The sequence below is a fragment of the Microtus pennsylvanicus genome, chromosome 21, assembly GCF_037038515.1.
Source record: "Microtus pennsylvanicus isolate mMicPen1 chromosome 21, mMicPen1.hap1, whole genome shotgun sequence".
NCBI classification, from domain to species: domain Eukaryota; kingdom Metazoa; phylum Chordata; class Mammalia; order Rodentia; family Cricetidae; genus Microtus; species Microtus pennsylvanicus.
The window spans coordinates 17347452-17633867 of record NC_134599.1 but is presented as its reverse complement, the minus strand read 5'-3'; the positions used below and the strand labels follow the sequence as shown (position 1 = coordinate 17633867).

General features: G+C 44.8%; 9 protein-coding genes and 1 long non-coding RNA gene across 14 annotated transcripts; 2 read left to right on the top strand and 8 right to left on the bottom strand.

The window, feature by feature from the left end:
- Positions 1–14747: 14747 nt before the first annotated feature.
- LOC142839202 (intraflagellar transport protein 172 homolog) lies at positions 14748–23650 on the bottom strand. Its single transcript, XM_075955147.1, has 5 exons — positions 23558–23650; positions 22744–22911; positions 17824–17960; positions 17481–17588; positions 14748–16904 (listed from the first exon to the last, which is right to left on the bottom strand). The coding sequence occupies exons 2-5, from the start codon at positions 22873–22875 to the stop codon at positions 16778–16780; spliced, it is 504 nt and encodes a 167-aa protein (XP_075811262.1). The 5' UTR covers positions 22876–22911; positions 23558–23650; the 3' UTR covers positions 14748–16777.
- Positions 23594–38926, bottom strand: LOC142839584 (intraflagellar transport protein 172 homolog). Its single transcript, XM_075955800.1, has 13 exons — positions 38759–38926; positions 33475–33618; positions 33180–33292; positions 32787–32826; positions 32472–32537; positions 32182–32261; positions 31978–32065; positions 30845–31003; positions 28785–29429; positions 27426–27587; positions 27063–27116; positions 26538–26623; positions 23594–23671 (listed from the first exon to the last, which is right to left on the bottom strand). The coding sequence occupies exons 1-8, from the start codon at positions 38924–38926 to the stop codon at positions 30983–30985; spliced, it is 720 nt and encodes a 239-aa protein (XP_075811915.1). The 3' UTR covers positions 23594–23671; positions 26538–26623; positions 27063–27116; positions 27426–27587; positions 28785–29429; positions 30845–30982.
- LOC142839289 (small ribosomal subunit protein uS12-like) lies at positions 36047–36548 on the bottom strand. The gene has a single exon (XM_075955286.1). It carries the CDS (start codon positions 36520–36522, stop codon positions 36160–36162), a length of 363 nt encoding a protein of 120 aa, XP_075811401.1. The 5' UTR covers positions 36523–36548; the 3' UTR covers positions 36047–36159.
- A 1760-nt stretch (positions 38927–40686) lies between the features above and the next one.
- On the bottom strand, positions 40687–42988 carry LOC142839582 (fibronectin type III domain-containing protein 4-like; the record flags this gene model as incomplete). The annotated part of the gene is made up of 6 exons (XM_075955798.1): positions 40687–41284; positions 41469–41593; positions 41889–41978; positions 42398–42604; positions 42764–42879; positions 42969–42988. Coding segments are annotated over 6 exons (594 nt in total), but the record flags the coding sequence as incomplete, so codon positions are not given.
- An 18824-nt stretch (positions 42989–61812) lies between these two features.
- Positions 61813–77050, bottom strand: LOC142839159 (uncharacterized). 3 transcript variants are annotated; one of them, XR_012908703.1, is made up of 4 exons: positions 76149–77050; positions 75622–75744; positions 74628–75298; positions 61813–62580 (listed from the first exon to the last, which is right to left on the bottom strand). It is a non-coding gene; the product is annotated as an uncharacterized LOC142839159 (long non-coding RNA). The 3 variants fall into 3 exon arrangements; XR_012908704.1 differs by having other exon boundaries at positions 74628–74809; XR_012908705.1 differs by lacking the exon at positions 61813–62580 and adding an exon at positions 70224–72049.
- On the top strand, positions 74112–88853 carry Adgrf3 (adhesion G protein-coupled receptor F3). The gene is made up of 14 exons (XM_075955081.1): positions 74112–74450; positions 75709–75769; positions 76195–76335; positions 76762–76938; positions 77527–77745; positions 80357–80566; positions 82187–82330; positions 82516–82712; positions 83199–83378; positions 84353–85732; positions 86976–87017; positions 87105–87167; positions 87593–87648; positions 88829–88853. The coding sequence occupies exons 1-14, from the start codon at positions 74361–74363 to the stop codon at positions 88851–88853; spliced, it is 2985 nt and encodes a 994-aa protein (XP_075811196.1). The 5' UTR covers positions 74112–74360.
- Positions 88854–100275: 11422 nt separating this feature from the next.
- Hadhb (hydroxyacyl-CoA dehydrogenase trifunctional multienzyme complex subunit beta) lies at positions 100276–136903 on the bottom strand. 2 transcript variants are annotated; one of them, XM_075955085.1, is made up of 16 exons: positions 136820–136903; positions 131277–131351; positions 131151–131195; positions 126929–127028; positions 123635–123679; positions 121283–121382; positions 115338–115425; positions 113003–113190; positions 111710–111890; positions 109781–109902; positions 106775–106854; positions 106644–106691; positions 105239–105326; positions 104851–104925; positions 104084–104248; positions 100276–100793 (listed from the first exon to the last, which is right to left on the bottom strand). In XM_075955085.1, the coding sequence occupies exons 2-16, from the start codon at positions 131341–131343 to the stop codon at positions 100758–100760; spliced, it is 1428 nt and encodes a 475-aa protein (XP_075811200.1). In that variant the 5' UTR covers positions 131344–131351; positions 136820–136903; the 3' UTR covers positions 100276–100757. The 2 variants fall into 2 exon arrangements, with proteins under 2 accessions (XP_075811200.1, XP_075811199.1); XM_075955084.1 differs by having other exon boundaries at positions 136777–136898.
- A 248-nt stretch (positions 136904–137151) lies between these two features.
- On the top strand, positions 137152–179795 carry Hadha (hydroxyacyl-CoA dehydrogenase trifunctional multienzyme complex subunit alpha). Its single transcript, XM_075955082.1, has 20 exons — positions 137152–137283; positions 144250–144291; positions 144855–144925; positions 146872–147005; positions 147917–148055; positions 148772–148891; positions 150917–151019; positions 155368–155490; positions 155970–156088; positions 157932–157988; positions 166325–166434; positions 167489–167623; positions 168519–168690; positions 175134–175220; positions 176220–176360; positions 176724–176792; positions 177508–177703; positions 178261–178375; positions 179050–179195; positions 179278–179795. The coding sequence occupies exons 1-20, from the start codon at positions 137217–137219 to the stop codon at positions 179421–179423; spliced, it is 2292 nt and encodes a 763-aa protein (XP_075811197.1). The 5' UTR covers positions 137152–137216; the 3' UTR covers positions 179424–179795.
- Positions 179796–180967: 1172 nt separating this feature from the next.
- On the bottom strand, positions 180968–195350 carry Garem2 (GRB2 associated regulator of MAPK1 subtype 2). Of its 2 annotated transcripts, XM_075955496.1 has the most exons (6): positions 195138–195350; positions 192147–192287; positions 186344–186474; positions 184724–185785; positions 183881–184050; positions 180968–183267 (listed from the first exon to the last, which is right to left on the bottom strand). In XM_075955496.1, the coding sequence occupies exons 1-6, from the start codon at positions 195247–195249 to the stop codon at positions 182247–182249; spliced, it is 2637 nt and encodes an 878-aa protein (XP_075811611.1). In that variant the 5' UTR covers positions 195250–195350; the 3' UTR covers positions 180968–182246. The 2 variants fall into 2 exon arrangements, with proteins under 2 accessions (XP_075811611.1, XP_075811612.1); XM_075955497.1 differs by lacking the exons at positions 192147–192287; positions 195138–195350 and adding an exon at positions 187684–187900.
- A 19718-nt stretch (positions 195351–215068) lies between these two features.
- Rab10 (RAB10, member RAS oncogene family) lies at positions 215069–275488 on the bottom strand. Its single transcript, XM_075955829.1, has 6 exons — positions 274826–275488; positions 233425–233485; positions 225271–225409; positions 221963–222052; positions 221320–221421; positions 215069–217526 (listed from the first exon to the last, which is right to left on the bottom strand). The coding sequence occupies exons 1-6, from the start codon at positions 274950–274952 to the stop codon at positions 217443–217445; spliced, it is 603 nt and encodes a 200-aa protein (XP_075811944.1). The 5' UTR covers positions 274953–275488; the 3' UTR covers positions 215069–217442.
- Positions 275489–286416: the final 10928 nt, after the last annotated feature.

Sequence of the window (286416 nt, the reverse complement as noted above, 5' to 3'; positions counted from 1 at the left end):
CCAGAAACATCAACTTAAAGGTCAAAATGATTCTCTCCCTTATTGATCAGCTCAAGGCTGGTGACTGATCAACCATGGGCCATGCTTTCAAACTCTAGTCTTGAACAGCAGGTGGAAGAAAGTGGAAAAAGAGGGTGTTCCTGGAGAGTACCCCCATCTTTCTGACATCTTCACTTCCAAAGTCATGCAGACAGCTCCATAACTCCTACATTGTTTGCTTTCCTCGTGCTTCTATGTCCCATACATTTTCATGGAAAGCCCAAAATATGGGGAAGGAGAATGGGCAAAAATTAACTACCAAGAGTTTGGTGAGGGAGGTCCATCTCCTTATTTCGCTACCACGGATGTGGATGTGGGGTAGACATCTTTAAAGGAAAAGATGTATTGGGAACCTGTGTCCCTCACTACTGCATTCCGGGGTCACTTCTAGTACATGATGAAGACAGTATAGTTTGCTTGCAAAACAAAACTTGATAGCTGGGCCGTACCACTCATCAGTTTCACGATGTGACTTCATCTTTGCTCCCCTAATTGTTAGATGATGTCAGTAGTCACTATGCTCATGGTCTCTTTACTCCTGTTACAGTTTCACAGCTGAAAAAAGCTGGAATGATGAATATCATTGAAGCTGATCTAACACGGTAAGCAGAGTCTGTCTCCAGACTGTCCTATGACAAATACCATGATGGCTGATTTCATGTCAACATGATCCAAACTGGCAGCATTTTGGAAGAGATTGCCCTCTCTAGATTGCCCTGTGGACAAGCCTGTGCTGCTTTTTTAAATTTTTTTTTTTTTTTTTGGTTTTTCGAGACAGGGCTTCTCTGTGTAGCCCTGGCTGTCCTAGAACTCACTCTGTAGACCAGACAGGCCTTGAACTCAGAGATCTACCTGCCTCTGCCTCCAAAGTGCTGGGATTACAGGTGTGTGCCACCACTGCCCAGCTACATTTTCTTAATTAATGATTGATATAGGAAGGTCCAGCTCACTGTGGGTGATGCCTGGTGGTCTCAAGTAGCACAAGAAGGCAGGGTGAGCAAGCCAAGAAAGCAATCCAGTAAGCAGGGTTTCTACACGGCCTTTGCATCAGCTGCTGCCTCCTGGGTCCATCTTGCCCTGAGGTCCTACCATGACTTCCGTCAGCAATGGAGTGTAACCTGAGAACTGTAAGCTGAAACAAACCCTGTCCCCCTAAGTTTGTGGTCATCGTGTTTCAATACAACAATGGAAATCCTAGCTGCAACACCATCTTAACCGTAGATGCTGTATGTAAAATCCTGGGACTTTTACTTCATTTACTGTGACAGCAATTGCCTCCTTCCTAAATTAACTTCCTATTCTTATTGGCTGGCTTACTGGTACTTTAATATCACTTCAATTCTACTGACATCCCCTTTTGTGTTCAGTATTTCAGGACCCTCTACTGGCTGGAGCCAGGAATATTTATTCGGATCCATAGACAGGAGTCTTCAAAATATCTTGCAACATTTGGAAAATGCAAGGTCAGGAAACAGAGTTTCTGGGTAGGGGATAGAGAGAGGGAGTAAAAGGAGGGAGGTAAAAGAAAAGTGAGTTTGAGCAATGGAGAATAATATTTTAAGCTTTATTTATTCCATGTTTTATATGGGTATTTTACTTGCATGTGTGTTTGTGCACCACATTCATGACTGATGCCCACAGAGACCAGAAGAGGGCATTGGATCCCCTGGCACTGGAGTTACAAATGTTTGTAGACTACCATGTGGGTGTTGGTAAGCAAACTTGGGTCCTCTGGAAGAACAGACACTACTCTTAACTGCTGAGCCATATCTCTAGGCCCCAAAGTGTGTGTGTGTGTGTGTGTGTGTGTGTGTGTGTGTACACATCATGTACATGGTGGTCAGAGGAGAAGCCACAGGATTCAGTTCTTTCCTTCTAACATGTGGGTCTTAGGGATCGAACACAGGTCTTCTGGCTTAATGGCAAGCACAGGTTGTGTGTGTGTGCATGTGTGTGTGTGCATGTATGTGTTTGCAAAACTTGGGTGTCATTTCTGGGGAGCCAGGCAGCTGGATTTTTGAGATAATTAGCCTTGGCTGTCCAGTGAGCCCCAGGGCATCCACTTTTCTCTGCTTCCCCAGCACTGGGGCACTGTGTCCCTTTCTTTTCATGTGGGTCCTGGGGATGGAACTCAGCTTCTCTCTTTGTACAGCATGTCCTTTCCTCACTGACTCACACATCTTGCTCTTGGTGGAGGGATTCTTTACATAAATAACTGATGTTTGTGAATGCAACCCCTCCTTTCATCTCTCCCTTAGACCAAAAATGTTTTGAACTTGAAACAACCACTCTCTCTCTTCTTACTAATTTTATGCCTACTGATCCCAAAGAAAATGAAAACATTTCTTTTTGTCAGGTCAACACTTATGAAAACCTTAAAAGAGCCCCAAGATTGGTCTTCCTCCGGCTCTGACATTGTGGGTACGACTGGAAACCGTTCTTCTGACTCCAGTATGTCTTCTGTATCATATAGTGACAGCTCGAACCCATCCCTTCCAGTCTTTCCTGGAAGAGCAACGTGGCAATTCCGGAGCCATAGCTTCCCTGCTTTGTCCCGAAAGGAACCACCTGCTCCCAGGAGCCGGGGCTCATCCCTGCCTACTTTTCAGAAGACACATCTTAAGAAACATCTTTTAAATGAGAGCCTAGGCCCCCTAGTATGGGCTCCACTCCAGCTCTCTCCTATAGTCAGAGGAGAACTGGAAGGACACATATCACATAAGGTTTCGACTTTGCGGGCACAAGTGGTGCCTCTGCCTGTGAAGAAATCCTGGGAAATACTTAACCATTTGATGGATGTACAAGGAGTCCCTGAACAAGGGCTCCCCAAAACTCAGTCACCTACACTCCTCCCTCAGAGGGCTGAGCAAAATACCAACAGATCTCCAGATGCTCCATTATTTCATGTCCATGTAAACATTGGGGTGAATTCTGAATTAAGCAGGACGGAAGTGTCACAGACGCTGACCTCAAACAAGCAGTTACAGACTGCGAATGACCACCAGGTTCTTAGTTACAACCCTGTAGTTATATCAATGGGCACTCCAGCTCCCATTGACAAAGTTCGGGAAGAAAACACTTTAATAAAAAAGGATCCAAGGAATGTGTTAGAGCTGAATATAGATCAGAGGGTCCTCGGTCTCCCAGAACAAAAAATACAGCCACAAAGGGCACAAGTAACTGACGTGGAACTGACAGCCCAGGTACCACGCTCAGCCACGGACAGCATAAAGATCACTCCAGTGGCACTGCTTCAGGTTATGGGCTTGATGGGAATGATCCCAGAATCACAAGCGCAGGTGATAGACTGCGTGGCTTTTCCCCCGCAGCCACCAAATCAAGCAGAAACAGTGAATCTAACTCCTCAGCCATCAGATCGAGTAACTGAACCAAAAACAGTAAAACTTCAGTATTCAGCTACGGAATCAAAGAGTATGGCCTCAAGACAGAGTCCAGTCACAGATAATATGAAGGTAACTCCTGCGGAATTGCTTCGCATCATGGATTCCATGGGGTTGATTAATGAATTATACCCACATGTCATAAAACCAGCAGAAATAGCCCCAAAGCCACAATACCAAGTCATGGAATCGGCAAAGGTGGATATACTGCATGGCCACCAAGAAATACCACCAGAAGATAAGAGTCTAGGGCTACAGCAATCAGTTCTGGGAACTGTGGAAGTGATCCCCCAGCCTCAGCATAAAGTCATGGGAACACCGAACACGACCTTGGGCCCACAGAATCAAGCCACAGAACACATTGGGATTGCTCCCGGTCCAATACATGAACATATATTGGAAATTAGCTCAAGTGCACTTCCTAAAGCCATTGATTATACGAAAGCAACCCCAGTGGCACAACAAACCATGGATTTCATGCAGAAAATTCCACCAGGAGAGCCACACATTACAGAACCTAGGGCTTTGATCCAAACTGAAAAGTTGACCACACTGCCAGCCCAGCCAGACGTTCTGACTTCTACTGTCCCAAGAGGAGCAGCAGAATCTCGAGGCATACCTCCACAGCTACCGTCTACAGTCCTAGCGTCATCAGGAGTGATTCTGCTACCATCAGGTCAATCCCTGCATGCTCTAAAGGTGACCCCGATAGTACAGGCGCCACCTGGGGTGGGAATGATCCCACCACTCCAAGTTGTAGAGCCTCCTGGTTTGACTCCACAGCCAGTGGCTCAAGTCAAAGAACCTCTGGACTTGCCTTCTGGGTTCCAGGTTCAAGCTGGAGACTCTGTGGGGATGACTCCACAACATCAAGGCGCAGAGGGTGTGTCATTGACTCCAGGACTGTCTCAGCAGGTCATGGACCCTTCAAAGTTTACCCCACGGCACCAAGACTTAGACTATTCCGAAGTGAGCCCAAGGCAAAGTCACAAAATCCCAGAAAGGGGTGGGACCTCTGACACCCAGCCCCAAATGAAGAATTCTGTAGAGATGACAGAGGTACATAATCAAATAATGGAACCTGTGAGAACAATCACAGCACCACTAGATCAAGGTACAATACCCATAGGAAGGAGCCAAAAACACCACGTTACAGAAGCGGAAGTGGTGCCAGTTACACCACTACTTCAGGAAATGAAACATTTGGGGGAAAACTCAATCCCACAGCCTAAGGTTATGGATTCAATGAATTTATCCCCGGAATTACAGAACGTAAAATCTGAGCACCTAATCCCAGATCCAAGATTGCGAAATATGAAATCTGTGGACATAGCCATGGCTTTAGTCCCAGAAAAAGTAAAATATGGACCACCGACCTCAAGAGCGGTATCTACAGATTTGACCCTAGAATTGCACCAGCTGACTATGCAGTTTGAGGAATTAACCCACAGGCCACAATTGCAAAGTGAGGAATCTGTGCCATCAGCCCCTGAATCTCAACTTCAAGATGTGAAATCTGGCCAAGTGATAGTTGAAGCACAACTCCAAAACATACAGTCTGCTGGGCTGGCCCCAGGTCCACAGGTGCAAAGTGATAAATCAGTACATTTGACCCCTGGTTCACAGGCTCAAGGTATGCAAAGGGTTGTTCATTCAGCCCTATCGCAGGAGTTACAAGGAGATACAAAAATGGTGGAGTTGGCTCCAAGACCATCACTTGAAGATAAGAAATCTCTGAACTTGACCCGAAAACCATATTCACAAAGCACCAGCTTTGAGAAGACAGCCCATGTACCATTGCTCGAAGATAGAAAGACTCTGTTGGTAGAAGGTAGGAGTTTAATTCCTGAGGCACTGGTGGAAAGTGTGAATCTTAGTGAATTGGTCCCAAGCACACACCTTTGTGCGGTAAAATCCTTAGAAGTGAACCCCGACCCAAGTTATCATTTCCTGGAACCTGCAGAATTGGCCCTACGGCATCAAGCCCCAGAAGAAAGAGTGGGCTCTGACATTTGTCATCAGGTGGAAGAATCTGTTGAGCTGACACAATCATCATTAGGAATGAGGCTGATGCCACTGCGCCAAACCTCAGACTCTATGGAGATGTACTCACCACCACTCCAAGAAAGTCTTGAAACTAGGAACCAGGTTGTAAAAGAGATGGAAGAGACTCCAGAATCACAAAATGTAATTAAAGATGCTCTGGATTTGCTACCAGACTCAGAAGTGCAGAATATGAACTCAGCGGTGATGGCCCCAGAACCACAGCCCTCAGATGGGAAGTTTCTTCATGGGACTCTAGAATCGTGTTCAGAAATAACTCTAAGACCAGAATACGAAGACAGAGAGACTATCAGATTAACATTACCTAAAGTTGATGATACTCAGGGGGCCATGATAGAACCATATTCAGAAATGGGATCTCTGGAGTTGGGTCTAGAACCAGGAGTGCAAGGTGAGAAATCGGAGTCCTTGGCTCAACATTTGCAATCTGGGGAAGTAATTGGTAAACCACCTGTACTAGCTGTAGAGACTATCACACTAACTACAGGACCCAAACCACACATTAAACATGTGATCCCAGGGCCCCAGCTCAAAGTCAAACTTAGGCAAATGGATACAGAATCACAGTTGCAAAATGAATCTATAAATGTAACACGCCAGTCGTGTCTAAGAGAGGTAGGTCCTGAAAAGACAAAGCCAGAGTCAGGGCCACAAAGTCCATCATTGAAGGAACTGATTGAGGAGAGACAGCCCCCGAAAGTGAAATCTGTGCATTTAAATCTAGGCCCGCAGCAGTTAAGTATCAAATCTGGGTTGATTCCAGGGCCACAACTGCAAAGTGTCAGATTTCCAAAGTTCTACCAAGGGGGAAAACGAGGAAATTTCATCTCAGGCCCTCCACGTTATGGTGTGAAATCTGATGAGGCACGATCACGTTCCCCAGTACCAGAAATCAGATCATCAGATTGTATCCTGGGGCCAAATCTTCCAGAAGCAAAACTGCAACATGTGAAGCCTGTGGAAGTAAATGTAGGACCATGCTTGCAAGCTGTGAAATTCTCTGATCTGACCCCTGAGCCCAAGCACCAAGGTTTCAGATGTACACAGGTCATACCAGCTATTCACTTTCAAGGTAGGAAGTCTCAGGGACTTTTGCCAGAATCCTTTTTGCCATTAAGCCAAGAGCCACAGGTTGAAGATAGGAAGCTTGTTCTACCTATGGAAGTATCAGAGTTAAATAGCAGGAAACACACAATACCAGCCTCTGAACTACAATATCCAAGCGTGATATCTGAGGAGGTAAACCCAGAACTGCGGCAACAAGATACCAAAGTTTCTGAGTTCGCTTCTAGGCTAATACTTGAAGAGGTCAAATTTGGGGAGCAAACTCCAGAACCGTTGTTTCACGGCATGCATTCTATGACTCCAGAGTTGGGGATACATAGTCCAAAGCTAGCGAAGATGACCCCAGAGCTCAACTATACAAAGCAGGTGAGTTTTAACTCGGGGCCGTGCCTGCAAAATGTCAATTTTTTTGATGGAACATCAGGAACTCAATCTCAAGGTGTGACGACTTCAGAGTTACACTTGGGGCCACAGTTGGAATGTGTAAAAATGTTTGAGTTTACCACACAGCCAGAGAGGCAAGGGATGAAGCCAGAGTTAATAATACAGGAGACGCTGTTTGAAGACAGGGCATATGTCACAAGGAATCAAGCACCAAGCTTTGAAGATGAGATGTCTTATAAACTACCATCTGAGCCACAGATACCAATGGCAGAATCAGTGAGATTGACTCCTGGGATACAGCTAGCAAGTGTAGACCATTCTGAGTTGGTTGGAAGACCAGAGGCACAAGGTATAGAATCTTCTGAATCGATCCCTGGGCAGCATTTGGGACATATAAAACGTGTGGAGAAGGTCACAGCGTCAAAGCAGGAAGAGTTAACGCCAGGGCCACATTTGGGAGATGTGAAATCTATGGAGTTAAGGTTAAAGTCAGAGAGGGAAAAAGTCAAAGCTATACTGTTAACCCCAGGGAAACAAGCAGGAGATAAAGAACCTGAGGAGCTGCCCCCAGGCCCCAACTTGAAAGATTTAAAATCTGAGTTACTACCTTCAAGACCACAGTTAGAGAATAAGAAATCTGCGGTCTTAACTCTAGGACAATGTCCAGAGAGGATAAAATCTACAGTGGTATCCCCATGTAGCTCCCAGTCAGATGGTACAAAAACTGTGAAGTTGATTCCAGGTTCAACAATTGAAGATTTGAAGACTGTGGAGCTGGCCCGTGATACACATGTGCAAGATCTAAATGCCATGGGTTTGAAACTTGAACCAAAGCAAGAAGAGAGTCCTGTGACTTTTGTACCAGGGAAACAGTTTCAAGATGAGTTTATGGAGGTGTTGCAAGTGCCTCAACTACAAGGTCTAAAACCCAAGGAACTGACTGCACAGTCACAAATTCGGGGTAGCAAACATGTGATTATCTCATGTTTGAAGCCACAAAGTCTAAAACCTGTGAATATAGCCAAAACACAAGGAATCCCAGGAGTAAAACTCGTGAATTTAGTCTCAACACAACCGTGTCGAGGGATGGCGCCTACGGATTTAACTCTCAAGCCTGGACAGGATGACCAGATAACTGTAGGATCACCCGAGTGGAAAGGTGGGGTTTTAGACCAGCTGAGCAAACATTTTGAGTCAGAAAATGTGTTGTCCATGAAGTCAGGTCAAGAAGCCAAACCTGCAGATAAAAAACCCAAAGAGATCAAATTTAAAGTACAATTTAAAGATACACCATCATTTGAATCGACTCCTAAACCAGTTGTTCACAGTGTAAAACCTGAAGAGGCCCAAGATGAACCCCAGGTGCCAAGTATGAAACCATGCCAGGTGACTCCAGGGCCACAGGAGCAGCAGGTGAAAGTCTCAGAGCCAATGTTAGAGCCACCATTTCAAGATGTGAAAACCATGGTGCTCACAGAGCCACACACTGGAAGTACAAAATCTGTCCGATGGATACCAATATCTGAGTTTCAAAGTGAGAAATGGCTAGGGTCAGACTTGAGGTTGCAATCTCAAAGTGCCAAACCTACAGAATTGAAGCCGTCTACAGAATGGAGGGGTGTGAGGCCCTCTGAATTGACTGTCAGGTCTAAAATAATTGAAGAAAAATCTGTAGGGTTGCATCTTGAGCCACAGTCAAAGCAAGTAAAAACCTCTCCATTAGCACTAGGGCTTCAGAAAACAAAAACTTTGAACTTAACATCAGAGCCACAACCTCAAGGAATCAAAACTGTGGATCAAAACAAAGATCCACCGGTTGGAAGTGTAAGATCCGTTCAGTGGATACCAGGACCTGAGTTCCACAGCATGAAGTGTTTAGGGTTAAATCGTGGGTCACAATCTCAAGGTGTCAAATCTACAGAACAGAAACCATCCATACAGTTGGGAGGTGTGAAACGACCTGAAAAGACTGTAAGGCCAAAATTTCAAGGGAATAAATCTGCAGATTTTAACCTTGAGCTACAGCACATAAAAACCCCTGAGGCATCCCCAAAACCAGAGTTACAAGAAGGGGAAAACTCAGAGCCACAGTCTGAGTGTGTAAAAAGTGTGGCATTACACGACGGATCAGAGCCACGGGCTGAGTGTGTAAAAAGTGTGGCATTACACCACGGATCAGAGCCACAGGCTGAGTGTGTAAAAAGTGTGGCATTACACCACGGATCAGAGCCACAGGCTGAGTGTGTAAAAAGTGTGGCATTACACCATGGATTACAGCTTGAAAATACAAAATCTGTTCAGTGGATCCCAGCGTCTGGCTATCAAGCTAAGAAATCTATGTTGAATCTTAGGTTACAAGCTGAAGATGTCACGGCTAAAGAGTTAAACCTTGTGGCACAACTAAGGAATGTGAAGACTTCTAATGAGTTGACTACAGGGCTGAAGTTACAAAGTAAACAACCTACAGGGTCAACCCCGGAACAACAGTCTCATGGGTTCAAAACTCTTGATGTTAAATCGGAGCGCCAGTTTAGAAGTATGAAAGGATGTGACCCAAACTTAAGGTCAAAGATTAACAATATAAAATTCACATTTGAACCCAGGTTTCACTTAGAAGTCACAGGCTCTCCTAGATTGAACCCTGGAATGCAGCCACAAGAAGTGACCTTAGGGTCACCCCCAGGAACACAACCTCAATCTGTGACATCTTCTGAGGTAGCACTTCAGACAAAGCCTTGGAATATAAAATCTGAGATCAACTCTGGGCCCCAGTGGCAAAGTGCAGAATGTTCTGACTTGACACCTGAAAGAGAGTCCCAAAATATGAAATGTATCACGTCAAGTCAAGGTAAGCCATTTGCCAATCGAAGTGTCCAGCTAGACTGTAAACATGGGTCACAGTGGCAAGGTATAAAATCCAATCCAGGTCTGAGGACAAAGTCCCAAGATATGGAAATGGAAGACTGTGAATCAGGCCCACAGTTACAAGATCTGAAATCTTCAAGGACAATCATGGGTATAAAGGTCCAAGATGTCATATCTATGGGCTTTACTCCTGGACCACAATTACAAGGTATGGCATCTGAAGTCCTTACAGAGAAGAGGGTTCATGGTGTGAAACTGGTAGAAAGCAAACCTAGTTCAAAGTTACAAGGTAAGAAACCTGATTTCACCCCAAGGAAGATGTTTTTAGGCACAAAATCAGTAGAGCTAGACTCAGTGTCCCCTTTACAAGATTTTAAATATTCCGAGCAGATCTTGAGTATGAAACTTCAAGATGTGAACTCTATGAAACATCACGTTACAAGTATAAAATCTCCCGAGCTGGTAACACAGATAAAATCCCAAGGCATAAAAGCAATGGACTTTAATTCAGGATCACAGCCACAAAATAAAAAGCCAAGTCCTCCGTGTGTGAATTCTTCCGTATGCACCCCAGGACCAAGTCCTCCGTGTGTGAATTCTTCCATATGCACCCCGGAGCCAAGTCCTCCGTGTGTGAATTCTTCCGTATGCACCCCGGAGCCAAGTCCTCCGTGTGTGAATTCTTCCATATGCACCCCGGAGCCAAGTCTTCCGTGGGTGAATTCTTCTGTATGCACCCCAGGACCAAGTCCTCCGTGTGTGAATTCTTCTGTATGCACCCCGGAGCCGAGTCCTCCGTGTGTGAATTCTTCTGTATGCACCCCAGGACCAAGTCCTCCGTGTGTGAATTCTTCCGTATGCACCCCAGAGCCAAGTCCTCCGTGTATGAATTCCACTGAGTGCAATTCTAAAGCACATTTTCAAAATGTGAATTCTTCTGCATGCATTCCAAGCCAAAACCCTCAGTGTGAACATTCTAATAGGAATAATCTTGGGCCACTTCTTCAAGGAATGCATTCTGGTACAACATTTCCAGCACCACAAATGATGTGTGTAAATTCTGTTTGGTGCAGTGTCCAAACACATTTGCAAAATGTGAATTCTTCTGCATGTACTCGAAGACAAGAATCACAGTCTGCAAATTCTATGGGATACAACCCTGGGCCACATTTAGAAGCTCCTAAACTTCAAGGTATGAAGTTTCCTGAGTTGAACCCAGGGACAAGAATTCAACGAGAGATGCCTATAACAGTTAACCCAGGACAGCACTTGCAAGATTTAAGGCTTGAATTAACTCCAGGGTCAAATATTGCAGGTATAGCACCTGCAGAATACAACCCTGGGCCACAGGAACAATGTATGAATTTTTCTGAATTGAATCCAGGATTAGAATTACAACGCATAAATTTAGCGAAGCTTGGTTCAGGGCCACAGTTGCAAAACATAAAGTCCTTTACATGGACCCCTGGATCAGAATCTCAGTATACAAGACCTGTTCTATTGAGCCCTGGACCCCCTTTTCAAGGTGTGAAGCCATCTAACTTATCAGTAGGGGCAAAGTTTCAAGAGATCCCATTTTTGAAGAAGCAATTTGGGTCACGGCAGCAAACTGCACAACCCATGTTGACTCCGAAGCCTCAGTCAACTGGTGTGGACTCTGTGGAAGTTTTACCAACACCACTGCCTGAAGATAAAATGTTTCCAGAGATGAGCAAACAACCACTGCTGTTCCTGCCACGAAGTGGAAACTCTGTGGGCTTATCACCAAGTCCATTCCTTCAAAATGTGACATTTGGGAACCAAATTCCCCAAACAAATGATCAAATCACAGAACCCTCTAAGGTGACAGGCAGACCAGCACACCACCTGGTGGAATATGCAGAGATGAACACGAAGATCAGGTACCAAGCCCCTAAATTGGTAAATTATATTCCGCTGCCCGTTTATCAAGAAGATGCGGGATCTTCAGAAATGATGAAAGGGTTGGGACACAAAAGCACAGAAACAACAGAGAAATCTATGAGGTTGACCTCCAAGCCAATGGATACAGTCACAGAATCATTGGGGATGCCGCAGCAGCCAGAGCTTCAAGTGCCAGGATTGACTCCAACACTATGTGATCAAAAAGGTTCACGTGCCTCAGAACTGACCCCTCCGATCACATTCATTTCAAGCTCTGTCAAAACAAGCAAATTAGGGCCCCTTCAGGGTTCTGGAATGCCGGAAGTGTCAAGAGCCCGGACTATGAAGAACTTTAATGTTGGCATTTTGCAGTCTCCAGAGTCCTATACAGACACTATTAGGATACGGTCACCAGCTCTTCCCTTGGTCCTTCCTTTTGATAAAACAGAGAACTCTGTGGGATCCCTATATCCTGAGATCTGGGATATGGATGTCATAACTAAGGAATCAACCGAAAAGAAGCAAATGGAAGAATTTGGGAATTCACTGCAGAGCTATTTTCCGTATCCACTGAGATTACTACCCTCGGAGTTTCAGGCAGGATTAGGAGCTCGAAGAAACTCTATTCGTTCTTTCCTGGGCAGACAACTGAACATCTGGGAAAGCCATGTCTGTAGGCAGCGACTACCCAGGAAGTACCTCTCCAATATGCTGATGCTGGGGAATGTTCTGGGAACCACTATGGAAAGGAAGCTTTGTTCTCAACCGTTTTTAACAGAAGGAGCCACTATGGGTATCTGCCAATCGATTCAGAATTTATTTGGGGTTCCAGCAGAACTGATGGAATTTTCCCAGAGCCTACTAGAGAGGGGCCCAAGGACGATTTCACAGACGTCAGTGGTCAAAAACTATATTCAGAGACATATCTTAGGCCATGGTCACAAGAAAAGAATACCCTTAAAGATGTGGACACGTGGATCCACATCCTCCATAATACAGCAGTACTCTGGGACTAGATTGGGACTAAAGAAAACAAACTCAAAACTCAGTGATGTATTCCAGGAAGTCACTCAGCACGTGCCTGCCTCATGTACAGGGGCCCAGTTTCCTGCCTTAGGGAAGCCAGAGTCTCCTCTCGGGATACTTTACAGTAGGGAAGATCCTGTTTCCAGGGAGCTGAGTAATATCTCCCAGAGCGATTCACAAACAAGAACTTCCGAGTCTCACCACTCCTTCGAGGCAAGTTATTTTTCCCAGACCAATACCGAGCTCTCAGAAGAGCTTAAAGATCTAAAGCTAAAGATAGCAGCAAAACTCTTACGAAGTCAGATACCCCACAACGTCCCTCCACCCCCAGAGTCAGGTCTCGTCCATAAATACCCCATCTGCTTGCAGTGCAGCCTATTGTCAGAATTTGGATGCGGTCATAAGTTCCAGTCTGCTTACCTTCTCGTCTACCCGCAGATCCACCTTATAAAAACCCCTGAAGGCCGTGGTGAGATCCGAACGCATCTTGGTTTTAGGTTGCACATTAGAAAAAGACCTAAAGTCTCAAAGGATTGTGGGAGAAACAGAGCGAACACATCGAAGAACCCTTCCTCATCGTCGCACAGGAAAGCTAAAATCTATACTCCAGCTTCCAAGAGTCCAACTTCTACAAGAGATTTCCAGTCCAGATCTTCCCAGTCTCCGGCTTCTGTACCAGTTCACAGGAGGCAAAAGCAATGGGGCAGCCATGGTGTGGCAGGGAAGACAGAAGCCAAAGACTCTGGGCATTATGAATTCTGTGAGGTTCTCTCCGCGTCAGAGAGTGACTGTGAGAGTAACCAGCATGAAAAATGGGCTAAGTCAAGACTCAGTAAGACCTCAGACTTAAAATATCCAATGAAGAAAATCACCAAGGAACTTAAAAAGCAAAAGCTCTACAAAACCAGTAGACCCACAGAAGAGTGTCCTTCTGGAACACTGACAGATCCATTAACTCAAACCAAAACTGTTTCTTCAAAGAGACAACCGAAGAAATCCTCCCAGCCCAGGTCCATCCAGCTGCTTTTTCAGGGCCTAAAGCAGGCATTCCAAAGAGCACATAGCCCCGGACAGAAGCCTGAGGACAGGGCTAGTCCAGACAATTTGTGGTCAAGCAAAAACTTGTACCCCGAAGAAAAAGATGAGGATGATGGCGTAACAGATGGCAGAGGGGCCAGCACACCTCTTATAAAGCAAAAGTTCATGGGTTCCACCCATGTGGAAACATGTGACCAAGATCACCAATCAAAACAAGTGAGCTCTCTCCAACCCAGACCTTTGGAATTGGCAAAGAACATTGTTTCTATGATGAACTATGAATTCTTCAGTCCAGAGTCTAAGAACTGTTCTAAAGTAGGAGCCAAATTTCAGGTCCAAGAGACACTCGTGCCTGACTCCCTTCTGAAGAGAACCATGCAAAGTCACTTCAAACACGAGCAAGAACAACATAGGGCCTATCACAGCCTGTCTGAGAGATCTCATCGGAGACGCCACAGTCCTCAGAGAAAGCCTAGGAGTCCCTCTGACAGAACCCTTAGAAGCCTCTCGGAGAGGAGATGTCGCAGTCCCTCCCAGAGGAAGGATGGCAGTCCCTCTAGAAGAACCCCTCAGAGTATCTCTGACAGGAGCCCACCCAGGCTCTCTAAGGGGAGAGGTCGCAGTCCCTCAGGGAGGAGCCAACCCAGCCCCTCTGGGAGAAGGCCTCGCAGTTCCTCAGGGAGGAGCCCTCGTAGTAGTACCCCTAGTAGCCCTCGAGAGAGAAGGGGACGTAATCCCTCCCCCAAGGGTAGTCCCCCTTATCAGAGATGCCGCAGCCCCTCCAAAAGGAGCTATCTCAGTCCCATCCGGAGGACATGGGACAGTCCTTCAGAAGGGAGCCATGGTACTCTCTCTGAGAGACCCCCTTCCAGACTCTCTGGCAGGACAAGTCAAAGCTCTTCTGGAAGAGGCTACCACAGCCCCTCTGACAGCAGACGCGGTCATTCTGAGAGGAGCCAACACCTAGAGCTGGGCGTCATGCGTGCTAGGCAAGCCCCAGACCTCTAAAATTAAAATGGTCTTAAAAATTATTTTAGTTATTTGTTTGTGTGTATGTATTACGTGTGTGTGGATGCAGGCATGCCTGTGTTATGCTGTGCCTGTGGAGTTGATTCTGTCCATCTACTGTGGGTCCTGGGGACTGAACGCTCATCAGTAGTAGACTTCTGCAGCAAGACCTTTTAACCACTGAGACATCTTGCCGGTCCTATATTGATGGTTTTAAAAAAATATTTATTTTATGTGTATGGGTATTTTGTCTGCATATATGTCTATGTTCCATGTGGTCTGTACACCACATGCATGCCTGGTGTTCCCCAAGGCTAGAAGAGGGCATTGGATCCCATGGACTGGAGTTACAGAAGTCTGTAAGTTTCTAGGTGGGTCCTGGGAATTGAATTCTGGACCTCTGGGAGAGCAAGCAGTGCTCTTAACTGATGAGCCATCTCTCTAGCCCCTTAGTTAAAAAAAAAATAGGTCAAATGTCGTGGCACAGGTTTTTAACCTAAGCACTGGGGAATCTGATCACTGAGTTTGAGGTCAACCTGCTGGTCTACACTGTGTGTCTCCACTGTGTGATGGGCAGATTTTGAAGGACATGGCTAACATCAGTAAGGTTAGGGAAGAGGCTTTTGTATGACTGAGGTGGGAGACGCTGGCGGTCTGGACTGGTGGTCGTATGGCCAGGCAGATATCAGACTGGGAATATGTGTGAAGACTAAGACCTGGGCTGGGATGTAGCCCAGCTGGTAGAGCACTCTAGTGTTCGCTAAGCTCTGGGTTCATCTCCACCACTGAATAAATTGGCGAGGCAGTGCAAGCCTGCAATCTCAGCACAGGAGGATCAGAACTCCAAGGTCACCCTTGGCTATATATGAAATTTGAGGCCAGCCTGGGCTACACAAGACTTTGCTTAAAAACAAAATCTGAAAAAAAAAACAAGACAAAAACAAAATTGGGGCTGGAAGGATGGTTTAGCAGTTAAGAGCATTTGTTGCTCTTGTAGAGGACCTGAGTTTGATTCCCAGCACCTACAAGGTGGCTCACAACCACCTGTAACTCCAGTTCAGGGGATCTGATACCCTCTTCGGACCTCCATACATGGGTACCTATGTAAGCAAAACAGTTATATACGTAAAAATAAAATAAATATACCTTAAAAGGTAAAAAGTAGACAGACAGATAGAGAGGTAGGTAGGTAGGTAGATAGATGATAGATAGATAGATAGATAGATAGATAGATAGATAGATAGATAGATAGATAGATATAGATAGATAGACAGACACACAGGCAGACAAGGTAGAGTCCTGAGAACTTGCGGACAGCTTACATGGGGTAAAGGGAGGAGGGGTATATATGAAAAAGCTCAAGCTGCTTCCCAGAAACAGCTGACATTACTAAGCCCTTACATCTAAGCCTTTTGCAGATTCTTTCTTGTTCTTCACCACCATTACCATCGCCACTCTCCTTTATAATACTATGTGGTAAATACTGTCATCAGTGCCCCCATTTTATATGAAGAAAACCAAATCCCAGGGTTGGGAAGGGTGAATGACCTTTCTAAGTTTATACAAGACGAAAAGTTGAACCAACGTTTGAACTCAAGGAATTTGAGGTCGCAAATGTGTTCATTACCTCTGTGCCACACCCAGGAAAGACACAGAGGTATGTTAAAAAGACTTGGGCAGGCTGCAGAGATGGCTTAGTGGTTAAGAGTGTGTACTGCTCTTGCAGAGGACCTGAGTTCAATTCCCAGTATCTACATATGAAGGCTCATAACTGCCTGAAGCTCTCGCTCCAGGGGATCCTACACCTCTGGCCTCTGCAGGGACCATCATTCATGTGGACATACCCACACATGGACCCTCACATAGACACATTGTGGCAGTGTAGATGGGACTGCCTCCCACTGGCTCAGATGTCTGAAGACTTGGTCCCCAGGAGGTGGAACTGTTTGGGAAGGATTGGGAAGTATGGCCTTGTTGGAGGTTTGTCACTGCAGGTGAGGCTTTGCTGTTTCAAAAGTTTTCTGCCATCTCCAGTGCTGTCTGTTTGCTGGTTCCACGATGTGAGCTCTCAGCTGTCCAGGCCACTGTGCTCGCACTGCTCCTATCATGGAACTGTAAGGTCATTTCATGCGGCTTTTTATAGGCTGCCTTGGTCCCGGTGTTTTGCCACAGTAATAGAAAAGTGACTAAAACACACCCAGTTCAAAGTAACTAAATTTTAAAAATGTAAAAACTTTAAATATATAAACAGTAATAATACAAACAAGAAACAACCTCTTAAAGGAGAACCTTGCAAAGGAGAAGCTAAAACATTAGGACATATTCAGAGCTAGAGAGACAGCTCTGCAGTCAGGAGTGTGCACTGCTCTTGTAGAGACTGGAGTCTGGTTCCAGCACCTTTACCAAGGCGGCTCACAACCGCCTGGAACTCCAGCTCTTCTGACCTTGGCAGGCACTGGCACTCACGTGCACAAACCCACACATCGACATTCTTATTCACAGAATTTAAAACTATTTTTAAAAAGATATATTGATCTAGAGTAGGAAGGTGTTTGGAGTAAGTGCACCAGGAAGGGCTCATGTTGTTGGGGTGTGTGGGAAGCAGTGCCCACACACAGGACAGAAGCAGCCCGTAGGTGACTGCCCACAGGCCTCCTAGTGGCCAGCATTCAGTTCCACAGCTCTCACCTCTCAGCAGTGTGGAGCTGCCTTGCCTCCAGGGCCAGTTTGCTCAAGGTTTTCCACATTGCCTCTGTTTCTGGGGTCATCTCCAGGGTCTCCAAGAAGGCTGTTGCCCTGGAGAGGAAGGGAAGAAAGCACAGGAGTGAAGCAGGATCTGGAGGAGCAGAGGGGAACCCTGGTGCTGCTGGGGCAGCAGGAGGGGGGAAGAAAGGCCAGAAACACCGCCCTTTGTCTAGGCCCCTCCCATGACTCCAGGGCCCCATTGAGCTGTGACAGTTTAATGGGTCACTGCAGGCGTCTGCTAGGCCCACACTGGCTCAGCACCACACTGGCTGTTAGCAGCTCTCACCGGGTGTAGTTGCCGTCATCGATGGCTGTTCCAAACTCAATCAGGCCCTCGTCCAGGGTGTAGGCCACAGTCGTCACCCCTTCGGTCACCATCACCTCTGTCTTCCCTCCACCTCGCTCCAGACCTACAATGTCACCCTGCACAGTATACAAAGAGTGGCATCCAGTTCTTCAGTAGGAAACAGACTTAGGGGTGTGTGTGCACGCACATACTGTGGGTGCGTGTGTGACTGCACTTGTCCATGTGAGCAGGCCAGGAGACACGCTCAGGTGTCACTCCTCAGCTGCTTCCACCCTTTCTTTCTTCAACCAGGATCTCAGCTTGGCCCTGGAATTTACCAAGTAAGCTGGGCTGAGCCCTAGGGGTCTGCCTGTCTCTGCCTCTCCAGCGCTTCACTTTCTTGCTGTATGTTCTGGGGCTCAAACTCAGGCCCCTCTACTTGAACAGCAAGCACTTTACCAAATGAGTTATCTTCTCAACTCTTAGACTGATATTCTTTTTAAAGTATATTATTTTGTCAGGCAGTGGTAGTACACACCTTTAACCCCAGCACTCAGGAGGCAGAGGCAGGTGGATCTCTGTGAGTCTGAGGCAGAGTGAGTTCCAGGACAGCCAGGGCTGCACAGAGAAACCCTGTAATATATATCTATATAATTACTTTTTCACGTTTATTTAGCATGTGTGTGTTCATCCATGTGGGCTCTAAAGAATGAACTCAGGTCATCAGGCTTGGCAGCAAGTACCCTTATCCATGGAACCATTTCCCCAGGCCCCAGACTGAGATATTCTTGGGGCTCCTCCAGTTAAATTACAACTTGAACCTGAACCCAGAACATACTTTTTCTTTTCCAGCACAAAATCACTAAGAATGTTCCCCACCTCTATGCTACCCATTCCCCTTTAAAAAATTTAAAAAAAAAACAACCAAAACAAAACAAATCAGTAAAATGACATTTTTTTAGCTGGTTGGTGGTGGCCAATGCCTTTAATCCCAGCACTTGGGAGGCAGAGGCAATCGGAGCTCTGTGAGTTCAAGGCCAGCCTGGGCTACTAGAGCTAGTTTTAGGACAGGCTCCAAAGCTACAGAGAAACCCTGTCTCAAAAAACCAAAAAAATAAATAAAAATAAATAAATAAACAATAAAAAAGAGAAAAGACAGAAGGGCAAAGGCCAAAAGCTAAAATCTGAGCAGCAGGAAAGGGGATGCTGCTCTGAAGGCAAATGCATGTTTCCGACAATGAGCCTTGGGCCTTCAGCACGTGGATGGGCTGAGTCAGTCTCTGAGTAAACCCGGCCTAGCCCGTTCTGTAGCAAAGGGCACCAAAGCAAGCGGAGCACAGCCTTACCATGGATTCTGATTGCTACAGAAGCAAACAACCATCTCAGCGGGAAAACAAGTAGAGACTGCCTTCAGAGTAACATGTGGGTGTATGTGTGCAAGCACACGCACATACAACACAACCAGTATGAAAGAATAAATTGTAATTATAAACAATAATTTTAGGTCTTTAAGCATTTTAGATATTAAAAATGGCAGTTATAGATAATGCATTGTAATATTATAATAAAATTAAATATTACATATTTGAAGATATAAAAATGACATGGAAAATTAACTAAGGAAAGACTGGAGTGGCTGGGCATACTGGAAAAAGAATCAAATAAAATTTTATGGAAGTGAAGCCTGAGACATTGAACATGGAGAAGTTCCTGGCCCAAATTTAACTCTGAAGCAAAACCCCAATTGTGGCATAAGCAGCAGACAAGGAAGAGAGTGAGCCAAGGAGCTGAAGGAGAGATCTGAAGATACTATCTGGAATGTTCATGGAGCAGAAGAAGGAGACACAGAAGAAGCTGAAAAGGCAAACAAGACGGAACAAGAAACGTAGCACATGCTGAGTCAGAATTCCTGGGAGAATGGTAACAGCGTTCTGAGAGAGAGTGGCCAAGAAGTTCCCAGGACTGAACATATGAAACCCAACATATGCTGCATGGGATATCATTTAAATTCATGTAAAAAGGCTGGAGTACAGCTCAGTACCAGAGAATTTACTTCTAATGTACAGGTTCAGTCGCTAGCCATCCACTGCAAAAACAACCCCCAAACCCTCTAACCCGATGGGTGGCCCGTGACTACAGTCCCTATCTCTCAAGAGGCAGGGCAGGAGGACAGCCTGGGCCCCGAAATCTGAGGCCAGTCTGTGTGATATGGCAAGACCCCTTCATGAGGAAAAATACTATGTACAAAAACTATAGTCAAGTGTCGTCAAAACATCCAAAAAAAAAAGTAGGTTTTAGGAGCAACCAAAGGGGCAAGAGTAGACAGCTCAGAGATTAAGAACACTGCTATGGCAGAGGGCCCAAGCTTGGTTCCCAGTACACATGGGCACTCACAGCAAGTGGCCGGTACCTCCAGCTCTGAGGGATCTGATGCCCTTTTCTGACCTCAGCAGGCATTGCACACATGTGCACAACACATGTTATCTATTGGGATAACATGTTACAAAAAGCTAAGAAAAGTTAGCTGTCAGTTTGAAGTTGGGTACTTAGTCCCAAAGGGTTTTTAGAACAAAAGCTAAACAAAGCTACTTTCAGATCATCAAAACCTGAGAGAGTATAATCTTCCACTAAAGAGACCCTCACCAAAGGGATTTCTAAGTGATATTCTCCAGGCAGAAAATTAATTCCTGAGGGGAGACCAAAACTGCAAGAAGCAAAGTAGGAATATGGTAGTGGGGAAATCTAAGTTCTGTCCATATAAGGTAATAGTGTCATGAATCACGTGTGGTGGCCCGTGTTTGTGATACCAGCACTCATGGAGGCCAGCCTGGGTTACAAGTTCCAGTTCCAGGTCATTCAGGGAGGAAGGAAAGGAGAGAAAGAATAAGACATTGAATATGAATGATGCCCATTTTGGGAGTTAAAAAAAAATTCTTATAGCAAGGCATGGCGGCCCAGGTCTTTAATCCCAGCACTCAAGTACTTAGGAGGTAAAGGCAGGGGAATGGGAGGGAGGAGAGGGAGTGGGAACTGGGATTGGCATGTAAAATGAAAAAAAAGATAGTTTGTTTTCTTTCTTAAAAAATTAAATAAATACATAAATTTTTTTTAAAAAAATCCCTCAAAAAACCAAACCAAACCAAACCAAAACAACAACAAAAAAAACCCACACAAAAAAAAGAAAGAAAAACAAAACAAAAACCCATCAAAACTAAAGGAACCCTTTACTACTCCTGGAAGCGCAGTAGTAAATACTTGTGCAGTGTGCTTGAAGCCTGGGTTTGATTCCATCCAGCACAGCAGCAGCAGCAGCAGCAGCAGCAACAAAGATTAGCACTAAGAACCAGAGAGAAGGTTCGACAGGTAGAGGCGCCTGTTGGCCTGCATTCACTCCTGGGAAGAGCAGACTCCCACAAGTTGTCCTCTGGCCTCCAGAGATGCATACACACACACACAAAATAAATAAATGTAACTTAAAGATTTAAAGGTTAGAATGAAAATATTGTTCAACAAAGAAAAAAGAGAGGTAGCCAAAGCCAAAGCCTTGCAAGGTCCTATATTATTTGTGGGGAGAGAGAAAGTTACATGGTGGCTAACTTGAGAGCCTTCAAGGGCTTACATATGAGTGTGTGGTATGTGTGTGGTGTGTGTGTGTGGTGTATGTATTGTATGGTGTGTATGTGGTGTGTGTATGTGTATATGTGTGTGGTGTATGTGTTGTATGGTGTGTATGTGTGGTATGTGGTGGGTGTGTGGTGTGTGTGTGCGGTGTGTGTAGTGTGTATGTGTGTGTGGTGTGTGTGTGATATGTATGTGGAGGATGTGTGTGTGATGTATGTGTGGGATGTGTGTGTGGGGTGTGTGTATGTGTGTGGGGGGTGTGTATGTGTGTGTGGTGTATTGTATGGTGTGTATGTGTGGTATGTGGTGTGGTGTGTGTGTGTGTGTGTGGTGTGTGTGTGATATGTATGTGGAGGATGTGTGTGATGTATGTGTGGGATGTGTGTGTGGGGTCTGTGTGTGTGTGGTGTATTGTATGGTGTGTATGTGTGGTATGTGGTGTGTGTGGTGTGTGTGTGTGTGGTATGTATGTGGAGGATGTGTGATGTATGTGTGGGATGTGTGTGGGGGGTGTGTGTATGTGTGTGGGGGGTGTGTATGTGTGTGTGATGTATTGTTGTATGGTGTGTATGTGTGGTATGTGGTGTGTGGTGTGTGTGTGTGGTATGTATATGGAGGATGTATGTGTGTGTGTGGTGTGTGTGTGGTATGTATGTGGAGGATGTGTGTGTGTGTGTGGTATGTATATGGAGGATGTATGTGTGTGTGTGTGTGTGTGGTGTGTGTGTGGTATGTATGTGGAGGATGTATGTGTGTGTGTGTGTGTGTGTGTGGTATGTATGTGGAGGATGTATGTGTGTGTGTGGTATGTATATGGAGGATGTATGTGTATGTGGTGTGTGTGTGTGTGGTATGTATATGGAGGATGTATGTGTGTGTGTGTGTGTGTGTGTGTGTGTGTGGTGTTGCGATGGGACAGTAAAGAATGTTTTATGTGTAATTTGAAAAAGGAGGGATTTTGAATGGCCAAGAACAAGGACAAGGATGATGGCATGGAACCATCCCTCCACTGGGGTCTGTCTTCTAGACTGCAAAGAATGCCATATGGTGACTTTATATAGTCCCAGGGCCACTGGAATGTGGCCTCATCTCTAGGAATGCAACACAAGGTCAGGAAACGCAAGCAAGGATAATTCTGGAGGCCATGCCAGTATGGGGAGGGGGTGAAAGTTTGGCTTGCCAGTTTTATCATAGCGATTGTGGGTGGTGGGTTGAGAACACCACACAGTCTCCACATACTTCTCCTTGGAGCGCTAATGAGTTAGAGCGACACACCTGGGCCTCCTGGCACCAACGTACCCTGATAGAGGACATGGTGACTCTCTCGGGTGCCTCAATGTTGTACCACACACACAAGCTGTTTCGGTTCTGGGCTACCAGCACATCGCTCCCGGGAACCCACTGCACGTAGGAGCAGAAGTTGAGGATCATTGTCTTGGAGCAGCTTTCAATATCATATAGATGCAACTGGAGAGGGAGACAGCACAATTAGGAGGCGTGCACTGATGACATTTGGTTCTGTCCCTTTCCCCCACAGTGAAATGATCCACCAGTCAGTTATGTGTTGAGTTGCCAGCCCTTGGAGTTTGTGCTAAGTTGGTATATCCTGACTGGTCGAGTATGAGATGACCAAACAACCACGATCTAATTCAAGGTATGGTCAGGTGAAGGTCAGACTATAGAGTAACCCTGGGCCAGATTAGCAGGTAGGGCTACAAACAAACTAAGTGAACTGACAGTCTGCAGTGAGGCTCTCACTGGAATGAAGCATCACAAGAAAAGCGACCTCTTTGGGGATGCCACCCTGACAAGAGACTGCTCGAGTCAGTGTCCATGCCTTCAGCTAAGTGTGGCTGAAGCACACTGCGGCAGTGGGATGGGGCAAAGAGCAGCTGGACCTGAGGAGGGGAAGCAGCTTCACGAGGACGCAGCCTGTAAACAGTCTCTGTCAGGGTCCCTAGGTCAGGTTCTGACAGCGTATAGGCTATCCTTGGTCCACTTTGCTATGCTAATGGCATATGGAACCAAGAACTTATGTCCTGCATTGCCCCCACAGTCCCAGGTAACAGCTTGTGTACCAGCCCAGGCCTAAAACCCTAGTAACCCCTCTCACACGAAGTTTCCGATCCCTGAAGAGAAGCTTGTGCCCAGTCTCATTAAGTTCCAGCCAATCCACACGGCTCTCGTGACTGATAGTACCAATGTTGTAGCCCGCCAATCAGATCCACTGCAAAGAAGACAGGGTAAGAAGAGCGAACCCCGCCATGTAGAGGGCTGCATTTGGTCTCTAGAATGCTGGCTTTATAATCATGTTGGGATTTAGGAACATTTTATCAGTCCAGAGGTATCAATGGGGACCACAAATGACCAATATTGCACCATTTTTCTAAGATGCTTAAAAAACTGGGTCTTGCCAAGTGTGGTGGCACACACCTTTAATCCCAACATGCAGGAGGCAGAGGCAGGTGGATCTCTGTGAGTTTGAGGCCAGTCTGGTTTACTGAGAGAGTTCAAGGACAGTCAGGAACAGCTAAGGCTACACAGAGAAATACTGTCAATAAACTTGTCTAGAATTATAAATGTTTTACTTGGCTTTATGGGCAACTAGATAAAAGATCTCATGGAGAAATGGTGGTACACTGCTATAACCCAGCCCTCAGAAAGAGTGGAGGTTTGAGACCAGGCCCTTCTATGTAGTCCAGTTCCAGCTGCCTCGTTTGAGCCTGTCTTGAAACGACAGTGAAAGAGAGTGACCGTGTTACTGAGTACCAGAGAGCTGAGGAGTGAAATGACCTGGTGATGTCACCCTGGCTGCGCGGAGTCACCAGAGCAGTGGATGCACAAGTGAGGCGACGAAGAAGGAAGCCCTGAGGAGAGCTCACTCAGTGAAGCTCAGTGGCTCACACCCAGAGCTCAAGCACAAGGCGAAAAGGCTGAGGCAGGAGCATAATCAATGGGACCAGCCGGCAGACAGACTGATAACCTGGGGACAGAAATTATGACAGTAGACATGGTGACTCATATCTATAATCCCAGTACCCAGGGGTCTGAGACAAGAGGACCAGAAATTCAAAGCCAGTCAGGGCAACATGAGACCCTGCCTTCAAACACTGAAAAACAACACAGCAACCAAAGCCAAACCAAACCAAGTCTATTAGAGCCTCCAGGACCACATAGGGACCCTGAAATTATATATAAATTACATTAAAAGGGACCGGTGACTCAGAGAACCGACTATCATTACATATATTGAAAAATATGTAAAATTCATGGCGTGAGCGAATGGATGGAGCTGAGGTCTGAGTTATCACCGCCACGAGAATTAGGCCTCCTGGCCTACATATCATTCCCAGTGCAGATACCTGCGTTTCTGAGCTCAGATGTGAAATGTAATATTCATGAAATAGGAAACTATCTTAAGAAGAGGCCCATATGTATATGAAAGCTTGACTTATGACAGGGATGGTATAACAAATTAGTGGGCTTTCAGTAAATGGTTACACAGATGGAAAAAATAAAGTTAAAACCCTACCCACATCACATACAAAAATAAATTCCAGATGGAAAGCAAAACTTAAGAATGTTAAAATATAGGAGGGAATATGGGGAAAAGTTTTTAAATGAGACCTCAAAAACCAGCAATTACTATTACTATTATTTTGGCAGCACTGGTGATTGAATACAGGGCTTCCCTGCACTCTGCCACTCAACTATATCCTTAGACTCAATTTTTTAAACTAAGAATTTGTTAATTACATTTTTAGCTCTTTGTTTCTATTTTGCAAGGAGCACACGTGGAAGTCAGAAGACAACTTGCAGGAGTTGGTCTTCTCCTGAGAGACTAAAGCTGAGTCATCAGGCTTGGACCAGTATCTTTAGAGGCTGAGTCATCCCATTGGCCCTTCAATTAATACTTAAAGGTGTGTGCTACAGGGCCTGAGTTTGATCCTCTAGACCCACACAGTGGAAAGGAGGGATCTACCGCCTCAGAGTGTCTTTTTCTTTTTTCAAGACAGAGTCTCTCTGTGTACCTTTGGAACTTGCTCTGTAGACCAGGCTGGTCTTGAATTCACAGAGATCCACCTGCCTCTGCCTCCTGAGTTCTGGGATTAAAGGTGTGTGTCACCACTGCCCGGCTTCTCAGGTTGTCTTTTGACTTCTACTTGAGTGCCATGGCATAATGCTTCCCCCAACCGGTTCCATTACATAAATAACTACAATAAAATTTTAAATGTCTCAATACTAAAGATACCTAAAAGAGAGAAAACTCAAGCCACACATACTGAGAAAAAAACTACAATGTAAGTAACCATCAGAGGTTATATACAGAATTTCACATCTCTAACAAAGAGGCCACTTGACTTTCACAATGCATAAGGGATGAGAAACTGGAAGTCACAGAAGAGAAATCCAAGTGAACAATAAGTAAGTGAAATGGCATTGCACACACACCTGCATTTCAAGTCCTGGAGAGGATGTGGAAGAATAGGAACTCTGACTGGGAGAGGAACGGACATTGATTGTCCTTTTTGGAGAGCAATGGGAGACAGGCTGAAGGCACAGCTGCTCCTATGATTCAGCAATTCTACTCTAAGCATGGACCTCAGCAAGTAGCAGTAATGTGATTAAAACCACACCAAACAACAAACCCCCCAAACAACTAGGGGTTGAAGAAATGGCTCAGTGGTTAAAAGTACTAACTGTTCTTCCAGAGGACCCAGGTTCAATCCCCAGCACCCACATGGCAGCTCACACCCACCAAGTTCCAGGGATCCCACTGCTCTCTTTTGGCCTCCAAAGGTATTTGCTGATAATTCTTCTCTACTGTTCACAACTTGCTGACCCTAAGGTATATGATGAGAGAACATGGTAATTCTATGGACAGGCCTTCTGACAGGCCTGAGCATGAATGTATCCATAGCCAGACACTTCATAAAGGCATACCCACAGGGACTTAAACATTTGCTCTAACACTGTAAAAATGAGGTTACATACTTACCTAGTGACTTTCAGGTTCATCACTGAATATGCTCATGATACACAAGTGCAATACAGGTATCGGTGTCAGTATTAAAGTTATAAGAGCATCTTACCTATAGCAATAGTCTTAATATCAACAAGATAAGCCAGTTTCTTATTATCTTCCATTCCTCGCTGGCACCTCTCATTGATACGGACGCTGAAACATGAAACAACAAGGTAAGGTAAAATGGGCTTAGCTAGGGTCTTCTTGAGGGTTCTGAAATACACATGGGACAACATTTTTAGCCTGATCTGGAGACACACACTTTAGAAGTCCCATTTTGGATTTCCAGGGTTCAGTTACCTGATGAGGTGAGGGTTCATGAATTCAGTGCGTACAGAACCCAAGGAGTCATTACTCCCATATTCCACCAGGGTAAGCTCTCCAGCATTGAAGATCATGCACACTTGGGGAAGAATGGAGGTGGTGTAGAGAGAAGTGGGGGAAGGGGCACTGTAGTTCAGGGTGACCTCTCCCTGTCTTTTCCTGTTTCATCCCCACCCTTTACCTGCAGTCTCCCCATCCCTCGCCTCTCGCCCCTCTGACTAGAAGCTCCCGCTTACTGAAATGGGGGCAGGGAATCGCGGCTACTCACATTCTCATTTTCAAAGAAATATTTCTCATTGCCACCAGATCCCTGCCAGGCTATCTGCAAAGTGAGGAGAAAACATCATAGACAATGTAGACAATCACCCAAGACAAGGCTGGAGGATGTCAGTGGCAAAGAAGAGAGATGGTATTCAAGGAGGTTTTGACGTTACACAAAAGGCGCTCTGTATCAGACTCTTGCCCTGATCCTCATATTTCCAAGAGAAACCAGTCTGACTGTGGAAGTTTATATTCCAGGAAATAATATCAGAATGGTATCCTATGGGGAATCTTACTTCTTAGGGCCTGCATCTTCAGAATTAGCAAGCCAAGACATCCCATTACCCACCCTTCCTTTCTCGGTTCCTACCTCACTGAGGCGATTGGTGTTCAAGTCTCCGAGCAGCACCGTGTCCGATGTGTGAGCCACCAAGTACCGTTCCTTCCCCAGGATCTTCACCTCTTCTACCTCATAGCCATAGTGGGACTTGAGCACCACCCTGGTCCCTGAAGACAGGTTCTTCACTATCACCTGGGAAAGGACCAGTCCAACCCATCAGGCTTTCCCAGAGCAGGAGAAGAATGAAGGTGCTCTGGGTCCCTCACGCAACTCCAGGATATCTTGTTTCTCCCTAGGCCTGGGATGCTGTTGCTAAGGACAACACTTGCACCCACACAGGGGTTTGCTACCTAGGAAATACTTCCCCATGGCCTGGGCTGTCCATGGCCATTCGATTCTGAGAGCTCTACTCGGTAACACTAATCACTCACTTTGTTCCCGCACTTCTTAGTACAAAGCTCTTTACCGATGAAGACAGAATACTATATCATCGTTACTGTTATATAATTATGAACCTATTATTATCGTTATTATATCATCATGTGCCTAAGATGACCTCCAACTGGCCATCCTCCTAAATGCTAAGATTTTCTTTCTTTTTCTTCCTCTTCTACTTTTTTTCTTTTTTGAGACATGTAGCCCTGGTTGGCCTGAAACTTGCTATATAGACCAGGCTGGCCTCAAGCTCACTGGCCACATACCAGAGCACAATGTCTTTTTTACAAAGAATTTGAATTACATGTGTGGGTGTGTACAAAGGTGAGTGCAGGTGCCGGATGTCGGAAGAGGGTGTTGATCCCCAAGGCTGAAGACCCAGTGATTGTGAGACACTAACATGGCACTGGGAACTGAACTTGTGTTCTGTGTAAGAATAGTAAGAGCCGTATCTCTGGCCCTGGTGCGACAGATAAATTACCTTTGTACTCTCGGTTTTTAACAGATCTAACACAGTAGAGAAAGGATAGCATTTCTGGAGAGACTGGAAAGATCCAGAAACAAACTGGTAATAAGAGCGAGGGAAGGGAAGTGCAAGAGTGAGACGCGTGCCTCTGGGACAAGAGTCCTGCGCACTACAGTTCGCCTGTGATCATACACGTCCACAACTCTAGTGGGCGGCGCTGAGAACAGCTTCACACTGGGGAGATACAGGCACCAATCCCTGTATCTCTTGAGCCAGGTGTGTAAACCTTTGCTTGCGATGGGTTAGAACAACTACGTAGCAGGAGGGTTGCCAGAAGTTGCCCTGACACATTCAGTTCCCTACAATAGCTCTGCCAGAGGGAGGAAGGTTAAATTTGACACTGTGGCTGTGGCCAGCAGGTGGGGGAAATGTTACAAGGACAGATGAGCCACGGGAGGTCTCAGCATGCTAGGTCATCAGCTGCTCACCTGGCTGGGTCCCACATACGTCAGCTCAAACTTGTTCTTGTAAATACTCCTTCGGAGGCAGCAGTCAAACTGTTCCACCCCACCACAGAGGGTGCCCTGAGAGAGAGGGGGACAGCATGGAAGGAGATGCACGGCGCGCTGGCCAAGGACGGTATCTGGATATACCCCAAGACCTCAGACCTCAGTGTCACAATCTAGACAGAAGTGGCCAGCAAAAGGGTGGGCAGATTCTGAACATATCAGAAAAAAAAGTGGCAATCCCAGGACTTACAGGGATCACATGTGGGTTGGACAATGAGGGGAAATCAGGCTGTCCTGGACAAGCGTGTCCCTCAGGGCCTCCTGGAAAGTGTAAGTTTCCCTTTCCTGCCTTTAACAGATTTTTTTTAGGTTGAAGTCACAAGGCAGCTGGAGTTCTCTTGTGTCAGAGTAGAGCGACTCCCTTGGCATAGGGAGTAGTTTCTATTTTACTGTAGTTTGGAGACAATCGCCAGTACAGAAAGGGGCTCCTAACAACACACAGCACAGAGCTGGGAGCCGTCCCGCTTCCACGCCAAGGCTGTGATGGTGTATAAGTTGGCAATCTCCTTGGGCTTGGCCTCTTCCCAGATGCTTCTTCGAGGACTCCAGTTGAACACCCGGAGTCTAGAAAGGTAAAGTGTGAAAATAGACCAGTGCTGATAGGGAAGCATCTCACTCTACCAGAAAGGGAAGCAAACGCAAAAGGGCAGACCAGCGAGGCAGCCCAACGGGAGGGGAAAAGGTGAGGGGAGTTGAGGGAGTTGGGTGAAAGGAGCAGGTAGAAGATGGATGCCAGGTGTGGCGGTACACGCCTGTAATGCCAACAGGTGAGAGGCAGAGGCAGGAGGATCACTGTAAGTTGGAGGCCAGCCTGGTCTACCCAGTGAGTTACAGGCTAGCTGGGGCCACAGAATGAGACCCTGTCTCAAGAACCAACAACAACACAAAAGCCAGAAGTAGAGACAGCAGGACAGCAGGACAAGTGAGACAAACGGACGGCCAGGAGAGGGAAGAGGAAGAAACAGAGTGTAGGAGTCAAAGAAGGATGGAACCTAAGGAGACACGTGAGATTGGAAGGACATAAAGACAGACAAAGAGACCTGACCCTAGCTGCTTGGCTGTTTCTTTATTCATTCACCAAATGGCGGCTACATTACAGACCATGTCAGTGCAGGCACTGGCGATGAGGATGGCTGATGGAGGAAGGTCATTGGCTAATAAAGGAACTGCCTTGGCCCATTTTATTGGTTAGAACATAGGTAGGTGGAGTAAACAGAACGGAGTGCTGGGAGGAAGAGGAAGTTAGCTCAGACTCCACAGCTCTCCTCTCGGGAGCAGACGCCTCAGAGAGACACCATGCCCCGCTCTCTGAGGCAGACGCACGCGATGAAGCAAGCAGCCAGGTTAGACATGCTGAATCATTCCTGGTAAGACCGGTGCTCACAGATTATTAGAGATGGGTTGATCGGGATGTGAGAATTAGCCTGTAAGGGCTAGAGCTAAAGGGCCAAGCAGTGTTTCAATGAATACAGTTTGTGTGTTGTTATTTCGGGCATAAGCTAGCCAGGTGGCTGGGGTGTTGGGGACGCAGCCCCGCTGCCCTTATTACTACAGAAGGCTACTTAGTCTTCCTCTCAAACTCGAACACAATGGCATAGTGGGGACGAGGCAGGGGGACATGGGGAACGCAATGGCCTCTGCTGTGGAGTCCAGGCTGAGGCAGCACAGCGCATCCTGAAGCAGACGACAATCTGAGAATCCCTTTCAACAGACACTGCTTCTGTCCAGGTTCCCGCTGCTGTTTAGAACTTGGCTAGGGCAGAGCTCACAGAGAAAGGTAGAAGATGCAACTGGGCTGGGCGGTGGTGGCGCACACCTTTAATCCCAGCACTCGGGAGGCAGAGGCAGGCGGATCTCTGTGAGTTTGAGGCCAGCCTGGTCTACAAGAGCTAGTTCCAGGACAGGAACCAAAAGCTACGGAGAAACCCTGTCTCGAAAATAAAAAAAAAAAAAAAGATGCAACTGGCCGGGGGACCTACCTGTCGTAGCTTCCTAGCACGACCGACTGGCCTCCAGGACTTGCTGCAGCTGTGGTGAATTCACGCTCCCGAGGGTCACGGCTGTAGTCGAAAGTCTGTAGCACGTGGCCTTCCTTTCCATAGGCCACAATCCTTTGATCACAGCCTGCTGCCACGATGCTGTTGGTTGCCCAAGCCAAGGCATACGGTGGGCATGGGTGGTTAACCAACTTCCCCCGGGACAGAATATTTCAATTGTTCGTTGCGAATGCTAGGCTAGCAGCTGATCCACACACTCTTGACCATCCCACCCCGGAGAGAAAGCGAGCCTTCCTGCCAGCATTTCCCACATCAACACGCCTGAATTCTGAAGGCTTCACAGCCTGTCTCTGTATCATGAGCACACGCATGCCATGTGTACACGGGCCGTGTACTCACAGTGGTGTGTTGAGACCTCTGGTACGTACTAGTAAAGCCACCCAAAGAGAGACGACACACAGTAACCAATACTGTCTAGGTCCAAGAGAGTACATGGCTTCAAGAAGGGCTAAATTGAATTATGTGGGTAACTCACAATGTAAACGATTCCACAGTACTAAATTATACAGAGTAAAACAGCAAAGTTTCCCTGTATATCTATCTTTTCTTTTTCCAAAAAAAATAGTTAATTCTTTAACATCTTATTTATTTGTGTGTGTTTTTGTGCGCACATTTGCATATGTGCACACATGGTTGAAGGGCAGAGGATGACTTGCGGAAGTCACTTCTGTCCTTGCATGGCAAGGGTCCTGTCAGGTTTGGCACTGGGCACCTTTACCTGCTGAGGTATCTTGATGGGCTGTTAACTTTTTTCTCCTATGCATTTGGATGTATATACATTACATAAACATGTATGTGTATATATATATATACATTTGTGTATATGTATGTATTTACATAAATGGAAATAATTTTCACTTTTTGTCCCCCTTAGAGTCTTTATTTCTCTTCTTTCAAGGTCCCTTCCGCCCACTCCTCCCTATAAATAATGAGTGGCACCAAACGCTTCTCTCCAAGATTGCCCTTTTCTAGTCATGGTGCTTAAACCTGCAGCTTCCCCAGGAGGGCTCCTGGAATGTCCACCCCACCCCAGAGTGAGTGTGCGCCCTTCATACCTGTGACTCTCCGGAGCCTTCATCATCGAAGAAATACCTGACGATGGTGCCGTCTGCGTGACCTGAGAGGATGCCTTTCCCAGAGCAACTGAAGGGCAGAGGCAGAGAGGTGGGCACAGAGGGAGGGACTTCCGCCCCGTGACAGTCCCCTTTCCATCAAATGCAGCTTTGTCCTGACAGTCCCAGTCTACTTCTGTTACTCACTTGGTTGTCAGCGCCACCACATACGAGTCCGTCCCATAGATGGTAGACGACTTGTTAGTTTTAGTGTTTGCTAAGCGAACCTGAAAACCAAACAAGTCTGGCTAGGCTACTTACAGTGTCACCCAGGCATGGAGAAACAGAAGTAAAAATGCCAAATGACAAAATTAGTCCTCATGCATTTTTCTCAAGTATGCACTTGAGCTCCAGGGGAAAGATGAACCATATTGCCCGGCACCCCAGGACACTGTCCCCCCCAAATACCTAACCTGTGTCTCCCTTTCCTCCGTTACCTTGCCTTCAGCCAGTCCGAAGACAATAATGTACTCTGCAGGCCACTGTAGACAGGTGACAGCACTCTGTATGAGAAGGGGTGAAAGGGTGACCCGCCTGTGTGGACTGGCACACTCAGAACAACCGCCACCCACCACACACCATCATTCTAGTCCTCTCCAGGAGGAAAAGGCAGGCAAGGGACACAACAAGGCTCTCAAGCAGGTGACAACACCATCCTTTAGCAGGTCAAGTCGGGGTCAGACATTGAAAAAGGCAACTCCTGGTTACATTTACAAGGAGGGAAGCAGGTGCGGCTCATCTCTGAACTTTACCGTCTGGATGAACTTGTTACAGATGACCTTCTTGTCACCCCTGTCAGACAAAAGGCAAGGAAGCAACCTTAAAAATCACTTCCCAATGAACTGCCCGACATGGCCCTATGTGGGAGGTCTGATGGAGAAGTGAGTGGGTCCCCAAGGAGCCCTGGAGCTATGCCAATGACACAGTATATCACTGGCTCTCGGGACCTTCTGCTGGCTTACACTCATCCCTCCAGGGATGGGACTGCAGGACAGGTGGGGCAGGCAGAGGTGGACACAATAGAATCAGGCTCTAGAGAGCCCCTGCCTTCCATGCCTGATGTCATCGTTATCCCAGCGAGGTATTTCCCATGCCCAACTCTTCTTTAGTGGCCACAACCCGCCTACCCCCCATCCTGTCCTCACCAATCTTCTCCAATCTTGTAGACAAAGATGATGTTGTCAGTCTGTCCGATGGCAATTTTAGTGGAATCAGGAGAGAAAGCCATGCCCTTTACCATGTAGTTCTTCCTGTTATACTAGGAGTAAAAACAAAGATAATGAGTAGAAATGAAGGAGAAAAGAAAACACACACATTTCCCAAGAGACCAGAAAGTTTATAGTGAGAAATAGAGTAGACCATTGCCCATGTCTACGGCTAGAAGGCAGGTCACACAGCTTTCTCGGATAACGTGTTGGAGCACATGCGAGTCCTCTCCACCTTCATGTCAGCTGGCTTGGTGGAGAACTTGTCTCTCCGCTCCCCATGCTCATCGTACAGCAATACCACTCGGTCCACTGTGCAGACAGCAAATTTAGCGTTGTTCTGGGACCAGGCCATACAAGTCACCTTCGCAGCTCCACCCTGCAGAGGCAAAGGGGTACTGTAAACACGGCGCTGGTCTCCAGCACACAGAGCATCTCCAGGTCCATCAGTCTTTGTGTGCCTTTGTTCTACATCTACGTCACAGGTTTTCTCTCAAAACTAAACAAAATGAGACAAATTGCTCGGATACCTGAACTGTAAGAATAATAGTCTCCAGGGCCTCACGTGGCCCAGACGGACCTCAGATTCACTGTACAGCAGGGATGACTTGAACTTCTGATCCTCCTGTCTCTACCTCCTGAGTGCTAGGATTCCAGGCGTACACCACCCTGTCTAGTTTATACCACGCCCGGGAGTGGTGTGTGTGTGTTTTTGTTTGGTTTTTTTTTGTTGTGGTTTGGTTTATTTCCTAATGTGTTTTTCTGAGACTCATGATACAAATGTAACGCATCAACCGTTCCAAAAGCAATGGCCTCCTGTTCCTTCATCTTTCAGGTCTGTGACTGAAAAAAAAAATCAATTAATCTGATAAATTTTAGCCTTTATAGCTACTCATTCAATTAATGTTTTCCAGCACTTTACTGTCAAAGACACTTGGCTGGAAGACGACAGAGAGACAAAGAGCAAAGCACAGATCCTACCCTAGGTTCTAATTGGACGCTGAGAAATTGGAAATGTCCCATAAGAAAAATATGTTCTGAGTGTAGTAATAATTTAGAGAAGCCCAAGACAATTTTATGCTTAAATGGTCAAGATTAAACTTTGAAGAAGGGATGCCATCGAATGGTAAATTACTTCAGATGTAATGAGTAGCATGAACGAAGTCAAGCTCTGGCCAAGGACCAGCAATTTAAGGAAGCTGAGACTGCCAACAAGAGAGGAGGCAGGGCAAGAAGTGTAGACAGGGCTAGCTCAGGAAGCGTAGACTGGGCTAGCTCAGGAAGCGTAGACTGGGCTAGCTCAGGGAGCGTAGACTGGGCTAGCTCAGGAAGCGTAGACTGGGCTAGCTCAGGGAGCATAGACTGGGCTAGTTCAGGAAGCGTAGACTGGGCTAGCTCAGGAAGCATAGACTGGGCTAGCTCAGGAAGCGTAGACTGGGCTAGCTCAGGAAGCGTAGACTGGGCTAGCTCAGGAAGGGCCTCTGGAGGCCGCTAATGATTTGGATTTATTGGGCAGGCATACAGAGACAGTGTAAGTTTGGAAACAAGGAGCAGCAGAATTAGAACTGAGACTTGGAATAAACAATGTCACTTTCCCCTGTTAACTGTCCACTAAAGGTTCGTGGTGAAAGTGACCACTGCAAAAACGGGTACAGCTCAGATAATAGGGCGCTTGTCTGGCATTCATCAGTCCCCAGGTGTGAGCCTTCGCACTGCACAAGAGTAAGCAAAGAAATAAAAAGAATATGGGAATGGCAGGTAAGACGGCACACGCCTGCAATCCCAACACCTGGGAGGGGGAGGCAGGACGGTCAGACATTCAAAGTCCTCCACAGTTACACAGCGAGTTTGAAGTCAGCGTGAGCTATATGAGACCCTCACTTAAAAAAGAAAAACCAAAAAAGAAAATACGTGATCACCACACAGTGAATTACTCTGCGTGTCCCTCGCCAGCTGTCCTCTCAGGCTCCTGAGATGAAATTTGGCTCCTACGCCAAATGTTGGATTCACCACTTGGGCTACTAGAGGTCTGGCTTACAACACCTTTACTTTGTACACCTAACCCAAATACGTCCAGAGCCAGCAGGGGAATCACTGCCCCCAAATCCTCAAACTACAACCAGAAAATAGCGGCACCACCACCATGGTCTGAGCCAACCATTCACTACCATTGGCTAGAAGGGGGTGCAGGCGCCTCATCAGCTTTGGCTGCTCATCCTTCTTCAAGGCTGTCCATCCTGGGCATTTGGCCCAGCTGCACCATGACATCATCTTTTTTTAGAGACCAAAGGGTTCTATTTCCAATTTTTCCATTAGGGTATTTTGAAGTGACAGATAACAGTACCAGTTTACTGAGCAAGGAGTACAACTTTTTATATTGTTCTACCACCGAGTGAGGGCTCTATCCCTTCAGCTTTCCTTTCTTCTAACCGACTTCTGCTCTCCTCACACAGTGCAAACATCCCCAAGACCCACAATCGATGGGGACGCGTTTCTCTGCAATACGTGCCTGACTGGACTGCCTGGGGGTTAAGTGGAATGGAAAGTAGAGCAGGCATTTTCATAACTGCTTGACACCCAGTCGGTACCTCACCTCGTATCTCTGAGGCAGAAGCTATTATGATTCCCATTTTACATATGAGGAAATTGAGGCACTGAAAATTAAGAAAGCTGCTCAGTCACATATAGTTTTTAGATGACAGATACAATATTTGAATCCATGTATGTTTGATTCCACAAGCTATAACTCTGTCTTTATGCTGTTGTGGCATATGTATTAATGACTTAATTCTGCCATATACTTTTTTTTCAGAATAGGAAAATTTATTACTGTGCTTCCACTGTCAAAATTTAGGATCTTGGTCTTTCCTTCTTGCCTTTGTACAGGGCCAAAAGGGATACGTTGGCTACTTTAACAACCTTAAAGTGGACTCCAAGGAATATCACCTACAGCATGACCCTTTTGACCAAATCCAGCAACCAGAACTTCATCGTTTTCCTTTATAAAGTTCAAGCAACCATCATTGGGGATGAAAGCTGTGATCTTCTTGCTGTTCTTGATGAGCTGCACCCTGACACACTTCCTGATAGCAGAATTTGGCTGCTTGGCTTCAACTCCTACTTTTTCCAGCACGATTCTCTTGGCATGAGAGGCACCTCCAAAAGGATTGGCCTTCAGGGCTGTGCCCAAGTGGCCTTTCATGTATGGTTTTTCATGCCACTTCTGGTACCGACGGTGGCTGCGGAGCTTCCTGGCAGTACGGAGACCACGACACTTGCCCATCTTGCCGACGCCACAGGCCCGAGAGAAAGAGCTCTGCCATATACTTTTATTTACTGTTGCTATTGTTATTATTATTATTATTGAGACAGGGTCTCTCTAAGTAGTCCTCTATCTTGTTTTGCAGACACCATGCCTGGCTATTCTTCTTTTTTAATTAATTAAATTTATTTATTTTGCATCCTGATTGCACTTTCCCCTCCTCACTATCCTTCCATTCATCCCCACACACACACACACACACACACACAATCCACTCCTCTTCTATTTCTATTCAGAGATGGGCAGGCCTCCCATGGGCGGCAACAAAGCACGGCATATCTAGTTGAGGTAGGACTACACCCTACTTCTCCAGGAAACTCTAAAAGTCACACATTATTCTTATGTTTTAAAAGGAGGTCTTGGCTCTGTAGTCAGGCTGGCGTTGAGCACACAGCAAGCCTCCCAAATTCTGCGATTACAGGCATGCAGCACCATGATTAGGTAACAGATTTCTTTTTGTAGTACTCGGGACGCATGCAGAGGCTCACGCATGCCAAGCACGTGCTCTAGTACTCAGCAACATCCTCTGCAAGTAGCATATTCTTTTTATATGTTGGGGGCCACATGTGCCTGCTTGGGTGTGCACGCAGAGGCCAGAGGTCAACATCAAGCGTCTTCCTCAATTGCTCTTCACCTTGTTCTTTTGAGACAGGGTCTCTCCTCTCACTGAACCTGGGGCTCATGAATCTGGCCAGCGAGCTCTAGGGACCCCCTTGCCTCTGCCTCCCCAGCACTGCGATTACAGGTGTGCCTAGCTTTCAAGTGGATGCCGGAGAGCTCGTGCTTATGAAGAGCCGTCTCCCCCACAGCCAGCCTTATTTATGTTGTTAGCCCGTCCTCTCCATTTCCATGTCCTTCCCTGTGGTTTATCATTCTTCATACAGCTGTCCAGTTCATAATGCCCTTTCCATTAGTCCCTTACACCTCCACGACACAGGCAGCAACAGGAGGTCCAGGAAGAGTCCCGGTGAGGCCCCAGTGTTGGTAGTGTAGCCGAGACCAATGATTCTCTGCGATGAACCCACACATGTAAAGATGTATGGACAAAGGAGTATACCGTGTGACTCTCTGTGCCACACTGCAGCTTCTACGACGAGATTTCCCCTTGTGTCCTTTTTTCTGTTTTTCCTTTTTTATCTTAAATTTTATTTTCGTGTGGGGGGGTGGGGGGGGAGGTTGCAGGGGCAGAGGCTGGATGCAAGGGAACGGGAAATGGGTGAGATCGGGATGCATGATGTGAAAGACACAAAGAATAAATAAAAAAAAGAAAGTTAAAAGAATTTTTCCTTATATTTATTTATTGTGAGTGGTGGGACGGTGCCTGTGTGGCGGTCAGAGAACAACTTGCATGAATTGACTCATTCCTTCCCGTGTGTGGGTCTCAGGGCTCACTCAGGGAGTCAGGCTTAGTGGTAAGTGCCTTTATCCACTGAACCATCTCACTGGCCCAATTTTTCTTTTCTTTTTTCAAGATAGTCTCATGCAGCCCAGGCTGGCCTTGAATTGTCTATATAGCCAAGAATGCACTCCTGACCCTCTTGTCTTCACTTCCCAATTGCTGGGATTCCGGCCTTTGGCGCCACCAAACCCTGTTTATAGAGTGTGTGTGTGTGTGTGTGTGTGTGTGTGTGTGTGTGTGTGTGTTGAACTTTACTTAACTCTCTCCTAAGATTCTTGGAGTTGCTCTCACTACGGCTTTTCTTTCCCAATGACGAAGTTAATGACAGAAAGGCCACGTATGATGAGGGTTAAAGCCAGAGATACCATTTGGTCAACTCAGTGCTAAACCTGAACTCGGATCCCTTCACTCCCAAACCTATCCTTCATGTTTTTGGGCTCCTCTCCTAGAGCCCAGCCGCTTCTGAATCTGAGACACACTTTCGCAATTCAAATGAAGCGTCAGCCTTGCGCTTATTTTATCCTGTGTAGATTTATGCTCGTTGTCTAGATATGCGCCTCTCCCTCATAGCCTGTGACGTAACTCGACCCCTAGAGCCTAAGCTTAGGGCCTGGCACTCAAATGCTGTATGCGGTGCCATCAAAGTTTGCGGTCTTTAGCAATTCACGTCTCCTACTGAAAGATCTTTCACAATCTTCTGCACACAGCAGGCGCTCACCATTATAAACTTCTGTTACCCCACTTTTTTTCTTTTGGAACGCCCGGTGGCCGGGGAATGGGAGTCACGCGATTCCTCACCTGAGGGCTCAGCAGGGTCCTCAGGTGCTTCAACTGCGTGACGCACGCAGGTCTCGGATGGTCGTTGACGGAGAAAACTCCCGCGGTTACCTGGACAACCAGCCAAGCAGCGACGGCCCCAGCCACTGACGCACAGGCAACGTGAGTGCGACACACGACACACGTCATAAGGTCACGTAGTGGGTTCGCGACCGTGCAAACGGGACGTGCGCAAGCGCAGTGAATCCTAGGGCGGGCACATAAGAGGAGGTCGTCGAAGTCTATCCTCGACCAATCCCGTACTTGCATGCAAACTCAGCGCAAAGCCCCACCCAAGTCTTCGTCTGTCCCCACCCTCGCCAGCCCCGCCCCTAGATCCTGTATCACTTTAACTCCAGCTTTTCTCCTTGCTGTAACCGGCCAAGTGCGCTTTAGTTGCTTTAACTCTGGAGAAGCGCAAGGCAGGTGCTACGAGAGCGAAAGTTCGCAGAACTGCAGCCTCCGCTTTCCCCGCCAAAAGTTCTGTGACTTGCGCGAGGCCACTCAATACTGATAGATACCAGTGAATGCTCAAGGATATACCTGTTTGAAGTGGGCAGAGGTACAGTCCCATTTTACACAACAGGAGGGAGTCACACGCCAAAGTTGAAACAGCTAATAAACGGTGGAACCGGGATTCAACCCAGAGCTGATAACCTTTTAATTCCCGTGAGACGATTCAAGTCTTCTCAACTCGTTGTCTCTTTGTTAAGCTTCTCTAACCTGTAACACGGTCTTAGGAAATGATCGGGGTTTGGTAGCACTGGCTAGGGAAAGGCAAGGCACCCTGTTTGATCATTGGGTAAACGGTGAGTTCAAGGCTGCTTGCCGAAATCCAGATGTCTTTATGGGTCAGTGCAGAAGACAGAGCTGGGCTGGCCTCCTAGCTTAGAGCTGTGTGACACCTGGGGCTGGGGATTGACTAAGAAAAGATACTATTGCCTTTATTTTGTTTGATTGGAATGCTCTCAAGAATTTTTGTTCTAATTTTTTGCAGCGTATCAGACAGATTGACTGAAATTCAGAAAAGAAGGCCTTCTCTCTCTAAACGGTCCCAGGTTGGCAAGACTTATACCCCCCAAAAAGCATAGCATATGATCTCCAGACCGAAGCTGGGTCCCAAAACCTTGCATGCACAGCGGTTGCCAATGGCAACGAATATTTCTCTCCCCACCACTACCTCCCTCTTGAAAAATTAAGAACAAGTAGAGGGCAGTTCCCATTTTTCACAGATAACACAAATAGGTCCCGGAACCCAGATTATAATTTTTTTTTATAGGGGCACCCAAACCCCTTTGTTTTATATCTAGAATGCTTTGGATATGTTACAGAGTATAAATATAAACGCCTTTGTGGATTACAATAATTAACCTTAAACAAACAGAGACATAGATGAAAGAGAAAACGGAGAGGAGGCACTGGTGTGCACAGGGTGAGGATAAATGGCACCAAGGGACACATCCGTGATAGCTGCTCTTTGGCTAGCCCCCCCATGACCCTGCTCAGTCTTTCTGACCATTTTCCCAGAGGTAATGGTGGAGTTGAAAGAATGGGGAGGGGGTCGGTTATGTAGCCCAGTGGTAGAGCATTTGCCTGGTATGCACAAGGTCCTGGACAAAGATAAAAGAAAGAAAATCTACTGGCCCTTTTATGGTGACATGGCTTGGTTTCCATTGGTGTAAAAACTTCTGTGTCTTCTCATTGCACCCTTCCCCCACATTTCAACAAAGCCAAAGAAAGGAGGCTTCTAGATTCTGTACCCTTTCCTTGTCTTTTCTCCACCCGTCTTAGACGAAAACACGGACACAAACATCCTATAATGGGTCTGTTCCTTTAAGTTGGTGGTGGCGTGAGGGGCCCTTGGAGAGCTGAGAAGGTGTAGAGATGTCTTCAGCATACCATACAGTCAGTTCCGGTTTGTCCAAGAACCTTTATTGGAAAAATGTCCCAGGGGTGAGATCACCAGCAGCGGGAGGAGCTGCAAGGTGAGGGGGGAGCACCTGAGGCTCCGTGGAAGACATTGGAGTAGTGCAGTGTGGTATCTGCCTCGAGGCCCAGATGCTTGCTTCCTCCTTCTCCATGGAAGAGGGCAATACAGACAGAAACAGCCCTCTCTGAGGCCCAGAGGCAAGCTGTAGGGGCAGCTAGTGGATGCCAATGGTCCTGATGCAGGTGAGATGGGGCCCCATTTGGGACCTAGTGGGATAGGGTCGAATAAATGACTCCCCTGGACCTGGGGGATAGGAGATGTTCCATTTGATATCCACTCCCAGGTCCAGGGGTACAGATTCTAACAGACCTACCTTCTGGCCCTGCTCACAGTCGAAAGAGGATGGGTACCAGCCTGGGATTCTGGGAGTGCACAGCCTTGTGGGAGTCTCAGAGAGATCACCAACTTAGGCTTCCCTGACCCCACTCCCCATTATCAGTGCATCTCTCTTCTGGTTCTGGTTCTTCAGTCACTCAGTTCACTCAAACGTCGATGGTGTTGATAGAAGGAGACTTTTTCTATGAGAGAAGATTACCCAAATCTCAAATTTCAGACAGGTAAAGGTGTTGCTCCCGCCTTCTGGACTCCTTCATCCCAGACATCCCATTCCCGCCCCACCCCCCTTTGCTGCCTATTCTGCTTTTCACTGAATATCCTGGGCACCCAGATTACCCTTCTCACACTCACTGGTCCCCATGTCACCTGTCTTGTCCCCACTGGCCTTCCCTGAGGACTCTGTTCAGGACCCTTCCCCTTCTCCTTGGGGTTGTTGTTGGAGTCGTTGTCCTTGATGATGTCATACTGACGGCAGAATAGCCCGATCACAGCTGAAACACAACAATACCATCTGAGCCTTGATCTTGACCTCTCATTCACAGCCTTGAGGCTGTAACAGCCGCACGAATTCTAGAAAATCCTGGAATCCCTGGGGCCCATACAACTGTCAACCCTAGCCTTGCAATAGCCTTCTCTCTTTCTCCCCAAACTTGTCCTGATTACCTCCCTCCACCAGCCATTCCCCTCCCCCCCGACTCCTTTTCTCTCCTTTTTCTCCCGACGGGTAACCTTCACCACTTCCCACTATCATGGTCCCAAGTCCCTGGCTCCCCATCCGGTACTCACCAGCCCACATGAGCAACACCATCACGATGATGACCACTTCCCCGGTCTGCAATGGCCGCTCTCCATCCAGACCCTTCACTGTGATGTCTCCTAAGTAGAGAACCATCCTCTGGGTTACAGAGGACCCACTGGACAGCTCTGTTATGTACAGAAGGGGGATGCTGGGGGTTAGAGTCAGCGGGACCCATCATCGCCCTTCTCAGGAAGAAGCCCGTGGTGGGCAATGTTTAGATACCAGTGGGTGATCACAGAAATTGCTCATGCAGGCCGTGGCAGGTGTGATGTGAGCTTGGGTGAAAGAAAGCAGGAAACCCTTCCCCAAAGGATTCATTAGCAGTGTCTCTGTAGCTGGTCCCCTGCCCACCTGTTTTGCTTTCCGTCCCTGGCAGTAGAACAAATTATATCATCTTTCTATTCATCTAAGCTAGAATGTTGTTAGCGTTAAGCAAGTCAATGAGATGTTAAAACCCAGTTCAAAAGCTGGAGACTCTTCTAACACAGGCTCTCACCTGGGCTGGAGCTGTTGCGGGGCAGCCTGTCAGAACCCTTGAGAGTACGGAAGTGCACTCGGGGCCCAGGAGGACTCTCTCCCCGGAGGCCGATGCTCCTAACCTGCACGGTGTAGTCACTGTCTTCAGCCAGGCCCCAAAGAGCACAGGCCCTGGTGGTGGTGTTCACCTCCCTGATTACACGCTGCCCACAGGGCCTTTCTGTCCCTGCAAGAAGATGTAGAGAAAGGAGAACAACCTAGCCCCGGTCCCTGACCATGAGGCTTAACTCGGGATTCTGTAACATCCAAGCACTCCAAAGGAGTAATGTGCAGGGGTGTTCAGAGACCCAAGGGCACAGGTTTGGGGAAACAGGGTGATTGGTACTTGCTGGGAAATGGAGTAGCCAATGACGATGTTGCCTTCTGGGACGTCCCAGGACACAGTGGCCGAGTTGGCTCTGAGGTGAGTGACCGTCACATTCACAGGAGAGGGAGGGCGGTCTGGGGGTGCCAGGGTGTTGACAGGTTAAGAGGTTTCACTTCCACACTAGCTCTGACGGACCCCCACTGCGGGCGTCCTCTTCACTCACCTGCTCACACAAAGCCCAGGTCACAGCTGACCAGCAGGAGGACCGTAGGACTCAGATATGGGGAAAGAGGCATCAAAGAAGCCATGGTTTCCACCGAGTTTGCCGAGGGGCCAGGAGGCATCCCCTTAACATCCAGGCGGGGTTCCTGGAAGAGGCAGGAGTTGCGTTGTCCAGAACGCAAGAGGGATGCAGCAGCTCTCCCAGGCTTCCTAAGGCCCATAGCCCATTTCCCCTGCTCCTTTTCCTCCTCCGCATAACCCTGGTGCCCACCCCAGCCCCCACCCGCGCAGTCGGATCAGCCCACACTCACCTGCCGGGTCCTCGTGGTCGGTCAGGACTCGGGAGGTTGTTCGGTGCCCAGGGGGCGGCCCATCGCCGGACTGGCGCTGGTCCTACCCCATCCCGACGCGGGCCCGCCTAGGCGGGCAGCGCCGGCCGAGCTGCGGGCAGAGAGGGTAGAGGCGGAGTGGCCGCGGGCCGCGGGTCTGCGGGGACCCCAGCGTTCCCGAGGGCCACGCATAGTCTGTCTCGGAGCAGGGGGCGTTGCCGGCGAGACCTGACAGCAGGCCTGCGTCCCCGGTGCAAAGGACAGTGCGGCGGCCGAGGCTGGTCCCCTGCAGTGGGATGTGACCGTCCGGGCCAGCCAGCCGCCGCTTTCTGCAGAGCTGGCCCTGCGCGCTCCGCTGCAGCCCGGCTGGGACGCACGGACCCGCCCCACCCCGCTAGGGTTCCCGTCGCCATCATCCTGCCCCCCCCCCATTACCTACCCGCCAGCCTTGTTCTCTCGGGGCTCCTCCCATGACCCTCCCAATGGCGGCCTGCTGGGCCCCTATTCCTTCACCCTCCCTGCTCTAGTAGATGAACTGACCGGGGTACCCAGACAGGTGCAGATGCGAGGGTCTAGGGCACCTGAAAGAGCCCCTCCTTCCCGGCATGAAATTAGCCAAGTTGAGAGGAGGCATTCCATCTCCGAAAGCAGGACGGGGCTGAGAGGAGAGGAGACAGAGTGGTGGAGATGATAATTGTTTTAACAATCTCTTGGAGACTGCCGTCAGCCTTTAAGTCTCTTTCCCATTCATGATCTGATTGGATTCCATTCGCTTTCTCATTCATTCTTTCATTTTTTTTCAGCAAATATTTACTGAGCATCTTCAGTGTGCCTTCCTTTAGAAGAGCTGGAGATGACTTAAAAGAATGCTGGGCATATAGGAACAATTAAAAAACAGACCTCTCTGTCTCTGTCTCTCTGTGTGTGTCTCTGTTCTCTCTCTCTCTCTCTCTCTCTCTCTCTCTCTCTCTCTCTCTCTCTCGTGTGTGTGTGTGTGTGTGTGTGTGTGTGTGTGTGTGTGAGAGAGAGAGAGAGAGAGAGAGAGAGAGAGAGAGAGAGAGAGAGAAGTAATTCATTCGTTTTTAGAGAAATCCATTAACCTGCGCCTCAGGTTTCCCACCTGTAAAGCATAGAATCCTGGAACAGAGCTTAGACTATCAAATGTGACAGTGCTGGACAAAGGCCTTTAAAAGCCTCTGCTAGTGTATGAAGTGCTGTTCCTTTGCACCAACTTGCTGGTTGTTGCAAAATTCATTCAGGAAGCATGTAAGTCCTTAAATTATTTCATAGTTTAGCTGAGTGTGAAATCTGTGTAATACTAAACAACTGACCACTCCTCTGAGCCCGTTTGCTCATCTAAACACAAGGCTGTCAGCAATGACCCTAAGTTTCCACGTATCCTGGGATGCCTACCATTTGGGGGAAAGAGACTGGCTGTATTTAGGGCAGGTTCTTTGGTTTTCATTCTTCTTACAATATTTCTATTTCCGTGAGTTTTCCTCTGTGATATCCAGTTCAGTGCATGTACACCTGGGGCCCAGCAGCTTCTGTTGCTTTTCTTTCTGCAAGGGGAGGATAAAATGGGCCAGTGGGGCAGAGAAAGGCTGCATGCTGACATGTGATCAAGCCATGGCCCTGGTCCTCTGACTTCTACTGACCCCGGTCTCTGGCCTTCAGAGGCATTCGTGCCCCAGAGTTCTCTTTGCTCTGACCTGGGTGTTGTTCTGCCCATCCAGGCTCCCAGCCTTCCAGAGGGTCCTGTGTCTGAAGGGCAAGCACAATGCCCTTCTGGTCCTCTTCTTCAAGAGCAAAGCAGAGGCTGGCAAGACAGAGGGTATGCAAAGAGGACCCTCGGGAGCTCCCGCGGAGGGCTGGGAACTAGTGACAGGAGCGGGTGTTGAAGAGAGGAGTGTAGAGGTGGTGCTCAGAGACACAGAGCCCGCAGGTTAATCATCTCCATGGCTCAGATAAGACCCTGCCAGCTGGAAGCAAAGCTATTGTCACCAGAGAGGTTTGTGTGACTGCTAAATCAAATTAGAGGGGCAAGGACTCGGGGCCAGGGCCGAGTCGTGATCTGTTAGCTGATGAAGAAGATGTATAGGTGAATCCTAGACATGAGATTTTAAAATATGAATAAAGCACACTGCTAGTCCAAAAGGACATAGTTTGGTAGAGAAATGGACACACCAGCCAGCAATTACAAACACTATGGTAACTGGAATTAAAATTTTGTGTTGGGTCTTCTGGGAATACAGAGGAAGAAAAACCAACTCAGAAAGTTAAAGACTTTCCTAAAGATGATCTCAATTTTGAAGGATGACTAGGGGTGAACCTGGGAGGTAGAAGGGTAAGAAAATGGAGAAGAAGGAAAGAGTTGGAGGAATGTCTTAAGCAAAGGCTCAGAGGTATGGGAGGGTATCAAGACTTTGGTCAAGGACAGACTAGAGTCGGGAAATGTTAGGATCGATGGATTTTATGCTGAGGTTGGTATATGGCAGCAATTTATTTGTCCAATCAACGAATAGTATTTCCTAGATGCTTGGCACCGTTGTCATCTTGGAGGACTCAACAATAGGCAGCATAGACAGAGGGCCTGGCTTGGCTGAGAATCTAGGCAGGGGAAGGTCACAGTTACATCTTCCTGAGAGAGAGAGGGGGAGACCATTGCGAAGGGAGAGGAGGGGACCTCCAGCCTAAAGGAGGTGACACTGTTGAGGACCTGCAACACTGTAGACAGGACTATTAACAGCTTGAGCTCAGGTGAAGGAGAGGGAGGAGGAGACAGATCGGAGCAATGTGTTATGGACAGTGAGCTATGAGGTTGAAAGAGAGAGAGATCTTAACAGACATAGTTCTGTTCTGTTTTAATTGTGAGTGGTCATTTCCAGTATATAGGGCCAGCCCCCAATCCTCTCCCCCAAGTTCTAGTCCAGTTGGTGCGTTTGTTCATCCCCTGCGTGTCTCATTTCAGGTGAGAGAAGGCACAGAGTTTAGCTGTTTGGACAAGGACCCCTCGAACACAGTCCCCACCACAGGTACATGGTTATTTGTTGGTGGGTTTTCCCCTCCCTTGAGGGCTGGAATTCAAGTCAGAGCAACTTTAAGATAGCAAGGACTCCCAAGATCAGGGTGAAGGTGGGTGAGAAGGTCCAGGACAGGTGTTTATGGCCCTGACCTAGGCCATGAGGTCATGTTTATGCGTGATTATTATTTAACTAAAATAATAGCATCCTTATCAGAAAGCTTTGACTGAGCATTGACCCCATGTCAAGCCATGTTATGTATGGAGCCTAAGGGTTACTGAATGCATTGTTCCTATCTTATAATCTTGATGGGTGAATTTGTTCTTTAAAAAAAAAAATTACTTGTAAACAGAAAGCAAATTAGCCAGTCCATACTTCTTACCCAAGGAATGTGGAAAATGTGTTCAAAGTCCGCACAGAATGGGGATGCCCAGCAGATTAAAAAAAATTGTCATTGCTCTCTATGTTTCCTTTCCCTTTCTCTCTCCCTCTCTCTCTCTCACTCTCTCGCTCTTTCTCTCTCTCCTTCGTTCCTGCCTTCCTCCCTATCTTCCTATCTCCATTTCTCTCAAGACAGTGTTTTATCTGTATAGCTCTGACTATCTTAGAACTCACTCTGTAGACCAGGCTGGCCTCAAACTCAGAGAGCCACCTGCCCCTGCCTCCCAAGTACTGGTGTCAAAGGTGTGCGGCATCACTCCTGACTTCACTATATTTCTGAAATGCTGCTGGACTCTGAATAGGAGCCTCACAGAATGTTCTAGGCAGTCATTAACATCTTCCTGAAGAGGAAGCTACTTAAGCACTGCAGGTTTTTCCGAGGGTGAAGCAGCTTGGGAAACGATGCCCATACATATGGGAAGTCACGTGACGGTATTAGTGGGACCCTGGTGACTCAGAACCTTAGCTAAGACATTAGTGCTGTAAGCTCTCATGCTGGCCATTGGAGGATAATTAGATACGCTCATTTCTCAGTCTGCTTGCTTGTTGATTTGTTGGTGAATTGTTGGGTAGCTCCTATAAGCCGTTCAGGAGTATCTATCCTGGCTGATCTAATTTAACTTCTGACCTGGATTACTGAAAAGGGAAAATTTAATTTAGAGAAGTCATAATACCTACAAGGAATCTCACATCTGTTGTAACATTGCCTCCTTGTGTTGTGAGCAGAGCAAGTAAGACCATGGCTTAACTTGCCTTTTCCGAGCATCTTGCCTTTTCACAGGCAGATTAAGACATATAATTGTCAATAAAAAAACAGAGCCTGGATACAAAACATATTCTTTTTCAAAGCTGTAATGTAACAGAATAGGCGTTCGTGATTATTCTGGTATCTGAAGTACAAAGTACCTGAAGCCAGGACCTTAAGAAGAAATCTATTTAGCCCATGGTTTTAGAGCCTGAATACCCAACATTAGATGGCCTGTCTCTTTGGCTATGCCCCTTGTGGCAAAGTTAAAACATGATACAGAGATGGGAAGAGAATTGGTAAAATGAGTCATGTGTTGGGGTCACCTTCATTTGTAACCGCCCACTCTCATGAGAACTAATTCACCTTGCAAGGCCAGCGTTAACCCTGTCCAAGGGCAGTCCCCAGCCCCCAGGGACATAATTACTTTGCATTAAACTCAGCTCTTCAGTTTCTACCTCTTCCCCATCACTATATTGAGAACCAAGCCTCCAGAACTTGAGTCTTTGGGAGACCAAACCACACCCAAGCCCCCACATTAGTGGTGCAGATCTTACATGAAGATATTTAGTCTTTAGACTTCTTGCTCCTATGTCTGATGGCCCTGCATTCCTATTGATTTACTTGCTGGGTGGACTTTAACAGCAGAAATAATCATCTTTATATGTGTACCCTCCCATGGTAAAAACCCTTAGTCTAAGACATAGATAGAGGTATATGTATCGAGATAAGCATATATCTAAATAGAGATAGAATATCAATTTGAAGGTTCTAATAGCTGTTTTAATCTGATCACTCTGAAAGGATGTTCTGAAAGGATCTTGCAATCTCCCTGAATTGTGTTTCTGTCATGGCAACCGTCCATCAGAGCCTATCTCCACATCTAGAAACCAGATAGACAGTCTCTTCCTTGCTCCCTGACCCTAGTGACCATTGTGTTTATGAGTGCTTGAAGGAGTCAAGAGCAGGAGATCTCAAGACTTTACAATCTGAGATACCTTAGTGATAGGCACTGTTTAAGTACACAGAGAGGTGATCCAAGCCTCCAGTGAGCTACCCCAATGACGTAGGACTGAACCATGGACGCTCGTCAGTGAAATTCATGCTCATTTAAGAGTGTCAGGCTAGACCTCCGAGTCTAGGGAAACAAGATAAGTGGACAAGAAGAAAAACACACTTCGTTTTTGTTTCACTTGCCTGTGAGCATTCTAATCATATTCATGACGGAAGTATTTTCATGTTTTTTAAAAAAAGGAAAACCTCAGCAAAAGACCACACTACTATTTTCCTTTGATTGTTACCATGTTTCTGGAAAGTTCTTCCCCCCTCTTCTGGAGACCATGATTGCTGATTGAAATGAGAGCATATGATACACCCCCACTGGCTTAGCAAATGGGAGGAGCCACTAAATACTTACCGAGCAACTCTGAATGGCTGAGAATTTTAAATTCATCCAATGAGTTCGCAGAGTCAGCCAGGCCACAGTACCACCACTCGCACATTGTCTCTAAGAATGTGGTGTAAAATAACTATTTTGCCTCTCAGAGTATTTTCGAACTCCTTTTTGTAGTCACAGATGCACAGATGAAAACTGATGTTACACAAGAGGACAGTGCCTGTCTTCGCAGGCCGTGGTCCCTGGTGCCTAGGTGCCTAGTCTCACCTGCAAGAGCGCATGGGTGATAGACTGCCTCAGCTGATCAATGGGGCTTCAGGGGTGAGAGGTAGAAACTTGATGCAAGTCATTTTTAGAACCAATCAGCATTTGGAATTCAGTCATCAAGGCCTGCCTGTACACCTGTAGGGTTTACAAAGCACTATGGTTTTATAAACACTGATACTCTGATATTTACTGCCCCTTCCTCTCATATAGCCGGGATGAATTAAATATCTATCTAGGGGTCTGCTGCCGACTTAAGTTTTTTCCACAAATAAGCGGCATTGAGGAGTGCGAGGGGACGTGGCTCCCTGGCTGTCCATCGAAGACTAGCTGCTAATTCTGATTTCATTCAGCAGCAACAACCACAGAAAGCATCCATGCGGTGCTGCCTGTGTGTGGCTGCAACCAGCCATGTGAAACAGAAAAGGACATTCACCCAAGTCATTGATTCTTAGCTCCCCAGACATTTGTTTACCCCAGTTGGCTACACTGAACTCTCCTAGAGCTAAGGTGAGAGATGACCATGTTCCAGCAGTAGGCAGTGGGTCACAGACCCAACAGCCAGTGCTCAGTGAGGCTCTGAAGCCACCTACCTGCTCTTGGGACTTGGTGTGGCCTGCCATCAGCAAGCAATGTTGCCCCCTGGGGACTAAGAGTCTGCCTGTCCCTCAGTACATCCAGCCTACGAAGCAAATTCAAGTTCTCCCAGAGAGGCTCCTTTAAGTGTTTTCCTCCCCAAATGTTATTTAAAAAAAATACATTTAGTGTTTTAAAACAAATTGAGGATTTGATGAAGAAACCACCAAAATGCTAAGGAATTGAAATATGAAAATAGGACCATGAAAATTGGGACCCTAATTAACGTGAGAAAATAGTCATTGAAATTGGGACCCCTGTTGATATGTAAACAGCACAGACAGAAAGAGTAGAAAATGGAATTAGTGAACTGGAGGGTAGCTAAGAGGACATCATCTGGAAGTCAGCATTCACTGAGGTCTAATAATTGTAGGAATGAGAAGGACTAACAGATAAGTCAGTAGAGTTAGCCTTCTATAGCCACAGTTTCCACGTCAGCAGATTCAAACAATAATGGTTCAAAGATGTTAGTCTTCTCTAGCCACAGTTTCCACGTCCGCAGATTCAAACAATAATGGCTCAAAGATGTTTAGGGGGGGAAAAGTTCCAAATTACAGGCCTTGTTTTTATTATTTCCTAAATAATCCATCATCATTTTTTCTTTTCTTTTGAGATAATTACTTCATTTCTCCTTTCTCTTTTTCTCCCTTTAAACCCTCCCATATATCCTTCTTTGGTCTCCAAGTTTCTTATTTAAACTTTTGAGATCTGTAAAATCACCATCACATAACCTTTCATTCAATCTAATATGTTTTATTAATATACTTATAGCAAATACATAGTAATCATCCACACTTTTGCAGTGCAATGTGGCCTTTAAATACATGAATACAACCTATAACAATCAAATCTGGAAAACCAGCATATACATCACTTCAGACCTTATCATTTCTTAGTGAAATTAATATATTTCTCTCACTTCTCCTGTGTGCAAGGTACCCATTTATCCTATATATGTAGATTAAAATCTCCAAAGGCAGAAATGGGGTTTTATTCTAATGTCAGTAAATTACCATCATTGTAGAAACCTTTTTATAAAATCCCTAAAATTGCAGAATAAAGTAATTGAGAAGCCCAAGCTAACAAAGAGAGTAAATTGATTTTTTTTTAATATTGTAGCACCAAGTGGTTCAAGTTGTTGGGCTACACAAGAATAAAACACCAAACTGTTAATCGCTACTCCTGAGTATGGCTTTTCGAGGGCAGAGGCCATTTCTCCATGTTTACTTGTGTAGGCTGCACGCTGCTCATAATACCGCCCAAAGCTTGGATGGCCTTCTGATAAAGACTCTCTGTAGAAATGTCCATAAATCAATCATGAGTGTCAAACTTCTCTCAAGGCAGTGAACAGTGTGTTCCAGATAGTATTTATCTAATCAGGCCACATAAATTTAATCTTATCTTGAAATAGTTGCCTTTCCAAAGGGAGCAATTGCTAAAGTGTTTTTATTAAATTTCTGATTCTTTATCAGTGTGATGGTATTAATAAACCTCCAGCCAAGGTCTACAGAATATTAAACCAAAGAAGTGCATGGGCCGTAGCATGACAGTAGAGTGCCCGATAAGCCAACTCCCAGCGGGCCTCGTTTCATACGGCCTGGCCTCTCTGGCTGAGAATACAGAGCGGCATACTAGAGAAGCCACTCCAGAAGCAAACTGTGTGCATGTGTGCACACATGGACACAAGCACACATGGACACACATACAGGGACACACACATGCACACATGGACTCACACATGGACACACACAGGGACACACACACACGGACACACACGTGGACACACAGGGACATGCACACGTGGACACAAACGCACACATGGACAACACACATGAACACACATGTGGATACATGCACACATGGACACACACATGCACGCATGGATGCACATGCACATGTGGACACATGCACACACATGTGGACACACGCACACAGGGACAACACATGCACACACACACTAGGGGAACAGAGGAGATCTGTATATGTGTATATATTCTGTCTCATTTCTATCCATCAAATTTAAGAGGTAATTATGGTCTGAGTTGTTTTTTACATTTTTCAAATTTTACATGCACATAAAAATAAATAAATGTGGGTGGGTGTGCTTGTGCCATGGAGCATGTGAGGAGGTCAGAGGCCACCTTACAGGAATTCTCTTTCCACCCTGTGAAATTTGGAAACAAAACTCGGGTCTTTTGGCATGGTGGCAGGAGCTTTATACCCACTAAGCCATCTGGACTTTTCTCAGCCTATAATAAATGTAGGAACTGTGGAGGCAAATCTGCCCATCGCCTTCACAAAGTCTTACCCTAACCTTCGCATACCAGTTGGCATTCAGAGAATTCACTATTATGGCCCTGAGAATATAGTAATTGACTGTCGTCAACACAAGCTAAAATAAACCACTTTGGAGTTGAGGGAATGGGTCTCATTTTCTGGTGTGCTTTTCCCCCCTCCTTACCCCCTATAGCCTGATTTCTTTGGGAAGAGGTCATTTTAAAGTTTCCATGCTTAGCCCTGTAGGCGTGTGTTAATGTGTGCAGCTGGGTTTGTGATTTGATATTGTTCTGCTAACCACACAGAGTAGCTGTGGAAGGCTGGGAAAGACCACGTAGGCTGTAATCACGTAAAAGGGAATGTGCTCGTGTGTGCGGTGAATTCAAGACATGATGATGAGGGAAGGAAGACTCTAAAGATACTTAAGTGACTCTAGGGTCTCAAAACAAGACGCCAAAGCCACCGTCAGGCTTTGCAATGGCAGCCACAGTCACGGGAGCCAATTTGTACCTAGACCTGGAAGGAAACAGTTATGGTCTCTACTACAAATGCAGAAATGGACCCCTGCCCATGGCTTCAAAACAAAAAGGCACTTCCCAAAATGTGGTACCCATGGGGGGCTGGAGAGATGGCTCAGAGGTTAAGAGCATTGCCTGCTCTTCCAAAGGTCCTGAGTTCAATTCCCAGCAACCACATGGTGGCTCACAACCATCTGTAATGGGGTCTGGTGTCCTCTTCTGGCCTGCAGGCATACACACAGACAGAATATTGTATACATAATAAATAAATGTTAAAAAAATGTGGTACCCAGACAGCACTGGGTGCAGCTATGGTGCCTGAGGATTAAACATGCAAATTCTTAGACTCACTAAAGACCTACTGAATCCGAAGCTCTTGGGAGTGTGTGTGTGTGTGTGTGTGTGTGTGTGTGTGTGTGTGTGTGTGTGTGTTGGGGGGGTTCGTGTGTGATTTAACGAGCTCTCCAGGTGATTCTCGTGCACAACCCAGTTGAAGGACCGCTAATCTGTATACTCTCACAGCCTACATTCATGACCATACATGCGTTAGTTTACATCCTAGGAAACATCAGGGCCTTTTCCTTCCCAGTACAAGTCCTTAGTGGGAGTGGCAGCTGCCACTCTGCCAGAAGCATGGAAGTGGAAGAGGTATTTCCATGGAAGGGGAGCTGAGATGGCTCCACAAATCCTGTCCAATTTCTCAGTCACTGAGTTGGCTGCTGGTGGCAGCAAGGTATGCCACTTTCCTGAGGCACAGGGAACCAGATCCAGAACCTTCCTGAAATCCCCATTCTCCGTTCACCCGAGATTTGCTTTTTAGTTCACAGGCTGAGGCCAGCTGACATCAAGGTGATTGGAGCCCTGGGTGACTCTCTCATGGTAGGTGACCTCAACTGGAGAAGGAATAGGAGATTTCGGTTTTGCATTTTGTTTGTTTGGTTGGTTTGGTTTTGCGAGACAGGGTTTCTCTGCATAACAGTCCTGACTGTTCTGGAACTCACTCTGGAGACCAGGCTGGCCTCAAACTCACATAGATCCACCTGCCTCTGCTTCCCCAGTGCTGGGATTAAAGCCATGTGCCACCACTGCCTGAATTTGTTTATGCTTTTTAGACCAGGATTCATGTAGCTCAGGCTGACCTCAATTCACTATGTAGCTAAGGTTAGCTTTGAACTACTGATCTTCGTGGGTCTACCTCCCAAGTGCTGGGGTTACAGTTGTGAGCTACTGTATCCAGCTGGGAGAGGAGATTTTAGTGAACATGAAAATATGGATCTGAAAATTGAGATTTTAATCCTAACCTGTTTCTGGTCCTAATCTCCAAGCCCACCACATCTCCCCTCCCTGCCCAATATCTAGCGTGTCTTATACAGTGTGATATTCACTCCAATCTCTGCATTCTTTGCCAATGGGGGAAAAGTGGAAGGACTCTGAGGGTCCTGTCTGTGGTGGGGCAGCATCTCCTGCCATGAGTGTCGCCAAAGATTCAGCCAGTCTAGAAGACTACTACTACTCAGGCAAAAGAGATGATGAGCTAGGACTGATGGGTAGGAGGTAGGGGTGAGAAGTGAGGGTCAGTAGAAGACATAGAAGTTCCAAAGATGAACAAACCTACCTCTGGAACTGTCCCATAGTGATACCCCAAACAAACCACCTGTTTAAAAACAAAACAAACAAACAAAAAACCCCAATCCCATAGAGAGCCTCAGGGGTGGTCCCCAGAGGATCACTCCTGGTGGAGTTCAGCTGTCGTCTCCAGCTTCTGTCCCCTGGATCAATTAGAAGGCAACATCTCCATGTTTGAACTCTCCAAGGACAATTGTGTTTTAGTCATAGTGAAGTTAGCTCGCTCTGTAGCCCCATGATAAAAGTCCTATGAGGGATGGCGTTCCTCACGTTCGATGCAGTGAGTACCCAGTTGTTCAGCTGCTGGCTCTAAAAGCCCTAAGATTCAGAATATTAGTTATCCCTATAGCAACCTCCTCTGTGAGACCCCAGCAGGTGCTTGTCCCAAAGGTCTTACTGTGTGTAACCCTTGGGAGAAACTGGCAGGATGGTACTTGGCATCTTACTAGCTGTGTATCTTAGTCATTTCCTGCTGAGGGAGGCCTTGATCTCACCCCAACCCCCCACCCTCCTCCGTGGTCTCCTAGAAGATGCCCTCAGGACAGAGAGCCATAGAGAATCACACAGGTGCTAGGGACTTCTGGGGAAGGCAGCAAGTGTGCCATGGTGGCAGGTAGAAAATGGAATTTGGTACCAAACTGTAGTAAGCATAACCTGGGGATTCCACCTGGAGTTCAGAAATACGTGCTTCAGGGGAGCAGATACCCCCAAGTACATTTTACGCCATGTCTCACCTGCGCATGCGTAGATGTGATGAGGCCAGGCTTAGCAAACGCTTAGTTTGATTATATGTTTCACAACTTTTTTTTTTTTTGGTTTTTTTCGAGACAGGGTTTCTCTGTAGCTTTGGTGCCTGTCCTGGAACTAGCTCTTGTAGACCAGGCTGGCCTTGACCTCCCAGAGAGCCGCCTGCCTCTGCCTCCCGAGTCCTGGGATTAAAGGCGTGCGCCACCACCGCCCGGCTATGTTTCACAACTTTTAAAAGTGGACACAGTACCTTCAAGCATGTGCTTTTGCAAAAATATATGCTATCAGCCTGTGCATCTCTCAGCTGCAGTCTAGACAGGGTTTCCCGGAGGAGGGATTAGCTGTAGTTGGCACCAGGCTCTCCCAGTGGGAGTGCACACTAATCCCAGAAAGGACGGGAGAGGTATCCATAGCAGGTTCCATCTGGATTCGAGAACTTTCCTAGGCATCCTGCCCAGGCTAAGGGCCTGGACATCAATAGGTGGACAGCTGTGGTACCCTGAGAAAAAGCAGTGGTGCCCACCCGCCATTTGCTTTCTCTTTCAGGCAGCCAATGGGGCCGGGTCCAAAACTGGGAATGTCTTGGACGTCTTAACTCAGTACCGAGGCCTGTCCTGGAGGTGAGCAAGGCAAAGGCCTCCGAGCCTTCTAGAAAAACAGATCATCAAGTGAGGGTTGGGCTATCTTGTTCTTTTTATATCAAACTTCTATATTCAATTTATCGACCTCTCCAAAAAACTATAATCCCTAGAACAGGAGGTGTGGACAGGAGTTTGGTGGGAGGTGGGGGGGGGGGATGTTGGCAGGGTGGGCAGGGTGGTGGGGGGATGGGAGTGGCGGGGTGGTGGGGGCAGTGAAAGCGCACAAATGTTTTGTTCATAGAAGTCGTTGCTATCTCGAGACTTTGGTGGCTTGGATCGGGAGACCCTGACAAGAGTGCCCTTTCAAAAACAGATTTTCCAAGCTAACCAGGAACAGAAAGACCAGTGTAAGCTAGTGACAGTAGTGGAGAAGCTGCTTGGCACTGGGCTGGCCACAAAAGAATTCCTCTGGATTGGGAAAGGCAGTGAGAGAGACCAACTCCATTTTCCCTGCTCCAGCATGAGAGGGACTCAAAGCTAAAACTATAGGAGCCGCTGCAGCAGCGACAGTTTAAGTTCTCATGTCTGTTTGTTTGCTCTGGTGTCCAGGGAGAGAGGAAAAGAGTTGCGTTCTGATTTGGTTTTTAGTTCTCGTGAAGAAATTATGGGCGTTTTGAGTCCCTGGAGCTGTGATTCCGGAGGGAAATCTGTTTAGTTTAGGCTTGGCTGGCCCTTTAAACCTTCATTTTCTTTCTCCCTTCTCACCAACAGCATAGGAGGAGATGAGAACATCAAGACGGTGATCACCCTGGCCAGTGAGTTCCTTGGTGTTTTGGGGGCAGGGTGGCTACGCCTGAGCTCACTGCGCCCCCTACTGGCGGCCGCCAGCCTCGCAAGGCTGCGTGCAGTAGGGGGCACTGCTTCCCCGTGGCTGCCATCCAGGCTCGGTTCCTGAGCTAATCAAAGCCTTGGAGGGTTTTGTCAGCTTTTTAGTGCTTTTCAACAGGAAGACGTCTTTATCCAATAAACGAGTAAGAAAAGGAAAGAGAGCTTAGACCAAATCTTAGGACAATCATTTAAAAGTGATCCGATAAAGAAGGGTTGGACCGCCGTTCTGGACTCAGAGCCTATCTGGGGAGCTCTCCACCTAGGCCTGGGAGGCGTGGGCATCTCTGTTCACAAGGACCTTGCTGTATGAACCCGTAGTAATTGCAGCATTGAGAGCTGAAGTTACCTTGCCCAGGCTCATATTTGGGGCTCATCATTTTTCTTAAGGCTTTGCCAACAACCCACTCAGATTATGTTTTTTAAAGCCTGGCTACATTTTTCCGAGAGGGGGGTCTACCTTTAATCTTTTGGGCTGTGGCTATGGGCAGTGCTTTCCATGATGCCACTTGATTCATTATCTTTACTGCTGCCCACCCCAGTGTTTATTCTTTTTTTTTTAATTTATTTATTTATTAAGGATTTCTGCCTCCTCCCCGCAACCGCTTCCCATTTCCCTCTCCCTCCCCCGGTCAAGTCTCCCTCCCTCATCTGCTCAAAGAGCAATCAGGGTTCCCTGACCTGTGGGAAGCCCAAGGACCGCCCACCTCTATCCAGGTGAGCATCCAAACTGCCTAGGCTCCCCCAAAGCCATTACGTGCAGTAGGATCAAAAAACCCACTGCGATTGTTCTTGAGATCTCAGTATTCCTCATTGTCCGCTATGTTCAGCTAGTCCGGGTTTATCCCATGCTTTTTCAGACCTAGGCCAGCTGGCCTTGGTGAGTTCCCGATAGAACATCCCCATTGTCTCAGTGTGTGGGTGCACCCCTCGTGGTCCTGAGTTCCTTGCTCGTGCTCCGTCTCATTCTGCTCCTGATTTGGACCTTGAGATTTCTGTCCGGTGCTCCCATGTGAGTCTCTGTCTCTGTCTCCTTTCATTGCCTGATGAAGGTTAATATTCATACCAATACCACTCTTGGGAATATACCCAAGAGAGGCCCTATCATACAACAAAAGTATATGCTCAACTATGTTCATGGCAGCATTGTTTGTAATAGCCAGAACCTGGAAACAACCTAGATGCCCTTCAACAGAAGAATGGATGAAGAAAGTATGGAATATATACATATTAGAGTATTACTCAGCAGTAAAAAACAAGGACTTCCTGAATTTTGCATACAAATGGATGGAAATAGAAAACACTATCCTGAGTGAAGTAAGCCAGACCCAAAAAGAGGAACATGGGATGTACTCACTCATATTTGGTTTCTAGCCATAAATAAAGGACATTGAGCTTATAATTCATGTTCCTAGAGAAGCTAAATAAGAAGGTGAATCCAAAGACAAACACATAGGCATCCTCATGAATATTAACCCAGTGTTTATTCTTAAAGTGCACTTTTTAAAAAAAATAAGGCATTAGACAATATTTATAGTGAATTATTTTCTTCTTAGATACCCCTAAGAATTTTGCCCGCGGGGGGGGGGGGGGTAGGGGTTGGTTGGTTTCATTCTTACTACTTTTTCAGGTACGTATCCCTTTGTTATATCTTGAGCTAAGGCACTGAGTTCTAAGCTAGCAAGGCTAGATAGTAGGGATACTGAAAGTCCACACTGGCACGCCTGATTCGACTTCATGCCTATTATCTATTTTAGTTCCTGGAAAACCGTGCTGAATTTAAATAAGTACAGTTCCGTGTCATGAGTACTTCCTGTCCCCTGTTGCTAGGAGGTGACTTAGGCTGCTTCTGAGAGTGTGATGATCTTGGCTTTGAGGTGGCCTGGCAAGATGGCTGGACGTCATATTGTTCCAAGAACATCCACCAAAGTGCTTTACAAATGACTGAGACCGTGTCACCTCTCAGGCGGCCTCCCCTGACACACTTAGCTTATCTGTTCAGCCTTCTTTCCTAGCGGGAGGAGATTCAGGGTAAATGGGTGTGTGGAATTGACTTCCAGTGCAAGGTCAGGACGTACCTCCATCCAGTGCAAGGTCAGGACGTACCCCCATTCAGTGCAAGGTCAGGACGTACCCCCATCCAGTGCCCGGTTCGATTTAACCCAGCAGGTGCTCCAGTACAGGGTGTGCGGGAGACACAACTCTGCCCCCATGGCATCTGCCACTCTTCAGGGCAGGGCATGCCACCCTAAAGACAGACGCAAGCACTGATGATCAGCAAGCGTGGATGAACAGGTCCGCAATGTGGGGGGAAGTCAGCAAGGACGTCGAGACGTAGGGGGACCAGAAATCAGAAGGGAGAGTCTCAGTGAAATCAGGTTCTATAAAGCAAGTGTTGCCAATAGCTATAACCATAAAGAATATAAGGGATGGAGGACGAGGTTGATGAAATCTTTGATCAAATAGCAATAAAAAAAACAATATGACCATACTGTCTAGGAACTCTAGGATATGATCAAGAGGCCAAACCTAAGAACAGATAAAATAAGCTGGATGAGCCAGGCAGTGGTGGCACACACCATTAATCCCAGTACTTGGGAGGCAGAGGCAGGCAGATCTCTGTGAGTTCGAGGCCAGCCTGCTGTACAGGGTGTGAGTTTGAGATCAGCCTGGTCTATAGAGTGAGTTCCAGGAGAGCTAGGGTTGTTATACAGAAAAACCCTATCTCGAGAAACAAAACAGAAAGAAAGAAAGAAAGAAAGAAAGAAAGAAAGAAAGAAAGAAAGAAAGAAAGAAAGGAAGGAGGAAAGAAGGAAAGAAAGAGAATGGATAAGATAGGAGAGATAGATACTAAAGGAATACAGAATAATCCAATCTAATTTATAGTATAAGGTTTCTCAAATCTAGAGAAAAATACTCAAGGAAGAGACATTTAGAATCCAAAATCCACCTGACCCAAGAACCACAATGTATTATAGACAGCATATCAAAAGTTAGAAAGTAAAGAAACAATATTAGCAGCTGTAAGGGGGACGTGCAAACTTGCTCACAAAGGGAAATACATCAGAATAATAACAGGTCTCATTAGCCACCATAAAAATCAGAAGAATGTGGAATTATATATTTTGAGCCCTGAAAGTAAAGAACTGCTGATCAAAATTGCTATTTCCAGCAAAACGCTCTCAAAATTGATGGAAAAGGACATTTGAAGAAGAAAACGAGGAAATTAACTTTTAGGTGAAGAGAAAAGCCAGAATGGGACAGACTGACTAATGACTTCTACCAGACCTTTGAGGAAGAGCTAACAGTGGTCCTAACCATTCCATAAAGCAGGAACGCCTCCTACCTCACACTACACGGCAAGCATTGTCCCCACACCAACCCTGCTGAACACAGAGGAGCATAAAAAAGACCCATTTCCTTTGTGATTATAGATGCAAAAATTTTCAATTCTTGCAAATTAAATTCAGGAACACATTGAGACCATATGCAAGTCAGTTTCATTCCAGAGATACAAGGTTGCTTTGACATATACAAATTAGTAAGGACAGAAATCACATGATCATCTCAATAGATGCAGGAAAAGACATCAACAGCCTTTCATGATTAAAAAAAAAACCTTGGGGCTGGAGAGATGGCTCAGTGGTTAAGAGCATTGCCTGCTCTTCCAAAGGTCCTGAGTTCGGTTCCCAGCAACCACATGGTGGCTCACAACCATCTATAATGAGGTCTGGTGCCCTCTTCTGGCCGGCAGACATACGCACAGACAGAATATTGTATACATAATAAATAAATAAATATTAAAAAAAAAAACCTAAAGAAACAAGGACCTGATGGGAAAATCTTCAGTGCTGTGCCTGATAACGCAGAGGTTCTCAACCTGTGGGTCGTAAACCCTGTGGGAGTTGAAGGACATTTCACAGGGGTCACCTAAAACCTTCCTGCATGTCAGCTCTCTACATTATGGTTCATAATAGTAGCAAATTTACAGTTATGAAGTAGCACCGAAAATAATGGTTTGGTAGGGGTCAGCACAGCATGAGACAGTCAAGGGTCACAGCATTAGGGAGCTGAGGACCACTGCTGTAAAGTCTGGGGCACCCAACATTCTGTTCCGTGCTGGGCTGTGGGACCAAGGCTATGCTCTGTCCTCCACAGAGTGGCCAAAGGAACTTGACAGTTGGCCATGTAATCCCAGCACTCAACAGGCTTCTGTAGGAAAATCACCAGTTCAAGGATAGCCTGGGCTATACCTAGGTGACCCTGTCACAAAGCAGTAAGAAAGGGGCTTGGGAAGATTGCTTTGGGACCATTGGTAAACATGTCCCTTGTCTTTCCAGACATCCTCCGGGAATTCAACCCCTCCTTGAAGGGCTTCTCTGTTGGCACAGGGGGAGAAAAATCGGCCAATGCATTCTTCAACCAGGCCGTGGCAGGAGCCAAAGCAGAGTGAGCCTGAGTGTCTTGGGGGGCGTGGAGTGCAAGGTGGGCAGGGCAGAAGCAGGGGTGCCTGGCAGAGCTTGCCTTGGCCTGGATTTTAGTGTAGGTGGAGAGTCTTGATCTGGGTAAAGAGTCAGGGCGAACAGCTGGAACGGGCTCTCTTAGGAGTGTCCTTTGCTGTCGGACACACGAATCTAGCCGTGGACACTCAACCCTGCTCTAGGAACCAAGGGAATTCCTCTGATGCCCTGCATGTATTTCATGTAGATCCCCTGGCCTCGTCTGTAAACCTTATTCCCCCACTAAGCAGTGACTGCAAATGGGCCCATGGGGAGTTCCCATTGTTCGCTTGCTACTATTGCTTTTGAGTCTTCTGCTCCTGGCCTTCCTTAAGGGGTCATCTAGGGCTCTGCACTCTCGAGGAAAAACACTGACACGGGAAGCGAAGCCCTGAGTGTCCGCCACATTTCTTACTTGGTCTCTACAAGAAACAAGACTATTGGAGGCCTCTTTTTCACAAACCATGGAGCTTGTGAGGTTGACACCATCTTGGAAGCAAAAGCTCTAAAGAGCTGAGCCCTTGCATGGATTGGGTGAGGATGGTGGGCTCAGCACTAATTCAGCCCGGCTGCTGGGCTCCCCTGAGGGAAGGTGTAGGGACTCGGAGATCATGGTGCTGCTGACCTGACGATCCCTAATTAACAGATCAGTGTCCCTGGTCTTCCCCACCCCCATCCCTGCTTGCACACTATTCAAAGACTTGAGTGTTCCTCGGGGTCCTTTTCCTAGCCAATAACACACGAACACTGCATTCAATTAGGGAAATGTGCGAAAAAACCTTTTCTATTTTACCCCAGTTTTTCTCCCAGATTCAGCACACACCACACTTCTTCACATGGGTCTGAAGATTTTTTTTTTTTGTAGTTGCATCCCGAGATTCCCTGGTGATTTCCTAGCTCTCAAGGCTCTCCTGGAGCTGTCGGCCTCCTCTGAGTAACTTTTGCATTTATTCCCCATAGGAAAGACAGCTCATGCCAAGCCTAACAGGTTTGAGAATGACTTTGAAGGCCGCTTCTTTCTTTGCTGGCCATAGGGGTGAAAGGCTAGTGACCTGCCACTTTCAAGCCCAAACTGGCTTTAACATTTACAGAATTTCTCTTCAGCTGGTAGCGCCAGATGAAAGGCAGTTCTACCATGATTAGATCACGGAGACATGCAAGAGTGGACGGTCAGAGTCAAGGACCTGAGTGACCACAGTAAGTGTGGCTCACACGGCCTTGAGTCTGTGGCCTCAGGAAAGACATTGGGTGGCAGAGAAAAGCAGGCGCAGGGAAGCTGTTCCCATATTATACACTTGAAACTACAGCACAAAAATATCTAGCCTGAACAGGTACAGCAAACTGACCCCAGGATCTGGCCTTGGGTCATACAGGCCTCATTTTCAGCCTGCTCACACCCTTTCCTGTACTCACAGCAGTGCCCACGTTACAGAATACCTTCATGGCTGGCATCCTTGTGTCCCACCATGTTACAGAATACCTTCATGGCTGGCATCCTTGTGTCCCACCATGTTACAGAATACCTTCATGGCTGGCATCCTTGTGTCCCACCATGTTACAGAATACCTTCATGGCTGGCATCCTTGTGTCCCATCACGTTACAGAATACCTTCATGGCTGGCATCCTTGTGTCCCACACAGTAGCTCTTAGGATGGACAACACAGGAATTATTGCCTGTGTTTTTACCAGTGACTCAAAGCTAAGCCTGAGCCCTTGGAGTACCCATTCCAAACTCTGGTTCAAAGACAGTGGGGCTGCCCTGATAGCATCACATCCACAGATGAGAAGCAGGTTGAGTGACTGACTCCAAGGCCCCTCCCAGGTCTTTGACACCCAGTGTTCTGGGGCCAAGATCAGAACAATTGGGCCAGTAGTTAAGGCAGAGGGAGGACAGCGCATACTGCCTGGGGCATGGTGCCGGAGGACCTTTGCAGGTGGTGAATGTGCTAGTGACAATGGAAATTACTCTAAGGACGCTTGCTTTGTGTTAGGCACTAAATTCTTTATGTGACCCTCATTTGATTCTCTCAATGCCTGTAGAAGGCAAGGCACTAATTAGTTGTATAAAGGAAAGTACTGCGTTTGTCAGGTAAAGATTTCAGAGAAGTGGTCATGGGTAGACCTGGGAGTCCAACCCATGCTATCCAGCAGAATAGTAGCTCGTATTCAAGGGGCTACTGGAGTCTTATTTGCACCCGCAATGACTTTCCATAAGCAAGGTTGATCTCCGTGTTACAGTTTTTCTTTTACAGTGAGGAGGAGACTGAGGCTAAGGCTGTTCATGCTAAGCAAACACTCGGCCACTGAGCTTATTCCCAGCTCTGTCATCATTTTAAACTGAGATCACCTTGTCGGGAGGGAGGGCCATGGCGTCTGTTAACATAGGCTTGAGTTGAGCGGCACATGACGTAAAACATTTACATGAGACCTATCTGCCTTGAACAAGCCTAGCTTGGAAGAGAAACTGCAAGTCTATCATTACATACACCAACCTGATAAATAAACTCACTGAGAGTCAACCCCTCAAACGTGCAAGCGTCCGTCCTTCTCAGCCGTCAGTCCTCCCCAGCGGAGCCTGGGTCGAGAAGAAGCTCTGTATGGTGGGGCTACCCTGCCGACCCCCGAAGTTGACTGCCAGGTGCTACTGTCTGCTACGTTGCCCTTCCAGTCTCTAGTCCTCATTCAGCTCCTTACTGTGTGTTCCCACAGGGACTTAACTACCCAGGCCCAAAAACTGGTGAGCCTGATGAGGGCAGACACGGTGAGTCTGGGCACATGTAATGTACCCCCCAAAATTCCATCATCGGGAGAGTTTCAGAATGTGTCTCTTCTCAAGCTTCCCTGCATCTTGTCTCTCCCCTCCCATCGTTCTTCTTCCTCCTCATTTGGAAGCAGAAGCCAGAGAAGTGGAGCATGTGTGGGCCAGAGGCAATGTCAGAGGCTGTGAGTGCCGCAGCCACCTTTGGGCCGTGGTGTGTGGAGTGTATGTGCCCACATGCCGTCAAACACGTCTCTAGCTCTCCTGCAGGAGGGTGGAGTCTAGAGGCGGCAAACTCTCCCGGTCATGTTCTTGGAACTGCCATGTTGCTCTGACCAGCTACCAGCTGGGACTTTTCTTTCTTTCTTCCTTCCTTTCTTTTCTTTTCTGTTTTGGTCTTTCAAGACAGGGTTTCTCTATGTAGCTCTGACTGTCATGGAACGCTCTATAGACCAGGCTGCCCTCAAACTCAGAGATCCACCTGCCTCTGCATCCTTAGTGCTGGGACTAAAGGCATGACCCACTATGCTCAGCCCTAGCTGGAATTTTCACAGGTGCCTTAACTTTAATTTATCTGAGTTAGGAATGTTTCTTCTTAATGGAAGATGGTCTGTCTGCTGTGAAGCCAGTTGAAAACCGCAGAGTTTTAGAAGATTTAGAGCAACCTTCCCTTCCCAGGGCCAGGACCTATTTTCCTGTCTCCCACCTACTTCCTTGCCATGCTCAAGACTGAGAGCAAAACTCAGGGAGCTCCCGCTACGAGGGCAGTGGAAAACAGACCTACATCCTAGTGTGCGGACAAAAAGTCTGAGCTCTCTGCTGCATGGCGGAGCTGCCCCTTTGAGAGTTTCCAACTGGACCCTGTTGGTTTTCTATTCATTTCAGACAATAGACTTTGAGAACAACTGGAAGATAATCCCTGTCTTCATAGGAGGCAATGACCTCATTGACTATGTTATAAATCTGTACCACCGAGTGTCTGTTCCACGTGTCTGTCCAGAGCATGGGAAATCTGATACTAAGGAATGGCAGACTACCATAAAACATGGTGGGGAAGGTTCTCAGAAATAAAAATATTCTCTGTCTGGGCAGTGGTGGCTCACACCTGTAGTCCCAGCACTCAGGAGGCAGAAATAGAGGGACTCTCTTTGAGTTCGAGGCCAGCCAGGTCTATAAAGAGTTCTAGGACAGTGAAGGCTATTACACAGAGAAACCCTGTCTTGAAAAAAAAAAAGGAAGAAAGAAAGAAAGCAAAAGAAAAACAACGAAAAGTATTCTCTGAAAACCCTTGACCCAATAGACAAGAGACAGCACCCATCCTTATAAACACAGTCAAGGCCACCAGGAAAAGATGCGCTCATAACTCACTAATCAGAGTGAGTATCTAATAGGGACCCCCAAACACGCTCGTGCCCAGGGATCACCAACCACACTCCACCCGAAGGATCACCAATACCTCTCCGTGCTCAGGGGTCATGAACTGGAGAACTGGTAGACTCCTGGGTTGTTCTTTCTCCCAGTTAGTGTCATTGCCTCCTTAGCCCAAGGGGCTCAGTGGCTCTTTCCGGATGAAAGGCGGGAGCACCACCAAGATTCTGCTGGAAACCCTGCTGCTAGCGGCCCATAGGACTGTGGACCAGGGTGTGGTGGCCTCTCAAAGGTATGGAGGAAGCAGACAAGCTGGGCATCAGATTCACACCGTGGTGACACGGGGGAAGAGATGGGAGGTCCTAGCTCCTAAGACTCACATAGGCTAGAACCCAGCCTGCTGTGACTTCCTTTCCTTACCAGAGTCTCTGGCCCAGCTTCTAGAATGCTCAAGTCCACCTTCCTCTTGGCTTTTGTTTTTCCCACTGCAGCCCTTTTTTAAAAATAGAATCCTTTCTGCTCTTATTAACGGGGATCTTTCTCCCTCCTCCTTCCCCTGCTTTCCTCCAGAATGGACTAGCAAAACCTTTTAAAAAATGGGAATTGTGACATCCCCTAGGTGTGGGTAGGAGTACCTAGCTCTTTTGGGGGGGGCACCACGCCCTTCTTGGGAGCTAGTGAATTTTCTTCCAGATGCCTTCTGGACATCCTGAGGACATTTGAGCGGGCTCATCAGGTGACCTACAGTCAAAGTTCCAAAGTTGCCACCCTGATGAAACAAGTCAGCACCAGGTATATGACTGTGTGTGTTTGCAGAGGGCATCCTGAAAGTAGGGGATACTTTGTGAGATGTGTTAGCGTGGCAAGGGTGATGGGTCCGCACGTTGGAAGGTCTTGGGTGTGTTTACTCTCGTGTTATTCTGCGGCCTCTTTTCACGGTGGTCATTCATGTCCTGGCCTCTGACTCATTCTCAGCCTGGAGAAGAAAGGCCGAGTGTACTTAGTTGGCTGGCAGACCCTTGGCATCATCGTCATCATGAATGGGGTAGAATGCATCCACACCTTTGGTTCTGATAGGCCCTAGTCCTGATGCTCTCCCAGCCCATTGGGATACATTAGCAAAGCATTTTTCCACAACCCCCACCCCCACCGAGGTTCTCCAGTGCCCGCCCATACTGCCCTACATAAAGAGGCATTTCAGTCAAATGCTTTCAATCACTTGAAGCCCCAATTGCCACCTCAGTCCTTGATCTCTCAGGTCCCACCCCAGTGCTTTAATTGTAGCTTCCCACTCAGGTTACTACCGCTCACCCCACATCCCCATGACCCCGTGACAGCCCTTGGATTAGAACCTTTCTATCCTCCAAAGCCCACCATTCTTTTCTCTCTCATCTTAAATTTCCCAGATTTCCAAGATGTCCGTGGCTTTCTCATGGGTGACCACAATGACATGTTTAACCAGAAGGCAGAGCTCACCAACCAGGTCCGAAGAGGACAGGACTTGGGAAGCTGTAGAACTCACGGGTGTGCAGAGGGCAGTAGAGGGGTGGGGTCTGGGATGGAGGGAGGACGAGGGGGTAAACAGCCTGGAGCCTCAAAGCGCTGCGGTATGGAAGGCTCTGGATTTACCCTCAAAAACTCAGCTTTAGTCTACTGACCTGCTACGTCACCTTTGGTAAAATGCTACCATTTTGAACACTGGTTCTTTTCAAGTGAAGTCCAAAGGACTGTAATAGATGTCCCCCTAAGGTCCCCTAAGGTCTTCAAGTCTGTGCTCTTGAGCCTCCTTCTGGGAGGAGCTCCCCTATCTTCTTCTGCCCCAGGGTCCCAAGTTCACTTTCCCCCAGGAGGACTTCCTGACTGCCATTCTGCCATCCCTCGTGGAAACTGACACTGTGGTCTTCATTTTCACCCTGGATGGTGAGCGGGAAGATGGGACCAGTGGCGCTGAAAGCAGCAGCGGTTTAGAGGGGCTGCCACTTCGAGTCTCAGGGTGCCTTGTCAGAGGAAGGGTGTCTTAGTTAGGGTTGCTGTTGTGATAAACACCAATACCAGCCTGGATAGGGAAGGTTTTTTGTTTGTTTTTTTAGCCTTACAGTTTATAAGTCTATCACTGAGGGAAGTCAGGGCAGGATCCTAGAGACAAGACCCAGCGCAGAATCCGTGGAGGAATGCTACTTACTGTCTGCTCCTCATGACTTGCCCAGCCTGCTTTCTGATTGCCCTCAAGGCCACCAGCCCAGGGACAGCACCATCCATAGTGAGCTGGGCCCACCAATAATCAATCAAGAAAATGTGCCACAGGCTTGCCCGCAGGCCATTCTGGTGGGGGCATTTTCTCCGTAGAAGTTCCCTTTTCTCCTAATGATTTCCGGCTTGGGTCAAGTTGACATAAAACAGAGGGGCAGAGGGAGTGTCCTGGCAGGACCCCAGGGTGGCAGGAAAAACAGCGTCATAGATCATCCTTTTAACTCGGATGCCTCCTGTCCCATCCAGATAACCTCGCAGAGGTCCAGGCATTGGTGGAGCAGGTGAGAGAGAAGACCACAAACACCCAGGCCCTGGTGCACGGCACCGTGGGGCAGTCCTTGCCTGTGAGTGTCCAGCAATTGGGAGAAGATCTGGGTGTGATACAGCCCAGGCCTTCTGGAACACAGCACCCCCGTTTATCTCTTTCTCCTCAGGCCCCTCTAAAGAGGCTCTTCCCCTCCATCAGCAGCATTACATGGCCACTTCTTTTCTTTGAATATGAAGGAAGCTACGTCCAGGTAGGCGGAGATGAGAAGGCAATGCCTGCTGGAGAGGAGCCCTCACCCTTCAAAAAACCCCAAAGCTAGATGGGAAAAAGCCTAAATATCTGTTTATCTTCTTTCCTCCCCAAGCTGGGAAAATTCTCAAATTATCAGGTCTCTAAACAGAGTTGCCAAGGCAACAGGGTTCATTTCTTTCTAGAAGCACACCGAAAGGGTGAGACAGGCCACCAATCACCACACGCTCATTTGTTCTCTGGGACGGGTTAATTGTTGATACTGAAGTCGTTATCACCACCCTAAAGCGTCTAAGGCTCTTTCTTTTGCACAGCACCCTACGCTGAACACAATGCAGCTCTGACTACAATGGCGCCCTGTGCAATAGTGAAATTATAATCAGGAGACACACTGAGAGGCATCATAGACATCGTAAGAAGTTTGTGTGCATTTTGCAGTTTGAGAGGGCACCAGGAAATCTGGGTGCCAATTCAGCTCTACTGAGTGTCCCAAGAGAGAAAACAAGTTCATATCTCTGGGCCTTTTCTCACAGTTGACCACCCACCTTTCATGGGGCTAACCAGGGCCCAGAAGGGATGCTGTGGGGGAGGTGTACTCTTTCATCTTTATTCAACCCACTTCCTTCTGGAAGCTTTCAGGCAGAGCCAGGACATGGCCTCACTGAACCCAGAACTCTTTTAAAAAAAAATTATTTATTTATTATGTACAGTGATCTGCCTGCATTTGTGCCTGCAGGCCAGAAGAGGGCACCAGATCTCATTACCGATGGTTATGAGCCAGCATGTGGTTATGGAGAATTGAACTCAGAACCGCTGGAAGAGCAGCCAGTGCTCTTAACTGCTGAGCCATCTCTCCAGAGAGAACCCAAAGGTCTTACATAACCATCTCTCCCTAGTGGAGAACCCACGCCCCTCTGTCCTTCACTCTAAATGGTGTTCCTGGTCCTATCCCTACTTATTGGCACAGTCCCCACATTCAATGTTCTCTTCTGACATTGCCTGCTTTTGAAGAAGTCTTCTCTGATTAACTTGACATTGTCTGTTCTTCTCCACACTTACACAATCCTGATGCTAAATACAAATATAGCCTTCTATACCCTATGAATGTTTCATATATATTAGCTCAGTTCTCATAGCAATCTCCTAAGGCACGTGTGCTCAGTTTCACCACCTCTCTAGCCCCTTCTTTCTGCTTTCTTCCTCCCTCCCTCCCTTTTTCCCTCCGTCCTTCCTTCCTTCTTTCTTTGTTTTGTTTTTTTTTTGTTTTTCTGTTTTTCAAGACAGGGTTTGTGTGTGTGTAGCCCTAGCTGTCCAGGAACTGGCTTTGTAACCTAGGTTGGCCTTGAATTCACAGAGATCTGCCTGTCTCTGCTTCCTGAGTGCTGGGATTAAAGGTGTGTACCATTATACACGGCTATTTCTGCTTTGAATTTTATTTAAATTTTGTCTGTATTCAAATCTATTAGTTTTTTTTCCCTTGTGGTTTTCAATCTTTCACTTGATGCTGCCTTCATCCTTCCATATGGAATTGTCTGAAAAACGTGGGTTTCCATTGGCACCGTGTCCTCGTGTGCTTTCTGCTGCTATGATGGGAACTGAGCGAAACAACATGGAAGGGTTAAGACCCTTCATCCTACACTTTACGGTCTATCGTTTCGGGCAGTCAGGCAGGAGCTCCAACAGGAAGCAAGAGCGGAGGTGGGACCGAGAAGGAAACAGCTTCCTGGCTTACTCTTCATGCTCCATTTTCTTTCTTATAGAATATTCTATTACATTTTAGTGTGTGTGTGTGTGTGTGTGTGTGTGTGAAGGAGCTGGCTCTCTTCTACCTTGTAGATCCAGGGGATTGAACTCAGATGGTCAGCAGGCACCTCTACCCACTGGGCAATCTCACCAGCTCTCGGCCTGCTTTCTCATACAACTCACAACCACTTGCTCAGGGGTGGCATCACCCACCAGAGTGGGCTGGGCCCTCCTGCATCAGTCATCAACCAAGACAATGCCATATAGACATGCCCATGGGCCAGTTTGATGGAGGCAATTCCTCACTGGAAGTCTCCCTTCCTAGGTGACTCCTGTGTGTGTCAAGTTGACAAAAACCAGCACAGACTTGATTATCTTTGGTTGTAGAAATATTTTTGATACTGTAATGGTCTTCACTTTTTTGGTTTTTTGTTTTTTGTTTGTTTTTTGAGGCAGGGTTTCTCTGTAGCTTTGGTGCCTGTCCTGGAACTAGCTTTTGTAGACCAGGCTAACCTCGAATTCACAGAGATCCGCCTGCTCTGCCTCTCGAGTGCTGGAATTAAAAGTGTATGCCACCACTGCCTGGTGGTCTTCACTTTTTAAAAAACAATATTTTATTTTATGTACATTGGTGTATGTCTGTGTAAGGGTGTCAGATCTTGGAATTACAGACAGTTTTGAGCTGCCATGTGGGTGCTGGGACTTGAACCTGGGACCTATGGAAGAGCGGTTAGTGCCCTTAACCACTGAGCCATTTCTCTAGCCCTGGTCTTTGTTTTTAATTTGAAACATTTTGCCTTCCTCCCCAGTCCTTTGCCACACTTACTTCATCCCCTTTGTTTCTCTTGCTCACCCAAAAGATAAGTGAATCTATCTTATATTTCACACTACACCAGGCAGAGTGGCACATACCTGTAATCCTAGCATTTGGGAGAGGGGGGAAGCAGAAGCAGAATCAGGAAGAGTTCAAGACTATCCCTAGCTACATAATGAGTTTGAGGTCACCCTGAGTTACATGAACTCCTGTCTCAAAAAAACAAAACCAAAACAAAACAAAAATCCAAAAAAACCAAAGCTCACACCAATCCCTTCATAATACACGTGCTACTGGCAAGGGCACCTGCTGCTGTCAGAACGATGTAATTATCCATGCTGGGAATGACAGTTAATCTGATACCATTACCTAAGTTCAGATTTCCCGAGATGTCCCTGGGGAGGCTGTTATTCTCCAGACCTGGAATCCAATCAAGGATAATCTCCTGACTTTAGCCAGTAGGTCTCTCAGCTTTCGCTTAACGGTCTTTTGGTTTGGTTTGGTTTTTTTTTCCCTTCTCTCTTGACATTGATATTTTTGAAGTCTAGGCAAATCTTTCCCCAGAGTCACCTCACATTTCCAGCACATACAAACAACTTGCTGTATTGTTTCTTCGTCATATTCAGGCTTATGTTTTCGGTTTTGTTTCCTTTTGGAGGAGACTGGCATGTCACATCGGGAGTCGCCTGGCATCTGTTTGTCTCTTCCTTGGCGGGGCTATGGTGGCTTCTTCAGTGGTGACGACTGCTATGTTTCTTTGCATGCTATCACCCAGCTGTCCGTACCCACTGTGTTCGCATCTGCTGCTGATTTCTGCCTGACTCAATTGTTCCCGTGGTGACTCTCAAATGGCGATTTTCTATTTCTAGCCTTCTTCCTCTTATCTATATTCATTAATTGGCTTTCTTCTCCGAGGAACTTCCTATGCGCTCCCCACCCCATCTGTATTTGTCTAATGTCATTATGGACTCATGAATTTTCTGTTGTTTTTAAATGTTTAGATTTTTTTTTATTTTAAAGACAGGGTTTTTATGTAGCCAAAGCTGGACTAGAACTCATTATATACCCCAGACTGGCCTTGAACCCATAACCCTCCTACCTCAGCCTCCTGAACACTGGGATTATAGACATTTACCACCATGCTTTGATGGAGGAAGGTCATTGGCTAATAAAGAAACTGCCTCGGCCCATTTGATAGGCCAGCCTTTAGGTGGGTGGAGTAAACAGAACAGAATGCTGGGAGGAAGAGGAAGTGAGCTCAGAGGCCATGCTCCCCTCTCCCGGGCAGACACAATGAAGCAAGCCGCCAGGTCAGACATGCTGAATCTTTCCCGGTAAGACTGGTGCTACACAGATTACTAAAAATGGGTTGGGCAAAATATGAGAATTAGCCCGTAAGAGGCTAGAGCTAGTGGGCCAAACAGTGTTTAAATGAATACAGCTTGTGTGTTGTTATTTCGGGGCATAAGTTAGCTGGCAGCCAGGAGCCGGGCTGTGGGAAGAGGCCCGCAGCTCCTTCAACACACCACCACACCCTAATAGATTAGGAATCTGAATGTCTTGTATCCTACAGTCTCTGTCAGTTTATCCTGGGGTAATTCCAGTATTTGGGAAGATGAAGTAGGAGGCTCAATCACAAGTTCAGGGTCAGCCTGGGTGAGCTCCTGTCTCAAAACCAAACATAACAGAAAGCAAACAAAGGAATCAGCCACAGCAACAAAACAAAAAGCCACAGGACAATCAAGTCCAGTTGAAAATGTGTGATCCGGCAGTCTGACTTTTCCTCTAGGAAAAATCAAGCCTGACAATGTGTTAGGAATAATCTTTTTTTTTTCTTTTTAAGGCATTTGAAGTCAGTGCCCCATAGCCAGCTATAGCTACCACCACTTCCCTGTCTCTAGGAAGCCCTTGAAAGAATTGCTCCCTGTGACATAACACGCAAACGCTCGCGCGCGCGCGCGCGCGCGCACACACACACACACACACTGTATTGGTATCTACCTAGTTTCCTGGCACACAGCTCCTACAATGCTAGGAATCTCCATTGTGTGCACGTCCTTTCATATGCTATTGAGGTGATGGAGATGGATACAGCTCCGGGGTAGCCTCAGTGTGACGGGCAGGTTACCAGGGAACCAGTCCTATGGTTAGAGTCTTGGAAATTTCAACTCGGTTCCCCGCCCAACTTGGAGAGCAGAGAAGAGTTGGAGGGTCAGTGAATAATAGTTTATCCTGCCTGGCCAGGAGGTGGTGGCACACCCCTTTTGCCCTAGCACTCAGGAGGCAGAGGCAGGAAGACCTCTGTGTTCAAGGAAATGTGGTGCACATAGTGAGTTCCAGGACAACCAGGGCTACACAGAGAAACCATCTCTCAAGCAAACAAACAAACTAACAAACAAACAAAAATAGTCAATCATGTATATATGATGAAGCTTCCATGTACCTTTCAAAGCTGGGAAGTCCTGAGTGCTTCTGGATTGGTGTCCATGTGGAGGTAGAGGGAGTTTGACTTGCCCATTGAAACAAGCCAATTTTTCTTTATCTTTTTTATTTATTGTTATTATTATCATTATTGTGGGGTTTTTTTTTTGGTTTTGGTTTTATTGAAACAGGGTTTCTCTGTGTAGCCTTGGCTGTCCTGGAACTAGCTCTGTAGACCAGGCTGGCCTCAAACTCACAGAGATCCTTCTGACTATGTCTTCTGGGTGCTGGGATTAAAGGCGTGCGCCACAACTGCTCAGCTAAACAAGCCCATTTTCCACATGCTTTTTGCTATGTATGCCTTCCATCTGGCTGGTCTGTAGCCTTTCTTAATAAACCAGTAATCCAGAAGGCTGGGCTCAACCTCATGGTAATCCTCTATCAGTCTTGGACTTCCCAGACCCCAGACAGTAAGCTGAATAGATATCTCTTTGTTACAAAACTACCCAGCCTGAAGTATTCTGACATACCAGCGATGTGGGATGTCCTTCTGTATGTGTGTTGCTTTTATTGGTTGATGAATAAAGATATTTCGGCCAGTGACTTAGCAGAGTAAAGCCAGGCAGGAAATCTAAACAGAGATATAGAGAGAGTAGGTGGAGTCTGGGAGATGCCATGTAGCTGCCCAAGGAGACAGACACGGGCACCTTACCGGGAGGCCACAGCCCTGTGATACATAGATTAATAGAAATGGGTTAATTTAAGATGTAAGAGTTAGTTAATAAGAAGCCTGAGCTAATAGGCCAAACAGTGTTGTAATTAATATAGTTTCTGTGTGATTATTCAGGTCTGGGTGGCCAGGAAACAAATGAATAGTCTCCACTTACACACCAGCAAAGGGGACTGAGGCAGGGTCTTTGATGGGACAGAAGGTGTTGGTTTTCTCCTTCTACCATGTGAGTTCCAGGGATCAGTTCAGATTGTCGAGCTTGGCAGCAAGCACCTTTACCCTCTGAGTCATCTCGAGACAGGATTTCTCTGTGTAGCCCTAGCTGTCCTGGAACTCGCTGTGTAGACCACACCATCCTCGAACTCACAGGATCTGCCTGCCTTTGCTTCCCAAATGCTGGGATTAAGGGCGTGTGCCACCACTGCCTGTCATGGCTCCCTTTTATATTATTTTTTAATCTTGGCTTTTGAATCAAAGATCTAGCTTCCTGGAGGAATTCCAAACTGATTCAAGTATCCTAGCCCCCTGGAGCATGCCTGAACCTGGCTCCGTGGTGACTCATTGTTTCTTGTGACTTGGGGTCTGTGTCCCTTCCTCCTTGAGTCCTTGGGGAATCCAGGTACACTCCTCTCACAGAGCCACGTGGGGTCCAGGTAGCCCCAGTGACCATATTTGACTGAATCACAGGCCGTGGCAATCACTCTGTAGATTCAGCCTGGATGTCACCCTTCCTTCCCTTCCTTCTGTGCCAGCCCTGCCAGCTCCCGGCAAGAAATTTGCATCATGGGACAGCAGGAGGCTTTTAGGGACAACTCCTTCAAGCCATGGCCTCTCGAGCTCTCTCCCAGCTGTTCCTGGCCATGACTCTTCCTCTGCTGGAGCTGGAGTCAGCATCTGTCCCCACAGCCCAGTCAGTAAGTAGTGGGGTAAGGACCCTGGGGAGATCTGCAGAGACCACAACTGAAGCCTCCGACTGTGAGGGACCACAGGGTGTGGGATGAGAGGACAGGTGGAGGGAAGGAACGAGCTTGCAAGACCCCCAAGAAGCCAGTCTTCCTGTCCAGGGTGAGGGGATACTGCCATGTCTTTACCTGAGTCCCTGCGAAGTCCTGTGGCTCCTGCTGCACTTTGGATAAAGGCTCTCCGGCTGTGCCGGCAATTTAAAGTGGAAGGAGAGGAAGATCTTTGCAGGCCGCAGGTTGGAAGCCTATTGGCATAGAGGAGGGAGAAAGTCTGGGAGGAAGTGGTAGAGCCTCAACTTGTGCCGTGTAATCTGTTTTCTCAAAGGAAGGTAGCAATATCACGATCTACTTATCTACATCTCCTATCTCCAAATCTATTGCAACCCCCAGATCTTAATTCCATCTGTAGCTTTCTCTGAGTTTTATCTATACCCTGTCCTTATCTACATCTGTTTATTTTATAGCCATATCTATGGATCCACCAAGTTTTATTTGCTTTCATTTTATGTGTAGATCTGTTTTGCTGCCCAGGCTAGTCTTGAACTAGGAGCTTAAGGGATGCTCCTGCCTCGTTATCTTAAGTGCTGGGTTTGCAGGCTTGAGCCACCCCACCTAGTTTCCTTCTGGTTTTATTATTTTTATTTTGGGGGTGGTGGCTACTGGTTTTTTTGAGATGAAGGTTCACTCTGTAGCCTTGGCTGGCCTGGAACACACTACATAGCCTAGGCTGACCTTGAAGTTGCTGCAAGTCTTCCCGCTTCAGCCTTCTAGGTGCTAGGATTGCACGCCTGTGTTGCCATCTAGTTTTAGAGACACAGGCACATGAGATTTTGAGAGGAAAGAGTGGGTTAAATTGCAGGCCCCTTGCCTCCCTGTCGGAGCTCTGGACCCAGCCACTTCAGTTAGCCTAGAGGCCCAGGGAGAGGTAGATTCAGGAAGGAGCTAAGCAAATCATGTTGACTCCCAGGGTGTGCCTCGTTCCTGGTTTCGAATGGGACTGCTGGCCCTATGAGGGTCCCTGGTAGTGTCTTTGTCCTCCCTCTTCTGAGTGGCTTTTCTCCATCCTGGTATTTACATTTGTCCTCAACCCAAAAAAAGATCTTCTAAGAGGACCAAGTCATACCAGAGAAGCCTGGCTGTCCCTGAGGTGCCCTGGGAGGAACTTGGGAGCAGCCTCTCCTCAGATCTCTTTCCTCTTGTCTCTTTCCAGGAACTCAGACCATCTGGAGAGAAGTCTGGGCAGCAACTGGACCAAAACAATGGAGTAGGGGGTGAGCGGGGAGGGGGGCTGGTGGAGATGAGCAGGGATGAGGAAAGGAAGGAACAGGAGGGGGTGCAACAAGGTGGGCATAGTGAGAACAGGCTCTGGGAGGGCCAGATAGTCCTATACCAGCTACTAAGGAGGGCTGAGCAAGGACAGGCTCTGGGAGGACCAGATAGTCCTATACCAGCTACTAAGGAGGGAGGTCTGGGGAAGCATGTGCCCCTTTGCAACGATGGCATGGAGCCGTGGACCAGAATGCGTCTCTGCTAGGACAGGGGCTGGAGTTGACCAGCATCCCGTGTGTGCCTAGGCTGGCTCCAGGAGATGACATCTGCTTGTGTCCCCAGAAATGGCCAGCTGAGTTTGCAAAGGCAAAGGGGCCTCACCTGGGGCCTCACTGCCTCTTCTCCGCTGTGCCCTTTGCTTCTATAGAATCCGTACTGCTCTCCAGTTATGTGCAGCTGGAATTTTCAAACAGACCTTGGCCACAGGAACTCCCTGAGAACTTGTCTCTTCTTACTGCTTCAGCATCCCTTCCCCCAAGAACGCTTACTGCCCTCAGCCTAACAACAGGTAGCAGTTGCATTGCCAAGGGGCTCTGTGGGAAGGATACACAGCCTCCCAACTCTCTAGCTAGCCAGCTTGCCCAAGATGCAGCGATCTCCCTAGCTCCCTCTCCCCGAGGGCTGCAGCAGGATCCATTCTCCCTGGCCCAGCCCCTTCCTTATCTCCCTCCCTTCTTGTTCACGCCTCAGTGTTCTAACTTGAGCAGAGGGTACAAGAGGCAGACAGAGCGTGGGGAACTTTGCCGGTGTCCCCATCCAGCGTGTTCTGCTGCTCTGAGTCCTGGGTGCAAAGGAAGTCCTCTTGGGTGGCTGGGTGGGTGGAACTGACCTCCTGGGACCTCAAGATTAGTGTCAGCCACCTGAGACCTCTCAGGAATCAGTTGCTGGTCCCACAGCCTCACTTTCTCAGCCTGCTTGCGTCTCTCTGTCACAGAATGTTATGTCAAACACAACAGGACAAAGTTCTGCACTTGCCGCTCTGGCTACCAGTGGAACGCTATGCTATGCTCCCTCTATCCTACCTGCCTTGGCCACAGACCAGAAATCAGTTCCTGTATGTGTCTCAGCTTCCACGGTGCTGCCTTTGGCTACTGCCAGTTGCTGCCACCTGGTAAGGAGGGTGGGAACTTGGAGACTAGTATTCATCCCCAAGTGAAAAGAAACACTTCCTGGGTTGTTGGGGATGTTTGTTTTTGCTTTTTCTGGCAGCTGGTCCAAGCCCAGTTTCTCCTCTGGCTGGTAAAAGAAAGAAAGGAAAGGAGGGAGGGAGGGAGGGAGGGAGGGAGGGAGGGAGGGAGGGAGGGAGGGAGGGAGGGAGGGAGGAAAAAAAGAAAGGACAGTTGTCACAGAAAGACACTAAACCTGAGCTTGGGACTTGAAAACTGAGACTAAAGAATGTGGTTCTGAAGGTCCATGGGCAAAGATGGGGGGCTGAGGGGAACCTTGCCTGAAGGAGCTTCAGCAGCCCCAAGTCCCTGGAAAATGGAAGTCCTGGGTCGCTTCAGCTCTCGGGGCGGCGGGGGGTGGGATGGTGGTGTCTACAAGGCCGAGGTGTAGTAGGCATCTTCAGACACTCTTGCAAGGCAAAGGATGAAGTTCTGCAAAGTTATGTAGGGAATGGTGTGGAGAGGCGGGCTTCAGGAGGAGAGGAAGAGGAATTGCTAGCTTTCTCAAGCCCCTGTCTCTTACTTTCTTGCAGTTCCTGCAACCCTGACCCTGGACTCTCAGCTGCAAATGCCGAGGGACACCCTGAACCTCATTCTCCTCAAGACAGAGGAGGCTACCAACCTGAGATGGTACTTGCGGAACCCAGAGGACCCCAAACTCATCTTCCTACGGCCAGGGGCAAAAGTGACCCAGATGTCCAGTCAGGGCCAGGCGGGCCTCAGCGTCAGCCACTTATCCCGTCCCTGGACAGGTAGCCTTCAACTATCTATCTCTTCTCTCTCCTTTTCTCCCACAGGTTTTTGAGATAGAGTCTCACTCTGTAGCCCAGGCTGGCCTCAAACTCACAGCAATCCTCTTGCCTCAGCCTCCTGAGCGCTGATGGTACAAGCATGCGCCACCCACTTCTTTTTCTGCTTCTCGTGTTCTTTCCCTCTCGCGCCTCCTTCCCCTTTTTCCTCTTCTCCCCACTCACCTCTTCTGAACCATTTGTTGGGGAAGCAAATGCAGAGACTCATCATAGTGTGGAAAATTCGGTACAGCAGCCAGCTATTTGCACTGTAGTCTGGGGTCCCTAAGACCCTTTCTTAGCGTCACAAAAACCCAATGTTGTCTTGATGCCCAAAAATGTAAAAACACAAACAAAAGGAGGGAATGTATGTGAGTTCAAGGTCAGGCTGGTTTACAAGAGCTAGTTCCAGGACAGGCTCCAAAGCTATAGAGAAACCCTGCCTCAAAAACAAAACAAAAGAACTTATGTTACTAAACATCTGTAGATCTCTGAAGTGTTTGAAGATGATCTATCTAAACTGTACCTCTTTTGACCTTGAAAACATACCTAATATGACTATAAGTTTAATTGTAATAGGTGACTAATTTGCATTTCCTTATTATCCTAAATTGTTGGTAATAACTCTAAAGAACTAGAAATTGCATTACCTTGTTAAAGAAGCTGTACAGGTACAATACCTTGAACAAGATTAGAAATGTATGTACAGTATGTTTTAACAAAATTAATCTCAAATTTGTATCAATATACAAATAAGTCCAATCCAATGTAAAATATTTAAAGCTAGTAGTAGATTCAATAATCTACCTTTTTATCTTATCATATCTATATCCTCTCTTTCTACAGAGTAGATTCAATAATCTCCCTTTTATCCTATCATATCTATATCCTATTTATTCTCTCTGCCGGCAAGCCCCACCTATTCCTCTCTCCTGCCTAGCTATTGACTGTTCAGCTCTTTATTAGAGCAATCAGGTGTTTTATTTAGACAGGCAAAGTAACACAGCTTCGTAGAGTTAAAAAAAAATGCAGCAAAAAAAAATGCAGCATAAAAGAACGCAACACATCTTTCATCATTAAACAAATGTTCCACAGCATAAACAAATGTAACATATCCCAAACTAATATTGCACAACAGGAGCAAATGTGGAGCAGCAGGCTTTCTTCTCTAAGTTAAAAGGACTGTGTGTAGGCTACAGATGTAGCTCTGGTTGGTAAAGTACTTGCCTAGCAGGCCTGAGGCCATGGGTTCAATTCCCAACACCTCATAAATCAGGCATGGTGGTGCACACCTATAATCTCAGTGCCCAGGAGGTAGAGGCAGGAAGATAAGATGTTCAAGATTATCCTTTAATTTATAGTGGCTTTGAGGCTGTGTGAAACCTCATATCAACCAAAAGAGGAAAGGGGGAAAAAAGAACCCAGAAAACATAACATCAAATGACAAAGAGACCCAGCCTCAAAACAGTTGAAAGATGGGAGCTGGAGAGATGGCTCAGAGGTTAAGAGCATTGCCTGTTCTTCCAGAGGTCCCGAGTTCAATTCCCAGCGACCACATGGTGGCTCACAACCATCTGTAATGGGGTCTGGTGCCCCCTTCTGGCCTGCAGGCATACACACAGACAGAATATTGTATAATAAATAAATAAACAAATAAATAAATAAATATTTTTTAAAAAAAACAGTTGGAAGATAAGTGCCCACACCTGACCTGAGATTGTCCTCTGACCTTTACACATGCCGTGGCACATGCCCACCCACACTGTAAACATGCTTGTGCATGTGTGTGCATGCACACAAACACACATGCAAACACAAGTGCAAAAACAGTAATCTTAGAGTTGCTACTTTTCAGAAAACAAATATTCCTGCTAAAAATTCATAGTATGGGGGCATGTTAAAAACTGAGCCCTCAGCCAGGCAGTGGTGGTTTTAATCCCAGCACTCGGGAGACAGCGGCAGGTGGGTCTCTGTGAGTTCAAGACCAGCCTGGTCTACAAGATCTAGTTCCAGGACAGGCTCCAAAGCCACAGAGAAACCCTGTCTCAAAAAATCAAAAAACCTGAGACCTGTCGGTTCCAGCTGAGAAAAGGCTGGCACACAGTTCCTCATATTGTGGTGACCCCCAACCATAAAATTATTTTCATTGCTACTTCGTAACTGTAATATTGCTCCTGTTACAAATCGTAATATAAATTTCTGTGTTTTTTGATTGTCTTAGGTAACACCTGTGAAGGGGCCATTCAACTCCCAAAGGGGTCACAACCTTCAGGTTGAGAAGCTCTGGTCTAGATACTAAATGACAGCATAGCCCTGGAAGGAGCACTGGGGGAGGGACTCCCCTTAGAGCTCATCAGCCCTAAAATGGACAGGCCAAGAGCCCCTTCCACAGATCTCTTTCTCCCCGGGGAGGGAATGTTCTCCATCCTGGGACCTTCTGGCTGGGAGTTAGCTCTTGGTGCTGAGCAGAGGTGGGGTAGTTTGAGGGCCTGGACTGTGACTTAGCAAGCAGTGGAGAGCTGGCTTCCAGGCAGACCTGGGCGAGCCACCACACGGAGCGGGTCTGTCTCTGCAGGTACGTACGTGAGCATCTTTGAGGCCCAGGGATTCATGTGGGAACTGGATCAGGTGGTGCAGGTACCCTTGGAGGAGAAGGAAGTGGTTCTGCTTCCAGACAAGCTGTCCATCTCCTGTGCCGCCTCCGCTGGCTTCCAGCTGAGCTGCTGCTTCCCACGCACAAACTTGGCCTACACTGCTACCTGGAGTCCCGGGGAGGGCAGCGAAGGTAGGAGATGAGCAAAGATGACCTGACTGGTCTCTTCGGGCAGCAAAGGCTAGTTGGGGATGGGAGTCGGGTGTCCATGCTCAACAGTATTTTCACCCCGTCAGATAGAACTTCTTCTCTCACACACTTCTACTTGCAGTAAACTCCATGAGGTTAGTTTAACAATATCCTATTTTTAAAAAGGAGGAAACTGGGGGCTGGAGAGTTGGCTTGTTGGTTAAGGGCATTTGACTGCTCTTTCAGAGGTCTTGAGTTCAATTCCCAGCACCCACATGGTGACTCACAATCTCCTGTGATGGGATCTGATTCCTCTTCTGGTGTGCATGAAGACAGAGCACTCATGTACATAAAATACATGAATGAATAAATCTTTAAAAAGTGTACGCTGTGCCCCATCCCTGCCAGGTGTAGGGGCAGGCTGGCCCCTGCATTCCTGGGGTGGGGCCTGAGGGTGAGGCGAGAAGCATAAGCCCTTTCTGTACCTCTCTGCTGAGGTGCAGCACTCATCCTGGGCCCTCCATTTTACAAGTCCCTCCCTTAGCCCTGTCTCACGCCTTGGCCTCCTGCCCCTATCGAAGCCATCAGGCAGGAACCTTCCTATACTACAGAAGGGCCAGGGATTCCTACACTTGACCACCACCCCCCGCCCCCGCCCAAGGAACTTGGCCTTGGGAGAGAGGGGAGATGTTGCTTAGCTGATCCCACCCTGACCTAGAGGAAGCTTCTATTTATTTATAAGCTTTTGTTTACACCCTGGAGTGACCCCTTCCTCCAGGGGTCTTGGGAGGGGAAACCCAGGGCCTCTGTGACCCCTCCTTCTTCCCCAAACCCCCCATTAGTATTTAACTGCCAAATGAGATTCCTGCAGGCTCCCCCTTTTCTATGGGGGGGTCATGGTGTTGTCCCCTTTCCTCTGCTTACATCTCCCCTCCCACACCACTCTATCGCATATCACTAGTTCCCTATTTTTTTGCAAAACAAAGTGATGGAAACTCCAAAAAAGGGGGAGCCCTGGGGCTATAGAGATGGCTTAGTATTAAAAGCACTTGCCGCTCTTCCCAAGGACCCAAGATGAGTTGGTGGCACTCATGCCAGGCGGCTCAGCACAAGTGACCCCAACTGCAGCGCGTCCGTGGGCTCTTGCATCCACACAAAGATACATATATGTGCACGTAATTCAAACTAAGGTGAATTTTTTTCTTGTTGTTTGTTTAGTTTTTGTTTCTCAAGACAGGGTTTTTCTGTGTAACAGTCCTGACTATCCTAGAACTCGCTTTGCAGACCAGGCTGGCCTTGAACTCCCTGAGATGAGCCTACCTCTTCCTCCAAAGTGCTGGGATTAAAGGTGTGTGTCACCACTGCCCAGCTAAAATGAATCTTTTTAGCCTGAACAAATATTTTAAAATCTATTGAAACTGAGTGCCAGGGCTAGAGACCCAATAGGGCTCACAGTCAGCAAAACCCGCATTCTGTCCCCAGCATCTGGATGCTGACATACCATTCAGCTCTCCCTCACTGCTTCACCTTCAAAGACCATCCGGAAGTGGCATTTTAGGACCTGCTTAGCTCTCATCTGCCTCAGCCAGGGATGGTCCACTTTCCTCTTCTGTCCTCCCTCAGTGTCCTTGCAGAATATGTCGGATTCCCAGTGCCTGGTGCTGACCGCTCAGCACTGCCCAGCAGCCGATACCACATACATGTGTACCCTCCACAGTCAGAACCTGGCTCCTTTAACGGCTCCGGTCTCCGTCACCATCATCCGGGGTATGTGGGTCTTGGGTCCCAGTCAACTGACCTCTAAGAGGCTTGTCCTTGGAACTTGGGGTCTCTTCTTTGTTGTTCCTCTGCCTCGGGCCTCCTAGTCAGGTATCAAGGCCTGCCTAGGTTATGGTCAGAGCAAAGGCTCTGGCTATATCTTGGCTTCTGAGGCCTCACTCTTCCTTATTCAGATGGAGACACGACCTGCCCCACGGACTTCTCGGTGGTCGACTGGAATGTCACCAAGGCTGGCTTTGTGGCACAGGCTCCATGTCCTGTGAATAAGAGGGGCATGGTAAAGAGGCTCTGTGGGTCTGATGGCATCTGGGGACCCGTCCAGAGCAGTTGCACAGAGGCAAAGATCCTAAACTTGTGTCTTAAAGCCAAGGTAAAACTGCTACCTCCATGACTCTCCCAATAAACTACACCTGCCCGCCTGCCGGCCTGCCTATCCGCCTCTGCCTGCCCGCCTGCCCAGCCGCCTTACTGCCTACTTGCCTGCCTGCATTCACTCTCTCCCTCAATGCCTCTCCTTCTCCTTCCCTTAGAATTCAGATTCAGGAACCTTTCCTGATGCCAGCTTACCTGTTATTAAATATCAGCCTCTCTCATCTGGACCCCTAGCTGTCCAAGGGAGGAAGAGTGGGTCCTCCAGGGGTGGGAGTGGGGTGGGCTAGTTGGGTGTTTGTTTCAAACCACAGTCCCATCAAGTGGCATCTGTCCTCTTAATAAGTCCATTCCATCCATCTGCCCGTGTACTCCCCTCCCCTCTCTGCTTCCTGCTCCTCCGAGGGATCTGGAGGACCTCTCAGAGGGACAAGGGGGAAGATGTGACCCCTCCATGGTAAGGATTTCCCACTGTCTTTTCTGTCAGCTGCTGCTGGAAGGCCAGGGAAAGCCCCATGAAGAGATTCCATGTATCCTGAGTGAGCTGCGAGAGCAGGTGGACGTGGCTAGCACCCCCACTGACTTACAAAAATTGCTGCACACTGTAATCTTACTGGCCGATGTGGTAGCAAAGACAAGAGCAGAGCTTACAGAGAGTTCCCTGAAGGTAAGCTCCCGGAGCCACACTGGGAGCCAGCTGGGAAGGGTGGAGGGGAGGCTCTTCCCTTATGGACTTCTGCCTTTCTGGCATCATGTGGTCAGCTCAACAGGGACCATTGTAGAATCCAGGTGTTGGCCCCTGCTTCCTCTGTTCTTAAAGACCAGTCTCCAAAGCCATGGAGAGTAAAGAAAGCCTGGTGCTGGAAGGGGTGGGAGGCTTGACTTTCAGAGACATGTATGGGTACACAGCATGGGAACAACACATAAGCACACACACACACACACACACACATGCATCATACAACCCAATAGCCACAGAGACACTCAGGCACTGCCAGGCAACCAGGGGATGGCGGCGCACACCTTTAATCCCAGCACTCAGGAGGCAGAGGCAGGTGGATCTCTGAGTTTAAGGCTAGCCTGGTCTGCTGAGTGAGTTTCAGAACAGCCAAGGCTACACAGAAAAAACCCTGTTTCAAAAAAACAAGAAAAAAAGGATAACAAGAGGCAATGATACCACACAGCCTTCCTGTCAGCCATTAAACTGCAGTGACGGCCACACAGACCTCATGTGGCTCTCAACTTCAAAATGGTTGCTCCCTGCCCCTGGCCGTCATTCCTAGCTTTGCAGAACTGGACCAGTTATGGAGATGATGAAGGACCGTTGTAGGACTTGGGCGGTCGGTCCCAAGGGATGCAAGTGGCAGAAGAGGCATTAGGCAGAGATCTAGGTGTGCTATGGAGACAGGGCCTTATTCCTCTGATCTAGCCGGTCGCTTCCACAGACCTGCCCTCCTATAACCTTTTTCTCTCCAGCCCTGGGTCTTGCCATGGAGGGAAGGGGTGGGGTCTGCAGGTCCTAGGGGTGGGGTCTGCAGGTCCTAGGGGCGGGGTCTGCAGGTCCTAGGGGTGGGGTCTGCAGGTCCTAGGGCCCCTGTAGACTCTGCAAATCGCATATACCTGCTACTGTTGTCACTACAGGATCTCTTGACAATCACAGACAAGATTCTAGACGTGAACATCAGCTCTCTGTGGACTCTGGCCCAGGCCCAGGCACCCTCAATGGGCTCAGATTTCCTGAAGGCTGTGGAGACCCTGGTCCACAGCTTGAGCCCACAGCAGCTTCCTTTCTCCTTCAGCTCATCTAATGTGCTTCTGCAGAACCAGCTCCTCAGACACACCTCTCCTCCTGGCTACCAAATGTCCTTCTCTACCCGGCCCCTCCTGCAGGCACAGATCCCATGGTATTCACTGGCCCCGCTGGTCCACAATGGATCTAATGTCAGTATTACTAGCCTAGTACTGCAAAAGCTGGACCACCGTCTGCCCTCAAGCTATACACAAGGGCTGTGGAACGCCTCCTATACCACTCCTGGACTGATCCTGGTGGTCTCCATCACAGCAGATAGCCAGGCCTTCACACAGGTAGAGCTTATCATGGACTTCGAAGACATGAATGGAGCCCCGCACTGTGTCTTCTGGGACCACAGTCTCTACCAGGGTCAGGGGGGTTGGTCAGATAAAGGGTGCCAGGTACAGGCAGCCAACACCAGCAACACCACTCAGTGTGTTTGCCAGCATCTCACCGCCTTTTCCATCCTCATGTCCCGACACACCGTCCCAACAGATCCCATCCTGGACCTGCTGAGCCAGGTGGGGGTTGGGGCTTCTATCCTGGCACTGCTGGTGTGCCTGGTTATCTACAGGCTGGTGTGGGGAGCTGTTGTCAGGAACAAAATCGCCTTCTTCCGCCATGCTGCCCTGTATAACATGGTCATCTGCTTGCTGGCCGCAGACACGTGTTTCCTGGGAAGTCCGTTCCTTCCTTCAGGGTACCACAGCCTGTTCTGCCTGGTCACTGCTTTCCTGTGTCACTTTTTCTACCTGGCCACTTTTTTCTGGATGCTGGCCCAGGCCTTGGTGCTGGCCCACCAACTGCTGTTTGTTTTCCATCAGCTGTCCAAGTACTTGGTTCTCTCCCTGATGGTGATCCTGGGCTACCTGTGCCCACTGGGGTTTGCAGGCATCACCCTGGGCCTCTACTTGCCTCAAAGGAAATACCTGTGGGAGGGGAAATGCTTGCTGAATGAAGATGGAACGCTGCATGCCTTCAGTGAGCCGGTGCTGGTCATCGTTGGTGTAAACGGATTGGTCCTCGTCATAGCCGTGCTGAAGCTCCTAAGGCCTTCGCTGTCTGAGGGACCCCCGGTGGAGAAGCGCCAAGCTCTGGTGGGGGTGCTTAAAGCCCTGCTTATCCTCACACCCATCTTCGGCCTCACCTGGGTACTGGGCGTGGCTGTAGTATTTGCTCAAGACTCCATGGTCTCTCACTATATCTTCACCGTTCTCAACAGCCTCCAGGTGAGTAGCAAGTGTGAGGTGGCTAAATGGTGGTCTAAGTCACTGCCAATCACCAGGCTCAAGAGTTTTAGAAGGGAGCCGGGCGGTGGTGGCGCACGCCTTTAATCCCAGCACTTGGGAGGCAGAGAGGCAGGCAGATCTCTGGGAGTTCGAGACCAGCCTGGTCTACAAGAGCTAGTTCCAGGACAGGCTCCAAAACCACAGCGAAACCCAGTCTCGAAAAAGCAAAAAAAAAAAAAAAAAAAAAAGAATTTTAGGAGGGGATTGAATGTAGATCCCAGTTCCTTTACTGCCTCACTGGATAACTTTGGGCAAATTATACAACCTCTCTGAGCTCTGGTTTTCTTTTTTCTTTCTTTTTTTAATTATTTTTATTGAGCTGTATATTTTTCTTCATTCCCTTCCCTTCCTCTCCCCTCCCCTTCTACCCTCTCCCATGGTCCCCATGCTCCCAATTTACTCAGGAGATCTCGTCTTTTTCTACTTCCCATGTCTCTCTTAGGGTCCTCATTGTTGTCTAGGTTCTCGGGATTGTGAATTGCAAACTGCTTTTCTTTGATTTATGTCTAAAAGCCACTTATGAGTGAGTACATGTGATATTTGTCTTTTTGGGTCTGTGTTACCTCACTCAATATGATGTTTTCTAGCTCCATCTACTTGCCCACAAATTTCAAGATGTCTTTTTTTTTTTCTGCTGTGTAGTACTCCATTATGTAAATGTACCACATTTTTCTTATCCATTCTTTGGTTGAGGGGCATTTAGATTGTTTCCAGGTTCTGGCTATGACAAACAAAGCTGCTATGAACATAGTTGAGTACATGTCCTTGTGGCATGATAGAACCTCTGGTTTTCTTACAATCGTGCCAAAGTCTAGACATCATCAGTGCCTAATCTTAACCCAGTCCTAAGAATGGCACTGTGAGGGCCTGTGAGATGGCTCAGCAGGTGAAGATGCCTTCTGCCAAGCCTGACATCAGAGTTTGATCCCTGGACCCTAGATGGTGGAAGGAAAGACCCGACTCCCTCACACTGTCCTCTCACCTCCACGTGTACGCTGTAGCGTGTACACAGGCTCATGCATGCACACGTGCACACCCAACCCAAATGATGCTGATGGGTGCCGACACTGAGGAGGCAACTTAGGGACTAGAAAAAGGGTCTGAGAACAGAAGCTGAGGAGGGGGGGGGCGAGAAGTGAGCCTTCCCCCACACTAACCTGCTTCCCAACTCCCCTCTCCTCAGGGTGTCTTCATCTTAGTGTTTGGCTGCCTTACAGACAAGAAGGTGAGTGCCCAGTTAGCCCCCCACACTCCTGACCTAGAGGCCAAAATGTCCTCGGCACAGGCAGGTATCTGTCTACCTTCCCTTCAGGTACTACAGGCCTTGCGCAAACGCTTCCAAGGTACCCGGTCCTCCAACTCTGCCATCTCCCTGGTGAGTTGCCCCAAGCCTCAGCTGTCTGTGACCAGCCATCCTCCAGCCCTCCCCAGGAGAAATGGACCCAGCTCGGAGAGGAGAGTTAGGGGCTCTTTTGCTGCAAGCAGCTTTCAGACTCAGTTTATCCAACTGCAGGGATGGGGAGGTGGGCAGACCAGCATGCACAGTCAGAATGGGGTTTGGGGGTTGTGGGTGACCACACCTGGACAGTGGTGATACTCCACTTCATAGACTCCCCCATTTAATACTCTGTTCCATGTCAACATTTGGAGGGAAAAAAAGTTGGACCCCATGGGACCTATGTAGCTGATCCCAAAGTTCCCGGAAGGGCTGGCGAAACTATCCGAATGGATATAGCCTCTTCACAGTTGGGTGGGTTGTGATAAAGATCACCCCAGCTGGGCCTTTCTGCTTCTCACTAGGCTACAAATGAAACCTACACCTCGGAACCCAGCAAAGAAAGAAGTGAACATGCCAGGTGAGGGGAAGAAGCAGAGTGAGTAATGGAGGGAAAGAGGCTGTAGCGAGAGTCTCCAGACCAAGTCTCCGGGACACTCCCCCGATGCAGGGGGCGGGGTCAGATCCAGAACAAGCATATCCTAAGCATATCCTGATGCCTCAGATCTTAGGTTTACACTTTGAGAAAGTGTCTCGCTAAGTTACCAAGGCTGGCCTTGAACTCACCCTAACCAACAGGACTTGAACTTGTGACCTCCCTACTTCCACCATCCAGGTGATTGGCCAACAGGCATGTGACATCATACCTAACTCCGCCCAACTTCCTGGCAAGCAGCTCCCCACCCAGCAAAGCCTTACCCCAGCGGGTGTGGCCATCCCTGAGTGCGCAGCGGTGCTAAGGCAAAGCAAATTAACTAGGATCTAGCTCATCCCAGAGATTCCCTTCCATGATACCAACTTTTAAATTATCTGGAAAAACGCTTGCCTCAGTTAGATGTGGTGTGTATCACTGTAAGAGGGAGGAGCAGGAGTTCAAGTCCAGTCTAGACTACATAGCGAGAGTCTGTCAAGCAAGAACAGAGAAACTATATCCAGACCCGTTCATATATAACGTGTGTGTGTCCGTCTGTCGGTGCGTGTCCATGTGTTACACCAACCAACCAATACGGCCTTGAATGACTTGCCCTAGTGGGCCTTCTATCTGGAGAGGAGAGGAGAGTTGTTTACACAGAAAAGCCAGAGTGTCCTGTCCCCCAGCTCCGAGCTTCAGGGCGACCTTTGTTCCAGGATGAACCACGCGTGAGCTCACGTTCCTGGCAAGGGAGGTGAGGGCGTGTGCTGGAACCCACCAGATGAGTCCCATGCCATATTCTGAGCACTCTCCACTCCTTGCTCAGGAAAGACAGGTTTCTTTTTCATCAGTCATAGGCAGCTCCTCACGCGGCTCAGCAGTCCAGCGCCCCTGGTGTCCAAGCAAAGTACATGAAAAGAATTAGAGAAAGCTACCTAGTGACCTGATGTAAAAGTCTGCTTTTGCTGAAAAAACAAAAGAAAAAAATACAAACAGATGTCAACATTCCAGAGAACTACAAGAAAAGCAGTTTTAATCAGCAATGAACTCAACAGTGTGTGTGACAGACACAAGGAAAATGTTTTTAATGTCACTACTGAGTGATTCCTTTGTTCTTTCTTTTTGATAGTTATGAAGAAAATATGACTGATTGACAGGAACCTGTGATCTTCCAAACACTGAAGATGAAGGACAGCATTCATTTTCTTTGGGGACAGTATTTAGTTACAAAGTCCTTTCGTTGGTAGTTTTTTTTTAACTCTTTACTCTTTGGCTCTTTGGGGGGCCCGCCACCCAGATCCCAAATAAATCACGTAGAAACATATTCTTACTTATAAATGCCCCACCTTAGCTTGGCTTACTCTAGCCAGCATTTCTTAAATTATCCCATCTTTAGCTTCCGGGCTTTTACCTTTCTCTGTTTCTGTATAACTTTCTTCTTATTCTGTGGCTGGCTCCTTGAGTCCTCCCCCTTTTGTTTCTTGATCCCTTTTCCTCCCAGATTTCTCCTTCTATTTATTCTTTCTGCCGGCTAGTCCCACCTATCCTTTCTCCTGCCTTGCTATTCGCTGTTTATTTCTTTATTAGACCAATCAGGTGTTTTAGACAGGCAAAGTAACGCAGTTCCACAGAGTTAAACAAATGTTCCACAGCCTAAACAAATGTAACACACCTTTAACTCATATTCCATAATAGTCCTTACTAATATAACTGCCTTTAAAACACATCAAAAGAGGCCATTTACTAGTCAATGAAGTTGCGCATACGCGGCATAGAAAAAAATCCAGAGTGATAGTGACTTTACCTATTAAAGCAGATGACTGAAAATTAAACAACAAGGAAACTTTCTACAGTACTCTCTTAAACAGGGAGGAAATAAAAATGCATTTGCTCAGGCTGACAAGAGAAGAGCCTGACTATTTTGTATTACTAACTATAAAAGTACTATTGGAAAAGGTAATGTCAGTCTTTGGGAAGTGCTTTACAACAAATTTCCAAGTTTACATTTACTTATATAACCATAATAAAAGGCTGACGACGCATGGACTGTGTGTTTCATAGCAGAGCAGTAGAGTCGACAGCAACTTTAGAACTGTCTCACAGAGAAGATGATCAATCGGTTTCCTAGTGGTCCAAGATTTTCAAGTGGCCCAAATGTCTCTGAAATAGTTGTTTTACCAATCTTTACATCTTGCTTTTGCAACACATGCAATGTTCTGTAATAGCCAGGTGTAGTGGTGTGAGTTTTTAATCCCAGTACTCGAAAGGCAGAGGCAGGCAGGTCTCTGAGTTCAAGGTTAGGATGGTCTACAAAGTGAGATCCAAGACATCCAGAGCTACCCAGAGAAACCCTGTCTCAAAAACCAATCCCAATCAAACCAAATGAACACAGAAAAATGCCCTGTATTCTTTCTTTCCTTGTTCTGTTTCTCATTTTCTGTGTTTATGGGTGTTTTGTCTGCATGTATGTCTGTGTACCACATTCGCACAGTGCCTAAGAGGCCAGAAGAGGGTGTCAGATCCCCTAGAGTTACCCATAGCTATGAGCCATCTTGAGAGGGCTGGGAATTGAACCCAGGTCTCTAGAAGAGCAGCCAGAGCTCTTGGTGGAAGAGCACTCTCCAGTCTTTGTTTGCATCCTTTAAGATTTAGGAAAAGGTAAAGTCCTTCTATCTTTAACCTAAAAAATAAAAAAAAATCAATAATCAATATAAAATAAATGTATCAGGGTAGTATGTATGGAAACAAAGAGGCACATTTGAATGACACTGGAAAGGGATGGATTAAGGCAGGACAGAAGAGTAAGATGCAAGAAGACGGGACAATAAAGCATCTGGCCAAGGCAGGCAGTGGTGCACACGCTTTTAATTCCAGCACTCGGGAGGCAGAGGCAGACAGATCACTGTGAGTGTGACTGGTCTACAGAGCGAGTTCCAGGACAGGCTCCAAAGCTACAGAGAAACTCTGTTTTGAAAAACAACAACAACAAAAAAGACCTCTAACTAAATTAACAATGGGAAAGGGAGTGACAGGCTTTTGAGAAAATATATAAGAGCAATAAAAAATTTCTGATGAGTCAGTCTTCCTAATTTACATGATCTATGGATTTTTTTTATAAAATGGGATGAAAACATTGACTGTTAAAATAAAACTGGAGAGTCAACGGGATGGCTCAGCAAATAAAAGTGCTTGCCATTCGAGCCTGATGACCGAATTTGGTCATCAGAACCCACAAATGGCGGCAGGAGAAAACGGGCTCTCCGAAGTCATGCTCGGACCTCCACTTGAGTGACGTGAGTGCCCGTGCCCACCCCCACCCACATGCAAACAAATAAATAAATGTAACCAAAAATCTTGAGATAGAAATTCCACTAGTACACTCTCCCTTTAGAAGCAGAGGAGACTCCCTTCCTGAGTGTGCTTTGGGGGACAGGAGTTCGTTTTCCTTCCCAAGTGAACGCACATACTCAATGCACAGTAGAGCAAGTACATGAATTTGACTCTCACCATTAAAAACAAACAAACAAAAAACTCCATAAAGGAAGTCTCCAGAGACAAATAAAAGAAAATACATTTTGAAACAATTCTGTTTCTTTTTTTTTTTTTTTTTTTTTTTTGGTTTTTCGAGACAGGGTTTCTCTGTGGTTTTGGAGCCTGTCCTGGAACTAGCTCTGTAGACCAGGCTGGCCTCGAACTCACAGAGATCCACCTGCCTCTGCCTCCCGAGTGCCAGTATTAAAGGCGTGTGCCACCACTGCCCGGCTTATATGGGTCCCTTGGGTCTCTCAGGTCTCTCTCTCTCTCCCTGTATGTGTGTGTGTAGTGTGTATATGTGTCTCTCCCTCTTTCACTTTTTGTTCTTGGACAAGGTTTCTCTGTGTAACCCTGGCTGTCCTAGAACTTGCTCTATAGATTAGGTTAGCCTTTATTTTATTTATTTGTTTGTTTGTTTGTTTGTTTATCTTTGAGTCAGGGTTTTGCTGTAGCTTTGGAGCCTGTCCTGTAAACTAACTCTTGTAGTCCAGGCTGGTCTCGAACTCACAGAGATCCGCCTGCCTCTGCCTCCAGAGTGCTGGAATTAAAGGCATGAGTCACACTCACCTGACGAGGCTGGTCTTGAACTCAGAGATCCACCTGCCCATCAACACCCAGCTTAGGACTTTTCAATGAAGAAGAATCATTGTTTGGGGGCCTGGGAGGGTGTTGGAATGGATGACTCACATCCTGGCAGTGGTGCTGTCTTAGGGGAATGTATCGTTAAAGAGAAGAGTGGGGGCCACCACGCAGCTCCCAAGTAAATCACTCACACAGAGGCTTATTCTTATGTATAAATGCTTGGCCTTAGTTTTGCCTGTTTATAGCCAACTTTTCTTTTCTTTTTTCTTTTTTTTTTTTTGGTTTTTCGAGACAGGGTTTCTCTGTGGCTTTGGAGCCTGTCCTGGAACTAGCTCTGTAGACCAGGCTGGTCTCGAACTCACAGAGATCCGCCTGCCTCTGCCTCCCGAGTGCTGGGATTAAAGGCGTGCGCCGCCATATATAGCCAACTTTTCTTAAATTATCCCGTCTACCCTTTACCTCTGGCCTGTTTGTTTTTTCTTACGTCTGTATCTCATACTTTTACTCTTACTCTGTGGCTGGCTCCTGGTGTACTCTTTTTTCTTTTCTTGCTCCTTCCTCTTCTCCTCCCAGATTTCTCCTATTCACTCTCTCTGCCTGCTAGCCCCGCCTATCCTTTCTCCTGCCTTGCTATTGGCCATTCAGCTCTTTATTAAACCATCAGGTGTTTTGGACAGGAAAAGAATCAGAGTTAAACAAATGCAGCATAAAAAAAAGCAATACAGGGGCTGGAGAGATGGCTCAGTGGTTAAGAGCACTGACTGCTCTTCCAGAGGACCCGGGTTCAATTCCCAGCACCCACATGGCAGCTCACAACTGTCTGTAACTCTAAGATCTGACACTTCACACCAATGCACATGAAATAAAGTTATTTAAAAAAAAAGTAATACATCTTTACATCATTAAACAAATGTTTCACAGCGTAAACAAAAGTAACAGACCTTAAAGTAAAATTCTACAAGAGAAGAGGCTCTTAGATTTGTGGCCAGTATCTGGAGCTGCACTGGATGACGTCCTTTTCCCTTCTGTATAGGGATGGTCAGATCAAACAACTGATTACCAAAGCAGAACACCAGATGACACTTTAAAACTTCCTCAGCTGCCATCTTGAGGCAGCAAGAGTATAACTTTCAGGCCAGCCTGGGCTATGTAGTGAGTCCCCCCTCCCCAGGCCACCCTGGGCTATAAGGTGGTTAGATTTCCTCAGCAACCACACTTCCTTATTTGTCCAGTATATATTTAAATATGTAAACAATTCTGAACTTTTCTAAAGAAATCAGTTCTAATACAAAATGACAAATTTCTGGGGGGCTGGAGAGATGGCTCAGTGGTTAAGAGCATTGCCTGCTCTTCCAAAGGTCCTGAGTTCAATTCCCGGCCACCACATGGTGGCTCACAACCATCTGTAATGAGGTCTGGTGCCCTTTTCTGGCCTGCAGACATGCACACAGACAGAATATTGTATACATAATAAATAAATAAATATATTTTAAAAAAAAACAAAATGACAAATTTCAGTTCAGTACAAGGAGTAAGTCCAGAGAGCTGATCATGTAAGAACTATAGTTGATAATAATGTACTTATTGGTATTGTACGCACACACACACACACACACACACACACACACACACACACACACGCCATGTGAGAACTATACTTGATAATAATGTATTTATTGGTACTGTAAACACACACATACATACACACACACAAGCCATGTGAGAACTATACTTGATAATAATGTATTTATTGGAACTGTACATTGCTATGGTAAAAGTAAAATGCTGCGGATCCTCAGGTGGCTGCAGAGGGCAGTGGGCCATGAGACCACGCCCGCAGGTCCCCAAAGTGGCAGCAGGCAGTAGTAGGCAGTGGGTCCTGAGAGCAGTCAGTTCCAGGCAGGGACGGCATGGTTCCCCAAGTGGCTGCACTGGAACACTAGTCCCAGGCAGGGAGCCACGTGGTGGATGAGAGACCTCGACGGGGCATCCAGTTCCACGAGGAGACTGATGGGCACGAAGGCAGCTGGTCTCAGGAATAGGCATGCCATGCAGAGTGAGGTTGGATATTTATTTAGGGGGAAAGGGGAGAAGGAGAGAAGAGGGGAGAAGAGGAGAGAGAGAGAGAGAGAGAGAGAGAGAGAGAGAGAGAGAGAGAGAGCCAGAAAAGGAAAGACTCAGGCTGGAAGCTGAGATCAGCTTGCCTAGGCAGACAGGGGAGGGAGTGGGCGTGGCTCATCTTTTTAAGGAACAGGACAGATCATTATATTCCCATCTCATTTTTATAATAAGAAAGCGGGAGGTTAGGCACCACAGGTAAAAGTAATTGGGGCAGCTGATTCTCAAGACTGCTTCCTGCTTATTTGTGGGCATTGCCTTGGAGGAGGAACCTGGAAAGCTGGGTGCTGGTCACATCCTGGCATAGCTGGTCTGTTTGCAGCCTGTCATGGCCTCTTTAGCTATGAATCGTTTTGAATATTTGTGTTTTCCAATGGTCACTTTGGGGTCACGACCCCACAGGTTGAGAACTATTGCCTTGGAGGCTATGTGATTTGCAGATATTATCTCCACAGTCTTTTCCCTCTTGATTGTAACTTTTGATGCAGAGAAATCCAAATTTTTCTCATTGCTCATACTTTTGTGTTATATCTAAGAAATTATTGCCAAACCCAGTGTCATCTGACCCTATCCATGCCGATTTTAATTTTGGTTGCCCCTTCCTTGCCTAGCTGAAGATCCTGCCCAGGGCAACAGGCACAGGAAGTGAACTGTACCCCAGCCATGGATTTTAAACACGACGTAGCTGTGGACCAGGCTGGCCTTGAACTCACAGAGCTCTGCCTATCTCAGGTGCTGTGCTGAAAGGGTGTGCCACAAGGCCCAGCTTGTTTGTTTGTTTAAACTGTTAACTCCAGACACCATTCAGATTTCACCAGTTTTTCTATTAATGCCCCCACTCCTTTTCTGTCCCAGAATCTAATCCGTGTTGTTACTGTTTCTTTATTCTCCTCTTTCCAGTGACTGCTTCTCATGACATTTGCAGTTTTTTGTTTTTGGAGACAGGGTTTCTCTGTGTAGCTTTGAACGCTGTCCTGGAACTTGTAGACCAGGGTGGCTTCTAACACAGAGATTCGCCTGCTTCTGTCTCCCAAGTGCTGGGATTAGCACCACCACCGCCCGGCTAACCTTGATGGTTCTTAAGGACTAGTCAAGTACTTTTTAGAATTTCCCTTAATTTTAGTTTGCCTCGTGTTTTCTTATGCGTTGACTAATTTTGAGGGTCTGAGGATCTTGGGTCAAGCTGGTGTTCACCCTTTCTCCACTGTAAGGTTATCTCTCCTCACTTCCCATACACTACTCATCTGGGTCACAAAGCCCAGTCAAGGGGGAGGGGCTTGTTTCAACTTCCATGTATTATTTTTCTGTAAAACAAGGAAACAAAAATCTTACCTTTTCTTTATTTTATAAATTACCTTTTAACTCATCTGTAGGCATCTTAGAAATCAGCTCTGTTTATAAACTTTCCTATCAGTTGACGAGAGCTATTTAGTGCCCCTTTATCTGAAGAGCAATGCTGCTGTCAGCGACCTGGAATCAGGAGCGTGTTCTTCAGGGCAGACTCCTAAGAGAATGTGGAGTTACAGACTTTGTTCCATATTCAAATGCACCAGACGTCAGGCTCTTTTTCCAAAATTCCTATCAAACTGTATTATCACAATCTGCACTGAGCTGACAAAGCTCAGTTCCAGTACTCACGTGATGGCTCACAACCCTCCAATTCTGGTGTGAAGCTACATCTCTGGCCCCCAGGGGCACTTGCACTTACATGGACATACCCACAGGCTAAAACATACATATACACACAATTAAAAATAAACCTTAAAAAATAAGCTTTTGCTGGCTGGTGGTAGCTCATGACTTTAATCCCAGCACTTGTGAGGCAGAGGCAGGCAGATCTCTGGGAGTACGAGGCCAGCCAAGTCTACGGAGTAAGTTCCAGGACAGTCAAGGCTACACAGAGAAACCCTGTCTTCAAAAACAAAACAAAATAAAAACCTTGCCGGTTGGTGGTGGCTCATGCCTTTACTCCCAGCACTTGGGAGGTCTAAGCAGTTCTTAGTCAGTTTGGTCTATGTAATGAGTTCCAGGTCAGCTAGACCTACATATTGAGACTCTGCCTTTAAAAAAAAAAAGTTCTGTTTTACATCTTCAGCGATACTTACTCAATACTTAGTATTCTCAGTCTGGTTGACTTTTGTCAGCCTGGCAGGTATAAAGTAAAATATAAATATGGTTTTAGGTTTTCTCTGAATCCTAGTTTCACATTTACGTATCATTTGTATATCATCTGAAAAAAATCTTCTGGCTCTATAGCCATTCTTTATATGGCTTGGAATCTTTTTTTTTTTTTAAAGTTTTTTTGAGACAGGGTATCTCGGTAGCTTTAGAGCCTGTCCTGGAACTACCACTTGTAGGCCAGGCTGTCCTTGAACTCACAGAGACTGCCTGCCTCTGCCTCCTGAGTGCTGGGATTAAAGGTCTGCACCACCACTGCCCAGCAAACTTGAAATCTTTGAAAAATCTGTCCACTATAGTTTTATTTGTGGCTTATCTCTCAGAGCATTCTAAGCACTTGGAAACAAAATTTTTTATTTCAACACAGGTAAAATTGAATTTTCAATTAGATTTTTCATGGGTGGATGAACATACATGTCGTGGTGCACATGTGGAGGTCAGTCGGCTTAGTGATAGGTATCCTTACCCAATGAGCTATCTTACCAGCCCAATATTGGCAAATTTATACAACTAACTTTCTTTTTTCTCTTCAAGACAGGGTTTCTCTGTGTAGCCTTGGAGCTTGTCCTGAAACAATCTGTAGATCAGGCTGACCTCAAACTCACAGAAGCAGAGATCTGCCTGCTTCTACCTCCCAAGTGCTGGGACTAAAGGCTCACACCAATATTTCTTGGCCAAATTTACAGAAATTTAATGGCTAGTATTTTAAACGCCTTCCCCAATAAATTCCCTTCTCCCTTCAATCTAAGATCACGGTGAAATTACTTTCCTAAATTTTATGAAAATATTATTCCACCTATTTATCTTAATCTGGACTTTTTGGTGTTATATGTACATAATGGGTCAAGGGGTACATGTGCCAAGAACATGCGTGTAAGCCCAATGTTGTGGAGACTGAGGAAAGATCACAACTTATGCTCTATTGTAAGACCTAGTCAGTCTCAAAACCTCAATGAAGTATATAGCTTTTAGATGTATGAATGATTGCTGTGGTGGTCTGAATAAGAATGGACCCCACAGGCTCATGTTTGAATACTGTGTCCCCAGTTTGTGGAACTATGTAGGAAGGATTAGGCGGTGTGGCCTTGTTGGAGGCATGTCACTGGTGGTGGGCTCTGAGGTTTCAAAAGCCCACACCAGGCCCAGTCTCTCTCTGCCTATGGGTCAGGTTGTAAGCTCCCAGCTACTGCTTCAGCTTCATGCCTGCCTGCCAGCTGACATACGCCTTGCCTTGCTGATCACGGACCAACGCTCAGAAATTGTAAGCAAGCCCCCAATGAAATGCTTTTTTCTGTAAGTTGCCCTGATCATCGTGTTTTTTCACAGCAATAGAACAGCAACTAAGACAATTACCTCGTATTTTAAAAAAGAAACAGTGGCAGCATAATATTAGTGCTTACATATTTGTTCTGATTACTGTAAAACTTATTAGCTTGGTCATTAGGAAATGTATTAGTTAGCTTTTTTATATATGGCACACCTGTAAAAATACCTTGTTTTATTTCTACTGATGGGTTTTTTACTTTTTTATTACATTTACTTATTTATTCTGTGGGTGTCTGCATACACGCACACATTTCATGGCACACGTGTACAGGTCAAAGGCCAGTTTATGTTTTCTCCTTCCACCATCTGGGTATAATCCTTTTGTACACTGTGAAGATTTGTCACTGAGATTGGTTTAATGAAAAGCTGATTGGCTGGTAGCCAGGCAGGAAGTATAGGCAGGATAACCAAACTAAGGATGCTAGGATGAAGAAGGGAGGAGTCAGAGGAGTCACCAGCCAGATGGAGAACAAGTAGGACACAAAATGGGATAGAAGTAAAAGTCACGTGACAGAATGAAGATTAATAAAAATTGGGTTAATTTAAGCTGTAAGAGTTAGTAATAAGCCTGCGTTATTGGCCAAGCATTTAAAATTCATATTAAATCTTCATGTTAGTTACTTGGGACTGACGGGTGGTCTCATGGGTCCCAGAGATCAAACTCAGGTTTTCAGCTTGGTGGCAAGCACCTTTACCTGCTGAGCCACGTGGCCAGTTCATGGAAGTGCTTTAGATGAATGCCATTTTCCCCAACTCTTTTATTTTTTATGATTCATTTTATGTGCATTGGTGTGAAGGTGTCAGATCCCCTGGAACTGGATTTTCAGACAGTTGTGAGCTGCCATGTGGGTGCTGGGAATTGAACCCGGGTCCTCTGGAAGAGCAGTCAGTGCTCTTAACCACTGAGCCATTTCTCCAGTCCCTATTTTCCCCAACTCAAGAGCTTTTCTGACTCCCAAAGTTAACTTTCATTCATTAACTATTATATTTAAATAACTCTGGGAAAATTAAAGCATTTCTAAAGTGTGGTTAGTGGTACTGCTGGTTCTGTATCAACCTGACACAAGCTAAAGTCATAGAGAGGAAGGAGCCTCAGTTGAGGAAAGCCTCCATGAGAGCCAGCTGTAAGGCATTTTCTCAATTAGTGATTTATGGGGGAAGGCCCAGCTCATTGTGGGGGGTGCCATCCCTGGGCTGGTGGTCCTGGGTTCTATGAGAAAACAGGCTGAGCAAGCCATGGGGAGTGAGCCAGTAAGCAGCACCCTCCATAGCCTCTGCATGCCCTGTTCAAGTTTTTGTCCTGACTTCCTTCAATATGAAGAGCAATATGGCAGTATAAGCCAAATAAACCCTTTCCTCCCTAACTTGCTTTTGGTTAGTGTTTCATCACAGCAATAGAAACCTCAACTAAGACAACTGCCATTGCTTCCTTAAGTCTAGGATTCCTCCAAAGCATTCCTGGACACTACAGGAATACTGGGAAGTCCTTTTACCTTCTCCCTCTGATGGGCTGAGGGAGTCCACTTCTACAGCATAAAGTGTGGTAAACACAAGCAAAATAGACGAGCGCAGCATTACATCAGCTAGCTTCCCATGAAAAATTACTCACTGCTATTTCTAGCAATGCTTTCTTTTTCTTCTTTTCTTTCTTATTTATTTTTTTCTGAGATAGGGTTTCTGTATGTAGCTCTGGCTGTCCTGGAACTCATTATGTAGACCAAGTTGGCCATAAATTTAAAGGATCTGCCTGCCCCTGCTTCCCAAGAGCTGGGACTAAAGGTGTGCAACTCCTCTACCCCCAGCTAGGTTTTCTTTTCTTATTGACCAGAGACCAAGTGATAAGGATTCTGTCATTTTTGGGAAAAGGTCACTAAATATTAAAACACAAATGTCACTGATAAAAATTTAGATCAGACATCTAAAAATAAATTTGGACTCAGAAGTGGTATTTCATTTGTGTTTTAATAAATAAAGCTTGCCTGAAGATCAGAGGGCAAAGCAGACACACTAGTCAGCCATACAGGTCAGGCAGTGGTGGCACACACCTTTAATCCCAGCATTAGAGAGGCATATAAAGTGGGAGGAGACAGGTATCAGGCTCAGTCTTCAGTTTGAGGATTTGTGGAGACAGGATCTTGCCCATTTCGGTCTGAGACAGAGGTAAGAGCCAATGGCTAGCTGCTTTGCTTTTCTGATCTTTAGCTTGAACCCCAATATCTGTCTCTAGGTATTTATTCATGCAACACAGAAGAAACTTAAAAAACAAATATATATCACTCACACTATGGGCTGGGGCTGAAGTTCAGTGGTGGAGTACTTGCCTAATATTCATGAGACCCTGACTTTTAATTCCTAGCACCACACAAAATCCCATAATACATACATACATACATACAATGTTTTAATTTACCAAGAAAACTCTTAAGTACCTTTCAGAGGTCAACACTTTGTTCCTTGCCTAAAAGCCCCTGGATCTTTCAGACAGCAACTTCCATACATTTGAGCAACATTTAAATGTCCACAACTGAAGCTATGACCTTTTCAGAATAACATACATGTGATTTGTGCAGCACAGCTGTCAAGAGTCTCTGATAGCCATGTTTTTACACATGACACCAACCCTGACAAACAGGATCGTCTCCAAGGCTATCAATTTGCTTCAATTAAGCAATAGGAGAAGCATATTATTATAAGGCAGGATATTACTTACAGTCAGTCCTGGTGGTTTCACAATCGACTGAAATAGTTGTAAGTTCTAAATGAGTAATTAAAGGCAAAAGGTGCCTGTAAGTCAAAAAGACCATCTTCTCCCACTAAAAAAGAGACTACAAACAGTCCTCTAATACAGTTCTACTTTATTAGGGTTAGCCAAAATGGTATTTATATATCCAAGCATTTCAGTTTTCAGAGATGTTTAGATTATTATTTTTTTCCATAGTAAGTTAATTTAGGCACATAGGTTTGTATTTTAGAAAAAAATAATTACCTTTATGACACAGACAGGAACAGGAGGAATCTGCAAATGTTACAAAGATGATCCCAAACCTCAGCTAACCTCTCTCTAAGCTGCTGCCGTTAGTCTTTGTGACAAAAGACAACGAGAACTGTGTACACATCTGTGATAGCCTGGAACTTAGAGAGCAGAAGCTGTGGTCATCGGAAAGCTTGGAATACTGGCAAGACTTGATTGCAAAGTATTTAAGAAGGCCACAAATGTTCCTAAGAAGAGCTAGGACTACAGGTGTCACTCGGTAGTGCATTGAAATGGCATTGCCCAGTGCGAGTGCTGCACAGAAATCAGGTCACCTCCTCTACAGCAATCATTTCGGATAAGCTTCCACAATCATAGCATGACCCTGTAGACAGAAAAAAAGTCCAGTCAAAGTAATGAAAGCAATGAAAAGTGACAAATCCATCCAGTATGGAGGCAAGCGAACAGTGTACACAAACACTTTCAGCTACTGTGTGATCCTTCTGAGCCCCCATTTCCTCTATAAAATGGAGCTCATGGTGCCTAGTTTAGAACGACTTTATAAACATTTTTAACTCAGAACACATTATATAGACACGCATGTATTTATATATACACAACTGGCTATTCTCATATAAACACACGGATACATATATGCAGCAGACTCAGTGTAATATAGAGTGTAAGTCCTAATAAGTGTAATAAATGGTTGCTTTTATTTTAGTTTCTGTGCTTCTGGGGATTGATCCAGGGTCTCAGGCATGCTAGGCAAGCATTCTACCACTGGGCCACATCTTCAACCCAAGCAGGATTTGAAAGATTAAGTGACTCAGTCAGACCATAAGTTACAGTTAAGTAAGACCAGATCTGAAAACAGGTGTGAGGATTCTGAGGCCTGGGCTCTCAGCTCTTCACTATTCTCTGGCTAAGAAGATGAACCGAACGTACGTAAGGGTAGGAAGAAAAGACAATGTCCCTTCTCCAACACTCTGCACAGCTCTGGGTACTAGTTGTGACCCAAGTCAAACCTAAACAGCTAGGATTTCCAATCTGATAAACAGTTGTCCTTATCGCTGGACTGCCATCAAACCAGTAAACAGCCTAATGCCCAGCTTCTAGGTTCAACTCCCTTAAATAAGTATTAAGAAACTATTATTTACAAGGCACCAAGTTCAATACTATGTAAGTTTAAGGTTCTGATACAAGATCTTCATCTGGAATTTAGCATATATATTGGTTCAAAACCTTGACAATGTATAAGCAAACAAAAAAAAAAAAGTGGAGATTGGAAGGTTTGACTGACCTGAGGGCTATCCAAAGGATTTACAGGAGACAGAACACTTATAATGCACTATCTTCATGTTCCAACACGATCGATCAGTGGTTATCAGCTAGGAGAGGTGCCTCCCACTCTCTCCAGAAGATATCTGGCAATGTCTGGAGGTATTTCTACTTGTTTCAACTATGTGCCTACATACAGGCCAGGGTAGGATTGGGAAGAATTTGTTGCAATTGGAATCTCATGGGTGGAGGCATCTTAACAGTACAGCACACAGCCCACAGAATTAACTGGTCCAGAACATTAACAATGCCAAAGATGAAAAACACTGCTCTAGGGCTAGAGAGGTGGCTTTAGTGGTAAGATTACTGCCTGCTATTCCAGAAGACTGGAGTTAAATTCTCAGCACCCACATGGCAGCTCACATCTGTCTGTAACTCCAGTTCACACTCACACAGACATACATGTAAACAACACATCAATAAACATAAAATAAAAATAAGTTATTTTAAAAAAAGAAGAAAAAATCTTGCTCTTCTCTAGATTCACAATAGTGATCTTCTTAAAAAATTTTGGTTTTTCTTTTCTTTTTTTTTTTTTTTTTGGTGGTTTGTTTTTCAAGACAGGATTTCTCTGTATAGCTTTGGTGCCTGTCCTGGAACTTGCTCTGTAACCAGGCTGAACTCAAACTCACAGAGATCCGCCTGCCTCTGCCTTCCGAGTGCTGGAATTAAAGGGGTGCGCCACCATTGCCCAGCTACAGTGAATTTTGCTCTAATTTCCTAATCATGTGGTGTCACTCTATTGGCTCAATGAAACAATTAGTGGCAAGTTTAAAACTTCTAAAAGAAAGACACTGAACATTCTTCTTCAGTCATCCACAAAATCACCTAATGTTATTTAAATTCTGTGGGATAGAGAGAACAATTGCACCTGAAAGGAAGGGAGGGAATCTCTGTGGACTACATGCAACACACAGTCTCTCTGTGAGGGAGCAGGCAGAGAGAAGCAGGCTCCTGCCTAAACATGCAAAGTTTCAGTTAGGGGAGTCACACAAATGGTAAGACATTTCTGAGTTAGGGACTATCCCCAGTAGAGCAGTCTAGTATGTGTGGAGACCTAGGTTTCATCTCTACTATCACCAAAAAGCTCCAGGCTATAAAGCAACAAATGCTTCAACATTTTTTTTTTTTTGAGACAGGGTTTCTCTGTGTAGTCCTGGCAGTCCTAGAACTCACTCTGTAGACCTGGGTGGCCACCAACTCACAGAGATCCACCTGCCTCTGCCTCTTGAGTGCTGAGATTAAAGGCGTGTGTCGCCATACCCGGCTCAACTTATAAGTAGAATAAATAACCTTTCTTCCTCCAAAGTCTCTAGGAGAAAGCTGTCTATAAAGTCTTTGAAATGATTTTTTTTGTGGGGTATAGAGTTTATTTAGTAGGTTATGGAATGGAAGGGAAGGGGGTAAGGGGAAAAGAGAGAGGCAGGGGGAGAGAGAGGAGGCAGTCTGAAATGATTTTATACTTTGAGAAATCAGGTATATTTAGGGTGGTATGGCTACAAGATAGGATTTTATGCTCTTCTATAGCTTATTTGTCTTGATTGTAAAAGTGTCTATAATATGCAAGAAAAAAAATCTGTTTATATCAGAATAGAAAAAAAAAGACTACATGCTAGTAAACGTGGTGGCCTTAATCACAATACTCAGGAGGTAGAGGCAGGCAATCTCTGAGTTTGAGGTCAGTCTGGCCAACAAAACAAGTTCCAGGACTACACAGAGAAACCCTGTCTTAAAAAAAAAAAACAATAAAAGCCCACAGTTAGTTTTCCTTCTGGATTTTATTCCCAGTGTAATGTTATAGTATGTAGAATGCTGGCTCAATAATGGAGTGAAGTAGACAGGAAAACATCTACCAAAACAATAAAACCCTTGGTTGAACAGCAGCCAAATGTCTACAGATAGTTAAGGCCTCTGTTCTTGAGGAGGGTGGTTTTGTTGTGGCAGTGCTGAGGCTGAACCCAGGACTTCAAACACGTGAGACAAGCACGTCATGCCTGGGTGAACAGCCACAGACACTGCCTCCCCAGAGTTTACAGATAAGGTGTTGTGATCATTAGGTAAATGAATAAAAGTGTATTGTTAAAGAAAAAATACATTGGGATGCTTTTAACATTAGTGCCTGGCAAAGAAATTATAAACTATTTTTTCTGTATATTTTTATATTTTACATAGTTTCCATTATGATAACTTATTAATTTTATAAACAAGAAAACACTTTAAAAAAGAACAGCTTGGATTTAAAGAGCATTTTCCTTTGAAATATCAGAATTAAAATCAATAGTCTTCCTATCTCCCAAAAGAAAACTGTTGTTGTCTGTCACTGCGGTGACGTACCTGTCCTCCAGCTGCACAGGCAGCCACTAAAGCATACTGGCCTCCATCCTTCCTCAGTCTGTTGGCGGCTGCCATGACCAACCGACAGCCAGTGGCTCCAAAAGGGTGTCCCAGAGACAGTGATCCACCCCAGATATTAAACTTCTCCAGAGGAGGTGCTCCAACCTGGCTCCCACAAAAACAAACACCAGTTTAAAAGCAATTTTACTTAAGATCAATCAAATCAGGTTCTTCCTAAGAGAAGCAGGCAACCCAGAGGAAAGTAAACAACACTGACCACCTTACAAACCAGTGTATGACCTAGGAATGAGACCAGCAGAAGCTTATGTGGGATTCACCTCTGTATGCTGTGATTATATTTCATTTCCATTGGTTAATACAGAAGCTGCTTTTGGCCGATGGCTTAACAGAGTAAAGTTAGGTAGAAAATCCAAACAGAAATGTAGAGAGAGAGAGTAGGCAGAGTCAAAGAGACGCCATGGAGCCGCCGAAGGAGACAGACGCCCCAGAACCTTGGCAGTAAACCACGAGTCTTATGGTAAAATATAAAATAATAGAAATGGACTAATAATATGTAAGAGCTAGCTAGAAATATGCTTAAGATATTGACCAAGCAGTGTTGTACTTAAGTAATACAGTTTCTGTGTGATTATTTCGGGTCTGAGGGGCCAGGAAACGAGCAAGCAGCCTTCGCCTACAGAAGACAACATAAAGGCTTACTGTTTTTACTGGGAAATTCAAGCATATATTCTTTATTAGAAACTTACCTTGGTTTTCCTACCCATGTAGTTTTGTGCAAACCAGTCAGAATCCATGGCTTTAAAGTTAGCCAAAATCTGACCCTAGGAGGAAAATAATTCACGATTTTGTTATCAATGCTCTTCTGGGCTTTATCTAAGACACAGACATGTAACTTTAAGCAAATCTTTGTATCAGTTCTCAGTGAAAGTGTCTTAAAGAAATAATTTAACACCTCTTAAGAGGTCTCTAAGAAACATCCTCAAGGGTATATTTTCAACACAAGTGTGACCCTATTTTCTGACGTAGCCTCCCTTCAAAAAAGTCAAGTCTGAAATACAAAGCCCCACTCCTTACAAGCATGAGTTTCATTTTTAATGATTTATACATTTCAGATGTGTCTTATAAACAACTTACTGAGAAGGCTTCATGAAATTCGAAAGCATCAATATCGTTCATGGTTAATCCTGCCTTTTCTAGAACTTTTGGAGTAGCATATGTTGGTCTGAAAAAGAAAGCAAACAAAAGGTAGTAGCCCAAAACTTTTCAGTTTAACTTAAGCATTTCTTCGTATACTCCAAATTGAGTTTTATACTCACTCATTGGTTCTATTATACGAATACTAATTAAGTGTTGAGGATACAAAAAGATATGCCTTTCATCTTTACCATACTATAGAACTGGAAAAACAGATAGATAATCAGCAGGCAAACAGTGAAGGGTAAGTTAAAACTAAAGAAAAAAGGAACAGCATTGAAAGGGGCAAGGCAGGGAAGGACTTGCCTAACTTTAAGGTTACAATGAAGCCAGTGGAAAAAGGAGTGCAGTATGAATTCTAATTGGTCTTAATAATAAAAACTTGGAGTCAGCCATCAGGAAGTGAAAGATAAAGGATTAAAGAAAAAGAGCAACCAGCCACTAGAGCTCTTACCTCTACTGATGCTCAGAGCAAAGGGGCGATCCTGTCCTTAGACTGCTTCCTCAGACTGCCTTCTCAGACTGACTACCCTGAGCTCCTGTCTCCTCCCATATTCAGCCATATCCCTTCCTGTCTCCTAGTGCTGGGATTAAAGGTATGTGAATTCCAAGTACTGGGAATAAAGGTGAGTCACTACTGCTTGGCTCTGTTTCTCTTTTAGACTAGATCAATTCCATGTAGCCCAGAGAGATCCATCTGCCTCTGTCTCCCGAATTCTGGGATTAAAGGTGTGTGCCACCACTGCCTGGCTTCTATGGCTACCTAGTGTGGCTAGCTCTGCACTCTGATCTTCAAGCAAGCTTTATTTATTAGATCATAGACAAAATATCACCACAAATGAGAGATAACCAGAGGCATTTATGAAAGATCCTGTGGGATAGGGATGAGGCTCAGTGCTGGGAGTGCTTGGTTTCAATACCCCAAAACACATAAACATACACACACACACACACCCCACAGGGTGGAAGTGTTGTCTAATTATATAGCACAGTGAATAGTGACATGAAAATAAAATACTTAACATACTTTGAAACCTGTGTAAAAACGTGAGCAATTTGCCTTTAATCCCAGCACTCGGGAGGCAGAGGCAGGCAGATCTCTGTGAGTTCGAGCCAGCCTGGTCTACAAGGGCTAGTTCCAGGACAGGAACCAAAAAGCTACGGAGAAACCCTGTCTCGAAAAATACAAAAAAGAAAAAAGAAAAAAACCGTGAGCAATTGATCCCTGGGTCCCACGTGGTGAGAGGAGAAAATTATACTCCACCACCCTCCATACACTAAATAAATGTAATAAAAATTCAAATACTTTTTATTGAAATCCAGAGAGATATTCACTACTACTTACCCAAGTAAAAGCTGATCTTTTGGATCCTGGGACACATACATAAAATCCCTAGACAATAAAAAAACAGAAAGGATTAGCTCCAGTAATAAAATAAAGAAATCACAGGCAATTCACCAGAATATTTACTTTACCTCAAATATGCCTTTGGCTTATAACCCATGGCCAGAGCTTTCTCCTCTGACATGATGAGCATCGCAGAAGCGCCATCAGTCTGAAATAGGAACAGAACAATGATGTCATCTGGAGGTCTCCCGGCAGTCACCTCCTAAGTCTGTTCCTGAGTCCACTAACAGATCTATACGGAATCTATATAACAAATTCACTTTACTGTATCCACTATTAAGTCACAATCAAGCAAACACACTGAGCCACTCTGGGAGAACAATGGTAGCAGACATTGTTCATAAGGTATCATAATTTGTCAAAATACATTGGGAGAGGCAACTTTAGAAATAAGAACCTATAGGTTTTTGTTTAGAGCACAGGAAAATTTTTTTATGGATTAGAACAATATTTTATTTACTCCAATTATTTATTTTTTACATTTTCTGTGCTGTTTCTTTGTTGCCTCCTGCCCACAACTTTGAGATTTTATTCTAGAGGCAAAACATCGAGAGAAGACACAGGTGGGCAAGTGAGAACATTAAAACCATGGTTTTAGAAAACTTTGAACACATCTCATATATTTTTATCCCAAATAATAATCAAGACGTTACAGGACAAAAAGGTACTTTTGGGGGGCTGGAGAGATGGCTCAGAGGTTAAGAGCACTGGCTGCTCTTCCAGAGGTTCTGAGTTTGATTCCCAGCAACCACATGATGGCTCACAACCATCTGTAATGAGATCTGGTGCCCTCTTCTGGCCTGCAGACAGAACACTGCATAAACAGTAGAAAAAGAAGGAAAGGAAGGAAGGAAAGAAGGAAGGAAGGAAGGAAGGAAGGAAGGAGGGAGGGAGGGAGGGAGGGAGGGAGGGAGGGGAGAGGGGGGGGAGAGAGAGAGAGAGAGAGAGAGAGAGAGAGAGAGAGAGAGAGAGAAAGAAACACTTCTGGAGTTTGTTTTTAAAAAGCCCTTTACCATTATTTCAATAAGGAAAGAATGGTCAGGTAGTGGAGGTCACACCTTTAATCCCAGCACTCAGGAGGCAGAGGCTTATCTCTGTGAGTTCAAGGCCAGCCAGGGCTACACAGAGAAACACTGTCTCAAACAGAAAAAAAAAAAGAAAGAAAGAACGAGAAAGAGAGAGAGAGGAAAGAAGAAAGGAAGGAAGAAAGAACGTCCTCCACAATTCAAAAGAAAATGAAACCAGTCCATTTAATATGCAAAAATCAAGACAAGTTCTGTCACATTCAATTATACATCCCTTTTAAAAACTCTGCAATCCTAAAAAGAGCATGTAGCCACCAGTAGGGTAGCCATAAAGTCTGAGAACACAAGTGACTATACATAAAAAAATGGTTTATGGGGATTGGAGAAATGGCTCAGCAGTTAAGAGCACTTCCAGAGGACCCAGGTTCAATTCCCAGCACCCACATGGTGGTTTACAACTGTCTTTAACTCCAGTTCCAAGGGATCTGATACCTTCATTAGTATACCTTCATACCAATGCAAATAAAATTAATTTAAATAAATTATAAAAATGGGCAGTGGTGACACATGCCTTTAATCTCAGCACTTGGGAGACAGGCAGATCTCTGAGAGTTCGAGGGCAGCCTGGTCTATAAGAACTAGTTCCAGGACAGCTAGGGTTGTTACACAGAGAAACTATCTTGAAAAGACAAAAAACAAGCAAACAAAAAAATGGTTTATGGATACTACAATAGTGTGGTCACTGCTGAGTGTGGTGGTAGTAATTGGTTAGCTATACTGTCAAAGAAACATTGAGGCTGGAGAGACAGACAGCTCAGGGGTTAAAAGAACTTGTTCTTCCAGAGGAGCCAGTTCTGGTTTCCAGTCTCCACACAGCACCGAAGAACAATCTGTAACTCCAGTTCCAGAAGAGCCAATGTCTCTTCTGGCCTCTATGTGCACTGTGCATACATGGTGCACAGACACACACCAAATCCACTTAGTACTTCTTTTGAGAAGCCACTCTGACATCCTCAGTGGCTAATGTACAGCCACCATAGTACTTCACTGTATCACAACTGTCCTTTCCATTCCCACTGCCCAGCATAAGCAATACAAGTTTGATAAATGGTCAAGGGCATAAGAAGAACAGCTTCTTTTTTTCTCATAGCCAGAACCTGGAAACAACCTAAATGCCCCTCGATCAAAGAATGGATAAGAAAAATGTGGTACATTTACACAAAGGAGAAAAAAAAATAACAGCAGCTTGAATTTTGCAGGAAAATGGATGGAGCTAGAAAACATTATTTTGAGTGAGGTAACCCAGAAAGAAAATTACCACATGTACTCACTCATAGGTGGTTTCTAAACATAAAGCAAAGAAAGCCAGCCTACAAACCAGAATCCCAGAGAACTTAGACAACAATGGGGACACTAGAGAGACTTACATAGATGTAATCTACATGGGAAGTAGAAAGTAGAAAAAGACAAGGCCTCCTGAGTAAACTGGGAGCATGGGGACCTTGGAGGAGGATTGAAGGGGAAGAGGAGAGGCAGGGAGAGGAGCAGAGAAAAATGTAGAGCTCAATAAATATCAATTTTAAAAAAAGAATAGCTTCTGTATCAGTACAGTGAGAGATCTAAGTCCTTAAAACTATTATTTTCAACTTGGTGTTCAAACATGGTACATGCCTGTAATTCCAGCACCAGGGAGGTTGAGGCAGGATTGTAACTTTGAGGCCAACCTAGGTTACATAAGGAAATCTTATCTTCAAAGCAAAACTTTATTTGTTGGATTTTTGAGACAGGGTCTTGCATACCAAGGCTAGCTGTAAATTCTTGATCCTTCAGCTTCTATATTCTGAATGCTGGGGTTACAGGTTTGTATTATCACACTCAGTTTGTGGTCTGTTCAGTTTTTTTTTTTGAAATGATTTTCCTTTAACATTTTCTTTCACAGTGAATAGCTTTGTTTTAAGCCTCCAATAACACACAAGCAAATTTGTTGTAAACTCTTCTATTGAGAACACAGAAAAGCCTCTATTAAACACAAATAGCATTGACAATTACCAGGAAAGAAGAATTTGCAGCTGTCACTGTGCCATAGGGTTTGATGAACGCAGGTTTTAGTTTGGCCATTTGCTCCAATGAGGAAGGTCGGATCCCATTATCTTTCATAACTGTGTCCTTTCCTATAACGACAATAATTTTTTAACTCTAAGAAACTGTAAGCATTATTTATCTTCTCTATAGCAATATGCTTTAAAAATGATAAGAACAGGGGGGCTGGAAAGATGGCTCAATGGTTAGCACTTGCTGTTCTTTTAGTACCTAGCACCCACATTGGGCAACTCACAACTGCCTATGACTCCAGCTCCAGGGGAACCAATGACCTCTTCTGGCCTCTAAAGAATCCACATGCATGTTCATATATTCACACAAAAACACATACATGTTACTAAAAACCTAACAAATGGAATGTAAATATTATCTGTCAACTATGAAGAAAGCCTTTCTATTCTTTCTAGTTCTAGGGATTAACCCCCACCCCACTGGGCTTTGACTGTCCTGAGGCAAGCACTACTACTGAGCTACACATCCTAATCTTTAAAAGAAAGTCTTCTCTGATTACCAAGTCGAGATTACACACACAGAGATGAGAAAAGAGAGAGATACTCCAGGAGTAGCACTTATAAAAATTTAAAGTTGGGTATGGTAGCATGTACAGGCAATCCTACCACTTAGGAGGTAGAGGCAGAGGAGATCAGGAGTTCAAGGCCAGACTCAGTAACATAATATGAGCCCAACCAGGTCTATATGAGACTTTGTTTTAAAAATAACAAAAATACCTTTCTTTTTTCTTTTCTTTTTGTTTTTTTTTTTTTGGGGGGGGGGTTCCGCAATAGGGTTTTTCTGTGTGGCCCCGACTGTCCTGAAACTTGCTTTGTAGACCCGTGTAGACCAGGCTGTCCTCTGACTCACAGAGATGCACCTGCCTTTGCTTCCGGAGCAAAAATCTTTTTAAAGCTTACCTGTGTTACCACATAAATCTAAAATTGAGTCTATGTTTAAGAATAAAAGCTGAGCTGGGGGGTTGGAGAGATGACTCAGAGGTTAAGAGCATTGCCTGTTCTTCCAAAGGTCCTAAGTTCAATTCCCAGCAACCACTTGGTGGCTCACAACCACCTGTAATGGGGTCTGGTGCCCTCTTCTGGCCTGCAGGCATACACACAGACAGAATATTGTATACACAATAAATAAATAAATAAATAAATAAATAAATAAATAAATAAATATTTTTTTTAAAAAAAAGCTGAGCTGGGTGGTGGTGGCGAACACCTTTAATCCCAGCACTTGGGAAGCAGAGGCTGGTGGATCTTTGTGAGTTAGAGGCCAGCCTGGTCTAAAGAGAGAGTTCCAGGACTGGCTCCATAGCCACTGAGAAACCCTGTCTTGAAAAACAAAAATGGAAAAAGAATAAAAGCTGAGTAGTTTGGAAACAATTATTTACTTATTAAAAAGTAAATTAATCATACCACCAGGGAGGCTAAAAGCAGGCCTCTCTGTGAGCTCAAGGCTTCCAGGGTCACATGCTAAGACCCTGTCTTTAAGAAGTTATCACTTAAGGTTTTTAGTATAGGGATGAAGAGATGATTGAGCATCATTAAGAGCACTTACTGCTCTTGCAGATGATCCAGATTTGTTCCCAGCACCCAGATCAGTTGGCTCACAATCACCTGTAACCTTGGTTCCAGGGGCTCTGACGCCCTGGACACCTGCATGTACATGATGAACATACAAACACTAAGGTATACACATAAAACGAAAGATAAAAATAAAGAAATCCCAGCACTCGGGAGGCAGAGGCAGGAGGATCTCTGTGAGTTCGAGACCAGCCTGGTCTACAAGAGCTAGTTCCAGGACAGGCTCCAAAACCACAGAGAAACCCTGTCTCGAAAAAAAAAAAAATAAAGAAATCCTTTAAGTCTCACCATTTACCTGGTACTTTGAAGGGTACAATATCAGAAAGATGCCCTTCATCCTGTGCCTTTTTGGCCAGACTATGAGAACGCAGTGCATATTCATCCTGTTCCATTCGAGAAACAGCAAAAGCAGCAGCCAGTCGGTCTGCAGAGTGGCCCATGGTCTCGTTAGTGGAGAACTCAGCCACTGCAGGGAGCTAGCAAAGGGGACATTGAGAACAGTTATAGTCAGTTACAGTTATGTAAGATTACTCAGTGTTATTTAGAAAAGCTGAAATCTATTTATTGGCTGGATTTAGGGACACATGCCTCTAATCCGGGAGGTTGAGGCAAGGGGATTTTGATTTTGTTTTTTTGTTTGTTTGTTTGTTTGTTTTGTTTTTTCGAGACAGAGTTTCTCTGTAGCTCTTGGAGCCTGTCCTGGAACTAGATCTTGTAGACCAGTATGGCCTCGTACTCATACAGATCCACCTGCCTCTGCTTCCCCAGTGCTGGGATTAAAGGCGTGTGCCACCATCACCCAGCTCGCAAGGGGATTTTTAATTTGAGGGTAGCTCAGCAAGACCCTAGCTCAAAAAAAAAAAAAAAAGCGAAAGAGGGAATAAAAGATCCCAGAAATCTCTTTGTGAGCAAACATATTTCTAAAGAGGGCTAACAGACACATTTCTGGAGCTAGTCTGATTATGTAAATCATGCTGGTCTTGAACTTACATAGATTCACTTGTCTCTGTCTCTAAAGTGCTAAGATTAAGGGTATGTGCTATCATGCCCAGGTTACAAATTCAATTTTTTTTTTTCTGTTTCTCGAGACAGGGTTTCTCTGTAGCTTTGGAGCCTGTCCTGGAACTAGCTCTTACAAACCAGGCTGGCTTCAAACTCACAGAGATCCACCTGCCTCTGCCTCCCAAGTGCTGGGATTAAAGGCATGTGCCACCACTGTCCGGCACAAATTCAATTTTTTAATAATTTATTTATTTGTTTTTATTATTTTATGTGCATTGGTGTTTTGCCTGCATGTATGTCCGTGTGTGTGTGTGTCACATCTTGGAGTTACAGACAGTTGTGAGCTGCCATGTGGGTTTGAATCTGAGTCCTCTGGAACTCAGTGCTCTTTAACCGATAAGCCATTTCTCCAGTCTCTACAAATTCAATTTTTGTAACTACTCCCACCCCCATCTTGACCAAATACACTGCCCTGTAATCATGAGAATATATATAGCCATTAGAGTATGTGTTATATCTAACAGTAATCTAGCCTCAGGATGTTCTGGAAACTCGTCTTTATTTATATTAAATCCAAAAGTCTTACCTCAGGTGATAGAAAATTCAACCTGAATTTAGAGAGTAAGGACAGGCGCTGGCCCAGAGTCTTGGCTTTATTGAGATCAAGCATCATTTTCCTCATTTTTCTTGAATGACGAATAGGGACATCAGACATTAACTCAACACCACCAGCCACAACAACATCACACTGGCCAGAAGCTATCAGACCAACAGCTACAAGATACAAAGGATATGTGCATGAACAACTTTGTAGGAATAACAAACCACTGAAATATAAGCTTCTTGATTAAAAAGTTCTATAAAGGCCGGGCGGTGGTGGCGCACGCCTTTAATCCCAGCACTCGGGAGGCAGAGGCAGGCGGATCTCTGTGAGTTCGAGACCAGCCTGGTCTACAAGAGCTAGTTCCAGGACAGGCTCCAAAACCACAGAGAAACCCTGTCTCGAAAAAACCAAAAAAAAAAAAAAAAAAAAAAAGTTCTATAAATGAGGACAAGCGAGATGGCTCAACAGGCAGCCTGAGGAACTCAGCTCCATCCCTATAGTCTATATGGCAGAAGGAGAGAACCAATTTCCACAAGTTATCCTTTGACCTCTACACATGCATCATGACATGCATACATGCAAAATAAATACATGAAAATTTTTTGTAACAGTTATCAGTTTTATATAATAATAATCAGTTTTTAACTTTTCCTTCCTTCCTTTTTTTTTTTCTTCTGGACACAGGATCCTGGAACGCACTATGTAGACCAGGCTGGCTTCTAAACCTCAAACTCACAGAGATCCATCTGCTTCTGCCTCCTTACTGCAGCCACTACACTTGACTAGTTTTTACTTTTCTCCTTTCCTTTCCTTCTCTTTTTTCCTTCCTTCCTTTTTTTGTTTTTTGAGAAAGGAACTTCCTGTGTAGACCTGGATGTCCTGGATCTCACTCCGTAGAAGAGGTTGCCCTCAAACTCAAGAGATCTAACTGCCTCTGCCTCCCGAGTGCTGGGATTACAAGTGTGTGCCGCCACCACCCAGTCTGACATCAACTTTTAAATAAATTGATATTCTTTTAATTTATTTATTTTATTCTGTGTGTATGTGTGTTTTGCCTGCATATATGCATGTACACCACCTCTGTTTCTAGTGCTCACAGAGGCCAAGAGGGCATCAGATCTCCTGGAACTGGAGTTAATAGCTGTGAATTGCCATGTGGGTGCTGGGAATCATACCCTGGCCCTCTGGAAGAACAGCCAGTGCTGAGCCATCTCTCCAGCCCAACTCAAACAACATTCTAAACCTAAACATCTTCTATATTTTATATGCTCCCAGCCTAAGTTTTCAGAAAGGTTTCTTCCACACTCCACCCCCTCCCCATGCAGAGAATATTAATTTCTACTACATGAGGTATCTGACTTCTCAGATCTAGGTTTTCCTGTATGGCAACTGGCATGCAATATTTTGTTGCACCCTGCTCAGTAGAGAAGCCCCCAACTACTGCTTCTGGCATCATTCCTCGCCATCCATGAACTGACCGGTCTAATCTGGCCTTGATATTATTGTAACATTAAATATTAAGCCTCTCAAGTTTCCTGTCTTTAGAAGTAGCCATTTGACATCCCACAATTTTAGGAAGATTGTTAGAAGCTAAAATATCATATAGATTGCCAAGAATGTGGGTACCAAGTGAAGAAAAAAAATGAAAACATTTTTGCATGTGTGAATGTGTGCTCACAGGTGTTAGGGCACATATGGTGAAGTGTGTGTGTGTGTGTACATGTGTGTACAAGCCAGAGGCTGGTATCTGGTCTTCAACTGTGTTCATCTTGTATATTGAGACAAGTTCCCTTACTTGAACAGAACTCACGAATGTGGACTGTCTAGCCAGCCAGCTTGCTCTGGGAATCCTGTCTCTGCCTTCCAAATTCCGAGATTACAAGCAGGCTGCCACACCTACACATTTATGTAGGTGCTAGGGATCGATCCACTCTTGTCCTCATGCTTACTCAACAAGTGCTCACAGCTAAGACATATTCCCACGCCATGACTTAGACCATCGAGAGCAGGAATTAACAACTATGTTGATGCTTGAGGCTGCAGTACTCTGTCCTCATGGGAAAATGTCCAATCAGAATTACCTACGCAGGATAAACTATGCACCTCCTCCCACTGACAGTCCCAGTAGCAGCCAGCCCAGGACTAAGGAAGAATGCAACTGTCCCCACAGGGCATGGAAACTACTCTGGAAAATTCCTAACTTCCATACAATTTTATCTTTATAAAAACACAAATAAAGAGCTAATTGCTTACTTCTCTTAAGATTAATTAAAAGGAGTAAAATCAGTAAGCACCTTTGGATTCCATTTACACATACCTGTAGTCATAGCTTGGTTTGAAGAGATACAGGCCATGGTAACAGTGTGAGCGGGAGTCTTGTCAGAAAAGCCAGCTCCAAGGGCAGCCTTCAGGGAACAGTGAGGGAAAGAAAACACACATGTAAATGAGGTTCCGAGCCCTACTCTGGAGAATTATGAAAAGAGTTTAATATTCTACAGAGCAATGTTTAAAATAAAATGGCTCATTAGTTTTTCTTCCAGACACTGAAACATACTCTTAAATTCCTGGTAACAAGTTTCTTTTTTCTTTTAAAATTTTTATTACAATTATTTATTTATGTGAACGTGGGTAGGCGCATTCATGTGAAGGACACTGTGGGCTCAAGGGACTGAACTCAGGTTGTCAGGCTTGGCGGTATATCCCTTAGCAGCTAAGTCATCTTGTCAGTCCTTTCTGTTTTTCTTTTCTTTCTGTAGCACTGGGGATTAAACCTAAAGCTCACCAAGCTCTAGCACCATGAAGATCTTTCCCTTTTTACTTTAAAACAGGATTTCACGAGGTATTCTTGAAATCACTCTGTGGCCCAGGCAGCCATGAACTTGCTTGTCTCCTGCCTCAGCCTCCCCAGTATTCAGGTATGCAGTCTGTGGACTACCAAGTCCAGCAGCCTGGTAGCCATTTTCAAGTGTGGTGTACAAGGCTACAGCGTTCTTCAGCCTCACCTAATTAATAACAATGCTTTGCTTCAAGCCTTCAAGGATACCATGTAATTTTATCTTTCTTAAAATTTAATATACAACTAAGAGTGATGAAATGGCATCACGGGGTGAGATTTTCACGTATCCCTGAAGCTATAAAGCCTAGCAGCAGAGCAAAGGCTGAAATGTTTCTACAGAACTGACCATTAAAACCACAACAAAAGCCAGGCGGTGGTGGTGCACGCCTTTAATCCCAGCACTCAGGGGGCAGAGGCAGAGTTGGAGGCTAGCCTGGTCTATAGAGCTAACAACAACAACAACAAAAAAAAAACTTTAGGGGCCCTGAGGAAGTTTGAGGGCCTACTAATCTAACAAAAAGTGGCCTCTAATTTCATGACCCAGTCAAAGACAAACATAAAACAAAGATATCTACAATTGTTTTACAATATTTGTTGGGAAAATTTATGTTGCCAAAACATTCCAGTTTTGCTAATGTAAAGAATTTAGTACACTTAGAAAAAAAAAAACCTTTTAATACTAAAGCTTTACTTTAGGGGAAAAAAGTTCCTAACTTTTCCACCTTTATTATGAAACTACAAGGAACTATTTTTAGTCGTCTTTTTTGAAATTAATTAACCAAATACAAACTGTCTAATATGGATGTTGCAAATTCTCGATTTAAAAGGCTGGGTCTCTTAGCTAATCTTTGCCTTTATACTTACACTGCATTTGATACTATTTGCCATCTGTAGGAGCAGAAAGCTGCTACTTTTGTGTAACCAGTATGACCGTACTCTGCTGTCTCCAGGGAGACCTGACACTAAGTGCCCAAATGACTGTGCTAAAACTACTTCCTGGCAACTGCAGGTCAACTTCTCAACCTAATCCAGTTGGAAAGGAAATCAGAAGCAGGTGTCAGGGGCAAAAGGAAAGACTCCACAGTGGGGCAAGGGTAAGGGCACTCAGGTTAGAACAGCTTGATCCTCACAAGGCCACTGAAGCACATTACCCTCGGCCCCAGCTGACCCAAAGGACTGACAGAGCTTTAAATAGAACTGGCAGCTGGTGACCCTTGTGTGCATACTTCTATTTAAAGATTAACTCACTTTCAAGGCACCAAGAAGAAAGGAAGAAGTTAAGCGGAAGAAGAAATACACTGAGGTCTTTCAACAAAGTCAGGTTTGATAGAGGTACAAGGCCTTTTAGGAGTTCATATCAATATTAGCACAGGTCCTAACAAAACTCTTTATCTGGCTTTAGTTGGATGTTAAGTTCTACTACTTATTTTCATAACTGTCCCATCAACTCTATCTTTCTCCCTAGATACAAAAATTACCTGGAGAGTCAGGCATGGTGGCTCACAACTTCAATCCCAGCACTCCGGAGGCAGAGGCAGATAGATCTCTATAAGTTTGAGGCTAGACTGGTCTATAGTGAGTTTCAGGCTAGCAAGGGCTTCATAAGTGAGACCGTGTCTCAAAAAATGCTTACTTGGAATACAACATGATTGATATTAGTATGAGGTAGAGGGAGAAACTTCCTCATGTGAATTATATAGCAGCTGATGTATATACACATTTAACACTTCCAGAAAAATTCATAGAAAAACATCATAATTCTTATTTGAAAAATAAATAAAAATAGAGAAAACTGAAACAGATTTAATATTTACTTTTTCAGTCTTATGCAAGTCACCTCCTATTCATGATACAGAAGCTGAAAACATATTGTGAGGTGCTTGATGACTTTATGCACTCAAGAAACTTTTTTTATAAATTTCACAGCATAGGTTTTTAATGGACTAGTATCATTGTTATAATTTATTCAATCATTCTGTAGTTGAGCAGGATAAGTAGTTCTTCCAAGATTCATCCTTGTTTTATCCCACAAACTTCTTGTCTTTCTTTTTAATAGCCCACTGGAGCTCTTATTAGGCATGTAAAATAATGTGAAGCCGCAGAGGGAAAGTAAACACTCTATGAGAACAGAAACCTCTCCCTGCTCTCAGTTCTCTTCTGCCCCCCCAACAGCATCCAGACGGTCACTTTGTGAGCTGTGCAGTACTGGGTGGGACTTTAGTCGTTTTAACATTTGTAAAAGTGTAACAAAAAAAAATGCTTTTGATCTGCACATTTTCCCTTCTATCTTGGCTGGCAATGGAAGTTATTATCCTTGTAACTATAATGGACACAGAAACACTGACATGAAATAAGATAAATATGCTTGCAAGCCAAGTTTCTCCAAATAATTGAAACAAAGCCCAGAAGACAGGTTTGAACTATTCAGTCAAATGCCTGTGGGATACTCATACTAGTTCCAAGGCGGTCATTATCTCCATTGCCCAATAAACACTAGGTGGGTGTGTGCCAACTAGGATAAAGGTAAACTTGTATGAAATACCTACATAAAAAGAAAAAAATCTGCCTACGTGTCACCTAGTCAAAGGCAGTAAATTATAGGCAAAGCTTCCTCTGACTACAAAAGTGAAGCTATGAAATTGGCTATAAGATGTTAAAGTTTAACTAGAAACCATGATGGCTAACATTACCAAGAGTAATATCAGTCACACACTGCTATACTGTTTCTCTAACACAAGAGACAGATAAACTAACATTTCCTAAACCCACTCAAATAATCTGACTTATAGCAAAATGTGAATACATAATAATAGTTATGTGATAATAACAGTAATTATTAATAATAATAGTTATCTAATGGAGGCTTTTAAAGTCCAGCCTTAAAAACCTCCTCTCAGGGTCCAAACTACAATGAACGAAGAAACTAGGATTCAAGCAATGGTGAAGGAAACAGGTCAACTCACACACATCTTCTCACCATGTCTCTTTATTGTACTCTTCTAATTCTTCTGCCTTTATTCTAATTCTTCTGTCTTAATTGTCTATAATTTCCTAGTTCTAATTCCAATTCTCTGTTACATTCTTTGTTTTCTTCTTCATTATTTTTCCTACATTCTTTATCCTTTTACATTTCTGCTAATTTCTGCCAGCTTCTCTCTCTCTCTCTCTCTCTCTCTCTCTCTCTCTCTCTCTCTCTCTCTCTCTCTCTCTCTCTCTCTCTGTTCTACCCAGCTTATAAAGACCCACAAAATCTTGCAGGCATTGCCTCTGAAGGTCGCATACCAGTTCTTAAGTAAATGATAAGAAACAGAGTCATTCCAACAACTCACAGTGCAATAAATCCAGACAGGAAGAAAAGATCACTTTGGCTGGGTGGTGGTGGCACACGCTTTTAATCTCAGCACTCAGGAAGCAGAGGTAGGCAGACCCCTGTGATTTCAAGACCAGCCTGGTCTACAGACCTAGTTCCAGAACAGCTAGGGCTACACAGAGAAACCCTGGTTCAAAAAATAATGAAATTTTAAAAAGCTCTTTCTTCCAGTTAACCCCTAACTCATGTGCAGCAAACCATGGCTGTGAAAGAAGTCTCTCTGTTATCTTCTCTACAGAGGTAGCCCTACAGAGCTAAACCAATGAGAGAAATAAAGAAACTGTATGTTATATCCTATACTTCTTACTGTATATAACATATATATCTTAAACAGTTTGTGTTAGTGGTCGTAAAGGCCAGGCCCTCTCAAACTGGAGACTATTTGTTTACAAAGGTGTCCTCAGAATGCAGCATGAGCTGCAGGAACAAGGGGTATGGCAAAGGAGCCCACCCAGCACTCGCCAAGGCACAGTGACATTAAAAACATTTTAAATCTTAAGATATATTCTTCTATCCAGCAGGTAACCCTAGACCATAGAAAGAGAAGCTGTAACTTTTTCCAGGGGCTATAAAGTTAGTTTATATTTTCTAAATAGCCCTGGCCATTCAGGGATCTTATCCCATGGTGTCTGGGCAAAGGCTATAAAACTGAGGTTAGGAATCCATGCAAAAAGTTAATTATTGTCCCTGGTACTGCAATTAGGGTACTTTGCACTATTTACCTTGTCTCAACAAATCATACAGCTGGCTACATGTCCTAGTAAATAAGATTGTATTCATTTAGTAATAGTTTATCTTAAAATCCAATTAGCAAAGCACCTGGACTGATCTAAAAGCGACTTTAAAGCTCTATATCAGTTAATTGTGTGCGGCTATCTTGGCAGCTGGGGATATTACAGCTCTTTTCTTTTTTCCTTTTCTTTCCTTGTGTGTGTGTGTGTGTGTGTGTGTGTGTGTGTGTGTGTGTGTGTGTGTGCATGTGTTTTGAGACAGGGTTTTTCTGTAGTTTTGGAGCCTGTCCTGGAACTTTCTCTGTAGACCAGGTCTCTGGCTCCTGAGTGCTGGGATTAAGGGCTTGTACCACCATTATAACACCTGACTCTAGGGAAGTATCTTTGTATTTGTTTTATTCATCAAAACTCTATATAGGCTAACATTATTAATATCAGTTAGACAATACAGCTAAGGAAGACCCAGCTTCTTGACAATCCACAGATAAAAATGCCCAGTAGATCAGGAATGTATTTATGAGATACACACATATATACAGGCTAGAGAAAGAATGCAATTAGCACATTTAAAATTACAGGCAGAAGCAACAGTTTTCTGGAGTTTGCATTTCTTGCAGGCCTTGCAAGGCAAGTTTCCTCCATCAGAAGTTAACTCTTGTGACTTGACACCTTCAATATTAATTGTAACTTCTGTAATAAATGATAAAGGCCTTCAGCACACATCATCTGATTTTTAGTTAAATACATATTTAGTTAATGAATTTTAAGACTTCAATGACTTTAAAACGGTAAATTCTTGGTTGGGGACTTATCTTAGTGGTAGAACACTTGGCACTAAGTACAAAGCCTTGAGTCTAATCTCTAGCACCACATGCGTGCTTGTGTGTGCGCATACACACACACACACACACACACACACACACACACACACACACGCACGCACACACACAAAGAAATAAATTAAAAAAAATATTACTTCAAATTGATTTTTTTTGCCACTTTGGAGGGTTTGGGATAGGGGAAGAAAAGGGATCTTTCTTTGTAGTCATAGATGGCCTAAAACTCATAGATTTTCCTGCTTCTGCCTTCTGAGTGCTGATATTAAAGGCGTGTGGCACCAAGCCTAGAGCAACAGAGTTGTTGCTATTGTTTTGGAGACAAGATCCTACTGCAGCCAGACTGATCTGTAACTTACTACATAGTACAGTAAGTAGTGGACTCCATGGCAATCCCCCTGCCTGAGCCTCTCAAGAATAAATTACAAGCATCAGCTATTATGTCCAGCTTTATTAATCTCTTTAAACATATAATTTTGCTTTACTTACCTCTCTAGCCACATTGCTTGTTTTTACTTCCTGAATAACTGTACCAAAAATGATATAATCAACAACATCCTTTGGAACATTGGTCCGATGCAACAAACCCCTAAGAGCAGAAATCCAAAGAAAAGAAACAGTTCAAACATGCCAGAGAACATCACATAAAACACTGCACGTTTTTAAACAAACAGTACCGGAGTTGGAGGTATAGGAGAGTGCTCATCTAGTATATATAAGGCCCTAGGTTCAATTCTAATCACCAGAATAACACAAAGATAAGCCCTTCTCTTTAAAAGGCCAGGCACAAACATTTGGCACCCTATCAAAAAGGAAATGAATGACAAAGGATGTGAAGGCAGTATCTGATGGTCACTTGATAATGAGACATTAGAAGGAAGAATCAAAAGTTACTTTGGAGCTGGGCAGTGGTGACGCACACCTTTAGCATTCAGGAGGCAGAAGCAGGCGGATGTCTGTGAGTTTGAGGCCAGCCTGGTCTACAGAGCAAGTTCCAGGACAAGCTCCAAAGCTACAAAAAAACCCTGTCTCAAAAAACAAAAACAGCCAGGCGGTGGTGGCGCACGCCTTTAATCCCAGCACTCGGGAGGCAGAGGCAGGCGGATCTCTGGGAGTTCGAGACCAGCCTGGTCTACAAGAGCTAGTTCCAGGACAGGCTCCAAAACCACAGAGAAACCCTGACTCGAAAAACAAAAACAAAAACAAAAACAAAAACAAAAAAAAACAAAGCAAAAGAGAGAGAGAATTTAAGGAGCCATCAAAAATAGGAACACAAGTACACATTTGTCAAAACTCAAAAGTGAGTTATATAAAATCTGTATGGAGTTAAAGGTGCAGTTCACTGGTAGAACATTTGCCCAGTATTTACAAGTCCTTTGGGTTAAGAACCCCATCACTGAAATAAAGAGAAGAGGGGAAAGGAAGAGAAGGGGAAGGGAAGGAAGTGGAATAAAGAAGCAGGAGATGGAAGAACATCATAAAGCTGCAATACAAGAACTCAAAGGAAGACATGTCCACGCACAGTCCACAGTGTTAAATGAAGAGCACAGAGAGGCCCAAGAAAAGAATGCTCTATTTATGATCCCTAAAGAGAAACTTCCAATGTGTAGCTAAGCAGAGATTTGGGAATGGAAATGATTATTATTATTATGTAATTAGGGAGAGTAAACAGTAAACAGAGAAACAATGTTGTGGCATTTGTTTTTAAAGTCTGGCAGGAAGACAAGAAAACTGACTGATGAGCAGAACGGTTAAATGAAAGTGTTTTCCAGTGAGGAAAAGATCTTCGGCTGCTTGGAGACACTAAAGCAAAATATCACTGGACATTTAGAGAGTATATTATGTAGGCACAGCCATATATTTTATGACCACACCAAAGTATTCATCCATCTCAACCTCATTTCGTTACATTTAAATTTAAAAAAAATTTTTTGTTTTGTTTTTTGAGACAGGGTTTCTCTGTATAGCTTTGGAGCCTGTCCTGAACACACTCTGTAGACCAGGCTGGCCTCAAACTCACAGAGACCCGCCTGACTCTACCTCCCAAGTGCTGGGATTAAAGGCAGGTGCCACCACCACTCAGCTCTAATTTAAAACTTTTACTTGCTTTGCACATGAGTCTTTGAATTTTTTGTTTTTTAATTTTTATCTTAGGTGTATGAATATTTGCCTCCATGCATGCAGATGAAACAGGATGATTGCCATGAGTTTGAAGCCATCTTGGCCTACATAATGAGTTCCAGGCCAGCCTGAGAATATTATAATAAACACCATCCACATACCACATATATATATATAGTCATGTCAAGATGCTACACGCTAAAGTTGCAGATAAAGATGCCTTCCAATCAAAGCTGTTCAAATTTAACATATAAAGTTAAAATTTAATCCTATCACGGGACACACCTTTAATCCCAGCAATTGAGATGCAGAAGTAGGTCAATCCCTAAATTCAAGGTCAGTCTGTTCTATGGTAAGTTTCAGGTCAGTCAGAGTTAGATGGTAAAACCCTATCTTTAAAAACAAAAAACCCTTGTATAAGGTAGTTAATATTGCTTCTTGCAGCTAGGCAGTAGCAGTGCATGCCTTTAATCCCAGCATTTAGGAGGCAGAGGCAGGTGAATGTCTGTGAGTTTGAGGTCAGCCTGGTCTACAGAGCGAGTTCCAGGACAGCCAGGGTTACATAAAGAAACCATGTCTCGAAAAACAAACAAAAACTTACTTCTTGCCATATAAAGTTTAACATATCCTAAACATGAAAATTCTACAGAATATACTACTTCAAATGCTAAAACTAGGAAAACATTTTAAATGAAAGAACAGAAAACTTCATTTACTTACGAAAGTGCAGCTCTAGCCAAGTCATGTGGCATTAGGTCTTTATAGCTGGGAAAGAAAACAAATAATTTAAACCAAAAGCCTAGAGTTTCAATAACCTTTTAAATTATTTGAAACACAGATTATCTAACATACACTGCTGAAAATGCAACCAATGCTACTGTCACAGTCATTCCCTTGGTTCAAGTGAAGAAATAGTGTGACTACTGTCACAGTCATTCCCTTGGTTCAAGTGAGGAAATAGTGTGACTACTGTTACAGTCATTCCCTTGGTTCAAGTGAGGAAATAGTGTGACTACTGTCACAGTCATTCCCTTGGTTCAAGTGAAGAAATAGTGTGACTACTGTCACAGTCATTCCCTTGGTTCAAGTGAAGAAATAGTGTGACTACTGTCACAGTCATTCCCTTGGTTCAAGTGAGGAAATAGTGTGACTACTGTCACAGTCATTCCCTTGGTTCAAGTGAGGAAATAGTGTGACTACTGTCACAGTCATTCCCTTGGTTCAAGTGAGGAAATAGTGTGACTACTGTCACAGTCATTCCCTTGGTTCAAGTGAGGAAATAGTGTGACTACTGTCACAGTCATTCCCTTGGTTCAAGTGAGGAAATAGTGTGACTACTGTCACAGTCATTCCCTTGGTTCAAGTGAGGAAATAGTGTGACTACTGTCACAGTCATTCCCTTGGTTCAAGTGAGGAAATAGTGTGACTACTGTCACAGTCATTCCCTTGGTTCAAGTGAGGAAATAGTGTGACTACTGTCACAGTCATTCCCTTGGTTCAAGTGAGGAAATAGTGTGACTACTGTCACAGTCATTCCCTTGGTTCAAGTGAAGAAATAGTGTGACTACTGTCACAGTCATTCCCTTGGTTCAAGTGAAGAAATAGTGTGACTACTGTCACAGTCATTCCCTTGGTTCAAGTGAGGAAATAGTGTGACTACTGTCACAGTCATTCCCTTGGTTCAAGTGAAGAAATAGTGTGACTACTGTCACAGTCATTCCCTTGGTTCAAGTGAAGAAATAGTGTGACTACTGTCACAGTCATTCCCTTGGTTCAAGTGAAGAAATAGTGTGACTACTGTCACAGTCATTCCCTTGGTTCAAGTGAAGAAATAGTGTGACTACTGTCACAGTCATTCCCTTGGTTCAAGTGAGGAAATAGTGTGACTACTGTCACAGTCATTCCCTTGGTTCAAGTGAAGAAATAGTGTGACTACTGTCACAGTCATTCCCTTGGTTCAAGTGAGGAAATAGTGTGACTACTGTCACAGTCATTCCCTTGGTTCAAGTGAAGAAATAGTGTGACTACTGTCACAGTCATTCCCTTGGTTCAAGTGAGGAAATAGTGTGACTTTGCTGTCATCTTAAAAAACCTGACAAGCCCTAAACACCTACAGAATTTTCTGGGTATCTGACCAAACAGATGTTCTAGCTGCGCATGGTGCTCAGACCCATAATCCCAGCACCTGGGAGGCCAAGACTGGAGGAATGCTCACAAATTCTAGGCCAGTCCAGCTACAGCAGGAGACCCTGTCTCAAAAGTAACAAACAAAAATCCCAACCCCAAACATCAAATATCATGTACATTAAAAAATTATATCCCATACTTTTATTATTCAGAATGGCATGTGTTAAATATTCTCTTTTAAACTAACCTTCTTTTTTGAGAGCTTTTTTGGGGGGCAGGGGATGACTACATTTTTTTATTTTGTAAAGCTCAAAAGGATACAAGGGGCATGTTTTAGTTGTTTTATGAAACTTTTTCCTTTGAAATAATCTGAGATTTACCAAAGAGCAGAAAGGACAGAGCTGAGTTCTTACACCCACTACCCAGCTTCTTCAAGGTACTGTTCACTAAGCCACTAACTTTGTGGCTCTCACCAGTTTCCTATGAACACCCTTTCCTGCTCCAGGGTCTAACCCACAGGGCCATGTGGCATCTAGTTGTTATGGCGGCTTAGCCACCTCTAAACTATGATAGTTTCCCACTTTTGACACCTGAGATCGGAGGCAAGGCACTCTTCTCATTGCTTCCTATTGGGATGTGTGGCATTAAAATTACTTATTACCGGTGATGTTAACTTGAGCATTTGGTTCAGATGGTACCTGTCAGTTTTCTCCACTATAAGCTATTTTCCCTTCCTGCAAAAAGTCTGTTAGAGTCACTAACCCCAGCCTTCCTGCTCTTCCCTCCCTCCTCCTCCCTCCACATCACACATGAGGCTCTACATCTTGTTTAAGTCTTTTCTCTCTTTTAACATTTGGTGCTGTGTGCTCATACATTTGGGGAAGGCACAGGACAACTTGTAGGAGTCAGTTCTCCCCTTGTTTTCCAGGACCTGTACTTGTGTCATCAGATTTGGTAGCAAGCACCTTTACCCACTGAGCCATCTCACTGGCTCCTTTTTTAAATTTTATTTTTATTTTAAGTGCATTGGTGTTTTGTCTGCATGTATGTCTGTGTTGGATTCCCTGGAACTGGAGTTAAACACAGTTGTGAGCTGCCTTGTGGGTGTTGGGAATTGAACCTGGGTCCTCTCAAAGGGCTCTTACCTCCTGAGCCATCTCTTCAGCCCCTATGCTTTTCCATTTAAAAGTAATATATCTCCAAGATGTCAAATTTTCCATATGAACACATAAGATAGGCCTTATTGTTTTTAAACTGGAGCCTAATATTCTCCAGTTTTTAATGTTAGTGACTGCCTGTGCAAAATAGAAATATTAACGAACACAATTTAAACAAAAAAGAACTAATTCCTGAACTTAATTAGCAGAATTCATTATCAGTTTTTGTATAGAATGAATCTCATTTAGAGGATAGAAAACTCTAAGAAAAACAGTTGTTTGATTCTGAGAAATTATCAGGCTAGTCCAAAATACTTGGGGTTGAGCTACAAGCGGCATTTAGACCAGCTGTGTCAACTCAAAGCCTCATCATTTTCAGGACCAAAGTAGCAGGTTCTCAGAATTTTTACAGACCATCCTCAGGACTAACTGTGCCCACAGAAGCAATCAATGTTCCAGAAAAAAAAGGACATCCTGTTGGAAAAGATGCTATCTGGATCTACACCGAACTTTCAATTAAGGCAATTTCAGGCTAATACCATGGCAAGCTAGTTTATAAAAAAGGATAAAACATATTGCTATTATATACCGCACTGATTTGGCTTGTTCTATACTGACTTTATACAAGTACTTTCCATATGGTTCCCCACTAATGGCATTATTACCTACAGAGACTACTTCAAACAGTACCTTAAAAGAGAAACGACTACCATGATCATGTCATACTTACGAAGTGCCGGACAGCAGAAATGGAATGCGGACACCTTCTACCACCACTATATTCTTCATATTGGGTTTTGCTAAGGTCTTCTTTGACTTGGTCTGGACAGCTTTAAGATAAAGTTCAAAGAAATATTAATAAAATATATGAAATCAAGGATAGGGAAGAAGCTCAAGTGGAACACTTGCCCAAATACATTTTGCTATAATTGTTCTCTTTCTCTCTTTCTGGTATTTGGGTCTATTTTACGATGACCTTCTGGCTTTTATAATTTCCATTGAGAAGTAGGGTGTAATTCTGATAGGTCTGCCTTTGTCTCCTCTAAAAAGAGCTGTACTGTTTATAGTCTCTGCCAATGGGATAGTCAAACAAGGTCATAACTCTAAATCCAAGGCACAAACTGATCGTGTTCAGAGGGGGTATGCCAGGCCCACTGACAAATCAACAAAGCAGTTGACTAGTGTATATTAGCACCATTTTTTGTTTTGTTTTTGCTACAATAAAATACTCGAGACTGGACATTAAGGAATCTAAACTAATTAAATGGTGCATACTGAGGTCCTGGTGAAGGTCTCTCTGGCTATGTCATAACAAAGCTAAACATACCACAGCAAAGAAACAGGAAGAAAAATGGCTATGTACAGAAGAAGACAAGCACTTGGGATGGACTCATTTTAAAACAGCCACTCTTGGACTATAGAGATGGCTCAGTAGTTAAGAGCACTGGCTGTTCTTCCAAAGGTCCCGAGTTCAATTCCCAGGAACCCACATGGTGGCTCAAAGCTATTAGGAAGGAGATCTGGTGCCATCTTCGGGCCTGTAGGTATATATCTATATAGGTAGAACATTGCATACTAAATAAATAAATAAACCTTAAAAAAAATGAAACAACAACAACAAAAAAAAAACCCAGCCACTCTCAAAGGTTGATACCATACTCATACCAATGACCAAATTACTTTCCTTTTAAGTTCATTTAAAAAACAAAACAAAACAAAAACTGGGTACTGCTACATATCAAATTCATAATGTAGCTTAGGTTGGCCTCAAACTCTCAACATTACTACTACTTAAGCCTCCCCAGTGCTGGGATTTCTTAAAGGTTCTAGCGCCTCTCAGTATTACCACAAGGAGCAAACTTCCAGCTCATGACCTTTAGTGTGTACACTCTATAAACCATAGCAATTAGCTAGTCGTGTCATTGGCAAACAAGAGATGAACTGTGCCAGGCCAGATCTTCCTAGGTAGGAATCCAAGCAAAGAAACATGGCAAAAAATACCCATTACAGAGGCTGAAAAGACGCCATGAAAAGAACTGAGGCAATGTAAAAGTTACGTCATCTGTAAGCTAGCTGTAGGATAGCCACAAATCCTGGGAGCAAAGAAAAGAACAAAAGGAGGTACAGACCTAAACAGAGAACTCTCAACAGAGGAATCTAAAATGGCTAAAAGACACTTCATGAAATGCTCAGCATCCTTAGTCATCAGAGAAATGCAAATCAAAACAACTCTGAGATTCCATCCTACACCTGTAAGAATGGCCAAGATCAAAAACACTGATGACAACTTATGCTGGAGAGGTTGTGGGGTAAGGAAACACTTCTGCATTGCTGGTGGGAATGCAAGCTGGTACAGCCCCTTTGGTTATCAGTATGATGACTTCTCAGAAAATTAGGAAACAACCTTCCTCAAGACCCAACAATACCACTTTTGGGTATATATCCAAAGGATGCTCAATCGTGCCACAAGGACATGTGCTCAGCTGTGTTCATAGCAGCTTTGTCTGTCATAGCCAGAACCTGGAAACAATCTAAATGCCCCTCAACCGAAGAATGGATAAGGAAAATGTGGTACATTTATACAATGGAGTACTACACAGCAGAAAAAAAATAACGACATCTTGAAATTTGCAGGAAAATGGCTGGAGCTAGAAAACATTTTGAGTGAGGTTACCCAGACCCAGAAAGACCATTATCATATGTACTCACTCATAAGTGGTTTTTAAACATAAAGCAAAGAAAACCAGCCTACAAACCACAATCCCAGAGAACCTGGACAACAATGAAGACCCTAAGAAAGAGATATATAGATCTAATCTACATGGGAAGTAGAAAAAGACAAGATTTCCTGAGTAAACTGGAAGCATGGGGACCTTGTGAGAGGGTTGAAGGGGAGGGGAGGGGCAGGGAGGGAACCAGGGAATAATGTAGAGCTCAATAAAAATTAATAAAAAAAAATTTTTAAAAAGATGTGTCATGCTTTACATAACTGCTATCTGTGTGTGAGAAAAACAGGAGCATAGACAGAGAAACAAAAAAATAATCATCAGGGCTGGAGAGATGGCTCAGTGGTTAAGAGCATTGCGTGCTCTTCCAAAGGACCCGAGTTCGATTCCCAGCAACCACATGGTGGCTCACAACCATCTGTAATGAGGTCTGGTGCCCTCCTCTTCTGGCCTGCAGGCATACACACAGACAGAATATTGTATACATAATAAATAAATAAATATTTAAAAAAAATAATCATCAAATCAGTCAAAAGTCCCACTAGACCCGGTTCATGAGATGATAGGACACCGATACATCCCATAGTCATTTGCTCGCACTTCTTCCAGCAGTAATACTCAAACGAGTTAAGAGGAATTATATAGTTATAACTATTGTAACCTAAAACCTGCTTGGCACAGGCACATGGCTCTTCCCTATCCTAAAACCAGCCAGTCACATTCCTTTGCTTATCAGTGCCTTTTTGTGCCATTATCATCAGCAGCATTAACACAAACCACTTATAAAATACTGTTTGACACTGGGGACATAAGTCTCAAGACTTTCAGAGCTTATAACATAGGAAGAAAAGAAAAACACCAAAAAATGGCTACTGGACAACAGAGACTAGTCTAAATGAGTGAAAAATGATTTCTCTGTTGTCATCAGAATGACCTTTTACTACTTGGCAAGGAGTCAGGTCTGCGTGGGTGATTATGCAAAGCAAAAGCCTGAGTGAACAGTTAAATCAGGGGAAAGGTGACATAAGTCAGAAAGGAACTATCCTTTATTATTCTTTGTGAATAATAAAGACAATAGAAATCTAAATTCTGGTTAGAATTTAGAGGCTCTAGGACATAAGTTCTCTAGTTGAGATTAGGTAACAGATGTCTAAGAATATTGTGGGAAGATAATACCACCATGAACATACTGACTTTAGTTGATGAAGGGCATTTTGGCTGTGTGCTGTTGTAGCTGCTATGGTGGTGGTGGGTTGAGTACAGTATGCTAGGCAAATCTGCTTTGATTTTGTCCCTTTTCTCTTAGTACAGGGTGGGGATTGAACCAGGGTCTTGAACATGCTAGGTAGGAGTTCTACCACTATATTCCCAGTACTTAAAGAACTTAGAGATATATTCATACCTATATAGTAAGGCTGGCAACCATTTTTTTTTAAGAGAAGGAAACTATAAAACATAGAGATGTCATTTGGCCACACTAGCCGAAAAGATACCATGCTGAAACAGAGTACATGTCCTGATCCTAGATGGCACTTTTTCTATGAAACCATTGCACAAATAATATATTTTATATTATATATAAAATAAATCTAAAATCAGAAAAAGAGTCAACAGAAAGCCCAGACAAGGAGAAAAAAATGTTGACAATCTGTCAGGAAATGTTTACACCACACAGTGATTTTCAACAGTGAAGAAGCCTAATTCATTGGGTTTCATTGAGGATCTACATAACACCATCAAATCAATGAATTTCCCCACTCTTTCATTCCATGATAGCTAAACATCTTCTTTTATTAACTAGTTTTCCCATTCACCTCTATTTCAGAAACAAGTCCTCTTGTATATAAGATGATAAGATATTTAATAGAGAAGTCTACCACTAACTACAACTGTAAAAGTTAACGTGGGGCTCCACAATGATTTCAAGACAGTGTGTAAGCTTATCTTTTCCAGGACTGACAGTCAGGGCTACATACACTGACCCACCAAGTTTATAGGACCTTCATGACTCTATGAGTGCCAAAGGCCAGGAAGCAGTCTTCTTTTATCATCTTAAGCCCAAAGGAATGTTACTGATTGACTATACATATTTTTATTTGAAGGTAATAATGATATGTTGATCATAAAAGGGGAAGAATTAACAAATTAGTTTGAGTTTTACTCAGAATTCACAAATACAGAATTCTAACATTTAATGGAGAAGTATTTGCTTGAAAATTACAGTACCTGGGGCTGATCGTAGCTGGGAAGAACAGCTCAGAGGTCTTACAGCTAGAAAACAAAGTGTGTATCATTTAATAATTATGCACAATGCATATAAGTCTACACTTAAGAAAGAAAAATTGAACTTACAAAATCTGAGGGCCCATTTTGATGTAGTAGAAATGTTTTTAAAAGTGGAAGTCAAGATGGTAGACATTCTGAAACCTACGAAGAACAAATTATGTCTTGAATTACTTCAGCAATCTGTAGTGTACACAGTCTATGAAATCTGATAAACTCATTCACAGCCACCATAAAATACCATTATCAATTATTCTTTTCTAGCAATATTATAACTATACTGGCATAGCTTTTCCATTGTACAAATAACTATTCTAAGCATGAATCATCTATTCCTCACAATGAATGGTATATCCATACTAAGAGATTAGGAAACCTGGCAGTGGTGGCACACCTTTAATCCCAGCAGAGAGGCAGAGGCAGGCGGATCTCTGTGAGTTTAAGGCCAGCCTGGTCTACAAGAGTTAGTCCCAGGACAGGCTCCAAAGTTATAGAGAAACATATTCTGTAATAGAAAAAGATTAGAATAATAGCAAATAGGGAACTGGTTAAGTAAGTCATACACTAGCAACCAGGGAACTACTGTATTATATACAATCAGCCATAAAAGATAAGAAAATAGGAGCTGGTGAGATGGTTCAAAGGTTAAGAACACTTGCTGTTCTTCCAGAGGATACAGGTTTGATTCCCAGAACCTTCATGGCAGCTTACAGCAGCCTGTAATTCCAGTCCCAGGACACCCAACATTCTCTTCTGGCTTCTGTGGGCACCAGGCACATAGTGTTGCATAGACAAACATGTAGGCAAAACACCCATATACATAAAAATAAGTTTTTGTTTGCTACCACCCATTAAAAGAGGAAAAATATTTGTATTTCCTTGAATCATAATAAAATACCCCTAGGGTACAATGTTAAAAACAACTGTTAGGCAGGGCATGGTGGCACGTGTCTTTAATCCTGGCACTCAGGAGGCAGTGCAGGTAGATTTCTCCAAATTTGAGGGCGGTCTAGTCTACACAGTGAGTTCCAACTCAGCCAAGGCTACATAGTGAGATCCTATCACAAAAACAAACAAATGAAAAAAGAAATAATTGTTAGGATGGAGCTAGAGAGATGGCTCATCTGTTAAGAGCACTTGGTTACTAAAGCCTACCTCATGGCTCACAACCATCCATCATCTCCAGTTCTAGGAGATCTGACCCACTCTTCTGACCTCCATGGGCAACAAACACACATATGGAGTGCATACATAAACACAAGCAAAACACATAAATAAAACCAAAAAAAATTAAAATAATTGTTAGGGGCTGGTGAGATGGCTTAGCGGGTTTAGCTTGTTGTCAAGCATGAGGACCTGAGTTTGTCCTCAGGACTGGTATGATAGGATGAGAGGACCAACTCCTACAGGGAGCAGAGGAGGCCCTGAGTAAAGTTCTAAAATGAATGTGTATCATTGACATTGACACAGCCATGCTAAAGGCTCTGATGCCTGAGCCCCACAACAGTGACAAAGCCTGCCCTGGGAAGGCTCAGAGGGACGGAAAAGCTCGTGGGAAGGAATCCAAGTGTAATGAAGAAACCAAAACGCACAAAAACTAGCAACCGCAGCTCACTCCACCTCCTGGAGGTTCACAGCCTGAGACGATTTTCCAAAAGACACCTCCTATAGACACCTCCTACCCAAGACAAGCTAGCTCCTCCCCTTGTGCTGTATATAATATGGTGATGTTCCAAGTTCTAGTGGTAGATGTCACTTCAGAGGTTTGCACACCCCATCTGACCCCAGCTTTTCTGTACATGTCTGTCATTTCCTCAGTGATTGTCCTTTCTTCACTCCCTCACTGTCCCTAGACAGAGTTCCAGGTCCCAAGGGGCATAGAGGTTCTGGGACCACAACAAACTTCCTACAAGAAGTCTTCTGATCTCCATATGAGTGCCATGGGCCTCCCTCCCAGATAAATGTTAATAAAAGAAATAATTGTTAGCTGGGGGAGGTGAGCATATACTATAGCACACATGTAGAGGTCACTGGACAACCTGCGGGAGTTAAAGCTTTCCTTCTACCAAGAGGATCCATGATTCAAGTCAGGTTCTCTGGCTTGGTGGCAGGAGCTTTAACCCATGGAATCACCTCACTGACCCAATGTCTTAATTTTTAAACGTATTTTTACTTAAAAAGTAAATAAGAAACTTAAGGTTTATGAGGATACTGTAGTGGCCAGCCTCCAAGCTGACCCCAGCATCTTTTCTCTCAGTTTTTGTACTCTTGGTCTGGCTGCCTTCCACACTGCACTGCTCTGTCAGAAGAGATGGCATGGCTTCTGAAATCAAGCTGTGAAAAAGATCGCAGTTTCTGTCTAAATATCTCAGATACTCTGTGGAGAGCCAGCTGGAAAGTCACTGCCAACAGCCATGTGAGTGAGCTTGGAAGCTGATCTTCTGGAACAGGAAAGCCTTCAGATGACTACCACCTGCCCAACATGCTGACGACAACCTCCTAAAACTCCAAAGTCACAACAACCCCGCCAAGTAGCCCAGATTCTTGACCCTCAGAAATTGTATGACAACATCTTATAACAAGCATACCTAAAGATATAGGAATTTATAATTTGATATATAATGTAGGGTTTAAAGTAAATGGAGGAAAGATGACTTGATCAATCAATTTGCTGGGAAATGACTAATTGCTTGGGAAAAATAAGGTCTATTTTGTTCACACTATAAGTATAAAAAATGCCATGTAGATAAAAGATCTAAAAACATTTAAAAATATAAAAATACCAGAGTCGGGAAAGATGGCACACACTTTTATTTAATCCCAGCACTTTGAGTGGACACAAGCAGATATCTATGATTTTGAAGTCAGGCTGGTCTACATAGTAAGTTCAAGGCTAGTCAGAGGTACACAGTGAGAGCCTGTCTCAAAACAAAAAGATGAGAGAATATAGGTGTGCATGTGTGTATACATGGAAGTGGAGGTTAGAGGTCAATCACTTCTACACCTTACTTTTTGAGATAAGGCCTCTCATTAAAAGCTGGGAACCAAACCTGGGACTTCTTGAAGAATAGCCAGTGCTTTTAAAATGGAGCCATTTCTTTAGTCCCCTAGAAAAATTACCGTAGTACTACTGAAAGACTTGGATAAATCCAGACACCTCTAGCAGAAAAAATAGAGCCAAAAATCTAGCAGAAAAAATAGAGTCAATTTATTGGTTGTCTGGCTGGATAGCAATCCCTAGATTCTCTTCTCTCCACTAGTGCTAGGATTACAGGCCCACAAAGCTACATGTCCAGCTTCTTTTAACCCAGCGTATGGACTCAGTTTTCATACTTGCACAGCAAACACTTCACCCATTAGACAAGGCCACCTCCCATTAGATGAGTAAGATCTAGAAGCCATAAATTAAGCGTTAATGTATTTGATTACTATTTTAAACCCACACACAATTTTAAAAAAACTAAAATTGAGTTAAAAAGCAAAGAATACATTAGAAAAAATATGGTTAATATAATCTATAAAGAGCCTGTTTCAAATTAAAAGGGAAAAATCTGCAATTTTTAATCTATATTTTGTTCTAGAGTGTATTTCCCCACTATGTAGTTGTCAGTGAAGTCTACAAGGGATTGACCCAATCAGAGTGATCTTAATCGCTGCAGGGATTAAAGGCTCAGATGGCTAAACCCTACAGCACCTTGCCTTGACCACAGGACTGATGTTTAGTTAGTCTAATACTCAAGTTTTCTGTCTGCAGTTCTAAAACACAAATCATTCCTTTGGCTGTAGTTTTACAAATATTAACAGTGCTACCTAAGGACAAAGTTGATATCAAAAGAAGACAGAACTGAAAATTTTATGAAAAACAAAACAAAAAAACAGTCCTAGTCATATTCTATCTGAAACGCACCCACTGATGGTCCAGGAGATAAGGAATCCCCAAATTTAATAGAATTTTCTATTATTTGCAGCTGAACAGGTTCCTATCTGATATGCAGACCACAAGCAAAAATGAACAAATAAGCAGTTCCTATAAGAAAGTAAAATGCCAGGGCCTTCGAGTACAGGTGAACGCCAGAGCGCGTGTCTACTACATACCCTGTGTTTGATCCCCAGCATCAATCAGTCAAACTAAAATAGTCACACTAACAAAAAAAATCCCTATTTGTATATGTGTTTGTATTTCTGTGAGTGTAAGCCACATATGTATGGGTGCCCATGGAAGATAGAAGAAGGTATTCAATTGATTCAAGAGGTGGTTGTGAGCTGCCCGTCATGGGTCCTGGGAATCGAAGTTGGATCCTCTGCCAAGTGCAGCAAGTGTCCTTAACTGCTTAGCCTCTCTCCAGCCCCCGAAAATACCTTTTAAAAATTTGTTTTAAAGCAATCCAGTGGCTAAATTCCATATCCAGCACGGGGGAGTGGGGGATACATAAAAACCAGCCACAGTGCTTGTTAGAGTATTACTTATAGTTGGAACTATTCTAAATGGGAATCAATAGAACTAGCTACATCATAAATATATCATGACTATTCAGCAGGTTGGGAAAAAATGAAAAGATATGCATGTATGTATTGACATGAAAAGACGTTCATTATAGGTATTAAATAAAAACGCTTTAATCCCAGCACTCAAGAGATAGAGGCAGTTAGATCTCTTTAAGTTTGAGGCCAGTCTGGTCTAAATAGTGAGTTCCAGGACAGTCAGAACTACCTAACAGAGAGACTGTCAAAAAGCAAACAAACAAACAAAAAACAAGACAAACAAACAAACAAGAAAAACCCAGAAAGCTCCCTTCTTTCTTTCCATAACCATTTCAGCCATTTCTTGTTTCCTCTCTTGCAGAATAATCGGCTAACTAGTGAGTGCTATTTTTGTTTTGAACACTGGGCTTGCCACAAAAAAAAAGAAATTTTATATAATCTTTCTGAACCAGTCAAGTCACCGAAAGTGCAAATGAATGAAACGTGGGGGTAGTGGGTACTAAACAAAATAGTGCAACGCACCGGAAGCTGACTTTACTTTCTTTTGAAACAAATCCGTTTATTTCAGCACCATCTTTCCAGCACTAAAAACAAACAAAACACCCAAGCTAGGCGACATGAAAAGCTGAGCGCTCAATTAGAAGTAGAGACTAGGGCTCTCTAGTCTAGTTCTACCACCTGTGGCTACCAGTTAACACACTCTGTTCCAACGGCTGCGGCTACTTTGGTGAGGATGCCCAGATGCCCGCCGTCCGTGAACTCTGGATCGCTAAGCAGGTGGAGGATTGTCTCGTCTTCCACACCCGAGGCCCGCACTTAACGACACGTTCTCAATCACAACAGCCGCGGGACTGCCTCGACAGGTAAAGCAGGGGAAACGACAACGCAAACAGTCCGTGCACCCGAAGTGGAGAAGGGCGACACCCCTGCTGCGAGCTACGGCAGAACGCGACCTGCCGCCCGCCAGGAGGCGGTTGGCACTGGAGGCCTGGACTCCGCAGCCTGTCCCGCTCTTGGGACTTCGACCCTCACGTGAAAGGAAAGGGGCCCCGGAGACAGGAGCCAGGAGGGAAGTGGGGTGACCTGCCTGCGGGAAAGTCAGAAGAAAGCCGAATCGCGCGCCGCCGCACCTCAGAGACCGCGAAGTCCGCCGCTCCCAAGAAGGTCTAGCCCAGAATGACAACCGCCAGCCCTCACCGAGGGGCGGCTCCCGTTCCGCAAGGACCTCTCTTGCCCCGCCCGGGGTCACTGCGGAATTTGAGGGCTGCCCTCTGAGCGCCTGACTAGAAAGTCAGACACTCCGCCCCCCTCCTCAGGGGTCCTTGGTCTTCCTTCAGAGAAATCACCCTTTCGGCCCGATTAGTTGGGAGCAAGAGGGAGGGTGAGAGGCCCGGCGACTACTCAGAGTCTGCGTTTTAGTAAGGCAGTACATCGGGCGCCCTGCCGGACAGACTGAGAAAAGAAAAGTCCTCGGCTTCATTGCGCCCCGCTACAAGAGCTTTCTACTTTCGTCCTCTTCTGCTCAAGATGGTGGCGTCCCGGGCAATTGGCAGTCTCAGTCGCTTCTCTGCCTTCAGGATCCTCCGCTCCAGAGGTGAGCCTGGCTGGGGACTCTGGAGATTCCCGGAGTGCCTGCCGGAACCGAGGCTGCGGTCACCAGCGTTTGCCCCTCACTGTCTCCTTCCCACCCCTTCCCCGGACCCCGGGAAACGGGGGTTACTGTCCAGGGACCCCATTTCCTGTGCCCTTGGGAAGGGACTGTCACTTCCTCTCGCCCTTTTGCGGCGGTGTCAGGCTCTCCCTAACTTTCCTGACTCGTTCCCCTTAGTCTGGCAGTTTGCACTGGTCTCTCTGCTGCAGCTCTGCGCTCACGCCCCTCTTGTCTCCTTTGATGATTATGGTCTTGGCTCTGACCCTGTTAGATTGGGAAGATTGAGACCCATTCTGTCGCAACTTTGAGGCTCTGCCGCACCTTGGTCACTTTAAGAGCTCTGTCAAGCTTCTAGGTAGCATTGACTAGCCTTACACTAGCTTGCCACTCCTGATGTCTGTCGTCAAAACCATTTTTGCAGAGAGCTCAACTCTCGCGCTTCCAATAATCCTGTCGTGAATGTATAGAAGACTGAAAGCAGAGGTTCTCCAACTCAAAGAAAGGAAGATTTTTTTTAAAATACTAGAAAAACTTGATTTTTTTGAGGAACGAAATTGTTAGCTTATTTTCTAATCTTGTTTCTTCCGATGCCTAGTCAGGCTCTATGAACTTGCATTCTTTCTCTTCAGACTGGTAGTGAAAGGGTTAAAGGGGTGGCGGTAGAAAACTGCCTGTCCAGAGGCGTCCCACATCCATAATGGCTAATGTAAGTTTAATTTATTGCATATCATACATGATATCAGTTACTTTGAGACTTTCATTTGTAATATGAATTCGCTTTAATTTACTTTTACCTTCCGAGACATTTAATTAAGTGAATTAATTGAGTCTTTTTCCATTTTTTTTTTAAATCGCCACAGATCAATTGTGTGTAAACAGTCTAAATCACCACATTACCAAAAGAAAAATGAAATGAGGCCGGACATGGTGGTTCTCACCTTTAATCTCAGGTGGAACTTTGAGTTTGTGGCCTACCTGGTCTACATGGTGAGTTCCAGGCCAGTCAGGGCTACATAGTGAGATCCTGTCCTAAAAAAAAAAAAAGAAAGAAAGAAAGAAAAAGAAAAAAAAAGAAATGATGTTAAGGTTGAGGAAGGAATTAGGAAAAAACATCTATTATCTTTACATTTGTTATCTTTCTGTTATGTTATCTCTATGTTTACTTGTGGCCACATTTCCTTACAGTTTATATTTTACCTTTAACTCATTTAAACAGTTTTAGAAAAAGCATCATATATTTTCCTTCTTTTGTTGTAAGGTATTTTTATGGATTGTCAGCTGCTACAACACTGGAGTGGTGATGGGGTCACATGTTTTCTAGTTACTAGGTAGCTGTGTGACTTTGGCCAGGTGCTTTAATCTAAGTGGGCTTCCTCATCTGTAAAATGAACGAGAGCGATTTTTTCTTTGGCAGGAGAAGTAATTTGATGGAGCAATTAAAGGCTTTAAGTATGGACTCTGACTTCTGCGTTAAATCTGTCTTCTACCTTCGGGTAAACTCAGGAATTAATTTCAGTATCTTTTTCTCATTGGTAAAATGGAGTCAATTACATGTTGAGTCTAAAGAAGTTGCATTAGGTATAAAGCAGCTTATCATGGGACTAAGTCTCAATAAATGTTATTGGCTTTTTAGCCCTAAGAAGTAATGGTTGCATATAGCTGAGAATTTTTAAAGCAATTTATCCATTTTATGTAGGTGATGAAAAGCTGACAGCCGGATTTTCCTATACTTCCACACAGAAACATATGTTAATTTGTAAACTGTATTATGTTTTCGTTAAGAAAGTCTAGTCAGTTATAGCTACAACTTACTTTAATAGCAACTTATACACTTTGAAAAAATATGTAGGAAAATCAATTTAAAATTAGCTGCCCACCTGATTTACTATTTAGAGTCTAGACTTTAGTAGTCCTTGACCCTGAGAGTGTGTGCAGGCGTTGCCAATTGCCCAATGAACTGTGGCGTTACCTGGAAAAAACATAAGCCTTCTATGATAGTTTTAGAACATTCTTGCTGTATAGTACCATCATTCTAGTATGATTATCAAATAAAAAACTCTCAAGTTGACCTTCATATCTAATTTCTACTCCTCCTAATTCCCAAGTATGTGAGTGAGAAGAATTTTACGGGAAACGAAAGGCAGTTAGTAGGTACTGTGATATTTTCCAGTCTGACTCTCACTTATTCAATCAATCCCATCCCTTGTCCTGGAGTTGGATTTTGGGAAAAGCTATTACCTGTCATAAACTAAAGTAACATTTTCAAAGTTGGGTCAGCACAGTCCAACTTTTCCCACTGATTATAGTGTGATCTCGTAGCTATTTTCTTACATATGAAGATGATTAAAAAGTAGGACAAAGGTTTCACTCTTGCTGGCACTGAAAAATGTAGGCTAAAGTTCACTCGGCGGCAGCTTAGCTGTTAGGCGTGGGGTGAGGCTGGATTCCAGAAGCAAAGTGACCCTGTACTTTGGCTTGATTACATTGACTGTGGTTAGGAAGTTTTTCTTTATGTTTGTGCATTTAGTGTTCTTTTTCTTTGCTTTTGTCTCTGTTGATTTAGGAGGTTTTGTGTAACTATGTGGGAGTGTGTTTACCCCGAAGAGAGATTAGTTGGCAAGATTTAAATGGCCTAAACAAGGCTAATGAACACCAACTTACTTATTTATTTACTTATTTAATTTTTTTATTAGTTTTGTTTTAGAGACAAGATCTTACTCGGTAGATCTGGCTGGCCTGGAACTCCTAGTCCTCTTAGGCTGCTCCCACACCCAGCTTGCACCAGCCACCTCTGAAGCCGTGGGAGGGCTGGTGAAGGGCGTGCCTCACCAAGCTTAGTGCTGAGGATTATTGAACCCAGGGACACTTGCAGGAGAAGTACCACTGAGTTACTTCTAGTTCCCAAGGCCATCTTAACTGACACTAGATATTTCAAAAGTTTTTGAGGAAGGCTAACTGTGTTCTGGTTGGCTATGATCAACTCTGTCTAGCTTAGTATGTAATTCCCATTCTCCTGCCTTAGAGTGTAGGAAGTCCACTTGTCTTGCTGCTAAGGGTTTTTCTGTTCAGAGTTCCTATTAAATTTTACTTCGGGCAATCTTAGACCCGACTTTTGTCAGTCTCACGATCCCTCCCATCTGTAGCAGTGGGTTCTCATACTCTAGGACTAGGTTTTTCTGTAGCAATGATTATGATTGGATCTTTGGAGTACAAGCACACAGGAGAGGCCCAGTGGAGGGTCCTTCAATCAGACTCTAGGTAGAAGACACGGGATATAAGGGGAATTTTGAACAAACACTAAATTTGTTTGAAACATTGATCTATAGCCTCTCCATTATAAAGGCTTGATCCTACTCTATTGCAAGCAAGCTCTAGATGACAAGCAGATTGTTCAAGAGTAGCTCAGAGGCAACATCCCCCAAATACAGCTTATGTGCTTCTTCAAAATACCCTTCCTTTTCTTCTTCATCATGGTTCAAACCATCCCTTCTACACTCCTCTTTAATCCTTCACTCCTTTCTCCACATATCCCAGACTTGCTCAACTATCCTAGGAAAGCTATCTCTTTCTTTAGTTCAGAAAATGAAAGTAAATCATCATTTACTCGACTAGATGTTACACACTCAGGCACCAGCACTCAGCAAAGGCAGATGCCTTGAAACAGTGGTTCTGCACCTGGGGGTCAAGACCCCTCTGGGAGTCACATATCAGATATCTAGCATATTAGAATTTTAAATTATGACTCATAATAGTAGCAAAATAATTATGAAGTAGCAACAAAAATAATTTTATGGTTGGGAGTCACTACAACATGAGGAACTGTATTAAAGGTAACAGCATTAGGAAGCTTGAGAACCATCCCCTTAAAATAATATCAACTTTCTTTTTTTCGAGACAGGGTGTCTCTGTGTAACAGCCCAAGTTGTCCTGGAACTAGCTGTGCAGGTCATGCTGGCCTCGAACTCACAGAGATCTGCCTGCCTCTGCCTCCTGAGTGTTGGGACTAAAGATGTGTGTCGTCACTGTCTGGCTAGTTACTTATTTCTTTTTATTTATTTATTTATTATGTATACAATATTCTGTCTGTGTGTCTGTCTGCAGGCCAGAAGAGGGCATCAGATCTCATTTCAGATGGTTGTGAGCCACCATGTGGTTGCTGGGAATTGAACTCAGGACCTTTGGAAGAGCAGGCAATGCTCTTAACCACTGAGCCATCTCTCCAGCCCCCTAGTAACTTATTTCTTAATATTAGCTCTGATCTTCAACAAAACATACATGGCTCTAAGTTTCCCCCAAAACTTCACCTTGAGATTTCAACTGTGTGATCCTCCTCCCTGCCTGCATTTTGGTCTTTATTATTATTTAGTGTTTTGTTCTCATTGCTGCATTTGCAAATGAACTTATAATTAATCTCTTCCACTATAATTTCAGTCATTAGTCAACCAAAGTTTTCACAGCAATCTGACATGTCATGCAACTTTCTAGGACACTGGGGTATAACAAGTAAAAGTAAAGTCTTGGTGGAGCTTGCATTCTGGGGCAGCAGAGGATATAGTACTGAATCTACTCAGGGACATAAATGAAGGGTTGAAAACAGCTCAGTGGTAAAGTGTTTGCCTAGCATGTACAAGGACCTAGGTTCAAGACCCAGTTCTGAAAAACAAATTGTAAAGTAGAAATTCTAGTGGGAAAGAAGCATGGGCTAGGTACTCTAACTAGGAGAGAGTGAAGCATATTGGGATAAGAATGGACTAACTGGTAGGACAAGTAGGGCGGGGTGAGGTAGAAAGTCAGACAAAAACTAAGGAAAATAAGCAGCTAAGTGTCAGAATGCAAATGCCGAAGCAAATCCAAAACAAACAAAGAAGCCTAACCAGCCAAACCAACAAACCTCCAAAAACAAACACCTACAAAAGCAGCACAGCTGCAACTTCATTTTGAGATGAGGAACTGCTAGGTGTCTCAGCCTAGCTACAGCCTGTGATCGCCCATCTCTGGGAAGTACTGGGATGGCAGGTACTGGTCACCACTCAGGGCAGTTACTGTCTTAAAAATCAGATATTCGTGCTTTCGAGGTGGATGATGCAAGCTGGATATGGGAGCAGCCTAAGGGGGCAGAGGTAGGCAGGTCGCTAGGAGTTCCAGGCCAGCCAGATCAGAGTGAGATCTTGTCTCTAAAAGAAAACTAAAGTGCTCAGGCGGACATCTGTGAGTTCAAGGCCAGCCAGGACTACTTTATAGTGACACTCTCTCACTAGAATCAGGTGTGCTGGAATGCATTTATAACCTGAGCACTTGGGATCATGAATTCAAGCGTTCAAAGTCATACTAGGCAAGTTATGTATAGCAAGTTCCAACCTAGCCTGGGCTACACGTTGAAGCCTTATCTCAAAGAAAATTAAAATAATAATAAGAAAACAACAACAACAAACCAGGTTGTCCCTGACTTCATTATCTTCTACGTCTCTGTGCCTCCCAAATGCTAGTATTCCAGGTGTGGACCCCATACCTGTTCTGCTGATGACTTTAGTGGCTGTGTTTTCTGTAGGGTTGCAGCTGCTTGCCAAAGATATCCAGTGAGCAAAATGGTAATTAGAACCAAAATGGCTGGGGACATGAGATTTGATCTCTTGTGGTCATGCTGAAGACCCTAAGCAAGTTAGATGATGAGCACCAACTAATAAGCAACAGAGGACAGTGTCAGAATTTTGTTATCCAAAGATTGGGAATGTTATTGGTGGAATGCTGTATAGAAATTTTTTTTAGTTAGGAATGCTTAAAACAGCAAAGCATGACATGGACTGTTTCCTTTGTAGCAGCCAGTGGTTGCCCCTTGATTTGATGTTTTGTTTTGTTTAAGGTCTCACTATATAGCCCTGGATGGCCTGGAACTTGCTATGTAGACCAGGCTGGCATCAAATCCAGAGATCCTCCTGCCTCTGCCTCCTGAGTGCTGGGGTTCAGTGTATAACGACCACATCCAGTGGTCTTTTATTTGTTTTTCAATATTTATCTTTATTTATGTGTTGGTGTGCATGCGAGTGTATGACATGTGTGTGAATGGCAGTGGTGACCAAAAGAGGGCATCAGATCCTCTGCAGCTGGAGTCTTTTAGCCAGCATGGGTGCTGGGCACCACACTCGGATCCTTTAGGGAAACAAGAGGAATGCTTTCACTAGTTGGCCTGGAAATCACAGTAATCCACCTGCCTCTGCCTCCCTGGTGCACAGTTATAGTAGTCAGAGGTCCTTAATGGGTCTCGGGCCAAGGATAAATAGCTCTGTGGTAGAGTGTTTGCCTAGCATACACTAGGCCTATGTTCAATCCCAAATGGGAACCAGTATGGGTGTCATTAGGTTCAGGTAGGTGTTGACAGGGCTTCCATTCTTTCCGAAGGCCCTGAGGAAAAGCCGTGGCCTTACCTTTTCTAGTTTTCAGAGACAACCTGTGGTCTCAGCTTCTGCTCATCTCCTTCCTTTAGCAACCTGGAGCCAGGACATGCTCACATGTCTCTGATTTTCTTTGGGGTTACCCTAAACCCATTTAGATAATTCATGATGCTTTCCCTAGATAAAGGTCAATCTTACTTCCATTTGCATGTTAGCCCTTTGCCATGTAACCCAACACATTCACACATTCTAGAGATGTGATGTGTCCTTCTTTTTTTCTTTTCTTTTTTTTTTTTTTTTTTGGTTGGCGGGGACATCCTCTCCCTACCTTACTTATTATCTGGATAATCATTTGACCTAATAATTAAAATGAGAAAGGTAATGGAGTAGCCACAATAGTGGCCTAGAATACATTGTTCTGATTGGTGTTTTATTGGTGTAAATTCTAGTTTTGCTGACCTGACAGATATTACAGAAATTCTGTTTCACAGAATAATTTTGAAACACTCTTCCCTTGCAGGCTGTATTTGCCGCAGCTTTACAGCATCTTCTGCTTTGCTGAGTAAGTTGACTTTCTTGTTTACATAATGCTGATTTTTATACTTTTCATTTTTTGAAATTAGAATAGAATTGCACCATATTCCCTATTCACTTTCCTCCCTCCAACTTCTCCCACACACCTTTCTTGCTTTCAAATTCATGGCCATTTTTCTTAATTGCTGTATATGTGTATATGCACATATATAAATACCTATATATATATATATATCACTAGATAAGTATATGTGTGTATCCCTAAATATATGTGTGTATCCTAATATGTATGTGTATATGTGTATATGTTCCTAAATATATGTGTATTTCTTTATATATATATATATGTGTGTGTGTGTGTGTGTGTGTGCATATATGTAAAACAACAAAGAAAAAGAGGCCATGAATTTGAGAGAGCAAGGGGAGTATATGGAAAAGTTGGAGGGAGGAAAGTGAATGGGGATGTGTGTGTCCTAAATACAACCTGCTCTGTCCATATAATGGTACTTGTATGTATATATCTTAACATCACTTTGTAGACGTACTTTGCGATAAGCATGTTTAGAAACTAATTTGTCTTCTCTCTTTTAGCCAGAAACCATATTAATTATGGAGTCAAAGGGGATGTGGCGGTTATTCGGATTAACTCACCCAATTCTAAGGTACCCAAACTTTTTTTAGTTAATTTCTACCAACTACATTTATGAATCCTATCCTAAATAGAAATGAAATTTGTCTGTTTGGAAGTGGGCCTGTCACATGATTTTAAGGTTTTGTTAGTTATAGGCAGATGTTCCTGTATGAGAATTCCTTCTTGAGGCCAGGGGTGGTGGTGCACACCTTTAATCCCAGCACTGGGAAACAAAGGCAGGCAGATCTCTCTGAAGCCTCAGCCAGCCTGATCTACATAGTGAGTTTCAGGTCAGGTAGAACACAGTGAGATTCTGTCTCAAAAAAAAAAAAGAAAAAGAAAAAAATGTCCTTCTTGGTGGTGTTCACCTTTAACACCAACACTGTAGAAGAAGAGGCAGGTGGGTCTCTGTGATTTCTAGACCAGCCAGGCCTACTTAGTGAGACCCCATTTCAAAGACAGACAACACACAAAGAACTCCTTCTTATTGACTCTAGGTGTCAGATTAATATCAAAGATTAATAAAACTAGCCTGTTATTGTATAGGATAAGTATGATAGAATATGCTTGTTGATAAGACTTAATCCACCTATTTTAAACATGAGGTGATTAAATCTACCTTCAGTACCTTCCTGTTGTAGTATTACTCATAGTAGGTTGGCGGGGATACATGTAGACACTTGGCTCTTGAGCTTCCTACAGGTTCTGAATGACTCATGCAGGCCACATGCTAGAAACAGGTTATGTGAAAATGGAACCTGGAGCTGAGTGGTGGTGGCGCACGCCTTTAATCCTAGCACTTGGGAGGCAGAAGCAGGTGGATCTTTGTGAGTTCGAGGCCAGTCTGGTCTACAAGAGCTAGTTCCAGAACAGGCTCTAAAGCTACAGAGAAACCCTGTCTCGGGGAAAAAAATAAAGGAAAATGGAACCTGGATCTTGGCAAATTCAACAGTGTAGACAACAGAACCCTAGTTTTGCCAAGAATATTCTATTGCAGGGGTTCATTCTTTCCCCCATCTCAAATTGGTATGAAGGTCTCTTACTATTTTATTTTTTTAAATAAAATCTTGCAGCCAGAGCTCTATATGACATAGATGAGATTGAGCCAAGCATGGGGACTGACTCACAGCACCTGAGAGGCACAAATAGGAAGAATTCTAGGTCATCCTCAGCTACAGAGTACAAGGCTAGCCTGGGCTATATAGAACCATGTAAGAAACAGAAGGACCTACATGAAGCAGTTGGCAACTCTCACCCATTAGCAGTTATAGGAGCCAGCCTTTCACTTGTGCTCCTACTTAGGATTCAAACTTAAGATTTTTCCCCTTAATTTTCTGAAGTTGAATATATTTATAAAATGAAGACCATACTGTGTCTAATTTTGCTTCTTTTTTTTTTTATGTTGTATAGATTCCCTTCTCCCCCTGGGCCAATAAATATTTGTAGATTTATTTAATTGTACCTGCATCTGATCCAGACTGCTAGGAGTATGACCTCATGATCACTTTTTTAGTTTAGTTTTTTTCAGACAAGGTCTCACTGGATAGGCTGGATAGCCTGGAACCTTCTGTGTCCTAGGTCAGCCTCAGACTTGCGGCAGAATTTAGAAGGAAGCATCCCTATGCCCAGCCAGCAGAGTCCCCTTTTTTCTGTATTGTGTGTACATGACGTACTTGAGGGTGAGAGTGAAACTGAGTCTCTCCTCCCACCTTTACCTGGGATATAAGGATCAAACTCGGATGGTTGGGCTTGCATGGCAAGCACGTTTACCCACTGGGCATCTCTCCAGCTCGAGACCTGTTTTTAAAGGGAAGGGTACTAGTTGGGTTTCAGAGGGGTTTTGGTCTGTCTGTGTTTTGGTTTTGGTTTCTTCATTTTCTTCTTACAATATGTCTGCTGCATGAACATATTTGACAGTGGTAGTATGTCTGTTATACTTCTAGTTTAAACCCTTAGATGTAGCTGTTTCTCTTGTAGGTAAATACATTGAATAAAGAAGTACAAGCAGAGTTTGCAGAAGTTATGAATGAAATCTGGGCCAATGACCAAATCAGAAGTGCTGTCCTTATTTCATCAAAGCCCGGCTGCTTTGTCGCAGGTGCTGATATCAAGTAAGTTTATCTTGATTAATTACATATTTCTATCTTTAAAAGAAGATAGAAGTAAATTCTCCAAAAGTTTGTTTTTTGAAGTTATTTTCCTGAGTTTAATAAAGCTGATGAAATAAAGGAACTTGTTGCTTAAATCATAGATGACTAAATACAGCCTTTCTTTCTTGCTAGCCAAGAACAAATGCCCAGTTTTCTTCCATCATACCAGAAAACATTTAAAAATTTGGTGGAAATCCCAATTCGTATAACCACTTTGGTGCACAGTTTGTCAGTACTTAGTAAAATGAAAAATACAAGGGCTAGACTGGTGGGTAAAATACCTGCCGCTAGGCCAATGACCTGAGTTTGATTCACCCACATAAAAGCTGGGCATGGTGAGTTTGATGGATCGCCTTGTCTCAAAAAATAAGAAGTGAAAAAGCCACCTGAAGTTGGCCTCCACATGTGCCTGCACAGTTGAGCAAACACGCAGATACACACACACAAGGAGTGGGAGGCAACAAGTATGTTCCAGCCGCATACTCTCATCTAGGTGTATATACTAAAGAAATCTTAGTCTCTATTCATAAGAATCTGTGTGGAAGAATAGTCATTCCTGTGTGTAGGTAGAGATAATGAAGCCTTTGAAACCAGCTACATGTCACTAGGGAAACAGATAGAGATTAACTAGATCCAGAACATCACCCTAGAATTGTCTGATCTGTTAGCCAAAATATTTACCAGGTGATATTAGAGCTTTGTGATCAGTGGTTTGTTAAGGAAGCAAAGTAAATTGTGTAACATGTTCCATTTTATGAACTCATTGCCAAATATTGATGTATGCTGAGATAAGCATGTAGTGGGTGAAGTGTTATACAAAGTAGGATCCAGTTTCATCTCTCCTTTTGTGTTCTTTTATGTGGCTGCTACAGCATGCTAGCCTCTTGTACAACTCCGCAAGAAGCAACACGAATATCACAGGAAGGACAGAGAATGTTTGAGAAACTTGAAAAGTCCTCGAAGCCCGTTGTAGCCGCCATCAGTGGATCCTGCTTGGGAGGAGGACTTGAGGTATGGATGAATCCCAGAGCTGTATAGATGCTGTCCCACTCACTGGTAGGATGTGCTGCTGTGACCCTTGGGCTATTGTTTCTCCTGCAGGAAAGTCTTCCGAGTAGGATTGGCTTGATTTTAGCTATCAAACATCTGCATGGGGTTAACTCTTAATTTATGACAAGCAGCAAGTGACACAGAGCACGTGAGCCAAGGAGCGCTGTTTCCATTGACAGCTGTGATTTAAACTGCACCATGAAGTCTTTCTCATGGCTGCATACCTGGCTCAGACTCAGGGCAAAGATCAGAAGTGGGATCTGTGTTCGTGTTCTTAAGTCTGGTTGACCTTCAAAGCATAATAATATATTTAAGTCTCATGAGAGAGAGTTTCTTGTGAATAGTAAAGATGATAAGATTAAAGAGAAGAGATTCTTTTTTGTTTTGTTTTTTTGAGACAGGATCTCACTGTGTAGGCCTGCCTCTGCCTCCAGAGTGCTGGGATCAAAGGTTACCTTCAGGAGAGTTTTAAGGAGAAGAGCGACCTGAAAGGGTTGATAAATCATGACAATGGTAGAAGAGGTAAATGGTAGAGTGCCGGATGTCAGCCTAACAAATCATGGTTTATTTTGTGGGACATTCCTGCTTTATAAATAACATTTAGACCTGCCAACCTAGGTGCTAAAACATTACAGTTATATTTTCTAACTTCTAATTTTTCTTTCATTTCTCTGAAGCTCGCCTTAGCATGCCAATACAGAGTAGCAACAAAGGACAAAAAAACAGTATTGGGCGTCCCTGAAGTGTTACTGGGACTCTTACCAGGAGCTGGAGGTACCCAGAGACTGCCCAAAATGGTAAGTTAAGAACACCCAACGCCAGGAACTTGAGCTATACATAAGTACCCTTTGGATCTACTCCATCTTCTACAAAGTACTCACTGTAAAATTCAGAAGCCAAGTAATTTAGGAGTATAGAGGATTGTTGAGAGATTTTTTTTCTTCATTCCTGATAGTTTTTCAGTTCTACAGAATTGTTAGTAAAGGATAAAAGTGATAAGCCTTGCTTTTCCAAAACATTAATTTGTTCCTCCTCTCACGGTATCGCCTTAATAGTTTTTCAAAGCCATGGGTTGTAGGTCATAATAAGTATGAGACAGCTTTCTCATAATTCTCTGATTTAGACCATGTCCTTGCTATAGTCAGAGGACCAAAAAAGATCAGTAAGCTTCTGAATTTCTAGGAAAGGAGAAGGAGAGTCATCCCTGGAAGCTGCGGAGGGATTTCCTATCAAAGCAGAGGGCAGAGCCTCGCAGCGCCCAGCACTGTAGACTTCTTCTCAGTGAGAAGGGCACAGTGGAGCAGCTGAGCCTAGAAGCCCACACAAGTGCAAATGGGGAAAGGAAGGTTTTGTTTCATTTGGTTGGTTTTGATTTTGATCAAAAGCTTCATCCTGTAGCCTAGACTGGCCTCAAACTCTTGTCTGTCCCCTGCCTCACCCTCCTGAGTCTGAAATAACACATACCAATCTAGTTATCAAAATAAATAATACACATTTCTTTGTAAGAATTGTCTAGAAGATGTCTTGACACAAAAAGTTTTGTTGAATTTCATTTACTTACATTACTAGGAGTTCCTTCATTTTTGTTTTTATGCTTTTTTTTGTTATTGTTTTGGTTGCTTGCTTGTTTGTTTTTTTAAGCCAGGGTCTCTTTATGTAGTCCTGACTTCACTACGTAGACCAGGCTGGCCTAGATCTCAGAGATTCTTTTGCCTCTGCCTCCTGAGTACTAGGATTAAAGGTGTAAGCCTCCATACCTAGCTGGTTTGGTTTTGTTTGTTGTTGTTGTTTTGTTCTGAATCAGAGTCTTCTCTACAACTCAGACACACCTTGAGTCTACCATTCTCCTGCCTCAGCTTTCCAAGATTATGGAACAAACCATACACTTGGCTAGAGATCAGTTTTCTATAATACTGTATCAGTTGAGCTGCATTGTTAATTCTCAGCATTATTTTTCTGAAAATTGAACCCATGGTCTTATGCATGCCGAGCAAAGACTACCACTGAGCTACAATCTCAGCCCTAGTTTTAAATACTGTATAAATGATGGAAAACAAATTGAGAATGACAGTCTACAATTTTAGTTCATATAAAATGAATTCTCCACCTCTCCAGTTCCTTATGCTATTGAATTTAAAATATATTATAAAAGCATTTTTTTCTTCAACTGGACATAATCTCAAAACTTAAAAGTGTGTAAGTATATAAAATTTAATTTACTGATAAAAGAACATAAAGCTGTGGTCTACAGAGTTAGTTCTAGGACATCCAGGGCTACACAAAGAAACCCTGTCTTTGGGCTGGAGAGATGGCTCAGCGGTTAAGAGCATTGCGTGCTCTTCTAAAGGACCCGAGTTCGATCCCCAGCAACCACATGGTGGCTCACAACCATCTGTAATGAGGTCTGGTGCCCTCTTCTGGCCTGCAGGCATATATGTAAACAGAATATTGTATCCATAATAAATACATATTTTTAAAAAATAATAAAAAAAAAAGAAACCCTGTCTTCAAAACAACACTGGTTTGACTTTTCTCCTTATTTTAGAAAAAATGATTATGTTTATTTGTTTATATTGCGTGTTCATGCACACGTGTGCAAGGGTGCACACGTGGAGGTCAGAGGACATCTTTCAGGAATCAGTTCTCTCCTGCCGAGAGAGTTCCAGGAATTAAACTCAGGGTGTCAGCCTTGACAGCAAGCATCTTTACCCACTGAGCCCCTCCCAGCCCCACGTTTCTTCAAAAGTTTGCTCACTTATGATTTGTAAACTAACTTCCACCCTCATTTTCCCCCTGTGCCCTGGCTCTCACTTGCATGTTAGGTGGGTGTTCCTGCTGCGTTTGACATGATGCTGACTGGGAGAAACATTCGTGCAGACAGAGCAAAGAAAATGGGACTGGTTAACCAGTTGGTGGACCCCCTGGGTAAGTGTTAGAATGACTCAGAATTGGGTCTTATAGAGTTGCTTATTTCCTGAAGGATTTGATCACTTGAATATTAATTAGGATGAAACTCAAAACTCTTAAGAAGTAACGGTATTTTAGGAGTGACATTTTCTGAGAGCTAATACTAAATCATTTTTTCTTTTGGTTTTTCGAGACAGGGTTTCTCTGTAGCTTTGGAGTGTGTCCTAGAACTAGCTCTTGTAGCCCAGGCTGGCCTCAGACTTACAGAGATCCGCCTACCTCTGCCTCCCAAGTGCTGGGATTAAAGGCATACGCCACCACTGCCCAGCTAATACTAAATCATTTTAACCACCACCCTGGTTTCTATGTATTTTTTGATTATATGGATATCAGGAACATAGGAATCAGTTCAATCATTAGTGTTTAATTATAAATTAGCTGTATTACTGTCCATGTGTAAGCCTCCCTTAGTCCCTGGTGGGAGGATCTTTGTTTTATTTATTGTTTTTATTTTTGTTTGGAGCATGTGGGATCAAACCAGGGTCTTCTGCACGCTGGGCCAGTACTCTATCACTGAGCTACATCCCCACCCTGTGTTTTAATAATAAGAAGCACAGGAAAGAGCCAACCTCAGAATGTTAATATATGGTATCTACTTATGTGCTACTTTCATGCAATTTCTGCTAGCAGTAGAAACCTCTAAAATGTACATTCATCTCCTGGTATTTCTTAAATATCATTATTAAGCTATTACTTAAGGCTCAGTGTGGTGGTTTATGCTTGTAATCCAGCATTTAAAGATTGAAACAAATGAATCATGAGTTTCAGCCACCTTAGGCCACATAGTGTAGAAAGTTCTAAGCCAGAGCTGCATAGTGAGACCATACCTCAAGAAAATAAACAGGAGCTATTGAGATGCCCAGGGACCTGAGTTTAATTTCTAGGATCCACATGGCTAGAATAATTTTCTTAACAAACGGTGCAGAACTTTGGGGACTGGTAGCAAAAGAAAAAAGGCACTGCATGTAAATTCTAACTTAAAGTGAACCATAGACCAATGTCCAAGAGACAAAACCAGAACACTTTCAGAAGAGAGCAAAGGAGGATATCTTTGTGCTTTTTAAATCAGAAAGGTGTTACATACCAAGCCAGTAGCATGATCCACAAAAATCTCCAAAATACCAAAATAATAAAAATCTCTAGGGGTAGAGAGAGATGGCCTAGCTGGTAAAGACATTTGCCACACAAATCTGGTGACCTGAATTTGACCTTGGAAACAATATAAAGTTTGAAGGAAAGAACGAACTCCACAAAATTATCCTTTGACTATCACATGGGAGCCATGGCATGTGAGCACATGATGCATGTATACAAACACACACACACACAGACAAACTAATGGTGATATTGAGCTAGCCTTTGCCCCTGAAGTAAACTCCACTTAAAGATAACACATTATCCTTTTTACAAATTGCTGGCTTGATCACCTAAAAAAATTTGTTTAAAGATTTGTTTATTTATTTATTTATTGTGTATACAACATTCTGCTTCCATGTATGCCCACAGGCCAGAAGAGGGCACCAAATCTCATTAGAGATGGTTGTGAGCCACCATGTGGTTGCTGGGAATTAAACTCAGGACCTCTGGAAGAGCAGTCAGTGCTCTTAACCTCTGAGCCATCTCTTCAGTCCCGATCACCTAAAATTTTATAAGTGATTTTTTTGCCTGGCAAAGAAAGTTAATGGTGTCGTGGCTAATTATGTTTCCTTACAGTATTTGCATGATGTTAGTATCGGGGTAATGCTGGCCTCATAAAATTAGTTGTGGAATATCTCTTTCTCTTGTTTTCTGGAAATTTTTGTATAGAATTGATATTTCTTCTTACTTAAATACTTAACATACTTAACCATAAAGCCATATATGGGGTTGGTGGATTGTTATTTTTTATTTTGTTTTGTTTTTTGTTCTGACTAAGATAGTTTTAGGGTTTGTTTCGGGTTTCTTTGTTGTTTGTTTAATTTTTTATTATTTTAGACTTACTTATTTTCTTATGAATGTTTTGCTTGCGTGTATTTCTGTGCACATGTGTGACTGGTACCCACAGGGGTCAGAAGAGAGCAACTGGACTATAATTGTAAACCACTGTGTGGGTGCTAGGACTCAAACCCCGTTCCTCTGCAAGAACAGCGAGTGCTCTCAACTGCTGAGCCAGCACTCTAGCCCCTTGTTTTTTGAGGTTTTGTGTATGTGTGTGTGTCTGCCTGTCTGTCTGTCTGTCTATGTATGAGTATCCTATCGTGTGTGTTCAGGTACCTCTGGGGGCCAGAAGAGGGCATTGGCTCCCATGAAGCCAGAGTTACACGTGGTTGTGAGGGGTCACCTGACTGCTGAGGAAGCCTTGAACAAGCAGACTTTGTGGAGCCTGGCAGAGGAAATGGCATGGAAGTAGGGGAAAGTCTTTAAGATTCTTTTTCTCCTAGTACAGCTAATGTCCTAAGGCCAAGAGACCTAGGATGGAAAGGACATATGAGTGAGACCATTGCCATCCCAGGAGACCTGTCCTTATCTGTACCTCCCTCGAGGACTGTGGTGCACTGGCCACACTCCAAGTGTGGTATAAGGAAGGCAGTGTTTCCCATGCCATATTCCCAGTGTCACATTCTTACCCTCAGGGAGAACCTCAGCTGGTCATAGTTCTTCACCTAGTAGGATGGCCTTTGTTCCTAAAAGGTGTAGGCCACCAGCTGTCCTGTGCTGGTGTTCTTTTTGTGCTTCTGGAGTGGTCTTTCGTGGATGTGCTGCACAGTGCTGGCCAAAGCTGGCCCCCTGGGTAGACCTGTTGTTACTGCATGCTCAGCAGCATTCTGCGTACCATCTGGTGACCGTGGCCACCCTGTCAGATTATGATGCTATTGACTTTTCTGGATTCTCTGAGTCTTGGCCATTTTGAAGTTAAAAATTTTGTTCTGGTTCCCCCTTCTCCACTTGGGTCTGTCTCTAGTCAGACAGGACAGCCGTCTTACTAGAGGAGTAGTTGTACATTTGTAGTAAACTTTTCCTCTTGAGATCTTGTTCCCGAGTACTTTGGGAGTGTAGACGCCTTTTTACACTCCAGCCGCTTCTTCCCGTGTAGTCGTGCAGACTTTCAGTAGGGAATGTGGATGGGGTCTGTCTTCATAGCCCATAAATTCTGTTCTTTGGATTTCTCAGCTTTGCCACTTTTTGTTTGTTTTGGGGTGCCTCACACATGCTAACCATGTACCCCTGAGCTGCACACATAGTCTAATTCCTGCTTCCTACAGGTTCACAAGCTAGCAGGTGCTATAAGTGGGAAGTTAGTTGCTGTCTTAGTTAGGGTCACAATTACTGTGATGAAATACACTGACCAAATCCAAGTTGGGGAGGAAAGGGTTTATTTCACCCACAGTTCCATAGTCATCATGGGAAGCAGCGAGGACAGGAACTCACTCAGGGCAGGAACCTGAAGGCGGAGCTGGTGCTGAGGCCATGGTGGAGTGCTGCTTCCTGGCTTGCTCAGCCTCCTTTCTTAGAGATCCCAAAACCACCTGCCTAGAGACAGCACCACCCACAATGGACTGGGCCCTCCCTCATCGATCACTAAATGCCCTACAGGCTTGCCTACAGCCACATCTCATGGAGGCATTTTCTTGAGGTTCCCTCCTCCAGATGATTTTCCCTTGTGTTGAGTTGACATAAACACAGCTGCATATTGTTGCAGCCCCATTCTGTGGACAAGTACTTTGTGGACCAGAGATCCCACCACCTTTCTGAACCAGCCATTTGAACCTCTCACTGCTGTCCCATCAGGGAAACTGGCCTTGTATTCCTCTTCCTTCTAATCTGTTCTCTGTGGCCCCAGAGCTCTGATGTCTTATTTTCCCCCTAGTAACAGCCTTTGGCTCGAGCCAAGTCGAGTAGCCAGTTAGTCCATGCCCCAAGGTTTATGACACACCAGAGAGCAAGTGGCCAATCATGGCCAAAGATAGGCTGTTCCTTTTCCAGAACTTTAGTCCTCAGGTTTCTGCAGAACCTTTATAAATAGTTTACAGTTTACTCGGGTCTTTTATTTTCTTCTAGTTCTGCACTAGGAATACAGGCCACACAAGACCTACCACATCCTGTTAAAGCATAAGACAGACTGACAGTGTTTGAGACCTTTCTTCTACTTAGAGCGCACTGGTGCACCTTGTTCACATTTGTGTCCAGAGTTCCCACAGAGCTTAGCACTCCATTGTGAAAGGAGGGCTGTGTGGGAGGTCTCCTCTGCTTCAGACTGTCCCAAGCTTGATTTACATTCCAGTCCTTGCAATCATTTTGTTGTTATTATTTTATTCTGTTTTTACAGGACCAGGAATAAAATCTTCAGAGGAAAGGACAATTGAATACCTAGAAGAGGTTGCAATTACTTTTGCCAAAGGCCTAGCTGATCGGAAGGTCTCTGCAAAGCAAAGCAAAGGCCTGATGGATAGTAAGTGTCTTTGTTAGCAGCACACAGCAGGGCTTCTTCCTTCCCCAGCTTTACTGGGTTCAGAATGAGCCCAGCTGGACTGTGAGAGACGCTGCCTAAAAAGAAAAGAGAGAGGGGTAAATGTATTATCTATGCTGTATGAAGTCAGCCTTAAAGAGCACCACTGTGCCTATGGTCAGATCCTCAACCTGATACTTACTGTTAAAGCCATTGTTTAAAGGCTTGTTATTTTGGAAGACTTTTAACATTAATACAAAAGTGGATTTTAATAGTATAATAAAGCTGCAGTCCCCAGAGCAGGCCTTAACCTTAACACGGAACAAGTAACTAAAGCCCGTTAAGACAGCGCATTATAGAGGCTGACATTAAGATTGTGTTCCTTCATGTGGCTAGAATACTCCATTGCTGTGGAGTCTGCAGAGCAAATGGACAAGGGAGCCCTGGTTCATGTCGCTGAATAACTATGTTTTACCTTACAGAGCTGACGTCATATGCCATGACTATTCCGTTTGTCAGACAACAGATTTACAAAACAGTTGAAGAAAAGGTGAAAAAGCAGACCAAAGGCCTTTATCCTGCACCCCTGAAAATAATCGATGTGAGTCTGCCCTGCGTACCCACCTTCTCCGTGTTTCTTCCTCTTTGGTGAAGCAGTACTCTGTTGTGATTCTAAACAATGTACATCAGTACTTTTTGTTTGTGTTTTACTTCTTGAGAAGGAATCTCACTGTGTAGCTCTGTGTAGGCCAGACTGGCCTGAAACTCAGAGATCAACCTGCCTCTGTCTCCTAAGTGCTAGGATTTTCGTATTGCCCAGTCAGTACGAAATTCTTGTTTGTTTGTTTGTTTTGATTTGATTTGATTTTCGAGACAGAGTTTCTCCACGTAGGCCTGGCTGTCCTGGAACTTTCCTTGTACACCATGCTGGCCTCATACTCACAAAAGTTCTCCTGCTTCTGCCTCCCAAGTTCTGGGATTAAAGGTATGCGCCACTATGCCCAGCTAATGATAATTTTCTAAAAAGACATTCCACTTCTCTATTTATTATGAAGACCTAATTATATAGAGGCAGCATGAAAAGATGAAGGAAGATAATTAAACGGACTTTAAATTTAAAATACTTGAAATTAATTTTAAAAACTTTAAAACTTAGAGCTTTCCAGACTGGGAAATTCAAGAATGTGTAATCAGAATTGGAAGATGCAGAGCTATATAGAGACCCTGTCTTAAAAACAAACAAACAAAAACAAAAAAACAGTGTGGTACATTATCCTAGCATTCTGAGAGGCAGAGGCAGGCAGATCTCTAAATTCAAAACCAGCCTGGTCTACATGGAGAATTATAGGATAGAGAGACTGTCTCAAACAAACAAAACAACCAAAAAAAAAAAAAACCAACAAAAATTGGTGAATGCATCCATTAGAGAGTACATTTTGAGTAGAAGACAGGAGACTACTAAGACATGGAACATGGGCTAGCTTTGGATCTCTGACAGACCCTTTGTCTGGCTTGTAGAAGCCTCTAGATTGAGTCCCCAGCACTGTAGGAAAAAAAGATGAAACATGACACACACATCTGCTTTCATCTTAACAGTCTGGGCTGGGGCAATTAAATATGTGTGGTAAGGCCGATAGCCATACAAGATATGAAGCAGCAGGCAGTACTGCACAGTCATGAGATGAGGAAGAGACTCTGGGGTCCGGCCTGAAAAGGGAGTGCAGCGTAGGGGAAGGGAAAGTCGGGCCAGGCAGGATGGGCAGCATGAGGCTGGTGAAGGAGCATTCAGTGGAACCCACTTTTAACAGTCAACAGTGGGGTGTCTCTAGCAGGGCAGACTGAGGTTAGATTTGAGAAGGTTATCAACAATGTAATTGGTCCTGTACATGGTCAAGGGTCAAAGAGGATTAGAGTGACAAAATGAGCTACTAGTCAGCTACTAGACAGGGTTTCTCTGTGTAGCCCTGGCTGACCTAGAAGTTGCTTTGTAGACCTCAAACTCACAGAGATCCACCTGTGCCTCCCTAGTGCTGGAATTCAAGGGGTGCACCACCACCGCCTGGTCAGAGGGGTCATTTCTTTGTTACATGGGACAGCGCTTACCCCAGATATAAAGTTGAGTTGTACAGAGTTCCAGGTTAATGTAACTAATAAGATCACGCACGCACACACACACGGAAAGCACAGAGAAGCAAACAGAGAGCACTGTCTTTAGAAAGAATCTAGAGAAATAGCTTGAGGTTCTCTTTCCTCCCCGGTTCAGCAGCAGCCTCAGACACAGGTGCTTCAGTCCAGAGCAGCTGGCATTCCGTTCCTTTCCTGCCCTCACAAAGCTGGATGAGTGCCCTACTCTTGGAAGCCTGATCACACTGCTATTTTATTCAGCATTATTTTACATTAGCCATTCTGTTCCAGCACTAAACAATCACATTTGTGGCTTTTAGGTTGTGAAGGCTGGACTCGAGCAAGGAGATGACGCTGGTTATCTTGCTGAATCACAGGTAAAATTATCTCCAATTTAACTGTAGAAAACTAAAGACCCATAGCTGTATTTAAAGCTGAAAATGTATATACATAAACTATACTATATGTAAAAAACAGACTATATAAGAAAGCTCACACTTCTTTTCTTCCGGTGGTTATTCTTCTGAGAAATGGGATAGTTTCTACAGATGCTTGAAAGTGCTCAGTAATGAGGGTGTGATGAGAACAAGAGCAGCCAGTCGCTTCAGAACTTATCACCAGAATGACTCCAGTCTGCACTCCGGCTGATTTTGTTGTGACAGAATGCATACATTGAGGGCTGAGATGTAGGTCAGTGCAAAGCAATTACGTTTGGCAGGTGCAAGGCCCTAGGTCCAACCCAAGTACCACAGAGAAAAAGGAAAAAGCAAGCACTGATTTACATTTACATATACATATACATATATATTGCTTACTGAGACTTAGAGATGCAACATTTTTGGTAAATTAGAGAAGAAAACTGTCTTGCGCTCAGAAACAAAGAAGCACATGTCGACCAGTATCGCCCCTTTCGCTTTTCTCGAAAGTTAATAATGGTACGCCAGATTTAAGGGAGTGATGGGTAATTTAAGTTTTTTGCAATCATTGAAGAATTTGATAATAGGACAAAAAGTAATCAGAAGAGCTTAGAGAAAGCTCTAGAAAACCATATCTCATGGGTATTTTTCATGCATTCCTCATATTTTAAGCATCATAACCAGATCCACACACATATGTATGTACAGAGCGTAGAAGCCTCAGTCTCAGAACTGAGTAACTGTCCTCACTGCATGCAGTCGGTCCTCCCACATCTACACTCCTGCATCCAACTACTGAACAGAAATGTTCAGGAAGGAGGATTGTTGGGATCAAGAGGGGATCACAAGAGAATGGGAGGGGAAAGGGGGCAATGGGTAGATATGATCAATGTATTATATACATATAAAAATTTTAGCAACTAAGTATATATAATATCTTGTATTAGGTGTTTTAGGTAATCTAGAGTCAACTTGAAATACAGAGGATGTGCATATACTGTATTTTATGTAAAGAACTTGAGGATTTATTTGTGGATTATTACTTTCCTGAGGTCCTGAAACCAGTGTTTACATAGATTCCAAGGAGCGGCTGTACATGACATTTATGAGTGTGTGTGTGTGTTTGTGTGTGTGTGTGTGTGTGTATAAACACTTTTTATATAAAACCACTTATCAAGCCTATTGAATTCATGACATGATGGATGTTACCCATAATTTGAAATCTACTGGTTTACCAAATAAAACATGCTGTCTCAGGATTAAGTATAGAATTTATTCTGTGAACTAAGAGACCAAGGATGCAAACCCAAACTACTATACCCAGCCAAGCTATCGTTCACTATCAATGGAGAAAACAAGACATTCCAGGACAAGAACAAATTTAAACAATACGTAGCCACAAATCCAGCCCTACAGAAAGTAATAGAAGGAAAATCACAACCCAAGGAATCCAACATTGCCAACACTGCCTACAATAACTCAGGCATCTAGCAACCCTTCACCAGCACAACTCAAAGAAGGAAGACACACAAACTCTACTACCAAAAACAATAAGAATAACCGGAGTAAACAACCACTGGTCATTAATATCACTTAATATTAATGGTCTCAATTCACCTATAAAAAGGCACAGACTAAGAGATTGGATACGAAAACAGGATCCAACATTCTGTTATTTGCAAGAAACACATCTCAACCACATAGACAGGCATCTACTCAGAGTAAAGGGTTGGGAAGAGAATTTTCAAGCAGACAGTCCTAAGAAAAAAGCAGGTGTGGCCATACTAATTTCTAACAAAACTGACTTCAAACTAAAATCAATCAGAAGAGATCGAGATGGACACTTTATACTCATAACAGGAACAATTCATCAGGATGAAGTCTCAATCCTGAATATCTACGCCCCTAATATAAAAGCACCCACTTACGTAAAAGAAATATTACTAGAACTCAAGGCAGACATCAAACCACACACACTAGTAGTAGGAGACTTCAACACACCTCTCTCACCAATGGACAGGTCAATCAGACAGAAACCTAATAGAGAATTAGGAGAATTGTTGGAGGTAATGAAGCAAATGGACTTAACAGACATCTATAGAACACTCCACCCAAATAGGAAAGAATATACCTTCTTCTCTGCAGCTCATGGAACCTTCTCGAAAATTGACCACATACTCGGAAACAAAGGAAACCTCCACAGATACAAAAAAATATCAGTGTCCACCTGTGTCTTATCAGATCACCATGGATTAAAGTTAGAAGGCAACAACAATGCTACCCACAGAAAGCCAACAAACTCATGGAAACTGAACAGTCAACTACTGAACCACACCTGGGTCAAGGAAGAAATTAAGAAAGAAATTAAAGTCTTCCTTGAATTTAATGAAAATAAAGAGACAACATACTCAAACCTATGGGACACGATGAAAGCAGTGCTAAGAAGAAAGTTCATAGCACTAAGTGCCCACTTAAAGAAAACAGAGAAAGCATACATTGGGGACTTAACAGCACACCTGAAAGCTCTAGAAAAAAAAGAAGCAGACTCACCTAGGAGGAGTAGAAGACTGAAAATAATCAAACTGAGGGCTGAAATCAACAAAATAGAAACACAGAAAACAGTTCAAAGAATCAATGAAACAAAAAGTTGGTTCTTGGAGAAAATCAACAAGATCGACAAACCCCTATCCAAACTAATTAAATGACAGAAAGGGAACACGCAAATAAATAAGAAATGAAAAGGGGGACATAACCACAGACACAGAGGAAATTCAGAGAATCATTAGATCTTACTACAAGAGCCTGTATGCCACAAAACTGGAAAATGCAAAAAAAAAATGGACATTTTTTTAGATAAGTACCATATACCAAAGCTAAACCAAGACCAGGTGAACGATCTAAATAGACCTGTTAGTCGCGAAGAATTAGAAACTGTTATCAAAAATCTCCCTTCCAAAAAAAGCCCAGGACCAGATGGTTTCAATGCAGAATTCTACCAGAACTTCCAAGAAGAGCTAATACCTATACTCCTTAATGTATTTCACAATATAGAAACAGAAGAGTCATTGCCAAATTCCTTTTATGAAGCTACAGTTACTGTAGCGAGCTGCGTGGTGTCACACCTGATGGAGATGTATAATCAACTCCTGAGATGGCTAAGACCTGACCTATGCTATGATCACGCAATGATTATCGGCTGCCTGCATATGCGTGAACCTATGGGCAATGCCCACCTGGCAATTCAGGGTTGGCAGCCCATGCCTACTTAAGAGCTGAGAGAGGTTTGCCCGAGGAGAGAGGGGAAAAGAGAGAGAAAGTGAATAAAGTCCTGGAATAAACTGCAGTGAGAAGAGCTCCGGTGTTCGCGTCATCCTTGCTGGACGAGGTAGAGCCGCGACCATATGATCATTTCATTAGATGCTGAAAAAGCATTCGACAAAATTCAACACCTCTTTATGATAAAGGTCTTGGAGAGATTAGGGATACAAGGGTCATACCTAAATATAATAAAAGCTATTTACAGCAAGCCGACAGCTAACATTAAATTAAATGGAGAAAAACTCAAAGCCATCCCACTAAAATCAGGAACACGACAAGGATGTCCACTCTCTCCATACCTCTTCAATATAGTGCTTGAAGTTCTACCAATAGCAATAAGACAACATAAGGGGATCAAGGGGATTCGTATTGGAAAGGAAGAAGTTAAGCTTTCGTTATTTGCAGATGATATGATAGTATACATAAGCGACCCCAAAAACTCTACCAAAGAACTCCTACAGCTGATAAACACCTTTGGTAATGTGGCAGGATACAAGATCAACTCCAAAAAATCAGTTGCCTTCCTATAAACTAAGGACAAGGAAGCAGAGAGGGAAATCAGAGAAGCATCACCTTTCATGATAGCCACAAATAGCATAAAATATCTTGGGGTAACTCTGACCAAGGAAGTGAAATATCTATTTGACAAGAACTTTAAGTCTTTGAAGAAAGAAGTTGAAGAGGACACCAGAAAATGGAAGGACCTCCCTTGCTCTTGGATTGGGAGGATCAACATAGTAAAAATGGCAATTCTACCAAAAGCAATCTATAGATTCAATGCAATCCTCATCAAAATTCTTCACAGATCTGGAAAAGACAATAATCAACTTTATATGGAAAAACAAAAAACCCAGGATAGCCAAAACAATCTTATACAATAAAGGATCGTCTGGAGGCATTACCATCCCTGACTTCAAACTCTATTACAGAGCTACAGTAATGAAAACAGCATGGTACTGGCATAAAAACAGAGAAGTCGACCAATGGAATCAAATAGAAGACCCTGACTTTAACCCACAAACCTATGAACACCTGATTTTCGATAAAGGAGCTAACAGTATACAATGGAAAAAAGAGAGCATCTTCAACAAATTGTGCTGGCAAAACTGGATGTCAATCTGTAGAAGAATGAAAATAGATCCATATCTATCACCATGCACAAAACTCAAGTCCAACTAATTAAAGACCTCAATATCAGTCCGAACACACTGAACCTGATAGAAGAGAAAGTGGGAAGTACTCTACAACACATGGGCACAGGAGACCACTTCCTACGTATAACCCCAGCAGCACAGACATTAAGGGCATCATTGAATAAATGGGACCTCCTGAGACTGAGAAGCTTCTGCAAAGCAAAGGACACTGTCACTAAGACAAAAAGGCAACCCACTGACTGGGAGAAGATCTTTACCAACCCCGCAACTGACAAAGGTCTGATCTCCAAAATATATAAAGAACTCAAGAAACTAGACCGTAAAAGGCTAATCAACCCAATTATAAAATGGGGCACTGAGCTGAACAGAGAATTCTCAACAGAAGAAGTTCAAATAGCCACAAGACACGTAAGATCATGCTCAACTTCCTTAGCGATCAGGGAAATGCAAATCAAGATAACTTTAAGATACCATCTTATACCTGTCAGAATGGCTAAAATAAAAAACACCAATGATAGCCTTTGCTGGAGAGGTTGTGGAGAAAGGGGTACATTCATCCATTGCTGGTGGGAATGCAAACTTGTGCAACCACTTTGGAAAGCAGTATGGCAGTTTCTCAGGAAATTCGGGATCAACCTACCCCTGGACCCATCAATACCACTCTTGGGAATATACCCAAGAGAGGCCCTATCATACAACAAAAGTATATGCTCAGCTATGTTCATAGGAGCATTGTTTGTAATAGCCAGAATCTGGAAACAACCTAGATGCCCTTCAATGGAAGAATGGACGAAGAAAGTATGGAATATATACATATTAGAGTACTACTCAGCAGTAAAAAACAAGGACTTCTTGAATTTTGCATACAAATGGATGGAAATAGAAAACACTATCCTAAGTGAGGTAAGCCAGACCCAAAAAGAGGAACATGGGATGTACTCACTCATATTTGGTTTCTAGTCATAAATAAAGGACATTGAGCCTATAATTCGTGATCCTAGAGAAGCTAAATAAGAAGGTGAACCCAAAGAAAAACATACAGGCATCCTCCTGAATATTAACCTTCATCAGGCGATGAAAGGAGACAGAGACCCACATTGAAGCACCAGACTGAAATCTCAAGGTCCAAATCAGGAGCAAAAGGAGAGAGAGCATGAGCAAGGAACTCAGGACCATGAGGGGTGCACCCACACACTGAGACAATGGGGATGTTCTATCAGGAACTCACCAAGGCCAGCTGGCCTGGGTCTGAAAAAGCCTGGGATAAAACCGGACTCGCTGAACATAGCGGACAATGAGGACTACTGAGAACTCAAGAACAATGGCAATGGGTTTGTTTGGTTTTTGTTTTTTTTTTTTATTTTCGAGACAGGGTTTCTCCATAGTTTTTGGTTCCTGTCCTGGAACTAGCTCTTGTAGACCAGGCTGGCCTCGAACTCACAGTGATCTGCCTGCTTCTGCCTTCCGAGTGCACGATTAAAGGCGTGCACCACCACCGCCCGGCTGGCAATGGATTTTTGATCTTACTGCACTACTGGCTTTGTGGGAACCTAGGCAGTTTGGATGCTCACCTTATTAGACCTGGATGGAGGTGGATGGTCCTTGGACTTTCCACAGGACAGGGAACCCTGATTGCTCTTCAGGCTGACGAGGGAGGGGGACTTGATTGGGGGAAGGGGAGGGAAATGGGAGGCGGTGGCGGGGAGGAGGCAGAAATCTGAAAGGAAGGAAGGAAGGAAGGAAGGAAGGAAGGAAGGAAGGAAGGAAGGAAGGAAGGAAGGAAGGAAGGAAAAGGAAAGAAAGAAAGAAAGAAAGAAAGAAAGAAAGAAAGAAAAAGAAAGTTTAAAAAAATTTATTCTGTGAGCCATTATTTCATGTTGTTATGTATGGAAGCAATATTATTAGAGAGTTTCTTTCTTGACTATTTGTAACCCTATAATTTCACCAGTGTGTGCTAGCAGTGTTGACGATAGCTAGCGTTGAGAGTCTAGTCATTTTGTTAGTATTCTCATTAATCCCCATGACAATGTTGTGAACTAGACATCCATTTTCCCATTGAAGAGTGAAGAAAGCATGACAGTAGGGAATGGCAAGATCATGGTGCACACCCTACTGTATCAAACCCAGATTCCAACCTTTATTCCGGGAACCACTACAAAGGGACTCGTTCTTACTGTTAGGACACTTTAAAATAGCAGTGGGCATGGTGCTAGACCGTCTGCTGCAGTGCAGAGAACCACAGTGGGCACTCAAGTTCTGCCGTGAGGCGTGTGACCTTAACATCTGGACCTTTTAGACTTCCACTCTAGTGGGTTACTGCAGGCAGTGGTGAAGATCCATTTGGGCCTGAGACTCTAGACAAGTGGTTCTCAACCTGTGGGTTGTACATATCAGATATTTTTTTTTATTGATATTTACTGAGCTCTACGTTTTTCTCTGCTCCCCTCCCTGCCTCTCCCTTCCCCCTTTCAGCCCACTGCCAAGGTCCTCATGCTCCCAATTTACTCAGGAAATCTTGTCTTTTTCTACTTCCTATGTAGATTAGATCTATGTTAGTCTCTCTTAGTGTCCGCAGTGTTGTCTGAGTTCTCTGGGATTGTGATTTGTGGGCTGGCTTTCTTTGCTTTATGTTTAAAAACCACCTATGAGTGAGTACGTGTGATAATTGTCTTTCTGGGTTTGGGTTACTTTACTGAAAATAATGTTTGTAGCTCCATTCGTTTTCCTGCAAAATTCAAGCTGTCATTATTTTTTTCTGCTGTGTAGTACTCCATTGTGTAAATGTACCACATTTTCCTTATCCATTCTTCAGCTGAGGGACATTTAGGTTGTTTCCAGGTTCTGGCTATGATAAACAAAGCTGCTATGAACATTTTTGCTTTCTTGTCAAAAATCAGGTGTTCGAAGATGTGTGGATTGATATCTGGGTCTTCTATTCAGTTTCATTGGTCCTCCTGTCTGTTCTTATGCCAATACCAGACTGTTTTCAGTACTGTAGCTCTGTAGTAGAGTTTGAAGTCAGGGATTGTGACGCATCCAAAAGTTCTTTTATTATACAAGATTGTTTTGGCTATTCTGGGTTTTTTGCTTTTCCATATGAAGTTTAGTACCGTTCTTTCAAGATCTTTGAAGAATTTTGCTGGGCATTGCATTGAATCTGTCATATCAGATATTTGCATTAGACTTCATAACAGTAACAGAATTACAATTATGAAGTAGCAACAACAATAATTTTATGGTTGGGGATCAGCAAAACATGAGGAACTGTATTAAAGGGTCACAGTGTTAGGAAGGTTGAGAACCACTGGCTAGATCATTGGCAAAAGTTACCACTCCTCTGCTGTAAAGAATCTGAGGGTTCAGTTATAGTAAAAACTTCTTTCAAAGCTGGGTGTACTGGCGCACACCTTTAATCCCAGCACTTGGGAGGCAGAAACAGGAGGATCTCTGTGAGTTCAAGGTTCAGCCTGTTCTACAAAGCAAGTTCCAGGGACAGCCAGGGCTACACAAGAGTACCCTGTCTCAAAAAACCAAAAATAGATTAGATAGATAGATAGATAGATAGATAGATAGATAGATAGATAGATAGATAGATAGATAGATAGATAGGCAGGCAGACCTCCTTCAAAGTTAGAAGTGCTCCAGAGGGGGATAGACAATAAAGAGAACACCAGTGGCAGGGAAGCTGAAGCTGCACCCTGGTTCACTGAGATGCCTGTGGAACTGAGGCATGGGGTGTTGCCTCTTCTCTGCAGAGAATGAACTGAAGGCATCCCCATTACTAGACCTGAAGTTCCACCTTTCTTTCTTCCCTTTACCTTTCAGAAATTCGGAGAGCTTGCGCTGACCAAAGAATCGAAGGCACTGATGGGACTTTATAATGGCCAGGTCCTGTGCAAGAAGAATAAATTTGGAGCACCACAGAAGAATGTTCAGTAAGCTGCCCTGCCTAGAAAGCCTGTGCATTTGCTTTGCACCAAGTGTGTAGGTATCAAGCATCCACAGAACTAGATTTGTCCTCAGCCTTTTCTGCCCTGGGAAATAAACCTGGGTCTTCTGGAAGAGCAGCCAGTGCTCTTAACCACTGAGCCATCTCTCCAGCCCCTATAGAACTCTCTTATTTCATAATGATTTTCTAGTGGTCTGGTGTAGGTCTTACTTCCCAAACCAAAGGTCCACTGCTGGAGCTGTAACTCAGCTCGGTGAGTAAATACCTACGGGGCGTACAGGAGTTCAGTTCCCAGTACCATACAAACCAAGTATGGTGATGTGCTACTTTTATCCCTGAACTTGGGAGGTGAAGGCTGGAGGATCAGAAGTTCAAGGTCATCCTCTTCAGGAAGAGTTCAAGGCCAACCTAGGCTACTAAGACCCTCTCCAACCTAGGCTACTAAGACCCTCTCTCAAAACAAACAAAAAAGCAAAAACCTAAAATCTACTAGTAAGGAGCCTGAAGTATTGTGGCTTCAGGGCCATAGATTTTGGGAGAAGGGAGAATGACAAAAAAGTTAACGTCACTAAGAAGACACTGACAGATTAGTCTGCAGACAGATCTCTGCAAGATTAGACCTGGTTTTCTGTGAGCTTCGAGCACAGCTGAAAGGTGGTGGAGTTCTACCTTTACAGAAAGACCAGTTCTTTACACTCAGTGAGTTTTACGTTTGTCTTTAAAAATAAAAAATTAAGCAGATGGTGGTGGCGCACGCCTTTAATCCCAGCACTTGGGAGGCAGAGGCGGGAGGATCTTTGTGAGTTTGAGGCTAGCCTGGTCTACAGAGCTAGTTCCAGGAGAAGCTCCAAAGCTACAGAGAAACCCTGTCTCAAAAAACAAAACCAAAAAATCAGAAATTTTCTGTAGATAGAAATCATCAAAACCTGTTAGACTTGTGCCCGGTGTGGCTGGTTTGTTAGGGGACAGAATGGATGGTGTTCCTCAACTACTAAAACGCCTGAGATGCTCACCAGAATCATTTGATCATCTCCTTCCAGGCATCTAGCCATCCTCGGTGCAGGGCTGATGGGAGCTGGAATCGCCCAGGTCTCTGTGGACAAGGGACTCAAAACTCTGCTTAAAGACACCACAATGACGGGGCTGGGCCGGGGACAGCAGCAGGTGTTCAAAGGGTAAGTCTGCAGGAAGCAGGGCGGTCGGCTTACTCTTTTGTTTTTCATCACAGATTCCTTTTTCCTGAACATGAGCCCCATGCTCTATCGTTTTACCAAAGTTTCCTTTGTTGTTTAGAAATACTAATTATTCTTGCAACTCTTTTTCTTATAAATATGATAGGCCTTTCAGTGTTGTAGATATTTTAAATGTCATTTACTTATCCTTCGGTGTGAAACTAGTAATTCTCGGGTGTCTGACTTGGCTGAGGTTTGCATGTAGTTGCCAGTGGAGTGAATCCCAGAGCCTGCACGCTCTTCTGAGAGGGCTGAGGGGAGGTGTGAGTGAATATGTGCTGAGCCCTTGCCTGTGAGCCTGTGAGTGCTGACAGAGGCCTGCTGTCTGCAGGCAATACACCCATCTACAGAAAATCCAAATAACGGTTAAACAAGAGTTTTAAAATAACAGAGGGTGGCTGTCCTTCTCCCTGTGCAGTCCCTTCTCGCGTACATGCCACCAGTCTTGTTCGGAGGAAGTGGCGTCAGCTCAGCCAAACGGAGGTTGCTTCAGCCCAGTGTTCTGCACAAGCATGATGGATGAGCTGGCTGTACTAGACCATCCTGCTTGGGACTTTTTGCTGAGTGAGGGTATTTGTGTTTCCTAAGAGGATTGTGTAGCTTGAACATTGGCTGTATAGAGATACTTTACGGTAGAAAGACTGTGTGCCTGGGGTCCAACTTGACTTCAAATGGTAATAACCTCCCTCCTTAATAACCATTTAACCCCAGTATCTCTGAGCAACTCAACCTCCTCAAAATGGGAATAATGATGTAACCTCAGAGTTCCTGAACACACATAGCAACTGTGTGGCCTCCAGTCTCCTATTCTTCCACTCTAAGAATGTGTTCTTTTTAGATTGAATGACAAAGTGAAGAAGAAAGCCCTAACATCATTCGAAAGGGATTTCATCTTCAGCAACTTGATTGGGCAGCTCGATTACAAGGGTTTTGAGAAGGCCGACATGGTGATCGAGGCTGTTTTTGAGGACCTCGCTGTTAAGCACAAAGTGTTGAAGGAAGTAGAAGGCGTAAGTAAGGGCTCCTCACCCTTGACTCCCCGAGGACACTTGAGGCAGGGCTGTATTGGGAGGGGACACGTGCCATAGCCCATGTGTGGAGTCGGGGTAGCTTGTGGGAACTGTTTCTCTCCTCTACCATGTGGGACCCAGAGGTCAAATTGAGGCAGGTGCTTTGCCTTTACCCACTGAGGTCTTGCCGGCCCCAAGTGTAAGTTTTTATGTGAGTGCACACACACAGTGTACATGAGGAAGCTCAGGTCTAAATCCTGAGGGAAGAAAATGAAGTACCCTGTTCTAAGCACAGGGCTTGTTAACCTTACTCAGGTAGGAGAGAGAAAGGTTCCAATGGGGACTAAGGACGCTTTCTCCAGATAGTTTTGGATGCTCTTCTGTGGTGGTGCTCCTTTGGTCCTGCCCCTGAGTGTCCTAATTAGCTCAATCTTTTTTTTTTTTAACTTTTAAATTATTCTTTGTGTCTTTCACTTCATGCATCTTGATCCCATTTATTTCCCCATCCCTTTGTATCCTCCCTCTGCCCTTGCGACCTCCCCCACACACACACACAAAAAAGAATAAAATAAAATTTAGGAGAAAAAGAAAGGGGCGGGGAGGAAAAAGCAGTCTTGTCATGGAAGCTGTAGTGAACACAGTGAGTCACACAGAAAACCCTTTTATCTAAATATCTTTACTTGTAAGCGTTCATTGCAAAAAGGCATTGGTCCGGTTCGAGGCCTCTGGTTTCTGCTACACTGTTGAGGCTGGACTCTTAGATATCCTGTTGTGGCCCTGTGTCACGGAGGTCATGCAGCTTTGTATCTGCAGGACCGGCCCCTTCATGTGCTCCAGCAGATCAGAGATAGGGTGGATGTTGGGGTGAGCCAACATATAACCCTGGTTCTGGGCCTGGGAAGTTGCAGTGTTGGTCAGCCCACCAGCTGTCCCACTTCACCACCGGGGTGCGCTCTCCAGCACTGCCCTGCTAGTACACCTCTTGCAGCAGTGAGCAAGGGGTGGGGTCAGTCTTCTGCTCTTAACCTTACCTCTCCCACACCTACACCATCGGGCCCAGCTCTACTGTGCTACCCAGGTGAGGTGCAAGGACCCTCTTCTGAGTGCTACAGCTAGTGAAGGGCAGGGACAATTTTCCCACTCTTAAGATGAGGCTAGCTCTCTCATCTGCCACAGGCGGCAAGGTGGGGGCTGTCTAATAGCCTATTCTCAAGATGGGATGACATGCCCGGTGGTGGCGCATGCCGGTGGTGGCACACGCCTTTAATCCCAGCACTGGGGAGGCAGAGGCAGGTGGATCTCTGTGAGTTCGAGGTCAGCCTGGTCTACAAAAGCTAGTTCTAGGACAGGTTCCAAAGCTACAGAGAAACCCTGTCTCAAAAAACAAAAAAAATAGGATGTGAACAAGGTATGTATTTGTTGTGGGTGGTAGAAAGAAAAGTCTAGGAAAGGAGAAATGGCTGTAATCCAAGCATAAGAAAGACCACAGCGAGACTAGCCTAGGAAGTGAACAGTACTGAGTTGGCAATGCTGGTGGCCATGGCTGTGAACTGTGGTGAAGCAGTCATTCATAATGGGATCCAGTGCCCTCTTCTGGTGTGCAGGTGTACGTGCAGATAGTACACATACATGCATAAATAAATCTTAAAAAAAAAAAGTCCATCCTCACACCTGGTTTTAAGAAAATTTCAAAGCTGAGTCTACTGGTGGTTCAAGTGGTTGTCTCTTACCCGCCATAGAACTAAGCTGGTTCCTGACATTCTTCTCGAGACAGTTTCTAGATGCTTCCCTGTCCTACTGTTTCCATCATTACTGTACACATTGTCAAAGAACATCTCTAGAACAACTCGTTCTCGTACTTCTGCAGTGTGACCAGGTTCTGTAGAGACAGTTCCTTAAACACCATTTCAGGGCTGGTGTCACTTGTGGGAGTGCAGTCAGCTGGTGGGAGTGCAGTCAGTCAGCTGGTGGGAGTGCAGTCAGTCAGCTGGTGGGAGTGCAGTCAGTCAGCTGGTGGGAGTGCAGTCAGCTGGTGGGAGTGCAGTCAGTCAGCTGGTGGGAGTGCAGTCAGTCAGCTGGTGGGAGTGCAGTCAGTCAGCTGGTGGGAGTGCAGTCGGCTGGTGGGAGTGCAGTCAGTCAGCTGGTGGGAGTGCAGTCAGTCAGCTGGTGGGAGTGCAGTCAGCTGGTGGGAGTGCAGTCAGTCAGCTGGTGGGAGTGCAGTCAGCTGGTGGGAGTGCAGTCAGTCAGCTGGTGGGAGTGCAGTCAGTCAGCTGGTGGGAGTGCAGTCAGTCAGCTGGTGGGAGTGCAGTCAGTCAGCTGGTGGGAGTGCAGTCAGCTGGTGGGAGTGCAGTCAGTCAGCTGGTGGGAGTGCAGTCAGTCAGCTGGTGGGAGTGCAGTCAGTCAGCTGGTGGGAGTGCAGTCAGCTGGTGGGAGTGCAGTCAGTCAGCTGGTGGGAGTGCAGTCAGTCAGCTGGTGGGAGTGCAGTCAGTCAGCTGGTGGGAGTGCAGTCAGTCAGCTGGTGGGAGTGCAGTCAGTCGGCTGGTGGGAGTGCAGTCAGCTGGTGGGAGTGCAGTCAGCTGGTGGGAGTGCAGTCAGTCAGCTGGTGGGAGTGCAGTCAGTCAGCTGGTGGGAGTGCAGTCAGTCAGCTGGTGGGAGTGCAGTCAGTCAGCTGGTGGGAGTGCAGTCAGTCAGCTGGTGGGAGTGCAGTCAGCTGGTGGGAGTGCAGTCAGCTGGTGGGAGTGCAGTCAGCTGGTGGGAGTGCAGTCAGCTGGTGGGAGTGCAGTCAGTCAGCTGGTGGGAGTGCAGTCAGTCAGCTGGTGGGAGTGCAGTCAGTCAGCTGGTGGGAGTGCAGTCAGTCAGCTGGTGGGAGTGCAGTCAGCTGGTGGGAGTGCAGTCAGTCAGCTGGTGGGAGTGCAGTCAGTCAGCTGGTGGGAGTGCAGTCAGTCAGCTGGTGGGAGTGCAGTCAGCTGGTGGGAGTGCAGTCAGTCAGCTGGTGGGAGTGCAGTCAGCTGGTGGGAGTGCAGTCAGCTATGGGAGTGCAGTCAGTCAGCTGGTGGGAGTGCAGTCGGCTGGGGGGAGTGCAGTCAGTCAGCTGGTGGGAGTGCAGTCAGTCAGCTGGTGGGAGTGCAGTCAGTCAGCTGGTGGGAGTGCAGTCAGCTGGTGGGAGTGCAGTCAGCTGGTGGGAGTGCAGTCAGCTGGTGGGAGTGCAGTCAGTCAGCTGGTGGGAGTGCAGTCAGTCAGCTGGTGGGAGTGCAGTCAGCTGGTGGGAGTGCAGTCAGCTGGTGGGAGTGCAGTCAGCTGGTGGGAGTGCAGTCAGTCAGCTGGTGGGAGTGCAGTCAGCTGGTGGGAGTGCAGTCAGCTGGTGGGAGTGCAGTCAGCTGGTGGGAGTGCAGTCGGCTGGGGGGAGTGCAGTCAGCTGGTGGGAGTGCAGTCAGTCAGCTGGTGGGAGTGCAGTCAGTCAGCTGGTGGGAGTGCAGTCAGTCAGCTGGTGGGAGTGCAGTCAGTCAGCTGGTGGGAGTGCAGTCAGTCAGCTGGTGGGAGTGCAGTCAGCTGGTGGGAGTGCAGTCAGCTGGTGGGAGTGCAGTCAGCTGGTGGGAGTGCAGTCAGCTGGTGGGAGTGCAGTCAGTCAGCTGGTGGGAGTGCAGTCAGTCAGCTGGTGGGAGTGCAGTCAGTCAGCTGGTGGGAGTGCAGTCAGTCAGCTGGTGGGAGTGCAGTCAGCTGGTGGGAGTGCAGTCAGTCAGCTGGTGGGAGTGCAGTCAGTCAGCTGGTGGGAGTGCAGTCAGTCAGCTGGTGGGAGTGCAGTCAGCTGGTGGGAGTGCAGTCAGCTGGTGGGAGTGCAGTCAGTCAGCTGGTGGGAGTGCAGTCAGCTATGGGAGTGCAGTCAGTCAGCTGGTGGGAGTGCAGTCGGCTGGGGGGAGTGCAGTCAGTCAGCTGGTGGGAGTGCAGTCAGTCAGCTGGTGGGAGTGCAGTCAGTCAGCTGGTGGGAGTGCAGTCAGTCAGCTGGTGGGAGTGCAGTCAGCTGGTGGGAGTGCAGTCAGCTGGTGGGAGTGCAGTCAGCTGGTGGGAGTGCAGTCAGTCAGCTGGTGGGAGTGCAGTCAGCTGGTGGGAGTGCAGTCAGCTGGTGGGAGTGCAGTCAGCTGGTGGGAGTGCAGTCAGTCAGCTGGTGGGAGTGCAGTCAGTCAGCTGGTGGGAGTGCAGTCGGCTGGGGGGAGTGCAGTCAGTCAGCTGGTGGGAGTGCAGTCAGCTGGTGGGAGTGCAGTCAGTCAGCTGGTGGGAGTGCAGTCGGCTGGGGGGAGTGCAGTCAGTCAGCTGGTGGGAGTGCAGTCAGCTGGTGGGAGTGCAGTCAGTCAGCTGGTGGGAGTGCAGTCAGCTGGTGGGAGTGCAGTCAGCTGGTGGGAGTGCAGTCAGCTGGTGGGAGTGCAGTCGGCTGGGGGGAGTGCAGTCAGCTGGTGGGAGTGCAGTCGGCTGGTGGGAGTGCAGTCGGCTGGGGGGAGTGCAGTCGGCTGGGGGGAGTGCAGTCAGCTGGTGGGAGTGCAGTCGGCTGGTGGGAGTGCAGTCGGCTGGTGGGAGTGCAGTCAGCTGGTGGGAGTGCAGTCAGCTGGTGGGAGTGCAGTCAGTCAGCTGGTGGGAGTGCAGTCAGCTGGTGGGAGTGCAGTCAGCTGGTGGGAGTGCAGTCAGTCAGCTGGTGGGAGTGCAGTCAGCTGGTGGGAGTGCAGTCAGTCAGCTGGTGGAAGTGCAGTCATTTGAAAAACTGGTTGGGTGCCCAGTGCCTACCCCATGGCCTCCCTTCTCCCATGGCTAGAACTTCTCTACAATAAGGTTCTCCAAGAGCCAAAGTGGTTTCTGCAGAACTGCAGTGAGACCTGAGACCAGTAGCCATGCTTCTGTTGTTAAGAATCAGTCACAGCCAGCCCTCATTCAGAGCATGGGAAATAGACTCCTTCTGCATGGGAAGAAAGGCATGCATGACCAGGGAGCAACGAGGTTGTTGCCAGCCATCTCTGGAGAAAATGATATGGTCTTCCTAGAGTAGAAGATAGATAGATAGACAGACATACCGACCGACCGACCGACCCCAGGCTGGCCCTGAACTCACCACGTAACCAAGGATGGCCTTGAATTTCAGATCCCCCACCTCTGTTTCCCAAGTGCTAGGATTATGGGCCTACAACACTGTGCCCAATTTATGTGGTGCTGGGGACCCAGTCCAGCCTTCATGCATGCTAGGCGAGCACCCTACCTACTGGGACATCTCTAGCCCCAAGAGGACTTTTCCCTCAGCTTTGATACCATGCTAACAGCTAAGTGACTGTGTTTACTTTCACAGGCACGCCACTCTGCCAACTCAAATTCCACTCTGCTTGATTAAAATCATAGTCTCAGCCTGATGATGGTGTCACACACCCTTAATCCTGGCATTTGGGAGGCAGAGGCAGGCAGCTCCCTGTGAGTTTGAGGCCAGCCCAGGCTACAAACAAACAAAAAACAAAGATGCAGGATCTTCATCACAAGCCTTGTTTTGTTCATCTAATGCCTGTACAATTCTTGGAGGTTTTTTGGTTTTGTTCTGATTTACTTTAATGATTCACCTTTATCTGTCATAATTAACATTTTGTACTCAGCTTTTGGGTGTGTTAAATCTTCAACCTTCAGTCTAGTGTTTGCATTCTGTCTATGCCAGATTTGTGGAAAAAAAGATTTTCACCGAGTAAGGGTTTCTCCATGTAGGTCTGGCTGTCCTGGAACTCGCTTTGTAGACCAGGCTGGCCTCAAACTCACAGAGATCTGCCTGCTTCTTCCTCCTGAGTATTATGATTAAAGGTGTGACCTCCACTGCTAGGCCTTTTTTTTCTTCAGATTTGTGCAAATTTAACAGAGATGCCTTTCATATTTTGCATTCAAGTGTCAGAAAACGTGAATACGTTGAGATGGTAGACATAATGCTGAACGTTGTGTTAGGGACAATGCCGAGACAGCCTAATGCAGCCAACAGTCGATGGTATTTGTGTGCTGCAGGAATAGTTACAGTGGACACAGCTCTTCACTGACACAGAGTGAAGTGCTGTACACTTTCTGGCTTGTTAAAGGTGAGCAGGGCTAGGGAATATTGTACCCTTCCAGACTCGAGCACATCCAGATAACCAGAGGGGTTGGCACCCATGCCCCGCCTTAGTGAAACTTAATTCAAGTCATCGTTTTGGCGCTCATCTAAGGCATCGTGTTTACCAAGTGCTGAGATGTAGTCTCTAGGGCAGGATAGGCCATCACTAGAGGACAACTCAGTTAAGAAGAGCTTCTGGGTGACTTGTGGTGTCTAGATGAGTTCTGTCTGTGTTGTAAGCCAGTACAGATGAGGGAGTAGACCGGGCCCGGGTGTCTCGGCTGTGCTGTGGACTGCCATCCTAGGCCTGCCTAGCAGATGCTAACGCATTTCCCTCTTGCAGGTGACTCCAGAGCACTGTATCTTTGCCAGCAACACATCTGCTCTGCCAATCAATCAGATTGCTTCTGTCAGCAAAAGACCTGAGAAGGTAATGTGGACAGAAAGCCCTCAGATGTCTGACTGCTTCAGAATACAAGCCGGGAAAGAACCAGTATAGACTGTGGGATGGATGGGGGCGGTTCCCAAAGACTGAACGGCATGATCCACAGGTGTAGGAATCGATGGATTACTACAGCTGAGTACACTGGGTGGCTGCTGTGCGTCCCCCATGGTAGCAGTTTTTCAAGTTTAAACTATTCGACTTCCTTTAACTTAGAATTAGGTGTTAGAGGATAGGCCCTAAACCAAAAAGCAGTATGCAGTTTAGCTATGGTGCAGTGTGTAACTGCTTAGGCTGGGAAAGGCGAAATTCCTCCCTTCACAATAGTGGCTTCAACTGATCAGCCAGAGAGACAAGAAATACAAAACAAAACAAAACAAAACATGGGCTGAAGAGATGGCTCAGTGGTTAAGAGCATTGCCTGCTCTTCCAAAAGTCCTGAGTTCAATTCCCGGCAACCACATGGTGGCTCACAACCATCTGTAATGAGGTCTGGTGCCCTCTTTTGGCCTACAGGCATTCAGAATATTGTATACATAATAAATAAATATAATATTGTATACATAATAAAATAAATATAATATATAATAAATATAACATTGTATACATAATAAATATAAAAAACAAAAAATAAATAAATATTTTTAAAAATCTCTAAACAGCCAGCATTGCTAATACTAGGTTTGTCTCCAAACCACACAAGCCTGTGTCTTCCTCCTCACGCAGTGTGGATGAGTGAACAACAGTCAGCTTTCCCAGCACACAGCAGGGTCAGGGTGATGTGATGGACATGATAGAGGCGGGCTGCGGGTAGCAGAAGGCTCAGGGAAAGAGAGCAGCTGGTTATGAGACCACAGACCCAAGCCTCTGGACTAGACAGCAGTATTCCTGGCCACAGACCTTTCTCTCCAGTGTCTCCCTAGCGAGCCAGGCACAGTTGGGTTCTCCCGTCCACACTGGTAATCTGTTGGTGTGCTCCCTCACCAGGTGATTGGCATGCACTACTTCTCTCCCGTGGACAAGATGCAGCTTCTAGAAATCATCACGACGGACAAAACCTCCAAGGACACCACAGCCTCTGCCGTGGCTGTGGGTCTCAAGCAGGGCAAAGTCATCATTGTGGTGAAGGTGAGGCCCGGAAGCAGCAGCAGATTTCCTGGGCCCCCGTAACTGTGATGGCTGTTCTGGGGGAAGTGCAGCCTCTAGAACCCTGACCACTGGGCTGCCTCTGAAATGGACAGGAGTATTGACTGTCCGGCCGAAGTGGGGTAGGTACAGTGGATCTAGGCTCTGACAGGTCCTCACTAGTGATTCCAGACCCCAAAGGTTACATGCAACCCAGACTGTTCAGGACAGCTTCCTCTCCAGCTTAACACTGAGCATTCTGGGGAGAGTAAGTCAGCTGAAACTGGGAAAGGGAGACTGGGTGTGGACAGGGGTAGTTGAAGCAGAGCAGGACCATCTGTGAGCTCTCTTCCTCTCCCTTGGCAGGATGGACCTGGCTTCTACACCACCAGGTGTCTTGCTCCCATGATGTCTGAAGTCATGCGAATCCTTCAGGTGGGTATTGTTCTGTGGAATGTTTGAGACCTCGTCGGATCTTTCACCCTGTTCTCCAAGCTGAAAATGTTCAGATAAGGGATAGGCTTGCCCAGAATACACCACTGCTTTTCCCTGGAGGCCCTTTTGTGCCCTCCTCCCCACACTGAAACAGGAAATCTTGGGGCTGAGACTGCCCAATAGGCAGAATGTTAACACCGCTCTCTTAGCTCCCTGACCACTGCAGGAGCCAAAGACTGCCCAGAATGCTCAGACACACTGTGTCTATCCCTGGGGTGAGGACCTTCAGACCGGAGCCTGCTTGGCCTGACTACCACTGTATCCACACACACACACGCACACACCCACACACCCTTCCATAGCCATCCAGATCATTTCATGGCAAGGAGGATCCTCTTCACTGGGCACATCCTTAGCCTTGGAATGCCAGCATTCTCAGTCCTGGCAGCTATGGCATCTCTTCAGTCCCGAGATTCAGAATCACGAGCAAGAACCGAGTAACCTGGTCATCTCAGCTGTCTTAAAGAGTGTGGGAAAGCGTCAGGGTTTCCTCTTGTGCCTTCGGGGTGAAGCACTGGTTCTGGACCTGGCCAGGTGACGTCTAAGAAAGAAGTGGGTTTCGCACTAGGCTGTGTCCATGGATTATTACAGGCAGCCCTCCAATGGGGGGATGAGGTAGCTGTGCTCTGAGGCCCCTGCTTTACTTCCTATTTAGGAAGGAGTTGACCCTAAAAAGCTGGACACCTTGACCACAGGCTTTGGCTTTCCTGTGGGTGCTGCCACCCTGGCAGACGAAGTAGGTGTGGACGTAGCCCAGCATGTAGCAGAAGACCTGGGCAAAGCCTTTGGGGAGCGGTTCGGAGGTGGCAACGTAGAACTGCTGAAGCAGATGGTCTCCAAGGGCTTCTTGGGTGAGTAGCCACGAGACATGAGTAACACTGTTAGTTACTGAGTTCTGAGCAGCTGTGTGAGCAGAGAGCGGGGAGGAGGGTTTCCTAAACACAGAGCCCTGGACATAAGAAATGCCTTAGGCTGGGTGTGTAGATCAGGGGGAAAGACGGAGTGAGGCTTACAGAACTCTGCTATGTATGCCAGATAGATCAGCATATTCCTCCTGCCAAGATCTGACACTATCGGAGCAAGTTCTGTATCCAGGCTTGACCTTGTGCCCTGGCCATGTGTAGGGAGCTCAGGCTTCCCATTCAGAACATAGCATTAAGGCTGCAGTAAATCACCTCCTGTTTGGACACTAAAGTCCAGGGATGGAGGGTGGACTCGCTTGTTCAGATTCAGATGTCCATGCACCAGGCACTTCTCTTCTCTGCCAGCCACCAGGACTAAACGGCTCAGTTGGCTGGACGCAGGCGCTGAGGGGTGCAGCAGAGTGCTAGAAGCTTCCAGCACCCAGCGGACATGAGTTCTCAACTGGGGGGAGGGACAACAATGAGCAGTCTCTTTCTTCTCTCAGGTCGCAAGTCTGGGAAGGGCTTCTACATCTATCAGGAGGGGTCAAAGAATAAGAGCCTGAACTCGGAAATGGACGGCATCCTGGCGAGCCTGAGACTGGCTGCCAAGCCCGAGGTGTAAGTCAACTGGAGTGATTGTAGCTCAGAAACGATGTTTCTCTGGTAGCTCACAGCTCCGGGACCCCTTTTCTGTTCTCTTTATGACCCAAAGCTGGCAAAACGCTACAGCTAAACTCCCTGCATTCGCCCGCAGCTTAGGTGTCCAGGTGAGAACTGGCCAGGCCTAGGGCAAGCCTTGCCTGTGTTTGTGTTGGTTTTTTGAGATAGGGTTTCTCTGTGTAGCACTGGCTGTCCTGGAACTCTGTCTCTAGTCCATGCTGGCCTCGGACTCAGAGATCCGCCTGCCTCTGCCTCCCGAGTGCTGGGACTAAAGTCGTGCGCCACCACCGCCCGGCTACAAGCCTTGCCTGTGAAGATGGAAGATGGGTTGTGCAGCCCCCCCACACACACACCCTTGCTCTTTGTTAGTTTGGGAACACACTGCTATTGCTCATCTGTCAGGTAATGGTGAATGAAACTTCTGTGTCAGGCCATTTTGGGTGCTCATTTTCACATCAGTTAGAGAAAGTCTCACCCCCTTTTCCAAGAGAAAGACTGCGTCATCTTTCAGGATGGCGTGGTCCATCCTGGCCGCTGGACTCCTTAAGACTCCCCCGCACCCCACATCTACACTCCAGCTCCTCCCATTCTTTCCCTAGCTAAATGTTCCTTCTGCTCCTTCTTTTCCTCAGTTCCTCTGACGAAGACATCCAATACCGTGTGATATTGAGGTTCGTGAATGAGGCAGTCCTGTGCCTACAGGAAGGGATCCTGGCCACACCTGCGGAGGGAGACATCGGAGCAGTGTTTGGGCTTGGCTTTCCCCCTTGTCTCGGAGGTCAGTGTGAAGGCTGGGAGCCTGACTTCCTTTATCTTTGTGCTTGTTATGTCCCTTTCGCTAATGTCCTGTCTCTGCTCAGGGCCCTTCCGCTTTGTGGATCTGTACGGTGCGCAGAAGGTAGTGGACCGGCTCCGGAAGTATGAGTCTGCCTACGGAATACAGTTTACCCCATGCCAGCTGCTCCTCGACCATGCAAACACCCCCAGCAAGAAGTTCTACCAGTGAGCAGGCCCTCCCATCCTGCCCCGTCCATGCACTAACCCAGACCTGGCAGTGCGCATTGTGTCGTGCTGGCTAGATTTTCAGGAGAAAGACCAGGCCTTGGGTCTGCTCCTCCCTCAGTGCCTTCAGCCCTGACCAGCTCTTCCTCCTGGTGAAGTCTGACTGTGAATTAAGCCTTTGTACTTCATGTTGGAGGGTGAGCCCCACTGTGCTCCTTTCGCCAGCCTGCCTGAGGCCCAGAGCAGCAGCTACAAGCAACCCAGAACATCTGCTGCCTGTGCCCCCCAGGAGGCCAGTGGGGACTGGCAGTGGGGAGGGCATTTCTGCACCCAGCCAAACACAGGGTGACAATAAAATCCAGACTGTTGGCCTCTGCCTGCCTGCTCTGTTGTCTTGTCCGCCCGTCTGTTTAAGCCCCCCCTTCAGTAATAACCCTGTGCTATGGAGCCCGAATGTGTTGGGAGATGTTGAGGCAGCTGCTTGAGAGGGGGATTGTGATGCCAGAAAACGGACTTTCTGTGCCCATGTCTTGAAGCTTGACTGCCTAAGTGCCTTGGCTGGGCTGTCTATGGCCCAGTTGTAGCCCTGGTCAGTGAGAGCACTGGGAACAGTAGGGGCATGGTGTACCAGGATGCGAAAGATACTTCTTCCCCCAAATTCATTTCCTCACTGTGCATTGTATGCAGTTTTTTCCTTGGCATGCTCATCCCTGGCTTCTCAGGATGTTTGTGGGAGAGAGTTATACAGAAGATAATGTTTGCCTGGTGCTTTGGAATCTTGCAAAGAAGACGGATGCCTGCAGATCCAGCCCCACCTCATTTCTGTGGCCTCAGTTCATCCCACCCCCACTTGGTGGTAAAGTTCTCACACTCAACTGGGAACAGGGCCTAGTTGTATAAGCAGTGTTGGGCTCTTAACGGTTCCACTGAGTCAGTACAGAATCCTAATTCGGGTCCTATCACACTTTGCCTTCTAAACCCAGATGGTGCTGACTCCAGCCTCTTTCCCACTTGTGAGGGAGCTCATCTTGGGCTCGGCCAAACAGCTGCCGTCCACTGCTAGGAAGCCCTACTCCAGAGCTGAGTCATCTCAGTAGATCTGCAGATGGTCAGAAGGTACAGAACTGGTTCTCTGCACAAAGGCCAAGACCAGGTGTCTCAGAGCTGGCGGTGCTGCAGTTACACCAGGACCTTTGGTGGCACTGAGCTCTGATTTCTGGGTCTTCCCTCAGCAAGAAGGTACAAATTCTGATAAAAATTACTTAAGACTCAAGGTGGCACACACCTTTAATCCCAGAGGCAGGCAGATCTCAAGGCCAGCCTGGTCTACAAAGTGAGTTCCAGGACAGCCAAGGCTACACAAAGGAACCCTGTCTTGAAAAACAGGTGTAGGGGGGAGGGGGCGGCGGAGAGATGGCTCAGCAATTAAGAACCAGAAGACCAGGGTTCAATTCCCAGTACCTACATGGCAGCTCACACTAGTCTGTAACTCCAAGATCTGACACCCTCACACACCTCACACAGACATACATGCAGGCAATACACCAATACACATAAATTTTTTAAGAAAATTACTAGTGGATCAAGATATTGCGGAAGGGTGTGGTTTTACAGACTGGGGTGAGGACTGCTGCCTGTGTGTCTCAGGTTTAAGAACAGGCTACACACCATTGCAAAGCCCTCCCCTGCTCAGAGACCTTAGTCTTCACAGCCCTCCACCAAAACAGTATCAGCCAATACCCAGGGCCCCACACTTTCCACTGTCTGTGGTCTAGCCTTCATTCCCCTTCCCCTTCGGGAGTCATCAATTGTGAGAAGACACACAGCGCCGCATCAGTGTTCCCCTCGGACTGGCACGGGTGTGGGCAGGGCTTAACTATTTGTAAAGAAACTCAAGAAAGGCAGACGAGAAAACTGCCACCTCGGCCCACCCCCACCAGAGGGCACAAGGGGTGTGGTTCTTGTTAGAGGAGCTGGAGAGGAATGGGGGGGTCTGCACTAGCCAGGCCTCTAGGTGTCTTACGGATCACCATGCTCGAGACTGCAAGGCCCAGAGATCTCTGAGCCGGTAGCTTTCCCGAGCCACCGGCCTCCCTTTCCCAGTCACACTGTCCTGTACCAGTGACACACCAGGGGGCCCCCAAGTGTCCATCAGAGTGAAATGCTAACAGTGGGGAGTAGGATCACTGTTTCTAGAACTGAAGAGCGGCTGGCCTGCATCCAGCCACTCCCCGCAGGAACTGTCCTCAGACTGCCCCATGGAAAACCAGCGAATAGCTGTGATGACGTCAAAGCAAAGACCAATGCTGGGCATAGGCCTGTAGCAGGTTCATCAGTGCTAAGGGTCAAGTGCCTAATCATGGGAGCAGACAGAAAGAGGGCAGGCACTTCAGAGACAGGAGTCACACCCCTAACTCTGGAGCAGCCACAGGCCAAAGCCCGCAGAGCGTGAAGGAGAGGGCACTTTGGGGAAACTGTACTTGAGTTCTGAGCCATCTTCCCTTGCTCTCTAACCTGAACATAAAGGGCCGAGCAGTGTGTGGTGTCTGAAAGGCTACAGCGGGGCACAGGAAGGCGTTCTGCCAGCTGTTGCCACACACGCCACCTTTACCCTGCTGTGGGAATGGCAGCAAAAGCCCCACCGGGGCAGGTGCAGAGTAGCGCCCCCTCCCCAAGTATTCTTCACAGGAACACTCAGAACCCACAGAGCAGCCCCAGTCTCGGCCCAGATCTTCCTGCGGGAGGCCCTGCCCCTGGGAGACCCCTGGGAGACTCCAGGGCTTCTCCACTCCTGGCATCCAGGCTGCGCAGCCGCTGGCCCAAAAGTTCAGATCTTGGGCCGCCAGCCCTTAATGAACTGCATGATCTTCTTGACCTGCAGCTTGGTGAGATGGAAGTCATCAGCCAAGATGTCTTCACTGAGCTGCACAAAGATGCTTCCATCGATGCGTTCTCGGGCAAAGAAGCTCACCACGTCCTCGGAGAGCCCAATGAAGCGCAGGCTGCGCGAGACCTCTTCCAGGGAGAGTGCAGACAAGTCCGCTGGTGGCTGCCAGGGGGGTGCATCCCGCACTCCAGTGTCTGTGGCTCCCTCCCGGGGACTGCCAGGAGGCCCTTCCAAGCCCCCTTGGGTGAGAAAGAGTAGGGTCCCTCCTGTCTCAGGCCCCTGCAAGGCAGCTGGTGACAATGAGGCGGGGACCTGCCTCAGCACCAAACCCTCAGGCTCAAAGGCCTTAGGAGGACCAAGTGGTGAAAGGCAAGGTCCAGGCCCAGGTGTCCCCACAGCTCTGGGCTCCTGACAGCGCAGCAGCTCCAGCTCTGGAGGACTAGCCTGCCCCAGCTCAAATGGGTCCAAGGGTTCCAGTGCTGGCTCCTGCCACTCAGAGGAGGACAGGGAGGAGGACAGGGCAGCTGAGTAACCTTGGCCCTGAGGGCCTGGGCCCGGGGAATGTGTGGGGCTGGAGGTAGCCAGGGCACCCGAGGTGAATGTGGACCCAGAGGAGGAGGCCACTGGAGCACCTGAAGGGTGGGCAGGCCCAGAAAAGGGGTTGAGCGCACCAAATGGAGCAAAGCGCTTCTGGGCGTGGGAGGGCTTGAACAGAGGTGGACAGCCGTGGTAGTTCTTAACCACTGGGGTGTCAGCCCCTAAGAGGGAGGTGGTCCGACCACTTGGAGGCTCAGCTAGGGCTCTTGAGGCCTGGCTGGGCTGAGTGGTGGTAGAAGGCATGGGTCCTGGGGGTGGACGGCTAGAGGATTCGCTGGCTTTGCAATCTCCCCAGGTGCAAGGGTAACAATAGAGGGAGTAGGCATCCGGTGACGGGGAACCGCTGCCACTGCGGGATCCTGCCCTATAAGCAGAGAGAGACACACGGGTGTACACATGGGGGCGGGTGATGGTGGTGACAGTCACAGGACCCCATAGCCTTCGGCAGGAGCCTTCTACTCTCACCAAAGCTAGCCAGCCTGCGAATCCCAAAGCCTGCATCCCCCAAAGTCCCCAAGTCATATCAGAACATACAAGAGAAATTAAACTGAGAAAGTACAAATTGGAAAATAGTGATCTCAAGACTGAAGATAGGCTCAGTGGTTAAGAGGACTTGCTCTTGCTAAAGACCCTGGTTTGGGATGGAGAATGGCTCAGCAATTAAGAGCACTGGCTGCTCTTCCATAGGACCAGGGTTCAATTCCCAGCACCCACATGGTGGCTCTAACCATCCATAACTCCAGTTCCAGGGGATCTGAATTCCTCTTCTGATCTCCATACATATATGCACACAAAACATACATATAAAATCAATAAATTTAAAGAAAGAAGGAAGGAAGGAAGGAAGGAAGGAAGGAAGGAAGGAAGGAAGGAAGGAAAACGGTGCTTTTCCTGCAGCAGAATCCCAGTGCAGGGAATGACCACCCACCACCACTCCAAGCATCTGAGCAAAGCCAGGGACCAAGGCAGTGACTCACCCATCCTGCAGGCCTGAAGAATAATAGGAGAGGCTGGAGCTGGGTGAGTGGACAGGCTGCAGCTTGGGAAAGCGGGGCGGCACTGGGGGGCTGCCTGTGAGCCTGCTGCAGCTGCTGCCACCCCGAGGAGGTACAGGAGGGGCATGAAGCAGGCGACACTCTTCCTTTACCTGCAGAAGGTGACTGTGTCACTAGGCAGCTGGCCCTCCTTATCTCACTTCCCAAGCAGGTGAGCCTGGTTGGCCCTGACATCTTACCCCACCCAGCAGGGAGACTGCCCTGGCTAGATAACCCAGCTATCCACCCACCTGACCCATCTCCAGCCCATTTTGTCCCTCACACTCAGTCCACAACAGTCCCCTATTCCACCTTAAATTCACTGTGACTGTTAGCAGATTGGGGAGGGGCAGGTAGAGATATGGGGGGGATGACAAGAGCGACAAAAGGGAGGGACAGGATCTGCCATCTAGATCCCATCCTTCCAAATTAAGTTCCCCGAACCTGTTAAAAATCTTCCTCGGTGCAGAACATTTCAGAGCCTATAATGTGATTCTAACTCCCAAGAAGTCGAGGGGTTGCTGGAAATCCCTCGCCATTTCCTATACTTACTGCGCCTCGGAACTTGACCTTCACGAAGGGCTTTGTGGGTAACCCTGTTGCAAGTTCACTCTCAATTCTCCATGACTTGCATGCATGCGTGTGTGCTGTGGTCTTGCCCCCCCCCTCCCTTTCCCCCTTGGCTATGGCCATCATATCACATCCCAGGTGCCCGGGTATCATCACCACCTTTGTGGCCCTCTAAAACCAGCCCAAGTTCCCTCGAGGACAGCAAAGCTGACTCACCGCCTCGGATTTGGGGGGGACAGGAGGCGGTGGTGCCTCGGACTCATGACGTGGGGACCCCACAGTCCCAAAGGAGATGAGGTCCGGCCCTGGCAGCGGCCGGACACGGGCATCGACGAGGTTCTCGGGGGGCTGGTGCACCCACAGCTCTTCGTAAGGGATCTCAGCGCACGAGGCCGCGGGTTCCGTCGCACCCGCCCAATCCGGGCTCACGTACTCCTGGTCGCCGTCGCCGAGAGCGGGCAGGGCTGGCCCTAGGCGACCCGGTGGTCCGGGCGCGCGGACGACTCCAGGGGCGCGCGGCGCGGGCAGGCAGAGGCGCGCCCGGCGCGGGCTGGCGCAGTCTTCGGCGAGCTCTGCGGGCGCCTCGCGCACGGCCGTGGAGTATTCGTCCGGATCGAAGCGCTCGCGACAGTAGGAGGCACTGTCGCGCACCAGGCGCTCGACGCGCGGGTCCCCAGCCAGCAGGCCCTGCGGCAGAGCGAAGCGCGGCGTGTCGGTGAGCAGCAGGAAGTGCAGCGGCGCCGGACCCTCGCGGCGCAGCGCCAGGCCCAGCACCACCGTCTTGGAGATGATGCTGACCAGCTTGTAGCAGTGGCCCTCCCGCACGGGGTGTAAGTCGTAGGGGTTGCGTGGCGGCCGGCTGGGGACCAGCACGTTCACTGGCAGCCTCACGCGCTCGATGATGGCGCGCACCGTGTGCTCGCCCTCCTGCATCTGCAGCTCCAACGGGCTGCGCGTGCTGAAGCGGCCCTGGCACTGGAAGGGCAGGCTCAGGCTTTCGTTGGTGCGGTGGTTCATGCAGATGAGACAGGGCATCTTGCCTTTGACGGGCCTCGCGGCCCCGCCGCCACCCCCAGAGGCCCCCACACTCCCGGGGCCACCCATTCCGGCCAGGGCCCCAGCGCGGCCCAGCTTGCGCAGGAGCGTGGTGAAGCGCGAGCGCTCCTTGGTGGTCTTGGCGCACAGAATCTCTGCCTGGCCCATGAGAGTTAGCTCGTCGCCCGCGTGCAGTGTGAAGTTGTACACCTCGCTGTCCTCGCTGAACTCGCCAGACACCACCTGGGGAATCCCAGAGACAAGGTGAGGTCCGAACCAGGGTCCCAAAGGAAAGTCACACATCGCTGAGCTCCAAGCTCCGCGGAGTCTCCAGTCCTTTCCTCTTCAGCCTTCGCTGGCATAAGAGCAAGAGCACTGGACTCGGACTGGAGAGAAGCTGTTCGACTTTAACGTTCTCCTTAGGTCCTTAGTTACCTCTGAGTATAGATGTGTACTTTGAAAGTGCTCAATCATGGCAGATTTTATTAAGCCATCTTGACGATATGGGATGATAACAATGCCTCACCCACCCAAGACTACTGTAAAGAGAAAGGAACTGATGGACAAGAAGACCACCCTGAATGTTCTCATCGGGTCGTGACCCCTCCACACACCATTCCTGTTTCACCACCTTTCCCGGGAAACCCTTCAGCCCACTGAATCAAACAGACCACTTTTCTGACCTAGAAAAGGGTGCACGGAAGACGCTCTCCCTCTCTCCCCCCTCCCCCGTCCCTCCCTCCCTCCCTCAACCTGGGGGACGGGGAGCTTGGGAAGATCCTACCCTGTGCCAGGACTGACCTTGACGCTGAAGGTAATGGCCTCCATCACAAAGATTCGGTCAGGAAAAACACTGGCCACCTCCTCCACGCTGCTGAAGTATCTCACCGGCTCCCGGACATCCCGAGCCTGCTCCAGGAGTTTGAACTTGCCTGCACAGGGGAGGGACACAGGCTGCTGGGGAAGGCCAGGTCTGCATCCTAGGACCACCCAGGTCCCTGACTAATTGCCGTCCTAAACTCACGGTCCCTCTGGGAATTCAGGTGGGCAGAAGGCAGGTATACTGACTCCCCACATCAAGTGTCCATCTTGCCTCACAAGCCACACCCATCGCCATGCTTAAAGACCGGCTGAGAACAACTCTGGCTTCACACCAGATGAAGAGCCCAGACTAGGTGAGGGACTCACAGAGAGGATGATGGAGAAAGGACAGAAGGACAGTTTCCCAAGTTCACTCACATCCCTGGCACACCCACGGCTGTGTCAGCCACTACCACAGCCCCTCCAGAATGGACAGCTCTGTAAACAGTCTGAAGAAACGCAGGCACCATAGGTGAGTACCCAGGGATGACAGAGGAGACAAGTCCTGAGGCACGCCTGTGAGAAAAGAGACCTTTGGGGATCAACAAGCTGTGCCTTTCAAATGAAAGGGGCGGGTGACCTGGCCCAGCAGGTCAGGGGCCCGCTGTGCAAACTCAAGGATCAGAGTTCAGATCCCCAGCACCCACATGGGAAGTTAGGTGGGCATGGCCGAAGGTCTGTAATCCCAGCTCGAAGGAGATGGAGAGAGGAAGCCCTCTGACCAAGCTGGCAAGCCAGACCAGCAGAAGAGAGGAAATGCAGGTTGAGGAAGAGATGCTGCCTCAATATATAGAGTATAGAGCAACCAAAGAAGATACCTGATGTCAATCTTGGGCCTCTGCACAAGTGTGCATGCACACACAAAATAAAACTAGGGAAGAAAATGAATGGGGGCCCTTGGAGGAGTTTGAGCTAGGAAATACAGCAATCCAAGATGAACTCTGAGCCGGGCAGTGGTGGCACATGCCTTTAATCCCAGCACTTGGGACGCAGAGGTAGGTGGATCTCTGTGAGTTCGAGGCCAGCCTGGTCTACAAGAGTTAGTTGCAGGACAGGCTCTAAAGCTACAGAGAAACCCTGTCTCAAAACAAAACAAAACAAAAAAAAAAAAAAAAAAAGAACTCTGGCAAGACTCAAGCAAGCAATTCAGTAACAAATCCTAGAGAAGAACCAGGGAACAGCACACAATGAGAGAACCCAGGGGTTACGCAGGAGGCAGACTCCTCAGGCCCTGGTAACACAAGGAGGGAAGTGAAGAAGGAAAGGACTGAGGACCATACACATCGCCCACTGGTCGCTGTGGGGATGGCCAACTGTTCCACATTGGCAACCAAGAGGAAGATCATGGGGCTGGAGAGATGGTTCAGCGGTTAAGAGCATTGCCTGCTCTTCCAAAGGTCCTGAGTTCAATTCCCAGCAACCACACGGTGGCTCACAACCATCTGCAATGAGGTCTGGTGCCCTCTTCTGGCCTGCAGGCATACACACAGACAGAACATTGTATACATAATAAATAATTTTTTTTTTTAAAGAGGAAGATGGTGGAGGCAGATCCTGCAAGACCAACTAAGGAGCCTCAGGTCGTGCTCCACAGTGCAGTGCTACTTGTATGTGTGGGGACACCACGTACAGCAACAGCCTGAAGCACCAGTACAGCTGTGTGGGGCAGGTGTGTTAGGGAAGAGGGATAGAGGGCCTTAACCCTTTGGGGACCCATGACCCAGAAAAATGCCCACACACAATGAAGACGGCTCCCACCCCTCCCAAAGTCCAACCAGAGGTGGAGGGAGACTAAGCGACCCTGGTGCCTGAAGAGCCTCTGGCCAAGGGCAGGGCCTGAATCACCAACATCCAGCACCAAGGAGTAAGAAAGAGAAGGGAGGATGGGTGGTGCCCTGGAGCAAGCAGGAGTGATGGTCGTGGTCCAGCCTCCACCTCCCAGACACTAGAGGGAGGAGATGCTACAGCCCAAGGCTTGGGGGGTGGGGGATAAAATGAGGAGGGGCCAGCGTCAAGGAGCAGGAGCCCCGAGGCTGGCCGGCTAACTGGCCACAGTCTCCTCCCTCTCCACACCCCTCCATGAACCCCCATACTTCAACCACAAGCAGCCAGGCATGGAGAAATGCCTGCTGCCCCCTGTGGCAAGATTTGGAGCCCAGTCTGGGTTGGATTATGGGAGGATGTGGCAGGAAGATCGATGTAACCATGGTATCCAGCACCGCCACCCCCCAGCCTCGCAGCCCGGTCAGTTCTGTGGGGAGGAAGGAAGGGAGGCCTCCCGGGAGTCATGCTTTGGCCTCTAGAAACCTTCTCGGTCCTACAGCTTCCTCTCCTGCCTCCCACAACGGTGTCAGTGGCAAGCAGAGTCTGCAGGATCTGGGGACTGTCACACTTTGCAGTCTCGAAATACATCTGCACTATGCTGATCATCCTTTCCAGTCAAAAGCACCCTCCCGCTGCTCCCAAAACCTGACCCACACAGCGAGCTTTCGCGCACTTGGTAAAGAACAACGAACAACGGCAGTGACTCGGCTGCTCCTGCCTAGGTTCGGTACCGCGGCTGGTAGGTGGGACGACCGATCGATCAGGCTTCAGAGTTGGATGTGGCTGCGTCTCGGCTGTGCCACCAATCGCCATGTGAAATCATTTACTATCTGGACTTTGGTTTCTTGTATGTAAAATGGATGCATATTATGTGGCTCACGTTGGAGTTGAGAGGCGGCGGGGCTCACCTGACTAGGGCTCCGCAGAGTCCAAGGCCAAGGCTCAGGAGATAGCTTTGAGGAAGGTGTCTGGACCCTTGGACAGCACCCGGATGTCTCTAGACACCAAGTCACCCTGACTCCCGGCACCCTGGAGACGGAGGGCAGCCACAGTGTCAGCGCCCCCAGCCCCACCCCTCCCCCGCTGGCTGCGCCTGGCCACAGCCGGCCTGGACAGTGCCATTATTAATTCATTGAGAGGGCTCAGCGTGGAGCCTGCACTCTGAGCCTCTTTGGAGGCCCAGCCCCCTCGTTTCGCTCCCGTGAAGTGAGTGAGGCGCCCAGCGGAAGAGGCCCTGCAGGCCAGCTGTCACCCCACTGTCCTGTCCCCACCTCTCATGCTCACTAAGGAGGCATCAAAATGGATGGGCGGACGGATGAGGGCTTCCCTCCCTCCCTCCGTTCACGGTTTGCTGGGAGCTCTGTAAAGATACAACCGAAATGGTTCCAATGTCTGTGAAGGCTTTCCCAAACTGCTGGCTTTATTTTTAGCCCAAGAAGGTAGGGATCTCAACACGAGCCAATCAATGCCAGATTCTCAGCGAGGGGAATTTCTAGCTTGAGCAGGCACCAAAAGCCTACAGTCAAGACAGACCCTCCCCTCCCCCGCCCCAAGTCAGTCGGACCCTTGAGGCAGCTTCCTGCCTGGGCTGTTGCAAGTAGAAGCCAGCCCTGCAAGTGTGTGGTGAGGAGATCAAACCTGGGGCAAGGTTTAAGCCTTGTCCCGCTGACTCAAGGGGGGACCAGGCCAGAAAGAGCAGTGGTAAGTCCTTGTGGGGGGCGGGGCACAGGAGCTGTGCAGAACAGCACAGAACTGGAGCCTCCCTCTCCATCTGTTCAAAGGAGCGATGTGGTGAAAACAAAATGGTGGCGGCCAGCACACAGCCCAGGATCGGGAATGCACTGGACGTAGCTGCCCTGGGCTTGCATGGAGACATTTCTGGAATGGCACTGCGCTGGTACCTTGGGAACAACAGCTCTGTGGTGCTGATAAGATGCAACAGCCCAGTGGTTAGGGTACCTGGGTTCTGGCCTTGACTCCTCCGAGTAGCTCTGTAGCTCTGTGACCCACGGCAGGTCAGTTCCCTGCTGGGGCCCTTGGTTTCATTACCGGCAGAATCAGAAGTGCTACCCTTTCTTTTGGCAGTAGATCCTCTCTTCAAAGAAAACCTTTAGGCCGGGCAGTGGTGGCGTACGCCTTTAATCCCAGCACTTGGGAGGCAGAGGCAGGCAGATCTCTGTGAGTTCGAGACCAGCCTGGTCTACAAGAGCTAGTTCCAGGACAGGCTCCAAAACCACAGAGAAACCCTGTCTCGAAAAATAAAAAATAAAAATAAATAAATAAATAAACCTTTAACCAAACACAAAGGGCCAGACCTGGTGGCATGGTGCAGGACTGTAACTCTCAACCACTCAAGAGACTGAGGCAGGAGGAGCACAAGTTCAAGACCTGCCTGGATTACAGGGCAATTTATCAAGACCATGCCTCAGAATAAAAAGATAGCTGAGCCGGGCGGTGGTGGCGCACGCCTTTAATCCCAAGCACTCAGGAGGCAGAGGCAGGCGGATCTCTGTGAGTTCGAGACCAGCCTGGTCTACAGAGCAATTTCTAGGACAGCACAGTTAGGGCTACCCAGAGAAACCCTGTCTTGAAAAACAAAACAAACAAACAAAAAGCAGAGATGGCTCCATGGTAAAGGTGCTTGCAGCCCAGTCTGAAGAAATGTGTTTGATTCCTCGCTCCACATGGTAGAAGACAAGTTATTCTCTGATTTCCACATGTGTTGTCACACAGATGCGTGTGCGCATGCACACACACAATGAATGGATAAAAATCTAACAAAAATTAAAACAGAAAGGTAGACGAGGGCTGGGGTTGCACCTCAGTGGTAGAGCACTAGCAAGCATGCCTAGCATGCATGAGGCCTTAGTTTTGACCCCCGTACTGCAAACAAATAAAAAATAAATATAACACACATAAAAACAGGTAGTTAGCAAATCCTTTAGAAATATACCACTTCTGCATTGTTGAAAGAGACAATCCAGGAAGACCATATGTTTAACACAAAACTGGGGGAAAGAGTAGCCCAGCTGAGAGGCAGCCACAAGTTGGCCCCAGCACTAAGTACTGAGAGGGCTCTAGCAGACATTCCCTTTGTTTGCACTTGAAAACATTAAAGGGAGGCTGGAGAAATGGCTCTGTGGTTAAGAGTACTTCCAGAGGATCCAGGTTCAATTCCCAGCACCCACATGGCAGCTCACAACTATCTGAAGATCCAGTTGCAGGGGATCTGACACCTTCACACCAATGCACATAAAATAAAGTTAAATAAACCATAAAAAATATTTTTTTTTAAAAAGAAAATATTAAAGGCAGCTTAGAGTATAGTCTTGAAGCTCTCCACTTAGGGATAAAGTTTGATTTGTGTGCCTTAGAGATGTGGGTACATTTTGACAGCTGCAGTGGTGCACACCTCTAGTCTCCAGCACTTGAGAGGCAGAGGCAGACAGAGCTCTGTGATTTCGGGGTCAGTCTGACCTACAGAGTGAGACCCTGTCTTTAAAGGGAAAAAGAGAAGAGGTGTGTATATCTTTAACCATTACTTCAAAAAAAATTTAAAAATAAAATGTCACCTAGCACAGTGGGTCAAGCTTATAATCAGTACTCAGGAGGCTGAGGCAAGAGGCTTGACATGAGTTCAAAGTCAGCCTGAACTATATGGTAAAAACCTGTCTCCAAGATATAAAACAAGACTCCAAAGTCTGTAAACCCGAGATCCATCTCTTCAGAAACAGCATGGACACTCCTCAGCCCTAGCTCGAAGCACAACCCCCCTAGTGGCCACCCCACTAGCAGGTCCTAGCTCATCTGGAAGGTCCAAGGAAGGGCGCCCATCAACGGCGGCTATTACACATTACCCCCGCACCCTTGGTCCCAGTCTCTCCCATCTCTTGAGCCATCTGGCCCTAGCTGGGCACACCTGGGTACTGCAGGGGAATGTCAATCTTGGGCCCAATGACGTAGTGGCCCTCCTCCAGGGTGTGGGCTGTCACTGTCGTCCACTGGCGGCAGGAGTGGATCAGCAGGATGTCGCGCTCACTGACGCCCTCAGCGTACTCCCCTGGGAGAGAAAGGAAGAGATGGAAAGAAGAGAAGAGGGAAGATTAGGGGAGGAAAAAAAAAGAAAAGATTGGTGACCCCCCCCCCCACATACACACTTCATCAGCAAATCCCTGCCTGGGGACTGCACCCGGTGATCCTTGCACTGGTCAGCCACACTGGGGGGCGGGGAGGGGGCAGTAATGGGCTGTCAGCTGTGGCCTCTGGGCTGTGAGTCCGGCGGGGAGGGGGCAATAAGGGGCTGTCAGCTGTGGCCTCTGGGCTGTGAGTCCGGCCTGAACCTCAAAGCTCTGGCTCCCTACGGGGCCTCCACGACTATCGCATTCACAGCCTCTCATTCATCATTCCACTGGAGTGTCTGCTGTCCCAGCCCAAGCTGGGGCTAGGGACTCCCAGTGGAGGAGGCTGAGCCAGCCAGCTTCTGCCCTCCAGGCGTGTTCAGGTCTCAGGAGGCTGGAGGAAGCAAGTTTGAGGCAGGGAGCTGAGGGCATGTAGGGACATGGGGGCGGCAGACATCAGGCTGGGGTGGGGTATGAGAGACTTTGCAGGATCCTGCCTAGTCAGTGCCCAGGCTAGACATGGAAAAGACAGAGAAGGGATCTGTCCCCTGTGGGTCCTGGCTATGAGAGCTCAGAAAGTCACTGTCGGTTCAGAATGGCAAATCTCACACGAGCCCACTCCTAGATCTTTCAGAGAGACACTCTCTCCACCCACTGCCACAGAGTCTCATAGGCATGGGACCTCAAAGGACGGGGGAGTTAATCCTGAACACCCAGATCTCATCTTGGAAAGCAATTTCTTAAAGTCGGGATAGGATGTACAGGGGATTTAGGAAGCAGAATTGGGGAGGAGGAGGAGGGAACCTAGGCTGAGGAAACCGGCACTGGGGCAGAGGTGCTGGAGTCGGGAGGGGTCTGAGCCCAAGAGGCTCCATCCCCAGCAACCGTTTCCAGGGGAAGCAGGACTAGCCGCCCAGCTTCCAGGAGACTGATGGGGCGTATCCTGGATGCAGCTGGTGGACACAGTGGGGGTGGGGATGTCTCCTTCCCAGCCCCCTCACACACACACACCAAATTTTCTACCAGCCAAACAAATAGGAAATGGTTTGCTCTGACAGAGGGGGTTTCATAAAGCATGTCTGTATGGTGTGTATGAATGGGTGCGGTATCCAGGGCCTTCAGGGAGGATCTTCCGCTCTGTGTGTGAGAATGTGTACTCCAGAGCATGCCAGGGAAGGTTTGTCTGTCTTCCTCCTCAGCTCTCTAGCTCCTGGACGAGATGAAGGTCTGCTCTCTCCAACACTTCCAGCTCTTTCTAGGCCCCACCCACTCTTCCATAGGGACACAGGCAGAAGCCACACTGGTTTACATACCAAGAGCCAGGGGCCACCATCACCAACAGTTCAAACGCTTGTCACCCAAACAGCAAAACTCAGTCTCAATATCGCACAGAGGGGCACTTCCTGAACGTATGCCCACGAGGGGACCTTCCAGGACACACCATTCCAAATATACATTCATACTCTAATGGTGACTTCAGTCATAACAACGCTGTCATAGACAGCTAGGCCATCACACACCATTGCTCATTCATTCATTCAGTGAGTCAATGTCCACGATCTTTGTCCGGTCCTCTCCCAAAAGCCAGAAGCCCAGTGGAAGAGAGGAAACTGTTGGTTATAATGGGACGCACAGGTGTGGCGGACAGCAGAGGAGGCTAGCCTATACAGAAGGGCTCAGAAAAGAACTCAAAGAAAGAGGTGCCAAAGAGATGCGTGGGAAGTGAGCAGGAAGAACCTAGGGCCGAATTTCCTATTCACAAGCAGACGCGGCCCAGCTGCAGTCTTGGGATCACATGCTGAGTGGTGAGCAAGGTCCAGCAAGAGTTGCCCTACCAGGTATTCCTGCCTAATGGACCCGAACACCAATGTCCCACAGAGCCTGCTTCAGCCTGCCTGGTACCCACTGTGCCCAGTGCTTGCTGTTGCCGGACAGAGGAAGGACTGCCAGTTCAAGAAGACAGCACAGGAGTCCCATTAGCATTCAGGGAAGCGAGTGTGCCAACGCGGGCCAAACCCCTATTCTTCTCACACACAAAACCCCCCGGCCTGGCTGCCAGCCCCGGCTCCCGCCCCTCCCCCAGGCAAACAGCTCCCCTTTCCCCCAACTCTACAGTTCTCTCGTTCTATGCAGCCTTCAGGCTCTCCCAAATAAGGTCCCGGTTCCATCATCGGAATACCGGGAGACTGCTGGAGAAATAGGACGAGAGAGGGCGGGAGTGAGGGTCCTGTGCTGGGGGGGTGGGGCGTCTAAGGAGGCCCGCTCACTCAGGCCTCTCCTGAGGGTAGCCTATCCTTCACCAGAGGACCTTAGGATGCCAAAGGTCGGTTCAAGTCCCCCAAAAGGGACTAGCCGGTGATAGTAGGGAAAAGACACATAGAGGTCCAAGGGATGCAGGAGGATGAAGGTAAAGGCTGGAGACAAAGGGATCAAGGGGGTGCGGCCGGGGCAGGGGCCGACAAGCTCCAAGAAAGCGGGGTGCACCGACGGATCAGCCCAGAGACTCAGCACCGCTACTGGTTCCAGAGGGAACAGAAAACTTTCTCCCAGCCCTGCCTCCAGTTTCTAATCCTGTGCCCAGATGGGGCCAGAAAGCGCTCCCCGGGCTCGGGGGCTCCGGTTGTCCCGGGAGCTGCCCCAGAAGACAGGCAAGGCTCCCATTGCTGGGGACAGGGAGGGCAGGGAGCGGGACCGAGTGCATCTCGTAATCCCGCCAGCTCCATCCGTGAGAGGTCCCGACGGTCCGTCCACCCCCTCCCTTCAACAGCGTCCCCTCCCTGGGCATCCCGTACCTGGCCCGAGGCAGGCGAGCGTGGGCAGGCGGCAGCGGCTGACGATGAGGTCGAGCGGGAAAGCACCCATGCTCCAGCGAAGCCCGGCCAGCCCGGCCGCCAGCTTCTCCATGGCATGGGAGCTCTCCGGGAGCCGCCGTCACGGGGCCCCGACGGCCAGTCCCGCGCCGCTCAGGGCTCCGCGCCCGCCGCCACCACCCGGGCCTTAGCAGCGCTCCCCGCCTGGCAGCCCGGCCGTGCTGCGGGAGTCACGTGGCCGGCCTCCTCCCACGGCCCCGGCCCCCGCCTCCATCCCCGCCCCGCGCCCCGCCCGCCAGGCCCGCGCCCGGGAATGCCCAGGTGATGGTCGGCGACCGGGCTCTTGGGGTGGAGGGTGAGTGGGGAGAGAACAGGGTCGAGTGGGGCTCTGGCACGGTACCCTAGGTGTCCCCTTGTGCCAGGACTTCGTGGAGTCCGGATCCATCCCTGCTGCGGTACCCAATCGGCTACTCCAAACTGGCGGCTGGCTGCCCGGCGGCGAGGATGCTTAGACTGGGGAGGAGCAGAAAGGGCAGGTGGCACTTGGGATCTAAGTTGTCTCCGAATCCTTGTAAGAGTACTCTCCGAATCCGCCCTCGTTCCCCGCGCGCCCCCATCCACTTTATAGATGGGGAAACAGATTCAGGCACCTGAGCTATTGGGGTCAGTAGCAGAACTTGGTTTTTCATCTACTCTTTCTTTTCTGCTTTCCTCATCAACCTTCATCCCGCTCCTGATGCAACTCACGAGTTCCCTTGGGGAAGAAGCCTTGCCCAGAAGCTGTACTGGCCATGGCCTCGCACCCAGCCTGGGGCTCGCTTCGCCTCGGTGTGTCTGCGGCGCCCTCTGCAGGTGCGGGTGGGTCGTAGCTGAAAGAAGAGGACCTGATCCCTAGGCTGGTCCTTAAGAGGCTCCACGTACTCCGTGAACTCAAGAAATTTGCATGAGTGTATACACAAGTCCTCTTGTCTGATGTATCTGACATTTGACCTAACCTCAAAGGAAATGGCATCAGATACCACCTTTTTTATTTGTTTTGGTTTCTTTGAGACAAGGCGCTCTCTGTCTTCTGCCTCTCTCTCTCTCTCTCTCTCTCTCTCTCTCTCTCTCTCTCTCTCTCTCTCTCTCTCTCTCTGTGTGTGTGTGTGTGTGTGTGTGTGTGTGTGTGTGTGTAGTCTATGTTGGCTCATTCTCGTGTTCTCCCACTTAACATCCCGGAGCACAATGGGCATTACAGCCCTGAGCCAGTGTCAAGAGCAGAAACCCCATTCCCCTGCGTTTTCCTTTCATTTTTTTTTTCATACCCAGGGCCTGGCACATGCTGAACAAGGGCCCTACCACTGAGTTATATCACCAGCCCTCTTTCACTTTTGGTCTTCAGGCAATACTCAATAAATTACCCAGGCTGGTCTTGAACTTCCTGTCTAGCACAGGCAGCCTTTGAACTTTCAAGCCTTCTGCCGCAGTCCCCCAAGCAGCTGGGATCATAGGCTTGTGAGGTCACGCTGTAGAGAAACAAAGTCTGCCAACAACTTCCTGTGCCCAGCGGATGGGTACCATTACCCACCTGGACCCAGTCACCACCTTCACCTGTAGCCCCCCCCCCCCGGGGAACTCTTCTGTGGTTCCCCGACTTTTCCAGCCTCCACTTCCCAGGGACCACCAAATGGGCACTGGGAATGATGCATCCAGATCATCTTCAAGAGCAACAAGTGCTTTTAACTGCCAAGCCATCTCTCCAAACCCAATTAACGTAATTTTTTTTTTGCATGGTGAGGTTGAATGTTTATTCAGGGGGTTATGGAGGAGGAAGGGTGAAGGGGGGACAGAGAGAGAGAGATAGACAGAGAAGGGGGGAAGCAGAGAAGTGGGGAGAGAGGCAGAAGCGAAGCTGCCTCTCCGAGAGGAAGATGGAAAAGAGTAACGTAATTTTAAAAACAAAAGCATTTGTCAAGTATTATTTTCTAGAAATATTTTAAAGGGGGCGGAGCAGACAAAAGGTGGAGCCATGAAAATTATTACTTTTCTACCTGGTGAAGGGTCTCTTGAAGAGTGTGACCATATGTTTTGTTTGTTTGTGTCTTGTTTGTTTGTTTGTTTCGAGACAGGGTTTCTCTGTGTAGCTTTGGAGCCTTGTCCTGGAACTCACTTGGTATCCCAGCCTAGCCTCGAACTCACAGAGATCCACCTGCCTCTGCCTCCCTAGTGCTGGGATTAAAGGCATGTGCCACTATCGCCCCATGGTTTTATTTTGTTTTTGTTTTTATTCTTTCTTTTGCTTTTTCTTTCTTTGTTTGTCTGTTGTTATTGTTGTTGTTTTGTTTTGTTTTCGAGTCAAGGTTTCTCTGTATATCTTTGATTGTCCTGGAACTCACTCTGTAGACCAGGCTGGCCTCAAACTCACAGAGATCCACCTCCATCTGCCTCCTGAGTGCTGGGATTAAAGATGTGAGCGACCAAGTCCTCCGAGATTGAAACATTTTATACTGCAGGGAAACTCTTCAAGCAAGAAGGTAAACAATTCAAAGGAATGTCAGGAAATCCCTGAAACTGACTGCGCTCACTAGGTCCCTCCCCAGAGCCAAGCTTCAAAAAGACTCAGACCAACTGCTTGGAAGAAGCCAAACCAGCTGAGGTTTAGACCAACTGAGGCACCTGGCGAGCTGCTGCAGGCTGCGCAGTGTGCTCTGGATTCCCAGTGGAGTGAGCTGACACCCATGCTCGGGTGGCTTTGGTGATGCAGCTGTCTTTGAGTCATTTCTGCTCCTATAAGTAACTCCTCACTCATACTCCTGTAAGTAACCCCAATAAAACTCTTGGTTCATCAAGCTAAACATTGGTGATATCTGGAGTTAGGTCTGTCCTGGGCTCCCTGAGTAGATTTATATGTGTGTGTTGGGTCTCCCCAGGAAAAGGTTCGTCACACGACACTGTATGACAGTTTGTGGAGTAAAGTCCAGGCCAACAGGTGTAACCTAGACTCCAGAAAGCAGATGTGAAGGGCCATGTGGTCACCTGACTGCTTACCCCTGGGTGGAGGTGTCACGTCTGTGGTATCATTTTCATACCCGTCCCTTTCTGTGCAGAACGTTCAGATATTCCAAGTGCACAGCCTGAAGTCTGGCGTCAGCCATTTTTCCAGTGACATATGGTCCCTTTAAGTAAGAAAGTCATGAATTCACATTCTGAGAGCTGGGAGGCTCACTCTTCAGGATGCGGCATTGCTTCTTAGCCTTTTCAGTGAGCAGAACCAAATTCATGGGAGTGTGTGTATGTGTGTGTTTAGTGTGTGTGTATATGAGTATGACTTTGTGTGTGGAGTGTGTCTGTGTGTATGCATTATTTGAATGCAGGACTTTGCACACGCTAGATGAGTGATAGATCACTCAGCCACATCACTGTGGAGTCCAGGATGACCAGGAACTTGCTAAGTAGTTGAGAATTACCTTGAATTTCTGATGTAGCGAGAATTACCTTAAATCCCTGATCCTCCTACCTTTCCCTAGTGCTATGATTCCAAGAGCACAACACCATGCCCAGTTTTTTGTGGGGTTAGGCATTAAACCCAGGTCTTCGCAGTTTCGAAGGAAGCCTTCTACTATCTAATTCCATCCTCAGCCTTAACGTCAGGTTTTAAGAAAGGAATGTAAGCTGTCCGTGGTAGTGCATGTCTTTGATCCCAGCACTTAGGAGGCATGAGCAATCAGATCTCTGTGAGTTCCTGGTCAACATAGTTCCAAAACAGCCAGAAAGACTTTGAATCAAAAAATAAAAAATAAAAAAATCTGGGTGGTAGTGACATATTCCTTTGATACCAACACTTGGGAGGCAGAGGCAGGCTAATCTCTGAGAGTTCAAGACGAGCCTGTTCTACAGACAGCCAGGACTACACAGAGAAACCTTGTCTTGAAAAACCAAGAGAGAGAGGTAACTAGGCGCCTACTCAGAGGAGTTTTTGTCATATTTTAATTTCTTATAAGGAAGGAAATGTTAGAGTCACAAGGAGGACTAGGGATCCAATCTTTTTTTCAGTGTCAAAATCTGTTATTACATTTCTGCATTTTCTTTTCTTTCTTTGTGTGTGTGTGTGTGTGTGTGTGTGTGTGTGTGTGTGTGTGTGTGTGTGTGTATGTGTGTTTCGAGACAGGGTTTCTCTGTGGTTTTGGAGCCTGTCCTGGAACTAGCTCTTGTAGACCAGGCTGGTCTCGAACTCACAGAGATCCGCTGCATTTTCTTTTTTTTTAATTGATTTTTATTGAGCTCTACATTTTTCTCTGCTCCCCTCCCTGCCTCTCCACTCCCCTTCAACAATCTCGCAAGGTCACCATGTTCCCAATTTACTCAGGAGATCTTGTTTTTTACTACTTCCCATGTAGATTAGATCCATGTATGTCTCTCTTAGGGTCCTCATTGTTGTCTAGGTTCTCTGGGATTGTGATTTGTAGGCTAATTTTCTTTGCTTTATGTTTAAAAACCACTTATGAGTGAGTACATATGATAATTGTCTTTCTGGGTTACCACACTCAAAATGATGTTTTCTAGCTCCATCCATTTGCCTGCAAATTTCAAGATGTCATTTTTTCTGCTGTGTGGTACTCCATTGTGTAAATGTACCACATTTTCCTTACCCATTCTTTGGTCAAGGGCATTTAGATTGTTTCCAGGTTCTGGCTATGACAAACAATGCTGCTGTGAACATAGTTGAGCACATGTCCTTGTGTCACGATTGAGCATCCTTTGGATATATACCCAAAAGTGGTATTGTTGGGTCTTGAGGAAGGTTGTTTCCTAATTTTCTGAGAAATCTCCATACTGATATCCATACTGATATCAGCTTGCACTCCCACCAGCAATACAGAAGTGTTCTCTTTACCCCACAACCTCTCCAGCATAAGTTATCGTTAGTGTTTTTTGATCTTGGCCATTCTTACAGGAGTAAGAGGGAATCTCAGAGTTGTTTTGATTTGCATTTCTCTGATGACTAAGGATGTTGAGCATTTCATGAAGTGTCTTTCAGCCATTTTAGATTCCTCTGTTGAGAGTTCTCTGTTTAGGTCTGTACTCCATTTTTTAAATTGGATTATTTGTTCTTTTGATGACCAATTTCTTGAGTTCTTTGTATATTTTGGAGATCAGACCTCTGTCTGATGTGGGGTTGGTGAAGATCTTTTCCCATTCTGTAGGCTGTCATTTTGTCTTGTTGACCGTGTCCTTTGCTTTACAGAAGCTTTTTAGTTTCAGGAGGTCCCATTTATTGTTTCTCTCAGTGTCTGTGCTACTGGGGTTATATTTAGAAAGTGTTCTCCTGTGCTGATGGGTTCAAGTGTACTTCCCAGTTTCTCTTCTATGAGGTTCAGTTTGGCTGATTTTATGTTGAGGTCTTTGATCCATTTGACTTGAGTTTTGTGCATGGTGATAGATATGGGTCTATTTTCATTTTTCTACATGTTGATATCCAGTTATGCCAGCATCACTTGTTAAATATGCTTTCTTTTTTTTTATTTGATATTTTTTGCTTCTGTATCAAAGATCAGGTATTCAAAGATGTGTGGATTGATACCCGGGTCTTCTATTCGGTTCCATTGGTCCTTCTGTCTGTTCTTATGCCAGTACCAAGCTGTTTTCTTTGTAGTAGTGTTTGAAGTCAGGGATTGTGATGCCTCCAGAAGTTCTTTTATTGCACAGGATTGTTTTGGCTATCCTAAGTTTTTTGCTTTTCCAAATGAAATTGAGTACTGTTCTTTCAAGGTCTTTGAAGAATTTTGCTGGGATTTTGATGGGCATTGTGTTGAATCTGTATATTGCTTTCGGTAAGATTGCCATTTTTACTATATTAATTCTGCCTACCCAAGAGCATGGGAGGTCTTTCCACTTTCTGATATCTTCTTCAATTTCTTTCTTCAAAGATTTGAAGTTCTTGTCACACAGGTCTTCCACTTGTTTGGTTAGAGTTACTCCGAGATATTTTATGCTATCTGTGGCTATTGTGAAGGGTGTTGACTCTCTGATTTCTTCCCCAGCCCTTTTATCATCTCTGGACAGGAGGGCTACTGATTTTTTGAGTTAATCTTGTATCCTGCTACATTGCTGAAAGTGTTTATGAGTTGTAGAAGTTTCTTGGTAGGGTTTTTGGGATCCCTTATGTAAACTATCATATCATCAGCAAACAGTGAGAGTTTGACTTCTTTTCCAATTTGTATCCTCTTGATCTCCCTTTGGTGTCTTATTGATCTAGCTAGGACTTTAAATATTGAATAGATATGGAGAGAGTGGACAGTCTTGTCTTGTTCCTGATTTCAGTGGAATTGCTAGGAGTTTCTCTCCATTTAGTTTGATGTTGACTGTTGGCTTGCTGTATGTTGCCTTTATTATGTTTAGGTATGGTCATTGTATTCCTGCTCTCTCCAAGACCTTTATCATGAAGAGATGTTGTATTTTGTCAAATGCTTTTTCGGCATTTAATGAGATGATCATGTGGTTTTTATTTTTCAGCTTGTTTATATGGTGAATTACGTTGACAGATTTTGTATGTTGAACCATCCCTGCATCTGTGGGATGAAGCTGACTTGGTCATGGTAGGTGATAGTTCTGATGTGTTCTTGGATTTGATTTGCTAGTATTTTACTTAATATTTTTGTATCAATGTTTATGAGTGAGATTGGTCTGTAATTCTCTTTCTTTTTTAATATTTATTTATTATGTATACAATATTCTGTCTGTGTGTATGCCTGCAGGCCAGAAGAGGGCACCGATCTCATTACAGATGGTTGTGAGCCACCATGTGGTTGCTGGGAATTGAACTCAGGACCTTTGAAAGAGCAGGCAATGCTCTTAACCTCTGAGCCATCTCTCCAGCCCCTGTAATTCTCTTTCTTAGTATTGTCTTTCTGTGGTTTGGGTATCAGGGTAATTGTAGCCTCATAAAAAAGAGTTCGGCAATATTCCCTCTGTTTCTATTGTGTGGAATAATTTGAGGAGTATTGGTATTCGTTCTTCTTTGAAAGTCTTGTAGAATTCTGAGCTTTTGTGTTTTTGTTGGTGTAGTTATCTTCCTTGGGTTGGAGTTTTCCTCTTAGTATTTTGTGTAGGGCTGGGTTTGTGGTTAGGTATTGGTGAAATCTAGATTTGTCATGGAATATCTTGTTTTGTCCTTCTATGGTGATCGACAGTTTTGCTGGGTATAGTAGTCTGGCTGGCATCCGTGGTCTCTTCGTGTCTGCATAATGCGTGACCATGACCTTCTGGCTTTCATTGTCTCCACTGAGAAGTCAGGTGTAATTCTGATAGGTCTACCTTTATATGTTACTTGGCCTTTTTCCTTTGCAGCTCTTAATATTCTTTCTTTACTCTATATGTTTAGTGTTTTGATTATTATGTGGCGAGAGGACTTTTTTTGTTGGATCCAGTCTATTTGGTGTTCTGTAAGCTTCTTGTATCTTTATAGGCATATCTTTCTTTAGGCATGGAAAGTTTTCTTCTATGATTTTGTTAAATATTCTGTGCCTTTGAGTTGGAACTTCTTCTCCTTTTCCATACCTATTATTCTAAGATTTGGCCTTTTTATAGTGTCCCATATTTCATGGATATTTTGGGTTAAGCTTTTGTTAGATTTAATGTTTTCTTTAACTGATGAGTCTATTTCCTCTATTGTATCTTCATGTCAAGGTTATTTTAATTAAGTCCTGAAATCTTTTTAAAGGCAGTGTCTCCCTGTGTAGCTCATGTTCAAAAGTGGCCTCCCCACCTGTGCTTCCCAAATGTTGGAATTACAAACACGCATTATCATGCCCAGCTTTATTTATTTGCACGTGGCTGCCTTCATGCGTGCATCTGTGTCTGTGTGTGTGCACGAATGCCTCGGCACACATGTGGTGGTCAGAAGACAACTTTTAGGAGTTGATTCTCTCCTAAAGGGTTGGCTTGAGGCTTAACAGGAGAACGAGATGACAAGGGCCACACTGAGGCCGGAAGGTAAAGCTTTTGTTTAAAAGCAGGAACTGCCAGTCTCCAAGAGAACAGCAGTGCCAAAAAGGAAACTGGGGTTTTATAGGGTGATTTCAGTTGGGCAGGAGAGTGACAGGAGGACATTAAGGAAAAAGGAACTGTCTCAGGCAACAGGAACTGCAGTAAGCAAGTTTGCAGTGGAGAGGGGATTCTGGTCATGAGGCCACCAGCAGGGGTCAGCAGGCTTCTGAGACTTACAAGACATTCCGGTTCCCTTTCCTTGAAGGAACCAGGTCCCCCACAGGTTGTTCATCTCAGTGTCTTAGGTGACTCCGTCAGGCTTATGTGTCAATATTGTCACGTGTGGCGCCATCTCCCTGGCTCTTGAGACACGTGTAAACTGAGACTTCATTATCATCTCATGATTCTCATGATTTATTTAAAGAAATATTTATTATGTATACAATGTTCTGCCTGCATGTACACCTGCAGGCCAGAAGAGGGCACCAGATCGCATTACAGATGGTTATGAGCCAGCATGTGGTTCCTGGGAATTGAACTCAGGACCTCTGGAAGAGCAGCCAGTGCTCTTAACCACTGAGCCATCTCACCAGCCCTCATGGCTTGCTTTTAAATTGAGTTGCTCTTTTCAAAAGTTTCATGATTTTAAAAAATTCTCACATTATTTCCCAGTGAAATGCTTCATGCTAGCGGTCTTCCAGAGCTCCCAGAACGACACTTGCCTTCCAGTTACTTCAGGTGAACTTGGCATCTTGGGCCTCCGTGACAGCAAATTCTTGGTTATCTGACATGAATCTAGCCGATGAGTTGGTGAAGGACCCAGCAGATTGCCTTTGTCGACCTAGACTGACACCCAGTGGTTGCACCAAGGTAACCAATCTTTGACAGGCTGTTCTACCGCAAGAAGTGCTGAGACAAGTATCAGTGAGAACGGGTAAATAAAACCAAAATGCCACACTCGGGAGGCAGAGGCGGGTGGATCTCTGTGAGTTCGAGGCTAGCCTGGTCTACAAGAGCTAGTTCCAGGACAGGCTCCAAGGCTACACAGAGGAACCCTGTCTCCAACCCCCTACACCAAATTAAACTATCAAACTAGAAGAAACCATAACTAAGGATCTAAACAGCCTCTTGCTGGGGGATGACTCCTTAAGATAACATGATGCCAAAAACTTAATTCAGAAAAGGAAAAAATTGTGGAGTTAGCTAGGGGGCTAGAGAGTTGGCTCCATAGTTAAGAGTACTGGCTATTTTGTTAGAGGACTTGGGTTCTATTCCCAACACCTACATGAAAGCTCACAATTTTCTACAACTCCAGCTCCAGGGAATCCAATGCCCTCTTCTGGCTTTGGAGGCGCCAGGCACACATATGGCATATAAATATATGCAGGCAAAACTCCCATATATGTTATCTATAAAAATATATATTTAACATATATATTTAAATTAAAGAGTTTACTTTTCTATTTTGTTTTGTATTTGAGGTAACTCATTTATTTTTATTTTGTTCTTGGTTTTTCAAGAGAGAGTTTCTCTGTGTAGCCCTGACTGTCCTGAACTGACTCTGTAGACCAGGCTAACCTCAAATTCACAACTCCACCTGCCTCTGACTTCCAAGTGCTGGGATTAAGAGCATGCACCACCACTATCTGTCAAGGATTAGATTGAAAACTATCAATATAATGGGACTGGAGCGATGGCTCAGTGGTTAAGAGCACTGGATGCTCTTTCAGGGGACCCAGGTTTGGCTCCCAGCACCCACACGGCAACTCACGTCCCTCGCTTGACATGGTGAAGACAGCAAAGAACTCCAGATGCTAAAGTCCTGGTGAAGTCATTTAAATCAGGAGAGGAAGTAGAAAGGGGGGTGGGAATGGAATCATTCTCACCCCAGAAACAAAAACCCCACAACACAGACAAATATAATCAGATGAAAATAAATTCGCCAATTGCTCTGATTGTGTGATTGTCACAGTGCCTGCCACCACCAAGCAGGGGAACCTGGAGGCAAGGGCAAAAGAAGATAGCAGCTACCAACCTTGAATGTCCTGCTCTAGTCTTTCTTGGAAATTTCCAGAGCTAGAGGAGCCCTCCTTCACAGTCATCTTCATAGGACCGGACAGCTGATAGGATGTCTTCCTTTGGCCTTGTCTTTTGGGTCACAGTTCTAGCCTCACAGGCAACACCGAAACACTGCCCAGAACCGCTGTGAAGTCACACCTTTAATCCCAGCATACCTTTGTCTTTGTCTTCCTCTCTCTACTAAGACAGGGCATAGTGCTATCTACACACACACACACACACACACACACACACACACACACACACATACACACGTAACGCCAACGGAGGTAGAGGCAGGACAATCGAGCTCAAGGGCTACACTGAGACCTCATTTCAAACAAACAGAAAACAGCTGTAAGTCTGGTCAAAAGCCTGTGGCTATGATGGGGGAGGGTATCAGTCTCAAGGGAACCTACTGCTGCTCTGTGAGATGACATATTGTCCAGCTGCCTTCCAAAGATCTGTGTCTATACCCCTCAATGCAGGGACTCATGACGGGACAAAGTGCCAAGGATAAGTGACCATTGAACATTCAGCCACGAATGGGACACCTACACCAGCCTCCCACACCTCCCAATGGTTCTCAGGGACCATTACAAAAGATGGGGACAGAACGAGTGTGTGAGTCAGAGGACGAGAGGACAGCTGGGAAGCACTGTCCGCTGGGCAAGATGGGGCTGTGGTCCTCACGAACTCAGCTGTTGTCACCTGTACATTCTGGTGTGGTTGGAAGAGGGTCTCATGAAGCTCCATCCCCAGCTGAGAAGCTACTGGCAGTTGATGGTTACTAAGTATGGAGACCTTAAATGATGCTCTTACAATAAACAAATAGCAGCTACGATAACGAGGGCAGGGAATGTGTGCAGTTATAAATGTGTTCCGGCTCGAAAGGGATGTGTATACACGTGTGCATCCCCAGACTCATAAAGATGTGTGACTTAGCCAGGCGGTGGTGGCGCACGCCTTTAATCCCAGCACTCGGGAGGCAGAGGCAGGTGGATCTCTGTGAGTTCGAGGCCAGCCTGGTCTACAAGAGCTGGTCCCAGGACAGGCTCCAAAGCTACAGCAAAACCCTGTCTTGAAAACAAAAACAAGGGCTGGAGAGATGGCTCAGTGGTTAAGAGCATTGCCTGCTCTTCCAAAGGTCCTGAGTTCAATTCCCAGCAACCACATGGTGGCTCACAGCCATCTGTGAAGAGGTCTGGCGCCCTCTTCTGGCCTTCAGGCATACAGACATAATATTGTATACATAATAAATAAATAAATATAAAAAAAAAAAAAAGAAAACAAAAACAACAACAACAAAAAAGATGTGTGACTTGTCTTCTATTCTAGTTTGCTTCTTGTTGCAGGGATAAACCAGTGATTAAAACAATATGGAAAGGGAAGGGTTTATTTTAGTTTACAAGCTATAGTCCATCATTGAGGGGATCCAGGCGGGAACTGAAGGCAAGAACCTGGAGGCAGGAACTTGAAACCGGAGATGTCTCTCCTGCCTGTCAGTTCCTGGATAGCCACTCTGAGGCTTAATATTAATTACATACTGTTGGATCTATTAGCTCTGGATTATTATTAACTAGCTCTTACAACTTAAATTAGCCCATTTCTTTTATTCTTTATTTTATATTTTACCACTAGTCTCATTGCCTGTTACCTAACATCTTGCTTCTCCAGTGGCTCCTCACGTCTCCTCAACTCCGCCCTTTTTCTCCCTGTATCTCTTTTGGATTTCCTGCCTCTGACTCTATTCTGTCTGGCTATTGGCCAAATCAGCTTCTTTATTAACTAATGGTAATAAAACATATTCACAGCAGAAAGGAGAGACATCCCACATCAGAAACTGAAGGCAGGAACTGAACCAGAACAAGAGAATTCTGGGAAGAGGAAAGTTCAGTTCTCAGTTGTCATCCAGAGACAGAGGAAAGAAGAGGAGAATGCCTTACCAATAAAGGTACCAAGCCACGTGGCTAAGACAGCAAGAATTATGGGCTAATATAAGTTATAAGAGTTAATAAGCCTGATTAATAGGTCAATCAGTTTATAATTAATGTAGGGCTCTGTGTGTTTATTTGGGACTAAACAGATGTGGGACAGGGTGGGACAGAAACCTCTGCCAACAGGAGGCCTTGTTTTAAATTTTTTCAATTAATTAATTAAAATTTTTTTCAAGGGCTGGAGAGATGGCTCAGTGGTTAAGAGCATTGCCTTCTCTTCCAAAGGTCCTGAGTTCAAATTCCTAGCAACCACATGGTAGCTCACTGCCATCTCTAGTGGAATCTGATGCCCTCTTCTGTGGTAAAGCTGTCCATGCAGATAGAGCGCTCATAAATAAAATAAATAAGTCTTTAAAAAATATTTTGAGACCAGAGCCACATGCATGCTAGACAAATGCTCTACCACTGAGCCATGCCCTCTGTGCCCTGCCTCAGTTGTTGGCAGGACCTCTCACTGACCCTGAGCACGGCATATGGCTTTCGTAGGTGTGCTAGATATGGACGTGGGCCACTGTGCTCAAGCAGTAAGTGCTTCACAGACTGAGCCATGTTCCCAGCCCCTCTCCCTTCTTCCTGGACACCATGTGCTGAGCCATCTCGCTGGCCCACTGTTGTCTTCCATAGCTATAATCTCGGGCTGGAGCTCCATGTTGGAGCCTTGCTGCCCATGCACGCCAACTCCAGGCGTGGCTCAGCAGTTAGGGGACTTGCCGCAGAGGTTATTACATTCAATCCCTGGAGTCATGTGGCGGAAGGAGAGAACCGACTCCCACAAGTGGTCCTCCAGCTTTGACAGTGACACGGGTACAGACTGAGTCAGAGAAAAGGTAAGAACATTCCAAGAAAACAATAACAAAACTCCTTTTCTTGCAGTTCTGAAATGCCATAAAGACAGTTCTTGGCATAGGTAATCTTCTAGGTTATTGGTATGTATGTGTAGTGTGTATGTGTGCTGTATGTGTGTGTGTTGTGGAATATTATTTTAAGATGTGTTACATCTGGGCAGTGGTGGCACACGCCTTTAATCCCAGCACTTGGGAGGCAGAGGCAGGCGGATCTCTGTGAGTTCGAGACCAGCCTGGTCTACAAGAGCTAGTTCCAGGACAGGCTCCAAAACCACAGAGAAACCTTGTCTCGAAAAACAAACAAACAACAACAACAACAAAACACCTGATTGGTCCAATAAAAAACTGAACGGCCAATAGTAAGGCAGGAGAATGATAGTGGGACCAGCAGGCAGAGAGAATAAATAGAAGGAGAGAAAAGGCGAGAAAAGGAAGGAGGAGCAAGAGAACAAGGTGAGGAGGATGCTAAGGGCCTACCCAGCCAGCTACAGGGTAAGAGGAAAGTAAGAAATACAGACATAAGAAAAGGAAAAGGCAAAAGATAGGCAGGACAATTTAAGTAAAGCTGGCTAGAAACAAGCCAAGTTAAGGCTGGCCATTTATAAGTAATAATCGGCCTCCATGTGTGAGTTGTTTGGGAGCTGGGTGGCAGGGCCCCCAAAGAGTAAAACAAAAACAGAAAACTACATGTGTGTGGTGTGAGTGCCATGTCTTTCTCATCCTGAAACTAATGTCCCTCAACTCTTTCATTTTTACGTTGCTGTCACAGAATACCACAGACTGGGTAATTTATATAGAACAGAAAGGTATTCTCACTTTTGGAGACTGGGAACTCGAGTTCAAGGTGAAGCTGTCCAGCTGTTTCCTCAAGTGGTGGGAAGCAGGAGCAAAGAGAAAGTTCTCTTCAACCTTGTTCCCTTTTGTAAGGGAGGCCCAGCACCCACAACCTAATACCCTCTTAAAGGGCCCGCCTCGTCACCTCAGGCCATAGCACACCGCCTGCTTTCCTCCCTATTTCCAGCTGCTCGTTTGTCTGTTGGTGTTCTGAGACAGGGTTTCTCCGTGTAGCCCAGGCTATTCTGGAACTTGCTCTGTAGACCAGACTGGGCTCAAACTCAGAAATCTGCCTGCCTCTGCCTCCTGTATGCTGGAATTAGAGGCGTGCGCTCCCATGCCTGGCTCCTAGTTACTCAAATCTTAACCTTTAATTTCATCTTTGCTTTCTCATTTAAAGTTGCATCTATGTATGTATGGCTTACGTACACGTGAGTACACACGTCATGGCGTGCATCTGGATGATTTCTTCTTCCACCGTGTGAGTCCCAGGTGTCAAACTCAGGTCGTCAGACTCGGTGCAGACATTCTTACCTGCTTTACCCATGTAGCGCCTCACCCTTTGGCTTCCTTCCTGTTAGTTAGATTTACTCTTTTCCGTTAGCATGAAGAACTGACCAGGATGGGGCTGGTGGTGCATACCCCGTAATCCCAGCATTTGGGAGGTGTGGCTTAGCTGGCAGAGTGCTTGTCCAACTTGATACACATACCCTAAATCCTCAAGGTGTTGGTTTTTATATAAATAATAAATACATATACTACTTCTCTAACTTTATGTGAATTGGTGTAAGGTGTCAGGTCCTCTAGAACTGGAGTTACAGACCATTGTGAGCTGCCATGTGGGTGCTGGGAATTGAACCCAGGTCCTCTTAACCGCTGAGCCATCTCTCCAGCCTCTTCCTTCAAAGTGTTTAAGGCAGTGGTTCTCAACCTGGGGACCAAACGACCCTTAGGGGTCACCTAAGACCATCAGAAAACACACTATTTACATTACAATTCATAACAGTAACAAAACCACTGTTATGAAGTAGCAACGAAAATCATTTTATGGTTGGGGTCACCACAACACAAGAGACTGTAATAAGTCACAGCATTGGAAGGTTGTAAACTGCTGGTTTAAGGGAAATGTTTCATTGAGAACTGGGCATTGGAACCGCAGTTCCCAAAATGACCACCAGGTGGCAAACTGGCTCTCTGGTTAATTTTATAGTCCCCATATCCTCACCCATCCTACCCCACAGTGACAAGACCCGGTCAATTCAGAAAAACTGGAGTTATGAGTCTTGTGTGTCAAGCAAGGAGCCCTCAGAACTGAAGAATATTTCAATTCGATTGAGTCTAATAGAAAGGGACTTTCTAGATCACCCTTTATTTTACGTTTATTTTTTTTTAATATTTATTTATTATGTATACAATATTCTGTCTGTGTGTATGCCTGCAGGCCAGAAGAGGGCATCAGATCCATTATAGATGGCTGTGAGCCACCATGTGGTTGCTGGGAATTGAACTCAGGACCTTTGAAAGAGCAGGCAATGCTCTTAACCGCTGAGCCATCTCTCCAGCCCCCTTTATGTTTGAGTGTGTGCATAAATGCATGCAAGTGAATGCCTAGTTCAGAGGACAAACTTTAAGAGTTGGTTATTTCCCTCCAACTTGTGAGTCCCAGGGATCAAACTCGGGTCATAAGATTTGGCAGCAATCACCCTTACCCGTTGAGCTGTCCCACTGGCCCCTTTAGAGATAAGGGCACTGAGTCAACTAATTTGTCCAGCAACTGGCAGGAGTTAGCCTGACCAGACTGCAGCTTGGATTTTAAAGTTCTTTTTGAGTTATAATTGAAGCTGCATTAAAAGAAATGCAAGCAGGATGCAGGGACTCCTGCTCACGGCCTCAGCTATTTGGGAGGCTGAGATGGAAGGGCGATTTGAGTGTAAGAATCCAAGGCCGACCTGGGCAGCCTGACGAAGTGGTGCACGTCTGTAATCTCACCACAAATGAGCTGGAGGAGAGAAGATCAGGAATTCAAGTGGCTACAAAGTGAGTTCAAGGCCAACGTGGGCTACATACGACACTATCTCAAAGGAATATATATATATGCTGTGCTTTTTTTTATTGTCAACTTGATACAACCTCGAGCCACCTGGAAAGAGCACCTTAGTTAGGTTGGTCTAGGGGAATGTTTGTGGGAGTTGTCTTGATTTTAGATGGATGGAGGTGGACAAACTCCATTGTGGGTGACACCATTCTCTAGGCAAGGGATCCTGAACCACATAAGACAGAAGAAAGCTAGCTGAGAATAAAAAAAAGCCAGCGGGCAACACACTTACTCATTTCTCTTTGCCCTCGACTGACCATGATGTGACTGACTAGCTGCTGGCCTTTCTGCCCCGACTACCCTCAGTGGTGGACTGCAATCAGGAATGGTAAGGACAAAATCTAAGGACAGTTAACTGAAACTGAGGACATCACAGCGTCTGCCGGATGACACGCAGGCTACGGTGTGCTTTCCTCAATGGCAGCCATGGAGAAACACCGCAGGCCAGCCCTTCCCAAACCAATGCAGGCCACACTCATTTAGGCTGTTGCTTAAATTTGGGCTCTAGTTGTATTGAGACTCTATACTTCACACCCCCTTTTTTCTGGAAGGGAGGGGGACCAAGCCTGGGACCCTCACTCTACCACTTAGGGCATGCCTATCCCTAAGGTTTTCCTTAGGACTCTCTTCCTTCTTTCATTTTGTGATGGAGACAGGCCGTTTATTGAAGAAACAGCATTCTCCAGAATGGGAGTGGGCTCTAGAGAGTTAGGACTGGGCAGAGGCTCAGGAGCAAGCCTGTTTCTAACAAGCTCCTAGGAGGTCCCAAGGCATGTAATTTGAAGGCCAGCTCATGAACTTGGCTGCCTAGGGTGAATCACAAAGGAAGTTAAAACAAAACAAATAACAAAAAAAATAAAAATAAAAAAATCCATACAGCTAGCACCTGAGTCTCAACCCAGCATTCTTCTTCAGATGGGCTGTGAGTCTGTTTGTCTGCGTATTTTGTTCTTTCTTTAAAGATTTGTTTATTTTGCATACAATATGCTGCTGGCATGTCTGCCTGCAGGCCAGAAGAGGGCACCAGATCTTATTACAGATGGCTGTGAGCCATCATGTGGTTGCTGGGGATTGAACTAAGGTCCTCTGGAAAAGTAGCCAGTGCTCTTAACCTCTGAGCCATCTCTCCAGCCCATATTTTGTTCTTGTTTGGCTGGTTTTAAGCCAGTGTCTCACGTAGCCCAGGCTGTCCTTGATCTGGCTCTGTAGCCAAGGGTACAGGCATTACCAGTCATGGATGGGCATTAAACTGACTTTTATACCACGGAGTAGCTCAGTTACTTTTCTATTGCCACACTAAGACACCAAAGCAACTTTTTTTTTTTTTGTTTTTTCGAGACAGGGTTTCGCTGTAGTTTTAGACCCTGTCCTGGAACTAGCTCTTGTAGACCAGGCCGACCTCGAACTCACAGAGATCTGCCTGTTTGTGTCTCCCAAGTGCTGGGATTAAAGGTGTGCGCCACCACCGCCTGGCCTGACCAAGGCAATTATAAAACAAATTAGAGTCCATGGCCATCATCGTGGGAAGCATGGCAGCAGGCACGACCCTGGAGCAGTAGTTGAGTTTCCATATTTGATTCACAGCATGAGGTAGAGAGCTAAACGGGAATGGTGTGGGCTTCTGAGATCTCAAAGGACACCACAGTAACACACTTCCTTCCCTAAGGCTACAGCCCCTGGTCCTTCCCCTAAACCTCTACCAACTGGGCACCAAATATTCAGCTCTCGATTGCTGGAATTAAAGGTGTCTTCCACCACTGCCCAGCTTCTAAATGCTAAAGGCATTCCTGTTTCATTTGCTTACCTTTTTCTTTTCATTACAATGCAATTACGGGAGAGGCTGGGTCAAAAGTCCTGCAAACTCTTGCCAACTTGGGTTTAGATTAATGTGGTTTGATCTGTTCCTGTCCTCATATTTCCTGCAATGTGGCATTTGGAAGCAGACTACACATTTGATCTTCCTGGCCTGGCTTCACAAGAAGTGTCTACTGGGCCAGTGAGGTGCTCAGTGGGCAGGTAAAAGAGCTTTCCACCCAGCTTGATGACCTGAGTTTGATCCCCAGGACCCACAAGAACTGACCTACGAAAGATGTCCTCTGGTTTCCATGTCATGTGTGACACACTGGCGTGCGCACACATAAACATATACAAATAACATTTTTAAAAAGTATTTATTGGCATGTACACACAAATAAATGTAATGACGATTTTTTTTAAGTCTTTATTGTACTGCCCAAGAGGGGAAGGAAGGATTATAGAAGCCAGAGGGGTCAAGAACATGGCCCTCAGAATCAACTAAGCAGGGCTCATAGGGGTTCACAGACTGTACTAACAATCAAGAAGCCCGTATGGTCTGACCCAGGTCCTCCGCATATATGCTATGTTTGGTCTTCTTGTAGGGCTCCCAGCGGTGGGAGCGGGACTGTTTCTGACTTCTGTCAGCGTTTAGGACCCTTTTCCTCCTACTGGGTTGCTTAGTGCAGCCTTACTATGAGAAGAGCCTGGACGTGCTGGGACTTGACACAGCATGTCTGGTTGACATTCCTGGGAGGTCTGCCCTTTTTTTGAGGGAAACAGGCTTGGATCTAGGAGAGAGGAGGGGTAGGGGAGGGACTGGGAGGAGAGGGAGGAATATAATATACAAGAATTAAAAGAAAAACAGTTTATTGTAGGGACTGGGGCTATAGTTCAGTTGGTAAAGTGTTTGCTTATCTTGCACAAAATGGGTTTGATCCCAGTACTGCTTTACAAAAACAAAAAGTGACTAGAGAGGCGGCCTGCAAGTTAAGGGTGCTTGCTGCTCCTGCAGAGGCCCCTAGCTCAGTTCCCAGCACACACATGGCGGCTCACAGTCTCCTGTAACTTCTTCAGGCACCCACATGCATGGGCACATACAGATCCATACAAATTAACAAACAGAAACAAAAAAACAGGTGTGGCTTTTGTGTATAATCTCAGCAACCCTCCCACCCTGACTCCAACTTCTGCTGTAGCACCTCCCATTTTGACAGCCAGTGGGAAGTCCAGTCTGACAGCTTTTTTCTTGACCTCACTAAGTCTCACCTTATTTGTGTACCCACATCCAATCAGAGGTCAGCTGGTCTCAATAAATTAGATCTTCTCCTGAGGCTTCCAGCAAAATGCAGTAAAATGAGAAGCCCCAGGTTACTGGCAGGGAATTCTTGGGAGACAAAGATGTGGGCTCCTTCTGCCTAAGGCTTCTGCCCTGACAGGGAGCTCCCTCCAGCAGTATCCACCGCTGGAATCAGTAGCAGCAGACAGAGGGCCTTACCCCTGCCTAAACTAAGAGACCTGAGACTCCAGTCCTCAAGCCCCAGACTAGCTCTGCAAGGGCCTTTCTCACCTGCCCCGCCCCCCAGACCACTAGGAGCCAACCACGCGACTGGCACCCGTTAGTGTGAGAGCACAGAGGGCTGTGACTCGCCGCTGAAGCTCTCCCAGCACACCAGTTACCTCGGCTTCCCTTGGATGTCCAACCAGTCCATTCTTGGAAAACAGACAAGAGTCCAGCTGGAGCAGCTCATTCTGTGTGTTTCGTTATACTGTGCCGCGCCCTGTCTTCACCTCTACTCAGCTTGGGAGCCTGGAGGCCCTCAGGCAGCTGTGGAACTCCTACAACTAGAAGGGGGTCACAAAGAAAGGGGCGGGGCAGCATTGAAAACACTCAGACTCTCAGAAACTACATGTGAGCATCTGTGCATGATTCTTCTGCAGAGACAAGCAGCCATACTCTTACTGACCAGGCTTACCGAGGAGTTAGGCACTGTTTCTGCCGACACTTGGGCAAGGACAAGCCGTGGTTCCTGAGGCTGTCTAAACACGGCTGCACCATCCTTCAGGACTGAGAGCCTATCTGTGTGCCCTGGGTCAACAGTGCTTCCAACTTGGCCCTTGGCACATAGAACTAGTGTGAGCTGGAGAGGACCAGGGCAGTCGTCCTAGAGCTCCTCGTGGTTTAGAAGTTTGCTCTACAGCTCTCCCAAATGCTGACAAAACCATTTCCCTTCTGTCTTTACCAAGCTCAACAGGATGCTCTCCTATGTTGTTTTCAGAAGCAACCCTCCAACTCTAAAAATAAATGAAAACCAAACCACACAGTTGGAAATCAAGTTTTCTTTTTATATGAACAGAAGTAGACCATCTAGAAATATTTCAGTTTATTTAAATTGTTAAGTAGAGTATGAAACCGAATTTGTAGCTAGTACCAGAGAATGGACTGAACTGTTGGTGTTTGATGAGAACAGCTTCTACACAGGATCCCAGGAGACTTACAGAAAGGGGACAAAGCCCTAATAGTAAGCAAATAAAACTCAGGTTTCAAACAGATTATACAAAAATTGATTTATACTCCATTTCCCTTTTTTGACATTCAGAAAGTGCAGATTTAACAAAAGGTAGCCATACCCTTTCTCTGTACAATGCCAATTATAATGATGCAAACAACAAAACTGTCAGTCTGTTAGCCGAAATCCCAGTGTGTAGCTCCAAACCCTAAGTCACTGAATCAAGAATTAAAGAGGGTTGAAAGTAAAGCGGCGACTGCCACATTCCAGATAAAGGGAAGCAACACAAACAGCAAGGACTTAACGACAGCAGGTTTGACCTACAACTTCAAAAGCTTAAACATTGCATTTTTCAGAGTGGAAAAACAGGGATTATTTGGCAATGCTGCTTTTTACTAGTAAACAATGATAAAGTCAAGTGTGTGTGTGGGGGGGGGGGGACTAAGAGCCACCAGTGAGGCATATAAAACTGTCTTCAGGGCACTATCTGAAAAATTCATGGGTTCTCTTAGCAGATATGTCCCTATATTGTTTATGTGAGCCAAGAGGTCATTAAGATGCGTGTCACAGAACTCTTTTCAATGGAAGCTGCTGTCCTAAACTCAGCCTCTGCTTGAAATGAATCATGCTATTCACAATTATTTCCACAAAGGTATCATCTTAGGATGCTAGCAGCATAGGGAACTTAGCCTACCCTGTCCTAATGAGAAGCAATGGAGCCAAACTAGAAAAAGGAAGAGAGGCGAGGGTCAGAAAGCCAGAGCTCGATCTCAGCTTCATGTGAGAAGCCTTTCGCTGTCCTTTGTAGTCTTTAAAGTCCATGGTCTTAAGAGTTTTCTGAGAGGATGGGAAGAGAGGACTTGAAATTAATAATATTATAATGTATTTCTAAATCTTACAGTAAAGACAACTTAACACTGAAGTGTTCTTCAAAGGCCAAATCTCAATATATTTGGCAAACATCACTAAGATCCACTCCTCCTTCCTGTTCTTCACGTTTATTTCAAAACCCAGTCTTTCCTGGGCTATGAAACTGCTGGAGGAGCTGCCAGAGTGGAGACTACTCAAATTCAGGTTAAGAAGTTTATTCTAGGAAAGTGAATAGGATATATACCTAATTAGAAAGACAAACCACAACACCCTCCAAACACTAGTGCATGCAATTAACTCTTCCATTTCATAAACTCAGTGGATAGACAGGAAGGGCGGGCAAAGGGAGGGAGAGGAACAGAAGTCAGACAGCGGGACAGGTTTAGGAGAGAGAGTAAATGAGGGGCCAACACCGATTAACTGACATCTGATAGTAGGCAGTTAGAATTTATCTTTCCATTTACGTAGCAAGGTAAATCAGTGCTTTATGTTAAACTCGACAAACCTTTCATCTTTAAATAACTCACACCAGGAGTAGTGGGGCAAACAAAGCAGCATGCAGAAAGATGAGACGCAGGGACAGAGTGGCCAGGGGACCTGGTGGCAGGAATCGGTGTAAGTATCAAGGCCACTGGAAACGAGACTGCAAATCAAGTATCATTTCTGCATTACCCTTTGTCCTCAGTTAACTACTGTCAAAGTTACAGCCGAGCACACCGCCAGCATCTGAACGGGTTTATGTTGGGATGAAATGTCTCCTGCACATGCTTCCACCAAAACAAAAAAAAGAAAAACCAAAGAAGTTCCTTTCCACATAAGGCACAGGACAAAATTAACCCCACATACAGATTCAAGGCGAAAATGAGTGTTTTCCTGGCTTTTGTTTCTTTGCTATCACGTCTACAGATTATAGGGACTCAAGCACATTATTCATGACAGAAAATCCCACTGTTGTACAAAATAAAACTGTTAATTCTAACTTTTATTCTTATACAATTTTGCAGAATAGAGTTGAAATGATTGCTATAGTTTAATGTTGATAAGAACTGGACTCTAATACAACTGAAGTGCAGTGGTGAGCTGAGCAAGTACATCTGAAAATGAAGTCACAGACATGATTTTTCTATACATTTTTTTGTTTGAAGAAAATTATAATAGTCCGCAAGCAGTCACAGATGAGAGAACAAATAAAATAGGTGGACTGAATAGTTAAGATGAGGAACAAAAATATCTGTTTAGAGTTAAAAATGGACAGAGTGTTTTATTTTGCAGCGAGAAGAGAAACGGATGGTGATGGCAACAGATGGGCAGGAGAGCGCTCAGCAGCATTTGCTCTTCCAGCCTGTCACGCCTCCTCCACTGCTGATGTCTACGTTTTCACTGTTGGGTTCTTTTACAGGGGTCTGCAACAACAAAAGGAAGCAAGCCATGAGGAAACACTGGCCTGGATGAAAACAGACTCAACGGGAAGAATCACATCAATATCAGCTACACAACAAAAGGCAACAGTCACAGGAGAAGCTTGTCCCTTCCCCATGAAAGTCTCAACTTGGAAACTCTTCCTGGTTGTCCTTTAGTTGGTGGTTGTCCTTTAGTTGGTGTTTCTTCTGTGAAGGGTGACAGATATCTCTGGGCAATACTTACTAAAGCATTTCAAACCATCCCTGCCTAACTAACTACTTTTTGTTTTGTTTTGTTTTGTTGTTTTCAAGATAGGGTTTCTCTGCAGCTTTGGAGCCTGTCCTGGAACGAGCTCTGTAGACCAGGCTGGCCTTGAACTCACAGAGACCCGCCTGCCTCTGCCTCCTGAGTGCTGGGATTAAAGGCGTGCGCCACCACCGCCCGGACTAACTAACTCTTCTGAACAGGTTTGGCGTCTCTTAGCCCTCAGCTATTAGTACTTAGTATTTAGGATCATTAAGCCAGGTGAGGTGGCACATCCTTGTAATCCCAAAAAGTAGAAGGCAGAAAATGAAGAACAGGGCTACACAGCAAGATCTGTGTTTTGTTTTGTTTTGCAAGGAAGGCAAGATAGTTCAGTGTGTAACTGTCTGTTGCTAACCCTCATGACTGAGTTTGATCCTTGGGACATTAAAATAGGACAGCACCAACTCCTACAAGCTGTTTCTAAGCCCCACAAGTGTGCTGTGAAACCTGTGCAAACCCTGCCCCTCCAATTAAAAAACATAGTAATTTATAACTCACAAAAACCATTGTTAGATCACATCTGACACTAGGGACACCAAAGCCTTGCTCTGTTTAGTTATTTGCCTTTTCAGACAAAAACAATTTGAATTGTTAATATTACTGTACCAGTGCTTTAATTTAGGCCATCTTCATGGTGGTGGTGCGTGTCTTTAGTCCCAGAACTTGGGAGGCAGAGGCAGGTGGATCTCTGTGAGTTCAAGGCCAGTCTGGTCTACAAAACAAGTTCCAAGACGGCCAGGGCTACAAAGAGAAACTTGTCTTGAAAAACAAACAAAATGGCAATCTCAATCATGAGTAAGTGGAAGAGGAAAGGGACAAAATGCAATTTGGGTGGGCAAGACTTTCTAAAAGCTCCAAGGACATACCAAAATGTTGACTGTTAACTCTTAGGAGTGGCTTTCTCCATCATATCATTCTGCTTTCTCCAACATCCTGAATATGATTCTTAGAACATCAGAAATAGAACTTTAAAGGCTAAGGTGTGCCTGAGAACTCAGCTTTCATGAAATAGTTTAAAAGTGAAGATCTTTAGCAGAACAAGGGAAAATCCAGGAGCCCTCAGAACGTCTAGTAAATCTGAAGTGAGAATCCTGTCTGACTTATTTTTGCTGTCTCAAGATGGGCTTGTCCCTGTAAACATCAGGGAACCAAGGTGCAGACTAACAAGACTGTCCAAACCCCATGAGCTTCCTGACCACTGCCTTTGCTCCTTGAACAGCTTTTAAGGAAAATACACAGAAAATAAAGAGGCAGCTCAAATAGGCCACACCAAGAAAACACAACTGCACAGGAGTTCACCTTCTCCAGGAACTCTGGTTCCCAGGGTAAGTGTGACTCAGGTTTACTCCTGCATCTCAGTCCAGCTTTCTCTCACTTAAGCGAGATCCGTGTAGATCTTGACAAAGGGGCATCTCTTGGTAACACACTTGAGAGTCGCAATATGAATTCAGTTTATGAAGCAGACTTTAATCTGGCTCTCGGCCAGGAAAAGGGCACTAACCCAACAGAACAGAGGACTCTTTAAATTTGGGGAATTATGATGATGATGATGTTACTGAGACAGGGTCTCACTATGTATATAGCCCTGAATGTCCTGGAACTTGCTCCGTAGATCAGGCTGGAATTAAAAGTGTGCACCATTATGCTGAGCAGTTTTTTGGTTTTAGATTTAAAGGATCTCACTGTGGTATGCAGGCTAGCCTTGAACTCACTATGCAATTCTGTCCCAGCCACCAAATGCTGGGATTAAAAGAGTGTGCCAATGCACTTGGCTTTAAAACATTCCTTCTCATCTTTTAAAAAGATTAACTTACAAAGTAGGTTTCCATGGCATTTTCAAATATAAAAGAGCTATAATTTTCTTCTTTTTTTCTGAGATAAGGTTATCTTATTGCATATCCTGGCTTGCCTGAAACTATGCAGACTACACCAGCAGAGAACCCAGAGCCTCAGGCATGACAAAGATGTTGTTCTGACACCAAGCTGCTTTCCCAGCCCAAACAATTAATGCTTAAGAAACAAAACAAAAACAGCACTTTAAAACATACATATAAAGATTTTTTTAAAAACCTACCTTTCCAGATCTTCCTTTGATATATGTAACCTTTGCTATATGAAATATTATCTGTTTGGTATCATATAGTCTTTTTAAATGAAACCATTATCTTTCACTGGGCCTTTTTTAATTTTTGAGATGGGATCTCTCTCTTTATTACCCAGACTGGCCTCAACATATGATCAATCTGCTTCATCTTCCTAAGTGATGGGATTAGACATGTGCCATCATGCTTGGCTCTAACCTGCTTTTTGCTGCTCAGTACACTAAAAATAGCCTTCATATATTTATACTACACTTCCCTCATTCTCTGAATGCTAGAGATTGAATTTAGGGCCTTCCACATCTATCATTCCACAAATGACCTACACCAGAGGTTCTCAGCCTTCCTAATGCTGTGACCCTTTAATACAGTTCCTCATGCTGTGATGACCCCAACCACAAAATTTTTTTCATTGCTATTTCACAGCTGTAATTCTGCTATTGTTATGAATCGTAATGTAAATATTTTTGGAGATAGAGCTCTGCTAAAGGGGTTGCAACCTGCAGGCTGAGAACCACTGATCTACACTCTCAGCCCCAATTTTGCTTCTTTTTGCAGGTTTCATCACCAACATCACACCGACCACAAGGAGTTGTACAGGAGCCGTGTGAAACAGAGACCAGGTAGTGAACACCAACACTGACTGCCTCCTCCTCCATGTTGCCACATTTTCTATTTTTTTTTTGAGATTATAATATAATTACATCTTTTCTCTCTTTTCTTTCCTCCAAACCTCCCCATGGTTTCTTTTTTTCATTAATCTATTCCTAAATATAACCTGCTCAGTTTGTATGATGTTACTCATGCATGTTTTCAGGGCTGACCTTCTGTTTTGAATAGCCAACTGGTGTGCTTTTCCCTAGGGAAGACTTTCTACCCCTCTCATCATTCCTTTTTTTCAAAAAAAGATTTATTTATTATATATACATCATTCTGCCTCCATGTATGCCCGAATGCCAGGAGAGGGCACCAGACCCCATTACAGATGGTTGTGAGCCACCATGTGGTTGCTGGGAATTGAACTCAGGACCTCTGGAAGAGCAGCCAGTGCTCTTAACCACTGAGCCATCTCTCCAGCCCTGCCACATGTTTTCTAGACATGTAACTTTAAGTTCCTTAGTTCATTCTGGAGAGTCAAATATTGATAAAAGGTGATCTTCTAGAAACAATAGCACCAAAATTCAAACTATGTGAATACTATATTTAAAGAAACAAAGAACAGAAGGTAGTGGAGTAATCCCAGCATCCATAAAGCTAAGACAGAAGGAACAAGAGTTGCAGACCAGCCAGAGGTACATGTAAGATCCTCTCACAAACAAAAACAAAAACTACCACTACCACCATCACCAAGTCAAAAAATTCAAAAGTGTCAGTGCAGAAAGGAACTTACCTTTCGGAGGATGTCTTCAGCTAATGTGAGGAACGCCTTTTCGATGTTTATATTTGCTTTTGCACTAGTCTCAAAAAACCTAATACCATGCTCCCTTGCAATCTAAAATAGAAGCAAAATAACGTCATGCAACTGTCAAATATGGACTGCCAACTAGTGGCAGCAACATCTTAGAGGAGATAACAACTTTACTCTGAAGCTTGGGTACCAACTAGAATATGTAACACAGACCTAGGTAATAAAAACAACCCTCTCCACCGGAGGGGTTTATCTCAGATACTCTAAACCAGGAACTACGTTAGAGGTTTGGAGTGATGTACTGAATTTCACCTGCCAGTCTTAGCTATCAATTGTCAGAATCTTAATAACTGACACATTTCATTAACTTCTAAGATTAAAACAACTGCAACAAAAACCATCACTGACATGCTTTTCTGTATAGCTTACACAGAGTAACAACTACGAGGCACAGATGTGGCCCTGCCCCCATGTTAGTTACGCAGTAGAAAGTATTTTCTCAGAGGACAAGCTGTTGTTTCCAACAAGCAAAGCCTTTCATGTAAGGCCTGGTAGACCTGCCCGGTGACCACAGCAGCGCCACAGCCACTCGGTCAGAGCTGTCACCACCACGGCTCACTCTTACCTGCTCTCCCTTGCTTTTAGGTACAACTCTCTTATCATCCATGTCACACTTGTTTCCTAGTAACATTCTTTCCACATCTTCATTGGCATGCTGAAACAGGATAAAAGTTTACTTTTGCACACTGACATGAATTACGTTTCTTAAACTCATGTCCTTTTTCGTGTATCTGTGTGTGTGGCATGCGTGTCTAAGGGCAGGGACACAGACCCACACATGGGCTCAGGTTTCCTTTCTTCCTAATTAACACCCTTTTATAAGAAGAATTATCTATACCAAAGCTAAGAAAAAGAAAATACCTAAAAAAACAGCTGACACTTGCTTCTCAGTACCCCCCCCCCGAATTTTTACAAGTCAAAACAGCATTAAAAATTCTTCATTCATGCTGCAGAAATGGCTCAGAAGAGCACTGGTTGCTCTTCCAGAGGTTCTGAATTCAATTCCCACCAATCACAACCATCTAACGAGATCTGGTGCCCTCTTCTGGCCTATAGGTATACATGCAGGTAGAACACTATACATAAATAAGGTTTAAAAAATTCTTCATTCAGCAAATTAAACCTAAGCCTGGGGGGAGAACTGGCAAAGAGCACTTATTGCTCTTGCCGAGAAGTCAGATTGATTCCCAGCAACCACATGGTGACTCACACACATCTGTAACTCTTATGTCCAGGATACCTGAGGCCCCTTTTGAGACCCATGGCACCAGGCATACAAATGGCACACATTCAAATGTGTAGGCAAAACATTGATACACGCAGATCTAAAAAAATAGGAGTGGATCATGCCTGTAATCCTAGCACTTGGGAGGCAGAGATGAGAGGAGGATCAGAGAGCTAAGGCTAGCCTAGGCTATGTGAGACCCCGACTTAAAGACTCAAACCAAAACCAAACAATCAAAAAATCTAAACCAATACTTTTGTGCAACCAAGGGGTAGCATTAATTTCACTACAGAAAAGAATTGCAGCATAACTTGGCAAAACAGCTTCTCTCATCTTGGGCTGGAGAGATGGCTCAGCAGCTAATAGCACTTGCTATTCTTCCAGACAACACAAGTTCAGTTCCCAGCACCCACACCAGATCAATCAGAACCACCACCTGTAACTCGAGCTTCAGGGTATCTGATACTCTCTTCTGGCATCAGTGGGAGCGCGCACACACACACACACACACACACAGTATTTACTCATACAGGTACATTCCTATAAGTAAAGAGAAAAATTGTTTAAAAAGAGAGAATCCAGGACAAATCAGTGTGAAAAACAAAACAGAAGTTTATTAAGAGATTTTTAACATATACTTAAGCACAGAAGTTAGTAGAAAATGAGGCACTTGGGGAAAGAACTGTGCCCAGCGGACTGTGGGCATGATTCAAGAGTTACATTTAAGATCGTAACAACCATTATACATATCATTTGTGGCTTTTTAATTTTTTTTAAATATTTATTTATTATGTATACAATATTCTGTGTGTATGTCTGCAGGCCAGAAGAAGGGCACCAGACCTCATTACAGATGGTTGTGAGCCACCATGTGGTTGCTGGGAATTGAACTCAGGACCTTTGGAAGAGCAGGCAATGCTCTTAACCACTGAGCCATCTCTCCAGCCCTTATTTTTTTGTTTTTTTAAGACAAGGTCTCACTTAGTAGCTTTGGTGGCCTCGAACTTCATAGAGATCTGCCTGATTCTGCCTCCCAAGTGCTGAGATTAAAGGCATACATCGCCATGCCTGGGATTTTTTGATGGGACTTTCCACCTATTACCACCCCCTTTTTCTGTAAATGACATCACATCATAGGGTGATTGCTGAAACACACTGGATAGGATTACAGACTGGTAAGGTAAAACCACAGATCATAAGCATTGTACAGGGAGCTAAGACATTTTCATTGTAAATGAAGTTTAAGTTGTAAAATTTCCAGAAAATTACAAGCTAATACCTGGGAAAGGAGGAAGGCTATACTTGATATGCCTCATATATGCCAAGACCTTAAACATGGGTCACTATTATTTTAAATCCTTTACTGGGAATGTCTTCATACAGAAAAGTCTCTCCTTGTAGGGAATCTACACAGTAAACTTTACTATGTTGGCAGTAATTTGGCAGAATTTCACAGACTCTGGGATATGGGGCAGCATTCTCAACTCATGTCCCATCAGGTGACAGGTGATCTCATTTTTCTTTCCTGCTTTCCAAGTATGCAAAAAAAGTGAACAGGACTGCAGCTAGCTCACTGGGGGACTTCCTGCTTACTACACAGGAAGCCCTGAGTTCACTCCCTAGCAGTACATAAACTGCAAGAGGCAGGAGGACTTTAGTTCAAGGCCAGTCTGAGATGAGACCTCTCAAAAGACACTAAAAAGGCCACCCACAAAACAGACAATACTTGTAAACCACATACAGAGCTTCAAGCCCATGAGATGATTCCGTGGATCAAGATGTTTGCTGTGAGCCAGGTAATGGTGGCTTTAATCCCAGCACTTGAGAGGCAGAGGCAGGTGGATCTCTGAGTTTGAGGCCAGTCTAGTTTATAGAGTGAATTCCAGGGCAGCCAGGGATACGCAGGGAAACCTTGGGGGGGGGGAGCGAGCGAGCGTGTGTGCGAGGGTGGGGCTTGCTGTGTCAGCCTGGTACCATGAATCAGTTGTCTTCTGGCCCCCACACGTGTACCCTAACATGCATGGCCCTATATCACACATGCACATACACCAGCATACCTCACACCAATATCTCCTTGTTTTAGAGAAGGAACATGAGATTAAGCCTTCCAAGAATTCGGCTAAGGTTAACTAACATCTTTGGGCCAAAGCACCTTTCCATGAGTATTTCTACAGCCAGGTAGTTAGTTACCCTGCTTCATGTATCCAGCTAAAGCATGCTTTAAAAAGTCAGTCCTAGTGAAACGTAGATGTTAAGGACAGCAATACAGTGTGAATACAATTCCAACGGGAAGTCTCAAAGCTCTAGCAATGAATAGATATGCTTTGATATTTAATTACAGCTTACACAAAATTGTTAACTTCACATGCATTTGGTACTATTTCCTTTTGGTTAGATTTACTGTCTTTATACCTAAACATTTCAAAATGTCTAGAAACAATATAACCTTTCTATAACTTAGTAATAAAATTTTAAAAATTAAATCATTCAATAAAAATTCAGTAAGAAACAAATAATTTAGAAAAAAGCATCATAAAAACCACTGGTAATTCTTATTATCTTGTAGATACAGAACTACTGAACAAAATTTTAAGATAAACTACTGAGGTGGTTAAGGGGAGAGGGTTTATGCACCTCCTAGGTCTTACCTCATCTATGTTTCTAAGCCACTTGCTGATGTTTTCAAAACTTTTACCATTGGTGATGTCATACACTAGCATGATACCCATTGCTCCTCTGTAGTAGGAGGTTGTGATGGTGTGAAATCGCTCCTGGCCTGCTGTGTCCCTGAAATAAACAGTCAATAATTATATTAAGCATTTTAATATCACTACACCACAAATAAAGGACAAAATAGGACAGCAGCAAAAAAATAGATTAAAATTACGATTTACCACAAAGGAAAAACAGAACAAGCACTCATTTAACTTTCATTTGAGACAGACTTGCTTCAAAGTTGCTAGGTAATCAAAAAAGGCTTGAACTCCTATCTCTTGCCCAGCCTCCGAAGTGCTGGCATTACAGGAACACCCAGCTCCACACTTCATAATGGAGGCAGCTAATGACCTACCCATATTGAGTGGAAAAGAAAACAGTAGCAAGGGACAAAAATGTTTTGAAATTTTAAGTAAACCCGTAAGTCATATAAAAACTCCTGAATCCATTTTATTCCGTTAATTCCATAACATAACACAAAAGCATGTTTAACTCTTAGATCATCTAAAGACCATGACTCATTTACAAAAGCTGTAAAGATACCCGTTTGTTTACTAACTCACTCTCTGTAGCCTGACCTATGGTCCCGCACATGCTGGCCAGGCGTTGCACCACTGTGCTACATCCCCTCCTCCTCCGCTTTCCACCTCATTTTACTAAATTTTTAAATTATTTTTATTTCTCTCTGTGAGCACTTTGCCTGCATGTACATCTGTGTACCACATGTTTGCCTTGTGCCCATGGAAGCCAAAAGAGGACATTACATGCCCTTGGACTTGAGTTATAAATAGTTACGAACTGCCATGAGGATGCTGGGAATGGAACCTGGGTCCTCCAAAGAGAAGCAAGCCAGTGCTCAGTCACTAAGCCACCTCTCCAGCTCCCTCTCTCATCCCTCTTTAACTGTGTACCTTTATTTTATGGTTTTTGCTTGCATGAATAAATATGCACCACATGATTGCCTAGTGTCTTTCAGAGACCAGAAGCGGGCATCAGAGTGACACTTTTTTTTTAATTTAAAGAATTATCTATTATCTTACATGTTTAAATATTTTGCTGGCATGCATGTATGTGCAACGTCTGCATACCTGGTGCCAGCAGTAGCCAGAAGGGGGAGCCAGATCCCCTGGAACTGGAGTTAAGAACAGTTGTAAGCCATATGGGTGCAAGAAGAGAACCTGGGTCCTCTGGAGCTACATAGACTAGGTTGGCTCAAACTTTGAGATTCCTGCCTCTGCCTTCCAATTATTGGGATTAAAGGTGTGCACCACCAGGCTTGGCCCATAAACGTATCCAAAGGTATGAATTAGTGTAGCAGCAAAACCAGAACTTGACATTAGTATTATCTAAGACAGTATTCAGATTTCGCTCTTGCCTTTCACTTACTTGTGTAAGTATAAATAGTTCTCTGTGTGTTTAGTACACTGGGTCAGCAGTTAAGAATACTTGTTGCTCTTGCAGAGAACCCAAGTTCTGCTCCCAGTCCACATGAGATGGCTCACATCCACCTGTATCTCCAGCTCTAGGAGATCTGACAACCTCTTCTAACATCTACAAGCACCAGGCATGCATATGGTACACATACATACATGAAAACAAACAAAATACCATTTTTAATCTAAAAATTTTTAAATTATATTTACTTATTGGGTGTGTGTGTACACATATATATGTACGTATGTGTATATATGTGTACACACACACACATATATATGTACATACACACATATGTTGATGGGCATGTGTATACCCTGATATATGTGTGTAGGTCACAGGACAACTTTCGGGAGAGATTACTCTTCTTCCACCTTGAGGGTCACAGGATCAAACTCAGTTGTAGCTTGATGGCAAGCCCCTTTATTCATTGAACCAGCTTCCTGGCTCTTTTTATTCTAACCCTGTTTTGAAAAACCAAACCAAAGCAAACAAAACAAAACACTATCTGTAGTTGCTGTTTCTCCATACATCTTTGTCAGTTAATTCATGGGAGGGGCAGGGGTGTGTTTGCTGGGGGTTGACCTAAGTAGGATCTCCCATTTGGCTAAGCACTAAGCCATGTCCCCTCATCCAACTCTAGTTACATTCCTTTTAATAAATCCAGAGAGACTGTGTTTCAAAAGACTTCCAGTAACTTTCTTGTCAACTAGACAGCCATTCTTTTCCCTGTATCTTAATCACTAAGCAGAATTCCAAACAGCCGATCATGTCATCTAGGGTTACAGAGAACTGGCTATAAAGCTTAGGCTAGCCTCAAATCCTCCCGTCTCAGCTTCCTAAATGCTGAAGTTACAGGCATGCTCAACCATCCTTCTAAAAGTGATCTTCAAGTTCATGTTGCTCTGTTTCAATTTTCCAGTCACTTAATGCAGAGTAAGTTTTCCAACAATTTGCTGAAACTTTATATTCCCATGTAAAACAGCAAAGCTGAACCCCTAACTCAGATACAAAACTAAATTCAGCTCTGCAAACCAACACTCCAAAAAGTCTTTAGAAAGGCTGGGAATGTGTAGTTCAGAGGCAGAACATCTGTCCAGTGCACAGGAGGCCTGGGTTTGATTCTAGCACTGCACATCGCAACAGAAGAAAACAAACAAACAAAAATCTCGTGAATACAAGGGGATATAGCTTCATTTATCTTAGTTATGTTACCAAAGTATAAGTAACAAAATTTAAATAAACTAGACTTCATAAAAATGAAAAACCCACTTTTCCAATTTTGTTTTATGGTGCTAGGGATCAAACTCAGTCCTTGTTTCCCCACCCCCTCCATCTTTGTTGAAGATAGGTGCTTGCTATGTAGCCCAGGCTGGCTCTGAACCCACATCGTCCTGGCTTATTCTTCTGAGTGCAGGGATTGTGTAACACCACACCTGGATTTATTGCCAATGGATACCATGAAGAAAAAGACAACCCACATAACACATAAATGTATTTGCAAAGGGTTTTGTGCATGCTAAATAATAGTAAACTGTCTTATCTTCAAACAATAAGAGGACAAATGAACAAACTTAAAAATAATCAAAAAGGAGTGAGAGTGAGTGAGGGGCTATATAGATGGTTTAGTGGTTAAGAGCACTGGCTGCTCTTCAAGAGATCCTGAGTTCAATTCCCAGCACTCACATAAGCAGCTCACAACTGCCTATAATGGGACCTGGTGCCTTTTTCTGGTGTAACATGCATGCACACAAAGCACCCATATACATAAAATACATAAATTTAAAAAAATAAGCAAAAGATAGTAATGCATAGAGGAACAGAGCTAGGTGGGAGGCGGGGGCAGGTATGACTAAACAGAATGCTGGGAGGAAAAAAGGGCGGAGTCAGAGAGAAGCCATGTAGCCCCACCGGAAACAGACACCAGAACTTTATTCGGCAAACCACTGCCGCGTGGCGATACAGATTAATGGAGATGAGTTAAATTAATATGTAAGAGTTAGCCAATAAGAAGCTAGAGCTAATGGGTCAAGCAGTGATTTAATTAGTACAGTTTCTGTGTGATTATTTCAGTTCTGGGCGGCCAGGATGAACAAGCAGCCCCCTCCAACATAGCCAACTAAAATCCACTTAAACCTTTCTTTTTACTTAAACAGAAAAGGGGAGGTAATGTGGAATTGTCCTCTGTATGCTGTGAATATGACTGGTTGATAAAGAAAGCTGGCTTGAGCTTGGCAGGGCAGAGCAGAGGTAGGTGGGGAAGATGGAACTGAATGTTGGGAGAAAGAAGGGCAGAGTAAGAGAGAAGCCATGAAACCACCACCGGAGATAGAAGCTGGGAACTTTACCTGGTAAGCCACAGCCATGTGGCAATATACGAATAATAGAAATGGGTTAAATTCAGGTGTAAGAGTTAGCCAATAAGAAGTTAGAGCTAATAGGCCAAGCAATGATTTAATTAATACAGTATCTATGTGGCTATTTCGGGGCTAAGTGGCTGGAAACCAACAAGCAGCCTCCTTCTACAAACTAGAATTATTCAGACATATAATTAAATCTGGCCTTTGCCCTAACCATTAAACATGGGACTGACTGGAGAAATGGCTCAGCAGTTAAGAATGTTTGTTGCTCTTTTAAAGGACTCAAGTTCAGTTCCCAGCACCTACATCAGCTGCCCCACAAATGGCTGTCTATTTATTACTCCACTTCCAGAGGATCTGATGCCTTCTTCTCACCTCCTTGGGCAACAGACACACAGAGACAGACAGACAGACAGACAGACAGACAGACAGACAGACAGACACACACACACACACACACACACACACACACACACACACCATACAATCCCAGAAGTGGAAAGGCAGTGGTGCATGTATACATGTATAAAACAGAAGAATCTTGATAACATGCTAAGAGAAACAGCATCTAGTCACAAACTATCAGGTATTCTACAATCCTATAGATAGGAAATATCTAGACTAAGAAGAGTCAAGAGACAAACTGCAAACTGATAGGGTTTAGGAGAACAGGGTGTGAAAGTAAGGAGTTTGAGAGTGAGTATTCTAAAATTGTAATGATGACTATACAGTCTTGTAACTAAACTAAAAACCACTGAACTGGACACTTTAATTGGTAAAATGGCATGTGAAGTAACGATTGACAAGTGTCAATGAAAAAAAATTATGGGCCAGAGATTGGGGCTCCTCCAAGGGAGAAGTCAGCAGCAGTGACTGACTACAGAACTTATAGGAGACGGACTCCTTCTCCTTATCCCTCAATGAGAAGCCCGTTCAGTTTTCCCTGAGGAAATATGGATGTCCTCAAGGGTGAGAGATTCTTGTTTTTCTTCTTTCCCCATCTTCATGTGTCTGTGGTGTGCATGTACACGTGTAGAGGGCCAGGGATGATGGCCGGCATCAATCTTGATTGGCTTCCATATGATTCATTGAGACAGGGTCACTCAAGAAAACCCAGAGCTTGCCAATATGGATAGTCTCAATAGCCAGTTTGCTCTTAGGATCACTTCTACACCTTCCCAGACTGGAATTACAGGCCAATGCCTCTACCCACCCAGTGTTTATGTGGATTCTGGGAATTTAAACTCTGGTCTTCCTACAGCAAAATCTTAACCACTGAGACAACTCCTCAGCCCCTAGGTGTGTATCGGTGCAGGAACAGGCAAACTTGTGACGGCAAGCAGAGAAGGGTCAAGGCTTTTTTTTTCTTTGCCATTAGGAACTGCAACATTTATGTTGGCCAGGGTGTTGAATGCTCCATTATCAACTGTCAACCACAGAGCCATTTTCCTAGACAACATTTCCACCATTCTGAGGACCCCAGAGTCTTTGGCAAGATATTTGGTCACTGCAACTATGCACTGGTGTGGCCTCATCTCAGTCTGTGTCCGAGAAACTCCTTCTAACAGTTTGTAACAAGGACCATTTTGTAGGCCAGAGAACAGAACACTGTCACCCAGCAACTTTGCCAAGGTCACTTGAAACACTATTTCCAAGACCCACAGCTACTTCATTGACACCACCCCCTTCCCATCCTGCCCCAGGGACTGACCAGAATCACCTTCTTGTAATCCACTGACCATCCTGTGAGAACTCTCCAACAGAGGGCCTGGGCTGCACCTGGACTACCCCAAAGTATTTTTATAGGAGAAAAACAAACTGCTCTGTTGATGAAGGGGAGTGGGATTAGAAGCTGATGAGGAGTCGAGACAAAAAGGCACAATTTAAATAAGGGGGTGATCTATGTATGATAGAGAGTTAGGGAAATAAGTCACATCAATATTTGGGAAATGGTGTTCCAAGAGGGGAAGAGGGTGGGAATTTGCAGATAAGTAGGACTGTGTCTTCAAAAAATAAAACTACATAATGTACACGTATATTTGTATTCGGGTGTTTTATTCTCCGTTACTTTTAATAATTTTTAGATACTAACAATCAGTACAAGAAGGAGCCTTATGAGAAGTTTTTACTCATGTACTACTATCAAGCTCCTTTTTCAACTTTTCTTGGGGAAAAATAGTTTGTTCTATTCCTTTTCCTTCTTGCCTTGGCTGTCAAGGTTTTCAGTTAAATTCTACAAACAGACCAAAACAAAGGAGTTGTATAATAATCTGCTCAAATTTTCTCATTTTCAATTTCCTGTTTATCTCCTGCTAATTTCATATATTTAGTTATAAGGGCTTCTAATCATGTCCTATTAACATGATAGAAAAAGTGGACCAGTGCTGAGACAAGGTCCTTGCCTCTGGGTAAAAGATAAGGCTACCAGTAAGTACAAAGTTGTGGTGACCAAATGACATGCACAAGACTCTAGGATCCTCAGGATGATAGAGATGCTGGCCCGGAAAATGACTCTATGACTGACAGCCATCTATTTATTTATTTGTTTGTTTTTTGAGACAGGGTTTCTCTGTGTAGTCCTGGCTGTCCTGGAGCTTGATCTGTAGACCAGGCTGGCCTTGAAATCACAGAGATCTCCCTGCTTCTGCCTCCCACGGCAGTGCTGGGATTAAAGGCGTGTGTAACCATGCCTAGATGATTTATTTAACATTTATTTTCCTATTTTTTGAAGAGAGGCACATATATGTCAAGATATACATGTGGCGATCAAAAGGCAACTTCTGGGAAGCCAGATATTGCTTTCCACCATGAAGGTTCTGAGGGCCAAATTCAGGTTTTCAGGTTTGGTGGCAGCCACTTTTCTCTATGGAGCCATCCCACTGAGCCTATTTTTAAAAATTTTGTCTTTATTTTTCAGAAAGACAATACCTAATTATTGCCTTCCATTTCTGTTAGAATAACCCAAGTTAATTTTTTATTAAAGTTTTGTGTCCCATTTTAATTTGCATACTTCATACATTTATACTTTTAAATATAACTGTACTTTACCAAAATGAACTGGCTCCCTTGTTTGTTTTTAAAAATATAGTAGCATGCCGGGCGGTGGTGGCACACGCCTTTAATCCCAGCACTTGGGAGGCAGAGGCAGGCGGATCTCTGTGAGTTCGAGGCCAGCCTGGTATACTAGAGCTAGTTCCAGGACAGGAACCAAAAGCTACGGAGAAACCCTGTCTCAAAAATCCAAATAAATAAATAAATAAATAATATAGTAGCATGTAGCCAGGACTCTCCTAGAACCTGGTACATAGCCTTGAGTTCCTGATCATTCTGTCTTCACTTCTCCCAAATTGGGAGTACAGATACCATGCTGGGCTCAACCTGGTTTCTTCACCTACCCTTTCCTGAGTTCCACACCTGGATTCTCATTATGTTGCCCAGCCTCCATGAGTCATTAAGGCAATGAGCAATGTATTTTTTAATTTTATTTTCATTATTGTATATGTGTCTGTCTGTGCTCACATGTGTGTGCCTGTGTTTGTGTAGGTACCTGCAGAGGCCGAAGGTATCAAAATTCCCCAGAACTAGAGTGACAGGTGGTTTGTGAGCTCCCTGATGTAGGCGCTGGGTACCGAAGTTGGGTCCTCTGCAGAGTTCATGTTGTAACCACTGAACATGGTTACAACTTACTTCAAACCAAGAGAAAGGTGGGCTTGCCTCACTACCTCTGGGACAACCTACAGTAACTAACCCCTTTGCTTAGGGCTAGAGCTGCCTATTTACTGATGAAGTTATTTCTAGAACTTCTCACGTAGGTCCAAGTCTAATCCAGCATTCTAAGTTCAACCCAATAAGCAAAACTGATGATAAATATCTGAAAAATTATTTTCTTTACCAGACTAGTTAGTATGATTGGGTTTCTAAAATTACAAGCCAGTAGCAAAATTTTCCTTTATAAAAGAAGCACAGTGGAGAGGACGTTGTAAAAACTATTACTCCCAATAACACGCCGTAAAAAGTGTGCTACATTCTAAGAATCCAAGCAGCTCCTTCCCTCTTGGCCCCACCTGTGGGGTGGCTGAGCTGTGTGCTCTGGGTACTACTCGAAATTATACAGTCTAGGCACAAACAGTGCATGAACTGTGAGGTCAATGCAATGTTTTACTTCCTGAAAGTCACTGATTGCTTGTTTCAGGGGGCAGTCTAGAAGACGCTAAACAAATGGAAAATGGGAGTCTCACCACAAACCTTAAGCAACTGGCATCAACACACAAAGATAGAACACTTGTCACTTACCAAATCTGTAGCTTGATCTTCTTTCCTTGTAGTTCAACTGTTTTGATCTTAAAATCTATTCCTGTAACAAAGGGAAAGTAAATTGTAACTGCTGCTTTATACTGAGGGACAATAAAGTTTTCTGAAGTCAAAATGTTTATACTTTTGAAACCTGCTTGCTTGAACACATACACTAAGAGTAAGTGTGTCCACACATGAATATATGTGTCCACAACTTGATTTGAGTGATACAAACTCCACCCTGATAGGAACAGTAACTACACAGAAAGAACTTCTCCAAGAAGAAAAAAAAATTTAAATCCTTATTACTTTATTTGGAAATTTTAATGCTTATTTATTCTTTAAAAATTTGTTATTTTTACATGTAGACAGAAAAATCCCTACTCACCTGCATCACCATTTTTTTTTTTTTTTTTTTTTTTGGTTTTTTCGAGACAGGGTTTCTCTGTGGTTTTGGAGCCTGTCCTGGAACTAGCTCTTGTAGACCAGGCTGGTCTCGAACTCACAAAGATCCGCCTGCCTCTGCCTCCCAAGTGCTGGGATTAAAGGCGTGCGCCACCACCGCCCGGCCATTTTTTTATTTTTTGAGACAGAGTCTGACTATGTAGCCTTGACTGGCCTGGAACTCGCTATATAGATATTTAGACCAGGCTAGCCTCAATTCCTTCCAAGTGCTGGGATTTCACACTCTTACAGAACAAGATGAACATGTATCACAATAAAATGTTTACATGTATTGAAATCATACAATGTATGTGTTCTGATTCCATAAATTTTAAATTGGAAATCACTACAAAAAGTCATTTGGGAAAATTACAAAACATTCAGAATCATGAATCAAATTGGTTGAGATAAAAACATCACCCTACGGGCCGAAGAGAAGGTAGTTAAGAGCACTGGCTGCTCCCCCAGAGGACCCAGTTCAATTCCAAGCACCCATATGGGGGCTCACAACTGTCTATAACTCCAGTTCCAGGGGATCTGGTACTCTCTTCTGGCCTCCTCAGGTACTGCACAGATAAGGTGTATGTGGGGGAAAGGTAAGCAAAAAACTCGTATACATAAAAGTTTTTTTTTTTTTTGATTTTTCGAGACAGGGTTTCTCTGTAGCTTTTGGTTCCTGTCCTGGAACTAGCTCTTGTAGACCAGGCTGGCCTCGAACTCACAGAGATCCGCCTGCCTCTGCCTCCCGAGTGACCTTTTATTTATTATGTATACATATTCTGTCTACATGTATGCCTGCAGGCCAGAAGAGGGCACCAGACCTCATTACAGATGGTTGTGAGCCACCATGTGGTTGCTGGGAATTGAATTCAGGACCTTTAGAAGAGCAGGCAATGCTCTTAACCGCTGAGCCATCTCTCCAGCCCATAAAAATAAATTTTTAAAAATTAAAAATAAATCTCATCCTAAACTCCTTGAATTTTTTTCAGAACCACATTTAATCAACACCCACCATTAACTCTCTGAAACTTAAAACCAAAGAGATCTACTTTTGAAGGACTCATCAAGTATAGCATGAATAAAGTATGACTTATACCAAAACACATCACAGAAAACACTGGGGAAAGCTTATAAGTGCTTGCAGAGAAACAAAACAAGTCACATAAAGCCCAATTTCTAAACACCTCAAAAGCAACAGAGAACAGGAGGCTTGGTGAGTGAACTAGTTTCGTTTCCATTGCTGTACCAGATATCTGGCGAAAAACAAGAGTTACTTTAGCTCACAATTCCAGGTTACACAGACCAGAGCTTAAGTCCCAGTGGCAGGAGCTTAAAGCAGCTGTCACATCACACCCCCAGTCCAAAGTGCAGAGACATGGATGTACACACCCCACTTGCTCGCTTGTGCTTAGCTCTATTTCTCCAGTTTTACACCGTCCAGAATGGTATTCCCATGTCAATAAACTTAATGCCATGCTAACAGGACAGTCCACTGTGGACAGTCCCCACTGACACTCTCTTCCCAATTGATTCCAGGCCGTGTCAGCTGATAATTAAAGCTAACTATCACACTGTGCAAGCATAAGTTCCTGAGTTCAGATTCCATTACTCAAAAAGTCAAGAGTGGTAGGTAATCCCAGCACTAGGGGGCTAGGACACAGGTCAAAGACAGGAGGATCCAAAGGTTAGTAAAAGATGCTGCCGCAAAAACTTAGGCCTCTGGACTCCACATGTACACATATGAACACAGACGTACCAAGTATTTAACATGAGTCTCACCAATACTAAATGAAAGTTATTCTCAGACATGTAAGATAGCAAGTCAGTTCCCATGTGTTAACACAACAGGGCCTTAGAGAACGGCACTGTGAAAGTCTGAGAATGGAGAGCTCTCTAAACCTTTTTCAAGCTTCAATCACGTGACCCTTCTTTGAATTTCATGTTTCTGTGAGGATCTGGCACACGTGTGCACATTAATCTTTATACCCTTTCTCCTGTTTATCTTTGGGTTTCCTTCTACTCGATTACAAGCATTCTGAGGCAAAGTGTTCGTTTTTACTTGCATGCATCCTGCAGAGACAGCTACAAGGAGAGTTTTACCAAACCAAAGAAGAAAGAGATAGGAAATCACTATCAGTGATGAAAAGAACAGGTCAAATTGGCCTGGAGAACAAGAAGTAAATTATTTTCAAGATGGGAGCTTCACACTACCAACCCTGAGCTCAGGAGGCAGTTTAGCCTCAGCTACATATCAAGTTCAAGGTCAGTCTGAGCTACAGAAGACCTGGCCAAATAAATAAATAAATAAATGGAGGAAAGAGAGGAGGAGGGGTATCTACTGAGCCTAGGGGTGGGTTATGGAAAAGGAGTCAGCAAAACAACCTACAAAAAGCAATGTCTGTTGATTCTGATTGTATTAAAGGAAGAGTATCTGAAAATCTAGGTGACTGTAAAAAAGAAGGGACTATAAGTAAAGGTATCCAAGAAAGGAAATGTAAATACAGTGCACTACTTGGTTAAGCACTTGACCAAAACATTTGTTATTAGAGGTACCAGGAACAAATTATAGTGCTAAATTCTTATGTTCAACAATAAGAAGAGGTTCCTGAAAATTTTGTTTTTTAAGTTATAGAAATACAGTCTAGGGGGCTGGAGAGATGGCTTAGTGGATAAGAGCATGGATTGTTCTTCCTAGCACCCACATGGCAGCTCACAACTGTCTGTAACTCCAGTTCCAGGGAATACAATACCCTCACAGAGACATGAATACGGGCCAGTAGACATAAAATAAAACCCCAATGGACATAAAATAAAAATCAAATTAAAAATCAAACAAATTATTTAAAAAATACAGTCTAGTAACAGAAAGAGCCAAAAATGTCTGAAAAAGTTCAAAACAAGGGGGGCACAGGATAAGGATTTGTTGTTGTACCTACTACATCAACAGAATAAAAATTAGGTTAACCAAGGAGGCATATTTGCAAATACACCCTCTCTACTACATGCACAACAACAACTGGATCATCACTGTGTATAAACATAAATACAAAGATACTCAAGCGGGGTGGTGGCAGCACATGCTTTAAACAAAGGTGCTAATGTTTCTTAGCATTCACTCTGGTTTTCCTCCTAGTCACAATCGATTTCGTTTTGATATAGGGTCTGGCTATGTAAAGCTCATACTGGTCTCAAAATCTCTATACTCTCCCAAGTGCTAGGATTATAGACATGTGACACCATACAACTTTGACAACTTTGTAACTCTTAACTTTTTCCTAAGTAAATACTTTTGCTAAACCAGCATGTAGTTTTTATACTCTGATAGATGCCCAGAATATAGCAAACCGTGGAAAACTAACCAGAAAGACTTAAGATCAATGACCAGCCTGGTCTACAGAGCTAGTTCCAGGACAGGTTCCAAAGCCACAGAGAAACCCTGTCTCGGAAAAAAAAAAAAAATATTGGGGATCAAGACTAGAGAACTGTCTCAGCAGTTAAGAGCACTTGTTCTTGCAGAAGACGGGGGTTCGATTCCCAACAACTCACATGGCAGCTCATGACAGTCTGTCAGAGGACCCAATGTCCTCTTCTGATCTCTGTGAACACTAGGTACACATGTAATGACATACATGCATACAAAACACCCATGCATATAAAACAATAAATTATCCTTTTTTCAATTTAGGGACCAGAGCAAAAATAAATAACTAGCTCAGCTGTCTAGAGAAGACAGAAAAACACACCAATAATCCTCTAAGATTTTTTTTTTTCTTTTTGCTTTTTCGAGACAGGGTTTCTCTGTGGTTTTGGAGCCTGTCCTGGAACTAGCTCTGTAGACCAGGCTGGTCTCGAACTCAGAGATCTGCTGCCTCTGCCTCCCGAGTGCTGGGATTAAAGGCGTGCGCCACCACCGCCCGGCATCCTCTAAGATTCTGTCAAGAGGAATAATCAGATTCCACTGCAATCCTGCCAACTGCTGAAATAGACAAGTAAGAATTTAATCCCATGAACAATGCCCCCTACAGGTTATGCTTATGCAAAAACACACAGAACTATTTTATGTTGATTCCACTTAAAAGAGTATTTCATTTACTACAGTAAACGTTTATCAATATTCAGCTGCTCAAGAGAGAAAGAAACAAGACCAGAAAACATACCTGAGTTGTGTATAGTAGGGAGTCAGAGGCGCACTGCACGTTCAAGGCCAGCCAACCCTTCCGGACTTCAATGTTACACGAGCACCATCCAGTGGCAAGAAAATTAAGTGCACCCTCCAGCCACTGCACTGTGCAATAATCTGCATAGACATCGGTGCAGTAAGTTCCAGAGTACTTAAATTTATCAGTTTACAGACTAATTGTCAACATTTGTGGTTTTTATCAAGTAAAATCAAGTGTCTCTGAGAGGGATTAAATACAGTTACCTTTGAATGTTTCCTGGTCTAGAATTTAAGAAATCAGTTTCTAGCCTCGGTTCTTTCAGGAATAGCACACTAACAGTACTTCAAAAAGGCCATTCCTTTTTTTAAACCTGTATGTGCATGCAAACAAGTGTCTTGACAGTGTACCAACAGGTAAGGATCCTTTCATACAGTAATAATAGCTCAGTCAACATTTCACAGTGCACTTAGAACTCCCTTTGCCTGGATTACCACTTAAATGCTCTAAACAACCCTACTCAACCTTATTATTACTAAAAGATAAATAGGGAAAGAGTTGAGAGGCATAATTCAGTTTTAGAGTACATTAGCAATATGTACAACCCTTGTTTCAATTCTATCCTTTTAAAGAAGCAGGGGGAAATGCCAGCTAGTAGAGACACATGATACCTTTAATCCAGCATTTAAGAGGCAGGGGCCAGCCTGGTCTACAGAGCTAGTTCTAGGGCAGCCAAGGCCACACAAAGGAACCCTGTCTACAAACAAACAAAAAAATGGAAGGGGAAGCTTATTCACACTGCTCAAGCTTGATTCTTCTTACTGCTATCCTTGTCCAGACTCCCAGCTTGTCTTTGTTGACAGAACACACCAGTGACTTGGAACTTCCAGGCCTTCAGACTCAAACCAGGGCCGCACCATTAATTGATCCCTTTTACTTTAAAGTGCCCAGTTTTCTGAACCAAGTAGCTACTGACTTCCCAACTGTGATATTATGCAGTCTCCAATATAAACTAACCTAAAAGCCCATTTTATAATTATATACACATAAGAAATGGTGCTGTTCTGAATCCTACAACTGTTTTCTTATACTTTGTTATTCATTTGTACTACAATTAGGATGATTTCCTGAGTTTATATTTTTTTGATTAAAAAAATCAATAAATGTTCTTATCTCAGTCCCTCAACACATCATTCCAACTCCAACCTACCTCACTCCACCACACTTTATTAAACTTTGTTTTTGAGGCAGGGTCTTGTTACCTAGCCCAGTCTGGTGTTGAAATTCTACTACCCCAGTGCTGGGACTATAGGTGTCTACCATCACATGTGGCTTTTATCATGCCTTTTATATTTAAATATATCAGCGTTTTGCCTGCATGTACGGATGAACACCATGTTAACTCCTGGTACCCATCAAGGTTAGAAGAGAGTAAAGGATCCCCTGGAACTGGGATTAAGATGGTTATAAGCAACCATGTCGATACTAGAAATAGAACTGGGGTCCTCTGCAAGTGCAACAAATGATCAAAAACACAGAACAACCTCTCAGCCCTATACCATTCCCTTTTAACTCTAGTTTTCAATAATTTGGGTAGGATGTGCCTTAGTGCTGTTTCCTTTGTATTCGTCCCACCAAGGCTCATTAGAGTCAGCAGGCTTATAGCTTTTATTGTATTTGAAAATTCTTCAGCTGTTATTTATCAACGAATAATTTCCTACAAACTACCTTTTTCCTGGATTCCAATGACATGTGTATTAGGCCAGGTGACAGTGTCTCAGACATCACTGCCTGGTTTTTGTTTTTTGTTGATCTGTGCTTCAGTGTAAATAGTTTCTATTAACTTTTCTTTCTTTTTCTTCTAGAATGTATAATAGCCAGAGATCCCGACAGAACTTTTCATTTCAGATCCTGAATCTTTCAGTTCTCTGGGTTAGTTTCACTGGGTCTTTTTTCTTATGCCTTTCAACGATGGCCTGATCAGGCTTTAAGGACTTCACTACAGCTGTCTTCTCAATCTGTCCTCTTTTTCATTTCTGGATCTGTCAACTAACTTTTCTCCAGTTAAAGGTTATATTTTCTTATTTATCTATCTTTTTTTTTTTTTATTTTCGAGACAGGGTTTCTCCGTAGCTTTTTGGAACCTGTCCTAGAACTAGCTCTTGTAGACCAGGCTGGCCTCGAACTCACAGAGATCCACCTGCCTCTGACTCCCGAGTGCTGGGATTAAAGGTGTGTGCTACCACCACCCGGCTTCTTTATCTTTTAATATGGGATTGGAAACTTATTTTTATATACTTTGCTGACCTTTAATTTTAGAAAAGATCTCAGTGCAGGCTGGCCTTGAACTTACTGTGTAAAGAAGTCCTAGTGAGCCTTAACACTCAAGGCCTCAAATTATCAAGAGTTCAGCTTGGCCTTGAACTCTCTAACAAAGCTAGGGCTGGCTTGGAATCCCCCCCCCCCCTTTGTTTGTTTTTCGAGACAGGGTTTCTCTGTGTAACAGTCCTAGCTGTCCTGGAACTAGCTCTGTAGACCAGGGAGAACCACCTGCCTCTGCCTCCCAGGTGCTTGGATTAAAGGCATGAGCCACTATTGCCTAGCCTGGCTTGGAATTCTTGATCTTTCTGTGCCTCTCAAATACTGGAGTATTTGCACCACCACACCTGGTTATAATGGTATATAAACTGTTTGCAGTGTTGGGTTTTTTTTTTTTTTGTTGTTTGTTTGTTTGCCCCATGGCAGATAATTGAGAATTGGCTTATCTTTTTTTTGCTAACTTGGTGACTCTGAGAATAGAAGCCAGTGTCTCCTGCATGGCATGCAAGAACTTTAGCACTAAACTGCACCTCAATCCTAGCTTAGTATTTTGAAGCCCCCCCCCCGCCCGCGCTTTTTTTTCTTCTCTACCCTTTCCACTTCATCTTCAGGGCAGGGCTAAAATGGTCTTTTCTTGGGTTACTTTATCCTTAATGATGAGGATCTCCTTAGCACATTACAAACTAGACTGCTTCCCAGCCTGTGGGTGCCAATAACGTTTACCAAGTTCTTCATAGCTGTTACCTGCCCAGCCCCTGAGTCTCACCCAAAGTCAGCCAAAGACAAAAAAAGGGGGCTTTTCTGAAGATTTCTAAATCTCACTCTTTATTCTACAAATTCCTGCCTTCCATCCAGCCTGCACTTTGTTTTTTATTCCCTTGGCCTGAGAGGACTGCCTTTCTCTGCTTCAACTGTGCACTGGAATCCAGTTTCACACAGAAACCTGAGGAGATAATAGGGCTCATTTTTTTTTCCTTTTCATAGGGAGCAGTTGTTTCAGTTTCCTAGTTATTTATGGCTAGAACACTGGCTGTGTACTAGTTACTTTGTAGTGATCAGAACTGGAAGTCCTCAAACCTTTCTGCTTTTAAAAGTTAAGCAGTTGGGGTGGTGAGATGGCTCAGTAATTAAGGAGCCGAGGTTGAACTACACAAATGCACCCAAACGGCAGTTCACAACTGTCTAACTCCAGCCCTAGGAGATTCAACACCCCCTCTTTTGGTTTTTGCAGGCAGTACATGCACATGGTACACAGACATACATACATGCAGGCAAAACACTCATGCACATAAAATAAAGTTAAGCAGTGTTTTACCCTTTTGGGGAACATTTTCTCATTGAGAACCCGAAGAATGTCATGTATCCTTTGCCCACACACCCTTTACCTAAAAATCTCCTAGATTTAGGATCTCCACTCCAGATCCCTGCACCTAACACTCCAGCATCTGTTGTTCTTTCAAGGTTTTAAAGACCTTATTTACTGAAACTTGTTCAGGCTGAGATAAAAGCACTTAAACCAAGCAATGCTTTCTTTTTAATGAAAGAAAACATCCTATCACCATTAACATTAAGAACAGAGTACAGCTGGGTGATGGCACACACCATTCATACCAGCCCTTGGGGAGGTAGAGGCAGGCAAATCTCTGTGAGTTTGAGGCCAGCCTGATCTACAGAGCTAGTTCTAGGACAGGGAATACTACACAGAGAACCTCTGCCCTAAAAAACAAACTAACAAACTAACTAACTGGAATACAAAGTTAAAAAGCAAACAAGATGTTTTCTTCTACAAGTGGTAATATTTTTCACATGTATTGACTACTTTGAGACAGGTTCTCCTAATAAAGCTCAGGCAGGCCTCAAACACACTATACACTGACATTTTCATACGTTAACCACAGAAATAATGCTGGAGTAATCTGGATCTTATACCTGAAATTTTTTCCTGCTTATTGAGCTTCCTTTCTTCATACCATTTTTTATTTTATTATTGCTGTTTTTGAAACAGGGTCTCCCTATGTAGCCCTGGCTGTCCTGGAAGTCGCTATATAGACCAGGCTACCCTCAAACTCAGAGATCCTCCTGCTGGAATTAAAGGCATGTGCCACCATACTCAGCCCTATTTGGAGCTAGGGAGGTGGCTTAGCTAATAAAGTCTTTGCCAAGCAAGTATGAGGACCTGAGTGTGCTTTTTGTTTTGTCTTTGAGACAGAGTCTCTCTACTAGAGCCTTGGCCGCCCTGATGGGATTAAAGGTGTATGCCAACATGCTCAGACAGATGTTTTGTTGTTTTTTTTCCAGCATCATTATTCCTTATGTGACTATTCATATTTTGTCAGTAGTTCTTACATGGTAGAAACTGAATTATGAATAGAAGGGACCAATGATTATCTTGGCTATCTACTTTTTCTTAAAAGCATATATAATACACCCATAAATAAAACCAGCCTAAGCCTTGTCATTAATTCTCCACCAAGTTCAATACTTCTGAAAGCACATTTCTCATCTTTTCCAGATTCTGAATTGTATAATCATTTGTTTCCAATCTCAACTACACAATTTCACTAGAAATGAGCATTTTAAAATTTTCTGAGTCACCTCTAATTTCTTTCAAACCCCCCACTCAAAATCTAAAGTCTTAAAAAAAAACCCTCTTTAGAACAGTCTTATCTTTACTGCCAATACCAGCACCCCATGCTCTGACTGCTAAAAGCCTCCAAAGCAGTCTCCTGATAGCCTCTTCTGCTTCATGCTATATCCCATCATTCTGTTCTTCTACTGCTGTCTACTGTTCCTTTTCATTATGTCATTTTTGCTCTTAAACTACCAGAAAGTCCAAATTCCACTGCCACTTTTTAGAGTTCTCTCTTAAAATATAATAATGCCAGTGAGATGACTCAAGAGAAAGTGGTGCTTGACACTCAGGCCTAGAAACCTGAGTTTGATTCCCTGAACCTCTCTCTACCTTACTCTTGCTCACTGTCATACAAGTGCCACCACACACCATTTGAGCATAAATAATAATAAACTAAAACTTTTTTGGCTAATAAACTGAATTTTTTATAATTTATTTTATTTGCATTGGTAGAGAGTGTGGGATCCCCTGGAACTGGATACAGACAGTTTTGAGTTGCCGTGTGGAAGCTAGGAATTGAACCCAGGTTCTCTTAACCATTGAGTCATCTCTCCAGCCCCAATAAACTGAAATTTTAAAGTGCAATATTACCTCTCTTAGAATCAACTCCCCTACTGTAATCTCATTTCATTCGTATTGACCCACTGCTTGAAAAGCTCTCTCCAACTCTATTAAATTAAACTTTGAATTCTGACCATAATCTACTACCATTTTTTAGCTTCCTTCATAAAACTCTAGTGCTCTAATCTATCCTTCTGCACTTTCCTCCTTCCTGCTTTTGCATCCGTGCCAGGAGCAACCAGGCTGCATGGAGCTGTGTGTCAGTGGCTCCAGCTCCTTACTCACCACTGTTTGCTCTTCCTCTTAAACAGAAGTACTCTTAGCAGCAGCAACAGGAGTCTCTGGAGGTGTGTGCTGACTTCATCAAGGGTAAAGGCAAAGGAGAAGAAAGCCAAAGGACAGTCCCCATACTATTTGCAATCATTACAGCAAAAACACCCGTGGTTAAAGGGTCTAGACATGGGTCAGATGAGAATCCTCAACTGACAAGTTGACTTGAACAGTTAAGATTACTTCCATCTGTACTGAGTCAGGAGTAGAGTTTGAAGTCACCAATGAAGAAGTCTAGACAGCTATTTTAATAAGCTGATTTAATTAGTTTTCGGAAAAAAATGTTTCTTTGTGTTGTTTTTAACTGTGTATAGGTATGTGTATCTACATGTGGATATGTGCATGTGAGTGCAGATGCAGGAGGAAGCCGGAGGCATCCGATCTCCTGGAGTTAGTGTTACAGATAGATGTGAACTGTCCACGGCTTCTGGGAAGAGAACTTAGGTTCTCTAAAAGAGCAACAAGTGTTCTTAACCACTAAGCCATTGCTTCAGCCCCCTTAATCAATTGCTTAAAACAATAAAAAGCTGTGGAGTTGGGTAAATGGATCAGAGCACTTGCTGTACCAGTGAGGACATGGATCTGGATTCCCAACATCCACATAAAAGCTGGCTGTAGCTGCATGTACCTCTAAACCCCTCACTGAGGCAGAAGGGACAAGGGGAGCCCCAGAGCTTACTACCCAGCCAGTTTTGTAGAAAAATGCCAAGCTCAGGTTTCAGTGAGAGACTCTGTTTCAAGGGAGAATAAGGCAGAGAAAGAATAATAGTGGGTGGGATATCTGACATCTTCCTCTGGCCTCCATGTGTATGCACATGAGCATGGGTGTCTGCAAACACCCAAATTAAAAAAAAAAAAAGACAACCCTGTAAAACCCACTTTACCTGTTAACTATATGAAGCTTTTAGTATTCTATCCTGATTCTCTGAAAGCCCGATTCTGGATAGGATCTGCTAATTAAACATCCTAGAAGGAAATGAAAGAAGAAAAAGCAAGCCATCTTATTTTGGTAGTAGCTACAACAAACCCAGTGGCTCTGCCTCTACTCAGAGGCCACAGTAGTGGGCAATCCAGCACAGGGAATTAGGTCAATCATCAGTACAGCAATCATAGCAATGAGTACAAAAACAAGGTCTCTGTTTTAAGATGAAGCCTTGTCCAGGTTGGTCTTGAACTCACAAGCTCAAGTGATCCTTGCGCTTACTTTAGTCTACAAGTATGTGCCTCTATGCCTAGCTGAACAGAAAGGACACCTCCAACAGCTCATGAGGTTAAGTACATGCTCAAGAGCTGCAGCCCTCAGAAGGTGGTGGTTCCTTCTTTGTCTAAGAACCCCTTCTCCCATTTGTTCTTCCAACCATCACTCCTGAAACAAATTCTACTATTAGTTCCTCTTTTCTTCTCAGTGTTTTGAGTCAGGGTCTCGTGACAGTCTGGGTAGTCTGGAACCTAGTGTTATAGCAAACTTGCAACTGTCATCCTACTTCTGGCCCCAGAGTGCTGTGATAGTAGGCCTGGGGTTCCATGCCCAATCTTCCTCTTTCCCTTTAAAACAAATAACTATACTCTGAATTAAACCTAGAGTGGTGTCTGCTTTCTGATGGGACAGCACAGACTTGTCTCTGAGGTACATTTTATGATCTCAACATGTACACAGAAGAGAGACATATAAACTGTTTCTTGTTGACTGAGGTGTCAACAGTTTCTCATATTTTTTGTTCTGTCCTTTACAACCCCAAATTACTGAGGACCCAATTAAGCTTTTGCCATATGGTTTATGCCAATCTGTATTTACCATACTAGAAACTAAAACTAAGAAAATTTTAAGCACATGACTAGTGTGTTTGAAAATAATAAACATACTGCGTGTTAACATAAATAACATTTCTACTAAAAAATATCATTATCCAAAATAAAACTAAAGCCAGTGAGAAAAGTGGCATGATGTTAAGGTTCTGTAGCTCTGCTGTTCCCTTGACAGCAGTGAGTCTGAGGTCCTGCACTCAGTCTGCTACGGATTGCTTGGCTGAAGCATGAAGTATATAAAGCCAAGAGAAAATCTAGTTGCATAAAGATACGTATCTGGAAAGGGGGGAGCTTTGTATTTAGAACAGTCTATCTTCTAGGCTTCTAATTCAAGTGGTACAGCCCCAGTCCCCTGAGTACTGAACAACCACGCCCAGTGGACATTTCTTTCTTTTTCTTTTTTCTTTCTTTTTGGTTTTTCAAAACAAGGTTTCTCTGTATAACCACCACCCAGCTCAGTGGTCATTTTTTAAAGACAGTTGCAATCTAGAATCTGAAGCTCTATCGCTGAACTTTTCATACATTACTACATTAAAATACACTAGTCACTCACATTTACAATGGGTCTTCTTGCCGAGTATGATTTTTTTAACATTATGTGCTGGCCATTTGGAATTACAAGTTTATTGAGTTACAAGTTCCTTAAAATGCTGACACATTTCATTACAACATGGGGAAAAGGCCATGTTTATTATCACTGTGCAACTTACCAGACTGTAATTGTTTTGTTTTAGACAGTGTCTCACTCTGTAGTCTAAGTTGGCCTTTAACTTCTAGTGGTCCTCCTGCCCCCACTTTACCGTGTGTGAGCCACCATGCATGGAAGGAGAAAATTCAACTATTGGGAAAATGTGCCACAGAGGATCCCACAAGGTTTCCAAAACTGTAAAGCATGAATTTTATCAGCAGCAAATACTGTCACTTGGTTCATTTGAGAAACCTATGAGCCAAGTCCTCAGGCCTAAACAACCATTGTTATTACACGCACACACACACACACAAAAAGGTTAATTCCAACTATCTCAAAGGTGCTTTTCTTTAGAAGAAGTTCACTGTCTCACAATGAGGCGGCTGTTTCATAATGACTCCCAATGTACTCACACAAAAACAGACACACAAAGGTCAGGGCTAACCACAAACTCATTTTTTTCTGAGGTTTGTTTTGAGGGACAGCACATTTTGCTACTTAGCACTGGCTGACCTGGTACTTGCTATGTAAGACAGGGTGGTTGCTGGATGGCCTTGGACTCACTCACAGTGGTCTTCCTGCCTCGGCCTCTAAAGTGCGGGACTAACAGGAAAGTGCCACCAAGTTCAACTCACAGACATTCTTTGGGGTGCAGAGCAGTACAGATAAGGAAATTTAGGCAGAGCCAAACTAAACCTAAATGTCTAGTCCCAAAGCTTCCTATAACCACACTAAAGGCCTGGCTTCACTACACTTGTCACATGATCAGCATATGCCACTAAGCCACCTCGCACACCTGTACAATAACAATGGCTGCCTCTTGCTTTCTTTACTACTATGTAAAAGAAGCACAAGGAGGAAAGAAAAAGCAATCCAGAAATTTCTAAATATTCCTAAACAAACAAAACCAAATCCAAGAAGAAATAATCCTAGAGGCTCAACCTAATACAAACTTTATTACATGATTATAAAAGTTTACAAGCCTGTTTAAAGAAGTCAAACCTAACTAAAATTAGATTTCTTCTTTTTCTAGTACTTGATCCTTGTCCCACCACTCTCTACTGTGCTCAAAAACCTATCATCCTGTAGCAAGCTTCTACACATTGTTAAAAATCCAGGAGACTATGAAGACTGGACCCTATGATAAAGCCAAGGATGCATAATTTGAAGTCCAAAGAGTTCCAAAATAAAAACATATCGCTGCTAAGTATAGCTCAACGCAATAGACAATGTAAAGATAGAAATCTAAGACTGACATACAGCATTCCCAAACCAAGACTATTATAAAAATACCTGATCATGCTAAGTGTGGTGGCTCATGCCTGTAATTTGTAATTCCAGCACTCTCTCAGGAAGCTAAAACCTAAGCCACACAGAAGTTCCAGGATAAAGAGAGCTTGTCTCAAAACCCCAAAATAAAGTCAGGCATGGTGGTATTCACCTATGATCCCAGGACTTGAGAGATAGAAGTAGAAGGATGAGCTACACTGTTGAATGAATGAGTTCAGCCTGGGCTACATGAGACTGTCTCAACAACTGAAAAACAGAAACTGTTGATGTCAGACTGGAAAGTGACCCCAGAGCTGTACACCTGCTAGACATGTGCTCCATCAGCTCTATCTCCAGCCTGTTTTATTACTTTCCTTTTGAGACAGATTCCCCCTAAGATGCTCAGACAGGCACTGAACTGATATATAGCCCAGACAGACCTTGGACTTGAGACCATCCAGTCTCAACTTTCCAAGTATCCAACTTGGCTGATAGTTGAGATTTTTTTTTAATGTCTTGCTATTATTCTCTAGCTTAAATTATTATTACTTTTTAGTTCGGTAGGGGCTGGAGACGTCTCAGAGGTTAAAAGAACATTCATACTGTTCTTACAGAGAACTGAATATGAATTCAAATTCAGTTCCCAACACTACATCAGGCAGTTACATTAAGCTGTTTACAACCTTCTCTAAATCCAGCCCCAAAGGATCCAACGCTTCTGGCCTCCACAAACACCTGCACATATTCATACATAGGTACACATGTACCCCCCCCCCCACACACACACAGTTAAAAATAAAATTAGGGCTAGAGACATGGCTCAACCATGTGGCGCATGTGTACTATTCTTGCAGAGGATCTGTTCAGTTCAGATCCCTGCACTCAGGCCAGGTGGCTCAGAACTGCTTATAAATCCAGCTCCAGGGCTCTACAGACATGTGTCCACACACACATACATATAATTAAAACTAATAAATCCTATATATTTCTTAAAAAGCTTGAACTAAAAAGGAAGAAACCAGACTAGTATGGTGGTACACACCTTTAATCCCAGCACTTGGAAGGAAGAGGCAGGTGGATTTCTCTGAGTTTGAGGCCAATATGGTCTACCATAGGAAGTTCCAGGTCATTCAGGGATACATATATATCTCCAGATCTATGTATGCAGCTCACACCATCTGTAACTCTAGCTCGAGGGATTCTAATACCCTCTTCTTGTTCCTGTGAGCATCAGGCATTTCATGGAACACAAATATACATGCAGGCAAAAAAAAATTCATACACATAAAATAATAATAATAAAATACTAAAAGAGAAAGATTTGAAAACAGCTACAAAGTCAAAGAAGCAATTTAATAGATGCAGCTAGCTAGAGGCATTCTACTGTCAAAGAGCCCAGTACCCTCCGACGGTTAAACTGCAGAAATCATGTTATTTGCAATCTTAACACCTAGGCACATAGAATGCATGTTCCAGGCCTGTTGGATTATTTAGCAAGGTTCTTTCTTGAAAAACCGGAGGTGGAGGCAGAAGCACAATAAATGAAACATACATGAAATAACAGAAGAGGTATGGGGTATTATTAAGTTTTCTTAGTTGGTTTTAATTAAGCCTCGCCCACACAGTCTGAGAAAATGACTCAGCAAGACTCAGCCCATATGTGAACTAGAGTTAAGCGATTAACACAATTAAGTTAAACACATGTTTCTTAAATTTACAGATAAAGAAGCTCAGAACTTAAAAGACTTGATCAAGTTTAAGAGCAAATTAACTACATACAGAATCTGACCTCAGGTTCAATATTTTGCTAAATGTATTTAGCACTTAAAGGCCATTAAAAAAACATAATTGCCGCAGTCCCTGATTGGTCATTTTCACATATACAGCAATCCGTGTACCTTAAAGGTTAAGTAATTCAGTGTATCTCTAGAAGTTTAAAGATGTCTTTGCTTTGGCTAAGTCTCTAACCAGAAAATTTCAATTCCAACCTATTCTGCACCTCATCTCACAGTCATTTTCTTTTGTAAATTGAACCAAACCCTTTCACATCCCTGCTCAAAACTTTGACAGAATTCAAATTCTTGCCATAATTACCAGGCTCTACACCATCTAGCCCACACCAGCTTCTCAGCATCTGACTCTGATTACTTCATCCCAGTCCAGCTTGCAGCAAACAAGGAATGGTCTTCACCTGACCTTTACATAATTATTTCACTATTTCCTCTACCTAAAATGTCCTCTCTCCTCTGTATTTTCCCTTAATTACTTAAAAATGAAAGACTGAAAATATAATTTGTTTTAGAGATGATGAAAATACAAATGGTTTAAAAGGATTATTTGGTTTTTAAATTGTAAAAACCAAACAAAACTTGTGAGGGCCGGGCGGTGGTGGCGCACGCCTTTAATCCCAGCTCTCGGGAGGCAGAGGCAGGCGGATCTCTGTGAGTTCGAGGCCAGCCTGGTCTACAAGAGCTAGTTCCAGGACAGGCTCCAAAGCCACAGAGAAACCCTGTCTCGAAAAACCAAAAAAAAAAAAAAAAAAAAGATTGCTCAGCAGGTAGACACTTGCTAACAAGCCTGACAATTGAGTGAAGGAGAGCTAACTCCAGAGAGTTGTGCTCTGAATTTCATACTCACCCACACACATACATACATACTAATTAATTAACTAAAAAAGTTAATTAGGTCAGCAAGATGGCTGAGGGTAAAGGCACTTGCCACCTACAAGCCCAAGGACCAGAGTTCAATCTGTAGAATCCACATGGTTCAAAGAGAACCTACTCCCACAAGCTATCCTTTGACCCCATATCATTCCATGACACACACACAAACACATACAAAATAAATAAATTTAGTTTTAAATTTTAATTTCAAAACTGGAATAAAAATGCATATAAAGGGCTATGCTGTTCCCCAAATGAAAGATCTGCTTTAAATAAGAGTGCAGAAATAGACATATATGGTATATACACTGTAAAATGTGTTACTTGTTGTACAATCCTAGAAGCAGTTACTCTTCTTTGCACTCAATAATTTTGTTCCCAATACTTAAACACACTAAGTCAAGTTTACCACTTTATTAACCCAAATTCTCACCTTTCTAACTCCAATGGCATCTTATGCTAATTTTCCTCTTTTCCTCCATTAACTTTCAAGTTAAAAGTTTGGTATATGAGTCTTCATGTTCTTCTCTACATTCATGATGGTACTCAGAGCATCATTTATAAAGGGAGATAGAAAGTCATACATTAACTATGAAATCCCAGCATTTGGGAGGCAGAGGCTTGAGGACCCTGAGTCCCATGCCATTGTTCCTTCTACACCAAAATTCCCTATAACTTCTTAGAAAACCCAAAATTCCTTAATAAGACTTTCACAGCTGTCTATGCTCTCCCCAGCTCACTGCTGGCCATCCCCCCTACTTCAGCCACCTCTTACTCCCCGTAATCTCTATACATATCATATGCCTACAGACACATTTCTCTGAGGATGCCATCCAACCTCCAGAACCTTACTCCTCATGTTTTAGGACTCAAATGAGCCTTCTTGTAAGTCCTGCAGAGCTCACTTAGCCTCTCCCTTGTGCTTCCCACACAAGGTCCTGTTTTAGGTCTAGAGCCATGGGGCAGTGTGGCAGATTCTCTCTGCTGCTGCTGGGATAGGTCCTGATCTCCCATTTTACAGATGAAGAATGAGTTCCATGTGAAATTACCCCACCACATAGGAGCACTCCTGACTGAACTGACTGAAGGTCTAAGTTCTATCAGCATGTTAAGGAGTTTGAAGGGGCAAGGAAAAGGGGGCTCACAGGACATTCATACTAGATCATTAGAATATGTCAGTAACATAGGCAGTCAGAAAAGTTCTGATATAAGAAATACGACAGGTGCTTGTAGCCCTCATTTGCACGCTAGGACAGATTCTATGCTAGTACCTAGTCATGTGTCCAGAAGTCAGGATGCTACTGACCTGTATGTTAGTAGCATATAATAAGAATCTTTTTTTTTTCTTTTTCGAGACAGGGTTTCTCTGTGGTTTTGGAGCCTGTCCTGGAACTAGCTCTTGTAGACCAGGCTGGCCTCAAACTCTGAGATCCGCCTGCCTCTGCCTTAGTAAGAATCTTAAAAGTTTTTCCTGTATCCATTTCAAAAACAAAAAACAAAAACAACAACAACAACAAACCCACCAGGGATGATGGCTCATGCTTAGAATTGTAGCACTCAGAAGGCTGAGTAACACACACACACACACACACACACACACACACACACACACACACACACACACACAAAGAGTTTAAGATCAACCTAGGTTAAACAAAGATAATGAGGCATGCTGGCTCACCCAGCACTGGAGATGTTAGGGCAGACAGATTATCATAGGTCTGAGGACAGCTGGAACTACTGAGTGAGACCCTGTCTTGAAAAGGGGAGGGGGACAACAAAGAGTGGGATCTGTTTAAAACTAGCTAAGTTAGATGGCACAAGAGAGAATCTGAGGACAATCTTCATTTCCCACACATCTACAAAATGCTGCTGTGTTGGTAAAGGTACCATCTCATTTTGTGTTTGCTTTTACAATCCCACTGCATCAGTTCACTCTGAATTTCAAAAAAAAAATGTATTATTTTTTTATGCTTCATAAGAAAGATTGGGGCTAGAGATTTAACTCAATGGCAGAGTGCTTGTCTCTCTTGTACAGGTCTTGAGTCTTGATGGCAGGGGATCATGAAGAGGAAGGGCGTAAAAACAGGCATTGTGGTGCATGCTCTATAGTCCCAGGTTTTGGGAAGTGGAGACAGGACTAGCAAGAATTTCAGGCCAACCAAGCTACAAGAGGGGGGAAAAAAGAATGAATGAATGAATGAATGAATGAATGCAAACAATCAAGACTAAATGGGTTGAGAAGGACAAATGCTGCCTAAAAGCAAATCATCAACTAACCCAGACTACAGCAAGCTGTGCAATAAAAATTAGCTGACAAAATACAAGGATATGAGCCAATCTGTAATACTATTCCTGGGAGGATTTTTTTTTTTTTTTAAAGATTTATTTATTTATTATGTATACAACATTCCTTCCATGTATGTTTGTATGCCAGAAGAGGGAACCGGATCTCATTATAGATGGTTGTGAGCCACCATGTGGTTGCTGGGAATTGAACTCAGGACCTCTGGAAGAGCAATCAGTGCTCTTAACCTCTGAGCCATCTCTCCAGCCCCTCCTGGGAGGATTTTAAATTCTACAAACACCAGCAATCAGAAACACCACACCACCGCTTTCAGGAAAATATGTTTTATAGAGTCAAAGCTTCAGCATCCACGCCTCCTTACAAAAAAGTTAGAACAAATTAACACTGTTTTCATTGTTCACTCATATAGTTAGCTTAAATGCTTTTTTCAAAGCCAGTGTTTAATAAGACCATCTCTTAATGCTTAAACACTTTAGGTTTTCTACTGTCCCTTTCCCCTAATGCCTATTTATTAACATCAATAATAAAACCATCTCATACTGAGTATGTAGCTCCAAACCTGTAATCCCAGCACTAAACAGGCTGAGACACAGGGATCACTGTGAGTTCAAAAACTGCCAAGAGTTAGACTGAGTTCATGGCCAACCTGGGGGCAAGGCATTGTCTTAATAAACAAAACTAAGCTCAGTTTGGTGGCCTCCACCTAATCCAGGTGAAGGTAAGAGGATCTGGAGCTCAAGGTCATCCCAGGTACAAATTCAGTTGAAGACCAGTTGGACTATTTGAAACTCTCAAAACAACAAAAAAGATGCAATACCTTTTATGTTGTTGTTTTGAGACAAGGTTCTCTATGTAACTCTAGCTGTCCTGGAAGGTGCCATGTAGACCATCCTGGTCTTGAATTCACAGATATCTGCCTGCCACTGCCTCCCAAGTGCTGGAAAAAATACATTCTCTTAATAAACTCCAATTATATGCATCATTAAAAAAAAATTATGAGTTCCAGCAATTTTACTTTACGTGTGTTCAAAGAACTGTTCTGTTCACCAAGGACATACCTGCTTCCCCAACATCACTGCAGCATTACTGATAATAGTCAAGATATGTAAGCAACCTAAATATCTGCCAATAGATGAATAAAGAAAATGTGATAGATACACAACACAACAACATACACCAGTGGTTCTCAACCTACGGGTCACAACCCAAAGGGGGCCAAATAACCCTTTCACAGGGGTTGCCTAAGACTATTGGAAAACACAGATATCCACATTACAGTTCATAACAGTAGCAAAATTACGGTTATGAAGTAGCAATAAAAATAATTTTATAGTTGAGGGGTCACCATAAAGAACTGTATTAAAGGGTTTCAGCATTAGGAAGGCTGAGAATCACTGCCATACACCATATTTTTTTAAAAAAATATTCTGTTGTATACGGCAATATGGACAGAACTGGAAGAGAAGACATTAAGCTCCATGAAATCAGACACAGAAAAATGAATACTATGAGCCAGGCAGTGGTGGCGCAAGCCTTTGATCTCAGCCCTAGGAGGCAGAGTCAGGTGGATCTCTGTGAGTTCGAGGCCAGCAAGTTCCAGGACAGCCAGGGATACACAAAGAATCCATGTCTAGAAATGAATAATTTTAAAAGTTAATATTAGGGGCTGGAGAGATGGCTCAGCAGTTAAAAGCACTGGCTGCTCTTCCAGAGGACCTGAGTTCAATTCCCAGCAACCACATGGTGGCTTGCAACCATCTGTAATGAGATCTCGTGCCCTCTTCTGGTATGCAAGCATACAAGCAGGCGGAACACTGTATATATAATAAATAAATAAATATTTTTTAAAAAATAAATAAAAGTCAATCTCACAGTATTTCAAGAGCAGAAAAGTGGCTGGTATTAGTGAGTGAAAGGGAGAAATGGATTTAGAAAAAGATGTTGTTGAAAGAGCATTAAGTTTCATATAGGTTAGATGCAATTTTAGCAATTCACTGTACTGCATGGTGGCAGTAATAATGTATTATGTATAGTAAAACTGCTACAAATCCTGACTATGTTCTACACACAAAGTTGCTCAGGGAACAGATGTTAATACACTCTATTAAATCACTTAGCAAAGTGTTCATAAATATTACGATATTACAATAAACCCTTATAAATACATATATTTATCTTTTTAAAAGATTTATTATGTATATAACATTCTGCCTCCACATATGCCCACATGCCAAAAGCAAGCACCAGATCTCATTACAGATGGCTGTGAGCCACCATGTGGTTGTTGGGAATTGAACTCAGAACCTCTGGAAGGGCAGCCAGTGCTCTTAACCTCTGAGCCATCTCAACTCCTATTTATCTTTTTATTTAAATGAGTAAATTTTTAATGTTTAAGACTCCCCGAACCAGTAATATTTCTAACAATTCTCTTTTCCTTTTCACTCATTCTCAGCAATCTATAAATAAATTCACCTAACAGTAAATGATAAAGCAAACTGCAATTAGATTATAGTTTCCTCCTGCTCAACTCAGCAATTTATTTGTCCCTTTTCTTGAGATAAGATTCTTACCCTATAGCCCAGGCTGACCTAGAGTTCATAGCAATCTTTCTGTTTCACCCTTTGGAATGGTAGGATTCCATCCAATTAACACAATAGGGTTCAATTTAGCAGTTTTAAAAATTAAAGTTTTAGTCGAGCAGTGGTGGCACTCACCTTTAATCCCAACACTCAGGAAGTAGAGGCAAGCAAATCTGAGTTTGAGGCCAACCTGGTATACAGAGTGAGTTCCAGGAGAGTCAGAGCTGCACAGAGAAACCCTGTCTATGTAGAGAAAAACTGTCTCAAAAAAAAAAAATTAAAAAGCACAGGCTAGGAAAAATTCAAAGCCAGCACAACAAAGCCCACAAGGCTACAGGATAGTTTAAGATTTTGGCTTCAAAGATAAAAAGCAGCCGGGAGATGGTGGTGCACGCCTTTAATCCCAGCACTCAGGAGGCAGAAGCAGGCAGATCTCTGTGAGTGTGAGGCCACCGTGGTGAACAAAGCGAGTTTCATGACAGCCAGAGCTGTTATACAGAGAAGCCCTGTCTCAAAAAACCGATACGTAGACAGACAGACAGACAGACAGACAGACAGACAGACAGACGAAAGCTGAGTATAGTGACAGTAATGCCAGTACTCAGGTAAACACAAGAGAACCAGGAGTTCAAAACCTGCTTGTGCTTTGTGAGAAAAAAAAGGGGAGGGAGGAAGGAAAAGGTTCTAGGGCTAGCAAGTCGGTTCAGCAGGTAAAGGTACTTGACCACCAAATTGATGACCTGGACTCAATCCTCAGAACCTACTTAATGGAAGGAGAAAACTGACTCACCAAATTGTCTTCTGACCTTCACACTCTCACTCTGCGTGTGGCACATGTGTGCCTACCCATCTACACATACACACTAAAATATAAACACTAGTTCTGTAACTTGTGTCATCTACAAAAAAAACCGTTGGGCAGGAAGAGCTGAGGCAGGTTGTGTGGATGAAGTTGGGAGTGAAACCCTAGGAAGATTCATGGTGGTCAGTAGAACACTACACTTCTCAGTTATCCCTTGAATTACAGAAAGCATCTGTCTGTTTCGAGATAGTCTCACTCAATAGTACAGGTTGTACTGAAACTCATTATATAGCCCAGGCTGGCCTCAAACACAGGGCAATCGGCCTGCCTTAGCATCCTGAGTGCTGGAATGACAAGTGTGGAGCACCATGCCTAGCTCAGACAAATACTTTTAGGCATGTGTGAGAGCACGTGTGCTCATATCCATGTAAGTGCATTTATGTGCACATATGTGTTCATGCCTGTGGAAGCCAGATGCTGAGAATAATTGTCTTTTATCATTCTCCACCTTACTTATTCTTGCTAAACCAGATTCCTGGATTGAGCTAGTCAAGCAAGCCACCTTGCCAGAAGGTCTCCTGTCTCTCCCCCAAAGAACTGGGATTCAGGCAGTTGTCAATCACACCTGACCCGAGCCATCTCCCCATTCCAGAAAAACAAGTTTTTTCAGAAGAGAAGCTACAAAAAAATTAAAGAGGGAATGTCATATTATACTCTAAAAGTTAGTTATGCTAGTTAGTAATTACCTGATTAATACTGAAATTATTTTTATTCCCTTAAAGCACTCATTCTTCAGCCACCAAATAATCGGATAGCTCAAGTGTTGCTTAATTTGTAATTATTTATATTAAAAATGTTCTACTTAGTAATAGAATATTATACTGCTAAAAAAAATGAGAAAGATATGAATCTGCAAACTCTCACATGATCCAAAATGCCTAGGTTCTTCTCAGAGAGGACTACTAAGCCAGAGTGTGACTGGCTCCCCAGATCCTCACCTTAGAGGCTCAGGAACGGTGTCTGTTAAAGAGTTCTTTATGTGCCACATGTGTGACATCACATGCCTGTGGAGGCCCTTTCTGAACCAACTTAATATAGAAAATAATCATCTTTTTAAATTTATTCAATAAAATCATTTTATTTATCCCCAAAACTGGTTTGCTTACATTTCAAACTCACCTACAATCCTAATACCTGAGTATTAGTAAGTATTAAGTTTCTCTTATCCAGGCTATTCCTATGTGCTTACACTATACTCTCCCTCTGGCTTCGCCTTTCCACTGATGCATCCAGTACTCTACCTTCTTTAGGCAATCATTTATTATCTTACAAATCATTTATGTGGTATCTTATAGAAAAGACTTACTCTACTTCAAACCCTCATTTACACTTGAAGCACCAAAATCTTATTATTTTCATTGTTTCCAAAGTACATAATTTTCTTACCTTTACAGAAATGAGAGGAAATAAAGGAATTTCTTCTCACAATCACATCTTTTTTGTTTGTTTGTTTGGTTGGTTGATTTTTTGTGACAGGGTTTCTCTGTGTAATAGTCCTGGCTATCCTGGAATTCACTTTAGACTGGACTGGCCTAGAACTCAAAGACCCACCTGCCACTGCCTCCTAAATGCTGGGATTAAAGGCATATGCCACCAATACCCAGCCACATCATCTACTTTTATCTGCATGGTATGGTAACATAATCTCAACTTTAGCTTACAGATCTCCATATATTTCTATCTGTTATTTCCCCTGGATGAACATGTTAGCATTTAACAAGCAAAGTTTGCTCTTCTCAGTTGCCCAGAGCTTAATACAAATCAGGTAAAAGGTCAAAGTCTGATGACTCTAGAAACACAGACCCATACTTCAGGGTGTCTCCTTTCTATCAAACCTCTATAAATGCCAACTGTGACAGAAAAAGAAAAACTAGAGCCAATGAGATGACTCAACAGGCTAAGAGGATCTAACACCAAGCCCACCAACCTGAATTTGATCCCTAAAACCTACATAGTGGAAAGAACACACTCATGAAGTTTGTCCTCTGACCTCCAACACACAAACTGACATTTATGCCCATACACAGACAGACAGACAGACAGACAGGCAGGCAGGCAGGCAGGCAAGCAAGCAAATAAATAGATGACTAATAAATAAAAATTTAAGTTAAAAAGCAAGGACAGCCATGGCAAGTCAAGCCTGTGATACCAGTACTGTGAGACTAAGATATGAATTGAAAGCCACAAAGTGAGCTCTAAACCAGCTTGGGCTACAGAGTGAGACCCTATGTCAAGCACAGTGGTCTGTGTCTGTAATCTCAGCACTTTTGGTGTAAGTGATGGAAAATCAGGAGTTCAAAGTCATCTTCAACTGCTCAACTACATAGTGAATTCTGGCCAGCCTAGACTTGGGATCTTGTTCAAAACAAATATAACACAAGGGAGGGAGGGAGGGAAAGAGGGAAGGAGAAGGGCGGATAGAGGCTACAGGGTTCTCAAAAAATTACAACTAATGTCTCACTTAAGAGATAAAATATAAGCTGGACAGTGGTGGCGCACACCTTTAATCCCAGCACTCAGGAGGCAGAGGCAGGCAGATCTCTGTGAGTTCGAGGCCAGCCTGGTATACAAGAGCTAGTTCCAGGACCGAAACCAAAAAAGCTACAGAGAAACCCTGTCTCAAAAATTAAAAAAAAGAGAGATAAAATATTGTTAATATTATGATTGTATAAAGGTAAATTAACTCAACATTTGCCTTTCATAAGCAAATATTTACTAGGTTTTGAATCAGCCAAAATTCAAAATTAGTTCTTACCATTTAAAGCCAAGTGCTATATGTAATTCTGACAAGTTATGAAGCAGCTAAGCCATTTGTTGTTGGGGGTTTTACAAAAATAATGTATCAAGGGGGCTGAAGAAATGGCTCAGCAGTTAAAAGCACTAGCTGTTCTTCCAGAGGACTGGGGTTCAATTCCCAGCATTCACATGTGTCAGCTTACAGCTGTCTGTAACTCAGGTTCCCAGGGATCTGACACCTTCATACCAATGCACATAAAATGAAATTAAAAATAAATTTTAAGATTGGCATTTAAGACTATAGTCACACTCTGTTAAAAAGCAAAAATATCTCCAAGTAATCAAATGACTAGGTAAAAAACTAGGCATTTAATGTTTACTTAAATATCAGCTATAGAAAGTAGTAGAAAACTTCTGATTCTTTTCTACATTCATCTGATTTTCCTAAGTAACATTAATATTACCTTGAGAGTAAATAGGGTATTAACAATATCAATAGCAAGATACTATGACTTATTTTTATCTTATGTGCTTGGTGTTTCGCCTATATGGATGTCTGTGTGATCTCCTGGAACTGGAATTATGACAACTGTGAGCTGCCGCATGCCCTAGCAGAATACTTATTGCCTTACATGTAGGAAGCCCTAGGTTCAATCACCAGTAAAGCATTGTGGCACATGTGAGGTGGAAACAGGAATATCAAAAATTCACTGATATCAAGTACAAGGCCAACTTGTGATATAACCTTTCTCAAAAATAGCAGAAGGGGCTGGAGAGATGGCTCAGTGATTAAGAGCACCGAGTGCTCTTCCAAAGATCCTGGGTTCAATTCCCAGCACCCATAATAGCAGCTCACAACTATCTCTAACTCTAAGATCCAACACCTTATACAGACATACACCAATAAAATCAAAATAAACAAATAACATGAACTCTAACATAATAGACACTGTAAATTCAAAAGTAGAGTCATGGGTTGGGAAGATGGCTCAGCCTGGAAAGTATTTACCTTAAAAGCATGAGAACCTGAGTTTAATCTCTAGAACCCACTTAAAACTGCCAGGCATAGTAACACTATAATCCCAGCACTGGGGTGCAGAAACAAGATTCCTGGGACCTACGGGCCTACACCCATTTATCCAAATTGGTGCGCCCCAAGCCAATGGGACTCTGTCCTAAAAGAGGTGGATGGTGTTTCTGAGGATGTCACCAGAGGCTGCCCTCTGGTACACCCACACACCCACACACACACCTGCTTCAAAAAAAAATAAGTCACTAATTTAAAAATTATCTCAAATTCCAATAGATAGAAAAGCTGATTCCCTACTTCCTTCTCTCTGAACACTAAAACAGAGAAAACAAGAGTTATAAATTCTATCTTCTTTTCAATAACTAGACACTGCAACTCTAAAAACTCAGGGCCAACTGAAGACAGCAAGTAGGAACATACCAATTCACGCCTTAGAACCCTAGAAAGGTTTAACATCAGGAGAACGGGTCTCAAGATGCATAGGGGAACAAAGACATCATAGCAGCCTCTGTTCTCATAACCAGATGCTCTTGCTGCTCCAGATTCAGCAGGAATCTCAGCAACTGTTCAGTAGGACAGCAAAAACGCACAATCAATTAGGACAACAGGTGCAGTGAAATGTTGAGCTAAGACAAAAACAAGGAGGTTTTTCTTTGTTTTAAATTTACTTATTTTAATTGTGGGGGGGCAAAGGTATGTGCACGTGAGTGTGAGTGCTCAAGGAAGATGGAGGCTTCAGATCCCTTCTGAGCAGGAGTTACAGGAGATTGTGAGCTGCCCTGTGTGGGTGCTGGGAAATAAACATGGGTCCTCTAGAAGTATGATAAGCATGCTTAATCAGAGTCATCTGTCCAGGTGACTTAAAAAAAAAAAGACTAAAGATACTGAAATTTAAGCTAACCTTACACCCATTTACCCAACTGCCTTTAACTGCTCCATCAAGAACACAGGCAACCAGATTTATACCTTCCTCTCCATACGTACGACAGAGAGATGGTTTGAGGATCATTCTCTGGAAAAATGCAATTGCTCCATAAACCAGGCCTGCAAAACTGGGGTATGGTGGCAGACACGCACCTGTAATCCTAGCAAACTGACAGGAGGATCAACACCAATTCAAGATAAACATGCACTGCACAGTGAGACTCTGTCTCAAAAACAAGCAAGCAAAAAAGGAAAATCCTGTAGATTTAAGTCCTAGATGCATTACCAGATTTTAAAATATATTCACTGTTCATTGTAGCACGAATAATGAAAACCCAGAGACAGATCTTGGGGTTCAACCTGAGGATCAGAAAAGCAAAGCAGCCTAATCACTAAAGAGCGCTTACCTCTATGAAATCTTCAGACTGAAAGAGAGTGAGTTCCTGTCTCATCCCACCTTATATTTCTCTCTAGGGCTGGTGGTACACCACCAACACCTGGCCTCTGTGGCTAAGTAGAGTGGCTGTGGGATTAAAGGTCTGTGCCACCACTGCCTGGCCTGTATGGCTGACTAGTATAGCTGTTTCGCGTTCTAATCTTCAGGAAACATTTATTTATTAAAATACAAATGAAACACCACTACAGTTGATCATTCTGTGAAAGTCTCAGCATCCATGATTAAAGATTAAAGGGACTACAAATATCTTTTTCTTTCTTTTTTTTTTTTTTTTTTGGCAACACCCTCTCACTATTTAACCCTGGCTGGCCTTGAACTCACAGAGATTCACCTGCCTCCTGAGCACTGAAATCAAAGATATTCAATACCATGTCCTGTCAGTAAATATTTTATCAGGGGTGGAGGTCTGGGGGTGAAGGGAGGAAGTTAACTGGAAATTGAATCTGGTGCCAAAAATGCTAAGCAAATTCTCCTGTCATCAAAAGACATGGCCACCCTTTTTACTTTGCTCTTAAGGCAGAGTCCCACTAAGCTATCTGAGTTGGCCTTAAACTTGTCGTCCTCTTGTTTCAACCTCCTGAATAACAGATTACAGGCCAGCACTACCAGCTGCATATTACCTTTTAAACAATACACTCTTCTTAAATTTTTAAACCTCATTATGTGCATATGCACACCTGCCATCCAGGGTGCATGAGTGAAGTCAGAGAACAATCTGTGGCAATCACTTCTCTGCTTCAACAATGTGAGTACCAAAACCAACTTGGGACATCAATATGATCCCATTACTGGGAGGCAGAGGAAGGACAATCGTTGAAGGCCAGCTCCCAAGCAAGTTCAAGGCCATTCTAGAATTTGTAAGACCCTGTTAAAGAAAGAAGGGAAGGAAGGAAAGAAAGAAGGAAGGAAACAAAAACAAAGGCCAAAACAAGAGTTACTGAAGTTGAAATATAAGCTGGACATAATAGGACAAGACTGTAATGCTAGCCAAGAGGCAGAAACAAAGTTAAGAGTTCAAAACCATCCTTGAGGTTCATAGTTCAGGCCAGTCTGGGCTACAGAGGGAAAAAAGAGAGAAATCAAGTGAGCAAGACAGAAGGACAGACCCAGACCCAGATCTATTCAATAGAAAAAAAGTTTAAATACAGTGGCACCAGTCTATAATCTGGAGGCTGAGGTTTAAAAAAAAGAGGAAAAAGAAAAAAGCAGGGCTAAAAGATAAGGTTGAAGAAACTTCACAGGCGGTAAAACAAATCAATAATATTGGAAAATAAAAACTAAGACAATTCATATAGTCCAACATCCAGTTAAAAAGACAACAGAAAATAAAGAGAAGAAAAAAAATGCAACAAGATTTCCAGTGAAGAACCTGAAAAGACACCCATGTGTCCAGAACAACAGACTTTAAAAGAGTGCCCACCAAGCTAGAACTAAAACCTCTAACTAGGAACTTGAAGAATTTTTAAATCCCAAGACTTTCAAAAAGCAAGCTCTGCCATTAACAAAGAAGGAATCAGAAAGGTGCTGAAAAAACAGCACCATCCAAAGCTAGAAAACAGAAAACTGCTTTCAATCTATGATGTGGAGTGTCCTTCTGTATTGCTTTTATTGGTTGATGAATAAAGAGCTATTTGGGCCAATGGCTTAGCAGAACAAAGCCAGGCAGGAAATCTGAACAGAGATATAGGGAGAGAGTAGGTAAAGTTAAAGCAACGCCATATAGCTGCTGAAGGAGAAGGACATGCAAGAACCATACTGGTAGGCAATACACAGATTGAAAGAAACAGGTTAATTTAAGATATAAGAGTTAGTTAATAAGAAGCTGAGCAGTGTTGTAATTAAAATATAGTTTCTGTGTGATTATTCGGGTCTGAGCAGCCAAGAACAAATGAGCAGTCTCCACTTACAAACCTAGACTCCCATCAAACACTCAAGAGAATCAAAAAGAAGAATTAAAACACTGTCATGGAACTAGAGGCATGTCTCCAAGGCAGAACCTGTAGCATATTATGTGAGGCCCTGTTTCACTCCAGCACCACTTTAAAGAAAACTTGTCTATGATGAGATATCTCACAAACTTCTCTTTATATGCAGTTTTTCTGTGCAAGAAGCTACTAGAGGATGACAGGCTTCAAGCTAGACCATTCAGCAAAAACACTGTCACACACAGGAGAAAGACAAGACTGTCACACACAGAAGGCCTAGGGAATCTCCCAGGCTATAGTTATGCAACCAGTCTAATTAATAACCAGCCTGTGACAAAAAAGGAGAAAAGGTCTAGACTAGAGATAGCCAGGAAAGCAATAGGAGCCAAAAGACTATCTCTCTGCTGGCTTGACTGTGAGGAAACTCACAAAGGTTACTGAGACTGTAGAAACAGATAAAAGGCAATTAATTAGTCGGGGGTCTGGGAAGATGGCTCAGAGGTTAAGAGCACTGGCTGTTCTTCCAGAGGTCCTGAGTTCAATCCCAGCAACCACATGGTGACTCACAATTATCTATAATGAAGCCGGGCGGTGGTGGCGCACGCCTTTAATTCCAACACTTGGGAGGCAGAGACAGGCGGATCTTAGTGAGTTCCAGACTAGCCTGGTCTACAAGAGCTAGTTCCAGGACAGGCTCCAAAACCACAGAGAAACCCTGTCTCGGAAAAAAAAAAAAACAATTATCTATAATGAGATCTGATGCCTTCTTTCTGGCATACAGGCAGAACATTGTATATATAATAAATATTTTTTTTTAAAAAGGGTAATTAGTCAAATAAAGAGAATTTTTAACTCAGGAAAAAAAAAGGAGGGAGGGCAAGATGGCTCAGTGGATAAATATGCTTGCTAGGCAAGCCTGACAACCTAAATTCAATCCCTGGAACCCACCTAAATGTTGAAGGAGAAAACTGGCTTCACAAAGTTGTCCTCTGGCCTCCATACGCATGCCATCACTCACACACATGCACACACCCTGTGTTTGTCCAAATAGAAATTTTTTTAAAAAATTTACAAGAGAAAGACAAAGAAGGGTGCAAAGATTTTAGGGAACAGGAATACATTTCTATAGAGAATAACATTTGCCGGACATGATGGATGTGACAGCACAACTGCACACATGCTGGTACTACATGTACAAAACTGAAAACTTGTACAAATTCAAGTCAGATAAAAATCCCAGCATGAAGAGGGTGAGTTGGGGGTAGGTAGGCACTGAGAACCTATTGGCAGGTGATAGTTTCTGGGAGAAGAAGACTGTTTTCTTCAGGGATGTTCCAGTAGATGGTCCTACACCATGACATACAAATAGCAACTCAGTAGAATTAAAAAAGAGATAACACAGGAATAAAGAAAATAAGCCACATAAAGATGGAATATACACACAGAGTCTGGATTATGTATATTATTGTGTTTTTTTTTAATTTTTGACTACAGAGAGATATCTGATTCTGGGGACTGCTAAGCTAAACCAACAGATATGTTTTAAAGGTATCTTGACTTCAAAATTTGGGTCTAAGGATATGTTGCTTTGGAAAGGAGGTTTTGCTTTTGTTTCCACAGAGGACAAGAACCTGTGGGTTCCTTCCAGATTAATGTGGTTCAATGGACCAAGATCACCCAAAAGGTCTCCATAAACCCCTAGAATTACTTCACCCAAAAACAGCAGGAAGCAGTTTGAAGAGAACTATGCCCAAATTCCTAAATATTGTTTATAAATGTTTGTTTACATTTAAAGGGGGTATGCTATAGAGATGAGTACTTTGCATTGGTATGGATCTTGATTTATTGATACAAATTTAAGGTCAATTTTGTTATATGTATATTTCTGCTCTTGATTAAGGTACTAGGTTTGTGCAGCTCATTTTAAAATGTAAAGTATAATTAAGAAATATAGGTGAATAGAGAATCATCTATAAATAGTCAGTTTGTAGTCATGTCAGTTAGGTTTTCTAAATGTACAGAGATATATTTCAGTTAAATACTCTTCAACACTTTCAAAGACCTACAGAATATGGCATTTAAAATGTTTTAAGAACTTGGGACCTTTCATGACAATGAGAAACATCTGTTCGTGGCAGCACCAATCTACTTCAAGAGAAAGATGGGCATCGAAGAGGCTCCTCATGGTGTTTGTTAGTCATTTGGGCAAGAAACTGCTCTTGCCTGAACTGCCTGACTAGACTTGCAGGACCCACAGAAAAATGACTGTTGAAGCTGCCTAAAGAAGGTGAGACAGTCCTTTGGGGTTCCTGCTCCATGAAAGAGTCTGCCAGACATTCTGCAGGACACAGAAGAAAGTGACTGACAAACTGGCAATATAGGTGGAACTGTCTTTGAAATTTCCTGCTTCATGGAAAAGTCTGCTGGATACTATGGGCCAGTAGGCTAAAGATGGGTACCCATAACATTACAGAAGAACTTTGAGTGACTGTCCAGGCAGTGAGATATCTCTGTCAATTCTAGAGTTTTGGAAGTTGCTTACAATGCACTTCCTGTTTACATAGGTAATATTATATCCTTCTGGAGTCTTTGATGGAGCTGAAGGATAGTTATAGTTTTCCTTAGTTATGATAAAAGATGAAGTAGATATAAATATTATAACTGTAATTCTTGCTTGATACCTGTTTTGTTATATGTAATTTTACTATGTTAAAGTTAAAACCTACTTTTTTCTTTAAACAGAAAAGGGGAAATGGTGTGGGAAGTCCTTCTGTCTATGTGTTGCTTCTATTGGTTAATGAATAAAGCTGTTTCAGGCAGTAGCTTACCAAAAGAGGGCAAGGAAGGAGTTCCAAGCAGATAGAGGAGGACAGAGTAGGCAGGGTCAAGGAGGAGCCATGTAACCCCTCCAGAGACAGATGTTGGGAACAGAACTTTACCTGGTAAGTCACAGCCATGTGGCAATACACAGATTAATAAAGATGGGTTAATTTATGATATAAGAGCTAGCTAAAAATATGCTTCAGCTATTGGCCAATGTTGCAATTAATACAGATTTCTGTGTGATAATTTCTGTTCCGAGCGAACAGCCTCTGGCTACTGATATGAAAGAAACAAATCAACAGTATCTTCTGTTCTGAATAGATACATTGTACCTTTTCTATCTTCTAATGTTTTGTAACCTTGGGTGCTGTTTCTGCATCATACTGGAAACACATATCTCCATCACTAACACCAGTTATTCATGCTTGCAACCCAAATTAGATGACAATTATCTTTAAAAAAGAAACCTTCTCATTCTTAATTTCTCTAAGTTTTATTTTCATTTTCAACAGGTCTCCCTCCTGCTTCCACCTCCCAAGTGTTGAAACACACGTGCATCACCATGCCCTTTATGTTGCTCTTTGAATCAAACAGAGGGTTTCCTGCATATTAGACAAGCTTACTATCTACCAAAGGAGCACAGACATTTCCAGCTCCACTCCTTTTTTTTTTCCTTTACCTTTATTCTCCTTTTAAATTCCTATCCTCACCAAGTCCAACTTAAGAAACTTTGTTTCATTTACTTTGGTTTTTGAAACAAGGTCTTACCCAGTAGTCCTGGCTGGCCTCAAACTTACTACATAAACCAGGCTGACCTCAAACGTCCAGCATTTCTTCTGCCTCTGCCTCCCTGGTACTGGGGTTACAGGAGCACAGGTACAGCTTCAAAATTGATGTATTTGAAAAACTCTGTATTGTTCTTACCAGTTGTAAAGGTTCAAACATATTGCCCCAACCTCAGTATACTTTCTCACTCTTTTAAACTCCTCCTTTATGACTTAACCATCTTCATAAGAAGTTTCCTCATGTACATCTACAGCTAATAATAAAATGTGTATGTTGTGCTCAATAAACAATCTCATTTGTAAATCAAGACTCAGCAGCCTCTACCACAGCACTACCTGGGCAACCTTGTACTGTTTCAAGTTGAAACAGATGCCAGTATTTTTCCTCCCATTTTTTTCCTCTTCTGAGTCACAAGAAAGTACCAGTAGTTTCGTTCCAATACTTGTCACAGCGTTATACCCTATAATCCTTGAAAAGAACAGCTCTAATGTTACCACCTCTGTTCTATGAAGCTCTGGACAACTCTACCACGAAAAGGACAAATAAATAACCCAAGTCAAAACATTGCCCCTCCCAAGTAACCCCACTCTTCAAATTAAAACTAATGTGAGTAGAACTATTGTACCCCACCAATATTTTGGGGGGATATATAACATAACAATTAAATTATCAGAATGAGAAGCATAGCCATGAACAGAGCCCTGAAAAAGAACAGTGCTGGACTCTAAGTGAAACCCTTTTACTGAAGGTTCCTCTTTCCTCACCAGTCACTGTCAGCATTAGCTGTCATCTGGAACAGAAGGGACTTTCTATGATCAAATGCTCTTTTAGAGCACAAGGTCAAATGTTTCAACAGTCTTGTAGGTTATTTGGTAGTGGGTGTCACATGTCACAAAATTTACCATTTAAGCCACTTTTAAAAACTGAACTTAGGTTGGGCTTGATATTGCAATCTCAGCCAAAAGGGTGGGTGAAACTAGGGAATCAACAGTGCCCCATTACTTCTAACACTTACTCAACATCTCAAATGAAAAATTCTATGCCCATTAACCATTAACTTTGCGCATATCTCTGCCACTGACATCTTGGTAATCACTATTCCCTTTTCTCTATAAGTCTGTCTGCTCTAAGTACCAAACATCCTCTTACATCTGACTTACTTTGTTGTTTTGTTTTTGAGCCATAGCCCTGGCTGTCCTGGAACTCACTATGTAGGCCATGCTTGCCTTAAACTCACAGAGATCTACCTGCCTCTGCCTCTGCCTCTGCCTCTGCCTCTGCCTCTGAAGTGCTGTAATTAAAGGTGTAAACCACCACAGTGGCTATTTTTATGTGTTTGAGGCCCATCTATGTTATAGCACTTAGCAGAATTTCATTCTTTTTCAAAGATGAATATTCCATGGCATAAAAACAGATTTTATTTATTAATCATTCATCCATCAATAGGCTCTAAGTTATTTATACTTTTTGGCTACTATAAATAATGCTCCTATGAACACTGGCATACAACCATCTGTGAGTCCCTACTTCAAACTCTTTGAATAGGTCTTACCTGGCATGCACAAGGTGTGTGTGGGGGGGGGGGTCAGAGTTCTAGCACAATTTTTTTGTTTTTCTGAGACAGAGTTTCTCTGTAGCTTCCAAGTCTGTCCTGGAACTTGCTTTGTAGACCAGGTTGGCCTCGAACTCACAGAGATGTGAGTTCACCTGCCTCTGCCTCCCGAGTGCTGGGATTAAAGGCATGTGCCACCACCGCCTGGCTCTAGCACAGTTTTTTAAAATTGCTTTTAACTGTCTTGGTTATAACTTAGAAGCGGATTTACTAGATATTCTTCTTGTTGCCCTTTAAAAATAAAAGCAAGTTTTGTAGCCAGGCTAGACTCAAATTCCCTATTTAGCCAGGGATGTCCTTGAACTTCTGATCCCTTTGCCTCTTCCTTTTGAGCACCAGGATTACAGGTGCATCACCACACTCAGTTTATGAGGTGCTGAAGATTAAACCAGGGCTTCCTATGTGCTTGAGGAGCAGTCTACCAACTGAGCCATGTACCCACGTCTTTTTTTTTTTTTTTTGCTGTATTTTTTCAAGCAGATTATCGCTGTAGCCCAGGTTAGCACTGAACTTACCATGTAGCCAAGCCTGACCCTGAACACACAGCAGTAACACCAGGCTCACATATTCAATTTTAGAAAAACTCCTATACTGTGTCTGAAAGTGGCCAACTATCTGAAGTCCCAACAACATCACAGAGCTCCAAATGCTCCACATCTTCAACACTTGCTTTTTTTGTCTGTTTGTTTCTATGGGGTACTGTAAGAAATCATTTATTCTCGCACATACCCCACGTGAGCCTCAAACAAGCTAAGCACCCTACATCCCCAGCCCTCCTTTTGTTCCTTTTGAACAAGTTCTCACTAACTTGCTCAGGATGGTCTTGCTCTGTAGACTAAACAGGCCTTGAACCTGAAATCCTCCTGCTGCAGCCCACATAGCCTGTGCAACCATGGTCTAATAGAGAACAGTCATTCTAATGACTGTAAAATAACTTCTCACTGTAGCTTTGACTTGTATTTCTTTAAATATTAATGACGGTGAACATATTTTCATTTGCTTGTAAGCCATTTGTACATTTTTTTGAGGGGGGGGTCAAGTTTACATAGTTTCAATCTATCCTAAGAGCACATGCTTCAATGAGAAAAATCCCTTAGGCATTCTGGCATTCCTGCAGCATGAGCCTGAGTATCATCACTGCATAGCTCTCACATGCTGTATAAGACAAAGGTTTGGCTCATTTCTCTAAAAAGCAGCACTATGTAAAATGGAGTCAGTTGAGTTTCATCAACTCTTCTGCTGTTTTCCTTTTGTATGGGAAGCCAGTATCTTACTTTGTAGTATGGGTTAGCCTAGAACATGTTACATAAACCAAGCCTGCTTCAATTTGCAGCAATTCTCCTGCCTCTGTCCTGAGCGATAGATGGCATTACAGAATTGTGCCAACAAGTTCAGCTTATCTCTGGTCAGCCTGGAATTATTCATGTAGATCAGGATTGTCTCAAACTTACTTAAATCTCTGCCTTTTGAGTACAGGGATTACAGGCATACACCACCACATCCAGTTAAATCGGCTGATTCTTAGGGGGTAATAATTTATATTTACTGATTTGACTATGTGTGTATTCATGAGCACACTGAAGTGTCACAGCATACATGCAGAGGTCAGAGAAAGACTTGGTGATCTGATCTCTCCTACCAAGTGGGTCCCAGGGATCAAACTCAGTTCACTAGGCTTGGTTCAAGTACCCTGCTGAGCCCTCTTGCTGGCCCAATCAACAAGTCTTTATTCAGGTTAGTGGAATCAATTTACTCTTCCAAAGAATAGGTAATGCATTCAGTTGATAAAGACACTACACCTCTCAGAGGCAAGTCTTTATCAATTTAAGTTCTTACGTGAGGGCTGGGATTACATTATATTCAGTGAAGATACTGTCCTTAGAGGAAGAAAAAATATGTATGGGGGGAGGATTAAGGACCAAGCGATAGCACATGCAGTAGGAACAACCCATTATTCTTAATTGTGTACTTTGCTGGACAGTGGTGCCACATGCCTTTAACCCCAGCACTCGGGAAGCAGAGGCATGTGAATCTCTATGAGTTCGAGGCGAGCCTAGTCTACAAAATGAGTTCCAGGACAGCTAGGACTGTTACACAGAAAAACCCTGTCTCAAAAAAATAAAAATAGCCGGGCGGTGGTGGCGCACGCCTTTAATCCCAGCGCTCGGGAGGCAGAGGCAGGTGGATCTCTGTGAGTTCGAGGCCAGCCTGGTCTACAAGAGCTAGTTCCAGGACAGGAACCAAAAGCTACGGAGAAACCCTGTCTCGAAAAATCAAAAAAATAAAAAAATAAAAATAAAATTAAAAGAATGTGTGCTTTGCCTGGCAATGGTATCACAAGCCTTTAATCCCAATACTTGGGAGGCAGAAGCAGGCAGATCTCTGAGCTCCAAGCCATCATGATCTACAGAGTGAGTTCCAGGACAGCCAGGAATACACAGTTGTCTACAGAGAGATCCTATGTTGAAAACCAAACCAAATCAAACAAAAAACAACAACGAAACAAAGCAAAGGACTGTGTGCATGCAACTATACTATCATAGAGTAATACTTTCCAGAGCTCATACTGCCAAAATTATGGTCAAATCAACTTCTGAAATTTGTATATCCAGAACCAATAACTTTCTTAATTTCCAAACAATCACTGAATTTCTAAAACCAGTTTTGCTCTAAAATATTTGATGCACAAGCAGAAAGACCTTCGTGCACATTCCCAGTGTCCAAGTAAAAAGTCAGCATGGCACAGGGGAATCCCAACACTGGGGAAACTAAGACAGGAGGATCTTTGGGGTTTGCTGGCCAGTCATCCTGACCAACTGGCAAGATGGGTTCAGTCAGAGAACTCATCTCAAAAAGTGTAGCGAGAACAACAGAAGCTCGCACCTGACCTCATCCTCTGGCCTCCATCTTAACCACATGACCACACAAACACGCATACACACATTACTCAATTATCTAAACAGCTAATATTTATTAACTAAAATATGACCCCAATTTATTTTGTAATAGAAAGCAAATAAAGAATGTTCCGTATAAAGAGGATCCCACTGTATTATCTCATTTCCCTTCCCCTGTGTTTATTTATTCTTCGACCACCTCTCTCAGGGGCTTAGCACTTACAGGCAAAAAAGCATAGATCCCTGCCTCTATGTAACTTATTTTTCAAATGATCTTAAGATTCATTTTTTTGGTATTGATTGTGAGTGGTCTTACTATTTGAACCTGTGATTCTCCTGCCTCAGCCACTCAAGTTTTGAAATTAGAGGCATGAGCCACCACACCCAGCTGTGACTTTAGATTCACTTTGGTTAAATGTGAAACATACCAGTAATTTATTTTTGCAACAGTATTCAATAAATCTAATCATAAAAACTCACATACTTTCTAATATAAATGTGAAAGAGCTAAAGTCTACAGAAATGCAAGGCCAGTAGCCCTGAGCACTCTAACAACCACTAATCTACAAAGAGTCTTCCTTCAGAGTCAGTATGAAGCTAAAATGACCCTGCCTGAAATATAAGGGGCTGCATTACCTGTCTCCTGGTCCTCCAGAACACTTGTAAGGTGACTACTTCTTCTTAATTGCAAGTGTTGAGGCTCGTTGTGTATCTCAGTAGTGGAATACCCATCTAGAAGAGGAGATGGGACTCTGGCCCACTGGTAATACTTAATATTTTAAATGTCCTAAAAGTGGCAAACAAAGTATCTCTAGCTATCTGTACATCAGTTGGCTACATTTCTGTTGTTTAGACATATACTGTCAATAGAGCAGCCACATCTGACAACCAGACAATTGAAATACGCCTAATATACATTGAGATGAGTGGCCCATACAGCTCCCACACTAGAGGAAAACAATGTAAAATACCTGTTTGAAGCAGGCTGCATAAAAGTACATCTTTGATGAGGTAAAGAATACTATTAAATTTTTCCTTTGTGACTGCCAAAGTTTAATTACACGGGTAGCTCACAATTCTTTCAGACAGCACTCTTTTAAGACAGTAGAAAAATTCAAATTTCTGCACAGAGCTAATGTATGAATGTGTTTGAGCTGGACTCAGAACTGTCAGAATTGTGTTGATTTTCTCAGCTACTTTATTCAACATCTCATACCAAAACATCAAATGTTTTCATATCAAAATGTGTAAATGTCAGAGGTTACAGTCAAATTATTTAGCAGAGCACCAGCAAATATTTAAGTGGCCACTCTGTACAGGACACATTCAATCCATAAAGCAACATATTCTGTCACACACCAGTAGCACAAAGGCCATAAATTCTGCACAAATCTGCACGTGCCCCTACAAAGCACCTGGCACCATTGCTAGGTGCTTTGCTCTCAACGACCTATAAAACCCTCACAAGCACCACACACAGTAGATACTGTTACACTGTTTAATACTATTTTAAGACATTGTAGCCAAAGTTGCAGTTAGTAACCTGTGGACTCAGGATTCCAACACAACAGACAACAAGTGAAACAACCCATTTTCCCAAGTGGAAGGACAACAAATAAGACTATGTATGGAATCTGGACTGGAGATGTAGCTCAGCAGTCTGCCTACCAAGCATGAGACTTCAATCCCCAGTACCTGGGAACAGGCAGCTTGGGAGCTGAGTGATCAACTTTCAGTAAAAAACTTTGCTTCCTACTTCCCACCTCACCCTTCTGGATGGCAGGTTTTAAAAAAACTGATCATATGCTTGGCTGTGGTGGGAGACGCCTTTAATCCTTTAATCCCAGCACTCGGGAGGCAGAGGCAGGCAGATCTCTGTTGAGTTGGAGACCAGCCTGGTCTACAGAGCAAGTTCCAAGCCAGGCTCCAAAACTACAGAGAAACCCTGTCTCACAAAAACAAAAACCTAACCATACATTAAATTCTCTTTCAGAAAGGCTGTCTCCCGGCTGATCCAATTTACACTTGTCTTTCAGGCTTCATCTGAAACTGTCCATGCAAAGCTACTCAGAGTTCCCACAATTTAGACTACTAGACCCTTTCCTCCCTCTGCTCACTATAGTGCTTTACACACCACTGTGCCTGTCATCAGAGTAGTCAAGGGGTCTATTGTATCCATCACTTATTCCCAACACCTTTAACAGTGCCTAGCATTAGGTGCTCAATAAATATTTGCTGATCTAACCACCTGACTCACCCAGCTACACCTCAAAGCAAACTCGGTTCTGTAAGTGCTAACCCACAAAGCAGAGGGCAAGTTTAAGCTTCATGAAATTTTGACAATCCCTCCCACCAGTAAGGTAAAGCAACTTATTTTAAATAAAAACTTGTTCACTCTAATTTCAATAAAACTTGTTTTATATGAATGAGTTTAAGTTATTGATAAATACCTGTCCTAAGGAAATCCAAGCCGATTTCAGTAATCCTATAAATTGGTTGGAATCAATTTGAGTTTCACAATTCTTAAGAGCTGAAAACTGCTGCTTCTTTAATCTCATCATGAAATCAGTTACATTTATCACAAGGTTTCCTGCACTGCCCTAATTCTGAAGCTGAGGTCCAAAAATGATAGACACAGTATACTTTAAAAAATGGGGGACGGAGGTGGGGGAGATGCTTCATGTACAGTTATTTTGACAAAATTAGTATTGGTGCCAGAGTCAAAACGACTTTCTTGGAACCTTCCCTTTTCATTTCCGAAACAGGAAACTCATTTAAAAGGTCAACCCCCGCGCCCCAGCTTTTACTTCCATACCAACTAATTCCGAAATATGAGGTAAAAGTACATTAGAAGTCTGTAGGGCCAAGACCGGCGAAACATTTTCCTGTAAATTCTAGCGTCAAGTAAAACACGAGAACTTGACTTGATTCCATCGGGTTGAAGACAGAAGGAACCGACCATCTTCCTCCGACTACTGCTTCTGTTGAGGTCCTGAAAAACCACTGTGAGCCAATCATGCCAGATTCCCACCCCAAGCACGAAGAGCCTCCGATTGTTTGACACATCAATGGTTTAGTCAAGACAGCCAACTCACTCCCCCCTCACCGCCCCTCTCATTTTCCTTAATGATTCTGCAACTCTCAAGTTTACTCCAAGTTACAGCCAGATGGAATATACTCTGTGACAGCAAATACAAATTCGGGCATTTACCACGTAGCCAGCAATGCTTCAATCTCAACCACTAAAATATGCCTATTACAAATATCACATCAAGCAACTTCACCCGATTATGGAAAGGCCAGTCAAGTCACTTAAAGAAACAGGATTCTGGAACGCTGCTAAATGCTGCCGCATATTCTCGTGCCAGCAGGCAACGAACAGAGAAGGAGACTTGAAAGCAAAGACCGGATGGAAAGCATGGGAAGACCCCGCCCCAGTAAGCGCTATTCCGATTCCAACAGTAACTTAGGTCTGTCGTCTGGAATCGGAATCACTGGAACAAAGGCGTAAATTCCGGGAAGCAAGACGTCTGGCATAAAAGAAAACGGCTCGCGGCTACAGAGCCCCCACACCGTCCTCCCACAGGTCTTACCTATGGTGGAAATAAAGGTGGTATTGAAGGCATCATCCGAAAAACGAAAAAGGACGCAGGTCTTGCCCACTCCCGAGTCCCCGATCAGGAGCAGCTTGAAAAGCAGGTCGTACGTCTTCTTCGCCATTGGGAGGAGCGGCTCGGGCGCTCGCGGCCGGTAGTCCCAAGGGATCGGTGCTGCTCACTACGGCCAACTCCTCACCCGGGCGTTCTGGGGCCGCAGCAGCGGGGAAGCGTATGCCAGGTAGAAAGCAGCTCTCGAGACGGAGAGGGAGACCTTCCGAACGGCCTCGTCGAGGAAGCCCCGACGGTGGCGGCGCCCGTGCCTCCGAGGGGCGGCGCCCGCGGCTCCGCAGCCTCTCCCAGCCGCTCCGCCCGGTTCCGGGGAGTCGGTCGGGACAAAATGGCCTCCCCTCCCCCCTCAGCGCGGCTCGGCCGGGACGCTCCCACGGGCGAGAGAGCTCTACGTCGAGGGAGCGCGGCGAGCTTGGACACGGCCTCCGCCCGGAGCACAAACTCCGCGCTAGGACCCGGGCGAGGGCGGTGAAGGAGGTCTCGCGAGCCGACGAGCCCTGCTACATAACCCCAGGAAACCGAGCCGCCCCGGCCAGAGCCACCTTTTTCCCCGTGCCCTCTCACGCCGGCGTGCGCGCTGCCTGAGACGCACGCAAGGACGTACACCCGCCCTTCTCTCGCGCCCTCGCCCCTGCGGCCCGCTTCTGCGCAGGCGCGCGGGAGGGCATGTAGGGCACGCGGAGGTGGGACCAGAGAGGGCGAGGCCGCGGGCGCGCTCCCTTCGGCCTTCGGATTGGGTGCGCGGCGTGACTAACCCGCCTCTCGGGAGGCGCGGCCGGGGGAATGCGCAGGCGCACTACGTCCATGTAGCCCCTGCCTTTCCGACCCCCCTTTGCCTTTTCCGGGGCGCCCTGCTGATTGCTGGGATCCTCTGCTCCTCCTCAGTCTCCTGTTGTGGAGCTAAGGATGTTGGCTCAGCGACGTGCGTGGGTGGCCACGCGTCCCTGTGTATGTGTAGTTCGTAGATGCGAGAGAATGGAGTGCACTGGGCCATTCAAGAACCTCCTTACTAAAACCAGACGTCTCCAGAAGGGCCCTTGTTTGTGAGCCCGTCGTGGCATTGCAGTCTCCTCAAGGAGCTAGAGTTCGAAGGAGCCGGAATTCCAAATTGAAAAATCGCAGCGCTCCTGGGATCGGAATGATGTCATTGGCCTGAGGAACCCCGGGTGCGGGGAGAACCTCCCTGCGAATGGAAGCTTCGCTGCTCCAGGCCTAAACAGTCTTGGAATCCCCTCGAGCTGGAGCGCTCTAGACAAGAGAAGGCGGGGCCCGGTCACTGTTGCCAAAGTTGTCTCACTAAGTTGGAAATGCAAAAGCCTGCCCCATCCCAACCGATCTCTTCTTTGCTTTTCACTTGTTTGTAGGTTGGTTATTTTGTTGCAAAGTCCGGCTGTGCACCATACCCCGATGCTGGCCTCCAATTCATGATTCTCCAGTCTCAGCCTCCAGTGTGCTTCTCTGTTAGGCTTGCACCGCCAAAACCTGTGCCATGTCTTTTCATCTGCCTTACCCTTTTTCCCTCTCTCCCTATCCGTCTTATTTACACTTCCCTTTTCCCGTCTTCCTTTCTGTAGTTAAAAGAGCCATGTTTCTAACCTACCTTTCTTAGTAGGTTCCATCACTCCAGCACATAAAGGATGTGGTAGATGGTAGAATGGTTGAGCCTGGTGAGCTGGTTCAACTTGGGACATCTAGAAACAAATAGGTTTTTTTTTTTCTAAGAGAAGTAAAAGCTACATTTTAACGCACATCTCACCATCGCCAAAATGTGCATTTCATGTGTAACCTAAATAAGCTTTTGATCATGTTTGAAAGACCCTACAGACCCCCTCCTCAAAATCCGCAGCTAGCATGCTCCCGGGGGAACGTCCTGTTTGTTTTAAACAAATCTCCGGATCAGCAGCCAGCCTGCTCCCGTAAGAACATCCCAGGTGCCTGAGAGAACAGGAGATAGAGATAGGAAGACTGCAAGGCAAGATGTCAATAAGATAGGATGTCAACAAAGCAGGTTAGTTATAAGATAGGAACAGGATGACTGTTGCCAGGCATCCATGCTGAGAGAGGAAACCTTTCATGCCCCCCCCGCCGCATTCCGATAACCACGCTTTTGCTTCTGTAAACTTGCTTCTTGCTGACACCCATGCTAAGAGGGGAAACCATTCATGCCCCCGCCGCATTCCGATAACCACGCTTTTGCTTCTGTAAACTTGCTTCTTGCTGACACCCATGCTAAGAGGGGAAACCATTCATGCCCCCGCCGCATTCCGATAACCACGCTTTTGCTTCTGTAAACTTGCTTTTTGCTCTTCCCTATAAAAAGCCCGTCCTCCAGTTGGCAGGTGCGCAAGTCCTCCGAAAGACTTGCTGCCCGCAGGTACCTGTGTTTACTCAATAAACCTCTTGCTAATTGCATCCTGTGGCCTGGTCTCGGAGTGTCCTGGTTCTGGGGTCTTCATCAGAGAGGAAAGGTCCTCTCTGAGGGTCTTTCATTTGGTGCATTGGCCGGGAATTGAAGACCTTCACCCAGGAGCTACCGACCCACCACCGGGAGGTAAGCTGGCCAGCACCCATTCGTTAGTCTGTGTCTGTGTCATTTGTGTTCTTTGTTAAGCTCTGTACGCTCAGATCTGAGTGCTCTGAATCTGGCGAGGTAGAAAGGAACTGACGAGTTCGGACTTTCCCTCGCAGCCTTTTGGAAGACGTTCCAGGGGCGTCTGGAGCCTTCGGGGCTCAACCCGTGTCGGAAAGATACGTGGATCTGGTTGGAGAAGGGAGGTCTGGACTCCCATTGTCTCCGTCTGAAATTCTGCTTTCGGCATTACGCCGAATCCGAGCCGGCGCATCTGTATTGTCTGTGTATTTTTGTGCTTAATATGTTCTTTGTTTTGTATATCTGTTTGTACTCGAGTCTAAATCTGGTACCATGGGGCAGTAAATAACCACCTCTTTGACCCCAACTCTATGAAAATCCAAAAGGAATGCTGACAGTCTGCCCCTCCTTTACTTCTCTAGGCTGTGCCTTGCTGAGGCTGTGCTGCTGAACTGCCCTGCTTGCTATTGCAAGGGGGGAGGGAGCAGGGCTGTGATCTCCTGCGGCGCAGCCTGGAGCCAGGCCTAGGCGGGCAACCAGCCTCTGAGCAAACTTCTCAGCAGGACGCAGGGCAGGGCATGGCAGCAACCCTGGCCCAAGTCAGAGAAGGGGGCAGCTGTGGGCACCCCCTGAAATCCCTGTGCTGAGAGTGACGTCCTCTCTTGCTGACCTGAAGTCCACCAGCACCGCAGGGGAGGACTGGGGGAGGAGGGCTGCCTTAGACAGTCCAAGGTGTTCCCTCCCCCTACAGCCAGTGCAAAGGTCTTCACAGCTGCTACTGGCAGTGTGAGGGCTAAAGAGGAACTGAGTTGAGGCTTCCAGACGGTGGACCAATCCTGACCTCACAAGTTCCCTGGAGGGAATTCCTCCTGGGGCCTCTGGAATCCCATTCAGAGAAAAGCTGCTAGATTGCTGTGAGTACTGAGGTGGGATATGGGAAGCTTGTGCTATACAACTAGGAGCTCACTATGGACAGAGCTGAGACTGAAGCCAGGTCCTGGGAGGATCCCCAGTGGGGTTCCCTGTGGAGAAGGCTTGTTTTCCCTGGAAAATAAGGTGCTAGAGATTGAATGGCAGCCCCCATCTGCAAATGCCATGTAAAACCTTGTGCCAAAGATCTGTGGCCCTTGCCCAGGGGAAATAGCTGGTGCTAATTCCTCCCCACAGGACCCAGTAAGCCTGGGAACCTACAGTAGGCTATTTCTCTGGGGTTGGATACCCTATTAAAAAGCAAAGGTCCCCTAAAGAACCTGGACCTTTCCATTTTGGCAGTAGGGCAAGAGATTGCAAGTAAATATCCCTGTGGCTGTTGGTAAATGGTGAATGTGGATTCAGGAGTGGCAGGTAATGGAGTAAGCTGACATTAAAAGGGCCTACCAGCCCTGATAACATCTGTCTTCCGGGGATGCTCTATACCAGTCATCATGTGCTGCATCCAGGTAAAAGCCTCTGGTTTAAAAATTGGGAAAATTAAATTAAGTCACTTTAAAATAATATGCTTATAAAAAAAAAACTACAGATTGTTGGTTTCTATATTTCTTACTATGCAGTGTGTCCAGAGGAAGTAAATTCCCAGCTCTGTTTAGATGGATGCAGGACTACACTGTCTTCAAGAACTATTGCTGTAAAAGGCCTGGCACAGGGCCAGGGCCATATGAACAGCCCAGCTAAGCTTCTAAGCCAGCCCATGTTTAGATCTGAATTTAACACTTGTCTGCTCACAATGCTTGTGATAAGGTGGGGGCCCCGAGTTGCCCCACAAGGCAAAGATCTGCTAAAGCCTCTCACCCCACTACGATGGCAAAGGGGGTGTTACTGAATGATGAGGTTGAGTTAAAATGGCCCTTTTGACTCTTTATAATGTTTATGGCTATTTTAAAAAAAAAAAACATGGCAAAGATTCTCATTTATTATTAATATAAAAAAGGTGCATTTTGGGTTGTTTTCAGATTCTGTCAATGATAATATAAAGGATGTCGCTAAGTTTTTAAGGTAATATGTTATCTAATTCTGAAAATCCACCATGCTAATGTTCAAAGTAGCTGTAAGCATAAATTGTCAAATGATATTTTTAATCTTGGTCAGTTCTACAGGAATAAGATAAAATCTCAGAATTGTTTAATTTGCATTTCCCTGATGATTAAGGATGTTATATTTAAGCAACTTTTAAATATCTTTCAGTCATTTCAAGTTCATTTGTTGAGAATTTACAGTTTTGGTCTGTGACATAATTGTACTGAAATATTTGTTCTTATGAGGATTAAGTTCCTAAGTTCCTTATATGTCTCATGATACCTCCCCATTCTACAGGTTGATATTACATTCCGTTGATTATATCCTTTGCTATACAAAAAGCGTCTCAGTTTTAAAAATCTTATTTATTGATTGTTTCTCTCAATGTCTATGCCACTGAGGCTGTGTTTGAAAATGAATTTTAAACTTTTTTCCTTCTATAAAAAGTTCAATATTGTTGGTTTTATGTTAAAGTCTTTAATTTGTTTGGATTTCAGTTTTGTGCATAGAGATAAATATGGATCTAGCTTCATTCTTCTACATAATAATGTCTAATTAATTCTTAAAGGGAGAAACTGACAGTCAAAATGCTGGGCTCATGGCAAATCTCAGGGGGGGGGCTGCAAGGCACCCCACTAATTCGGCCAAGGTAAGAGAGGTTCTCCAGGGACCAGTTACAATCTATGCTCCTTAAATGATTAATAAAAGTTTACAGGCATTTTACCCAACCTCTGAAGGTCAGCAGACAGCAGTAGCCATGGCCTACATAGGACAGGCAACATCAGATATAAGAAAAAGTTACAGCAAGTAGATAGGTCACAAGATTATACCTAGTAAAATTTGGAGAGACCAAAAAAAAAAAAAAAATGTTAAACGAGGGACAGAGAAAGGGAAGCGAAAGAGAGAGAGGCGGGAAGCAAAAGAAAGATAGGACTCAGACAGATTAGGAGCCTGGGCAACAGAAGATCAAAGACAAATGAAGAGGGACACTGGAACTGAGTAAAAAAATACAAACTGGACACCCTACGAACTAGAAATTTGGGAAAAAGACAAATAAATGACTCGTTCCTCCCTGGTCACTTCTGAATGTATGACCAAAGCCTTTTGTTGACCAAACGAGGGACTTTTGCTTTCGCTGCTGTTTTCAGTTCTGCAGGAGACGCAGGCTGCTTGTCTGCCTCTGCCTCTACCACGCCCTCCTCATCAGGATGACCACCTCTCCCTGCCATCACCGCTGAAGAAATCCTCACCTCCTAGCAACTGCCTTGGTGCTGTGCTTGCTCTAAAGCCTGCATGAGCCCTGACTGCTCACTCTACAATCTTGCTCCCCTCACCCATGTCAGACTGTGATACAGCAGTCACCATGCTACCACAGGTGCCCTCCTGTGCCAGACTACTGCTCCTGTGCTGGGCTGACGTCGATGGACTATGGATCCTGCCAGCATCTGCATAAAGGACAGGCGAATGGCAAAATGGCAGGCTAAGCTGTGCCAGACAGAGCCGAAAATGAGGGCGAAGCTTGCCAGGGGCACAAGGCTGGCGGTCCGAGCTAAGCAGGTACACAAGACTGAAGGTAAGCGGAAGGCGGGGGCAACATTGGTGGACAGGAAGCAAATGATCTGGGCCAGTAACCTCCCTTCAGGGATGGCGGCCCGACTGGAACGCTGAACTTGTGGCTTTGATACAAGCTCTACAGATGGCAGAGGGAACGTCTATACTAACAGCAGGTATGCTTCAAAGCAATATACAGACAAAAAGGACTGTTGACATCTGCTGAAATTTTGAGCCTCCAGGAGGCCACACATTTGCCAAAGAAGACAGCCATCATACATTGACCAAGATTGAGACATCCAATGTAATGGCTAAGAAGATCATAAAAAAAAAAATCATCCTAAGGTTTGGGATGCCCAAGATAATCATGTCCCATAATAGACCTGCCTTTGTTGCCCAGGTAAGTTAGGGTGTGGCCAAGACATTGGGGATCAATTGGAACTTAAGCTTACCAACCCCAAAGCTCAGGGCAGATAGATAGGATAAATAAGATTCTAAAAGAACAAATTGACATAATTGGCCCTGGAGACCAGCAAATGACTGGACAGACCTCCCTCCTTCCTGTCCTGTCCTGGGTTCAAAACACCCCGGCAATCGCTGCCACTAGTTCTGTTGCCTGGCTAGTTAGCTGCTGCTCATGTATCCGCTGACAGTGGCTGACCCTGGTGATGAAATCCTGAGCTCAAGGCTTACACAGGGCAGGCACATCCGCTATAAGGTGGGCTTATATCACCTTTAAGGCTCTTCTTTCCTAGAGTCAGAAACCCACAGGGCTCTGCTCATTTTTTTAGGGTCTTTTGAAGCACAATATCAGACAGCAGAAGCAAAAGGCAATTCTGTTCTGTTCCTCCACTGTGTGTCTGGGACCTATTGACAGGAATTATTTTTTTACAGTTTGAGATTTTTCCGGATCAGACCGTTTTGTGCAGATAACTTCAGAGAAAAAGCAAACACACCTAAAGCTTCCTTACCTCTTGATAGGTTTTGTTTTTCTACAGGAAAATCTTGTTTTAATCTGTGGGGTTATAAAATGATATGGCTTTCAAAAGATAAACAGATATGGTTTAATATATGATAAAATAGATATCAATGGGATGTTAAAACTTTTTTTAATGCTGTACTTACAAATGTAAAGCCTGAGTAAGTCAGTCTCAAAAAGATATTTATGTCCTCATTCGCTGTCCTCTGGTTTTAGGGCTTTTTGTTTTGAACATTTGTCATTCTGTATTGCATTTTCTCTCATTGTTTGTTAAAGTTCTCACAATGGACACAACCCTGTACATTTGGATAAAGCTGATGCTACAGGATGCAATGGAAACCTGTAGATGCCATGTGGTGCCAGCTGGACCGAAACTGACTTCTCCGGCACATTCTCTGGAGTTGAGGAACAACACTCCCGGTGTCTACAGCAAAAGAGATTTGTATTCATAATACTGAACTTGCCTCTTATGAGAAGGCATCCATGTGTTTCTTAGGGCTGAGTTAAGCTCTTTGTAGTCAATAGACTATTATTGCCACAGTGTTGGGTGCTATTCTCGGGTCTACAGTGGTTCACAATGTCTACCATGTAGTTACTTTCAAGCCTCATTCAGATAATTTTGTTAAGAGCTATGTACACCCTAGAGATGTTCTACTATCTTCTCCCAATACTGCTCTGTAAAGTATAAGTTATTTTGTCCCATCAGTTGTACTAGTTTTCATATGGCTATTGTCTGAGCAAATCTTTCAGAGGTGGTGCTCCATAACAGGAGGGGCCTGGACCTGTTGCTTTTAAAGAAAGGGAGTCTTTGTGCTACACTCAGGGGAAAATGTTACTTTTATGCTGACCATACTGGATTGGTTAGAAGATCCATGACCAAGCTTAGAGAGAGGTTAAGACAGAGACAAAGCTGTTCGAATCACAACAAGGATGGTTCGACGGATGGGTTAATAAGTCTCCCTGGTTTACAACTCTATTGTCTTCTTTGATGGGTCCCTTGATTATCCTCCTTCTGCTACTCCTGTTTGGGCCTTGCATCTTAAACCGCCTGGTCCAGTTTATAAAAGATAGGCTGTCAGTCATTCAGGCCCTAGTACTGACCCATCAGTATCACATGTTACCACAACAAGATACCGAGGTTCTGTAATTGCTTTGAGTAAAAGATTTAACTCATTAACAAAAGAAAAAGGGGGAAATGAAAGACCCTACAGACCCCCTCCTCAAAATCCGCAGCTAGCATGCTCCCGGGGGAACGTCCTGTTTGTTTTAAACAAATCTCCGGATCAGCAGCCAGCCTGCTCCCGTAAGAACATCCCAGGTGCCTGAGAGAACAGGAGATAGAGATAGGAAGACTGCAAGGCAAGATGTCAATAAGATAGGATGTCAACAAAGCAGGTTAGTTATAAGATAGGAACAGGATGACTGTTGCCAGGCATCCATGCTGAGAGAGGAAACCTTTCATGCCCCCCCCCCCGCCGCATTCCGATAACCACGCTTTTGCTTCTGTAAACTTGCTTCTTGCTGACACCCATGCTAAGAGGGGAAACCATTCATGCCCCCGCCGCATTCCGATAACCACGCTTTTGCTTCTGTAAACTTGCTTCTTGCTGACACCCATGCTAAGAGGGGAAACCATTCATGCCCCCGCCGCATTCCGATAACCACGCTTTTGCTTCTGTAAACTTGCTTTTTGCTCTTCCCTATAAAAAGCCCGTCCTCCAGTTGGCAGGTGCGCAAGTCCTCCGAAAGACTTGCTGCCCGCAGGTACCTGTGTTTGCTCAATAAACCTCTTGCTAATTGCATCCTGTGGCCTGGTCTCGGAGTGTCCTGGTTCTGGGGTCTTCATCAGAGAGGAAAGGTCCTCTCTGAGGGTCTTTCATGTTCTTTTGTGACCATCTCTGTTCTGGTAGTGTTTTTTAAAGATTTGCCTTTCTTCTAACACCCCTAAAGCTATGACGATGCTTGCATTCCCTAAACCATCTCCCTCTAGTTGATGCGCTGATTGCTCTTAGTTTTATCATTAAACTATATCCTCGGAATCATTCTTCCTTCAGTTGGGAATGTCTTAACGATAGCATAAATCAACAATTTTACGTAAATTGCAGGTGAGCACCGGCTTTCTGGGTTTGTCATTCAGTCATAATCCTGAGCATCCCAGGAAAACCTTCCAGGAGTTGGGGATGTAGCTCACTTTGTAGAGTGACTGTTTAGCATAAATGAAGCTCCAGGTTCAACATTTGCCTGCTTCCCCCTCCCAGATACTAAGTTTGCGGGTAGCTTCCACACCTGCTTGAATGTTACGGGTTTGCTTATATGGTAGCTGAATTTAGAATGCAATGCCATCACATAAATTTGGGAAGTAATGGACTGCTAAAAATAATTTTTTGAAAGTTCATTCTCTGTCCCAGTTGTTTCCAAAATCCATAGTCTGGAATTTTGCAAATTATTTGGTTACGTTTATTAACAGTTGTTTTTATTCTTAAATCAGGATCGTGGGACCTAGAGCTATCCCATCTTTGAAATCATGACTGTGTTTGGATGTGGTATGGATGCTGTGATCTTAATGCTTAGGCTGAGGCACAAGGATCAGACTCTGGCAATTACTTAGCTATAGACACGGTCTCACTCACCCCATCCCACCCCATCCTCACAAAACTAAAAAAGGAATTGACTCTTTAGCTGTTGGGAACTGAACCCTTGTGCACAGTGGGCAGGAGGGTCACCAACCTCTCTACCTGACTTCTTGCTCTTTGGTCTACGCTCCACTCCTGGGTCACAATGTTCTTCATAAGAATGGTATCTTTGCTTGAAAGGTGGGGTGGTCTTGCTGTATGTATCATCGCCTAACTGCAAAACCTGCCTCTTCCAGTCTCTAGGACTTTGCCTGTTTCCTACTGCCCATTTCCTGTGCTCACACCCACAATCTTCTGCAGAGACTTCCTGGAGGAAAGTTTTCTTTAGTCTGACCTGATTGCCAAGAGGCCACCACAGTTCTCACCAAGCCTGCCTCCCATTGGCTGTTGGCACTGAAGAGACTACAGGCCCGGGTAACTCCCCTAGCTCCTAAAGCTCTCTAGAAAGCAGGAAGAGTTTTCTCTCCCACAGTTACTATTGAATCTTCCGGATTTCAAAGTTAGTTTAATGTAGTTCTCTCCTTGTAAAATGTACCTCAAATCACTTGCTATCCCTTCAGCCTTGAGTGTAAATCCTGCTGTAAGTAGCTTGTGTCTCTCTGAACCTCTTCAGTACTTCTCAAAATCAGTTGTATTGTGGGGTGTGGTGGTGTAGCCTATAAAATACTAGGACTTTGGAGGCATAGGTAGGAGGATCAAGGAAAGTTCAAGTTCAAGATAGAAACCAGCCAGGGCTACATAGTGAGACCCTATTTCAAAGAACAACAAGTAATAAATTGTATTTTTTCATTTAATTTCACAATTAATAAATATTTATTTTAGAAACTTTATGGTGGCTCATGCCTGTAATGTCAGCACTCAAGAGGTTAAAGATGGCAGATCTCTGCCAATTCTAAGTCAGCCAGAGCTAGCTACATAGTGAGACCCTGCCCATCCCCACCCCTCCCAAAAAAAAGTTACAAAAAGTTTTTCAAAACAGGGTTTCTCTGTGTAACCGCTCTGACTGTCCTAGAACTTGATTCTAGGACCAGGCTGGCCTCCAATTCACAGAGATCCACCTGCTGCTGTCTCTGCCTCCTGAGTGCTGGGATTAAAGGTATGTACCATCACAGCCCAGCTTATTTTCAGGGTTTTTTTTTTATAATAAAGTTTATTTTTTAAAAAAAGGATTTAGGTGTCTGGAGGGATGGCTCAGTGGTTAAGAGCACTGGCTGCTCTTCCCGAGGTCCTGAGTTCAATTCCCAGCAACCACATGGTGGCTCACAGCCATCTGTAATGAGATCTGGTGCCCAGAAAGGCAGAGCACCCATATACATAAAACAAATAAATAGTTTCTAAAGGGTTTAAAGATAAAAGGGAAAAATAACACATTTGGAAAAAATTTTTTGGAATAATTTTTCATCCTTTATTACTTTCAGGACATACATGAAAAACTCAACTCCACCGAAGGCTGGTTTATCCTGTAAACATGATCAATGGCAAGGCTAATCAGGCAGCTGTGATTCAGCAGAATGTACTGAACTTGCAGTTAGACAACATGTATTTCAGAACTAGCTGCAGTGCCTGGCTCTGTAATAAGGACGATTCATTGAACCTCATTCAGCCTATTCTGCTTATGTACCAAAGGGCATTTTACTCACAATGGTTCCAAAATGAAATAAGATGATGTCTGTTAATATGCTTTGAATAGCCAGAAAGGTAAGTTTTTCTGTTATATTAAGAAGCAATGAAAGCCGGGTGGTGGTGGCGC

Coding starts and splice junctions, on each gene's coding strand:
- LOC142839289 (XM_075955286.1), bottom strand. CDS start 36,522: ATGGGCAAGTGTCGTGGTCTCCGTACTGCCAGGAAGCTCCGCAGCCAC.
- Rab10 (XM_075955829.1), bottom strand. CDS start 274,952: ATGGCGAAGAAGACGTACGACCTGCTTTTCAAGCTGCTCCTGATCGGG. Junction 225,410..233,424: donor AAGATCAAGCTACAGATTTG/GTAAGTGACAAG, acceptor TGTTTATTTCAG/GGACACAGCAGGCCAGGAGC. Junction 217,527..221,319: donor CTGAAGACATCCTCCGAAAG/GTAAGTTCCTTT, acceptor TTGTTGTTGCAG/ACCCCTGTAAAAGAACCCAA.
- Garem2 (XM_075955496.1), bottom strand. CDS start 195,249: ATGGAGAAGCTGGCGGCCGGGCTGGCCGGGCTTCGCTGGAGCATGGGT. Junction 186,475..192,146: donor CATTCCCCTGCAGTACCCAG/GTGTGCCCAGCT, acceptor TCCCCTGTGCAG/GCAAGTTCAAACTCCTGGAG. Junction 185,786..186,343: donor CCATTACCTTCAGCGTCAAG/GTCAGTCCTGGC, acceptor GGGATTCCCCAG/GTGGTGTCTGGCGAGTTCAG.
- Adgrf3 (XM_075955081.1), top strand. CDS start 74,361: ATGGCCTCTCGAGCTCTCTCCCAGCTGTTCCTGGCCATGACTCTTCCT. Junction 76,336..76,761: donor TGCCCTCAGCCTAACAACAG/GTAGCAGTTGCA, acceptor TCTCTGTCACAG/AATGTTATGTCAAACACAAC. Junction 87,018..87,104: donor GCTGCCTTACAGACAAGAAG/GTGAGTGCCCAG, acceptor CCTTCCCTTCAG/GTACTACAGGCCTTGCGCAA.
- Hadha (XM_075955082.1), top strand. CDS start 137,217: ATGGTGGCGTCCCGGGCAATTGGCAGTCTCAGTCGCTTCTCTGCCTTC. Junction 148,056..148,771: donor GCTTGGGAGGAGGACTTGAG/GTATGGATGAAT, acceptor ATTTCTCTGAAG/CTCGCCTTAGCATGCCAATA. Junction 166,435..167,488: donor GCACCACAGAAGAATGTTCA/GTAAGCTGCCCT, acceptor ATCTCCTTCCAG/GCATCTAGCCATCCTCGGTG.
- LOC142839202 (XM_075955147.1), bottom strand. CDS start 22,875: ATGATCCTCAACTTCTGCTCCTACGTGCAGTGGGTTCCCGGGAGCGAT. Junction 17,961..22,743: donor TCACCATGTCCTCTATCAGG/GTACGTTGGTGC, acceptor TATACTGTGCAG/GGTGACATTGTAGGTCTGGA. Junction 16,905..17,480: donor CAGCTCCACACTGCTGAGAG/GTGAGAGCTGTG, acceptor ATGACCTTACAG/TTCCATGATAGGAGCAGTGC.
- LOC142839584 (XM_075955800.1), bottom strand. CDS start 38,926: ATGACGTGTGTCGTGTGTCGCACTCACGTTGCCTGTGCGTCAGTGGCT. Junction 32,538..32,786: donor GTAACAAGTTCATCCAGACG/GTAAAGTTCAGA, acceptor CTTCTCATACAG/AGTGCTGTCACCTGTCTACA. Junction 32,262..32,471: donor TCGGACTGGCTGAAGGCAAG/GTAACGGAGGAA, acceptor TTTGGTTTTCAG/GTTCGCTTAGCAAACACTAA.
- Hadhb (XM_075955085.1), bottom strand. CDS start 131,343: ATGTCTACCATCTTGACTTCCACTTTTAAAAACATTTCTACTACATCA. Junction 121,383..123,634: donor TTGGCTAGAGCTGCACTTTC/GTAAGTAAATGA, acceptor TTCTGCTCTTAG/GGGTTTGTTGCATCGGACCA. Junction 109,903..111,709: donor TGTACCCTTCAAAGTACCAG/GTAAATGGTGAG, acceptor TTGTCGTTATAG/GAAAGGACACAGTTATGAAA.